The sequence below is a fragment of the Populus alba genome, chromosome 13 (assembly GCF_005239225.2).
Source record: "Populus alba chromosome 13, ASM523922v2, whole genome shotgun sequence".
NCBI classification, from domain to species: domain Eukaryota; kingdom Viridiplantae; phylum Streptophyta; class Magnoliopsida; order Malpighiales; family Salicaceae; genus Populus; species Populus alba.
Genome location: NC_133296.1, coordinates 1782984 through 1985518, shown reverse-complemented (window position 1 = coordinate 1985518; position 202535 = coordinate 1782984). Strand labels below are relative to the sequence as shown.

General features: G+C 33.1%; 25 protein-coding genes, 2 long non-coding RNA genes, 2 other non-coding genes and 1 pseudogene across 48 annotated transcripts; 17 read left to right on the top strand and 13 right to left on the bottom strand.

Moving 5' to 3' along the window:
- Positions 1-5796: 5796 nt before the first annotated feature.
- Positions 5797-11786, top strand: LOC118053283 (sodium/hydrogen exchanger 1). 3 transcript variants are annotated; one of them, XM_035064506.2, is made up of 15 exons: positions 5797-6043; positions 6495-6834; positions 7121-7239; positions 7554-7651; positions 8207-8266; positions 8356-8402; positions 8496-8690; positions 8795-8841; positions 9544-9610; positions 9719-9819; positions 9911-10012; positions 10182-10320; positions 10424-10486; positions 10582-10665; positions 11116-11786. In XM_035064506.2, the coding sequence occupies exons 2-15, from the start codon at positions 6661-6663 to the stop codon at positions 11455-11457; spliced, it is 1638 nt and encodes a 545-aa protein (XP_034920397.1). In that variant the 5' UTR covers positions 5797-6043; positions 6495-6660; the 3' UTR covers positions 11458-11786. The 3 variants fall into 3 exon arrangements, with proteins under 3 accessions (XP_034920397.1, XP_034920398.1, XP_073260100.1); XM_035064507.2 differs by having other exon boundaries at positions 5797-6047; XM_073403999.1 differs by lacking the exon at positions 5797-6043 and having other exon boundaries at positions 6695-6834; positions 7128-7239.
- An 8157-nt stretch (positions 11787-19943) lies between these two features.
- Positions 19944-24877, bottom strand: LOC118053220 (vesicle-associated protein 2-2). 5 transcript variants are annotated; one of them, XM_035064402.2, is made up of 9 exons: positions 24399-24877; positions 23314-23444; positions 22748-22818; positions 22567-22648; positions 21819-21934; positions 21559-21741; positions 20962-21402; positions 20473-20550; positions 19944-20361 (listed from the first exon to the last, which is right to left on the bottom strand). In XM_035064402.2, the coding sequence occupies exons 2-9, from the start codon at positions 23357-23359 to the stop codon at positions 20248-20250; spliced, it is 1131 nt and encodes a 376-aa protein (XP_034920293.1). In that variant the 5' UTR covers positions 23360-23444; positions 24399-24877; the 3' UTR covers positions 19944-20247. The 5 variants fall into 5 exon arrangements, with proteins under 5 accessions (XP_034920293.1, XP_073260232.1, XP_034920296.1 ...); XM_073404131.1 differs by lacking the exon at positions 24399-24877 and adding an exon at positions 23969-24385 and having other exon boundaries at positions 22760-22818; XM_035064405.2 differs by lacking the exon at positions 24399-24877 and adding an exon at positions 23931-24384.
- Positions 24878-33195: 8318 nt separating this feature from the next.
- Positions 33196-35581, top strand: LOC118053213 (acyl carrier protein 1, chloroplastic). Of its 2 annotated transcripts, none has more exons than XM_035064388.2 (4): positions 33196-33356; positions 33924-34037; positions 34667-34789; positions 35254-35581. In XM_035064388.2, the coding sequence occupies exons 1-4, from the start codon at positions 33306-33308 to the stop codon at positions 35377-35379; spliced, it is 414 nt and encodes a 137-aa protein (XP_034920279.1). In that variant the 5' UTR covers positions 33196-33305; the 3' UTR covers positions 35380-35581. The 2 variants fall into 2 exon arrangements, with proteins under 2 accessions (XP_034920279.1, XP_034920278.1); XM_035064387.2 differs by having other exon boundaries at positions 34664-34789.
- A 1087-nt stretch (positions 35582-36668) lies between these two features.
- On the bottom strand, positions 36669-40528 carry LOC118053211 (protein CANDIDATE G-PROTEIN COUPLED RECEPTOR 2). Its single transcript, XM_035064386.2, has 6 exons — positions 40055-40528; positions 38154-38345; positions 37647-37809; positions 37450-37552; positions 37254-37335; positions 36669-37118 (listed from the first exon to the last, which is right to left on the bottom strand). The coding sequence occupies exons 1-6, from the start codon at positions 40352-40354 to the stop codon at positions 37041-37043; spliced, it is 918 nt and encodes a 305-aa protein (XP_034920277.1). The 5' UTR covers positions 40355-40528; the 3' UTR covers positions 36669-37040.
- A 2362-nt stretch (positions 40529-42890) lies between these two features.
- Positions 42891-45987, top strand: LOC118053285 (superoxide dismutase [Cu-Zn]). 2 transcript variants are annotated; one of them, XM_035064510.2, is made up of 7 exons: positions 42891-43051; positions 43899-43987; positions 44077-44178; positions 44279-44374; positions 44613-44720; positions 45408-45461; positions 45768-45987. In XM_035064510.2, exons 2-7 carry the CDS (start codon positions 43912-43914, stop codon positions 45788-45790), a joined length of 459 nt encoding a protein of 152 aa, XP_034920401.1. In that variant the 5' UTR covers positions 42891-43051; positions 43899-43911; the 3' UTR covers positions 45791-45987. The 2 variants fall into 2 exon arrangements, with proteins under 2 accessions (XP_034920401.1, XP_034920402.1); XM_035064511.2 differs by having other exon boundaries at positions 42893-43051; positions 43908-43987.
- A 2293-nt stretch (positions 45988-48280) lies between these two features.
- Positions 48281-51443, top strand: LOC118053284 (uncharacterized). The gene is made up of 4 exons (XM_035064509.2): positions 48281-48523; positions 48615-48732; positions 48850-49060; positions 51164-51443. The coding sequence occupies exons 1-4, from the start codon at positions 48372-48374 to the stop codon at positions 51190-51192; spliced, it is 510 nt and encodes a 169-aa protein (XP_034920400.1). The 5' UTR covers positions 48281-48371; the 3' UTR covers positions 51193-51443.
- A 3076-nt stretch (positions 51444-54519) lies between these two features.
- LOC118053224 (uncharacterized protein At1g24485-like) lies at positions 54520-57603 on the top strand. The gene is made up of 9 exons (XM_035064414.2): positions 54520-54682; positions 54792-55308; positions 55386-55861; positions 55961-56096; positions 56220-56288; positions 56381-56452; positions 56660-56731; positions 56851-57074; positions 57214-57603. Exons 1-9 carry the CDS (start codon positions 54622-54624, stop codon positions 57345-57347), a joined length of 1761 nt encoding a protein of 586 aa, XP_034920305.1. The 5' UTR covers positions 54520-54621; the 3' UTR covers positions 57348-57603.
- A 1064-nt stretch (positions 57604-58667) lies between these two features.
- On the bottom strand, positions 58668-62872 carry LOC118053227 (uncharacterized). Of its 8 annotated transcripts, XR_012167649.1 has the most exons (6): positions 62462-62872; positions 62025-62052; positions 61818-61892; positions 61003-61131; positions 59972-60270; positions 58668-58981 (listed from the first exon to the last, which is right to left on the bottom strand). It is a non-coding gene; the product is annotated as an uncharacterized lncRNA (long non-coding RNA). The 8 variants fall into 8 exon arrangements; XR_012167650.1 differs by lacking the exon at positions 59972-60270 and having other exon boundaries at positions 58891-58981; positions 62462-62862; XR_012167652.1 differs by lacking the exons at positions 59972-60270; positions 61003-61131 and having other exon boundaries at positions 58668-58874; positions 62462-62855.
- A 2241-nt stretch (positions 62873-65113) lies between these two features.
- LOC118053315 (probable LRR receptor-like serine/threonine-protein kinase At1g05700) lies at positions 65114-68620 on the top strand. The gene is made up of 10 exons (XM_035064540.1): positions 65114-65424; positions 65470-65499; positions 65601-65710; positions 65746-66030; positions 66142-66274; positions 66376-66447; positions 66551-66622; positions 67001-67224; positions 68260-68398; positions 68554-68620. The coding sequence occupies exons 1-10, from the start codon at positions 65114-65116 to the stop codon at positions 68618-68620; spliced, it is 1443 nt and encodes a 480-aa protein (XP_034920431.1).
- Positions 68621-69264: 644 nt separating this feature from the next.
- On the bottom strand, positions 69265-69870 carry LOC118053316 (blue copper protein 1a). The gene is made up of 2 exons (XM_035064541.2): positions 69708-69870; positions 69265-69608 (listed from the first exon to the last, which is right to left on the bottom strand). Exons 1-2 carry the CDS (start codon positions 69868-69870, stop codon positions 69265-69267), a joined length of 507 nt encoding a protein of 168 aa, XP_034920432.1.
- A 2907-nt stretch (positions 69871-72777) lies between these two features.
- Positions 72778-78619, top strand: LOC118053225 (bifunctional 3-dehydroquinate dehydratase/shikimate dehydrogenase, chloroplastic). Its single transcript, XM_035064415.2, has 10 exons — positions 72778-73330; positions 75006-75111; positions 75321-75539; positions 75913-76253; positions 76575-76638; positions 77111-77219; positions 77351-77497; positions 77624-77772; positions 77841-78003; positions 78404-78619. Exons 1-10 carry the CDS (start codon positions 73116-73118, stop codon positions 78445-78447), a joined length of 1557 nt encoding a protein of 518 aa, XP_034920306.1. The 5' UTR covers positions 72778-73115; the 3' UTR covers positions 78448-78619.
- A 2301-nt stretch (positions 78620-80920) lies between these two features.
- LOC118053226 (bifunctional 3-dehydroquinate dehydratase/shikimate dehydrogenase, chloroplastic) lies at positions 80921-89683 on the top strand. The gene is made up of 12 exons (XM_035064416.2): positions 80921-81068; positions 81242-81474; positions 81832-81937; positions 82066-82284; positions 82501-82847; positions 83309-83354; positions 87984-88001; positions 88116-88224; positions 88310-88447; positions 89009-89157; positions 89259-89421; positions 89520-89683. The coding sequence occupies exons 2-12, from the start codon at positions 81251-81253 to the stop codon at positions 89561-89563; spliced, it is 1563 nt and encodes a 520-aa protein (XP_034920307.1). The 5' UTR covers positions 80921-81068; positions 81242-81250; the 3' UTR covers positions 89564-89683.
- Positions 89684-91813: 2130 nt separating this feature from the next.
- On the top strand, positions 91814-93061 carry LOC118053317 (MDIS1-interacting receptor like kinase 2). The gene is made up of 4 exons (XM_035064543.2): positions 91814-91838; positions 91912-91994; positions 92117-92357; positions 92557-93061. The coding sequence occupies exons 1-4, from the start codon at positions 91814-91816 to the stop codon at positions 92946-92948; spliced, it is 741 nt and encodes a 246-aa protein (XP_034920434.1). The 3' UTR covers positions 92949-93061.
- A 4987-nt stretch (positions 93062-98048) lies between these two features.
- On the top strand, positions 98049-103025 carry LOC118053228 (uncharacterized). The gene is made up of 2 exons (XM_073403975.1): positions 98049-98575; positions 99300-103025. Exon 2 carries the CDS (start codon positions 99420-99422, stop codon positions 102786-102788), a length of 3369 nt encoding a protein of 1122 aa, XP_073260076.1. The 5' UTR covers positions 98049-98575; positions 99300-99419; the 3' UTR covers positions 102789-103025.
- A 2956-nt stretch (positions 103026-105981) lies between these two features.
- TRNAP-AGG (transfer RNA proline (anticodon AGG)) lies at positions 105982-106053 on the bottom strand. The gene has a single exon. It is a non-coding gene; the product is annotated as a tRNA-Pro (tRNA).
- A 56-nt stretch (positions 106054-106109) lies between these two features.
- Positions 106110-108507, top strand: LOC118053229 (uncharacterized). The gene is made up of 3 exons (XM_035064419.2): positions 106110-106206; positions 106538-106702; positions 107793-108507. The coding sequence occupies exons 2-3, from the start codon at positions 106592-106594 to the stop codon at positions 108243-108245; spliced, it is 564 nt and encodes a 187-aa protein (XP_034920310.1). The 5' UTR covers positions 106110-106206; positions 106538-106591; the 3' UTR covers positions 108246-108507.
- A 760-nt stretch (positions 108508-109267) lies between these two features.
- Positions 109268-114281, top strand: LOC118053230 (uncharacterized). Of its 3 annotated transcripts, none has more exons than XM_073403977.1 (5): positions 109307-109417; positions 109989-110031; positions 111857-112719; positions 112816-112932; positions 113022-114281. In XM_073403977.1, the coding sequence occupies exons 3-5, from the start codon at positions 111898-111900 to the stop codon at positions 113880-113882; spliced, it is 1800 nt and encodes a 599-aa protein (XP_073260078.1). In that variant the 5' UTR covers positions 109307-109417; positions 109989-110031; positions 111857-111897; the 3' UTR covers positions 113883-114281. The 3 variants fall into 3 exon arrangements, with proteins under 3 accessions (XP_034920311.1, XP_073260078.1, XP_073260077.1); XM_073403976.1 differs by having other exon boundaries at positions 109989-110139; XM_035064420.2 differs by lacking the exon at positions 109989-110031 and having other exon boundaries at positions 109268-109417.
- An 8313-nt stretch (positions 114282-122594) lies between these two features.
- LOC118053231 (protein BONZAI 3) lies at positions 122595-130199 on the top strand. The gene is made up of 16 exons (XM_035064422.2): positions 122595-123050; positions 124758-124805; positions 125307-125455; positions 125583-125631; positions 126102-126158; positions 126936-127115; positions 127205-127339; positions 127445-127506; positions 127617-127710; positions 127784-127898; positions 128004-128080; positions 128604-128738; positions 129159-129323; positions 129407-129520; positions 129671-129767; positions 129980-130199. Exons 1-16 carry the CDS (start codon positions 122895-122897, stop codon positions 130084-130086), a joined length of 1740 nt encoding a protein of 579 aa, XP_034920313.1. The 5' UTR covers positions 122595-122894; the 3' UTR covers positions 130087-130199.
- Positions 130200-130293: 94 nt separating this feature from the next.
- On the bottom strand, positions 130294-130366 carry TRNAA-UGC (transfer RNA alanine (anticodon UGC)). The gene has a single exon. It is a non-coding gene; the product is annotated as a tRNA-Ala (tRNA).
- A 496-nt stretch (positions 130367-130862) lies between these two features.
- On the bottom strand, positions 130863-133663 carry LOC118053232 (uncharacterized). The gene is made up of 7 exons (XM_035064423.2): positions 133422-133663; positions 133103-133321; positions 132548-132634; positions 132152-132298; positions 131599-131625; positions 131369-131464; positions 130863-131260 (listed from the first exon to the last, which is right to left on the bottom strand). The coding sequence occupies exons 1-7, from the start codon at positions 133635-133637 to the stop codon at positions 131060-131062; spliced, it is 993 nt and encodes a 330-aa protein (XP_034920314.1). The 5' UTR covers positions 133638-133663; the 3' UTR covers positions 130863-131059.
- Positions 133664-135373: 1710 nt separating this feature from the next.
- LOC118053233 (histone H2AX) lies at positions 135374-136323 on the bottom strand. The gene is made up of 2 exons (XM_035064424.2): positions 135996-136323; positions 135374-135764 (listed from the first exon to the last, which is right to left on the bottom strand). Exons 1-2 carry the CDS (start codon positions 136200-136202, stop codon positions 135543-135545), a joined length of 429 nt encoding a protein of 142 aa, XP_034920315.1. The 5' UTR covers positions 136203-136323; the 3' UTR covers positions 135374-135542.
- A 366-nt stretch (positions 136324-136689) lies between these two features.
- On the bottom strand, positions 136690-137375 carry LOC118053234 (histone H2AX). The gene is made up of 2 exons (XM_035064425.2): positions 137098-137375; positions 136690-137016 (listed from the first exon to the last, which is right to left on the bottom strand). Exons 1-2 carry the CDS (start codon positions 137368-137370, stop codon positions 136792-136794), a joined length of 498 nt encoding a protein of 165 aa, XP_034920316.1. The 5' UTR covers positions 137371-137375; the 3' UTR covers positions 136690-136791.
- A 10957-nt stretch (positions 137376-148332) lies between these two features.
- Positions 148333-150871, top strand: LOC118053236 (gibberellin receptor GID1C). Its single transcript, XM_035064428.2, has 2 exons — positions 148333-148639; positions 149313-150871. The coding sequence occupies exons 1-2, from the start codon at positions 148601-148603 to the stop codon at positions 150306-150308; spliced, it is 1035 nt and encodes a 344-aa protein (XP_034920319.1). The 5' UTR covers positions 148333-148600; the 3' UTR covers positions 150309-150871.
- Positions 150872-153274: 2403 nt separating this feature from the next.
- LOC118053235 (uncharacterized) lies at positions 153275-155898 on the bottom strand. Its single transcript, XM_035064427.2, has one exon. The coding sequence runs from the start codon at positions 155709-155711 to the stop codon at positions 153831-153833; it is 1881 nt and encodes a 626-aa protein (XP_034920318.1). The 5' UTR covers positions 155712-155898; the 3' UTR covers positions 153275-153830.
- A 1388-nt stretch (positions 155899-157286) lies between these two features.
- On the top strand, positions 157287-160580 carry LOC140954397 (uncharacterized). Its single transcript, XR_012167611.1, has 3 exons — positions 157287-157652; positions 159206-159462; positions 159741-160580. It is a non-coding gene; the product is annotated as an uncharacterized lncRNA (long non-coding RNA).
- A 2575-nt stretch (positions 160581-163155) lies between these two features.
- LOC118053237 (histidine-containing phosphotransfer protein 1) lies at positions 163156-165380 on the bottom strand. Its single transcript, XM_035064429.2, has 6 exons — positions 164838-165380; positions 164561-164691; positions 164379-164447; positions 163748-163819; positions 163523-163595; positions 163156-163435 (listed from the first exon to the last, which is right to left on the bottom strand). Exons 1-6 carry the CDS (start codon positions 164898-164900, stop codon positions 163385-163387), a joined length of 459 nt encoding a protein of 152 aa, XP_034920320.1. The 5' UTR covers positions 164901-165380; the 3' UTR covers positions 163156-163384.
- Positions 165381-170944: 5564 nt separating this feature from the next.
- Positions 170945-177162, bottom strand: LOC118053238 (autophagy-related protein 18h). 2 transcript variants are annotated; one of them, XM_035064431.2, is made up of 9 exons: positions 176734-177161; positions 175526-175975; positions 174750-175193; positions 174230-174475; positions 173341-174144; positions 173088-173260; positions 172226-172350; positions 171614-172147; positions 170945-171311 (listed from the first exon to the last, which is right to left on the bottom strand). In XM_035064431.2, the coding sequence occupies exons 1-9, from the start codon at positions 176920-176922 to the stop codon at positions 171307-171309; spliced, it is 2970 nt and encodes a 989-aa protein (XP_034920322.1). In that variant the 5' UTR covers positions 176923-177161; the 3' UTR covers positions 170945-171306. The 2 variants fall into 2 exon arrangements, with proteins under 2 accessions (XP_034920322.1, XP_034920321.1); XM_035064430.2 differs by lacking the exon at positions 170945-171311 and having other exon boundaries at positions 171334-172147; positions 176734-177162.
- Positions 177163-182067: 4905 nt separating this feature from the next.
- Positions 182068-189516, bottom strand: LOC118053239 (receptor-like cytosolic serine/threonine-protein kinase RBK2). Of its 2 annotated transcripts, none has more exons than XM_035064432.2 (9): positions 189049-189516; positions 188068-188177; positions 187587-187946; positions 187185-187436; positions 186940-187094; positions 184360-184439; positions 184145-184280; positions 183893-184042; positions 182068-183091 (listed from the first exon to the last, which is right to left on the bottom strand). In XM_035064432.2, exons 1-9 carry the CDS (start codon positions 189135-189137, stop codon positions 182921-182923), a joined length of 1503 nt encoding a protein of 500 aa, XP_034920323.1. In that variant the 5' UTR covers positions 189138-189516; the 3' UTR covers positions 182068-182920. The 2 variants fall into 2 exon arrangements, with proteins under 2 accessions (XP_034920323.1, XP_034920324.1); XM_035064433.2 differs by having other exon boundaries at positions 189079-189516.
- Positions 189517-193108: 3592 nt separating this feature from the next.
- On the top strand, positions 193109-195310 carry LOC118053318 (probable LRR receptor-like serine/threonine-protein kinase RKF3; annotated as a pseudogene).
- A 2878-nt stretch (positions 195311-198188) lies between these two features.
- Positions 198189-200168, top strand: LOC118053240 (small ribosomal subunit protein eS10z). The gene is made up of 5 exons (XM_035064436.2): positions 198189-198291; positions 198398-198446; positions 199312-199594; positions 199697-199823; positions 199929-200168. The coding sequence occupies exons 1-5, from the start codon at positions 198289-198291 to the stop codon at positions 200007-200009; spliced, it is 543 nt and encodes a 180-aa protein (XP_034920327.1). The 5' UTR covers positions 198189-198288; the 3' UTR covers positions 200010-200168.
- The last annotated feature ends 2367 nt before the right edge of the window (positions 200169-202535 follow it).

The window sequence follows — 202535 nt, the reverse complement described above, 5'->3', positions numbered from 1 at the left end:
TTCTAGATTTACACTAAAGAGTCCTTAAACTTTATTTATGTTACAACTAGGTCCTGAGAGTAAAATTAGACATAAGGGCAAAAAATAGCAACTTCCATCTTGCCAGTGACAAATAGTCATAAAAGATTGTAGATGACAGTGTTACAACACCACCATCACTAGTGATTTGGATTTTGGCGGATGATCATCATCCTTATTTTTTTCAAAATAAAATAAAATAATTGTCTTTGATCAAATATGCCCAGGTGCTCAAGCTTAAGTGCCACCAAGCTCCATTAGCATAGGCTTGTCGAGTGCTCGACACGACTATCTTCTTTGTTTTTTTTTTTTTCATTATCTCTTTTTCCCTCCATTTTGGTTTTCATGTTCTTCTTGAAACAATCTACAACCAACAGTATCTTGTTTTTCACTCGTAAAATTTTTTTTATATATTTTTTTTAAAAAAGTCCAGCAGTCAATTGGCTTCGCGGTTTTTTTTTTTTTTTTTTTTTTATCTTGTGTAATTATTAAAGAATCATTTCAACCTAATAGCTTTAAGTTATTAGGTGAGATCCTAAGATATGATTTATATTATTCTCTAACACATCCACTTAAGTAAAAGCTCTTTGAGCTTAAAACTTGCATAAGCTCACATTACCTTGTGCTTAATTTTTTATCAAATAAATAGGGATGGTGAGATTCGAACTCGTGATCACTTGGTCATTAAAGCTCTGATACCATGTCAAATAACCATCTCAACTCAATAACTTAAATTATTAATTGAAGTCCCAGAATATAATTTATATTATTCTCTAAATATAACAATCATTTCTATTGACCAAAGTCTAAGGAAATGCGCTCTTCCATTGACATTCATGGAGTCCCATCTAATGTTCTATGCTTCTCCATTCACCCCCACGAAGCAGCTTGCCCACACAAAATACTAGTGTTTTAAGACCCGACCCAGCCCGACGGGTCGACCCGGGACCCGGCCAATCCGGGCCTGTGGCCAGGCCGAGTCTAAGGAAAAAAACAGGTTAGGAATTGGCCCGGCTAAGACTCGGCTCGACCCGGAACCCGATCAAACCACATCTAACCCGTGACAACGAAGTTCGGTCGACCGGTCCCAATGACCCGGTCAGGTTTCAAAACTATACAAATTACTATTAAATTAGGTATGGTCAATGTATTTTGAAAGATATTTATATAACTTTATAGGAGAGGTCTCTAATCGAGAGACATTCCCTCTCCTCGACGCCCAAAAGCATAGCATTTTTATTTTTTAAAAAAAGTTTCAAGGATAAATTAAATTAAAACTAATATAATTTAATTCCCTCCAGGCATTGCCAATAATACCATTAATATTCATGAGAAAAACACTGTTTTTTCACCATGTGATGTCAGGATATGATCCTGCAGTATATGCAGACGAAATTGCTAGCATCAAGAGTCGGTGCCAAGAACTTGGCATGCTGCTGCCTGCTGCCTGCTGCTAGCCAAGACAAGATCCGATCCACGATTTAATTTCTCGATTTTCACAATCCAGCTAGCTCGATGAACAGCTTATCAAGATCTTACTATAACCAGAGTAGATTATCACATCTGGAAATAAATGTACAGACAAGAGCATCTGGAACACAAGCTTCTTTGTTTTTTTCTGCATGTTACGACTGTACTCTGTCTTCACACGGAAGCCATGCTTATCATCAGGGCTTCACCCGTGGATAACCTTGAGGATTTTCACTCGATAATTCATTTTGTCGGGTATTGCTGACGGTGAATTATTGATGTAATTTGTCAGATAGATTTTCATAATTAATCCGGCCAGAATCGGTTCAACGTTAAGAAAATAGAAAAAAAAAAAAAAGACATTGATTTAACAAAAATAATTGGCCCGCTGATTCAAGTCTTTTTCCAAATTAATTTTTCGGATCATATCTAACAATTCTCGTGCATACCTTGTTTATTTTTACATTTAAAAAAAAATTAATTTTTTTTAATTTTTTTATACTTCAAATTAATTTTTTTAGTGTTTTTAATTTATTTTGATGCGTTATTTTTAAAAAATATATAAAAAAACATATTATTTTAATATATTTCTAAATAAAAAATACTTTAAATTGACAGGATTAGCTCATGAGGTGTTTTTTTTTTTTTTCTTGTAGGGATTTTAGAACTAGCTTTTATTAAAATATTTATTACAAAACAAGATATATTTTTTCTATTTTTTTTTTTTGTCTTGGAGCCCATGTTATCCATGTTTTATGAATGCTATAACAATGCATGGTTGAGGTTCCAGTCTGGGCTATTTTTCCAGCTGCTTGGAGCATTATTTATGAATTATAGTGATAGAGTATCACTTATCAATCAACTTCTCAAAGGGACATGAAATTGCAAGGAATATTGCATCAATCTTTGTCAATGTTCTTGTTTTCTAGTTTTCTTGGCATGAGAAGAGAAGGGCAATTTTGTTATTGCGACCACTTCTCTAGAATAAGTTTCAAAACTTATCACATATTTATACATCAAAATAATTGTTTTTTATTTTTTTATCAATATATTAAAACAATTTGAAATAAAAAAAAAATAATTTTAAACTAATTTTTTAAAAAATATATATATACCTGTACTGCAATCACAAACACCACATGATAGCAAGATTCCAAAAGCACCTGCTGGAGTGACGTGGACGTCTCACGCTTGACAAAAATCTTTGCCGACTCTCACATGCTCAACGGGAAAAATATTATATATACATATAAAAAAAAAAAGGAGATGCTTAATCATATTTGTATTTAAATTCACATTTGCAAGTTAGGCTCCATTTGTCCAGGATTTATTTAAATAGCATTTTTGTTTTATATATATATATATATATATATATATGATATTATATTAACCTACGGTACTAAAATATCTGGAAGTAGCTTCAACAGCTTATATGAATAGTACAGCTGTCCTTTCATTATTATTTTTTCCCTCTCATTTCCTCCCTATCCCTCTCTCTCTCTCTCTTTTTTTCTTTTCTAATTTTTTTATTAGTAATTTAGTTGTTTTTAATCAATAAAGTTAATTAGATCAAATAAAAACAATACCTATATAATTTAATTTTAAATTTATATTGAGTTAAAAAGATTTTTTTTAAATTTCATCTATAATATTTTTTTTTATCAATCGTTTGAGTTGTTTTTAGACTTTTTAAATCAACCAGGTTATATCAAAATAATTTATATGTAATTTAATTTAAAATTAAATTAAATAAAAAGTGAGGTCAAAAATTTTTAGAATTAACTTATTAAGCCAAGTTTAATAATAATGTCAAATAAATCATTAATAATCTAAGCATTTTTTTTATTACAATAATATTTTTTTAATCTTCCAGCATAACATAGATATACAAACTAGTATGACTTTTTTTTTTTAAATCCCTTCAATATAATTACGTTTCCAAACGTTTTCTGAGCAGGTTAAAAAAATAAAATGAGTTGTCCTCTTTACCAGAATAATTGCCTGTAAAATGGAAATTACAACCATGCATGTGTCTAAGACAGGAAAACTGAAATTTAACTTTATACATAGATTTTTTTTCCATGTTTTTTTTTTCTTTCCAAAAAAGCTCAATAATGTCCCTGGATTTAATATATTATGATAAGCATGAGAACATATACACATGGTCCATGATCGAGACATTTCAACAAATAAATAAAGTTTAAAAGTTCAATTAATTGCGGATCTCGACACATGAGGAAAAATCGAGTGATCCAAATTTGATCAGATTCTTCAACAATAGACCTGACGAATGAGTTTGAAATTGCAGGATAATTGTATTTTAAAATATTTTTTATTTAAAATTATATTAAAATAATATTTTTTTAATTTTTTAAAAATTATTTTTGATTTTAGTATATTAAAATGATCTAAAAATACCAAAAAAATTATTAATTTAAAAAAATAAAAAAACTTGAAATTTTTTTAAAAACATTTTTAAAATCCAAAAACAAATTATTATTCTTCAAAAATTCATATTCACACACAATTATGACTTAAAAATTTTTATAGTCAATTAAATAAATAGTAAAAACAAGACTACAAAGTCACTTGATAATCACTCTATAATTTCAAAAAAAAGGAACTTATAGCTAGCGTTTCTATAATATTATTTAGCTATTAGAAAAAAAAAAAATTGACTGTATTATTTTTAAAATATTTTACACTGTGGATATATGTTTTTTATTTTCATATATCAAAATATTTTAATATATTTTTAAAAAATTGAAAAAAATATTTTTTTAAAAAAAATCCAATCAAGAAGAAAGTAATCTACACAATGTTTTCCTTTTGTATCAACGACAAATTATTATGAGAATGTTAATTTTACGTTTATAGTGCTCTTGATAATATAAAAAATAATTTTAAAAAAATAAAAAATATATTATTTAAATGTATTTCTAAGTAAAAATACTTTAAAATAATTACACTACATTTTCAAACGGACCTCCATTTACCTGTGTTTAAAAATATGATTGTGTTGGGCAAAGTATTTTTTATTTAAAATATATTAAAATATTATTTTTTATTTTAATTATTTCATCAATATATAAAGGAAGGTATAGTCCTTGTCTACCCTACTCGTACGTTTTTGAGAGAGTATTAAGCCGAACCTTGATACATGCATGCCAGTGATCAGTTTCCTTCACCTTTTCATTATCTTCTTTTTCAAAAGCAAATCAAAATTAAAATGATAATCTCATCATTACATAAAATAATAAATTTATATAAATTTCAAACTTAAAGAGTTTTCACTTAAGAGAATAGATTAAGATTTTTTTAACGAAATAAATTTTAAGATAAATTATAAATAGATGATAGATGATTTGAATTATCATCTCTAATATCTTCATTAGATCGTAGGGCAGTTTTCAGATTTCAAAAACCAGATATATATATATATATATATATATATATTATATATATATATATATATATATATATATAAACAAGAAGAATAAAGATAAATTAACCAACTAAATGATTTAAATTTCTAGTTTTTAAAGAGACGTGACCTTCACCAACTTTCCCTTTCCCACCTTCCACTAACTTAAAAAAAAAAAAAACTAGAAAAAATCCCTTTTCACATTAAGCAAATTTAATATAGTGATGTGATTGCTTTTTAAATTTTTTTTTTAAATATATTAAAATAATATTTTGTATTTTATCAAAATAATCTAAAAAAAAATTAATTAAAAAAAACATTTTCAAAATATAAAAATAAATGGGCTCTAAACTACATCAAAACCTAATCAATTAAACCATTATAATCTTTTATAATATAATATTATTAATTAAAAACCACAACAACAATAAGCAAAACTAATTTGTATTGATATTTGATTCAATTTTTGTAAATAATTTAAAATTATTAATTTTTATTTTAAAATTATTTTAATATATTGATATTAAAAATAATTTGTTTTATATGGCAATGATTGCTATGAAATTAATATTAACACATTAGCATGTTTTATATTGTGAAATAGACTAATATAACAATTATTAAATTACTATGATAATTAAATAAATTGATTAATATTTTATATGATAATTAAATATTTTAAATTATAATTGTCACGTTACCTACTTCAAGGCTGCGGAAGGAAGGAGGACTTGCACGGGAGCACTAATTTAGGATTATTGAAAAATAAAGAGCGAACAAATACGGTAAAAAAACCCAAAACGACAATAATTTTGCAAGAAATACGGTTAAAAAAACATTGCCGCACCTTAATACTATAAATAGTACGAAGAAAAAAAAAGAAAAATCAGTTTTCCACTGTTTACCCCGCACCGCACGTCTCCCTGTCTTCTCCCTGTCTTTCTAGAGCTTTTCAATTCTCTGTTTCTCTCGTTTCTCTTTATTTAGGTTTTTGGTTTTTGATAATCTACCGTGACTAGGTTTATTTTTAGGCAAGCGAGCTTTCTCGGGTTCAGTTTTGAGAATTTCAAAGGAGAGATTGATTTCTTTTCATTTCTCTCTTCGAATTCTCTTTCTGCTTTAAATTTGAAGGTAGGTGAGTCTAAAATTAGTTTTTTTTTTGCTTTTTTTTACTGGAAATTTCTTACCCTTTTGTTGTTGTTTAATCTTGCTTCATTTTATTTTATTTTATTGTCAAAATTGAGAGTTTTTTTTTTTTTTGGTGTGGTGAATGGTAGTGAAATGAGCTTAATTTCATCTTTTAATGGATCAGAAATTGGTCTTAAGAAGATTAAATTTGTGGGGTTTAATTGGTAATGAAATGAGCTTAATTTAATGCTTTTATCGTTCGGAACTTGATCTTTTTTTGCTTCATTTAAATTGATAGAAGCATAAATTTGGTTTATATTTAGCTGGGGTTCCTTTTTAAATCATTTTCTCAGATACCATTGTTGTTGTGTCATTGTTTTTGTAATCAAATGAGTTTAATTTAACACGTTCTTGATCAAAATCTGATCTTTGTTTTTTGCTTCTTCGAATGCAGGGATCACATCATATATTGAAATCGCCCTTTCCTGAGATGGACAGTACAGAGACGTAAAAACTAGCTTCCTTTTCTGTGGGATTCAGTGTTTTCGGAAGGGAATAAATAAACTCTCATATTGATTTGTTTAAGTGGGTGAAATAAGGATTACCAGCGTTTGTTCACGATGGAAGCTTATATGAGTTCAATTGGCTCGAAACTGCAAATGTTGTACACATCTGATCATGCCTCTGTGGTCTCTATGAACTTGTTTGTCGCGCTTCTTTGCGCTTGTATTGTAATTGGTCATCTTCTAGAGGAGACCCGGTGGATGAACGAGTCAATCACTGCTCTTATAATTGTGAGCCTCTTTCTATTAAATTTTTAAATCCGTTGTTGTATTGTTGATTGTACTTGAAATGAGACTTAGTAGATGTTTTCATTTTTTTCCTTTTTATGTATGGTTATATGCTCTGTGATTCGGTATATGAATTATATTTGATTTGTCGTGAGGTTGTGCCAGGTTGTTTATAATAGAAAAGGATGATTGAAAAGAAGTTTTGGTGAAAGTTGCTTTTTATGTATGTCTTTTTATCTACTTGAATTATGCCTGATACCGTGTTTGATGTTTTGTGGATTGGTGGCAGGGTGTAGGTACAGGGATTGTTATCTTGCTGATCAGTGGAGGAAAAAGCTCACGACTTTTAGTCTTTAGCGAGGATCTTTTCTTTATATATCTTCTCCCGCCTATCATATTTAATGCCGGGTATGTTTATGCTCCATTAAATCTTAATGCAGTTACATTTCAAGATCATTTCTCTTTGTGATTAGTTAGTTTTAGCTAACCAAGATTAATGCACTTTGTTTGGTCTTGAACCTTACTCTGGTTAGTTTTATATCATGCTTTTCTGGTTAAGAGCAAGACATTTCCCATCGTATTTATTATTTGAAAATCTGTTCTTTATTTGACTCTGTTTAATGATGATATTGTTGATATAATAGGAGGATTTCTACAATTGTCTTCCTCTAGCCTAGATATAATGTTTGATTTTTTTTTCGTCATCTCTTTCTGATTACCAGGTTTCAGGTGAAAAAGAAGCAATTCTTCCGTAATTTCATGACAATTATGCTATTTGGTGCTGTCGGTACATTAATATGCTGTGCGATCATATCAATAGGTACACCCATGAACTCCAGTCCTGCAGTTGATTTAATTCTTTGTAATGCTTCTCACATTTTATGGAGTCAAAACATCAGGACTGAAATTTAGAGGAAGTTTTTTGTTTGAAAGTTGCCCCAGTGCTCCTTTGATTATGGGAAATGCATGGATGAATGCGCAAGATTTGTTTCCCCATGTTCGCTTTTTTGCTGATTGATGGTGCTATATCATTCCTTTGTCCCATCATTCAGTTTTCACCTTTGCCATTAACTCATGTTCTTTCAAATTGTAAATTATATTGCAAGTCCTTGTATTATGGAATGCTATTGACACACAAGCTGCAGGATATCCATACGAAGATCGTCTATGAGTTTGATTCTAAATGTTGAACTAAAAGATAAATACCATTGTGTTGCTTTTGAATGAGAACAGCAGAAATCACCGAAGAAAAGGAAATTGCAATCTATGCCTAGTCACCATGCTCCTTGTTGAAATTGAAATAACTATGTTTGATTTGCATCTGAAAAACACAAATAAATTTGGTACTGATTGTTTTTTTTTTTTGTTCTGGCAGGAGCTATGCAAATATTTGAGAAAATGGATATCGGTCCACTAGATATAGGGGATTATCTAGGTTAGACTCTATGGATCCCTTTTGTTTCAATGCTTCTCCTCTCTTGCTTTTTTTTTGGGGATCTTACTTTCTTGTTTTACCAATTTCAGCAATTGGTGCCATATTTGCTGCAACGGATTCTGTTTGCACATTACAGGTCTGACACATATCAAAGTTATAGCATGTCTCAAATTTCAAACAAATATAGCACATGTAGTTATATTTTAAACTTGTTTATTTGATGATACAGGTGCTTAGTCAGGACGATACACCTTTACTCTATAGTCTGGTTTTCGGGGAGGGTGTCGTAAATGATGCTACCTCAGTGGTGCTTTTCAATGCAATCCAGAGCTTTGATCTTACTAATATCAATGCTGTAATTGCCTGGGAGTTTGTTCGCAACTTCCTTTATTTATTTCTTACAAGCACTATGCTGGGTGTGCTAGTAAGTCTCCTCTCTCCCTTTCCCCACCTCTCTCACACCCACACACAACACAAATCTGTTTTCTTGCGAGCAGTATCATGAAATGTGTGGTTCATTTCTTGCAGACTGGGCTAGTTAGCGCCTACATCATCAAAAAGCTATATTTTGGCAGGTATAACGTTGTTCAAATTCAAGTTTCCAAGTTGTGTTTAGTTCTGGCATAACTGTAATATATCATTACACCAGTCAAAAATTTTCCATCAAGACCAGATGAATTCTCAGACTGTAAAGTTGCCTTGTTATGGCTATGTACCGGGTAGATGGGATTGAGTTAGCGAAACCAAGTAACTGAAGAAGATAGGGACACTCAGTGTATATGAATTTTGCAAATTTGAGGTCTATCATGGACACAGGCATGTGTGTTTGTGTGTGTGTTATGTGTTGTTTTGGATTGACCCTCTTATTAGTAAAGATATGCTTGTTACGTCTTTAGACATTGCAGTCTAAGTATGATATACATTTCGTTTCATCATTGTTTCTGGTTCTTATACCTATGATCTAACTAGTTATGAGTCCTCCAGAAATGTTTTTGGTTCATTTCTTGAACATTTCTTTTCATGGTTGTTTGTAGTGCTGTACAGGTGATCTAACTGGTTATTCCTATTACTTTTCTTATCCTTTTTATTTGGGGGTGATTTCTTGAATCAAACTTCATGCTCTCGAGCACAGATATTCAACATAAACATAAAAAATTTGTTTCTGTGCTGATTCAATTAAACACAATTGTTATCACATTGATACTTAATTATTGAAAAAAGGCTAGAATACGCAGAATGAAGTTCTAGATGGTAGACTGAATATTTATATGATTCAGGCACTCAACAGATCGTGAAGTTGCTCTTATGATACTCATGGCATACCTTTCCTATATGCTAGCTGAAGTAAGATCCCTTACTTTCTTGGCAGCTCTTCTTTTGTTCTATTCTGCAGCTCCATGTCTTCCTTAGCTAATTTTGTTGATCATGTAACTGACTTTTAGTGCCCTGCAGCTGTTCTATTTGAGTGGCATTCTCACTGTATTTTTCTGTGGGATTGTGATGTCTCATTACACATGGCATAATGTGACTGAGAGTTCAAGAGTCACCACCAAGTATGTCTTATCCAAAGTTGTCTTATGATGCATTAGGAAGTGTTCATTTTTTAATTCTCTAAATCTTACCCAAATACCCAAATTATTACAGGCATGCTTTCGCAACCTTGTCATTTGTTGCCGAGATTTTTATCTTCCTTTATGTTGGTATGGATGCCTTGGACATTGAGAAGTGGAGATTCGTTAGTGATAGGTATGTTTTCATTTATATTTGTGCTTCATCAATTCATTCAACCTCATCCCTCTCAGAATTTATTCTGTCAGTATTTTACTAAAATTGTGTGATATAAATGCTGTGTTGAAACATTGTCTCTTTGTTGATCCTGACATCTGGCATTTGACTTTAATTTCACTTTTTACAGCCCCGGGACTTCTGTTGCTGTGAGTTCGATACTACTATGTCTCGTTATGGTTGGAAGAGCAGCATTTGTTTTCCCCTTATCCTTTGTGTCCAACTTATCTAAGAAATCACCTAATGAGAAGATTGGCTTCAGGCAGCAGGTACTGAGTTGTTCTAATTGTTATTGTTTTTGTTCTGTATTAGTATCATTTCCTTTTCTCTTGATTGATCTATCTGATACATAAAACTTCGATTCCTTTTCAGTTTATAATATGGTGGGCTGGTCTGATGAGAGGCGCTGTGTCAATGGCACTTGCATACAATAAGGTACTGAGTGGGCAGATGCTGATATCAATTGTTCTATGCAGATTGATCTTATATGTTAATGTATTTACAAACTTTTCTATGTTAAATAATTGCAGTTCACAAGTGCTGGGCACACCAACCTAAGAGCAAATGCTATAATGATCACCAGCACCATTACTGTTGTTCTTTTCAGCACAGTGGTAAGTGGTTTCCTTAGTTGTGAATAACAGAAAATTGTGTTGGCTTGATTTACTGATCTGCAGAAAACTTTAAAATTTTCTTTCACCCTCATAACATCTTCTATCCCAGATAGCTTCTTTTGCCAATTTGATCTCCCATAGGATTAGAATGGGAACTAGTTATACTGGTTCTTTGACTACAGTGCAAAGAAAAACAAGAAATATGAGTTATAATGCAATGCTATTTTCAGTTTAGCTCTGAGTCAACGGACTGTTGTGGTCTAACCGGGTGTTTAACAATAGCTGCATCAATGACTGTCTATCATCTCTGATGTTTCTTTTTCTTACTAGCAAACAGTTTTTGGGTATCAACTACTGGCAATATTATTATTTTTATTTGCAATTGCTTGCTTGTTCGGCAAATTGTATGAGATGCTGTTCATTTTGGTAACAATTCTTCTGTGTGCTCAGGTGTTTGGTTTGATGACTAAACCTCTTATAAGTATTTTGCTGCCTCATCCAAAATACCAATCAAGAAGCTTATCATTTTCGTCAGATCCAGCTACTCCAAAATCAGTTACAGTGCCACTTCTTGGAGAGGGGCAGGACTCCTTAGATGATCTAGGTGGCCGTGACATTCCCCGTCCAAGCAGCTTACGTGCACTCTTGACCACTCCAACACACACTGTTCATTACTACTGGCGCAAGTTTGATAACGGCTTCATGCGCCCTATGTTTGGTGGCCGGGGTTTTGTTCCCTTCGTTCCAGGCTCACCGACAGAGCGGAATCCTCCTCAGAATCAATGGCATTGAAAAGAAAGCCAAGCAAGATGTACAAAATATTTATAAGCTGTAAGCATTGTGAGAATAATGAAGCCCTGCTGCATCTTTGAACCTACTGCTGAAGATTTTGACAGGATTTTGGCATTCTTGTTTGGAAAGCAGTGTATCATATTTTGTAATTAGCTTTGCGATGTAGTATATGTTAGCTGTCACATGAGGTGTGCCTGATCATTTTTCTTATTGACGTTGTCGTTTTGTGATACTGAGAGCTTAAATTTAACTGTTGCTGTGTTGCCATTACAATTATATTCTTTTTTGTTGGTTTGTATGTAATGTATTGCCCTTTTTTTCTTTTCTAATCCTGGGAATGATCTATTGTATTGCTTTTGTTTTTGATTCAAGCTGTGGAAATTAATCTGTCAGAATCTCTATTTTTAGCAGGACCGTGTCCTGATCCAGATGGACAAGCAAAGCTGCCTGCTTCATGCTACTACATCTCAATGTGATATTTACAGTGGAAATTGCTGAAACATTGGAGCACAGACATTTGCCTCGTAGGGATTGGAGCTCTCAAGAGTCGAGCTATTTCTCCAAGTACCATATATAGCTGTGATTGTCGATGATATTTTCGAGCTGTCGATCCTCCTCTTTTAGCCACATTAGGATCTAGGAGAGATGGCAATGGAGTTGCCGATGCTCTAGCTTCGGCTTTTGCTATGTGGGTTCTCGTTTCTGGGTAGAAAACACAAGGTTTTGTATGTTTTTTCGAGTTGCTGGAGCTGGGTTTTGATAGAGAGGAAATCATCCTCCAAGTCTAACTCCTGCCATTAGAGGGTGAAACTTGCAAGATTTGGAGGTATAGGTCTCGAGTTTATTAAAGGTTTTGTGGGTAAACTATAAAATTAGTCCCTCTAGTTTTCAGTAACAAATTAAATAATCTCTCTAATTTTAAAAAATAAATAATTAATTTGTTTTCCAATTTTTTTTTTCAAAATAAAAGAGATTAATTTTGTAATTCACTCGATTTTGTGGGGTTGATTGTGCGGGTTCTTGCTCTCTAATTTTTTTCGGCTCACGAGGACAATATATATATATATATATATATATATATATATATATATATATATATATATATGCAATTGATTATGACATTGTTGGTCTATAATATTTTCACGAGGTCTTATTTTTCATTTTAAAATTGTTATGGAGCATCTCGTTTTTTTCACAATTCTTTTGCAATATAGAATTACTTGAGTATCCTTAAAAACAAAAACAAAAACACTTTAACTACGGTATAGAGACACTTTTTTTTTTTTTTTTTACTTTTTAAAGAACAATGTAATGGCATGGAAACAAAATTCTAGCATGGCTTTAGGGACTTTTTCATAATTTCATAGAGGTTTTTTCGAGTAATATTTAATTGATCCCAGGAATGAGGTGGTAATTTGTTAAATAAAATAAATAAAACAAAAAAGGTTGTTGCACGAATTAGTCCCTACGCGCTTTTAAATGGGACATGTGATTGATTTCACTAGTCAAAATAGTTGTTCCGCCACATCATTCGATTCACCTTGACATCCTCTTTCTATTTTAATGGTGTGTACATGGTGATTCTGTCTAGTTTGATGATAGTTTGTTTTTTTTCCCTTCATTTCTCTCTCACCTAGATCTGTGTGTTGCCCTTTAAAAAGATTCACAACAAACACTTGATTTTCTTTTCCTTCAAATTTAGTCACTGTTTTTTTTAGTTGTAATTTTTAATTTGAAAAATTATTTCAAATTGGAAATTATTTTCAATATAATCCTTTTAAAAAAAATTTTTTCATCTCTTATATTCGATTCTCATTCTTTTGATTATTTTTTTTATTTGAAATGATTTATAAAATTGATTTTTTTTTGCAATTTCATCCTCTATACTTCTTTCTTTCAGGTTTTATCCTCTTTTTTTATTGTTATTTTTTTGCTTTGACAAGTTTTTTAGATTGATTTGTTTTTTTTTTTAATTTTATATTTCAACATTAAATTAGTTGAGGATTAGGCTTATTAATTGAGCCTGAATCTAAGATTTCATAAGTTATAATTTCAAAAAATTAACTCGGGTTTAAAAGATTTGTGAGGTTTGTTTGATTTTAATTTAATGTTGTTAAATTCAACTGACTCAATGAACCAACTTTTGGATTTCTTTTACTGTTTTAGAAATTCTAGTGTCACCTTAACTTTGTTCCTCTTACATCCTGAGATATTTGGCCTAGCCGCGGCAACATTACTTTGGCCATTGATAAAATTTTACTTTGATTATGTTTTTTTTTTTTTTATTTTTTTTTACTACTTTCGGTCTTCAGTATTTGGTTCATTATAATTGAGATTTTTAATTTGTTTCGATATGAATTTCATGATTTTATCACGATCTCACACCCTAGATCGTGGGTTTTATAGGTTAATCATTGTTGGCTTAACTTGATTTAATGTGTTGCTGTCTAAATATTTTTTTAAAAATAATTATATGTCATCCAATACATCACCATTTAAATATTTTAAAAGTGTTTTGACCATTATTCATGGAATTTTATACTTTATAATATCTTAACAATTTTTTTAGGTTAAAAAAAAAAAAGGAAAATGATGTAGCACGGGATAAAAATCTAGTTTGATACTCTAAAAAATTAAAATTTTGTGTTATTAGACTATTTAATATGCCATCAACAATTTTCTTTCATAATAAATTATAACAAATTTTAGCGATGAAACTACTATTTCTACAAAGCAACCTCAAAGTCACACGAGAAGCATTTTCTTGCGATAACTTTTTATTTTTTGGTTTAGTAGAAGATTCAAAGGATTTTGGAATATGTAATGACCATAGTACCCTTCATCCACCTCTACGAAGGCCTTTTAATTAACCTCCATGCCGATTTTAATTTTGATCTGAACCAATTTTTAATTCTCTATTTTTATCTATTTCCAAATTGAGCCAACTGATTTTTTACTACGTTGAGTCTATCTAACGGTACTTCTCTTTCCGTTGGAGGCTTTGAGCTCTAAATATGTAATGAAATTCTCTCAAAATTATTATTATTACTATTGCAATTTTATGCATCTTGGAAACCAAGAAACCGTAAAAGAAATAAAAATAAATTAATTCTCATCGTAGTCGGATTACTTTCGGAAACCTAAGAAAGCAGACGTCCTGTTTCTACAAGGATTTACTACTGCCCGCCCTCTCTATAAATATTTCCATCCGGTTTTTCACACAAACCCCATAATTATACTCACAAGTGAGTTTCTTGCCTCCAAATCTCTATATCGTTTCCGTTTTTTGCCTCCCGAGTTAGTTTCTTTGCATTTTTTGCCTACTAATTATTTCTTGAGTTAAGGAAGAAGAAGTTGAAGAAATAAGGGAGAATCAAAGATGGTGCGTGGGAGCAGCCTAAGTGATGGCCACCATCATGTTGACGGGGATTTCAAGAAAGGGTTTCTTGAGTCTAGAGAGAAAGAAACAGGAGTTGAAGAAAAAGAGTTAACTCCGGTGCAAGAAGAACTCGTGGAGGCTTTGGTGTGGTTCAAGAAGAGAAATTTTACGACTACAGAGTCTTCGAAGGCTAAGATCAGCACCATGGCCAGTTGCAGTGCCCATCAATCTGTGAACCCACCATGGTGTTTTGTACCCAAGAAAAGGAGAGGATGTGGAGATGGGTTTCTTTCCATGAAAGGCCCCCTAAGTGATGCTGTTGAAGAAGCCAAAAGTACTGCTACTTCCACTTGTTGATGAATTAAGGCTTCCTTCCAAGAAAACCCAAAGTTGTCCTGATCAAGAAGATGCCATGAGTACTACTAGCAGTGCTGATGAAGCTGTGAACACACTTGGCATTCTCGTACCCATGGAAAAGAGGGGAAATCGAAAGAGCCATGTCAAGAAAAGCCATTATCATCACTACGTTTGCTCTCATGTAGATGGTCTGAAATTAACGATTGAGGGGCAAGAAGAGAAAAAAACTGCAGCTGGAAAAAAAACCAATCTTTAAACTCCAAAGGATCGATAATATTGAGGATGGTCAGGGAGAGAGACCATCTGAGAAAAGAAAGAAGATGGGAAGGGTAGATTTCGAGAACCTAGGTTTGGATCCTGCACCCAATTTCTCTTCCCAAATTAAAGACCGGATAGATCATCAAGAAGGGCGTGACAGTGAGATCAAGTTAAGGATCATGAAGCAAGTATTCAAAACTGATATGAATATGCACCACGACCGTTTCTCAATGCCTGTGAATCAAATAAAGGATATCAAAGATTTTCTGAAGGAAAACGAGATCGAGGGCACAGAAGTTAAACTTGTGGAAATGGGCCTCAAAGATGATGATGTTCATCAAAGTACAATGAGATTGAGGAAGTGCCACATAAACTCCAATATCTCCTATGTGCTAGCCTCCAACTGGAGTGATTTTCTGAGAAGAAACGAGGGTGCACTAAAGGAGAATGACATTGTGCAAGTTTATTCCTTTAGGCGTGATGGGAAGCTCTGGTGTGTCCTCATCAAGATTATGGATGCAGACGATGTTGCCAGGGGTACTGCCGCATCCGAGAGAAGTACTGCTCAAGAGAATAACAATGGAGATCATGGTACTGTAGCCGGACAGGCTTTTCACGGGAGTCAAGCCAGTGAGGAAGGAGCCAGAATTAGCCAAGCATAGAGGAGACGATCATCGATCCAAGGGGACAATAGTGTTATGGCATTGCTAGCTAATTTGTTAGCTTAATTAATTTAGTTTCATGTTTTTCTTTCTCTGGACAAGGATTTCAGTTTTCTTGCAGCTGATCACATCACATGGTACTAATGTTCAAGTTGCTTCAAAGATCAGCTGACTAATTAATTCTTCTATATACTGAAATTAAATAATTGTTCTCCTATATATTGTTGGTGTAACTGTTTGAATTCGCTTTATAATTAATTATAACCTGATGCGTAATATGTATAACGATCACGATCGATGACAAGCTCTGTCAACATCACAAAAATGGTGAATCTGGTGTGGTAGACGGGCAAAACTGCTGATACCTGCCTTGCTACTCGTCTCAGTTCCATGGCTTCGTTCTTGATTATCACTGTTTATTACGAGGATCATTCTTGATCCTGTCCAGTGAGCAGCATGATCATAATCAATTTGTTGCTGCATAATATTTGTATGGGGCTGCATAATGTTCATGTTGGACGTGTCTCCATCTGATCATTGCTTTTCTTCACAAATTTATCTGCTGTTTCAAGTTAGGGTTTAGAAAATTGAAAACGTATAATTTAGTCCTTTAACTCCCCCCTTTGTTTTATTGTGACATGGTTTGTTTTTTTATATCAATTATGCCCTTTGATAATGTAGAAATTTTAAAGAAAAACCACCACTTCGTATGGAATTAGAGAAAATCAAGATCCTTTGATGAGGCAATGATCAGCAATAATTAAGAGTTAAATTAATTATAGGTTTTCAAACAATACTTTGGTTCAAAGAATAATTTGGTTTTGGATAAATCTCAATTTAGTCCCAAACATATATATTCAATTTTAGTTATATCCCAAACATATAAAATTTATCAATTAGATCTCAAATATCTCATAATCTCAAATTCTTAAAACTTTTATCTAATGTGCATGCATATGCACTAAAATGATGAAGATAAAAAAAAAATGATTAAGAATTTTTTGAAATATTTGGGATCAAATTGATAAACTTTATGGGTTTTTTTTTTTAATTGATAGAGAGATTATAAGTTACTAAATTGAGATTCCAACAAAGAACTCTCCCAATTTCAGACATCCTTTTCCCGCCAGACCTTCTCAGCAACGACGAGTTTCTTCTGTGTCTCTGTGTGTGAGTCTCTCTCTCGCATCCTATATCGACATCGAACTTTCTGTAACAACCCGAAAAAACCCTAAACATCAAAATCGAAGTTTGTTTGGAAGAATGCGATGGATTGGCTTCCCAGTCAGTGGAAGATGAAGAATATTTCATCCAGCCACTCAATCCCAGTATGTTGCCTGTCACCATTTACAAGCCCAGTGACCGTTTCTGGGAAAAGAAAAGCTGTACTGGTGTCTGCACTCCATTGTTGCTTGATTGATCCTGAGAAACCATCGAGTAGGTCTCGCTATGAAGGGGAAGGTAACAAATATGACTTCACCCTTTTCCACTTGGATATTGACCATGTTGATTGTTAGTTCTCAATTGTCTACTTTTACTGCTATGTTGTGTTAGAATTCACAACTTTAAGTTTGTTGCATCTCAAAGAATCAAACAGAGCAAGGCCTCTGCTTACTTCTGGAGCAGGCTTTGCATGGTGCCTCCTGGAGTGTGTCAGCTGACAAAGTTTACAGACTTCAAAGACTGGTATTCCTAGCAGGGGACCTCCAAATTCGGTACTAAGTTATCATTTTGTAGCTTTGACATGAGAATTTTAAGATATGATAAATTAGATGCCACCACTCACATTGAAATGACCGAGATGGATGAAAAAACAAACGCAGACTTCTTTCATGTAATTCCCCTGCCTCCAACTTCTGAAGTGATGGATGATGTTCTTGAAGACTCAAGCGCTGGCACTAAAGATGGTATGGATGGGAACGTTGTGGAGTTGCCTTTCCCACCATGTGATTCTGAAGTACCGGTAAGTGATGGGATGTTGCATTTCACGACTGCAATGGCCAAATGGATACCCAATTCCTGAATCTGTGAAATATGCAAGTTCCTATATTCATAAGCTCATCCACAGCTTCTAGAAAAGTTAACCATTTTGATAGTGCCATGTTTCTTCATACCTGATTGCAGCTTCCTTTCGGTCAAACTTATGTGTAAGGTGTCCACATAATCAAAGAACGCTGTATATCAACTCTTTGGATGACTAAAAAAGATTTTTTTTTGAATGTGTCATTGAAAGAGAGAGCGTGAAGGGGTGCATTTTCTTTTCAATACTCCAACTTCACATGCTGTAGCTTTTGAGGTTCATAATGCTCGCAAAAATTGCTTGTTCAATGCAGGCTGAATATCTGGATAAAATTCGACATCTCGAAGAGCAGATAACCTGTGACAGAAGAGGTCAACAGCACCAGTATTCTCAAGAAAACGATACGGAAAAGGCAGAAAGGAGACCTTGACATTGATAATGAAGTAACCGACACATTCAGGCTATAATTTTGGACAGCTCCTGTGTTTTGTTGGATCTCAAGTCTGGGAAAACTACCAGTGTTCTTTTATGCAGTTGTCTTCTACATAATGAAGCAGAAGGCAGGGGTGTGAGTTAGAGTCTATAAATTCAAGATTTTGATTAAAATAAAGTTTTAACTAACTCAGCTTTATACCAAAGTTTTAATTTAAGAAAATAGTAATATTTCGCTTTAATAAACAGTTAAAAAATAAATGGCCTCAATTAAATAATCCTGCATCTGAATGTAATTAATTAATAATCTCATGCCTAAAATCAATCCTAAAAAAGCCTGTCACATACCATATACTAAATATTAGAGCACTGCTCTCTCTATTATGAGAATAATACATGTTATGGTAATTAATAACCATGCAAACTCAGTTTATTATTATTAATGGTATTAATTATCTAGCATAAATCATGTAACCCATGATAATCTCTAAGGCTTACCAAATTAGTCATCGCTATTAATTACTAATTGCGAGTTTCTAAGCTTCTCAATATATGGTGACCGATTTTGGTCGGCCTCAGCTCATGAAATATGGGTTTACACGAGGCATTTGAACATGCCTTTTGTGATCAATTGGGTCTTCTTAGCTTTCGTGGGAGTGTCCAGTTATTTTTTAAAATATTTTTTATTTAAAAATATATTAAAATAATATTTTATATAAAAAATAGTTTTTTATATATTTTTAAAATTAACACATTAAAATATCTAAAACCATAAAAAAAATATTAATTTAAGATAAAAAAAATAAAAAAAATTTCAATTTTTTTAAAAAAAATATTTTTAAAATACAAAAATAAACAGGACAAAAAGCAATGATTTTGATCCAGCCTCATGTATGGACCATTTCGAAGCACAGTCAAACCCGTGTTTTCAAAAATTTTGAATTTTTTTTGAAGTTCATATTTTTTTTTTAGTATTTTTAAATCATTTTTTTTTAGTATTTTTAAATCGTTTTAATATGTTGATATCAAAAATAATTTTTAAAAAATAAAAATATATATTATTTTAATACATTTATGAATAAAAACAATTTAAAACACAATCACAACCATAAAAAAACTACAAGAGGCACAAGTGCCATAACCTGAGATTTGATACTCTTACGCAAGAGCTAACCTTTTATAGCGAGGCAGGACAATGCTCAGAGGAAATCTGTATTCTCAGAGGATTAGTGACTCTAATTTTGTGGATTTTCTTGAATGTTTTTGTCCCTTTCGTCTTCCTCGATTTATTGTTTGGGATGTGAGTAAAAATTATATCCTAACAAGGCAATAGAGATGACACAACCTGAAGAGAGGACTTTTTTATAAAAAAAAAAACTTCAAAAGGCGGTTTCTTGGATTGCTACAAAGAGTAATAATGTCTTTCACTGTATTTTATTAGGCATACATAAATGATATCTCTCTACGCTCGATTGTTGTTCGTTCTGTGTAAATGCAACAAACAGACATCCTGAAGGCATCCCCCCGAAAGAGGGCACAAAGAGCAAGAAAACTTGGACACACATAACCAGTCCCTGGTATTTCCTTGCAGCATTTATGGCGTAAATGGGTTGCTTGTCTTCCATCCTTTATAAGTTCTAGCTATGAACAAACCTGGACAAGTATCTCTAATGGCTAAGTATTTAACGGTGTAAAAGGTGTCCAAGCATGATGCTGATGAAGGCAGTCATAAGAACAAATAGAAGCGGGAATCCCACGTACACTCTTTTTACGCTTGTCCGACTTCTCAATACATCCTGCCGATGAAAGGTGGGAATCCATCATAAAGTAAATTTCATATAGGAACGGAGACAGCTCAAAAGATTGCATATTTGCATTAGATAGAGAAGCCTATTTTGAGAACTTACTAGTTCTTCTTGCAAGATTTTCTGTTCTTGATTGCCCTGTCTCTTCTCCTCTGTTAACTTTGAAATAGTAGCCTCGGCCTGCACAGGAGTATCAAGTGGCCCTATTAGACGTTGTATTCAAGTCAATTATTATAAATGTCCAGAACCACAAATCAGAATCAGGTGGTCCCAATAAAACTTTCGCCCTTTTTTCACAAGATAATTGTGGTCACCTATCCTTCAAAATGCCGAAATAAAGAACGGGGCCCACTGCCACAATGGTTTTCAAAAGGCAGTGCAATTTCATGTCTCTTAAACGAGAAATAAAGGACAGAAAAATAAAGAGATATCCAGAAGTCACGCGCTTGATGTACAGAAAAAAATCACATCACATGTGTGTCTAGTCAGAGCCAGAGACTAGTGTATTGCTGGGTCATAAATATGTTGAATTATTATCATTTTATGCAGAGCCCCAGTATCCTGAGCAGGAAGATTGTGAGAAAGACTAACCTCGTTTAGCTTTAATTCAAGTACATGCAATTTTGATTTCATCTCCTCAATATCACGGGCCAACTTCAGCTCCTGCACAGCATTCACTGTTATGACTTCCTCATTCTTCAGAGAAGGGGACTCCATATCATTCGCTAGCTTGGAGTGCTCATTGTTACTGGCATCCTTGTCTTGCTTCAACTCTTCGTCCTGTTCCAGCTTCAACTCCTTCTCAACGACAACATCAATATTTGGTAGCCAAACCGTCTCATTTGACAGCTTAGACTCTTGATGAATCCCATCCTTCTCTGGCTTCAACTCTTGATCATGAATACCATCCTTCCTTGGCTCTAACTCTTGATCATGAATCCCATCCTTGTTTGGCTTCAACTCTACATCATTAGCTGTATTGAGTTCATGGCCATTGGTCATTTTGAATTCTGAACTCCTGGCAATCTGATGCTAATATGGAGAAGAATCATTTTTAGGTACTTATTAAAAAGGAAAAACTCAGGAAAAACACGGAAGAATACACCAAACTGAATTCATGGACATTGATGTTCAATCCTACAAAACTAAGCGATACCAATATTATCAATTCAGAAGGAACTTTCTAACCGTTTGTGGTGGAGTGAAAATTTCAACTCTATTCTGCAAAGGATCTTTCAGCACAGAAGGTTCAAAAAAAGGCCCCTGGTTAAGCACTCCATTAATTGGTGATAGTACGGGTGATTCAGGTGGGCTGATGAGGGCCACTCTCATCTTGACCTCTTCAACATGGTTGCCATTATCTTTGGCAAACTGGCAATAAAACAAACAATAATCATATGAATCAAACTAGAGATTCAAAGTAAAATGTAAAACTCCATGCCACTTACCATACTAGGTGTGATGTCCTTCTCAGTTGTTCCAACAGGAACAATTGCGCTTAGGATTAAGAACTTGTCTTTGCACACCATATCATGAGGAGCCACCTTTTGAGCTTGCATTGTGACTGCATAGCATTTAACACCAGAGCTAAGAGGAATAGAAAGACTGTAACTGAAGAAAATAACATCTGCTTAAAAACTACATGCTGCAGAGCAAGGGGCACATGATATATAGAATGAAATTAAAGGGGGACAACAATGAAACAGCAATGATAAGTGCAAACTATAATAAAAAGCAGCTTCATTACCCTCTTTTCACAAGTTTCACAACTCAAGCATCATACGAGTTTAATGACTGCCCTTTATCTCATAGTTTCTAATCCAAATTACCTTCCAATCTCATTTTTTAAAATCAACAGTTCAATCAAGACAGGAGAAGTTGTCTGCAAAGATGCCAATTCATAGGGAGAATCAATGTCCCATAAACTGGATCAAAACTAAAATTCATCCAATAGCAATGTCCATTATTGAATTGAGGATAAATTAGCAGAAAAACAGAACACAAGACAGCAGAGGTCAGATGATAACCACATAGTCTTAAAAGCAGCCAGTCCAAATTCCACGCCACTTGAACCTTCAACTCAAGAACACTCAATGTATTATAAAGCCTAGCATGCGAGCATGCACGCAAACATGTGCTTTCAGTATTTCACAAGGATGTTGTTTCAATTAGCTAGATAAAAATAGAAACGCTTACCAATAAATTCAAAAGTTGATTTTGGATCGACAATGCCAACATTTGGTCGCACGCAGTACTTCTTAGGTGAAGTTGTTTTAACCTGCCAATAACAAGCTCAAATGATATTACCATCCAGCATTACATCTCTCAAAACACAATGCAGAGTCTCAAACAAAATCAAGCAAAATACAATTCAAACCTTGAAAGCAACCTTGTGGTAGGTGTTATTGGTAAGCCGTATTGAGCATGAGCTTTGCTTCTTCACTTCAACTACAGAAAACATTATCGCAAGCCATAAGCTTAAAGTCCAATCAAACCAAGCCAGCTATTACATGTATAATTTCCACTTTCACATAAACAATTCCCAGATAGCATCCAAGGCCACGCTTAAATTCTTTTAATTAAAAAAAGAAAACCCAAAATGATTATTTCCTTGTTTCCAGTCCTGTAAAATAAAATCCTGCAGAGATGGTTTTTATATCTCCGAAAGCATCGGAGGTAAACCTTTTTCTCCAGCGAAGAGCAAAATCCACAACAGAGAAGGTAATAAATAAAGATGCAATTACAAATTCATAAACCATTTTATTATCCTTCACCAACTTTATTCTCATTCACCAAAGAAAGCATAAAATATCTTTAACAGTCAACAAGAAAAGAAACTCAAATATGAATATAAGTATAAAACCATACATCACTGTTCCAAGAATAAGAAATAATAGAAATGGGGCCATGTATGTATTAATAGTATTAATGATTATTACTCACAAACAAATTTGAGTTCCTTGGGCAGGATTTCCAAAAGCTGTGTCATGATTTCTTCCTTTACTCTTTTTTTTATCCTATCAAAATCGAAAAGCAAACCTCATAGGATCCAAAGCTCTGTGACTCCTCTTTCTCTGCATTATAACCAAAGAAAAAGTAAGTATTCATACAGATCAAACCCAACCAACATGCCAAAAGTCCCCAGTCTATACAACTACACTATTATTTAAATATCATATGTAGTTTTTTTATGCTCAATATCCATTTTCTGATTCATTTTCACATGATCAAATAAAAATTAAAAATAAATAAATAAATTATAGCAGTGTCATATAATCATGGCATGAACCACCCCTGTTTTAATCAAATACTAAACAACTAAATAAACCAACGGATTATTCAGTCCCCAATTTAAAAACAAAACAAAAGTAAATAGCAATAAATTTTTTTAAAAAAATCACAAAAATCTCAGTCAGTAGAATCAGTACCGATTCCAATAGACTCTTTTGTTTTCCCTTTTTTTAATTATTAACGCAGATCGCAATCAAAATCATTACACGCACAGGGTTGACTCGGATTGAAATCGACTCGAGTCGTAGATGACTCGGTTTGAACTTAAATCAGAAACACGACAGCGTATTGAATCGGAGAGACGTACAGTGTAGAAACGGAGAGCTGAAACTGAAAACTGAGCCCAAATCAACTACTGAGAAAATCAAAGCGAGTCAAGAGGAACGACACCGTTTAAATTCTCTAAATAGCGTGTAACAGCAACAACAACAAAAAGATAAAACCGAAACGTGTTCTTCTCCGATGGAGTGAAAACAAACAGACTCGAGGACACTCACAAACTGAAACGAGTCAAAACGACACTGGACACAGCATAAAACGAGAGAGGGAGGGAGGGAAGGTGGAAAAGGAGGGGTGAGGTGAAAGTGAATTTATAAGAAAGAGAGAGGGGAGGGATGGGAAAGAGAGTTATTGAATTGCGTGTCTGTAACGTTTATTTATTTATTTTTAATTTGATTTGATTTTTATTTCGTTGTAATAATGATTTGTCAAGAAAAAAAACAGAGAAATTTCCACACCTTCTTCGCAGAGTGAGAGAGAGAGAGATGAACCCTAGAAATTCTTTTGAGATAGAGGGAGAGAGGGAAAGGAGTGTGTATTTGGTTTGGTGATCTCAAATGGAGTAGAGTAGAGTAGAGTAGAGTAGAGTAGAGAAGAGAAGAGTTCTGCTGCTGCTGCTGCTGTTGTTGTGTTGCAGATTATTAATATTGGGAGTGAAAGCTAAGTTTTTGTGTTGGGAAGGAACAGGGAGAGAGAGAGAGAGAGAGTTGGTGGTGGAGTTAGTTGTGTTAAAGTAGTATAACCGTCTCTGTGCTGCAGATACGTAGGTACATGTAGGCGGAGGAGGAGGAGGAGGAGGTGGAGGAGGAGGAGGAGGAGGAGTAGGGGGTCATTGGGTTGGGTTGGTGGGTTTGGCGCTGATAGCGGTTGTACCGGCCGTTTCCTTTTTCCTTTTTCCTTTTTAAGCCATGGGAATGGCTGGTGCAGGTCAGGGAGTTTGTGTTTGCATGTTCAAATTTAAATTATTATTTTTTTTGGCCGGTTTTTTTTCTTTTTTATAATTTATAATTTTATTTATTCATGTATAAAAAAATAAAAAATAAAACTCCAATAATTCTTTCCTTGTCTGCTTATCTTTCTTTATTTTATGTATAAATTTTTTTATAAAAAATATAATATTTAATTTGGTTACTAACATGTCAATAATGGAATGGTGAAATTAGTTTTTATTAGATGATATTGACCGAATCGTGAAAGCTATAACTAGTCATTAATTTTTGTTTCTTTTCTAAAATACATACATATCTCTCTTCTTTTTTTAAACACAAATCTTCTCGTGAATGTAATCTAATTAATAATGATCTTCGCGATTTTATCATTACTAATGATAGTAGCTATTGGAGTGATTCCTTTAATTAAGTTCCAAATCATCCAAATTATATTATGATTGTGTTTGGAAACGTGAATCAATCCGTGTTTTTAATAAATTTATTTTTTTATTAAAAATTAATTTTTTTTATATGTTTTGGAATTGTTTTAATACGTTAATTTAAAAAATAATTTTTAAAAAATAAAAAATTATTTTAATGCATTTTAACATGAAAAACACTTTAAAAATCAATTATAACCATACTTTTAAACAGATTCTAAATAAGCCATTAAAGGCATGTAACATTTCTTGAGAAAGTAATCTATTTGAATACCATTTTTATCATGACCATGAAGTTGCTTGCTTTCCATTCATTGAACCTTTTTTCTAGCAAGTCTTTTGCATCTGAAAATGTGTTTGTGTGTGTTGTAGAAGTATATCTTAGTTTTTTAAAAAAAAACATTAAATTAATTTTTTTGATGTTTTCAATGTACAAATATCTAAAATTAATATATATATATATATATATATATTAAAATGAAAAATATTTTTAAAAAACATTCTATATTATAATATCAACGGAAAAAAAATTCCTTCTCCAGGAAGTAACTCCAAAAAAGAAATGGATTTTCATCTTTTGTGCTCTTTATATCTATTCCTTTATGGAATCGACCCACCATTCGAGCCTTGTTGATATGTTTTTGTCACAATACGTATCCACTCCGTGATAATTGCTTGCTTTCCATCTCCATGCAGCGAATACGAACTTTAAAATTAAAATCCCGAGCTAGCGTCTGCCCCACTGAGTTTAATATTCTTGATGAACTCTGGAACTCGGTTTCCCGCGCAGGATTTTAACGATGCTTCTAATCCTCTCTCCTTTATGCAGGTTTTCTTTATAATCATGGCAAAGTCAATCTCCTTTTCTTTTCACGTCGTGATGCTGCCCTGCTTTCTTTCTCTAAAGTTGCTTTTGGGAGAGAGATTTTCTGCATCAAAAGAATTTATTAAATTGTTCTACATATATCAGAGACAGTGTATCAGATGTGTTCTTGATATGTTCAAGTGAGAAAACATAATCTTAATTGATGTTCAAACTAAATTAAGGATATTTCTTGCTTTCAAATAAGAAAAAAATATAATTAGCCGTGTAAGGTTTAAAAACAATTAAGTATTTGTATTGCTATAAGGATTTGTTATACTCAGGTGTGTTTGGGAATACGGTGTGCAAATCCATGTTTTTTAAAATTTTTATTTTTTTATTTAAAGTGAATTTTTTATATTCTCAAATCATTTTGATGTGCTAATGTCAAGAAATATTTTTTAACAAATAAAAAAAAAATATTTTGACTTATTTGCAAGTAAAAAATACTTTAAATTATTATTGCTATTATAATTTCAAACAAACCCGAAGCATAAAAAAAACTAGCGTGAAGTCAACCTAAATCTATTAATTTTATTCAAAATCATTTTGTATCTATTTTTGTTTTAAAATTCTTTAATTTTGAACTAATAACTGGATTTATTCAAGTTAATCGCAATCGCGGGTCAATTATTGAGTCACTTCAATATTTTTGAGATTCTTATTTCAATCCTCATCATCATTTTTTATTCTTCTACCGGAATATTAAGAAGTGGTGAACTACACAGTGAAAAAACCTTTATGGTCCCTAAACGCAATCTCCCTTTCTTCAAGATTTTTATTAAATAAAAGTCTCTGAAGCTCTAAATCGGTAAACAAATTAATTACCTTTAATTTTATTCGAAAGGTCAAAAGCAAAAGAAAGAGAGGGAAGGGGAATTACTCTGTAGCATGGTTTTCAAATCTGGTTTGGTGGCTAGCCCGGTTCAATGGCTTGGATATAAAGTTTTGACTAAATTTTTGAATCAATTTTTTTTTTAAATCAAAATGATGTTGTTTTTATAAAAAAAAATAAAAATTAATAAGATATAACCAAGTTTTGCTACATCAATCGGCTCAACCGGATCACATCAAATTTTTTCTTTTATTTTTTTTTTTCAATCCGGTCTGATTTCAGCTCCTAAATCAACTAAGTCTTATATCAATTTGCCAGGTCAGGCCAACGAATTTCCAAATTTCAAAAATACGATATGTAATTACTCCACATTGATTGATTCAAAATTAGAGAATCTTTAATTCTTTTTTTTTTTTTTTTACTGTGGGTGTCCGGGCCAGCCTCGACTAATCCCACGGGCCCTGAAATTAACGACCATATAAGCTTTCAGTGGCCATTATATAAACAACCTAAGGCTCGAACCTGAGACCCAGGATGCAGAGAAAACAAATCTCTTAGTTCAAGCTTTTATCACTGCAAGACCATCTAGATGGTTGAGAATCTTTAATTCTTAGCAAAGAACGTGCGTGCAACCATTTCTTCTATTATTATTATAATTATTATTATACATGAGAGAGAGAGAGAGAGAGAGAGAGAGAGAGGCATCCATTAACATAAGGTTTCACGTGAGGGGAAGAGGTGATTGCAATCACAGTTTGTACTTGTAATCTCTCCTTCGTGGATTTATCCTATGAAATATTATTATTTTTTAAAGTATTTTTTTATATGAAAAAAATATTAATATTAATATTTTTTATTTTTTAAAAAATTATTTTTTATATCATTACATTAAAATAATTTTAAAATATTAATTTAAAATAATTTAAAATAAATAAAAAATTTTAATTTTTTAAAAAATTATTTTTTAAAACACAACAACAATCAAATCTAGAGATTTAAAGATATTGTTTTACTTTTTTATTATCATTCTTGTTTGACTCTATCGTTTTTCTAGTGTGCATTTGTATTAATGATGTATTTTTTTAAAAACATATATATTAAAATATTTTTTTTAATATTTTTTATTTTTTAATATTAACACATCAAAAAATATTTAAAAAATTAATTTGATGTTTTTTTTCTCAAACTAAATATATTTTTAAAACACATTGAAATACAATTGCAAACATAAAAATAAACAGCGCAACTAGTAAATAATTTACAAATAAAATTATAAAATGGTCAGATATGGAAATGAACTAATCTCTTGTTGGAACCAAATCTATAGTTAATTGGAATTGAATGTATGAGATAAATTGTTTTTGTAGTGAATTATACAAATTTAAATTTAATAAAATTGAATCGTGTGGATCTATAATTGTACCCCTTAACCAATGAGTTCAATCTCTTTTTTTTATAACTTAAAAAATTACTTTTCCTTGTATTAACCTCTTGAATGTAGATTTCCTGTCTTTTATACTCGTCCACGTAACTCCATTTGAAGCAGACATCCAATAAAGTTCCACATAATTTTTTTCACAGTCAATTTTCATAAATAAATAAAAAATAAAATAAGATATTTTAAGCATGCCCAACAAAGTTATCAAAATAATATTAGAAAATGAAAAGTAAACGTTAAGTTATCAAAGTTATTTATTTCTTAAATGGCAGGATCCATGAGGTATACATGTATTAATATTGCAATAGATTTTATGATTGTGATTTAAAAAAATAAATTTAAAAAAAATTATTTTTAGTTATAGTTTTAAGAAAAAAGATATATTTTTTGTTAAAATTTTTGTGAGATTGATTTTTACATGTAAAATAAATAAAAAATAGATCTTCATGATAAAAAAAAATATGTTATTTTAACTTAACAAAACTAAAATTTAAAATATAATTATATATATATATATGTATGTATATGTATATGTATAATCAGTCAAAAAACAGAAACTATTTAATTAATCAGATTTTTTTGGTTATAAAAAAAAAAAAAAAGCCATCACGGTATCAAATATTCTTGAAATCTCTCTCGTACAGATATAATATTACATACAAAGCGACATGGTGACAGGATTTATTAATTGACTTTAGTAAGGAATTCGATTTATTAATTTTATGATGCAAATGTCTCCTACATTAATGTTTACACGTTGCGTGTGTATGTGTGTGGACTGTACGTGTATTTATTAGGACTGGAATGTGAAAAATAAGGTGGAATTCTATTCTCGAAAACATAACAAGAAAAATAAGTTTATTATTACAAAAAAAAAATATTAAACCGGCCAAGTTATATTTACATAATTCAACTTGATAACATAATAGTTTGGAGTTAAGATCTAGTTTTATTTTAAATATTTACCTAGTTAAGTCTGAATAATTGCATGAATTGATTCTAAATAAGAATTAGCTGAATTAATTACAATGATTAAAGAATAAATAAAATTAATTGACTCACTCAATAACATAACAATTCAGGTCCTAAAATGGCAGAGTATTTAAAAGTATGGTATCAATTGTTTTTTAAAGTATTTTTTGTTTGTAAATATATTAAAAATATATATATATATATTTATTTTTTATATTAACACATAAAAATATCTAAAAACATAAAAATAAAATATTTTTAAAATAAAGAAAAAAAATCAATATTTTGAATTTGTAAGTAGTTGGGCTATTGCTTTTACAGTTAAGGCATTCTATCGCACTCCTTCTGATTGTCAAATCAATGGCAACTAAAGTGTTAATAATTATATAGAAATGTATATAAAGGTCCAAATCCAACGGTTAAACATGGCTAGATAACTGTGTGGGAAATGGAAGCCTGAAAGTGAAATAAAACCAACTGGGTAGTTGGGAACTTGAGAGGAGGCATCAAGAATTTAAGAACTGGGCCATGTTCTTATCAAAGAAGATCAAACTTCACGAAAACTCCTTCTCGAGCCTTCTTCAACCGCCGGTCCGATCTGGACCACTGTCTTCCACACAGGTGGTTGGCAAGCTGCACGGTGGCAATGGACGAAGGCATGCATGGAGGCAACGTACCACTCGATCTGTGATCCTGTTTGGATGCAATACAAACTGAGAATCATGATAGAGAGAACTCATCATTTATGGTAAATCATATGCTTCCAACGAGGTGAATCTCAACTTATAGGAGATCCGTACAAGATTTGCTAAAACATGGTCCTTGTTTATGTAGTTGTAGTGGTTGCCATAGTTTAAAGATATAATTTAGTTTGGGAGTGTGATTTAATTGTTTTTTAAAGTATTTTTTATATTGAAATGTAAAATTTTTTAATATTTTTTAAAAAATATTTTTGAGATTAGGGCATTAAAATGATCCAAAATATATAAAAAAAATTTAAATTTAAGCAAAAAAACAAAAAATTAAATTTTTTAAAAAACATAATTTGCATTTCCAAACAGTGTTTTAATCTCTAAATTGGTTTAAAGACTTGGGTAGCATGGTTGAATAAATTGACTTAAGTTTTGAAACTTTTTTTAAAAAATATCAAAGTTAGCATCGTCTAAAATATTAGTGCATGAAATAAAACCTCAATTGCTTGTATGGTTTTCTATAGTTTTATATGAATTTCAGCATGATCTAGTTAGATCAATTAGGTGATCTGGCAACACAAAACATTATCTAAATTGGGTTTCAGTTCAAACTGTCTTGGTACATCTAACATCATCAAACATCGACTTTGTGAGTTGATTCATAATCTAATTAATTCAAACAAATTAGAATAAAGTCTATTTAAGGTTAACTCCAAAAAAAATTAAAAATTGAAATGACATTGTTTTCAACAAAATAATTAACTTGAAGTGAACTCGCGATCTAATGACTGAGCTCCAAACCGGTTCAGGTCTCAAATAAAATTTAGCAACTATAGTTAGAAGGAGATAAGTTCAAGGGTACATTTGTGTTGCGTAAAAATATTTTACAAAAAAAATGTTTTTTAGATTTTTTCTTAGAAAATATTTTCATATACTTTTTTTTTCCGTAAAATATTTTACAGGAAAACTAATCAATTAAAATTATTTTATAATCAACTTCAAACTTAATTTATTTACTTCACCATATGAAAATTTTTATAAAATATTTTATGAATAATAATCTATTTATAATATCATCATATTATTTAAATCACTACAACTATAACCATTTTTCTATTACAACAAACATCTCATCACCACCAATATTTACAGCATCATAAAATACTTTACGCAAAACAAATACAAATGAAACCTGATCCCATGGAGTAATATTTTTCTTCTTTTGTCTATGGGCAGCAAGAGAATGATATATTCAAAGAAAACATGAGGCCTGCTTCCTATTTAGGGCCCAACTTGTCCAAACCCTGACGGACTATATAATCAATCCACGGTTGGCTCTAACTTATCTAAACCAATGGGCTTTACTCAGGCAATTGAGCCCATATTAGAATATGGGCTTGGGATCAGTTAAGAGTCTAAATTTACTTGCGTTAGCATGTAAAATCAAGTCTTTATTAGATTTCCTCAGAGAAATTCAAATGTTGCAAAATCAGTCCAAATCTTTTACGTCTCCATCACCACCGTCCCATGACGCCCGATTTTATTGGCACGTGAAACACTGGAATGCCATGAAGCAAAAAGTCAAGATGGAAATATATATATATATATATATATATATATATATAATATATATATATATATATATAAACTCATTTCAAGAGAGATTTTCACCTTTTCACCTTGTATTATTTAAAAATATATTAAAATAATTTTTAATTTTTAATATTTATATATCAAAATACTAAAAAATGAATTTTATATTTTTAAAAATAAACAAACTTTTTAAAATTATATAAAAGCACAAGTTATAGAACTCTCAAATGTCTTCTCAACCATTATTTGAAGAAGACTAGATTTATGTGATAGCAAGTCTTAAAAAATAATAAATTTATTTTACTATCCCAATTAAAAAAAACTAAATTGATTAGAAAAAAAAAATCAATCGAACCAAAAATAAATTAAAAAAAGGAAAGAAAGAAAGCAACAGAATATCCCATCTGTAAATTACAGAAAAAGACATTGGAGTATTAATGCACACGTGTAAAGTCCATTGCTTACTTGGCAACTGCCCAAACCTAGATTTCTCCGTCTTGTCCAACTTCACTAATCCCTATGTATACAAATCCAACGGCTATTAAAATCTGACGCCACCTGGCTTGGGTCACCAAACTACTAGCTACTGCCCTTTCCTACAGCCAATAAGAACTTCCCTTCTCTAAACCCAACTCTTCCAAAGCAAACCCAAAAAAAAATAAAAGGACCAATTATTTTTAGACCTTATAGATTGTATGACATTTCACTTTAGTCCATATAATCTAAAGTTTCTCTCTACCATGACATTTCTACTATCATTGAATGTGGCCTTTGTTGTTAAATACTTTCAAAAGGTCAATTTGTCACACCCTTTTATTTATTTAATTTTTTTTCTCCAATCTCCTCCTAAAAAATCCCACTGCTCATCAAATCTACTAGAAAATGCATAAAGTTTAACAATATTCTAATGAGATAATTCAAGAATTTTACACACCATTAAATCCTGTGTGCTTGGTGTTCATTTGAGATTTTTTTTATAAAAAAAATGGATTGATATTTGATAAAATTCTAAAAATTTTACTTTAGAACAATTTGAAAGGAGACAAAAACAAAATATTATATAAAAAAATACATAACTTAAGTAAACTAATGTGTATAAACTCAAAGATTAATTGTAATTATGTTTAAAGGCTACATTTGTTCATGATTTTTTAGGTTTAGTGCTTTGGAATTTTCCACAACAATTAATAAAACGATATTTAAATATTGAAAAATAAGTTTAATATACAAACTATTATTGTATATATAGAAAAAAAAATTAAAAAGATTCCGGAGAAGGCCTAAAATAAAAATTCAACTCTAGCAATGGTAGTAAATCATTATCGTTTCAATAGCATATCGTGTGTGTGAATTTGGAAACATCACATTTGATATTAGAAAACTGAAACTATAAGGACCAAAATAAATAGATGGGAATCCATAGGGGTCAATGTATAGTTTGCAATAAACAAAATCACACACATCCTTGACAATATCGAAATTAGACCACCTATAAATCACTATCAATTGTATTTCAAATTCACTCTCTTAGTTTTCTCCGTCTCTCTCTCACACACGCGCACTACCCAAAGGCTTAGGCTTTCTCCCTCTCTAGAGACTCTCTAATGGCAGCCTCCACAGGTTCTTTTATCTCCATGCAATCTCGTCCTGGAATGGTATGAAGCTCACTTGTATAATGTCTTTTTGCATTATGGGCACATGGATTTTTTCTTTCTTTCTTTTTTTGTTTGGTTTTTAGATCTGTTGCTAAATTCAAGCTCTTGATTTGATCTTGGAAGTTTGTTATTTGATATTTACCTTGCATGTGACTAGATATCTTTAGCTAATGATAAGAATTCTTTTTCTTTGTTCTTAGTGTAGTTTTAGTGTTTTCGCTGTATTGTTTTCATAAATATCGTGATCAATTTGTAGTCCAGTGAAATGTTAATTTGGATCCAAAGTTTGGATCTTTTTTAACTGGAGTGACATACACTTTGAAATATAGTTGTTAATTGGGATATCCTTATGAGATTAATAGTGGGTATAGCGTCTCTTGTCATCTTTAAATGGGCTATATAGTGACACACTGCAATTGCTTTGTACATGAAGCGGAAATCTCTTGATGGGTGAGAGTGATAGTTGTTCTTTGTTCATAGGATTTTTTTGGCTGTTGCTTTATGCCCCTTTCTTGTTTATGTTGCTGGTTACTGTCTAAAGCTTGTGCTTGGATCCTTGTTAAACAGGCTGCATCCAGGATCTCCGGTTTGAAGCCAGTTTCACTTTCAAATCAAGGAAGAAACACCCTGTCTTTTGGGTTGCGGTCTTTGCCAGCTCGCCGCCTTCGGGTTTCATGCGCTGTATGTTTCTTGTCTTGAGACTGCCTTAACATCTAATGGTTTTTGCTTGTACTGTCTTGTTTAGGGGAAATGATCCGTTTCATTTATTCTAGAAAATCAAACTTGATTGAAATGTTGTTGCAACGATTGGATGTTCTTCGTTGTTTCTTTTGGCCTTTAATTTTTCTTGGTTGCTTGATATATTTTGATTTTGGAAATATGCTATAAACCTAGTAAAGGCGAACATATTGGCTAAGTGTTTTTTATTTATTCTTTATAGCTAAGGGTTTTATTTAGCATCCATTTCATGTAGATTGGAGAGGTGCAGAATTGCCTAAAGCTAGATGCTTGATTAAAACAAGAATGTGCCATTTATTTTCCTGCTCCTTAGATAAAACATGAGTTGTCTTGAAAGAAATGCTATGTGTATATGTGATGTTTACCTATGTTATTCATCCACATAACTTTGGAAAATAATACAGTATACTCCGATTTCTATAACCTTGTGAGGTCTGCTGCAAATAATTTTTACAAGGCCTGTGATGTGGTTTGTCAATCTGATGATCAAATGTGTGATTGTTTGCAAATGTGCTAGTTGAATTTCTTCCCTTGTATTCATCAATTATTTATCCTTTAATGTTCTTTAGCAGGCCAAACCAGAAACAATTGATAAGGTGTGTGAAATAGTGAAGAAACAGTTGGCATTATCAGATGAGATTTCTGTTACTGGGGAATCAAAGTTTTCAACACTTGGAGCAGATTCTCTTGACACGGTATCTTACAAATACATTTGAATGTTTTCTTTTGATATTTCAAGTACAATATTTACCTAAAGGTTCTTGTTTGTCTCGCCCATTCAACTATTGCTTAATTAGTAGATATTTTGTTTCCTAAAAGATCAAGTATGAATGGAAATTAGTTCTAAGTTTAAGTTGTTTATCCTGTTTCCCTTATCACCTGCTAAGCGGGCTTGATTATTTAATGGAATGGAGGGAGACATTCAGGTGATGGGTATGGATGAAAATGAGACATTGTTTGTTCAATAACTTGAGAAGTGAAAGGAGCGGTTCTGTTTGTATGCCTTCCTGCCTTGTTTTTTGAGTTCAAAATGCTGTCTCCATCTTTATTCTGTATTGGGGATTTCCTTCGTAAGGAAATAACCTGAAAATATCATCTTAGTGTTTAAGTAGTTGTTTTTAACATATGGTGATTTGTAATCACTCGCCACTTCTTTCAGGTTGAGATTGTGATGGGACTAGAGGAGGCATTTGGTATCAGCGTCGAAGAGGAGAGCGCCCAAAGCATCGCAACAGTTCAGGATGCTGCTGATCTTATTGAGAAGCTCGTTGAGAAGAAAGATTAGAAGAATCACAATCCGACCTGGAGATCATTTTTAGCCTGCACGCATGTTTCTTGTTAGTCTATTATAGATGGAATGCTTGGCAACCTTGTTGTGAACCCATTATGTTTTGTTGGTTTCGTCTAGAAAAACTCATAAAGTTGTGAACTTGTGTTTTTATACACTTCGCATTTCTTGCTTAATGCATCAAGTTTTTTACATGATATATTTTACATCTCAGTGGTTTCTCTCCTTTTCCTGATTCATTTTCCTTTGGCGGGTGAATGAGTTGCGTAACCAATGGCGGTTATTTTTAGGAGCAAGTAAAAAAATCAAAAAATCAATTAAATAAAAAAAACTAAAAAAAAATAACCAAAAAAACTGAACTATAAAAAAAAAATTGTTTGCACCAATTAGAAAATTTTTTAAAAAATTTAGTTTGGTTCGGTTTTGATTTTTAATAGCTAAAACCAAACCGAACCAAACCAGTTTAAAAATTACTAAAAACCCAGGGTATTATAAATGGAAAGAATTGCATTCTAACCCTTGGCAATTAGCAACAAGCTGCTCGTCTCCACAATCACGGTCCCGTTCTCAATCTTTAAATCTAAATCAATATCTTCGTCTTTCAATCTCTCTTGCTAAGGTGGCCTGAGAAACATTAAGTTAAGTGTGCAACATCATCATAAAAACTTGAACCGTCGAGTGACCATGGTTTCCCCCCCCCCCCATCAAACTCCCTAGTCGCCTTCTCTATTTTGTTCCCTTTTAATTAGCCTTTTTTTTTTCTTTAATTTATTTGTTTTACTATATTATTTCCGGGATGACCATTTATTTGTAGTTGCATCTGGAAGAGAAACAAAGGCCGGTAAAGCTACCCCATTGTGGAACCCCTCTCTCCTTGTAGAAGCACATTTATTTATTGGTTTTTTCAGGTTTTGAACCTTAAATAATCAAATCGAACCAGAAATAAATGGTTTAAATTCTTTTTAGTTTCATTTCGGTTTGAAATCCTAGAAAAAAATAAAATCAGGTTGGCTGTTTTTTTTTATAATAAAAACCAAACCGAAACCAAAAATACAAGCCAAACCGAAACAGCTCCCCCCTAGTTATTTCCGTGGATGCTTATTGACAGGAGGCCGATATTTGCTTTCCAAGATTCCGGCCATAGCAAGTGCACTCTGGTGCTTTAACCAACCTGACAGTGAAAATCCAATTTATACAGAGCCTAGAAGTAATCAAGGTTTGAAAATAATCTGAAAACCGACCGTCAGAGACCAGCGGGGGTGAAAGCCTGAACGGTCTAAATAGGACACAGGAAAAATCATCATCTTCCTATACAAGCCACCCTAAACGGTAACCAACATCTTGTACTAACCAAGGCATAATAGCCCTTCATGGTCCGCTAATTCTTATTATACAGAAATTAGTAGGTCAAAGATCCTTGACGCATTATACACTGTTGACATCAAATACAGATAGTCAGATGCTAACATGTGCCCATTAGCATCCTAAAGGATCCAAACCCTAAAGATCCCTTCTACTAAGGTGGCACATCTACCATGAATGATCAAGTTGTACAGAATTGATCAAATCTCTTACATTTCAGCATTTATGCCTTCCAGAAGCATGCTTCTATTTACATTGTCCATCATATTTACTTCCGGGTGAAACAGTGGTAATTTTCAATCCCAGTCATCATCAAAGAAACCAGCATCTTTCATCTCTGAATAGTATACGCTCTCCAGTTGCAAATCTTCCTCCTAAGGTCATCAAGGGAGCAACCACTAATTAATCACTGTTCTAGCATCTTACAACATCATGTTAAAAACAGAAGAACATAAATAATACCAACAAAACTTGGAAAATACAGAAATTGGACCAATGATTATGATTACCTGGAAAAAGTCTGCTAAAAAGGTTACATACAGAAGAGGAAGATAAAAAGCATGGTAGCATACAATTGTTGTGCTGTACAACCTGCACAAGAAAAATTTAGCAAAAGGGAAAATAAAGCACTTAGAGAACAAACTCCACACAGTTACAGAAAGGTTTAAATGGAATAGTGTGATAAGGAGATTGGTACATAATTACCAGTAACCAAAACCAGTCACATGTCCAGTAAGCGCAGAAGCAAACAGTGACAGTGCATTCAAGATGAACATAATGACAATGTACTTGTAGAATGCAGGTCTTGCTGTGATAAGGTAGACATAAAAGGTCAAATGAAAACAGCTCTGAAATTTACTAGAAATTAATTTTGCCAATATGCACGTTCTAGACTAACTTACCAGGTAACCTCTCCCTCCACCTGGAATGATACATGAACAGTATCAACCCATAAATAGCAGTCAGCACAAGCCTGTGGATAGCCCACAAGCTCCACTTCATGTGATTGGAATGCTCACTGCTATCAATGAACAAAGGAATCCCAAATCCAAAAAGGTAAAGAGCCTGTAAGGGGAAAAAAAGAAGAAGCAAAATGTAAGGCTCATTTACTAGAGGCAAAGGTTTTAACAGATTAAATATCAGCATCATTCATTCCCTTTCTATATAAGCAAAAAAGCTCAGACAAGTATATTTTGCAGGCATTTCAAACTTGAGATTGGTGTTGGGGTTTGCATTTGCTTGACCATTCTAAAATAGGGAACAAGAATTATCCAAATTCACTGTCAATGCAACACATTAAAAAGAAGAGTTAAACATCTCTTCCCTGACTGATGGTAGCATCCTTCGCAATGCCAGAAAAATGCCACTACTAACAGAACAGAAAAGTGTTTTCAGGAACAAAGAAATACCTTGAGGAGAAGATCCAAACCAACAATGAGGGACGAGAGACCAAAGGGCCGTGTCAAATCTTCCAATCCACCCACATAATTTCCTTGCAATAAAAAAGCAATCAAGCTTACTTCCAGAAACAGCATTCCTGATGTTGTAAACAATGATAGGATATTCCATGCTAATTCCTTTCCAGGAGTGCACTCCCATGCCTGAATCAACACAAGAAAAAGTAATGTGACTGTAGTTTCCAAAGGGCATGGCAGGAGACGCAAGAAGAAGCTCCAAGGATTAAAGCCTTATACTATCATAACAGATTTACACTATCTTCATTAACCTAATTGGTGACTATAAGTCTTAACAGATGTTTATCTGCAAATGGCAATGATGGAAAACTATCTAGGACAAATGTGTACAGATATCACTTGGTTGATTATTGTCATTTGCACACACAAAGAGAGAGAGAGAGAGAGAGAGAGAGAGAGAGAGAGAGATGAATATCACCTGGTTGATTATTGCAAAAGCTGACTAATCTTATTTTACAATACCATGCAGACTTACACATTCTTAAGAAGGAACGTGTCTGGTTAATTTATGTTGAGAGCTATATGAGCACCATTTACTAAGAATTTTTGTTTATTATGGCTTTGAAGGTCATAAATTTTGTTTCTCCAGTATCATTATTGCTTGGGATCTCAGACCTCATCTCAGATCTTCAAACGACTTCAACGTAATTTACATGTTCAATAATAAATGAGAATCAGATGAAACAAGATAGCTTCAAACTAAGTACTTCAGATAATAGAAAAAATGAACATTCCAGCCATCCCCTGAAAAAGATACTAGATGCAGCCAGACTAAAATATAGTTGCAACAGCCAGCTAAATTCAGATTGCATCTTTCATTTTGTAATTGGTCATGATCACTTAAGCACACTCAACCTTACATTATGGTTCCAACCGTCAATGCACAAGAAGATAATGTCATCCAAAAGATTAGTCATTAACACTTGAAAAAGTTTAGCACTCAACAGTAAGGCCACTGTTGTGGTACCTGCAAACAGGTTATATCATCTTTCCATATAACATCCTTTTGAATCTATAAAATTTTAAATTGGCATTTATGCTTCTCTAGTGAAGAGAAAGGGCAATGTACAATGGACATAGACATACGCGTATTGACCCATGATAAAACAGTAAAGCTTATAACTTATAGAATGAAATCTAAATTCACCACTTTATGCATTTATGAACCATCCAAGATCAACCATATCAGGTAACGTTAAACATTTAACAATAGACATAAACCGTATAATCATTAAGATTATATGGTAATTACACATACCAGAACTCCAAAAAGATTCAAATGAGATACGATCAAACTGCCAGCAATCAATAAGGGAAGAAAAGCTAACCTACCACTTTGAATATACCTAGATTCTGCTTAACTAACATCAACAATATGCACAAATGAATCAAAGTTAAAAAATTAACTACTTCCATTGATAGATGCGATACTAAAAAATAAACTCACACGTATAGAATCAAACACGTTCTAAATTTCTTTTTTAATCTTAAGCTTATCCAAAATGGTACACAAACAATTTGATCACAAACCTAAGAACAGCAACAAATAACATTGGCCTTTCCACTAATTTGGAAAACCCACAAAGTAAAATGCCATTAAAAATCTAAAACAATGAAAAATATCAACACGAAATCCAGAAACACACAAACAAAATGATAATTCAACAACAAACCCATAAAGTTGAGAACTCTTTTAGAGACCCAATGAAGATTCCAATAAAACAGTGAAATGGGTATCCAAAATCAAAGCCAGAGATGCAATTAGCTTTCAAGAAACAAAAAATTAAATAATATAAAAAAACCCATTTGAATTTAAATTGAAGAAACCCACAAACCTGAAGGCAGGACCAAGCAAGATTAAGCAAGCTAAAGAGCCAGAGACTGCCATAATAAGCAATCATAATAGAAGATCTCCCATTTGATAGCTTCCTAAAGCTCTTTTTAGCTTTAAATGCCAGATAAAGTACAAAAGCAAGAGATGCCAAGATCAAAATCGCATTATGCAAAAACCCATGACATTCAAAGAGCCAATCATAGACACTTGACCCAACAAAGGTCCCTTCGTTGAGAGTGGAATTAGGGTTTTGTGAGACGGGGATTTCTAACACAAGCCCCTTTCTATGGAGATTGGTCATATTTTTTTTTAACAAATTTTCTTTTGGGGACGGGTGGGGGGTGGGTTAAAGAACAGACCTAATCATGAATTTTTGTGGAGAATTATGTTATTGGGTTCTGTGGGAGCTGAATTGTTGAAGTCTTTGGATAGTTCCTTTTTTTTTTCCAGAGGGATTTGGCAGCAACATCGAGGTTTCATGTGAAAAAAAATTTAAAATATTATTTGTACTGTTTGTATTTTTATGTTTGAAAAATATTTTAAAAAAAATTAATATTTTAATATTTTTATATAATTTTAATATATTAATATTAAAAATAATTTTAATATTTTAATATATTTTTAAATAAAAAAAATACTTTCATAAACTAGCTATATAAAATTCTTACGAGAAGATGGGTAAGTTATACATTTAGCTTGATGAATTTAAAAATATTTTTCTTTAGTCACATTACACTGTCATGGGCTGACATGAAAAAAAATGTTCATATGACATTAATATTTTTTAAAAATAAAAAAAATATAAGATTTAATGATTATTTGACATTGTACTTGAAATTATGTTTTAGTGCATTTTAAGAGTACATATAGCTGGAAAAAGGTATTAAATTGACTTTTTTTGTGATTTTTGATAGTTTTAATGTTTTGGTATTGAAATAAAAAAATATAAAAAAATTATTTTAATATATTTTAAAATAAAAAATATTTTTAAAAACAATAAAAACACAAAAGCTATTGCAATTTTAAAATGAGCACTTAGATAATTGAAAAGGATTACATGTGCTATCAAAGTAGTAACTTGGAGAGTACAAATAAAAAATATAAAGTAAATATTCTATATTTATATTTAATCAATTAATTTAATTTAAAAAATATATTTTTTTTGAAAAAACTAAATCTAACAAAGACAAAAAAAAAAAAGAAGTAACCCATGTTATTTTTAAAATTAATAAAAAAATAAAAAAACACAGGTGAACCTCTTAAAACCTTAAACTCGAGCTAATTACTCAACCTTGTAATTTATTAAATTACAGGTTCAACCAAGAAGCTAAACATCATATCAATTTAATGTTTAAAGATGAAATCAATTAACTTAATTTAATTTTAAAAAAATAATTTTTTTTAAAACAAGCTAGATTTAACAAAGACAAAAACAACAAGACAATTCATGTTATTTTCAAAACGACTACAAAATCTTATAAAAAGGAAAAAAAACAAAAAGAAAATATTGAAGAATAGAAAAGGAAAATAAGCTTAAAAAAGAAAAAAGAAGAAAAAAAAAAAGCAAATCTGAGTGAACTTCATAAACCTAAATTAATCTCTCAAATTTACAATCCATTAAATTATAAACTCGGGCTAAACCAATAAGTTAAACACCCAATCAATCAAACATTGAAATATAAAATTGTTAAAAAAATTTCAAGGTATAAATGTAACAATAAAAAATAAGGATAAGAAATAGGAAAACAAATTCTAGGATAAATTGTAAAATAAAAATAAATAGCAATTAAAAAATAAAAATTAAATTTTACCGATAAAAAAAATCACTAGAGATAAAATTAAAAAATAATTTTAATTTTATAAATTATTTAAATTAAAATAAATAATAATCAAAAGTAATATGAATCAAATTTTAAGAAAATATAATTAAAGGGTTGTATTGAAACTTTGAAAAGTCAATACAAAAATGAAGGTGAATGAGGGGAAAAAAATCACACGCGCCAAACAAAAGATAATTAGATCACACACGCCACCTAGGCGTAAAGAGGCTGCCAAGACACTTTGATAGCTACCATGGAAGCAGACTTTTGGCGGCTAAACAACACTGCACACGCCATCCAAAGCCCAAAACCATTATTCACGCGCCTAAAGCTTTTTTATTTAGTATTCTTCCTATTTAGAAAATGACCATATCACCAATCAAATACCAAATTTAAAAGACTAAAGTTCCCTTGAAGTGAAGGGCAAGGTTTTTTTAATTCAAAGGGTAATAAAGTTATTTAACCTTGTTTAAATTAACTAAAAGACGGAAAAAAATCTTGAATGCTAATCATAAAACTGTAATAACACCTAAATTCTCATGTCTAATTACATGAAATGAACTATAATTATATAAATTTATATCTAATTTAACACAATTTAATCAAAATCCCTAATTTTAGCAACTTACCCAAAAACACAAATCATAATAGGTCACAATTTAACCTTATTTGCTTAAAATTATGGCTAATTTAATATAATTCAATCAAATTTTATTTTTTTAAAAATATAATTTTCAAATTAAACTCTAATTTTTTTTGTGTGTGTTTTAAGGTTAGGGTGACGATTTTAATTGGATTTTCATAGAGAGATAGTTTTTATAATTGAGTTTTAGAATTGTAACATTCATATTTAACGATTTCAAAACATTATAACTTTAAATATGTTACGATTGTTAATAACAACACATATAAACAGTTTTATTTTGTAGAAAAATTGATATTCCATCAACTTTTTTAATTTAAAATGCTATTTTTTTTAAAAAAAAGAAAAAACCCTCAAGGCGGGTAGTTGGAAGGAAGTCGTCTCGCCAGACTCTGATGTGTCTAGTAATGAATCACATTTTTTTATAGAAGCGGTCAGAAACATGTATCCACTCACTCTTCACTAGTTCACTCTCTAACACGACAAACAAGCATACTCTCTCTTTCTCTCTCTACTCTCGAAGGGGCGCTCTGAGGTAAAGCTTCAATCTTTCCATTTTCTCCTTTACCTTTTCTTTTGATCAAAATCGAGGGTCTTCGTTATTTTCTCATGATCGTTTGATCTTGATAAGAATCTTGTGTTGTTTTTTTTTTTTAGTTTTATTATGCTTTGACTTCTTAAAGATTGGCCTTTTATGATTTGTCTGATGTGATAAAATCATATGGCTATTACGAAGTTGTTGGCTATTATGTGTTATTTTTATTCTTAAAGTGTCAAGTCTATACTCAGATTTGGTTTTTTTGGTTGTTTCTGCTTGTGGGTTGTGTGATCTATTCACAGATCTTTCTTGAGTTTTGTTTTTTAATCAAGGTAAGCTACCCAGGTATTGTTAGACCTCAGTTTTAGTGTTTTCTTTAAGATATAACATTTACTTGATCTTGTTTAGAACTTGTAGATAGAATAATCAAAGGGCACGAGAGAAAATAAAGCTGTGTAAATTAGGAGCCGGATGGGAAAATGGGTATTTTGTGTAAATTAGAGATGCTTAATGATACTGAAACTACACTGATTTCTTATGGGATCATCAAATATGTGTATTTATAGATTTATTTGATTAGCTTTGTGGGTCCTATAGCCTTAATTAGTGTGATTTATTTGTTATAATTTATATGTGCTTGTGCACTTATCTGAATTTTAGATTTTAAATTGGCTGTTTTGAGCGTGGTCCTTTCTGTGTGTCTGTGGGTGCAATGTGCCTTTTGTTTTTTCTTTCTCTTGTTATATTTGGTCAGGTGCTATTCTTGCGAGATGCAGTGTTTGTGTTGATGTTTTTAAGAATTTAGGTTATTGTAGATGTCCAGTTTTAACATTTACTCTTTTAGATCACATAGAACAATGGTGAAGGCTGTTGCTGTTCTGAATAGCAGTGAAGGTGTCAAAGGCACCATCAACTTTACCCAAGAAGGAGACGGTAAGTGAAAGCTCCAACCAATTGGTCCTGCAATTTGTTTTGCTCATTTTTCTGTGTAGTTTATGATACCTGAGTCATTATTTTTTCAGGTCCAACTACTGTAACTGGAAGCCTCTGTGGTCTTAAGCCAGGCCTTCATGGCTTCCATGTTCATGCTCTTGGAGACACCACAAATGGCTGCATGTCAACTGGTACTGCCATATAGTTGGATTTTTCCCCAAAAATTCTCAAGTCTTCTTTTGTTTTGTCAACATTCTTTACTCACAGCTACTTGGTGTGTTCTGTTTGCAGGCCCGCATTTTAATCCTGTAGGCAAAGAGCATGGTGCCCCTGAGGATGAGAATCGTCATGCTGGTGATTTGGGAAATGTCACTGTTGGTGATGATGGTATGCATTACTGTCCATGTTGCTGTAAATAGTTTCTAAATTACCAGTATTGTTGTTTTTTAAAATGAGCTTCGTAACAATATTACTTTATTTTAGTTGGTTTCTTTTTCCTTATTATTTTTGCAAAATTTTAAATGAGTTTCTTGACAGAATTTTGATAAAGCTTTTTTAGATAGGATTTGCCCTGTCACTTAAGCTGGTCACATACTTGTCAGGTTACTGATTTTTGTTTGTTCAGGCACCGCTACTGTCTCAATCATTGACAACCAGATTCCTCTTACTGGACCAAATTCCATTGTTGGAAGGGCTGTTGTTGTTCATGCAGATCCTGATGATCTTGGCAAGGGTAATTTATCAATATCTCCTTCAAGGACTATTCACTGATTTATGCCACTGTTATATGTTCTCATTGATGAATGATGAGGGGACCTGGTACATAACAGTATTGAATTTCTAGCTTTATGATTCTGGCTTCCTGTAAGAGAACAATTTTGGAGAGCTCTTGTTGCCACTTCAAACTGACAGTTTCAATTGGTTTAATATAAAGAACACAGCCTGATACATTACCCTTCAATGTTCTTTATCAAAATTAAACTGAACATGATTTGGTCAGCAAAAAAATGCACTGGAACATGTTTTTTGGGGTCCGTGATTCACACAGCACAGCCTTATTGGAATTCTTGACTTGGATCTCTATCCTCTTCCAAGCAGAGCTTCAGTTGCAATTAATCAGCATCATGACTCTTGTTATTGTAGTAATTGATAATTTGTTCATGCATTTAGTAGTCTGGGTTGTAGCTAGAATGCTTCTTCCAGGCCATTTAATTCATTAATGTTGATAGTGCAGGATTTTAATTTCCTTATTGTGTCCAAGGGGTTTGGGGGGTGCAGAGTAGGATGTGAAGATAATGTTTCTTTATACATATATGTTTATATATGGACTTGTTTACTTTATTTTTGTCACATCTATTATTTTATTGCATCATTCTCTAATCAAAGTGATGTTCATTGATTATTGATTTTCTACATCCAGGAGGACATGAACTTAGCAAAAGCACTGGTAATGCTGGTGGCAGAGTAGCATGTGGTAAGTAACAGGCTTATTGTCGACATTAAAGAAAATATCATGTTATGTTAGTGAACAATTTATGACATTGTTTCGAGTCTTAACAAATCATCAATATACGGTATTCAGAGTGTCCCTTGGTCATCATTCTCTCATTCATGATTTCATCATTTTGTCATATAATCTCATAATTGCAAAGGTTTAGAATATACTAAATTGTTCTTGTTAAAAGGTGTTTCTATCTTTTTTTATTTGCTGGCATGAACAGTTGTTTCCCTATTTTTGTGACATGGAAAATCATAATTGTTCCTATCATTCCTTGCGCAGGTGTTATTGGTTTGCAAGGCTGAACCACCTCACTCCACCATAGTTTGTAAACAAATGCAGTTGCATATGTATCAACCCGCAGCTACAGAGGTTTCTGATAGACTCTGAATAAAAGGATGAAAACCTACTGTTGTACTTTTTTGGTGGATTGGTTGTGTAATCTAAAAGTGTGTTCTGTTTGACCTCTTAAACTGAAGTTTTCAACAGCTTGGTTCCTTAATTGATTGGCTCCTATTTTACGGGGGATGTTTACGACGGGGCTGGCAAGCTTTCATGGTTTCCACCCCACAAAAAATTTTCCATAGAAGGGCTGTAAATACTCAAAAACCACAGCAGACTTGCTGTTTCGGGTTGAACCGGCGATATTATCTCATTCTGTCTCTAAAAACGGAACAAAGAGGGGCTCTCTCTGTCGCGTTCAAAAGTCTCAGCCCCTCTTAAATTTCTCGGTTAAATACCGGTCGAGGTATGTCAGTCATGCGGGCCTCTTCCTGCTTGAAAGCACTTGGAATAATCTACCTGTATTTGAAATATTTTTAAAAATATCTTTTGTTTAAAATTATATTAAAATGATTTAAAAAAATATATTTTTTTAATCTTAAGCAAAATAAATTTAAAAAATCACGAAACGCGGGTTGTACTTCATATTTAAATAGCCTGTATCGCTTCAACAATTTAAGAATTTAGCACCAAAATTAGTGAAATTTAAGTTTTGGCCCTTTTTAAAACTCTTTTTTTTTTTCAATCTTGACCCCTCTAAAAAATGTACTTAATATTTTTTTATTAATTTACTTAATATTTTTTTATTAAGAATTTTGCTTTGATGTTTTTTTGGGTTTGTTTTTTTTATGTGGTCAGTTCGACTCATGATTACGGACATGACTTTTAATGGTTTATATTGATTGACTTTGACGTTTTTTTTTTTTTAATTGATTAATTTTTTTTAATCATTTGAGATTTAATTTTAGAAAAACTACCTTGATCATTCCATAATTAAGTTTTTTTTTACACTTACCTACTGTATTTTTTAAAATTACAGTTCACATAAGACAACTGGTATGCATAAGACAAACTTTAAGTTGTTTTTCCATTGTTTTTATTTTGAAATAATCTTGAATTATTATAGAAATCCTCGCTAATGATGATTAATATGGAGAAATCTTAATTTAGTTGATATTTGAATGCCAGATAGAATTATCAACTAATTTATTTTAGGGGTGCAATTTATCATTTATAGTTTTTTCAATTAATTATTTGCTCTTTTTTTTAGCACCTACTTTTCTCACGGGTTATAACATACACAGACACGTCACCTATTACAAGGAATTAACAGGAAATTTTTAAATAGAAAAAAAAAGAAATCAATAACTTAAATATGTAAATTAAAAGCGAGACACTTGATAATGATAATAATAATAATAAACTAAAAAAAATAAGTGAACACCAAGTATAAGATTTTACCTAAAATGCTCCCTCAACTTTCCCAACCTACCTTCAACACTATTAAAAAAAATTGTCAGATACCAATAGCAAGAAAAAATATTGTTGGTAAATTAAAATGATATTTACTGATAAAAAATCATGTTGCTATTTCCATCAATAATAATTAACAAAAACAATTCTGTGATGAATACCAAAGAAATTACTAGGAGAATTCAAATGGTAAAAAATGTTTGAGTAAATATTCTTTTATCAATTGCATTGGTAAATTTGATGTGTTATTATTCTTGACAATAATTTACTGTCCTATTTTTTATTGGGAAATATGTAGGTAATATTAAAATTATAACCAGCAGCAGAATCCCCCTCTCCTCTCCCTAATTTATTCTTCTTCTTCATGTTCTTTCCTTTTCTCCATCTAGAAAACAACACTTTTTAATTTTTATTTTGTCACAAATATAACTCTCATCATCACAAATCTAACCACCCAAACACTCAGTTTTTCAGTTTACATGTCATAGTTTATTTTTTTTTAGAAAATTCACCACATCAAATAAATAAACCTATCTATTTTTTATTGTAATCCATTTTTTATTTTAATATTTTGGTAATTTTTCATAGTATATGTAAGTCATTGGACAACACATTTTTTTTTAAGTAATTACATCTTCTTCTCCATGTTTTGTTTTTAAATTTAAAAATAAAATAATAGTGCAAAATAAATTCACATATTATCCAAATCAAAATGAAATAAAATCTCAAGAGTGTATTAAACATATTTTGAATATTTTCAGACTAAATCGTGTGTCAACTTAGACTAAATTTATCCTCGGATAATGATACATTTCTGTATCAAAACGATGTATTCAATTTTTTTTAATAAAACCTCTCTAATATTAATCTCTAAGATTTGAAAAAAAAAAAAAATCAAGAAAGGAAAAAAAACTAAAACATATTCCACGGATGATCTGGCATGACAACAAATTGACAACATGGGAGCTATGAGCCAGGAAAAACAACCTTGGACTTGACTGGTAAACAGTAAAGTGGCCCAAATTTATTCCTTGTACCAAAGCCCATATATCCCATCTCTAAAACCCAGAAACAAAACAAACTGTAAAGCAGTTTGGTCGTCTCAGCGAGCGAAAAAGAGAGGCAAAAGAAATGGGACGAGAAGTATCAGAGAGCTGCATCGATAGTTTACTAACAGAAATGGTATCATCTTACTGCAATCGATTTTACTCTAACACCCCTGAACTCGCTGCCCGTCGGATCGAAGCTATTGGTTATCAAGTTGGGCATCAGCTCTCTGAACGGTACACCCGCCCTCAGACAACCGATCGAACTCATTTTTAGTTTGATTTTATGTTCTTAAACTCTTTTCTGTTTGAATTTTGGTCTGGTTAGGTACACAATGGAACGGCCTCGTTTTACTGAGCATTTAGAGGCAATTAAGTTCATATGCAAGGACTTCTGGTCTGAGTTGTTCAAGAAACAGATCGACAACTTGAAAACAAATCACAGAGTAAGTTTTTGTGTTAAATCTTATTTTTTTATTTGTGGGTTTTTGGATCTTAATTTGGGTTTTTTTTTTTTTTTTTTTTTGGTGTTAAATGAGAAATTGGGTTTTCTTTTTTGTAAGGGTACATTTGTGTTGCAAGATAATAAGTTTCGATGGCTATCGCGAATGTCGGGAGATCCATCGGTTGAGAATGGAACACAAGATCCTGAAAGCAAGGCTGCACAAGCAATGAGCATGTATTTGTATTTTCCTTGTGGGATTATAAGGGGTGCACTTTCGAATTTGGGGATTCCTTGTGCTGTTTCTGCTGATATATCCAGTCTTCCGGCTTGTGAGTATAACTGGATCTTGAGTCCTTTTTGCTGTTCTATTAAATTTGCATTTTGTTAATTTGGGATGGAATATTAATATTTGGGGCGCTCATTAAGAGATGATAAAAGTATTGATGTTAGGTGTGTAGACTGATGGTTTAGGGTTTTGGTTGAGGGGTAAATCTAAAGGTTATCAAGAAAATGGAACCTTAAGTTGTTGTTTTTTAATTTAGAAAGGTTATGAATTGTGAGTACCTTATTACCTTAAAGGAATTTTTAGCTATTAGGTGTTTTATTTATGAAGTGAACCTGTTTTAAGAAATCTTGCTGTTGCTGAATTATCAAGATGTGGAATTTGTACTCCTTGTTGCATCCCAGTGGTTCTTTGGTTTTTTAAATTGTGTTGCATGAACACCTTTATAGCAGAGTTGGTCATTGATTTATCCTTCTTAATGTGATTGACTGAATTTTTCTAACTCTTATTCTTATCAAAGAATGTTAGCTAAACCATGCCTTACACGCTGTCGTCCCATCTATGCACTTAATGTGATCAATTGAATTTTTCTAACTCCTCTTAGTCTTATCAAAGAAGGTTAGCTGCGCCATACCTTACACATAGTCGTCCATCCTTAAGCTTCTGTTTTTTCCATGCCATCTATGCACTTAACATTGCAAACATATTTGTTCCTATTTGTTTCTTTGATTAGTCATGATTCATCACTATTTCTTTTCTTTGATCAGTCATGAGATTGATGAAATTCTTGACCTTTATTGTGTATTTACCTCAGGTCATTGTTTAGTCTGCTAAACAAGCATTGTATTTAAACTGTTTAGCCTTTCTTTACCCTGGCAAGTTTTTGGTTCCCTCTCCCTCTCTCCATATAGTCTTCTTAGCATTTAGCTCAAGGTTTTTTTTTTTTTAACTTTTTATTTCATCTAATAGGCTTATGATTACTGTAGCTTTATTTACTTTCAAGTTCCTCCACTTTCTGTTTTTGAGATTTCAAACAAATTTCTTAATAATATTTGGGCTAAATGGCCACCTAGTGTTGATTTTTCTCATGACCTTGCACGTAGACGCAGTCTCTTATTGCACTGCTCTGTTACTATGTGTCCATCTGAAAATGCTTTATTTGCTAATCATGAAGCTGGTAGCTCTTAATCCTCTGGTCCATCTGCCATCTCTATTTTGTCTCCAGGTTCATATTTTGACAAAAAAATCCAGTGTTTTAATTGCTATCTCCTTGTGGTCATGAGAAAGTGAATTTGGTTCTCTTAACCAACTTCATATGTAAATATTCATCCAGTTTTCTAAAGCCCCATTGCTGACTCTTGTGTGTGTTAGTTATTGCTCTCTGTCGAAATACCATACAACAATAGATGGGTACATGTCCTACTGAAGCCTTTTGTTCTGGATTTGGCTCTTTGAAGCAGCCTTTGAATATTTTCTCATTGAACTTTTTAGGCAGCCATATATTGCACAGATCTTTCTGCTTCCCTTGAATTTTTTTTTTTGCTTTTCTTCTCAGTTTGGGAAATTGAATTTGCTGATGTCTAAAATGATGATTAATAGGATTTGAAGTGATATCTTATCATGGTATATTACCAGCTTAAGTTTCATTGGTCTGCTCAAAGGCATTGATCAACACATTCTAAATTCATTCTAAATTCTGTATGTTTGTTTATTATTGTTTGCGTGGGTGCTGCGGCAACTGCTTGCCTTGCTACTTACCCACATTTCTTTGAAAGAGTAAAGGCAACTTAAAATCTCTTTAGCTGGCTAAACCAAACACGTGAAGGCGTCCTGAATTTTTTGCCCTCTCCGTGGCTGTTAAAGTCACTCCCTTCATGGACTGGTACCTACTGGTCAAGATTTATACATTAAACTCACCCTCTCTCCTTCATCCTCATGTTGTCACTATGCCAGCATCTTGGATACCTTTTTAACCAGAACAGAAGTGTAGACTGGCTTCAATCTGTGACAGATGTAGCAAGTTAATATAGCTCGGGTCCTTAATCAAGTGTTGAATTGATTGCCTCTAGCATTGCTCATGTTTGCATAAATAAACATTGGACTTTGAATAACAGTATCTCACCATTTCCGTGGCTATTCACATGAACAGGTTCATTTGTGATCCGTATAAAGGTTTGATCGGCATACAACAAATGTGCATCCAAATCTGGCTTTGAAGTATGTGCTTTCCACCAAATTAGATATTTGGTTCCTCGTTTTTCCTCCTTGAAAATGTACTTGTCTGAGAATTTCTAAGCATCCCACAAAATATGTCCATAGTCAGCAGTGGAATATTTTCAGAGGAATTCCTGTTACATGTATTCTTTTACGTGTAGAAGGTTATGTTGATGATATAATTGTTCCATTAAACACAGCTGGTTTTGCATTAACTAATGGCCTGATTGCTCCACTTAATACCTTTTTATTCACCAAGACAATTTATAAGTTGGTGTTCTCTTGATGTTTCTCAATCTGGGTTCTTACCTTTTGCAATACCATAGAAACTGGTCTTGTTATGCGGTGCTCCAGGGAACGGATGGATTCTGGGATAGTGATATTTTTGTTAATCATTGAGAATTTGTCTTTACAAATTACAATGTGATGATCCAGACGTACAAATAACTGATGATTTTTTATAAGATTTATCTGCAAGAGCTTGCAAATATCGCTAATACCTTTTTTTTTTAAAGACATTTATAGATATTTAAATATACAATAATCATCTTGAAATATGGTTAAATTACAGATAACTAAAAAAATTAAATATTTGACAAAAACTCCCTTCGCATTTAGGAACACGTTACAGAAATATTCTCATACTCGAAATGCCCCTAATTAAAGTAAAAAATATAAAAAATAGAGGAAAAATATATATAAAAATGGGACATGATAAATTTTTAGTACATGGACAATATTAATGTCACTATTTAATTTCAGTCAATTTTGTTTTGATTTTTTTTTTATAAAAAAAAATTCTCTCATTTTTTAAACATTAATTTAATTAATCTTTTCCTAAATAGAAATTAAGGATATTTTAGATATAATTTTTTGATACCTTAAGAAAGTAATTTACCCACACACACACGCACACACATGTATAAAATACTTGTGTGTGATTATTATTTATTTTGTTGCTTACTTTCAATTGAAATTTTTGCATCAGAGACCATTTTTTAAAAATTCAATTTGCTGGTGCATGAGATGACGATGTTGGATATATACGATTTAAATTTATCTTCTACTTAGGACAGATATATGATAAAATGTAAATAACAACACAGACATTTACTACATGACAAACAATCTCTTACAACAAAGGAGGAGGGACCATTTTCCGAGCCAGCAGTATTCTTCTCGGCTTCTTGAGTTTTGAAGTCCAACCTGTGGAGCTTTTGCTCATCTTTATGGCTGGAGTCCTTGTCCTGTGGTGTTCTTATTCAATCTGTTCTTATGCAGCATGAGCAGGCTGCTACTCTCTGTTTTTTCCCTCCCAGTTGGTGCTATCGATGATAAGGTCTTTTGGAGTCTCAATCTTGGGTTTAAGAGGTATGCGCTCTCTTTTAGGATCAGGGTTCAAATTTCACCAACTATATATTTTTGGGGCCATGACTTTTGGTGTAAAAAATTAATGGCTTATTGAAAATCTAAAAATTTAGTTGAGGTGTGCACAAGTTAATCTCTAGTTAAAAAAAACAAAAAAAGGATTTTTTAGCTTATATTATGAATCGAAATGATTTGTTTGTTGTTACTTTTGTTGACAAAGCAGAAGAGGCAAGTGTTTTAGTTGCATCATGTGTTGATGCCGCAGGTGAAAAAGAGGCATAATTGAAGTAATGTAATTAAAGCGACGAGCCTTTGGTGCTAAGCACTGCAAGAACGCAAACGAGAGAAGAAACAATTTAATAATTTGTGGTACGAGACTCTCTCATAAAACTCCCTTCAAATATGTGCGTGGGCGTAAGTTTAAAGTAAATAAACCTAAAGAAATTCAGTATCTAGTCTATCAAATCAAGTGGAAATAACAAAACCGCTTCTTGCTTTCACTTTTTCTAATGTTTTTCTCTTCTATAAAACCCTAACTATATACTTGAGAGAGTAAGGTTTTCGAGTGTTTTAATAATGAATAATCATATATTTATGTCAATAATTTATTTTTCAGAGTCTAAGGAGTGGATGACTGGTAGTAGAAAAACTAACATTTCCAAACAATCAATTTTGATAGGATATAGGAATACCTAGATGATAAAATCAATAATTTTTAAGAAATAAATTGAAATAAATCAGAGAATGAGCATTAAAATTCAAAAATGTGTTTGTTTTTATTTTGATATAATAAGTACTATGAGATTCAAAAGTAATAGTATCAGGAAAATAAAAAATATAAACCATCAATCTAAGCAGTTTATGAGGTATTTATAATCTCTAAACCTTGTTGTTTTATAGGAGTAGAGGGGTTGAAGAATTATTTTCTCCTGATAATATTAATAAAAAACATTAATAGTAATAAAATACAACTATAGTAGGCTATTAAAAGATTGTTTTATTTGCTTAGATATATAAAAAAAACAAATATATCTGATATTAATATTTTATTTTATATTAAAAGTCATAACAACAAACAAGCTAAATATATCAACAACTCATTGACTTCCTCTCAGAGCACATGGCCAGCAAATCCCCCCCCTTTGCTGTAAGATTCCAAGGAATTTAGAATGTAGGCAGTGAAGTCAATGGCGACCATGAAGCCCAATAATCAAAATAAGAACGACTTGTCTTAAACATTCGAAGTCAATGTCTAAGACTTTAAAATAAATTCAAAGGACATCCTTAACTTCAAACTATACTGTAAACTTATTGCCTCTGATCCTGTCTTGATTTCTGGTAAGTCCATGCATTTAATCATTGAATTTAAAGATAATAAAATAAAAATTCATGATATCCAGATCTGATAATCCAAAAGATGTTGGTATTAGTTGATGCTGTCATCGTAGAAACCCCCTAATTCCATCCCAAGTTAGGTATTAAGGCAAATTTACAAATTCTACGAAACTATTGAGTAATTATAATATATAGAGAAGATATATAGGCATAAAGAGAAGAGACATATTCAGTTGCTTTAAAAAGTTATATATATAAGAATTCTATTTCTTATAATATATAATTTTTAAAAAAATTTTCTCCCTCGAAGTGTTTCTCCCTCATTTTTATATCTATACACCGTATGTATCTACTACTTACAGCTTTAGCGTCATAAACTTTTATAAACGCATTAAAAAAGGAAAAAAAAAATTGGAATACCACGACTATACATTATACATCCTAGAAGACATAATAGTAAGCTATACCTAATTTTTATAAACACCCTCATCAACCATATAAAATATTTATCCTGTACAAAGCCTCTATTACATCTTCTCTGTCATAAATTGTGGAGGATGCCATAAACAGCCGACACGGGATAAGGACGGGACCAACTAGACGGGTTTATTCAAGAACAAAACAATATATATAGTATCCATGATAGAGTAACAATTCATTCCTTGTGTCCTGTCTCTCTCAGTGTTGATCATGGCTGGTTGCCTTGCGTTCCTCTTCTTAGCCTTCTTAGCTTTTTCGGCAAATGCAGATGGTTGGATTTTATTTTCTTTCTATTTTTATATATATATTTCAATATAAACCCACTTCTAATCCTCCAGAAATAAAAAAACCTAACCATTTCAATCTGTATGTTTTTCCAGTTAGCTTTGATTGTGGGGCATCCGGTTTTTACACGGACGAAAATTCGATAGTATGGATGGGAGATGAAGACCTCTTCAAGGAAAGCCAGGCTGAGGTGGTGCAGTCTAGCAATACAATATCACATGTAATGAGCACTCTTAGGGTGTTCACAACTCGGAAAAAGAATTGTTACTCTATCTCCGAGGGCTCCGGCAGTCTACTTCTTGTTCGTGCCAGCTTCTTCTATGGAAACTATGACAAAAGATCATCTCCTCCATCTTTCGATATGCATATTGATGGAAACGACTGGGCCACCGTCAAGACCTCACTTGATCAGCTTGTATATTATGAATTAGTCTATGTTTCCAAAGGCGATACAACCAGCATCTGTCTTGCCCAAACACAGCCTAAACAGTTTCCATTTATATCAGCACTTGAGGTTAGGAACTTGGATTCAAAAATGTATAGCTATCTTGATCCGAAATATGCACTGTTTTTAAGGACAAGGGTTGCTTACGGTGCTAAAGAAACAGTAAGGTAATGATCATACACTGGCGATCCTTGTTATTATTTTCCTTGTTTTTTTCTTCTTACAACTTGTAGATAATTTTCAGGTTCCCGGATGATGCTTATGATCGCATTTGGGTTCCAGCAGTAGTTGGTAGCGGGATAACTTCGGTAGCGAGCGATGCAATAATCATTGATGTTGATAATGCACCGGATTATCCTCCACAAGAAGTCTTGCAGAATGCTATTACAATCTCAAGCACGTCAGATTCTATCAGTTTAAAACCTGGTTTTCCAGATCAAGAAGTTTCAGTATACATGAACTTGTATTTCTCTGAAGTGACCCAGCTCGATACCACCCAAAACAGGTCCTTTAAGGCTTACATCGACAACAAGCCTGTATCAGATCCCATCATCCCACCTTATGGAGAAGTGACAGAAATGTTTATTAACTTCACAGCTTCTTCAAACACCTCGTTTTCGTTGGTTGCCAACCCTGGTTCTACACTTCCTCCACTTGTCAATGCCATGGAAGTCTTTTATATTAGCGACCGCCTGGCAGATGGAACCAATATCAAAGATGGTATGCATTATAGCTGATTTGTTAATTAGCATATAATTGATATTGGAATTTCTGCATATATATACTGACAGATAAGTACTTTCATGTTAAATTTGTCAGTGGAAGGCTTAAGTGAAATCCAAAAAGCATTCAGTAATGCATTACAAGAATGGTCTGGTGATCCATGTCTTCCTTCTCCATACACATGGGAATGGATTAGTTGTAGCAATGATACCATACCTCGCATAACGGCATTGTAAATCATCTTTCCCTGCTCTCATCAGGAAAATCCTCAATTTCTTCTTATTTATTTAGGAGTATAGTTGTACTTGCTGGTTTAATAATTTATTTGTGTTCATAATGTTTTTGGGGTTTTCAGGGACCTTAGCAGCTTTGATCTTTCAGGGGAACTTCCAGATTTTAGCTCCATGGATGCCCTTGTGACAATGTAAGTTAACTGTAAGTGAGTTGAACCAATTTCAGATATTTTCTTATTTGTTCTAACACATTGCTAGCATTTTTGTTTCCTATTCAACCCAGCGATTTGCAGAATAACAGCATAAATGGACCTATTCCAGATTTCCTTGGCGCCTTACCTAACCTCAAAGAACTGTAAGATTATCCCAAATAATCTCTTGTTGATTGTTACAAAATGCTCTTGTAAGGATTCTGGCATGCTTTCCTAAAGACTGGTCTTGTGATGCAAAAAGAATACTCCGTCCCTGGATTCAGCGTGCCCCTGTCAAGCAAATTTGAAACAGGATTCACATTTTCGACAAAATAACACAACATTTTTCCTTTCCTGTTTCTTCAATCTAGGAACTTGGCAGATAATTCCTTCAGTGGACCAATTCCTCCATCAATATCAACGAATAAGAACCTGAAATTAGTGTAAGCGCCTACGAAAATACAGTTTAATTTTATTGAAATCTCTTATGTCTCGTCAATTTTTAAGAAATAGTTTCTACTTTGATGATTAAATCATATAACCTGCTGGAAAAATATTACAGGGTATCAGGCAATCCAGATTTGTGTGTCTCCAGCAAGTCCTGTCAGCCAACTAGTACTGATGATACTACCAGTTCATCAATTCCTTCAGGTCGCAGAAAAAAGAGTAGCAAGCTTCCAGTGATACTTGGAACCACAATTCCAATCTCAGTAATTTTCTGGGCTATTATGGGATTTGTACTGCACCACAAGAGAAAAACAGCAGCCATAGTCGCAATCACCACAGGTTAGGAAGCAGAATACAATTCATAATATGATATAACTTGAACAATGTTTGAATTTAACTGTTGGTGTATACCAGATTGTTTAACACCAGTTTCTTCTTCTTCTTCTTCTTCCTCCTCCTCTTCTTTTGGGTCGATAAGGACAAACTGGCGGTGCCCATAGGCCTAGTGGTGCCCTCAATATGATGCCTGAAGCGGTGATTAATGAGATCAAGGTTAACATCCGAGACCAAACAACGACAGAGAATGGCAATCAATCGGATCCACAGCAATGAAAATGCAACCTGGGGGCTGAGAAAAACAATTAACTTACCCTCCTCAAATCTTTGATCATATTAATTTACAACGATATCGTGTGTAAGCTTCCCAGAGTCAAAGATCATATGTTTGGAACCTAGCTAGTGGTATTATATGTGGGATAATGCTAACGAGTGCCCGCATAAACATTTATCATGTTTTGCAACAATAATTTCGCATTTATAATGTATGATTAGAAAATAAATATGTTTGTTTTTTTTTTTTATGCAAGATATGTGTAATAAGCTTCCCGGAGTAAAAAAAGAAATACCATGTTTAATGTCTACCTTGATATGTTTATGGCTTACCAATTATTGAAAATATGAATTATTATTAAGAATTAATTATCAATTACTCTAAGAGGAGCTGAGGACACAAGGTTTAAAACACGTTTAATTGCTCTAAGAGCTTTATAAAGAGAGAGGGTGTTACTTTTAACGAAAAAAGCCCCCCAATTGTGAAGCATATTTCCATGAATGCATCATTTGCTGTGATTGTTTTGTTTAACTTGTAGCGTGAGCTGTTGGGTCTCAAAACATGTTTTTGTATATGATGAGCTTAGGGTTTCAATGCTTACGATGAGAAATACCTTCTTCAACAACATGTGCTTCTTGAAGAAGTTATTGTATGACTTGACACAGTCATATATAAAATAACTTTTTTAACAAGATAGAGTTTATTTATATAATAATTTGCTATCAAGAATCAAGTTTAAAATCAATCAAATAAAAAACATGAATACTTACTAGAAATTTATTTGATTGTTAATTATAAAGCTCGTGATGATTAGTTGAGGTGCGTGTAAATTGACCCGAACACCCCTAAATAAAATTAAAAATAAAAACATGAACACTCATTCGGTTAATAGTTATGAATAACATTTATGCTTGGAGATGATATATTTTATGAGTGATTGATAGTTATGTATGTCATTGGAAGCTTTGATATGGTTTATTTATATAATTATTGTCTTTTTGATGACATGTTGATCAAAATATATATATATATTATATATATATATATATATATATATATATATATATAATATATATATGAAATCGACAATTTTATTTAAAAGTTAATTGAGTGATAGTTTAAGATAAGAAATTTGAATGTCGAACATGAAATGATAATGTTTGACACGTGTCCAACCAATTCTACAACTCAAATCAGAAGGAAGGATTGATTTTAATAATTAACTAGATACATTACCCGCGCTACGCTGCGGGGCATTATTTTTCAACGTGCATTAATATAAATTAAAGTGGTGTTTTATTGGGGGGGAATAAAAGCAAGCATAAAATGAAACTTCATTATATATCATTTGACCAACAAAACCCAAAATTGTCATTTGGGATGCGAGAAAGAAATCCTACAACTCCTTTAAGATTTGAGAAGTCGGCACGCAAAAGATTGATAGAAGAAAAACAGCTTTTGCAACAGTCCATCCAAAAAACCCAAAACTCTGAAACCTCCATGGTGTGTAAAAAAAAATACAGATTGTTCTGCAACAGAGAAAGTTAAAATCACAACAAAAGTGTTTGTTAAGAAAACGGTGTATTGTTACACACGACATTGCCAAAACATTGGAAAGGTTGGATGATCAATGATCCTGCACCAAAGAAATCATCAGCATTTTTTCATTTACACAAACAATTTGAACACAAAGAAGCAAACTTTAATACAGTGAAATATAGCAAGAGAATAGTAAATTGAGAGGATAAGCATCCAAATCAAGTGTATGTCAATGGAGAAAAAAACATAACCAACACTCCCTAGTAAGCCATAAGGAAAGGTAAAAGGCGAGGGAAAAAAGGTAGAAGGCGTGGGAAAAAAAAGGTAGGATACAATGGTTGAAACTCAGCTGTTAAATTTCCTTTTCACAGTAAAACTTATCGTATGAAAAGATAACCAAACATGCATGAAAAGGTTGTTCCATCTTCTCCATCACATGAAGGATTTAAGTATAGCAGGCATAGTAAAAAAAAAACACAAAAAAACCTTATGACAGTCCAGAATCCAACAAAACAACCAACATCCCAAGGCATGAGCATGAATAGATGAAAAAAAGATGGAAAGCATGCATAAATGGTAAGGAAAACAGATGTTGCAGATGTGGCAGCATTCCAAAAGTCTCAAGCATGCGTAAAGTCATCCTAGCATAACACAGAATGTTTCATAATTATTGTAACTAAAATACACAATGAAAAAAATAACAATGCACAAAAGGATAGGGAGGTTGCCATCTATAAAAATCCAGAAAAGAATTGAAGCAACTTAAAGATAGCCACACTGAAAAAATAGCTATCCATAAAAGGATAGGGAGGTCGCCATCTACAAAAATCCAGAAAAGAATTGAAGCAACTTAAAGATAGTAAGATCAATCTAAAAAAGGGGCTGTAATAGAAAGCAGGGAAAAATAGAAAAACCAAATTAATAGACAGAGAGAATGGATGGGAAGTTTAGAAATAACATCGCAAGTAAAGTATGAACATCAAAAAAGGAAAAAAAAATGAAGAATCACAAATGTTAAAATAAAAAACTAAGAAAATAACCAAAGGAAACAAAAGATTAAGGTGGGAAACAAATTCCTTGAATATACCTTGATGAAAGGTAGTGAAAGCGGCCAAAAAGACCTTTGCATGTCCCTTAACTGAGCTGTGGATTGTTAAAACATGGAAAAAGGGCACAAAAAAATATGCAAAGCCATAAAGCTGCAATATAGTATAGGTTATAGATATGTTGAAATGAGGAAACAATATATGCTAAAATGAGAGAAAAGAAACAACCCAAAGAATGAAAAGGGAGCCTACAAACCTGCTGCTAGTAGAGAATAATGAAATTGCAATTTGAAGAAATAGCTTCATAAAAGAAAAGGGTTATTGGCTAAAAGCAGACTACCTAATAGAGTCCAAAAAAAAAAGAATCAAAGAGCGACGCATAAATGAATATCATTAGCAAAGAAGAAAACCCAACAGCTTGACAAAACCATCATGAAATCAAATAAATTTTGAACCAAAAAGACACAGTAGAAAAGCTTCTTAAAAAAACAGAAAAAGAAGGGGAAAACAAAGCAAAGGATTTCAATTCAACATAGCAGAAAAATCCTTAAAGACATATAAGTAAACAAAAGACAAATAAAGCAGGCAAAGAGAACAACAACAAAATTCCTTCAACAATTTGGCTTGTATACTCATTAAAAAAATAATAAAGGTGCTTTTAAGTTGTATAGCTATAGAAATACAATCTAATAAGTTAGACTTGTAGGAATTCTAGCATTGCTCCTCAATTGTACCATGCAATGCTAAAGTCTCCATTCTGACACGGGCAATTAACTCCCATTCAATAAGCTTGACCAATCACTTATTCCTATATGATGATAGGATTTAAAAAATTTTTTTTTTTTATCAATACACTTACGCTATAATTTTAGCTTGAAAATGAAAGCGAAAATTGTAGTTAGATAACAAAACGTTGAACCAGGAGTAACATATGAATAACATCTGGCTAAAAAATTTGAAATCATGATGTAAGATGCTTATTTGCAAGAATGGAAAAGAAGAGATAGTGAGCGATTTAGGGTTTCAAACAAAAATATCACCTCGATTTAGGGTTTGAAACAAAAAATATCACCTTTTATCCCAAATTTGCTCCATTAAGAATACATAAGTTAAAAGCTCAAATCAAGACCCAAGCAACACTGCCATCCATTAATAGAGTCATTCGTGCAGCATCATGCTAGAAGGTGACCAGTGATTTCATCTGATCAGCCCAAGAATGTATCATGTAAAAGGAAAGGGCAAAAATAAGAAATATATGAATGAAATGAAGAAGAACTAACTTCAATGACTATACATTTAAATAAATTTGATACCAGCAAATGCTAACTGGCCAAAGAAAAGAAGTCCAAGATCATTACACTTGAGGAAAGATAAAGCTACACTTGTTAAAAACTCATAATACAATTAATAACTACTTGCTCAATCACATGTATATGCTAAAGAAATTGAGAAAATATTATAACTTTCTCCAATGCAGCCTTCTTAACAACTAAAACAGTCTTATTGAAGTAGTACTCTCGAATCATATTTGAGTATCTTTGTCAATAGACCAATCACTCTCTCAACTGGTCTCTTGTAAAGCTTCCAGCTTCTATATAATATCGTGAGATAAGTCTGGGCCATCATAATTTGACACAGCAAAAACAAAAACTTGATTTTGTAATTTTGCAATTGTAAGTACATCACAAACCCCTTTAAAATCCCCCTTAAAGGGATTTCTATATAACCATTTTCATAATCAAAAACACAATGCAATAATCCATTATATAGTGCAACAGTTCTAAATATGTCTATAAAATCAAGACAGATTATCCAGTTAAATATTAAAATAAAAAGGTTCATAATTTTTTACAGGCAAGAAATAAAAAAAGAAGGATTTTTACATACCATAAGAGATATTAATTCCTTCTTCAACCTACCAAAAAACCCAACAATCAAACTAAACCCATTAAGATCATTACACTGCAAAAAAAAAAAAAAAAACCATTAAGAAATAATATATAATCAAGACCGATGACCCAATTAAACATTAAAATCAAAAAAAATTTTAATTTCTGACATGCAAGAAATTGAAAAGGAAGGGTTTTTACATACAGTAAAGGATATTAATTACTTCTTCAACCTGAACAAAAAAAATCAAAACAAACCCATTAATAAGATTATTTAATTGCAAAAAAAAAAAAAAAACCAAGAAACAACATGTAGAAACTTTATATTAATTCAAAGAGACCCATAATAAGAAAATCAAAATTAACAAACTATTTTTTTTCAAGATTTCTCATGAACCAAACAAAAAATTCAATAGGTCTAATGGATGGAGTTTTGGGGCCCTGCAACAACCATGCTAGACCTTGCAACACTCAACAATTTGAAAATAAATAGAGGCCCTAAACCCCTGCAACACCCGCGCTAGATCCTGAAATACCCAATAATATTAAAAAAATTGGAGGCCTTAAATCCTGCAACACTCAATAATCTAAAAAAAAACAAAGCCTAACCAAGAATCCAAGCCAAAACCCATCTACCCTCACCAGCTTGGCTTATGCAGACACTTTTCCTCATGAGAAGAACCATCGTTGCACAAAGATGTTGAAGCCACTCACAGAGCCACCAAAACCCCCACAACCGAGCTACACCAACAAAGAAACCCTCACCCCGCGCCAACAAAGGAACACGTAAGCAGATCACCAGGCAGCCTCACATCGCGCTAGAAGACCACCAAGAAGCAGAACAAAACATTGATGGTTCTGGGTAGGGAGATAGAATGGCTGCACGGTGGTGTTTGCAAGGTGGATCTGGAACTGTGAACGTGTTCTTTGGCTTGTTTGTGAGGCGTTCGCTGGTGCGTTTGTGCCAGAAAAAAAAAGAAGATGGGAAAGATGTAACTTGTCAAAAAAAGACAGGAAGATATATGGCAGGGAGGCTGCCACGTACCCAACAAAATAAATGAAAAAATAGCGAAAGAAAACTGGCCAAAACTTATAGCGAGAATGAATTTTAAACGTAAACAGTGCAATCCACAGTGATTTTAGACACAATCTACAGTGATTCACTGAGTAGTTTTAGTTTTTTTTTAATACAATGAGCCTGTTGCTTTCCTTTCCCTTTTCTTTTTTTTCAAAACTACCCGGTCCATAGCCCAAGGCATAATAATAATTCAGGAGGAAAAATTCCATTAAACCTATTCATTAATTTATCAATTCAGAGTGATCAATCATTTAGAATTATAAAAAAATATATTTTTTTAAAATGTATTAAAATAATATTTTTATTTTATTTTTAAAAATTTATTTTTAATATTAACACATTAAAACAATTTAAAAATACTTAAAAATAATTTGAAACAAATAAATAAATTTAAAATCTTTAAAAAAATGTTCTTGAACCATTTATAAATTATGAAAAGCATCAAAACCGAGTTTAACCTCGTAAATAAATAGACATGGAAACTTATAGATATTCGAACTTCTTCTTTAATTATAAATAAATAACTAAATTCCATCAGATTTTTTTAATTTTTTTTTTTAATGGTGACCTAGTCTGAAACCATATCAGCTCACACACATGAAGCATCATCTTTGATATTACGCGTATGTTATGGCTCCCTTACAAGTAAGGATGCGAATTCCTATAATTATAAATTAATGTATGTTGTCAACTCTTAAATTCCTTGTTTTACATGGCTAGCACATTTCTGTTATAAAATATATTTAGTAGCATCACAGATCTTGTTTTTTAAAATAATTTTTATTTATAAATATATTTTTAACATCAATCAATTAATATAATTTAAAAATACTAAAAAAATAATAATTTAAAACAAAAATTTTAAAGAGCGCCATTAGAATGAAATGTAAAAAAAATACCGTACAGTTGGAGGACCTTAGCATACATGCAAGTGGGCTGTGAAGTCAATGTCAATAATATTGCCAACCAAACTGATTAAATAAAATCCACGTCTTTAAGCACGTATTCAATCCCAAATTGGTATATATTATTCAATCCCATTTTATAATGATAATCATATCCATTCAGAAATTAAAAGAAAAATAACCACCTTACCACTTGTACATAAAGTCAAAATCTCTAGTTTACATCTCATTAGTTATTAAACTATATATAAAAATTGACTTCATCAAAGTTATTGAGTCTTAAATCATAAGTTAATCTAGATTAATACTAAAAAATAAATTATATTCAAGGTTTTAATATCTCATATAAAAAAGTATTAAAAATAATACATTGTTAAAGAACCAATTCAACCTAAAAGCTTAAGCTATTAGGTGAGGTTCCAGGATATGATTTATATTATTCTCTAACACACCTCCTCAAGTGAAAGCCCTTTGAGCTTGAAACTTGCACAGGCTCATATTACCTTGTGCTTAATTTTTATCAAATAAATGGGGATAGTGAGATTCTAGGATATGATTTATATTATTCTCTAACATACATATGGATATATATTTTGCATATAGTATAATATAATTATCATGCATTAAAAAATTAACAAAAATAATATCTATGTAAATGTAGACTATAAAAAAAAATGTGAGATATAAAATGTAATATAGTCATTGCATTAAAAAAATAAAACATAAAATATGGTGTTACTATTTTATATCGAAAAGCTAAAAGGTAATCCATGTGTGTGAATAAATATCCCACGTCAATATTTTTAGAGTTGATTAAACAAATATATAAAAAAAATTAAGATCTCATCTCGATTATACCGGTTCACCTGAATTTCAAATTAACCCGACAGATCCCTAGATTGAACTGAACTAATTGCATCTTTATTTATGGTTTTTTTATTTGGAACCCTATCAAGATTCTGAGGCAACCCATCGAACCTAATCGGTTTCATAACCATGTTCCATATATTCAGTAACAAAGGGCAAAGCCTCTTTCCTTGTGTGCTATCCTATCCATCTCAGTGTTAATCATGACTAGCTGCCATGTATTAGAGTTTTTGTTTCTTTTTATTTTCGTTTTTCCTCTTTCTGTATTTACCCGCTTCATCTAATTTCCAACTATTTCAAACTTCAAAAACTCTAGTTAGCATTGATTGTGGAGCGTCCGAGTCTTACACTGACGAAAATTCGATAACTTGGAGGGGAGATGATGACATCTTCCACAACAGCTTCTCTGAAGTGCTGCAATCTAGCAATACAGTATCACATGTAATGAGCAGTCTTAGGGTGTTCACCTCTCGGAAAAAGAATTTTTACTTTATCAGAGTCGACAAGGGTCCACTTCTTGTTCGTGCCAGCTTCTACTATGGAAATTACGACAGAACACTATCCCCTCCATCTTTTGATCTGCTTATTGATGGCAACCACCGGACCAAAGTCATTACCTCACTCGATCAACTTGTATGTTACGAGGTAGTCTATGTTGTCGAAAGTGACGCGACTAGCATCTGCCTTGCCCAAACACAACCTGACCAGTTTCCATTTATATCCGCACTTGAGGTTAGGAGCTTGGATCCTAAAATGTAAAGCTATGTTGATCCGAAATATGCACTGTTTGAAAGGTCCAGGTTTGCTTATGGTGCGAGTGCAACTGTAAGGTACATAATGATCGATACTTTGGCCATCGTTGTTCTTGTGTTCTTTCCTTTCAGAGTCACATTTTATCACGTAGTTCTTACAACTTGTGGATAATTATCAGGTGTCCGGATGATGTTTATGATCGCATTTGGGTTCCATATCCGATGAAGTTGATGTACCAGAAGATCCTCCGAAAGCCGTCTTGCAGAATGCCATTACAACCTCAAGCTTGTCTCAAAGTTTAACTTATATCCCTGATTTTGCAGATAAAAAAGCTGCAATCTACATGAACTTGTATTTCTCTGAAGTCACCAATCTCGATACCACCCAGAAGAGATCGTTTATGATTTACATCGATAACAACCCTAAATCAGAGCCCGTTATCCCACCTTATGGAAAAGTGACAGAAATGTTAATTAACTATACAGCTTCTTCAAACACCTCGTTTTCGTTGGTTTCCACCCTTGATTCTACACTTCCTCCGCTTATCAATGCCATGGAAGTCTTTTCTGTTAGCGATCCTCTAGTAGTTGGAACCAACAGCAAAGATGGTATGCATTAATCTTTTTGACCCATTAACATAGCTGGTTTGTGTGGATACAATTAATTAATATTGGATTTATTTCTGAATATGCTGACAGATAACTTTTCATGTCTTTCAGTGGGAGGTTTAGTTGATCTCCAAACGCAATTTAGTGTATTACAAGGGCGGTATGGTGATCCATGTCTCCCTTCTCCATATACATGGGACTGGATTAGCTGTAGCAATGACGTTATACCTCACGTAACAGCATTGTAAATCATCTACTTTCCTTCCATCATCAGAAAGAATTTCAAAGTATACATTTTTTTTTTCTTTACTACGTTATACCTCACGCAGCAATGACGTCTTTCAGGGACCTTAGTAGCTTTGGTCTTTCAGGGCAACTTCCGGATTTTAGTTCCATGGATTCCCTTGTGGCAATGTGGTTGATATATCAATCATTAAGTAAACTGCTTATGAGTTGAACCATTTTCTGATATCTTCGTGTTCTCACACAATGCTAGCATTTTTTTCCAATTGAATTTCAGCGATTTGCACAATAATAGTTTAAGCGGACCTATTCCAGATTTCCTTGGAGCCTTTCCTTACCTCGAAGAACTGTAAGATTCTACCAGATGATCCCTTGTTAGTTGTTAAAAAATTAATGCTCTTGTAAGGATTCCTGGCATGGTTTCTGATAAGAGTGATTTGTAGGCAGAAATCGTGTGGTGCAAACATGAAACAAGATTTGCATTTTCGAAAAATAACACAATAATCTTTCCTTTCCTTTTTCTTCAATCTAGGAATTGGCAGATAATTCCTTAAGTGGACCAATACCTCCATCAATATCAAGTAATAAGATGTTGAAATAAGTGTGAGTACCTATGCAAGAACAGTACTTTAATTTTATCGAAATCTCTCATTAATTAGTTCTCAAGGTGTAGTTTCTAATTTGATGATTAATTCAAATGTTCTGATGTATCCTGGAACATTTTCAGGGTATCAGGAAATCCAGGCTTGTGTGTCTCCAGCAAGTCCTGTAAGCCAACAAGCACAGATGGCTCTAAGAGTTCACCAACTCCCTCAAGCAGCAGCGAAAAGAGTAACAAGCTTCCAATAATACTTGGAACCACAATTCCAAGCAGCATGATTTCGTCGGCTATAGTGGCATTTATATTGCACCACAGGAGAAAAAAAGCAGCCATAGCTGCAATCACCGCAGGTTAGCAATCAGAAAACTATTTAAATTACAAATGATAAACGACATTTCAATTTCAATTCAAACTTCATGTTTCACTTTTAACATTTTCTTTTTCGGTTCGTCAAGGACAAGCTGCTGGCTCGAATATTGATGATGGTTGCCTCATTTGCTGCTAAAGAAACGGTCTTTGGGTCTGAAACGATCAAGTCAATATCAGCTCCAACAAGTTAGGAAGTCAGTTGCAAATAAAGCTGTTGTTGAACAGCTCTTCTTTTGTGTTAATCAAGTCATAGCCATCAGTTACCAAAATTCTAGTATAAATGAGTGCTTCTGTCAATAAAACATTAATACTGATTTGCAGTCTCATTACAACCCTTTATATTTGCTGGTTTTCTTTGTTTTTGGGTGTTTCTATTCTATCAAAATACAACAAATTGGTATCAGATTGGTATCAGAGTTATATTAATCTTGAGGGACCAGCTTGGATGAAGAAAGTAACCTTTGAGGAACTCTTTTCCATCAAAAATACAATCACTTAAACCTCCTATCATTTTTTTCAATGTCATCATATATTTATTTTCTTGCATCACCACTAACGTTTACCGGTGAAAACTATCTTATGTGAGCTATAAAAATAATTAACATACTTACAAATTTGTGATTTTTAGGATGCATTAGAACAAGATCCATGACTACTGCTTTCAAAGCATGACTTGACACCATCAAAATGCTACTTGTTGTTGTAGCATAAAAAGGTTGAAACTATTTCAGCTTGATGTGAAGTCCACACTTTTAAATGACTATTTACAAGAGGATATTTTTGTAGAATAACCTAAAGGATTTGTTGTTAAAGGAGAAGAAGACAAGATTTACCTATTGAAGAAGGCCTTATATGACTTAAAACAGGCTATATGGGCTTGATATAGCAAGATTGATAAGCATTTTTCTCAATCTTGACTTTTAAAAAAATTTGAGTGAAACAACTTTATAACATCAGAAGCGCTAACATTAATTTAATTGTGATTTCACTTTATGTTTATGATCTATTTGTTACAGGAAACAATCCAAAAATGGTAAACCAATTCAAAGCAGAAATGAAGAAGGTTTTTGAAATGACAAACCTAGGTGAAATGATCTATTTTCTTGGCATGGAAGTGAAACAAAACCAGCACGGGATCTTCATTGGTCAACAAAAGTATGCAGAAAAGATTCTAAGGAAATTTAATATGAAAAGATGCAAATCTATGAGCACGCCATTGAATCAAAAGAAGAAGTTTTGTAAGGAAAATGGGGTTAAAAAATTAAAAGGAGTCTATAGAAGTGTTACTGGATATTTGATGTATCTTACAGCAACAAGACTAGATATCATGAATATCCCGTAGGTGATTTTCTCAATCAAGCTATTGCTTTAATTTGAATTTTCTCTTGATGTTTTAAAAAACAAGAAATTATTGCACAATCAATTTGTACCTTATTTACTTTGCAAACTGATTTTCAACTGGGTAGGAGGTCCAAATCTTCGATGCGATGAACTTTACAAGTTGCGCTGTCTATTTTGAGTTATTCAGGGAAAACATCAATTTAGATCTTGACCTTTCAATTGAGTTTCAAAACAATAAATTAATCTTTTCAGTGATTGAATTGTTAAAAGAAATTGATAAATATTAAATTTAATATTAAATATACGAAGATGTTTGAGTGATAAAAATAATAATAATTATTCTATATAAATTAAAAAATAAATCTATATGTTCTCCAATAATATTATTTTTCAATAAATCCTTAAACAATATAAAATGAAATATGTGAAGGGTTTTGATAACCTTGTATTATCTAACAGAAACAGGTCCTTAGGCAGCAATAGAGCAAGAATCGATCGAAATGTATGGAAATTAAGAATTTTGTCTCTATCTGAACAGCTGTTTCTGAAGCCATATTAAGGTTAATGTTGAGTAGTAGTGCTATATTATTGAAATATAATTAGCTTACAAACCAACATCTAAAGAATGAATACAAATAATAAAGGGAATAAACAATCCTTGGATAACATCTTTATGAAAATTAAAACATGATCATCCCAAAGATGCCTCCAATGGCCGCAATCAACCCATAGTATGTAGAAGCAATGTTGCCTGCTGCACCGGATGGGGAGGTGTCAGTTGGGCCGGGAAAAGGTGATGATGCTGGAGATGACAGTTGAGGCAACACAGTTATGAAAAGTTTCTGGTTCCCAGATTCACAGTGTCCGGGCACACTGCAAATGTACCATTTCTTCCCTGGAGTTGAGAGTGTAACCACATCATTTCCGGTAGTCAAGGGCACAATATCATCAGCTGCCTTGCAGTCTTCGAATCCAGTTCCATTAACGCTCAACACATTGTGTGCTCCTGGCGTGTACTTGAAAACTGCAGCAAGAAATCAAATTGTCAAGAAAAAAAAAAATGTTGAATGCAGTGGTAGTAAAAGATGAATGCAGTTTGTTTAAAGAGAGATGAGCTACGTACCTAGTGTGTCTCCGACGTGAAATGCTTTTCCCTGAGCCCAAGTTTCATAATTAAAGCCTAGGGTCCATCCTGTCTTGTCACCAACCATATGTTCTGTTGCCAAGATTGGAGGAACAAAGACTGCAACAATGGCGATGATCATGAATATCCTACAAGACGCCATTACAGCTTTTTTTCTAGTTAAGCAATCTTCTCCCTCCTTTCTTCTTTGATTGACGTTGGTGGGATGCTTTTGTGATGCGATTTGATTGTTGCAAAGTGTTCAAATATTGCAGCCCTTTTATAGACTGGGAAAAAATAGCGGGGTCTAAGTTTTGTGGCGAGCCCCTGGCCCGGCAAGGGCGGCGATTAAGGCGAGGACGGCAATGGCACGATGCAGTTCTTGAATTAGGAGGTTGGCAACAAGGACTCCCTTTTTTTTAATTGATGAATCCATCTTTCACGGTGAGTTACTTTGCTAGAGGCCATTCAGATTTTGTTTGCTACGCGAGACTTGTTCAACAAAAGAGACCGCCATCATGCACTTCTTCCCTGCGACATGTGGATACGAAGTTTTATGATATTTATAGTTGCAAGATGGCGGGGAATTGATATTACACTAAAATTAAAGTAGAGGGTGTTTTATAAAGATAAAATTAATTTTATAGTTTTGATTTAATTTCATATTATTTTTAGCCTCTTATCCTACATAAACATAATAAGTTATTTACAGAAAACTAAATCATGCAAGTCTTTCTGTGTTTACAACTCATGTAGAATAATTTTTTTAAAAAATTTATCTTGTTATTTTAGTTTTTTCATCCTAGCTTCGCACCTGAATTATCCTTAATAAATAATGCCTTACTATAATATGCTATGTCTTCTTGGAAATTCTAAAGGCATGTGATTTATGGTTGCCATGCTTTCCACTACCAGCCTGGTGCTTTCGTTTCTAGGTAGCGAGCTTGAGGATCTTAATTTAATTTTATTTTATTTTTCTAATATTTCCTTTTATATCTCATTATTTTTTGGAAATCTTTGGAATTAGTAAAATTTATTGAAGTCCATTGTTATAGAAATGTGGATTGCTGAATTTTATTAAAATAAAACAATTCATGTAAAAACTACATGCATTTTCTTTCATTAACACGTACATTTATGAATATTGAATCTCATTTAAAATTAAAAAATCAGAGTTGAAAAAAATATGAACACGTACTCAAATGTAATTATTTATCTATATAAAGCTTAATTTACCCTCCAGTGTTGCCTTCGGTGATTATTCGCTCCTTGTATTTGAATCAATGTAATCGATCAAAGTTATTAACCACAATTTGATTCGTAATTAGTTTTAAAATTTAGGTATGGATTGAGTAGATTAATTCAAGTTGATTCAAATTCACTTAAATCAATTTAAAATAACATCATTTAAAAAAAATTAAAATAATTTTTTTATAATCTAGGTTTTGACCGAGTCAACCAAGTTATCGATATTCGACATTGCAATGACATTAAAAAAGTAAATATATATTTGACATCTTGTTTTTTAAAAGAAAAGATCTAGTCTTATAAAAAAAGTTGTCACTTAGTATTATGATCATTAAAAAAACCTTAATTAGTTAACGGAGATTATATGATATGAGACAGATTATGATAAAAAAGAAAATATCAACACCCCTAAAGCATTATGCCTGAGATAACTTGTATTATTGGTCTATATATAATATCCATGACTCTATCATTAATAAATCTTAGACTAAAGATAATACTTCAAATATTGATACTGTGAGTATTTCAAAAAAAAAATCTAATATTCATGGCTTTAATATTAATGAATATTGAGCTGAAAATAATACTCATAATTCTAACATTGATTGGTATTACTCGAAAAATACTAGTAATTTTTTTTATTTTGGTATTAGTAAGTATGGTACTAAAAATAATATTTTCAATCACATAAAATGAAATTCTCACGAATACACATGTAATAATTGCCTAAAGACTTAAATAAAATCACAACTATTGTCATTATGCCTATCCACGCGTTGCTCTTTCTTTTAAATGCAGTGTTAATCACGATAATAGAAGAAGAAAAGAAAACCAGTATCATCATAGTTGTTAAACATGTCTTAGCTAGGTTAACTTGAAAATTTTGAGATCCAAAAACTTGACTTGATCGAGCAGTGTTTTTTATTGAAATAAGTAAGATATTTACACGAAAAAATCCAATTAACTAGATTGCTGACAGGAAGGAGCCAAGGCTTATCTAGAATTGGGATTGGATCACACAGAGCAAGCTCAACCTCATGGACTTGGGCGATGAGCTTCTCTCTACTTTGCGATCGGTTGTTTATGGTGATCGTCTTGCTCGACAGATTCAAAGCCTAGGTCTCTTTCCAGTACCAGTATCAACCACTGTTATAAACACCACCACAATCTTTAGATTTATTAACAAAATTTTCATTTAATATTTAATTTAATTTTTAGATTTCATCCGTAATATTTAATTTAATAAAAAAAAAATTTAAAAACCGTTAAATATCACCGACGACTTTTTAATCCATCAATAATTTTGTCTGTAATATTTAATTTAAAGTTTTAATTTAATCAAAGTTTTTTAGAAAACCGACGACTTTTCAATTCATCAATGATTTTATCTGTAAAGAACAATAATTAATAATACAATTGAAAAATAAACGGTTCTAGAGCTCTCTGAAAACTACCGATGAAATTTTTTGTTAATGATTCTTTTTATAATTGACATGATAAACATTCTTGACATTTTATCAACAATTTTATTCTTTTATTCTTTTATTCTTTCTGATTCTTCTTTTCTTCACATATAAACAAATAAAGTGATGTGTTCATGCATCAATTTCTAAAGGGAACTTGAGAGGGTGGGCTTATTGGAGGCATGAGATATTCTCAAATCTTGTGTGTTTCCGCCACCGTCGTCTGATAGCTGTCATTTATTACACCGGAATAGTACCAGGCAATAAAAAAATATAGATTCGTATTGCAATAATATCATTTCTAAATATAATATGAAAGAACATTTCTGTTCTTTTCTTTAGCTTTTGTTTTCAAGCTTCAAGTTGCCTTTTGTCACTTTCTTCGAGTGGAGGCTCTTGCAAAAGCTACGAAACCATACCTGTTGATTTCCTGGGCTTTATATTCTCATCGCATTTGAGAGAGACAGAGCATTGCTTGCTTCCTTGAGTGTGTTCTTTCTGGATTTCTGGCTCTTTTTAATGCTCTCTTCATTTTGATTTTCTTTCGTTCGTCTCTGCCAGAACCAGCCAAACTCCCTCCCCCATTTTCTTCATATAGACGTAGACAACTACTTTTGGATTCTTCATTTTCTTCTACTGCCTTAAAGCAACCCTTTTCTGCCTCAAATACTATCGGTTTCTTGATCATTTTGGCCTGATGGGGCGTGCTGGGATCTTAACAAATTCCACAATGGTTTGTGCTCCATTGATGGCTCGATCTGTTGAGCAAATGGTGGTTGACATGCAGAGTGCAGAGGCACAGGGTGCTGACGCTGTGGAGGTCAGGCTGGACTGCATCGACAGCTTCCAGCCTAGCCAAGACCTGGAAACTATCATCAGAAACAAGCCATTGCCCGTCATCATTGTGTACAGGTTCTATTCTATTTGGTGCTTGAATACCATTTCTTTCTCTCTCTTTTTTTTTTTTTTTTTTGTAGTTTTTGAATTATCATTAATTACAAAGAGATTGAAAATGACAGAGAAAGGATGGAGAAGGCTTGGAATGGAACATGCCTCTCTCTTCCTTTATTAGATTTTCCTTCTTCTTCTTTTTAACTGGTAGCCTTTTTCTAGTTAGGGAGTTAATCTAGCTATCGATGGTAATTTATTAGTTCTTCTTGTTTCAGGAATTTTGTATTTAATCATTCTATTTTTAAATTCATCTTTAACTTATTTTTTTCCCGTACGTCCATTTCATGTTATTTCTCAATTTGTTTTATTTTTTATTAAAAAAATAGTAAAATGAAGTAGATAATATGGAAATATTGATGAGCAAAAGAGTGTGTTTTTTTGAAACAAAATACTACTAATTTACGTATGGTTTAGAAGTTTTTATACTATAGGGAATAATTAATTTGTTTTTAATAAACTATGGTGGATATGATATAATTAAATCTTTCGTTATTAAATGAGGCTTGACTCAATTGTTTGTCCTCTCTTAGACGTGGGTTGGGTGTTAAAAAATCAATCCAAAACTAATCTAATTTGACTTCCTTGATATAACAGATTTAAATATTATCAGTTTAAAATTTAGTTTAATATTTTATTTTTCTTAAAAAAAATCTATTGATTTAATTAATCCATGTAATTTAAATTAACCTGTTTAATTCATAATTTTATCCTTTAATTATATGTTTGTTTAATTATTATAATCAAAAGTTTAAAAACTTTACATGACTTTGAGAATATGTTTGTAAGTGTGGTAGTTTATATTTTTTATTGTTTTTTTTAATATTAAATTAATTTTTTTTAATAATTTTAATATACTGAAAAATAAAAAAATTATTTTAATAAAAGTTTTAAAAAAATACTTTTTAAAAAATCAAATGAGTTGCCTTCTCAGATTTACGAAGCATATGGGTGTGTTCCATTGTGGGACCAAAAGCCACACCCAAAGGTGGGACCGATATGCTTGATTTTGTGTCTGGTGGGTTTGTCGCAATAGGCTGCGTTTGAAACGCGGAAACTGTGTTTTCAGTAAATTTATATTTTTTATATAAAAAAATTAATTTTTTTTTTTATGTTTTAAATTGTTTGAATAAAAAACATGATTTGACTCTTTCACTTTCTTTTCCCTTTGTCTTGTCTTTATGGAAAAAAAACAGTTAAAATGTTAGAGCACAAAACAGAGAAAAGAGATTTGAGTTGTGTTGGCCCCAAGCTAAACTTTCGTATCAGTACATTAGATTCATCACTGATAAAAATTGTCGAGGTCCAAGTGAAGGTTTCATGGACTAGATGTTCCTGTTAACAAAAAATAAAATAAAAATACTTCTGTTGCATAGAGGAAGGATCATATTTTTTGCAGTGGATGAGGAGGTGTGTGGTTGTAATCATATTTGCAAACTAGAATTTGAAGAAAACAAATTAATAAAGATGTAGAATTCTTTAATAACATAATTTATGTTTTAGAACTTCCAGCATGTCAAGCACTTCAAACACTAACAAGACAGTGAACTTAGAAGGCATGTGTGCATGTTATTAGGAGCAGGCATTGAGCACAAAACCTTCAATCACTTTCATGTTAATTATAGCATTATTGTACCAGGCCAAGGTGGGAAGGTGGTCAGTATGAAGGGGATGAGCACACAAGGTTGGAAGCACTTCGTTTAGCACATGAACTGGGAGCTGATTATATTGATGTTGAGCTCAAGGTAGATTATGAAGTTCTTTTGAGGATTGAAGTAGGTAGAAAATCGTCAAAACTTGTGAAGTTTTATCAGAAAAGTTGAAATGTTTGAATTTAGTGATCATGTTGATTGTTTCTGCCTGTAACTTGCACAGGGAGCAATGTGACAGAAGTTGATGATCGATTATATCACCGTTCGATATGAACAATTAACATTTTGCTATTCTCTCTCAGGTTGCATCTGATCTGGTACGGGAAGTGAAAAGCAAGCATCAGACTGGTGGCAAAGTCATTGTATCATCTTATTTGAGTGGCGCAACCCCTTCAAAAGAAGATCTCCGCCATCTTGCTGCGAGCATGCAAGCTACCAAAGCAGATATCATTAAAGTTGTTTCTAATGCAAATGATATTACAGAATTGGAAAGGATTTTTCATTTGCTTTCACATAGTGAGGTATGATACATCATGGTGAAACTTTATGCCTTTAAGGTGTATAGAAATGGAAAGATGTTTAGACTGTATGAAATTAAAGAATCTAGATGGGGCATGCATCACTCAATAGTTTATGAATAAAAGGAAAACATGCATCACTCATAAAATGAAGTTCCTTACTACAGAAGTAGATTGGAAATCAGAAATGAAAGTGAAAGTCTTCGAAACTTATGATTTTTTAGTTATATTCCAATTTCAACTGCAATTTGAAGATGTTTTCGTTGTCAGACAAAAACTATCAGATACAGTGATGGCCATGACTTTAGTTTCAAGATAAGATTCTTTGTATCAGACTTTCTGGCATGATACAATCAGGACTTTCTGTAAAGTGCAGGTGCCAGCGGTTGCATACTCATTAGGAGAAAGAGGCCTCATAAGCCAGTTATTGTGTCCCAAATTCGGTGGTGCTTTCGTCTATGGAGCCATGGAAGGAAATTCGATTCCTGGTTTGCCTACTTTAGACAGCCTTAGAGAAGCCTACAAGGTTGAGAACATCAATTCAGATACTAAAGTTTTCGGTCTTGTCTCAAAACCAGTTAGCCACAGCAAAGGTCCTATACTGCATAATCCTGCCTTCAGGCATGCCAACTTTAATGGGATTTATGTGCCAATGTTTGTTGATGATCTCAAGGAATTCTTTGAAGTCTACACAAGCCTTGACTTTGCTGGCTATAGGTATGTCATGTGCAGTTTTATAGTCAATTTTGAAGTTATGTAAGCATCCATATTTTCTAATATAAAATTTCGCTTCATTTGTAATCACTTGCGAAAAAACTTATTTTTCTCTCAGTTTAATGTCCAATTTGCATAAAATTGGAAGGGTTATGACAAGCATCGTGAAATGTCGTCTGCTTGTATGCTACATTCTGTTGTTTCGTATGTGAAAGCTCTTAACAGACCAGAGTACTTTCAGTTCTGGAAATCACATAATAATTGTTCTCTTGTCAATCGTCCTTCCTAATGCAATTTCTTCTTTTGATCATTTTTGAACTGTAGTGTTGGGTTTCCATACAAAGAAGCTGTCGTGCAGTTCTGTGACGAGGTCCATCCACTGGCTAAGGTGATTTTAGCTTCCATTTTACATCTTCGCAGAAACTTGATGTTCACTGGCTGTCTTAGAAATATATCCTCTTGCTGATAGCAATGATCTTATTGTAATTTTTCTTCGCTTGTCGTTACAATCCTTGACTATAGACCTGATATATTGCAACGAAACTGTCAAATAACCATCTCAATTCAATAGCTTAAATTATTAGGTAAGGTGTTAAAATATGATTTATATTATTTTCTAACACATCCCCTCAAGTAAAAGTCATTTGGGCTTGAAACTTACATAGACCGACATTACCTTGTGCTTAATTTTTATTAAATAAATAAGGATGATGAGATTCGAACCCGTAATCACTTGGTCATCAAGGCTCTGATACCATGTCATATAACCATCTCAACCCAATAGCTTAAACTATTAGGTGAGGTTCTAAGATATGATTTATATTATTCTCTATCAGTAACCAACATGCTGTCTCTGTCAGTCTATAGGTGCTGTTAATACCATCATAAGGAAGCCTGGTGATGGGAAGCTGATAGGTTATAACACAGACTGTGAGGGTTCAATAGCTTCAATCGAGGATGCTTTGAAAGGTACTGACACCATCTCCTCAACTCTGTGTCTCTAGAATTCTGTACGTGTTTTGAAAGTGACTGTAAATACTTATTTATAGATTATCAAGTAGAGTTAGTGATGCATAGACATTGTTCATGTGGTATTACAGATCAAAGATACATCAATGGCGAATCTTTAAATTCTCCATTGGCTGGGAAACAGTTTGTGGTTGTTGGTGCTGGAGGCGCAGGAAGGGCAATTGCGGTTGGTGCTAAAAGTAGAGGAGCCAGTGTGATTATTTTCGACATTGATCTTGGTAAAAACACTATTTTCTTTCCTTTGCCTTAAAGCAGCATTCTGATTAGTTACTTGTGAACTAGAAAGATAAGAATTATAGAGCATCTAAAACCATCTTATCTCTTTCTCGTGTTTTTCCAAAAAGAGAGGGCAAAGTCTCTTGCTCAGGTTGTTTCCGGTGAAGCTCACCATTTTGATAGTCTAGCACATTTCCAGCCTGAGAAGGGAGCAATCCTTGCCAATGCAACACCAATAGGAATGCATCCAAGTACAGACCGGATCCCGGTGGCCGAGGTTCGCTCTAAAAAGAAACAGAATTTCATTTCGGTTCTCTTTATTAAAACCTTCTTTGTTTGTTGAAGGCAACCCTGGGGAACTACCAACTGGTGTTCGATGCTGTTTATACACCAAGAAAAACCAGACTATTAGAAGATGCTGATGCTGCTGGAGCCATTACAGTGAGCGGAGTTGAGATGTTCCTCAAACAGGCCATTGGACAGTTCAACCTCTTCACCGGCAGAGAAGGTATCTCATTTATTTCTTCCTCCCATCTCTTTCATTTCTTCCTTGTATCTCCTTCATATTCCTTCCAGAGGCCTACTGGCTCCTCCATTGAAGCCGGATAATAGTTCCTAGAAAAGGAAATTTACACCTTATAAACCATCCAACTACTCTGATGCAAACTTGGATTTAAATGTCAAATTCCAAATTGCAATAACTGTTCTATCAGCCAAATTCCTGCAATCCTAATTTGCTGAAGCTTTGAATGTCCACCATAGATATAAAGCCCATCGCAAAGTCAGTCTTCCTCAAAGTTGCTTCAAAACAGACCTAATGAAATCTTGTTTAATGCATTAAGGTGAACATGGTTTCTGTAGTTTCATCCATGATTGAAATAATCTCATTTTTTTGTCTCTGCTTGCAGCGCCGAAAGAGTTCATGCGGGAGATTGTTTTAGCCAAATTCTGATTTATTGCATCATGCGAAGTATGCTGCGATGCGTGATAAAAATAAACTGTTATCTAATTTCAAATATTAACTCGTAAATCAAAGTTGATGGATTGCTGAGACCAGTTTTGTCATCAATATATCCAGTGTTAGTGATGACTACTGCTCTATAATAAAGCTATGACTTATGAAAGCAGATTATTGACGTAATTCTTCTCTTATTGTTGAACTACAAATATGGGATGTTGCGCAAACAAGATTTGAAAAACGTTTTTGTAAAACTTGGAATCAAGTGATCTAGGAAATTAAATCTCATGAAACTTGCAACAGCAGTATGAGCTCAGTTAGTGTGGGGTGCAAGGTGGTGTAGCTGCAGTGCAGCCAGAGAGGTTGGCTCCAGCCTTTCTTGAATCTTGAAGATCTGCAGTGTATGCCCTAGTAAGCCCATGAAATCAATCAAGAACATAACCCTAAAGAATTGGATTGGTTTTGAGCACATGAAAACGATCACTGGCAGGGAAACCAGTGTGCCTGATTATCCAGTGCCCTGTAAAAACGACAGTAGCCCCTTGGACCTCGCACACATCAGAGCTGGAATTACACCTCTTGAATTGATAAATAATTGAAAACGTTTGTTAAATACACTCCCCTATATCTGGAACCAATTCTATGCTATCATTGAATTCAATAATAGTATTAAATTTGAATTTAATTATAAATAAATAAATAAAATTTATAGTTTATTTTATTACTAAATTCAATTCAATTTATTTTTATATTATTTTTATTACCTCTATCTTATTCTAATTCAAAAATAAAAATTTAATAACTAACTTAAAATAACTATAAATAAATAAATAAATCTAAGCTTCCATTTGGAGTACGGCCCAAAAGGAAATTTGTTAAAATTTAACTTTTTTAAAATTAATTTTTTTATATTTTAAATTGTTTTAATATATTAAGAATAAATTTTAAAAAATATATTTTTTAACAAAAAAAATAACTATTATTCTCAAGACTAGACAAGTCATCAAATTAAAGACAAGAAATATGAGCAGGGACGGATAAAAAGAGGAGTGTTTTGGTGATAGTGTAGTTGAAGTTTTAAGATTTTGCATATTTACTCGTGACAATAGGGGAGATGATTGATTAAAAAAAAAAGATGAATAGATAAGTATTTTAAGGATATTAGTTTTAATATTAATTTTATTTTTTAATGTAAATTAAAAGGATTAACCTTTAATTTATTTTCGTAGATTGAATTTTGTTTAAAATTTAAAATAATTCTAAAAATAAAATTTGAATATTTCATCGATACTCTTTTCCTGGAAAGGAACAAGACTTGTCAAATTCCCTAAACATGTGAAACTGACCCCTGATCATTGTGGGTCCATATCTATTATAGGAGGTCCTGAATACGACCTACCTATAATAGTTTAAAATAATATTTGGTGAAATACGTACGGATTCTATCTGGTCGAATATTTATTTTTTATATTTTAAAAATATTTTTTAAAAATTTAATATTTTTATAATATTTTCAAATCATTTTAGTATTTTAATATATTTTACAAATAAAAAATATTTTAAACAATAATTCTTACCATACTATTAAATTCCCTAAAGAAAAATAGCAAATAGCAAGAACATAGTTGTTATAATGTAAAAAAATATTTTGAAAAATAACATTTAACTTTTTTTTAATTAAATTTACATATATCTCATTGAAATGTAAAATATTATTAATTATATAAACAATGTAATATTTTTTTATTAACGTGGATGTCCGGGTTAGCTTGCGCGCATCTCAATTAATTACACGAATCCTGAAATTAATGACCATATAAGCCTTCAGTAGCCTTGAAGTATTTTAAAACTCGAACTAATAACTTTTAAGATAATAAATATAGAATCTGATTAGTTAAGCTACAATTTTCATGATTAACAGTGTAATTTTTTAAACTATATAACTCCGTTCAAACATTAAACTAAGTAATTTTTTTCCTTCTTAATCCCTATTAATTTATTGTTTTTAATTTTTGTACGAAGTAGTATACAATATTGTATGCATGTTGTCCATAGAGGAACAGTACCCACTGGCCACAACAAAGAGAGCTGTCCGAATATTTAAAAGAGTTAGCCTGCATGTGTTTTCAGAGATCACGTATTAAGTCAACTTTTTATTTTATTCTAAATTTATGAATTAAATATTAAATTTATTGATTTAATATTATATAAATATTAAAAATAAATTAATTTTTTATTAATAATAAATATATATTATATATAAATATAATAATACCATATATAATCAACTAAACTAACAGCTTTTTCTGTGTCTTTCTATTTTTACAATTTTTAAAAATCCGTTGCTCCAGCCGGCTAACGGTCTACTTTTTTTAACCAGAAAAAAAAAAAAAAAAGAACAGACAAGCGAGACAGAAATGCTACTAGCCACGCACTTCCTACCTCGCCCACCAAATACACTGTCGTTTTCTCTCTCGAAAAATAATTAAAACAAAAAACAAGTCATTCAAGTTCGATACTACTTGGCCACCTTCTTCTCCGCCTGCTTAAACCTTAGACGACAGCAGCAGCTAAGCATCAAGCGGAGATAGAGATATTCACGTGGCAGCGTCTCGGTAACGTTTCCTTTCTATCTTCTCTTTGTTTTTCCGTTTACTTACCAGGGAACTGTTGGAAAGGAAAGGAAAAGAAACGCTCATTTCTTGAGGTTTTTTGGATCAAAGGGAGAAGTTTTCTATTTTTTTTTATAACTTTTTATGAATTTTTTTTATTGATTGGTGGATTTTAGTTGACTTCTATGGATATCCAACGCGCTGACGGAGTGCGAAGAAATTCGACACTGATATGTGCACCGATAATGGCAGAATCAGTTGATCAAATGTTGGTTCAAATGAAAAGGGCGAAGGAGCTTGGGGCCGACCTTGCTGAAGTTCGGGTGGATTTCTTGAGGAATTTCAGCCCTAGAAATGATCTCGAAGCCTTGATTAAACAATGCCCCTTACCCACTCTAATCACTTACAGGTAGTAGATCATAAACCAACAATATGTGCTATAAAAATGAGATTGTCTTAGTGATTGCTTTAAATAATCCAAGTTTCACACTTGTGTTAATTGCAAATTATAAGAACTTGTGTAGCCGCTTTTTTAACTTTTACAAAGAACAGAGTAGAAAGTGTGTACTGACTCAGTAATGCTTTAATTTATTCTTTCATTTGTTCAAATGGTTACTCAGAAGGTTTGGTGAACTTTTTGCCAAACATTTTGAAAATTCAGCTTTGGCCTATTCTGTGTTCCATCTCTCCCCTTTGATACTGTACTGTAGTATTCCTTTGCTATTGGATTCATATGAATTTTCCCCATGGATCATATATGTTTTAGACCGAAATGGGAAGGCGGTCAGTATGATGGTGATGAAAACAAGCGACAAAAGGCACTGCAAATAGCCATGGAATTGGGAGCAGATTTTATAGACATCGAACTTAAGGTTAGCCTTCCTACCTTCTGTATTCTATTATTTTTGTAGAGAAAGTCATTTGATGAGTACTTGATTTATATTTACCACAGCGGTTAGACAGATTTTTTTACTGAAACTTTTATGTTTGATGCTTGAAGGTAGCTCAAGAGTTTTATAATTTCATTCAAGGGAAGAAACCTGAAAAGGTCAAGATCATTGTTTCTTCACACAACTACGAATGCACTCCCTCCATAGAGGAAATAGGTGACCTTGTGGCCAGGATACAAGCTACTGGAGCTGATATAGTGAAGGTGGCAACAACTGCTTTAGACATTACAGATAACGCACGGATGTTTCACATAATTGTGAATTTACAGGTAAGTAGCTTGCAAGTCATGGAAGTGCATGCCTTTTGAATTGCAAGATTGTCTCATATGAAATGTTCTCCTCTCTAAAATGTCATGTCAAACGCGAGTACGTGCTAATGTTGAATGACAACGATGAGCATGCTCGTGATATGTCCAAATAGTTACAATATCTTTATTTTGTAAACCTTTGTATTGTTTGTAATTGACGCTTCAGCTGAATCATAGGTTCCAGTGATAGGACTTGTTATGGGCGAGAGAGGTTTAATGTCAAGGGTGCTTGCTGCAAAATATGGAGGATTTCTCACTTTTGGTTCAATTGAGGCAGGAGTGGTGTCTGCTCCAGGGCAACCAACTGTCAAAGATTTATTGGAACTTTACAACCTCAGACAGATTGAAGCTGATACCAAAGTACATGGTGTTATTGGGAATCCTATTGGTCATAGCAAAAGCCCTCACCTCTATAATGCAGCATTTAAGTCAGTTGGCTTTAATGGAATCTATCTGCCTCTGCTGGTAGATAGTGTTGCAAATTATATATCCACATATTCATCTCCAGACTTTGCTGGATACAGGTAAAACTTTTCTCTGAAATATTTACGCATGTAACACAAATCATGCATTGTATTTTATTTCCATATCCTTTTGCTCGGCCAAAACGGCTAAAATAAGTTTTGCATCGTGTCCGTTTTCCTTTTACAGTGCTAGACTTTCATATGAAGTTTTGGGGCTATGCACTGCCTCGTATTGACGAGAAGATTACACTTGCTTTTTTGAAATTCGAAAGCTTTGGATATGAATTCTAAGTTCAGAGCTTTTAGAAGTTAAAGAAAGAATCTTAACAAGTGATCTTCAAATCGAAGTTTTAGACATTTTCTTTAATTACGAGCTTCAGAAGAATAATGAATTATGCGCAAAGTACATTCCTGGGAGTTTGTCAAATAGTACAAGTGTCTGTTATGCATGATATAGACGATATCGTATATTATTCAAATCCTTGGATGGTTCCTGCACGTTTATTCCTTGTAAAATACAGTTATACAATTCCTCACAAAGAAGATGGACTCAAGTGCTGCGATGAGGTCTGTTGAAGATCAGCAGCTTTAATCACAGCATAATCATTCCTTCCGTTTCTCTCCTCACAATTATGTACAAACGTTATCATTCCTTCCGTTTCTCTTCCTCACAATTATGTACAAACGTTAGCTTCAGTTTCCATGTAAACGTTACACATTCAGCTGTTACACATTCAGCTGTATATAAATACAAGAACACTCACCACCATCAGGTGTGGCAGTTTTCAAATATTCTCATGGTATCAGAGCAACCATTGGATTCACATCCCACGATCCTAATGGCCTCTACCTCATCTGATTCAGCCTCCACCTCATCTGATTCTTCTCCCACTCTTCTTCCTTTTAATACCATGATTCACATGGTTACAATCAAACTCTCATCTTCCAACTACCTTCTATGGAAGAGTCAGCTTCTTCCTCTTCTTGAAAGCCAAGGCTTGCTGGGTCATGTGGATGGCACCCTTGTGCCACCACCACAATTTGATCCTCCTACCTCTCAGACACCAAACAGAAGTCACCTAGCATGGAAAGCAACTGATCAGCGTCTCCTTAGCCTTCTCCTCTCCTCTCTCACAGAGGAGGCAATGGCTGAAGCCGTTGGCCTCTCCACCTCTTGTGAGGTCTGGACCGCTCTTGAAACCACCTTCAGTCACCGCTCCAAGGCTCGTGAGATTCGTCTCAAAGATGACCTTCAATTGATGAAGCGTGGCACCCGTCCAGTCACTGTCTATGCCCGTGCATTCAAAGCTTTATGTGATCAGCTTCATGCAATCGGTCGCCCAGTTGATGAAACTGACAAAGTTCACTGGTTTCTTCGTGGTCTCGGGTCAGATTTCTCCACTTTCTCAACTGCCCATATGGCACAAACTTTTCTCCCCTGCTTCACCGATCTTGTCTCTAAAGCTGAAAGTTTTGAAATTTTTCAACAATCTCTGGAGACTTCAGCGCCTCCAGTTGCAGCATTCACTGCCAACCGAAGCTCTTCTCATCGTGGAAGTAGCTCCTTTCGCCAAAATCGTGGTCGTGGATACGGGTCCAGTAGCAACTCTTCTCATTCTGGACAGAACCGTAATCACACCAATCAAGGTCGTCGTCCACCACGCTGCCAGATCTGCCGCCTGGAAGGACACTATGCCGATCGCTGCCAGCAGCGCTATGATCGGCATGAAGCCACAGCCTATCTTGCTGAATCTGATTGGCTCTTGGATACAGGGGCTTCAGCTCACATGACTCCAGATAATTCCACATTGGAGCAGTCTGTAGCTTACACGGGTAAGGAATGTGTAATTGTTGGGAATGGTGCGTCTCTACCCATTACACACAAAGGCAATATTTCCCCTTTCCCAGATCTTAAATTATTAGATGTTTTAGTTGTTCCTCATCTTACTAAAAATCTTTTATCCATCAGTAAACTCACAAATGATTTTCCTTTATCAGTTACTTTTGCTAATAATTTTTTCACTATTCAGAATTGCCTAACGGGAAAGGTGGTGGCAACCGGTAAACGTGATGGAGGCTTATATGTGCTAGAGCGCGGCAATTCTGCATTTATTTCTGTCCTTAAAAATAAATCTCTTCATGCTTCATATGATTTATGGCATGCACGCCTTGGACATGTGAACCATTCTATTCTTGCTTTATTAAATAAAAAAGGACAGCTTCATCTCACCTCTTTATTGCCATCTCCTAAATTATGTAATACCTGTCAACTTGCTAAAAATCATCGCTTGCCTTATACTCGTAATGACCACAAGTCGTCAAATGTGTTAGATCTCATTCACTGTGACATATGGGGTCCTTCACCTATAAAATCTAATTTGGGCCATAACTATTATGTTTTGTTCATTGATGATTATTCTCGTTTTACTTGGCTTTATCCTTTGAAATTGAAATCTGACTTTTATGATACCTTTATTCAATTTCAAAAATTTGTTGAAAATCAATATTCTTCTCGCATCAAAATTTTTCAAAGTGACGGTGGTGCAGAATTTACAAGCAATTGCTTTAAAACTCACCTTCGTACCTCGGGTATCCATCATCAGCTATCTTGCCCATATACTCCTGCCCAAAATGGTCGTGCTGAAAGAAAACATCGTCATGTTACTGAAACTGGTTTGGCCCTTCTTTTCCATTCTCACACTCCTCCTCGCTTCTGGGTTGATGCCTTTAGCACTGCAGCCTACATCATCAATCGATTGCCCGCACCGCTTCTCGAAGGTAAGTCCCCCTTTGAACTTCTATATGGTTCTTCTCCAAATTATGAGAATTTTCATCCTTTCGATTGTCGTGTGTATCCATGTTTACGTGATTATATGCCAAATAAATTTTCCCCTCGAAGTATTCCTTGCATTTTTATGGGCTATAGTACTTCTTATAAAGGGTTTCGCTGTCTTGACCCCTCTACATCCAGAATATATATCACTCGACATGCTCAATTTGATGAAAATTACTTTCCCTCTTTAGAAACCTCTCAGGCTCAACCTATGTCCACCCTTCAATTTTCTAATTTTTTAGAACCAGCTCCTCTCTATAGCACCATGCCCATTTCTTCCCCACCGCCACATTCCCCGCATATTACACAATCCGGATCTAATTCGTGTATTCTTTGTACTGATCCTGTGAATGAGCCTATGCAGATGGATAATTCTATTGCAGGTTCTTCTCCGCAGCACTCGGACCCCAGTTCAACTTCTCTTGCACCCCCTACATTGGCTCCTCCTCTTCCAGTTGTTGTCTCTCAGATGAGTTCTCATCCTATGCTCACACGAGCCAAAGCTGGAATTTTTAAACCTCGGCACCCGGCAAATCTTGCATTTTTGGGATCCTCTAGTCTTCTCTCAACTCTTTTGGCCTCTGTTGAACCAAAAGGATTTAAATCTGCTGCTAAGAATCCTTCTTGGCTAGCTGCCATGGATGAAGAAGTTCAGGCTTTACAAAATAATCACACTTGGAATTTGGTCCCTCGACCAGCCAACACCAACATTGTGGGTTCTAAATGGGTATTTCGGACCAAATATTTGCCTGATGGTTCCATCACTCGTCTTAAAGCTCGCCTTGTTGCCAAAGGCTATACACAAATACCTGGTCTTGACTACACCGACACCTTTAGCCCGGTTGTAAAGGCTACCACTGTCCGTGTTGTCCTATCTCTAGCTGTGACAAACAAATGGCCTCTTCGCCAACTTGATGTTAAGAATGCATTCCTCAATGGTCACCTCACCGAACAGGTCTACATGGAACAACCTCCTGGGTACATTGATCCTCGCTTCCCTAATCATGTTTGTCAATTGAAGAAAGCTCTTTATGGACTCAAACAAGCACCTCGTGCTTGGTTTCAGCGTTTCAGCTCTTTCCTCACTCAGCTCGGCTTTTATTGCAGTCGTGCCGACACATCACTCTTTGTCTTTCACAGGAAATCTGACGTTATTTACTTGCTTCTTTATGTTGATGACATCATCATTACAGGGAACAACTCCTCTCTTCTTCACAATTTTACTTGCAAGCTTCATTCTGAATTCGCTACTAAGGATTTGGGTTCTCTGAGTTACTTTCTTGGTCTTGAAGCTACATCCACAACTGATGGTCTCTTTCTTAGTCAACTCAAATATGCTCGTGACATTCTCACTCGTGCTCAGTTACTTGATAGCAAGCCTGTTCATACTCCCATGGTTGTTTCTCAGCACCTATCGTCTGATGGTTCTCTATTTTCGGATCCTACTCTCTATCGATCTCTTGTTGGTGCCCTTCAATATTTGACCATCACGCGTCCTGACATTGCTCATGCTGTCAATTCTGTCAGTCAGTTTCTACATTCTCCAACTAATGATCACTTTCTTGCAGTAAAACGCATTCTTCGTTATGTCAAAGGGACTTTGCATTTTGGTCTCATCTTCCGCCCCTCTGCAACTCCTACTACTTTAGTTGCTTATTCTGATGCTGACTGGGCCGGATGTCCTGACACTCGTCGCTCCACCTCTGGTTATTCCATTTATCTTGGTAACAATTTAGTTTCCTGGAGTGCCAAGAAGCAACCTACCGTATCTCGTTCAAGTTGTGAGTCTGAATATCGTGCACTTGCTCTCACTGCAGCAGAATTACTTTGGCTAACACATCTCCTTCGTGATTTGAAAGTTTCCCTTCCACAGCGGCCTCTTCTCTTATGTGACAACAAAAGTGTCATTTTCTTAAGTTCCAACCCTATTTCTCACAAGAGGGCCAAGCATGTTGAGTTAGATTATCATTTTCTTCGCGAACTTGTTCTTGCCGACAAGCTTCACACCCAATATGTTCCTTCTCATTTACAAGTTGCTGATATCTTCACCAAAAGTGTGCCTAAAGCTCTCTTTCAATTTTTCCGTTCCAAGCTTCACATCGGTCCCAACCCGACGATCAGCTTGCGGGGGGGTGTTGAAGATCAGCAGCTTTAATCACAGCATAATCATTCCTTCCGTTTCTCTCCTCACAATTATGTACAAACGTTATCATTCCTTCCGTTTCTCTTCCTCACAATTATGTACAAACGTTAGCTTCAGTTTCCATGTAAACGTTACACATTCAGCTGTTACACATTCAGCTATATATAAATACAAGAACACTCACCACCATCAGGTGTGGCAGTTTTCAAATATTCTCAAGGTCGATACAATAGCGAAGGTATCTTGTCACTCCGAGGCGTTCATAATTTAAAACTTGTTCACACCATCACCTTGAAGAACTTCAATTTCAGAAAAAGATGCTTGTTTTATTATAATTTTTATTTTTTGGCAGGAAATTGGAGCTATTAGTTGCATGATCAGGAGACCGGATGACGGGAAACTAAAGGGCTACAATGTTGACTATCTTGGAGCCATAGCAGCTATTGAGGAGGCATTAGGAGGTTTTTGTATTTATGTTACAAAGTGTGTTCTGTTTACACTTTCTTGGTCGATGTATTTTCCTTTAACCCTGAATTCTCCTTGCAGCATCCAATGGTGCCCCTGCATCTGTTTCACCGTTGGCAGGTAAACTCTTTGTTGTCATGGGAGCTGGTGGAGCTGGAAAGGCCCTTGCTTATGGTGCATATGAGAAAGGAGCAAGAGTTGTTGCCAACCGCACATATGGTGAGAAGCTATATCTCGTGTCATCTTCTTTGCTCTTGATCAGTATGTATTTTGTGATTTTACACGTAGAAAATACTGATCGAGATAATTGATAGTATCTATCTTGCACTATTAAAGATAAACTCTTTTATCATACTGTTGTTTTTAAGAGTTAGATCTGCTGGAGGAAAAGAACAAAACATTATAGCGATGGTTATTAATGGAAAGGTTTAAGATTTTTACGCATGGTTATGAAAGCAAACAAGATCGTCCAGGGAAACCAGCTAAGGGAAACCCCGGACCTTAAGGATTTTGTTCTTATGAAATTGTTACCTAAGAACACTTGAAGGCAGAGCTAACAGCAAAAAAAAGTGATCTTCCACATGGAATATGAGTTGCTTACGCCTTGAAATTACACATTGCTGAAGCCAGCTTCATAGATATGTGCATGAATCATTTCTACTGATGATGGCATGATTTTTTCTCTCCTTTATTCAAATTTGGGAATCATTGTTCAGAAGAACATTGAATTGCCTATTTGCTAATTCAAATATCACTTTTGTTTCTTGATTTCTTTGCCAGGCAAGGCCGAGGAGCTTGCCAGTAAAGTAGGAGGACATGCGATTGCTCTAGCAAACCTAAAAGATTTTCATCCAGAAGAAGGAATGATCCTTGCAAATACCACGTCTGTTGGAATGAAACCAAGAACAGAAGAAACACCACTTGCTAAGGTTTACACCTAAGTTATCATATTCTATTGTGTCATGTTTAAGAGTAGATTAGTGAGCACATACCTGAACCTGGATTATCCTGTTTAACTCTGTCATTGCAGGAAGCTTTAAAACACTATGAGCTGGTCTTCGACGCAATTTACACGCCGAAACTGACCACTCTCTTAAGAGAAGCACAGGAGGCTGGAAGCACCATTGTTTATGGGACAGAGATGTTCATCAACCAAGCATTTGTACAGTTTGAAAGGTTCACTGGTTTGCCTGGTAAGATCAAGCTGGCAAATAACTCAAATCCCATCCATTCTGTAGTGCTTCTCTTCTTCGAATTGTGTTTTTCTTATGCTTCGTTTTTCCTATTGCAGCACCAGAGCAACTCATTAGAGATGTGTTAGCAAGGAATACATGAGAGGGAGTTTTTTTTTTTTTTGTTGATTTGCGTCCAAGTTTTAGCAACTTCTGAATCCATGTTTTGCAGGCAGATCATTTTCAAATGTAGTGAAAGGTGCAAATCAGCTGTTTGATATTATTCTGTTGTACCAATAAATTTCATTTTCAAACTTCTTTTTTTATTCCTAGCACATGAAATCTTTTTGTGGCTCAATATTTCAACAAGAAAAAGATTAAACAAATGTCATGATATGATATGATATGTTTATTGCTGCTTTTTCTTAGAAAACCTGAAATAATCCATGCCTAATAGGCTTAAGATACCATGCGTTACCAGAAAAATATAATAGCGGTTGAATAATGATGATTATGGTTAAATATAATAATAGTTCTCAGAATCTATGGTGATATATTATAGCGAATATAGTTATGGTTTTTTTTTTTTTAGAAGTATTTTTTTCTAGAAAATATATCAAAATAATATATTTTTTATTTTTAAAAAATTATTTTTAATATCAGTGTATTAAAATGATCTAAAAATACTAAAAAAATATTTATTTAAAGTAAATTAAAAAAAAATTAAAATTTTTAAAAAATATTTTTAAAACATAAAAACAAACAGAACCGAGAAGAGTGGTGATTTTATAATGTAATAAAATACCTGGAAGTATTGTTAATTGATTATCTTATAAATAAAATATTTTACAAAATTTGATCAACTACTTTCTAATAAATTATAAAATATTTTAGGTTTACTAGTTTTTTTTTGTAAATTATATATTATACAAAACAATTTTTAAAAAATTAATTTATTAATTTTTTTTAAAATATATTTTATACAAAAAAAAAAAAAAAAAAACATGGTTGAATTGTGGCAGATAGCGTCGCAAACTTATCCACATGCCCTTTTAGGACCGGAGTTGATGTTTCAAACCAAAGCTCAATAAATAAATATTAACTGAAAGTTTTAACACAGTTTTCAAGGATTATCATTTGAATTTTAAAAACATGGCTTTTTTCTCCTTTGATAATTCAAAGGACATTTTCATCAAGATAAACAATGGCATATGAATTTTATCTCATTAGATATTCGCATTGTTAATCAAAATTTATTATTTTTTTAAAAACCAATTGTAACAAAATACATAATCTAATATATATGTGGGCAAACCCAAAAACTAACAATTAAAGATATATTTAATTCTTTGTTTTTTTTCTTCATCCTTCTTCGATGTTGGGAATTTTATTTTTTTATTCTTGGATTTTTTTTTTAATATAATCTTTGAACATGACTTCCCGGAGACCCCATGGCACAATCTGGGGTCCAAACCCAGTGAGCACGATTAACAGGTTATTGGCTGGTGAAGCTTTAATGGCATGATGCTAGCTGTGGATGGAACAAGAAGCAATTAACACGACAAGGTTTTAAAGATGGCGTGTCAACTCCTTTAGTTTTGATTTTCTTTTTTTATTCTGTATCTGTTAGCTTTTTATATTTTTTTTATCTGCTTTCTGTTTTTGTAAAAACAAATTTCTTCTTTGCTTTTTTTTTATTATTATTATTATTTGTATCTTTTTTCTTCTTTGCTTTTGGAAATCACCGGTACCTCGCAGGCTGGACTCTAACTTCTGATTTTTGAAGTAAAATAAGGTCATAAATTAAAAAAAACCATAAGAATATATGGCTGACCAGGACAATTAAAATAAAATATTGTCTTAAGATTTATTTTAAGAAAAAAGAAACAACATGTTTAAAAAAGATTTAAAAATCAAATTTAGCCTTGATTAGGTGATCAATTCTCTAATTTAACCACAAAATCTACTTGATTGCATCGATTACCTTTTATGAAACTTAATTCATACTAAATTATTAATTAATAAATTTATCCACGAAAGCACACTTTTTATATTAGATTAATAGGAAGAGTTTTGTTAGTTCACAATCATGTAAATAAAAAAGTTTTGTTAACATAATCATCAGATAAATAAATATTTATTAATTTATTTAATTGAATGGTTGGATATGCTTTTTAAATGATACTCTTGATTTTTCATATAAAAAAACACATTGGATCAACCTGCATGCCTTATATTTTTTCTTAAAAAAATTTAAAACATGCATGCTAAATTCATGATTTTAATATTTTTTTTAGTTTTTCCTTTTAATCTACTAGATTCCATAGATTAACTCCTATATAAGTTAATTTGAAATAAATTATTAGATTAATCCACTAACCCAAATCATATTGAGTTGATAGAAAGTTACCATATGAGCTATGCTAGTTCACAGTCAGGTAAATAAAAAAGTTTAGTGAATATAATCATGTAAATAAATGGTTATAAATTTATTTATTTGAATGCCAACAGGTCAGGTGATTGCCGTGAAGAAACTTCACCCATCAAGAGATGGCGAGCTTATGAATCTGAGAACTTTTAGAAATGAGATTCGCGTGTTAATAGATATTCGACATCAAAATATTGTGAAGTTATATGGATTTTGTTCATTAATAGAGCACTCTTTTTTAGTTTACGAGTTCATAGAAAGGGGAAGTTTGAAGATGAATTTATCTAGCGAAGAACAGGCGATGAACTTGATAGAAGGCTTAATGTTGTTAAAGGAGTGGCCAATGCGTTATCATATTTGCACCATGATTGCTCGCCTCCAATCATTCACCGAGACATTTCCAGCAGCAATGTTCCTTTAGATTTGGAATACGGGGCTCATGTTTCGGATTTTGGGACAGCTCGGCTCTTGATGCCTGACTCGACCAACTGGACCTCATTTGCTGGCACCTTTGGATACACAGCTCCAGGTACATACTTGATTTCATTCTTAACATATATAGCAATTGATTCACACACACACACACACACATATATATATATATATGAATCTATTGCTAAATTTCTGTTTATATGTCATAATGTTTTGTAGAGGCTCTCCAAAACATTATGACATATTAGCAGTACAATACAGCCAGTACTATGAGAAAATGACCAGAATTTTTGCAGAGCTAGCTTACACAATGAGAGTGAACAAGAAGTGCGATGTCTACAGCTTTGGAGTGGTCACAATGAAAGTAATAATGGGAATGCATCCAGGTGATCTCATCTCATCTCTTTCCGCATCAGCATTTTCCTCCTCGTCGTGCTCACAAATCAACCAGCATGCATTGTTGAAGGATGTGATAGACCAACGTATCCCACTTCCTGAAAATCGAGTTGCAGAAGGTGTGGTCTCCATTATCAAAATAGCATTTGCATGCTTGCTTGCTAATCCCCAATCTAGGCCAACCATGCGACAAGTAGCTTCAGAACTCATAGCTCGATGGCCTCTGCTGCCAAAGGCATTCTCCGCAATAACGTTGGAAGATCTTATGCCTCAAACAACTGTGACAAGCTGAGAATTTTCCAAAAGATTTTTTATAATTACCATGTGATTGTTTCGACTTATGTACTTTTGTTTGTTATAAATTATTTCGCTGCTTTGTATTTTGTTTCTTCAACGATTAATATGTTTTAGTACGGTATTATTATCAATCAAGGTAAATAAAGGCTCTTTGCTACAATGAGGAGACCACACTGATCATGCTAAAAAAAACTTAAACTATCAACTATCAACTACACAGAGCTCTCCACATTGAACTCCTGAAGAATCCTCCATGCAGCCTCGATGATTTATAATTCCTTTTAAGCCAAATTTGAAATGTTATAGGATTGATTTGCATCTTTTTTGGATATTCAGGCCTATTATTTCTATGCTCGATGCGCATGAATGAGTTTCTATTTTCAATAATACATTTGTGTTTATGTTGTTAAAGAGAAATATAAAACAATTCTTGAAATCTTAAAACGATTCTTTGTGAAGCCCACAGATTAATTCAATTCGTTAAATTCTTCGTTTCTCTACTTTTACAATTAAAGAAAGATATACTGAATTCTTTATCTTTTTTCTCCATCCTTCTTCAATGTTGGGATTTTTATATTTTTTTGGAATTTGTCATTCGATTTATTTTGAACCTATATTCATAATATGTTTCGATTTGATTCGCAATATGGTCTCGTATGAACATCTTTAATTAGCATTTGCTATTTTATATGACTTTCTGAGAATCCACACCGGAATCTGTGGCAAATGACATGAAAAAACCAAACCATCCCAACTATTAAGAACAACTAATTTTGAGAAGATTAGTTGAAAATAAAAAACTTGACGAGGAAGAAGTTGGTTTCCTCTCAAAATAATAGAAGCCAAAGATGAGAAGATTTTAATGAAATAACACAATTAATAACTTTTTTTAATGTTGTTGAATTTGTCTTGTTGAAATTTTTTTAATAATATCAAAATTGTCGTTATCAGAGCTTTGCATTCATTTATTTTTTCTTTTCTCTCTCTTTCATGCTCTTAAATTGTCGTCATTAGTTATTGTTTCCACCAGTAACATTTACTAAACCATGATATTTCATTAAAAAAATATTTAAGTTTGTTATTTTGCCAACAATATTTTCAAACAATGCTAATTTGTTTTTAAAAAAAAAAAATTGCATGTTGGCAATATTGGCCAAATAACATGGGTGGAATTGTTTTTTTTTTTTTTGGTTGAAAGAAGCTGATATAATAAATTAGAACATAGGTGGAATTGTTTTAAGTTGAATAACATTGTTTGGTATTTATCACAGCTCGCTCCCAAATGTGAAATTTAAAGAAGTCACGTTTAATAAACGCAACTCGTCATGAACCCTAAATTTAAACCGTGATCAAAACCCTAACAAGCCCCTAACTTGACTAGTAAATTGGCTAGAAAGAAGAGAGAAATTCAACTTGAAAATTGAAACTTCGACAGAATGAATAATTTGAAGGGTGGGTCCCTTGCTTTGTTACCTTAAAAGTCATTAAGGTTGTTGGATTCATAGAGTATATTCCCGCCATTTTTGCAACAGACATGGAATGGAATCAGTTAGTCAGTCCATGTAGGTGTCGTTTCTCTGGTACTGGTAGCCACTAATGATCCATTTGAATAAAATTTTGAAGGGGCGAGCAGGCCTCTGAGTCCCCTTTTTTTTACACACTAAACTGCAGTTTAAGCCCAAACAAATATAAAAAAAACTATGCATTTCAAAAAAAAAAAAAATCTGAAACACAGACAAACATGTATTCAAAAGGATAAGATTTGATATAGTTGTTGTTTTTTTAAAATAATTATTTGTAGAAATGTATTGAGATAATATATATATATATATATATATATATATGTATGTATGTATATATATATATATGTATGTATGTATATTATTTTTTTAAAATTATTTTATTTGATATAGTTGTTGTCCAAATTTTTTTCATTTTTTAGCAGCAGCTGAGGTGCCAACGAAATTAGGGATTCGATGGTGAACAAGTCTGGGGTTCTAAGAAATGTTTTGGGCCTTCATCAAATCCCAAATTCTCTTTCGGATGATCCATTTACAAGCTTTGGGGCCATCCTCTGGACTCGTATCCATCTCTCTTGTGTTTTGAATTTTGAAACAATGGAGACGAGGAGGATGTTTTATGTAGTATTTGAATTTTGAAACAATGGAGACGAGGAGGACATGACGGTCACCGTGATTTTCTATTTTTTTTTTAATTTGATCCATTGGTACTGGCTTTATTCATGATTTTAGTTGATAGTTAAGTTTTAGATATCTTGGTTCTGGGATCGTGTAATATTGAGAGAGATTTAAGGAGCTCGGTTAATGTTTAATTTTGAAAAATAATATAAAATTCAATTGATATAGAATAATTAAGTGTTGAGAGACAAAATTAAAACCAAAACAAATATGGAAACTAAGATAAACAAGTGGGTAAACAGGCTAAAATGTGTGGGAGATGCTTGTCATGTTTGGTGATGCATGTGGTATCTTCATGAGATCACACGTTTATTTTTGTTGTGTTGTTGAAGCAATGCAAAGCGGCTTTTTTATTGGGTCAACACGTGATGGTGGCAGAATGATAGTTTGGCATAGACAACCCTTTTTTTCTTCTTGTACCTTTTTTTCTCTCTCGTTTCCTTAAAATTCAAGCTAGCCCTGTCAAAATTAAATGTGTCTTGTCATTTTATTTTATATCAAATTTGATCCTTAGTTTTTTTATTACTATTTATTTTGGTTTAAGTTCTTTTTATTTGATTTTTTCCTTCAATTTATTCCATAGGTTTTGGTTTTATTTGATTTTTATATCAAATTTGATTTTTATTCTTTTGAATGCTATATATTGTATTTGAATAATTTTTTATTTTCATCCCCCAACATTTGATTTTATTTATTTTTATGTCAAATTTGGTCATAATTCTTTTAATTGATATTTATTTTATTTTGAATTATTTTTATTGATTTTTTTTCTCAATTTTATTATACTTCATGAGTTTTCAAGTTTACCTTCTATGTGATAATCTCAATCTTATGACATAGGGTCACGGGTTTGGAATGTTAGGCCCGAGCTGATTTTTATGTTTTTAGATCATTTACTATAAATGATGTTTTTAAATTTCATCATTTAGTATTACGTTAGTTAGAAATTAAGCTTTATGATTTTATTTTTTCATTTTTTTTTATAAGAGGTTATCTCGATCTCATATTCTGGGTTGCGAGTTTGACGGGTTAACTCATATCGACACGAGTCTTTTTTCATGGCTTTTTTAAAGTTTTACTCTTCAACATTATATTGGTTTGAGAATTGAAGTTTGTAGCCTTTTCATTTTTTTATCTGCAAGGTTATCTCACGACTAGGTTGCAAATTTGGCTAACTCAAGTAAACTTTAGCTTTTTTAAAATAAAAAAATTTCAATTTCGTCCTTCAACATTTTATTTGCTGACAATTAAAATTTGATTTTTTTTTTCTATAAGGTTATCTTATTGTCATTATTTTTTTGGTTTGTTATAAAATAAAATCATTAAGATTTTTTAAGAATATTAGATGGATATATTTCCATGTTACTGTCATTTATTTCAATCAATCATAGTCATTTTTTTAGCTTGTTAATTTACAATTATTTCCTTTTTTTAGTTAAATTATTAAATTAATTGAGCTTAGTGAACCCAATCGAGAAAATAACCTAGATCTTAAATTTTTTTGTCTCTTTTAAAAATGCTAGCATCAAGCATCTTTTTTTATGTTAGGAATTTTTTTGTTTAGGCCACGGTATAACACAAGCTATCAATCTAGTTATCTATTATATCAAAGGAACTGGAGTAAAACCCCAACTCTATCACTATTCATGTAAACAATGAAGGAGTTGCTCTTTTTTTTCTTTTTTTTTTTTAATTCCATCTTTCATTTTTTTCTTTTGATTTGACATTTTTTTTTCTTTTCTAATTTTATTATTCAATATTCATTGATTTTGAATTATTTTTTATAAAGTTATCACAATCTCAAATAAATACCCTAATATTTGGTTGAGTCTTAGTTTTGTGGACACCTATTTTTGTTATCATATCATTAAGTAAAAATAGAAAAAAAAAAAAAAAAACAGAGCTGTTAAACTCGATGTAGTCCATGATCCATATCGTGGGTTTGGGTTAAGTCGCAAAGTTTAGATCACTCCAATATATCATCGTCTCAGTATTAAAAAAAAAAAATGTTATCCTGATTGGATCATATTATGACAACTTTTATGCATGTTAATCTTAAACCTATGTTAGATAAGAGTTGAGTCGAGATGTTAAAGGTTGACCTGTTTGGCTAGGCTTTTTTTTTTTCCTTAAAAAATTTCATTTTCCAATTTTTTTTTCTATTTTGATCTAATCCTTTTTGTCTTTATTTTTATCCTTTAACATTTGATTATTTTGAATTTGTTTTAGTTTGCTTTCTATAAAGTTATTGCAGTCTCTAACAAATATTATAGAATTTGATTAGTGCTCATTTTCATGAGTGTCATTTTTTATTATCATATAATCGAGTAAAAAATAGTTAAAAAACAAAGTTTTTAACTCCAATGAAGTCCATAATTTAGGTCACGGGTTTGACATATAAAATCGTGAAGCTTGGGCCGATGTAATAATCATCGTCTTGGTATTAAAAAAAATACCATCTTGAATTTTGTGTTAAAGCCAAATCATGTTTTTCCTGATCATTTAAGGTTTTTTTTAACCCATCAAATCAACTAGATCTTGTTAGGACAACTCTCAAATAATTAATTTTAAAATCAGGCTAGATAAAAAGTCAAGTTAAAGATCTTAAGATTAATATATTGAATCGAGTTTAATAATGGTATCAAATATTTTTATATGGCTTGAATGTTTTTTTTAACGTTTAAATTGTTTTTACTCAACTCCAGTATATTGCAATCATTAAACAAGTCAATCATCTCCATCCAAATTAAAATGATTTTTTTTTAAAGAAAATCAGGATTAGATCTATTTACAAAATGGGCCTTGCCCAATTTCTTTAAAATCTAGGCCAAACCCATTCAAAATTGAATGAAATCAAAACATAGACCCAACTCATGAATACCTTCTAACTAGGGTTTAGCCTCCTTGCTTTCCACAAATCTCCATGAAAACGCCTACTTCCCCTGAAAATCTAGACACTTCCATACCCACTCAAAACACCCCTAATAAAAATGGTGCAAAAGTGTAAAAAAAAAAAATTGCTAAGACTGCGAGATACAAGAGATAATTGGGGGCAACCAAAAATTTCACAAAAGCAGAGGGGCCTCTACCTCTAACTTCTCTCTCCCTCTCTTTCCATCCTCTCTCCCTTCCCTCCCCTTCTCCCCCCAAAAATTTCACCCTCTTCCCGCTGTCTTTTCCCTCTCTATTTATCAAAAAATTCAAAATACCCTCACGTATTAAGTGAGTTCTTTTCTTCTATTTCTCCCCTGTATATTTTCCGCTTTCTTGCTCAACGTCTCTCTCCCTGTCCCCCCTCCCCTTCTCTTACTCTTCCAAGAATCTATTTTTGGTTACCTTGCTAGGGTTTTGGCTCGGTTTTGAAAGCTGGTTTTCGGTTTTCTGGGCTTTTTTGCATGCATGCTACTGGGTTTTGGCTTGTGAGGTATGTACCCCCTGGATCATTTGTGTTTGCAAGCTAAAGTTTGTTGTTTTGGTGTGATTGATGGTTTTCAGTGCTAAATATTTGTGGGTTTTGTGTCAAGTCTGTCTATCTAATCGTGGTTGTTCATGAAATGAGCGTTTTTCAGGGTTTTGAATGTATATTTAGGGTTTTGTTTTGGTTCAATAAGCTTGTTGGGTGCTTTTGAATTTCTTTGGCTAACGCTTTAACACTTTATTCAATGTTTATTGGATTTTCATTTCTAGTTTGTGGGCAAGAGAGTTTTTAGATTTAGAAATCTAGCCTGAAGAGAGTTTATGTTTGGTGAATCTGAAATATGATTATGACATGTTCTTTCTTTCTTTCTTTCTTTCTTTTTTCTGTGCGTTTTTAAGTTTTCTGTTTAGAAGGCCTTAAAATGGACTGCTGTATTTTTTTTTTGGGAATGGGCGAATGCTTTTGATTAATTTTGTTATATCTTGATGTGGGTTTCTGGTTTTGAATTCTATTGTTTAATCTCCTGGGGTCAGTTAGATTGCTGTTTTTATTTGTGGAGGGATTCTGGTGCTTTCTGTTTAAGTTTGATTGCTATTTTGAAGAGCATTTTGGTGGTTATTCAAATGTCAAGTGATTATTCTTTGTTGTCAGATTACATGTAATTTGTTGTTACTGGACGTGGATCCGGTGGGAAATTTGGACTAAATATATCTGGTCTGTATTAATGCAGCTTGAAGATTTTGGATGATGGCTGGAGGTTGGAAAGACAGGGGAAAAACTGTTGCCTAGTTTTTCTGAGTGTGATATTAGCAAGCGCGTCTGAGTTACTGGTCTTGGATTTCAACCAACCATGGAATGCAACAAAGATGAGGCCATCAGAGCAAAGGATATTGCAGATAGGAAAATGCAAAATGGTGATTTTGAAGGTGCAAGGAAGATTGCATTGAAGGCGCGTCAACTCTACCCTGAACTAGATAATATTTCCCAAATGTTGGCAGTCTGTGAGGTTCATTGCTCTGCACAAAACAAATTAAATGGGTCAGATATGGATTGGTATGGAATTCTCCAGATCGAGCGCTTTTCTGATGAGGCAGTCATCAAGAAGCAATACAGAAAGTTTGCGCTTACGCTTCATCCTGACAAGAACAAGTTTGCTGGTGCAGAGGCAGCTTTCAAGCTGATTGGTGAAGCTAATAGGGTGCTTACAGATCCAGCCAAGCGTTCTTTGTATGATATCAAGTGTAGAGGTTCATTGAGACCTGCTGCACCAAAGCCAACATCCCATAAGACAAATTGGAATTCCATTAGCAAGAAGCAGCATGAGGCTAACAAGTTTTCTAGTGCTCCACAGCGGCCAACATTCTGGACGTGCTGTTCCTCTTGTAATATGAGGTACCAGTACTTCAAAGAGCTTCAGAATAAAACTCTGCGCTGTCAAAATTGCCAGAATTCTTTCATTGCTGTCAATTTGTATATCCATGGTGTGCCATGTGGATCACCCTGGAGTCAATTCCCCAATCAGAATGGAGTTCCAAATCAAGGGCCTTCTAAAGTTGCTCCACAAAGTAACAGTGGAAACCCTTCTGGTGCTAGTTTTCCAGACAGGTTTAGATCAGTTGACATTGGTGGGAGTTCTAAACTGAATGAGGTGAAAGCAGGAAATAACATGAAAAATTGTGGTGGTTCTAAACCATCACAGAAAGCCAACGGGTATGTGAATGTGGGAGTACAAGCAGGGAAAGGTGTTCCTACCAAACCCAAAGATTTGGGAAGTTCAAAAGTTGCAAGCAGGAAGAGAGGAAAACAGTCTCAAGTAGAATCTGGCGAGAGTTTTGTAACAGCAAGCAGTGATGAAGATGTGGCTGTTCAAGAAAATCACAGTACTATTTCTGGACAGAACTCAGGATCCTGTGGAGGTAATCAACCTAGGAGATCTTCAAGGCAAAAGCATAATGTTTCTTACAAGGAAAAAATAATTGATGATGATGATTTTGTTGTCTCCTCACCAAAACGACCAAGGGTGAGTAGATCCTCTAGTGCCACTAAAGAGGAGATGATGCACGATAAAGAGCATCTTTCAGCTGCTGCTGCTGCTGCAGTGGATAGAAATAAGAAAGAGGCCAAGCAAAAGGCAAGTTCAACTCTGGAAGAAAGCTTGTCAAATCAGGAAAGGAGAACTGAAGTTTATGAGATGAAGGGGGAGGAACCATCCATGGTGGAGAAAGCAGACGCACAATCAGATAATAAAGATGGAATGCCCAAAGTTGATGACAACTCTAACGTGTTTTCAAATGAACCACTATTATCAGAGACCCTAGAGATCCCTGATCCAGATTTCAGTAATTTTGAGAATGACAAGGAAGAAAGCTGTTTTGCTGTTAATCAAGTGTGGGCTATTTATGATACAACAGATGGCATGCCAAGATTTTATGCTCGGGTCAAGAAAGTTCTCTCACCTGGTTTCAAGCTGCAGATAACTTGGCTGGAAGCTAGCTCAGATGTTGCGCATGAGAAAGACTGGTCTGACAAGGATTTGCCTGTTGCATGTGGTAAGTTTGAAAGTGGGGGCTCTCAAAGAACTGCTGATCGTGCTATGTTCTCTCATCAGGTGTGCTGTATAAATGGCAGTAGCAGAGGCAGTTATTTGATATATCCTAAAAAAGGGGAAATCTGGGCGCTCTTCAAGGGCTGGGAAATGAAATGGAGTTCTGAACCAGAAAAACATAGACCACCTTACATGTTTGAATTTGTGGAGGTCCTATCAGATTTTGATGAAAACTTCGGCATTGGGGTTGCTTATTTGCATAAAGTGAAAGGATTTGTCAGCATTTTTCAGCGAGCTGCTCATGATGGGGTTATCCAATTTTGCATTCCGCCAACTGAGCTGTACAAGTTTTCACACCAAATCCCTTCATTTAGAATGTCTGGCAGGGAAGGAGAGGGTGTACCTGCTGGGTCTTTTGAACTTGATCCTGCTTCTCTGCCTAGCAATCTTGATGACCTTGGTGATCCCATTGATACTAAGATGGAAAAGGAAAATGTGGATAGTCAATCAACTAATTCTTGGTCTCAATCTTCCAAAGGTGAACTGAAATCCACAAACAAGAAGATTTGCACGCCTAAGAAAAATGAGACAGGGCCAGAAAGAGGGAGCTCAATCCTTGGAAAATCTTCTATAGACGGAAATGTAGCTGTTGCAGGTCTATTTGCAAACAACAAGGACAGCAGGAAAGTCATAAAACCTGGCAACCTTGCCCAGTCTGGAAGAATTGATATTTCATCTCCAGCTAAAGAGAGGATTGAAACCCCTAGGAAACAGGGTAAGAGTGAACTTGCAGCTGATGCCTTGACACCTAGAAGATCTCCCAGGGATTTAAGCAAGAGAAATAGTCAAGTTAGTGCTAATCAGGATACTGAAGAGAATACTGCAGCTAACAATGATATAAGGAATGGGAAACCAAGTTTGTTGATTAAACCTGATGATAAGATGTTTGTGAAGGATGGTGGTTCAATTGGTCTCATATTAAGCCCTATATCTCCAGGTCGTAAAGTTGTAGAACTAGAAGTACAGTGCTATAATTTTGAGAGGGAAAAGTCAGAGGATAAATTTCAGCTTGATCAAATATGGGCACTTTACAGCAATGAGGATGGGCTGCCAAGGAATTATGGTCAAATCAAGGTGATTGATTCTACCCCTAATTTCAGATTGCACGTCGCAATGCTTGAAGTGTGCTGGCCTCCAAAAGATGCAACGAGGCCTGTTTGTTGTGGGACATTCAAAGTTAAAAGTGGTAAAAACAAGGTGCTCTCTGCTTCCAAATTTTCTCATCTGTTGAAAGCTCAATCCATTGGTAACAGCAGGTATGAAATTCACCCCAGAAAAGGTGAGATATGGGCACTGTATAAGACCTGGAATAGCTCTGATGGAGAATCTGACATTGTTGAAGTGCTGGAAGATAATGAGTGCAGTGTGAAAGTTGTAGTTTTGATTCGTGCTAAACTACATGAATCTGCTAATAGAAATAAACATTTTTACTGGGCTCCTAGAATCCAAAGATCAATTACCAGGGTTCTGGATATACCACGTGGCGAGTTTAGTAGATTTTCACATCAGTGTTCTGCTTTCAAGCACACTGGAAAGAAAGATAGGTGCGAAAGAAGCTATTGGGAGATTGATCCTTCATCAATTATTACTAATCCTGTAGTTTTGGTAGATTGAACTGGCAAGGAGTGCATGTTAGAGCATCCTTTTTAATCCTTAGTGTATAGGATTGCTACCCAATTACTTCCTGTGAGAAACATTAGGAAGTTAATTGGAACTTGATGAACGATGCTCTCTTCAGTTTTATGTCTGGAACCAATCATCTTAACTGTTGTTTTTTGTTGTTTCCAGATTTGTTGTAGGCTTGTAGCCTCTTTGATGAATGCTAATGAAATAGTGTTGCATATTAGGTTATATACGTTTTGTTTCCTTTAAATTCTTGTTGTATTTTGAAGCTTTGAAGAATATGATTAGAAATGCATGGCAAGTGTTTATTCTGTATAATTGCAGATCGAACTTGTTTGATGTTATAATCCTGAAGTCTATTTTCTCGATTTGATTCTGTTGCTTCCAACTGCAAAATGTTCCTGACTTGTTTTTTCCTTTCCATGTGGGCTGTTGGCATCACACTGATTTGTTGTCAGTGGAGCTTTGATCTGGCTTTCCTTCAGATGAATTTATTATTTTGGTCCCTAGTTCTTTTGTGGCTCTATCACAAACTTCATCCACTGGAGCCTACTGCTGAAGGCCTAACCGAGGAGAAAGGAACCAAAGGGAAACTTAAGAGACAATGGGCTAAATCGGGTTAGTTCATTGTGATTAACTACCATGGCCTATGTGTTTTCGCGTTTTAAATAATGTGTTTTTAAAAAAATTAATTTTTTTTATTATTTTATTAATTTTAAATTAATATGTTTTTAGTATTTTAAAATGATTTTGATGTGTTGAATGTTAAAAATAATTTTTTTAAAAAAAAAAAAACATTATTGATATATATTTTGACACAAATAATTATTTAAAAGTAACCACAACTATACTACTAAATAATCTTCATGGGTTAGACACTTAGACTCATTAGAAGGGGCTAATCGAATATTATATTGTCTTTTTATTTCACTCTTTGAACTCCTTTTGTTTTGTGATTTCTTTCATTGATATTTTGTTGTTTTGCACCTAAGCTTAATCAAAGTTAAGCACAAGTCTGAAAAGAAAATGTCTTAAAATTTATTTTAGAGCTAGATTGGGGTTTGAATGAGGTGATCTAGAGCTTGTGTGTTTCATAAGAGTTTTTTGAAAAAAATTAAATTTTATTTTATTTTTTTTCTTTACTTTAAATTAATATTTTTTTTAATATTTTTATATCATTTTAATGTGTTGATGTCAAAAATTATTTTTTAAAAAATAAAAAATATTTTATTTTAATATATTTCTAAATAAAAAATATTTTGAAAAGCAATCACAATTATATTGTTAAACAGATCTATAATTAAACTTCTTAGTCAAATAGAACACATTAAGATCATGTTTGTTTTCCCGGAAAGTAGTTTCTGGGAAATCATTTTCCAAACTTTTCTATGTTTATTTGTCATTAGAAAAGTTGGTCAACGGAAAATACTTTCCAGTCAATTTCAGTTAAAGAAAAATTTGACTTGGTTTTCAGGAAAGTGTTTTCCCTTTAACTATGTTTGTTTTCTGGAAAGTGGTTTCTGAGAAATCACTTTCCAAACTTTCTTGTGTTTGTTTGCCAATAGAAAAGTTGGTAAATGAAAAATACTTTCTAGTAAAAGAAAAATTTGACTTGGTTTTCAGGAAAGTGTTTTCCTGAAAAATTTGAGGGGAAAACACTTTCCAGAAGTTGTGAAAAAATTAGAAATGTCATTATTTGCTGATTATATCAAATTTGATCCTCAAACTTTTGATTGCTATATATATTTTGTTTTGAAATATTTATTTTTCAATTTCATCTCTTAAAATTTTATTTTTATATTAACTTTGGTCCTTATTTTTATAATTGCTATTTGCTTTTTTCCTTATTGTATTTTTATTGAAATTTTTTTATCTATCAAATTTGGTCCTTATTCTTTTAATTGTTACTTATTTTATTTGAAATAATTTATGAAATGTTGAATATTATTATTTTAATTTCTTCATCTTTCATTTTTTTTTTAATTTTTTTAGATTTAATCTCTATTATTTTTGATTATTATTTATTTTATTTGAGATAATTTATGAAATTATATATTTTTTTCAATTTCATTCTCATTCAACTTTTTAATTTGTAAGATTTGTTCATTATTATTTTAATAAACTTGAGAAAAATAAAATATTAATAAGTTATTTTCCAGCTTATTTTCCATGACATAACCAAATACTGGAAAGTGTTTTCCAACTTATTTTCCATTACACTACCAAATATCGAAAAATACTTTATCGGAATTCACTTTTGCTGGAATTCACTTTCCAAAAAAAAATTACTTTCCAGTAAACAAACAGAGCCTAAACCAACTCTAACACGGACCAGTCATCCAATGCCTTACAACATGGGCAACATTAAATAAATAAAAAGTATTAAAATCATGCTAGAAAATTATTTTGTTTTCCATTCAATTTTTAATTATTGCTTCCAAAACAATCTAACAGATAATTAAATAAGTATTTCATACATGATATTATATTTCTTTATTAATGTCCAGCATATCAATCTAGTTTTTATTTGTCATTGACAACATTTTTTATACACATAATATTTCGTTTGCTCTATTTAACCCATTGATAAAGCTTTCAATGAGTGTTTTAGATTTCTATTACCAATTAAAAATCTAACATCGTCTCCATATTATTTTTTTTACCATTAAATAAACTTTTAATTGGTCTAAGTGTAATGTTGGCACCCAGACTAGTCTTATCCAAACAAATTATGATTATTGACATGTGTGGGAGTTGGAATAATATAATGTTTGAGTTACAAAAACATCAGGACAATTTTTAAAAAAATATATGCATGACAAAAAAAAATGAATAACATGGACAAAAGCCTTCAAAGGAAAGCTGATTTTGTGCAGAATAATTTTATTTTTATAAAAAGCATGAGAGAGAGAATAGTAATATGAATTATAATTACAGAAGTTGATCTAGTTTTAATAATTTATCTATTCAAATTATAATATGAATTTCAAATTATTTTAGAGATAATTTTGATCAAATCTATATTGACTTTATATATATTTTTTAAAATTTTTGTTCAAAAACCATCGTTTTAATTAAAAAAAAATTGAAATAATATCATAACATGCAAACTAATATTCTAAATCTTAAACCCAATAACTAGGAACCTCATGGCTAAATCAAGCACACAAAACAAAAACGAAAAGGGGCATTCCGAGAATTGAACTCGGGACCTCTCGCACCCTAAGCGAGAATCATACCACTAGACCAAATGCCCAATCCTGTCAGCTTTTACAAATTTTAATATAAATAATAATAAACTTGATATTTAATGGACCGTCCATTCTCCTTCTTAACCAATCGATACCCAGTGATGTAAGTTCTCTCGCTCTCTTTGTGGAGGAATTTTCTGGCCTTCCTGACTATCCAGGTTTCTCTCTCTCATTTTTCTTGATGGTTCGTACACGTTTATATTCGACGTTTGCTTTCTATGATGCTCCTTTCTCTTGAAACAACCCCTTTCTATTAATTTATCTTTTGTTTTGCTCATTGTTTTTTTGCACTCCAACTGTTAGATAAAATGCCTACCAAATAAGAAAATCTACACTTCCCTTTTATCTCTCTCTTTCATTTCATTTCCTAACACCCCTTTGATATATAAACATGTTCACTAGTTGTTTCGTTGCTTATGTGCTTGATTCATGCTTTTCCGTTTAGTGTTGTTTTAGTTAATCAATGGTTCATTTTGTTTTGGTTAACAGGTGAATATAGAGCTAGTGAATAGTTGAGTAAGTTTTGTTGGGTCTGAGCGGAACATGTTGAAGCAAGTTTTTGGAAGGGTTTTGAACAAGGGGTTTTTTGCAAATGGAGGAGATAAGTTAAGGCCTGGGTTGTATGTGCCTAATACTGGATTCCACAACGGACAGGTATGTTACCTGTTCAAATCTTGTGTTTTTATAGATACCCATTCAGTTAATCTGATGGATTTGCGTAAATATTTGGTTATTTATCAATCACTATGGATTAATGTAACGATGAACTATCTGCATTTGAAGGGACTAGAAAAAGAAACACTAGTCTTTCAATTTGTTTTATTTGTATTGCCTATTGTTCCTTCTGTAATTTTCAAAATCAGAAGTTATAGTAGTGATCATCTTGGTGTTGGTGGAGTGAGTGGTTAAGAGACTAAGGTTCTTAGCCAGTTGAAGGGTTGAATTTAAGTTTAAAACCTAATTCCAATCCCCTTCATGGCCATCCATTTGATTTATCATGGTAATTGCGGTGCATTTGGAGTGAGGAATTGCACAGTTTGATAGTCCGTCAACTGAACAACAATGAATATGCGATGAGTATATGTAAAAGGATAAAGGTTTTTGTGAGAACTGTAATCATTGGAGAAACCAAGGGTGTTGAGTTTTAATTGCATCATTCTCATTCGCTTTGTTGTCGCTGCTTGTTGCAAGTTAGGATTGGAAAATGATGCAGCAGAGATGCCAAAGGTGTTATTCACTGAGTTCTGGTTTTCTCGTGGGAGAGTAGAGACAGTTAATTTGGTTCTTGAGTATAATTAGTAATACTCATAATATACTTCTACTACTGGTGGTGTGACCACAGGGCTTGATCCATAATAAGAAGTTTTTGCAACAAGTACAGTATTTGTATGTTCATATATCATTTAATTAAATTTGTGGATGAAAAGAAGTCAAAAGCTTTACACTATGAATCATCTATTGTCAAGGATTGAATAGATCAAGTTTTCATATGGCGATTGAATAGGGTTAAGGTTTCATATGGATCTATTTCTTTTTCTCTCCCCCTTTCTATGTACTAAAATTTTCAAGCAATACATGTTTGGAAGTTCTTTGTGACTTGAAGAACAATAATACTTGCTTCCCACGTTGGTAGACTGGAAGGGAGACAATTGTTTAGATGTCTCATGTAGGAAAGAATTCGCGATATTTGTGCACTGTGTTCTTTCGGTTAGGAAAATTCCTTCCTAATATTGCTTCCTTGCAGGCTCATTGTGCACCCAGAAGCTTTTTTGGGGTGGAAGATTTCCTTGATGATGATAACAGCAGGCCATACACGTACCAGAAAGGGAAAAAGTCAAAGAACCCAAACAAGCATTTATCATTTAAACAGCGGACTGTAGCATACATGGAGCCATTTACACTTGATGTTTTTATTTCAAAGCGTTTCGTCTCAGCATCGCTCACTCATAGAGTGACCAGTAAGCAGGTAGCAGTTGCTGGTACCAACTCTAAAGACATTAAAGCTGTGCTCAAGTCCCGCTCAGACATTCCTGCATGTTTAGCCGTTGGACAAATCTTAGCTGATAGAGCAAGAGAAGCTGATGTATATACTGCCTCTTATACTCCGAGGGAAAGGGACAAGTTTGAAGGAAAGATAAGAGCAGTGGTTCAGTCTCTCATTGATAATGGGATTGATGTTAAAATTTATCTTGACTGAACAGGTCACATCTGTTTTTGATATTACTCGTATTGAATTGTTGGAATATGGTGTTTGTAACTTTGTGAATATAAAGGATATGATCACCATAAGTTTTGGCTCTGAGAATTGAAAGAAGTGAATGTGCTGCTCTTGACAAAGTGCTTATCTATGAAACTTAGAAGCAGGCAGTTGATCATACAACAAAAATGTCAATGATTCGCATCCAGCTTTTCTGTGTAATTTTGTGATCTGCTGTAGTCTTATTTTCATTTTTTTTTTCTTTTTTTGGCTTAGAGCTTCTTACCATCCGATGATTTAACTCTTCTATGTTCTTATTCATGCTTCTACATCATACCAAAACAAAAAATTGTACTCGTGACCATGTTATAAAATCTGTCCATGGCAGGTCGATCTGGAAACCAGCATGTAAGGTGTTAATGTTGATTTTAGTTTTTTTTTTCAAAAAAAAAAAACATTGAAACGTGGTTTTAGAGAGTTTTTCAAAGAAATTATAGTTTGGATCGTGGAATCGATTCTTTGATTGGTTCTTACTATCAGATTGCATTGCTAAGTTAAAAGCTCTTGCTCCTAATTTTTTTAAAAATAATGATAATAATAAATTATCAAATTATTGAGTAATATATTCATAATGTACTAAATAGCCTACCTTGACTTGTTTGTACTCCCAAATTAAATTAGTAAACTAAAAAAAAATTACTTAAATAGTTGAATAGCACTTTATCCAAAACGGTGGAGTTTAAGCTTCTGGACGCAAAATCTGTTGTCCAAGGTAGTGTTTGTAGAAAATTTAGTTTTTTTTTTTAATTTTTTTTTTATATATTTTGATATTATTGTAATGGGTTGATTTTAAAAAATAAAAAATATAATTTTTTTTTAAAAGTAATTACCACTGCAAACCTTAAAAAAATATATATTATTTTTAAAAAAAATTAATTTTTAATAAAAATACAAAAAAATAATTTCAAATAATTTTTTTTTTTTTAAAACACAAAAATATTCTATCTCACTCTCATCTCTCATTAATATTAATAGCAACAACTTATTTTATAATTGAAATAGAAAAAGAAAACCACCCTGCAATTCTCTCTTAAATTATGGAACTACTTTGATTTAACACATTCCCACTTTCTGCTTGTTGATAAAACGCAGAGATATTGGAAAAAATTAAGGTAAAGTTTCGAACCTTTAGTTATTGAATTATGTTTTTCTTATGATTGAACTCGGTTATTTCGTTTAAGAGAGAAAAAAAATAATGGGTTTTGTTGATTTTTGAGTGTTGTGTGTTTAATTCAATTTTTTGTGCATATTTTTTATTGGTTTCAATTGATCGTTCGGTGTTTGGTGCGATTTGAATTGGAAGATCAAGGAAGTTTGTGTTTTCATTGTGTGAATTGTTTGCTTGACTAGAATATGTTTTATCTGGATTAGGTTTTTTGCTGCTTGATTAGGAAAGTTAGGATCTTTTGTCTTTTTTTTATCCGGGTTGATTTTTTTTATGGTAAGTGAGAATCCATGTGGTAGAAACTTGGCATTAGTTTTATGAAGATGTATCGGGAATTAGTGGCTATCGGTTTTAGGATAGTTTAAATGCATTGCGGTTTTCATGTTTTCTCTGGACAAAAAAGAGTTGTGAATATCTATAGTTAAGAATCAGTGGTTTGGAGTGTTTTGTTTGGTGTCAAATTGTTACTATGATTTGAGAATTAACGTAGTTTAATGGTAGTATTGTTGAATTTACAGTTATGTTGCAAGCGCAAAATGTTTGGTCTTTGAGCATTTGAAGGTATACCTAAGCATGCAATTGGAGGATGTTACACATCTGTGGAAAATATCGCTGAAGAACCTAGGACTTGATGCATTGCTTGGTTACATTCATCAATCTTTTATGAAGGTTTTTAAAACAGTTAATGAACTAAATCACGTGTATCATAATGGCTTCTCCTTGACTGGAAATAGTTAAATCATATACAGGGGTTGCTCTTGTTTTTTCTTTAGAAGGCTTGAATGGTGTGTCCTATATGGTTACTGCAACCTGTATGCATATGCTTGGTAAAGAACTGAAGGAGTATAATGGACAGGGAGGATGAGAAACAAAATCATATGATTGTTTAGCTAGGTTTCCGTGGGTTTCTAAGTTACATGGGGCATGGCGCTTTACAGTTCAAAGAATGAGAATGTGATGCAGCTTTTACTATTAAACAGCTTATGTAGATTTGTTTCATTATACATGATCCTTCAACAGTTTAGATATGACATCAACAACTAATTGCTTAGTTGTGCTTGATGCACTGTACAGATCTGAAATAACCTATGTAGGAATTGGATCACTAGTTATATTGTATGTGCACATTATACTCAACCATCTTGAATTTGATCTTTGCTAAAATAGGGTCGTAATTGGGTATTCCTGGTTTAGGAAAACTGGAACCCTTGACCTCCTTATAACTATCTGGAATCTGTGACCCACTTGTGGATAACTCGTGTTAGAAGCCCAAATTGCAGATCCGTAACTTCTTTTGTGTTTTTTTTTTAAAAAAAATTTCTGCTCATTGTATAGAAGTTTATGTTAAGAAAAAACTTAAGAAAGTAAATTATGTTCTAGTTTTGAAAATTTCTTTTTAATTCCTTTAATTTATGATACATTTTGATCTGAACTTGCTTCTGTCAATGAACTACTGATTTAATTTTAAGCTTTTATAAAACATCTTTTCCTCTAATTCCGCAGTTCTACACTGACATTCTCTTCTTTCAGTGATTTCTCTCTGTTTCTATTATATTGTTAGGGAGGGGATTTTTGCAATTGGACAGAGTTTGAATGTATTATGCAAATATAACGTGTTCTATCCTCTAATATGCATAATTCCATCCTCGATTACTCTCTAATGCTTATGACCATTTTTGTTCTTGGACATGTTTATTCACCTCGTGTATTATTGGGAATGATTGAAGTCTAAACTACTGGGAATGGCATCTGCGATCCTCATTGTGGTGCTTTGAGATGGAAGGAAAGCATTTCATGGTTAAAATTTTATCAAATTGCAACTTTCCTTCCACTTCTTATAATCATAGGTGTAAAGGCACCTTTGGATCTGTGTCCCCCAATATTAGTTAGGGGCTTGTTTTAGAAGGGACTGGGCTTGTTACTGTAGAGTAGCTGTGAATAATAATCTGAGTTTACAGAAAGGAGAAAGAGTGGCTCAAGGCCACAACCCTCAACTAAACCAAAACCCTCATTATTCCATTATCGTAAGTTTTTCAATTACATAAAATAGGTGCTCCTTTTATAGGCACCATAAAAGCCCTACTAGTTCTAAACTAAATAGGAAAACAAAACCATAAATAATAGAAAACTCCTAATTAATAATCGAGTTCCTAGTAAACTGTAACTCCTAAATCACGTGAAGATTCCTACATATGATGTATTCCTAAATAGCATCATGCTTCTTATTAATATTCTAGTTCCAAAAATAAACTTTTACTCCTTATCAGTATTAAGACAACACATGGCATATTCCTAAAATGCCTAGATTCACAATATAAAGAATTGAAAATTTAATTGAATTAATTTATTGATCTCGTTCTTCTTGGCTGCCTTACTTTGTCTGCAGGGTCGATATTGGGATTGGCAGGCGAGATTGCTTGGCAGGTGATGGAACAAGAGATTAACAATACAAAAGCTGAGAATCTGGCTGAAGTCTCCATGAAATCGCAGTCAACGGAGAATAACTATCTGGAAACTGAGAATCCTACAGAAGCATTGTCTAAGTCACTGTCTGAAACGAACAACAATGAAGATGGAAATCATGCTGAAGCGTCAACTAAAGATCAATCATCCAGAAAAAGAACCCCCAAACCATTGAGGGCTAAATCTATTGCTATAAAAAAATCTTCAACTAGCAATTCTTTGAAGTCCAAGAAAGCTAAAAGCAGTCCAAAAATTCAAGGAAAAAACAGAAAGAAGAATCTCTTACAAGGCAATGAAGAAAGTAGAAAAAATGAGCACGATGATGCTAATAACCTAAATTCAAGTGAAAAGAACATTTCTGACAAAGAGCGCATTGAGAAGGGCCAAAAGAATCAAAAGAACCAAGAAAGGTTAGTTGGGTCAAATAAGGGTCAAAAGAACCAAAAGAGGGAAGAAAAGCATGGTGGCTCAGATAAAAGCTTGAGGAGTGAAAAAAACAAAGGGAAACTTGATGGGAAAGAAAAGAATGAACAGGATGAGAAGAAGAAAGAAAAGCTTGGTGGCATGATCTTTATGTGCAGTGCAAAAACAAAGCCAGATTGCTTCCGCTATCGTGTCATGGGTGTCCCAATGAATAAAAAGGAACTCATATTGGGTGTGAAACCTGGACTTAAGCTTTTCCTCTATGATTTTGATCTGAAACTTATGTATGGTATCTATGAAGCGTCCTCTTCTGGTGGAGTAAAATTGGAGCCCAGGGCTTTTGGTGGTTCCTTTCCAGTTCAGGTTTTGTTTTAATTTTAAGGCCAACTTCTCTTTAGTCACATTTTTGTTTTCTTGTCAGCTTTGCAAGATCTGCTTGCTGATGCTTTTTAATTCTAGGTGCGTTTTGATGTTCACAAGGACTGCTATCCAATCAGCGAGAGTGTTTTCAAGAAGGCTATAAAGGACAGCTATAATGAGAAGAACAAGTTTAAAACAGAACTTACTGTTCAGCAGGTAAAAATTGGTCGGTTAATCTGGTAGTTTGGTATGAATTATTTTTCTTCATGCATTGAAGCTGTTTATTATATCTACTTTTCTCTCAGGTTCGGAAGCTCAGTGCACTATTCCCACCAGTTAGAGCACCTGTCCACTCTCCACGAACTGTAACTGTTCACGATAGAGAACTTTATGTGGGAGCAAGAGAGTTGCGGATCCATTCAGATAGGGAAGCATTTGCTAGAGCCAATTATGATGCTAGAAGTTATCCTCTGCTCTCTGATGTAAGGGATCGACGTGTTGAATACAGGGAGGTGGGCTCTACACATAGAGATGAGATTCCACGTGATTTATTTATGAGTGAAAAGGATTATCGAACTTATGGCCTTTCAGGAGAGAGAATAAACTTGGCTCCCTCTCTTCATGTTTCGTCTACTCTAGATCCATACTCGAGAGACCAGGAAAGAGAGCACCTTCTTAGACAGCCTTACCCTATATACAGAGACATGGTACCTTTGCAGAGAGAAGCTGTTGTGGCCGATCCTTTCTACTTGAATCAGGCATATAATCCTGGTGGTACACGTGAATTGCTGCCAGCTACTACTTCGATAACTGCAACTACATCTGGTTCTGCTCTCCCTGCTTTGGACCCGTATACAAGGGATCCATATTATACTTACCATTATGGTGCTTCATCTGCAGATGCATATCTGCCACCTCCAAGGAGAGATGAATTTTTTTCAGGTTCCTATTATGCTGACGGTCCTAGAGAGACTTGCCTATTTGAGGCTGATCACTTGCGTAGGAGGGAAACTGATCAAGTGGATAGATTATACTCAACAAACGCTGCTGATGCCTCGTCAAATTATAACCAGGTGCTCCAGTACCATGGGGCCAAGCCTGAAACCGCACTTCCACCGGTTTCATCTCGGTACTCCTTTGCTGGTCCATCTGTCTCTTATCGCTAACCTTGTGTGCAGATCCTGCCACCGCCAAGGGGAGATGAAGTTTCTTCAGGTTTCCTGTATGCTGATGCTGACCTGCCTCTTTGAGGCTGATTCCTTGCATAGGGAGGGAAATCCATCAAGTTGATAAATTTGCATTTTAAGATTATAACCTGGCATTCTAGAACGATGGAGCCAAGCCCTAAACTGCACCTCCATCAGTTTCATTTCGGTACTCCTTTGCTGACCCATCTGTCTCCTATTGCTAACGAAACGCGCAGATCTTATGCTTGCTGCATGGTTCTGTTTTTTTTGTTCTTTTTTTTTTCTTTCTTTCTCTTTTTCCCGATTACGTTAATTAGATTATATACTTTTAAGACTGTTTCAAGTTTATGCACGTAACAGGCTCAGCATTTCTGCTCCGGTGTCCTTGTTGATAATGGAAATTAAAATTCCTGTTTCTTGACTGATTAAATCTCGTCATAGGCACTTTAAAACTATCCTAATTCTTGCATCATACCAGTAAGTGTTGGCCTACTACATATCAAACAGGTGGTTGTAATTTGCTAAGATTGAATTGAGCCATGGCCTAGGAGAGCTACCTGGCTAGTAAGTATACCATCGCTTTTCTTCATATCAATAAATGGCGGCCAGCTTGATGCTTGAAGGAATAAATGCTGCAGTATCACATTCTTACTTCATAACAATACAATACCAGAAAAATAGTTCCCACCATGTTTCTTCTTAATAATTGTGGTTTTTGCAAGATGCAAAATTCCCTCGAGGCTCTAGATAATATTGATGTAAGAACAGCATGGGCTTGGCAAATGTGTAGGCTTATACGATGAATTGGTCCCATGTCCATAGTGTTGAATGCCTTGGGTTTGGAGGAGATTAAGGTTTTGATGGGTGCATATGGAGTTATACTTATTAAACTTGGTTCAGCCTAGCAAGTTAACCTGCTATTTTGATCAAGTTTGTTTCATTCAAAATATGGGCTTGCAATTGGCCCAAGAAAACCCACTTGAACTGCTAAGACTCAATAGAGATTTTTTTTTTAATATGTTTTTTTTTCCTAGCCAAAGACCGCTTTTTTTTTTTTAATTTTTTAGTCGTTATTAACTTATTTCAAAGTTTACTATATAAATACTAGAAAAATATTTTATTTTTTCAATGTAGCATTTAAAACTTTTAGTATATATGCTCTATATTCACAAGAAAAAAGTTATGTTTTTTTAATGTAGGATAAAAAATCTTTTCAGTTTAAATATTACAACTTAAAAGAATAAGATAGTATATTTTTAATGTGGGATAAAAAAATCTTTTAAACTTTATTATTTATAACATGTATAGCTTATATTCATATAAATATTAAAATTTCAATATATATTTTTTAATTTTTTCATGTTGATACTCAACTTGTATAATTTAGACATGTTTTTCCTGGCCGGGTCAATCCCGGGCCAAGTTTGATATCTATGTATGCAGGTGCATTAACTCCTGCATGTCAAGGAAGGATCGTTTAGTTTGATCTGACGTCTGGGTGCATGGAACCAACAGACTTCTGAACTTTCAACAAGTAGCTGTGTTGGCGGTCTGGGAAGAGCTTGAAGAATTCCATTTGAAACTCTTATCCATTTAAAAATACCGACTCAAGTAAAGTTCAGAGAAAATCTTTGGTTCAACTCTTTCTTGATATCATAAAAAATAAAAACAAAAATAGTTTAGAGCTCTCTTGATTGGAAATTACCACCTTTGATTATGTGATTAAACAAAAAGAAAAAAAAACCTTGAAAAACTAACAAAATTAGATGGTTAAAAACCCTACTGCGAGTTTTTTTGCAGTGTGAAATTTCACAAGGAAGAATCTTGGACTTGTGTGAAATATTCACAAGTGTGAATATCTCAATGTCCATGGACAAATTTCACACTCCATACTGCTATAAATCCAGTAACTTTAACTCCAGGGCATGCTATTTTATACGTTAATTTGATAAATTATATATATGGGCTAATAACTTGGCTCTAAATATATACTTTTCAAATTACGTATTTGAAAAAGATGTTAATAAAGTCCAATCAATGCATATAGAGGCCACGCAATACATTGGAAAAATGGAAGAAGGCATATATAATAATGAACAAGTCGACATAATCATCTTTAATTTTTCATGGACTATAAGATTTCAAGGAGTGGAATATTGCTGCTAATCTGATGAGGTAATTAAGTGGTTTAATCCCCAAGTGATTTTTTTGAACAATTCCTTTTGTATCTCTGCAAAATTAATCTCATGAAATATTTAACAATAGAAGATCAAACTCAAAACTTTTCCCATTTAGCCAGCTGCTTGATCTTCAGTGAGTCCATAATCTTTAGCTGATTAATTTAATTTAAGGGTGAGAAAAATAATTAATGAGCTCCATGCCCACTCATTAATTTGATTTGATAACGGCTTATTTATTTTTATATTTTAAAAATATTTTTTAAAAAATTAAATTTATTCTATTTTTTTATATTTTTAGATATTTTAATGTGCTTATATATAAAAATAATTTATAAAAAATAAATAAATATTATTATTTTGATTTTTTTTAAAATAAAAAACATTTTAAAAAATAATTATCACCATATTTTTAAATATTTATAAATTAAAATCATTAACAATCGATTAACAACTTAATTTAGGAAGTTGCCATCATTAATTGTGGTTGTCTTGAGGGATTTTCTTAAAGAATTCGCAATATATAAAATAAAGATATACTACAAGTTCCATGTGAGATTAAGCATTATTTTCCTTGCATCCCAAGGCTCAACCAGTGCGTCTTTTTACTAGTCAATTTCAACGTCTTATTTAGTCATTTAATTTGTACTCTACAAGTTTGCCTGGTCAAAATGCAGTCTATGCTTTGTATTTTTCTAATGATTTGCCTGCTGTAGGACATAAATATGTGTTTTAAAAATATTTATTGAATTTATTTTTTTAATGTTTCATGATGATTTTAATGGATTAATGTTAAAAATAAAATAAAATTTAAAAAATATTATTTTAATATATTTTTAAGTTAAAAACATTGTGCATCCACACTACTTAAAATAAATAAAAAATACTACACACATGTAAATATCATGTGAAAATATTGATGGCCTAGCAAAACTTTCAAAATAAGTTGATATATAGGGATTCATTTCTATATCAATTGTTTTTTACGATCGAGTTTATGGAAAAAAGATGAGATTTGAGCTTAATACATCGTTTTCTTACCTACTCATCGTCATCTACAAGTTCATTAATTTTTTTTATCTAGATTTTAAGCTTGGTCACATTATACAAACATGCAAGTAATCAAAAGCATTTATTTAATTTTGAGACTCAAGACAAGTCGAATTAATAGCGTGTTTATTGACTCTTATATTTTAATTTTAAAATTGTATGTACTATGTAAGAATTTAGGTGAGGAGAATTCAAGATTGATTGATCTGTTTAAACAAATCTAATAATAATATTAAATAATTTTTTATTTAAGAGAAATTAATTTGATTTTGATTTTTTTAAAATAATACACTAATGCCAAGTTGAATTACAATTTATTGAAATATTTATATTGTTTAAATTTTAGTAGTTTATTTCTTTTAATTTATGCATTGTCAAATAGTAATATAAAACAATTTTGAGATTTTATTTAAATAGCTGAAGTTTGTTAATTATACTAATCAAATGGTTAAGAATTAAATCCAAAATCTTTCCTTTCTCTTCTAATTAACTAAAATATAATATTAAAAGATAGTACGAGTACGTACAAATCAAAAAAATAATTAAAAAATATATATAAAATCATTTTGAGAAATTACTCATGAACTTGTGTAGCTAGTTATCGTTACAACAAGGAGTCCCAAGCTAGTTAAGGTGGCCTCCGTGCTTATCGATCTTTGCAAATCCATGTGTATATTAGCAAATCCACTTCCATGCACGAGAGGGTGAAACTTCATCGCAAAAAAGGCGTTCAAAAGAAGAAGAAGAAGAAGAAAGTCTTCTTCAAATTAAAAAGTATAATTTGATCTTATCTATACTGGGTCCAAAGTGTTCTGCTCTCCCGCGTTTTGGAAGACTTGTCGAGTCGAGTCGTCCAGAGCCACCCACATGGATAAGATCGATGCAGGAAAGTATTAATTTTCTTCAACAAAATTAACATAGATTAATTGCAGCTATGCAGCTTCTGCACTGTTGTTGTCTCAGCTTCTAGCTGTTAATGTGATATGTGAAGGTGAAGATCTCCTCCATGAACCTCATATATTACAGTTATTCCAACCCTAGCTAGTTGCCTAATTGTTGGATGAAAGGAAACTGGTCACAGCTTTCAAGACTTGAATTGATGATATATACATAGGATTAATATTCCTATTGATTATACACGTTTTTTCCTATGATCATGACAGCAAAATTAAAGAAATTACGAGAAAACTGACGTAATTATAATCATAATTATCCAACCTGTTTTTAGATTAATATATTACAGATTTACTTCTCGTACTCTGAACATTTCTGATTGATCTTATAGCAAGCTTGATAAGGACATGCAAGCCCCACATGCATGCATGCATGCATGAGAGAGGTCAAAATTGTGAAACTTCTTTGTAAAACACAAAAAGACTTGGAAAATCTGTCTCCATGGAATTCCACGAACAATATTTAGTTTGATTTTATCCGGGATATTCGGTTCCATCGATGATCACTCAGGGAGCGCTGTAAAAAAAAAATATTTTTTTAAAAATCCATCGCCAATTCAGGACGGAGATATCTATGGTCTTTCTAAAATCCCGATGCTAGATTTTTATTTATAACAAAAAAAAAAACATACTAAGAAAAAAATATAGTTTTTACGATAAAAAACTCACCCATTAATATCCTCGCATCAAAATATATTATCTACTTTAAATGGTCCGAAGGGTTTCAGCTCTGCTTTGTTTGTTAGCTTCACTAGGTTGACATTACGTGATTGTTTAAGATTATAATAAAGGTTGTGCTTTTAAAATGTTTTTACTTAAATATATATTAAAATAATTTTTTTATTTTTATTTTAACATATCAAAATAATAAAAACATATAAAATCTAATTTGAAAAAAAATCTAATAATGGTGAAACAACGTTTAATCGCAATGCTAAATAAGCTCTAAAACCAGATGATATGATCAAATATTACTATTTGTTTGACAAGTAGCTTTTGGTTACTGTATAGAAATAATAATATAGAAGGATAGTAGAGAGTTGAGACAAAAAAAAATATATATATTTTTTACTTTATGTTTTTAATATAAAAATTTATTTTAAAATTGTCTCATGAATAAATTTACTTTATATTTTTATATTTATTTTCTTTAAATATATATATTTTTATCTTAATTATTTTTTATTTTGTGTTTTATTTTGAAACAGTAACCAAGCATTTTAAAGAGTGTGTTTGGTATTGTGGTAGCTGTTGTGGTTGTGGTTTGAAAAAAGTTATTTTATAAAAAGTACTTTTAGTTGAGGTTAAGTTGGTATTTATGTATGTTTGGTTAAAACTGTGGTTGAAATTGAAGTTAAACAAAAAATAATTTAATATGTTTTGTGATATATATTAATATTGATGATTTTTAATTTAAATATTATAGATTTAACTATGGCTATTATATCATGAAATAAATAATACTTTATATAAAAAAATATATTGTTTCATTAAATTTTTTTATAATTTCATCACATTCAAAATTCATCCGACAAGACTTACAGTTTAACAAAATTGAAATTACGATCAAATTTTGTAAAGGCTACACCATCATGCGATTTCCTTCTAATTTATACAGTATTATTGAATAATATTAAATATTAATTTTTTTTAATAAAACATATTTTTTAAAAAAATAAATTTTTACTGTTTATATAAACAGTATAAGTAGAAATTGACAAACAAGTGTACAGAGTGAATTATTCACTCTGCACATTGTTCACTTTTGTTAAGTGAACAGTGCAGAGTTAAATTAATTCACTCTGCACAACAGTGCCGGCAAAGCAGGTATAACTTGCTTCTCCCCTACCTGTGTTTTTGTGCAATTTTAGGTGGGTCCCATCAACTAAAAACACTGCTTTTCACTTTAACCAAACAACATAAAATTGTGGTTTCTTCAAAACACGACCGCTGCCGCGTTAACAAACACAGCCTTAGAGGGTGTTTGTTTACGCGGTAGCTTTAGCTTTTAAAGTAAACCGCGTAAACATCATGTTGGTAATATGAAAAAAGCAATTTATTATTAGGTGGGATCCATAAATGTTTTTTCTCAAATTGCCATTTCTTACACAACAGCTAAGAGCTGCTTCTCGTGTAATTCACTTGGGCACTGTTCACTTCTTGAAGTGAACACTGCTCATTCCCGGTGAATTGATTCACCTGGCAACACGAGAAGCATTCACCTGGCACTGTTCACTTGGTGTAATTCATTGAACCGCGTCCGACTCAGTAAAAATAAAATTAATTTTTTTTACTCGAAAAACCTAGTGTTTAATATTATTTAATAAAACTACATATATTAGAAGAGCATCGCATGATGACGTAGCATTTTTGGAATTTGATCGTAATTCTAATTTTATTTCTGATGATATTTTACCTGATTTTGTTGTACACTCAAAAAACTATGAAAACTATAATCCTTATCAGATGAATTTTATACGTGATGAAATTGTAGATAAGTTAATGGAATAATAAAAAATATTTAATATAAAATATTATTTATTTAATGATGTAATAATAGTAGTTAAATCTATAATATTTAAATTAAAAAAACATCACTAATAATATATTACATTAAAGGAAATTACTACTTCTATTTATCTACCAAAGCTTGCTTTCAAGATATGTTCATGGGATTCATTCCATATATGTTCTTGTTTTTCCCATGTATGACGACATCTTGCATGCAAGGAAGGAAAAATGGTCCCTCTATTGTATAATATTATATATTTCATATGAATTCCTCGAGTTTAATTTCCTATCTATGACATTTTGCTTTTTCCTACGCTTTTACCATCATATGATGTTTTTGTAGATTTCATTTGTCATAACAAAGTGCAATTACCAGGTGACGATACATCAAAAAATAAATAAATAATAAAAATATATACACATGTTTTATACAATATGTACAAACCTCCATAAATATTACTATAAATTAATATATTAAATATTTTCTAAAATATTTATCTTAAAAAAATCTATATATACAGACTTTCGTCTTTCTAGATGAAAGGTATATCAGACTCATTTTTCTAGATTCTATGATCTTTGCAGATAACATGTATTTAAACAAATATTATACTAACTTAAACCTTAAAGTGTTTTTTTTTTTATATTATCAGAACATCAAATTCTTCAGGTTTATCATGACAATCTTTCTGCCTATAATTTTGCAGCCTCCTCGTAAAGTTTTTCAAGTACGTGGTGAAAAGTCCATTCAAAGAACACAGTTTTGATTTCCGTACGTGTTCTCTCATGATCATTATAATATTTTTCAAAACCCATTGGATTATTATTGGAATATTGACTCTCCTTTCCTTTTCCTCTTCCTTATTTTTTTTAATTATTATTATTATTGGTGGGATATTTTTGGATTAACTGTTATATATTGAAACTAAATCACTCTCTAATTGAATCAGAACTGATATCTCACAAGAATTTCTTCTTATAACCTCTTCTGAATTCAAACTAATTAAGATGATTAATACCTTTCTTGATCCATAATGAGAATATTAACATTAATAACGTAAGAAATTAACCGGATGTATGCATATGCTTAAGAATATTTTTTTTTTTTTTGAGGAATATAAAAACTAAAGTTTGATAGTTTTTTATAGCACATTAGGCTTTGTCATAAGAAATTTAATTTCAAATAAAAAATAAATATGTATTACAATATTTACAATAGATACTAGATTCTCCATAAATCTCAATTTTCTGCAAACCAATCTCAAGGAGTATTTTTTTTTTTATTAACGTAGTTGTCCGGGCTAGTTTGTGCGGACTTCAACTAATCCCACGAGCCATAAAGTTAACGATCATTTAATTCTCCAGTGGTCCTGAAGTTTATGAGACTGGAACTGGTAATCTTTAAAAAACAAATTTAAAATTTGATTAATTAAACTATACATCTCAAAATTTCAATATCAAAGAATATTGAATGGAGTATACATCGTATTGCACTGTTTGGACATGCTAGAGAAGTCCAAATCTTTTTTTTTTAACAAGGAAGTAATTTCTTAAGAATAACTTAATTTTAGTTTGAATTATTAGTTATTTGTCTTGATTAAATTAAGTATATTTGATGTTGATATATATTGTGAGAAAGTATTCTAAATATCAATCATTTGGGACACCTCTTGTTAGCATTTAATTATTTTCGTTTGATAAAAAAATATAAAGATAGAGAATACATATTAACCCTAAGTTTTATAGCAAAAAAAAAAATTATCATGTATAATTTTTTAAATTAATTTAATATCCTAATTATAATAATATTAATACCTCACTTAATCCAATTTACATGTATATTTTTTTTTTTCCTATCATGCAATTGACATGTATATTCATACTATTACCATTCTTATAATTATCATATTCAAAACTTTTATTGACTTCTACATTGACTCGATTAATTTATTACCTTCCTTAGTTAAATATTATTTCCCATTAGAACGTGTCAGAAAATTTCCTCTGTGTATGGAAGCAATGCTTTAAATGGCAAGCGTTTGAGGTGTAATTACTTGTAATTAAGACTTAATCTTTTGCTTTACTGTGTTTCTTGGAAAGACTCTGGTTTTCGAGTTTACGTGCAACAAATATTCTGGTATTTGTCTATAAATACATACACTTGTTATAAGGGCCTCACAACAGAGGATTCAAGAGAGAGTTCTTAGCCCTTTTGAAGTGAAAGTTTAAGGTTTTTTGTGCTGTAAGTATTTAGAGAGAGAGAGAGAGAGAGAGAGAGAGAGAGAGAGAGAGAGAGAGAGATGGGACTTTGTTTTTCTGATGTACGAGGAGGGAAACAAGCAATCGGAGGGACATCCCAACAAAATCCCAATAGTAACAACAATGCTGCCCACAATGATGCTGTTGATTTCTTCTTCAAGTCCAATGGCCAACAGGCCCTTTTTACCCAAGTTGAGGTATACGTTACGTTTTGTGTTAATAAAAAAAAACAATGTAAGGCTTGCGAGTTGCGTGTATGTTTATGTATTATTAATCTATTATATTTCATAGAATTGTGATGTGAATGTCACTCAGCATTGATGAATTTTTTAATCTTTACTTGACTTTTAGGTTAGTTTTTATATATATATATTTAAAGAAAGAAAAGCTAAAAAGTTTGAGTCTGTCTTTGCTAGTTTAATAATTAGAAGGAATTCATTGTTAATTATTTTCTTAGGGTTTGGTTCTGTTTCTTGTTTTTAATTATTTTTAACTGGACCTTTTCTTTTTGCCAATTTGATTTTTTTTCTAAAACATGTCATCTAGGTTGTAAATTTTGACATGGAATTTCTTTTTACCGTTCATAAAAGTAAAGGGTTTATGAAATTTTATGGTCTTGGTTTAAACATTAAAGAAACCCCAAGTCTCTGTACTAAAACAGAGGATGGTTGGAAAGTGAAGGAAGGGAGCTTTAAATTTAAATTAAATTGTGATTAAAAAACCAGAAATCAAATTGGGAGTGGAAAAAACTCTAAGGATATGCTTGGTGCACTGCTATTTCCTCTAATATTCAGTGACATTAACTTGATACAGGCGCAGAACTCTTTTTGTCTGGTTTATTGATTCTCTGTGTAGTTTGGTTTGGAGAATTCTTGTAGAGAAACAGTGGTTTTGTTTTAAGGTGGATGTAACTTGGAGATTTTTTATAAATGAAGCCATGTGGGCCTTCCGAGCAATGATGAGTATGTAACATGGTGTCCTCGAACAATGTTGGTAAAAGAATTGTCAACAGGTTGAAGAAGCTAGATGGAATATGTGCAGAAATTTTTTTGTGATTTGCTTTCTTAATTGATATGATAATGCATGTTTTTTATAATGTTGAATAGTCTTGTATCACCTTTGCCCCACATGCTCTGACTTTACTCATCTCCTAGATGTTGCTTCCCCGAACAAAACACATGAAGATGAACACTTTGTAAATATGACTAAGCTTTTGGGAATGAGACAAAAATTAACTTTTAAATCTCTCTGTAAAATATGAATGTTGACAATTCATTGTTAAAAGAACATGCTTAAAAACTTTCTTTATCGTTTTTGTTCATGCCATAACCTGCAGATGCTTTTGATTTTAATTGATGTTGAGTTTTCTTTTGGCGCCTTCCCATGGTCAGCCCCTAGGCCCTTTATTGTGTTAGCTTCTTTCTTACTTTTTTTTTTTTTTCCTCGATTTAGCTTGACACGAGTAATAGGTTGGTCTTGAATCTCCAAACACCCATTCATGATGTACCTTTTGTTAAATGGACAAGCATTTATATGCATGCTGCTACATTGTTAACATTTAAATATATTTAGTACAACAATAGACAATAGTCACTGGATTGTAGTTTGAAGCAACGTGTTAGTGTTGCAGAAAAGGTGAATATTTGGTTCGCCTTCATGGCGAATATGATTAAGGATGAGAATTTCTAGTATTCTTATAAACAATGGATGCTATCTTCTTTTTTAAGACATGAATGATGTGCACCCAATTAGCCAAGATGCGGGAAATTCTTTGCTTATAGCTGTTGGTGCTCCATGTGCAAGGATATTTGTCTTTCAATATCTGTGTATATCTTTTATATTAGTTTAAGAACTTATTTTTGTTACCTTACGATGTATTCATACTATTCAAATATGCTCTGCAGCTGTCTTTATCAGCATCAAACTTGCTTGATCGTGACATCACATCCAAGGTAATACGGTGAACTTAATATGCATATTTCTTGTCCTTTTGATGTTGTGGTAACCTGCCAAATTGTTATGTTTTCATGGATCCACCTTCTTATCCTTTTCTCGGATCGTCTGAGCCTCTTTATTGTTTGCCTTGTAACTTTTCTATGCATGCCAAAGTTGGAAGATTTTTATCCAAATATCATCCATTGATATCCCATGTCTCAACTAGCTGCGTGGCTTCTTTTTTTTTTGTGTTCCCGCTTGTTTGACCATGGTCAAAGGATTAGTGACTGCTCTAGATTAGAAATTATTGGGCAGGGTTTTGAAGGAATCTTGCTATGGTTGATGTCCGGGTCGATCAAGAGAAAAAATAGAGGGATCAGGAGACTCCATTTTCAGTTTAATTGTTGAGAAATGTAAAATATGCATTTTTGTTAGATAGTTGGCAGTGCTTGTGTTCTTGTTAGATAGTTGGCAGTGCTTGTGTTCTGTGATCTTGACTAAAAAGATTTGTGTTGTAGAGTGACCCAATCGTAGTTTTGTTCGCAAAGAAAAGGGATGGGAAGCTAGAGGAAGTCGGTAGAACAGAAGTCATTATGAACAACTTGAATCCTACTTGGATTCAAAAGATTACAATTGCTTATCAATTTGAGATGGTTCAGCCACTTGTGTAAGTTCTGCTCAATCTCTCCAATTGCTGGTTTTCAAGTTGTATATCTCCTAACATTTTCAGTATTGTGTTAAATGTTATTTTTTTTGGAGTTTTCAACTCACATTCTGCCTGTGCCCTCTTTTAGCTTTCATATCTATGATGTGGATACCAGCTATCACAATAAACCAGTGAAGGTATGGCAGTTTCTTCTTCCAATTTTTCTCTATTATTTTGATTCTATTTGTCATAATTAAATGCATTCAAAAGGTACACAGTTCTGGCATGTCTACAGATTAAGCTCTGAGAATTCAGTCCGCAATCTGTTTCGCAAACTACTGTAAAGTAAATACTTGCTGAAAGCAGTTTGGAAACAGGCAATTCACGTGATTGATCATATTAGTTACATAACCAGATAACTTCTGCCAGGTTCATTACAGTGAGAAGCCACCCTCAGTTGAAAAAAAGGAATATGAAAATATCATGTTCAAGATATCCAGCACAAACATTTTGGATCATAACACCAACAAGTTTTAGTGAGAGAAAAATGAGATAAAAAGAATCAAAATGGAAGTAGCAGAACAAATTAGCCTCTCACAAAATAGTGAGACAAATTTTTCTGAAGGTGAAGTTTTTATTTAAAGAACTGTTCTCTGTTGCCTTTCAGTCACTGAAGTTGAAGGATCAGGAATTTTTGGGAGAAGCCAACTGTGTTTTGTCTGATGTAAGTTCCTTTTAACGTGATATTGCTTGTGGAATTTATGCAAAGTAGAATGCATGCATTATGTCTATTGAATCAGCAACTCTTAACAAATTTTTAGCAATTCATACATTTTTAATTAATTTAACCAAGCAAACACATTAATAATCGCATAACTATGAAAGATGCAACAAAACTTGATTTTTGAAAAATTGAGAAGACGTTGAGATATTTACCTCAATCCTTAAGAAGAACCTTAGATCTTAATTTTTGAAGCAATTATTTCAACTCTCAAACTTGCTCTGCGAGAAAAATTTTGAGATAATAAAATTGCAGTGAAAAGAATGGGTCAGGGAGCCAACATGGAGCTAAGAGAAGGGCAGATAGTTTAAAATAGTGACAGAAACTAGGGAGGATAAAAATCGGTAAATAGGATTTTATTTGATATTTTTATCCTTTAGAATTTTCCTGTCACCATTGTAGAATGGCTCTATTAAGGATGTGATTCTGTATAGCCACGTTATAACACGGCAAAACCATAACAGGCAGCTGGTTTTACATTAAGTAAGAGCTGATATTTAAACGCATGAGAGAGCTATTATGAAACTAATTTGTTGCTTCGACAATTTTGCTTGTGAAGCTTTGAACTACTTGTTTTAGATGACCATTGATGCAGCTGGAACTAATCTGAATGTTGTTCTCTCCATTGTGTAGTCATTTTGGACGGGTTTACTGTCATTTTCGTAGACTTTTTTTCATGAACTTGACACCACTGTTTACATTTATTTTTGCATTTGGCAGATAGTGACAAGACAGAATCGTACATTAACTATTCAACTCCAGAACAGAAATGGGCATGGAATCCTCCGAAAGTTAGGGACTCTCACTGTCCATGCAGAGGAAACAATTGCTTCAAGAACTACTGTCGAGTTAACACTACGGTGTTGTCACTTGGCTAACAAAGATTTATTTTCCCTGAGTGTAAGTAATGAGAAATGAGCCATTTGAGAAATGAGTGTTAATGTTTGTCATCTATATTAGATCTCAGTTTTTTGTCTTTTTTGTAATAGGACCCCTTCTTAAGAATATCTAGAATGGTAGAGGGTGGAGGTTCTGTGCCTATATGCAAGACTGAGGTGGTGAACAACAATCTGAATCCAATGTGGAGGCCTCTATGCCTAAGTATGCAGCAGTTTGGGAGCAAGGCAAGCGTCATGTCTTAAACTATTTTAGATGACAGATTAAAGTTTATTGAGTGATTGATATCATTATTCATTCAGGTTAGCTTAACGTGTTTCACTTTGATACAGGAAACCCCCCTTGTTATTGAGTGCTTTGATTTCAACAGCAGTGGAAATCATGTGCTAATTGGGTAATTGTTTTCCTTTAGGCTTTTATTATATTGTTTACTTTTTCATCGTGTTAACAGAATTTAGTGGTTGGCACCAATATTAATACATTTTTATTTATTTATGTCCTCAGTAAGCTTCAGAAATCAGTGGCAGACCTGGAAACTCTTCACAGAGAAAAAAATGGTGCTAATTTCGTTATACCGTCCAGCCATGTTCGTGAGAAGGTGTCAATGCTTTCTATGCATGCAATCTAATATACAATTTTATTGTCTTTGCTAATTGCTCCTTCCGTAATAGGTGCTGAAGGGTCAGCTGTTTGTGGATCGATTTTTGGAGAAGGAACAGTATAGTTTTCTGGATTATATTTCGAGTGGCTTTGAGCTAAATTTTATGGTTGCTGTTGACTTTACGGGTAAATAACCTTTGATTGTCTTGATATTGATAACTTTTTATTCCCCTCACCTCTTTCCTCTCTAGTTTGAAATCCGTTTCATGCACTGGATAATCTTTTTTTCAGCTTCAAATGGAAATCCTCGAAATTCAGATTCCTTGCACTACATAGATCCGTCAGGCCGGTTGAATTCTTACCAGCAGGTGAGGCTGTGGTATTTTGTTGCTCTTACGATGGATAGTAGTTATTCTCTAGAGATTTTATAATTGAGATATATTAGAATGATAACACTAGATTGTACACTTAGTTGGCCTAATGACATGTTTTTGAACTGTTCAATCGTTCAAGATGTTCCCACTCTTCATCAATACTTTCACCTGAAAGACTTCTATCTTAAGGGGAATCAGGATTGTTAAAACCAAACAGAACGACCGCAACTTATTGAATGGAAATAATAAGAATAATGCATGTAAATGCATAGAGACTTCACCACCAAAAAAACATTATATGGATTACAGAGTAGTTAAGAACATGATCAAAAACTCTACTTTCATTATTTTGTTCTTGTATATTCAGTTTTGAAACGCAAAATTGAGCCGAAAACAAACTTTTAAGTGGGTGTAGAGTGAGCTTTTATTCTTGTTTTTTGGACTTCCCTTTGCTATTTAGAAGAAAATATAATTCATCAATGAATTGGCTGCTAAGCTGATCGACAATTATCTGCAGGCTATAATGGAAGTAGGGCAGGTCATGCAATTTTATGATTCTGATAGGCGTTTTCCTGCTTGGGGCTTTGGAGGAAAGACACCTGCCGGAACAGTATCTCATTGTTTCAACTTGAATGGCAGTGCAAACTTTGAGGTAGGAAGATAATTGAAATGCTTGATTATCCTTACAGTTATTGAATTGGATTGCATATATAAGCTTGTTTCTCCAAAGCTAATACAAGATTTCCTTTTTCCTGTTTATTTTTTCGAAGTCTTAATGATATTCGGTAAATATTTGTTAACTATTTGCTTTACCATCCAATAGTTTTTTTATTTTTGCATGCTAATAATCTTTTCCTTATCATTCCCAGGCTTAATTCTTATTAAATTTTACCAGCTCATTATCATTTAGACAGTCAGTGGTAGATAGAGTTGCTCATTGCCGGCAACCTTTTTATCAATGGTCCCCCTCCTTTCGGGAAATAATTCCATATAGGCCCATGAATTGGTATATTTACTATAATCAGCAATTTCATGAACCCTTTAAAGAACATTTGTTTTCTTTATTTAACAGGTCGAGGGCGTTGAAGGCATCATGGAAGCTTATGCAACTGCTCTACACAATGTTTCTCTTTCTGGACCCACTTTATTTGGCCCGGTGATCAACACGGCAGCACAAATTGCCGGCCGCTCTGTCTCAAACAACAATGGCAAGTATCTTGTCTTGCTCATTATAACGGTAAACTAAGCTATAACCTTGTTTTCCCTTTTCTCCTGTTTGCCTCTCTATGTTTGTAATAAATAAGTTGTCACCTTTCCTAGGATGGAGTTATCACAGATATGCAAGAAACTAAAGATGCTTTGGTGAGGGCATCTGATCTTCCTCTATCAATTCTTATAGTTGGAGTAGGAGGTGCAGACTTTACACAAATGGAGGTGTGCTTTTCTTCAGTAATCTTTACACCAAGCTATAAATTTGCTTTGTTGGTAGAACAATTTTGAACATTTGGCAGAGACCACTCATCTGCACCGATTAGAAATCTCAGCATCGAAACGAAAATGCTCTAAATCTTGTTTCTTTTGCAGATCCTTGATGCTGATAACGGAGAACGATTACAGAGTTCTACTGGTCGGGTGGCTACACGAGATATTGTACAGTTTGTCCCAATGCGAGAAGTGAACAGTGAGTATAGTTGATGCCACCATTTTTTTATCTGTTATAAGCTGAGTGCTCCTGTTTGACCTAGTTGAGTCTTTCATTCATGCTTGAATGCAAGTGACGGTTAGCAACTTCATCTCTTAGACTATGGGGTTCAAAAGGTGGTGCTACTAATTTACTTCTGTCTATTCTCTCTTGAAATCTCAACTAATATATGTTCGTTGTGCTTTGAGCAGGTGGACAGATTTCTGTCGTTCAAGCTCTTTTGGAAGAGCTGCCTGGACAGTTTTTGACCTATTTCAGGTCTAGAGATATCAAACCACATGCTCGTCATGTTTGCTAGAGAGCCTTCTTCTCCAGAACCATGTCAAAATTCCTCAAATATTGCACATATCGGGCGTAAACCGAAGGTTGTTATAAGAGAGAGTGACTGATACAAAGGATGTACTTTTCTTTTTTTGGAGCCTATTGGTTGTTATAATCACTAAACACGCTATTAACAGCTGAATCATGGCTGGGTAAGGCGTTTAAAAAAAAAAAAAAAAAGAGATGGAGATGCAGGGGATCGAACCCTGTACCTCTCGCATGCAAAGCGAGCGCTCTACCATTTGAGCTACATCCCCATGTCGTATACTGTACAGTTAAATATAAGTTATAATTAATGAATGCAAAACAAATGAAGATAATTTATATACCTCAACAGAGTAGTGAAAGAAGCCCTCGCCGTGCATTTTTTCCTTGGCAACGACCTGAGTATCTTCAAGGGGGGTATCCGGAAAAGGGATTTTCATTTGCTTTCCGGACGCTTTGCTTCGCTGCTCATCCTACTGGGATATCATCGGCCCAATAATCAAGAATTTTCTGGCTTTAGATGTTTCTAAGTTAACTGCTATGGTTATGGCAAACTCATGGTTGGATTCTGACATTAGGAGGCTTGAAGAAGGGAAAGGACAGCTTCCTCGGAAATTTCCAGAGATATTTGGTATGCCATAGAGGAAGCAGTAACCAGTTGCAACAACTTCTAAGAGCAAGTTTGACTATAAAAACAATTAAATTATCAGTAGAAAAGGTTTGTTTTTTTTTCTAATTTTCTTTTATGTAAGTTGGGAAACTGGCATGTGGGTAAAAGAGGACTCAAAGCCCACTGACATAGAATTATGAATGGTCTAAATGATTTACAATAAGTATTACAGATAGGAGTCTCTCCATATGAAATCCAGCAAGATGCAGTTTACAAGAGAGGACAAAATTTGTTTAGAAAATTGTTGCGGGATTGAATTTCCAGGAAGCAACAGTGGCTGTAAACCTAGCAGAAACTAGATATCTGCAGCATCTATATTATCTTCTATAATGCCGATGCAAGATCCTACAGATTTTCCCATTGTCATGGCCTCTGCAAGTTTTGCTCTGGCTCCTTTATGACGACGCAACATTAGGATAGTGTTCAGGACAGACCATCTGACTTGTGAATCTGCTTTCTTTTGAGTGAAGCCTAAGCCCTTGATTAACATATCCAACTGTGCAATAAGCAAATGATAAGGTTCCACAGTTAAAGTCAATATTTGCATGACGAGACCTGCCATTACAGAACTCCAAAAACGATTAATCTGAGGGTTTGCTCAGACCTTATTTATATCAGCAAGTCCACCCTCAGCGTATCCGAATAAAAGGTACTCAGTCGCTACACCCGCAAGCGCTATACAGGAGAATCTGTTCAGAGTCTAGAAGAACATCCAAAGTCCACATGTAAGAATTATTATCACGTCCAAGGAGCTTAATCATTTCTACAGAAATATTCAATTTTGTATTTCACTCACAAGCAGCAAAATCTGAACTTAAGAAGTCAACTACATACCGTAGCTGATACTTTTCCTGTATTAACCTGTATGCCATGGAAAGTGGAAGAATCAGCAGCAATACCAAGAATAAGTAATTTCAAAATAATGTTCCTTCTGAAACCTGATCAGCAAAAAAGCATGCAGTTTTGTAGCAAACAGCAATTCACAATGTGAGAATTCCAATAGAAAAATTGTAAGTAAAGTTGATCAGTCAAAACTTTCATACTTCCATAAATTCATAGGTCCTAGATTGTTCAAGTAGCACTACTACTTTGTGTCCACACTTTCCAAAGGGTTCATAATTCTGCTACTTGATAGGCTGGAGCTGGAATAGAACAGTTAAGTATGATTCAGAACCCTTGATTCCTTGCGAAATGCTTATCTAATTGCTTGAGAGCTAAGGCAACTTAAGAAATGCCATGAGCTGACAATAAACAAGAAAATAATAAAAGTGACCCATCCACCGCGGCTAATTAACATACAACACGATGGAAGCAGTATATAAGACTGTTGAAACGCAGGGTAGTGAAATATCACAGAACAAAATTCAAATCGCAAAAGCCAACCTACTTCCTCAAGAAAATCAAAATCCACAAAAGCAGTCCCTGCTTGAACATTGAAAGATCCATCCTTCTGTAAAGCTTCCAGGCTTGTAAGTGTATAACCTCTTGGAAGGATGCCCACCATGTAGGCAATCAGGAAATGGCCAGCTTCATGCTGCAGGCAGAAAAGGGGGGAAATTGGAAAGCAATTATTTTGTGATATTAGAAACCACTTCCATTAACATGAATTCAGATGTCCATGGATACAGAAGACATGGAGCACTGATAAAAGAATACATGCTATCAGTACTAGTACCCTGAGTTGGATCTGTGTGAAAATATTAGACGACTCGAAATAAGCAAGCAGCGCAGATTTCAACATCATATATCTGTGTGGGCCTAATATGAGAGAGAGAGGTCTTACTTGAATAACCCGGTTGTGGTACTTTTGACTGAAGGTGTGCCCAATTGTATCAAGAACCAAGCTGCCAAGACCTCCATTAAAAGACACCTACAAAATCCACTGGATTAGACACTAAAATAACATAGAGGGTACCAACTTATATTTGTTCAAGACAAGTAAATTTAGCAGCAATAGACAGCAGACTAGGGGTCTCGGGGATTCTGGTTCAAGTTCTCACTGCTTGCTCAGGAAGAACATTCAAGATTTTATACAAGAAAACAGCGAGGAAGTGATCTTTGACAGTACATAAAGGTGCAGGCAGCCAGGCACACCTTCCGCAATAGAGAAACATAACGAATTTGGAAACAACCTTATCCTTGAAAGCGAGTTGACAAGGAATTAAACAGACAAATAAATCACAATTACGACCAAATGCATGCAAGTAGGACCAAAATCATGATTATATTTATGTATGCATTGTTAAGGTGAAAAATCAGTATCCAAAGGCTGCCTGCAGTAACATAATAAATAAGGAGGTAGGTTTTGAGAAAAGTTAGATAAGCATGAGGAACTTACAGAGTCCAACGTCCACAAAAACAACAACCCCAGGGAGAAAAGGAGGATCTGTTGTGAACTAAACCCAAATGCATTCCATGCAGCAAGCCCTCCAGCAACACCAGCAAGCTGCAGATTTCTTTCTATAGCACCAAGAGTTGCATCCACAGGAGATAAAAGTGATCTTGTCTCTATTCCATTTAGCTTCAATTCATCCAATGTGTAAAGCCTTTGTGGTATCTGCACAGTTAATTTACACATTCAAGGAAGCAAACGGTTCTTTCAACACAGACAGAAAGACAAAAGCACCACAACTAGAAGTAAAAACAGAAGGCCAAACCTGCCTTGCAGCACCAAAACATTTAAGCCCACCAGGCTTCCCTTGCAAATCCTTGACAAGAGAGAGTGCTGCTCTTTCATCTCCCTTACTTAGCTCCTTGTCCACTTGCTCCAATACTTGCTGTCTTTGTACACCAACTGAAGAACCCACAATTTTTTTAGAGCAAAATCTCAATCTTGGAGAAACTAAAGCTGTGTAATACACTACTGTGCCCATTCAAGACAGTTTTTTTATATAAAAAAAAATGAATGACACAAAATAAAAACCTTTTTATACCTCAAAATGCAATGTTTTTAATTGTCAGCCACACAAACGGGATATAACTCCATCACCTAAAACGACATCGTTTGACACTTTTCTACTACTATACTGCGCCTTTATTTTCTTAGAAACGAAACAGACTAGCTAGCAAAACCCATTAAAGAAATGAAATTCCCGAGTCAGGTCCGGATAGAGAAATCAGGTTTTAGTCGTCGTATGGCAGAGTTATTCTCTTCAATTTTAATAAAAAAGATTGGATTTTAAGCTCTCAAGAGGCAATTTCAAGTCATCTCTCACCTCATGCAAATGCAAGGCAAACCTGGTGGCCTCAGCGAATTTGGAGCTGCCAAAAAAGTACCTGTCTCTCTAATTGTAAAACATTTTTTTATTTCAAATGTTCTAGTTAAGATTTTGTCGGGAAATTCAGTCATTCAAGTATCCGTTAATCATTTGTGATAGCTTTTCCGGTTGTTTCATGTAATTCATACTTTGAGATCGACTCGCTAATTTTCAGCGATCCATCGTATTAATTGTATGTTTACCCAAGATGGTTTTTTGGCCTGATTATCTTTCACAGGATCAGCTAAGAAAACATGAAAGCTCGATGCATGATGAAGCCAGGGAGTCTACCTGTGGAGAAGATCATTTTTTCTATGTCTGCAAGTAGGACAAACTTGGTTTCCTTCTTTAGCACCTCTACCATTGTCAAACTTGTTCAGAAACTAAAACATGTTGAGAAAATACAGCCGCAATGCTGTAATATTTTCATCTGTTGCTAGTAATATCTTTGATACTCTGTGTTACTAGATACTCTGGAACAAGTTTTTATCTTGTGATCTCAAGGGGGATTTCATGGAACTGCTTTGAAATTTCCTCACTGCAAGCATCTCAAACTTGAAAAACTTTCAAGACGGATATAGACAATACGAACAGGGTTGTAAAAAATGTTTTTTTTTTATATACGATATAAAAAATTCAATATAAATTTACATAGGTTAACTCGAACGGTATAATTTTTGGACTAATTATATATTTATATATTGATAATTCTAGTTAAAAAATTAAATTATATTAAAATTCAATAAAATAAGTTAATATTATTATAATTAATAAGTAATCTAAATAAATAAAAAAAGATAAATAGTATGAATTAATAAATTAATTATAAAAAAAAATAAAAATTTTAAAATAAAATTTAATCACTTAAAGATAAAAAACATACATAAATTTAATGACCAATATAATTATTCCCATCACAATAAATTTTAGTAAAAAAAAATTTCATTGCAAACTAATAAGTTTAAATTAATAATTACTATCATAAACTTTCACACTAAACACTGTCTTTATCTTCACTCGTCATGTCGAAGCCAGATCCCGATTTGTATAGGCTATGACACGGGAAGCTGGCCTCTGTGATTATGAGAATGCCATGGATGGAAAGGAAGTTCTGGGCAAGTTGCCTCGATCCCATTAGTTTTGCAATTGCATTTCTGTAAAACATTCCTTCCGTCTTCCAGTAATGGTTTTCATCGATCATGGATGAGCGGTCGGGTGAAACTAAAAACGAGTGGAGTGAACAAGCAGCATATAGCTTCAAAAGGATTGAAGAAACTATGTTGTGAAACTATGAATTGCTTGCCCAGAAGTCATAGGGCTTTCCAAACAATCATCGCAGCAGAAGAGGAGCATTTAAAGAGAGAAAAAAGCAGTTCCATTGGATGTAGATTCCAAAAGACCTCAGCTTTACCAAAACAATACAGCAGAGTAAAACCCCATGTAGCCAGGACATCAAAAAGAATATAATACAGACTGTGGAAACCCTAATAACACCCAAGAAAATACAGGCAATATCAAAGCCTAAAACTCCTGAGAAGCAGATCCAATGTCACCCTTTCCTTTGCCCATCTTCTTGGGAAGAAGTGTCTGGTGAATATTAGGCAAAACACCTCCATTAGCAATTGTAACTGACCCCAATAGCTTGCTTAATTCCTCGTCGTTCCTTACTGCAAGCTGAATGTGCCTTGGCACTATACGATTCTTCTTATTATCTCTCGCTGCATTCCCAGCTAACTCAAGCACCTAATCAAAATCGAACACCCGTTTCAAATAATTTATTAACAAATTAAAGTCTGATCTATTAATTAATTGTGAATTAATAACACAAAACAATTGCAAGAGGAAAAAACCAATATTTTCAAATAAATTATGCAAGAGATTTTGTTTTGACCCAAAATCAATAAACACAAGAAAATGACCCAACAACCCCATTGAAAAAACAGCTCAAAAGGCCAAAAGGTAAAGAAAACGGACCTCGGCAGCGAGATACTCGAGGACAGCGGCGAGATAGACAGGAGCACCAGCACCAACACGTTCAGCATATTTACCAGCCTTCAAGAACCTAGCAATCCTCCCTACTGGAAATTGCAACCCTGCTTTCTGTGATCTCGACACGGACTTAGATGCCTTTGGTTTCCCTCTTCCTCCCTTGGTAGACGCGCCTCCTTCCTTTGAACTCATCTTGAAATCAAATGATTTTACCAAAATACAACGCTGTAAAACCCTAACCCTAGTTTTGGTCCTAGAGAATAGAGGAGAAATGAGAGGCGATTTTGATTCTTGGGGTGGTGGCGGTGGTGGTGGTGTTTGCTTATATAAGGAGAGGAGGTTTGATCTGATTGGTGGGTTCAGGTATACTGGGATCGATGACGTGGCTTATGTTTTCACTCTCGCGGCGCGAAATTGAATTTTTTTAGTTTTTGATTTCCGCTTTTTTTTTTAATGGCATTTGTTGGGCTTTTGGGCTTTGCTTTGTTCGCCTAATATAAATTATGTGGAGCCTTATTATTTTGATAAATGTCTAATGTTTTTTTTTTTGCAATATCATATTTTAAAAAAACATAGAATTGAATAATTATACTAATTCCAAATAATGAATATAATTATATTGATTAATTAATGAAAACAATTATATTAATTCAAAATCAAAGCAGAAAAGGGCAGAATGTCAAGCAACTAAACGTTTAATTTCATTAGACAACTCCAAAAATACATAGAAAAACCCTAAACAATGTATATGACAACCTATAGCACATCCTAATCGAAAGCCCTAAAACTCATGAGAAGCAAATCCAACGTCACCGCCCTTCCCTTTGCCAGCCTTCTTAGGAAGCAGAGTCTGGTTAATGTTAGGCAAAACACCTCCATTTGCAATTGTAACCGACCCCAACAGCTTCCCCAACTCCTCATCATTCCTCACTGCAAGCTGGATGTGCCTCGGTATGATCCGGTTCTTCTTGTTATCTCTCGCAGCATTCCCAGCAAGCTCAAGAACCTGAAACCCCAGAACACAAATCAGAACCCGTGATTAAAAGCAAGTTTAGAGACACAGTTAGAGAAGTTAAGGGGAACGAACCTCGGCAGCGAGGTATTCAAGGACAGCGGAGAGGTAGACAGGAGATCCAGCACCAAGACGTTCAGCATACTTTCCGGTTTTTAAAAACCTTGCAATCCTTCCCACTGGGAACTGTAGCCCTGCCTTCTGGGACCTTGACACCGCCTTGGAGGCCTTTGGCTTTCCTCTCCCTCCCCTTGTAGAAGCTGCTGCTGCTCCTTTTGAACTCATTTTCATGCAAAAATCAGAGAAATGTTTTTTTTCTTCACTGGGAGACAAGTATTTCTGTGGCATGGGGTTGGTGACGGGGCTTTGTTCATATAGGAAGAGGAGGCGTGGTTTGATTGGTGGGTATGGATTTGCGAGGATTGATGACGTGGCTGGGTGTTTTAAATTCGCGGCGGGAAATAGATTGCTTTTCCGCTTTTGTTTTAAATGTTTGAAAAGCTTGAAATTTGTGTGTTAGTGGGCCCTGCAATCGAAGGTAGGGTAGCAGGGCAACTTCCTTCAGATAATTAACGGTTTAGTATTAAACTAAAGTATGTTAAATAATATTTATATGGGGAGTTATATAAAAGCTAGCAGTGAGCGAAAAAAATCAATTAAATTAATTAAAATTTAAAAAAAATCCGCTGATTTGGTTTGGTTTCTGTTTTATAAGTCTAAAACCAAACCGAATCTAAACTGGAAAAAAACCGAGCTAAATTGAAAAAGCTAGAGTAAGTAAAAAAACTAAAAAATTGATTAAATTAATTTTTATCCTAAAAAAAATAAACCGATCCAAAATCAGACTGTTTGAAACCGCTTTTCAGTTCGTGTTTGATTTGTTTAAAAAAAATTAATTTAATTAATTTTTTTTTTAAAAACCGAACCCACCGAAAATAATTATTTTTATGAAAACTCACGACATAATCTTCATTGAATAAATTTAAATTATAAGAGCATGTGCTCCAATAACAAACTTAAATATTGGTATTATAAAAATCAAATATTGCTCTTGCACTCATATTTAAAGTCTTAAAATATTACAGTTCATATACTGTTGGGCTTTCACGCTCTATATGTATGGGCTAAAATAAGTCTTTTAGCAGATACTGTTGAGAAACACCATCTGAGGTCTTTGCCGATGAAAAGCCCAAAGTGGTCACTCTTGAAATCCCATTATCTAATCTTGTAAAGGGCTGATGCCATCCGATCAACCCCCACACAAAATCATTTTAAATAAGAATTCCAATGATTTCTCGGAGTTCACCCGATTGAGTTTCACATGATTTGGTTAGGTTAATCGGATTTGAATCTGATTGGTCAATATTTAAAAAAACTTAATTTCAACCAAATTTGGATTAATACGTGAAGTAATTAACCTAGTTGGTGCATATAGTTTGATAAAATTTTATTTTTTTATTTTTTTAATAAATATGGATGTTTAAGTTAGCTTGCGTGTATATAAACTAATTCTATAAGTTCTGAAGTTAATGAAAATATAAATCTCTAGCCGCTCAAGATATGTAGTAATTAAAATAATAACTTTTAAAGAGTATCATCACTAAATTACGAAATTAAAAATGTGTTTGGTATTGTTGTAGCTGTTGTGGTTGTGGTTTGAAAAAAGTTTTTTATAAAAAGTACTTTTATTTGAGGTTCGTTTGAAAAAATAGGTGTTTAGTTAAAACTGTGGTTGAAATTGAGGTTGAATAAAAAGTAGTTTAATCATTAATGTGTTTGGTTAAGAATGCTTTTGAAATTAAGGTTATAAAATAATTTTAAAAAATATATATTAATATTGATGATTTTTAATTTAAATATTGTGAATTTAATTATTGTTATTACATCATGAAATAAATCATATTTAATATAAAATATTTTTTATTATTCTATAAAACCATCTGCAATTCCATTACGTACAAAATACATCAAACAAGAACTACAGTTTCCATAATTTTTCTAGCGTATAATAAAATTAGATAAAATATTATCAGATATAAAATTCACTCTAAATTAATTTTTAAAAAATATATATTAAAAAACTTACCAAAAAAAAACAACAACAACAACAAACCGCAATGCAAGTGAATAATGTTTTAATGCACACTGTTCATGTTAATTGCGAACATATAAATAGTCCAATTAACATGAACAACGCAAGAAAAGCAATCTTCAGCTGCTTCTTTTAATCCCATGTTTCAAACATAAAAGTTAATGGAGTTCATAAACAGTAATTAATGATTTTTTATTTATCAAACACTTAGCTCCTGGTTTTACTTTAAACACAACTTTTAACGTGTAAACGAATGGCTTCTAAATCAATTTATTTATGGGATGATGTAAGACGTGATATATTTGAAAATATCTAGATAATTAAAATACACTGTAATTAAGAAAAAATCAAGTCAATGCGAAACACAATAATTACGGTCTTCTCGCTGTCGAGATAGAGGGAGGAGGGAGAGAAAGCCAAGAACACAGAACAAGACAAAAGAGATTAAAGCAGGATGGAGAGGCTGAGGTGTTGAGCTTTGGTCCATACATAAAAGACATATAAAGAGAACACTGTCTTGTCAAGAGTGCGTTCATTTTTACGACCCAAAAAAACATTTTTAATTCTCTTAATTTAATATTTTTGTATAATCTAAGAATAAATTGAAAAAACTAGCTAGGTTGCGGCTAGAGTGAGGAGGCGGAGGAGGAGGAGGAGGAGGAGAGAGGGCGATATTTTTGGAGTCCAAGTGCTAAGCCACAAGAAAACAAAGAGAGCTGCTGGTTGTTGACCCAACCCCTAATGCTTCCAAAACTCATTGTGGACTGTGGGCTTCATAATAATAGTGAAGTCCCCCATGATTGCGAGCTTCATCGATGGTGACCTCACCTCAACTTCCTAAATTATGCCTTGTTTGGTTCTGCGTTTTTTGTCCTCCAAACGATCCCCAGCAAGGCAGAGCTTGTAGGCGTGGCAAAGGCGTAGCCACCTTCATTTGAGACGTCTAAATGACATAATATCAATTAGTGGAGTGTACCTGTATTTCATTTCCTTTTATTATCTAGATTAAAATTACTAAAATGTTTAAATTATATCGATTTGATTTTTATATTTTTTAATTTTAAATTATTGTTTTTTTAATTTAAATCTGAACTTGATCATGGTTGATTTTTTATATTTTAAAGGAAGTTGGAATGCATTGAGTATGCACCGAATATATTTATATTCTAAATATGTTTTGTTGCTTCACTCGTTGGTTGAGCTTTTGTATTTACAATCAAAGGTTATATTACCACACGCAATCTAATTATAAATCGAATAGCATTAATTTAACATAAAAAATTTACACTTTGTTAATTAAAAAATAATAATCCACGGGCTAGGGAATGTGAACCTAGTTTAACTGGTAATCACTTGTACACCTACTTTGATTGGTATAGTACAATTATGATATTAGACCTGTGTTTTTTTAGAATTAAAGTCTTATCCACTTTTCTTTTTTATTTATTATACATGCTTTTTTATAAATAAAAAGGATGATTTTAATATGGTTTAACTGGCCAGACTTTAAATTTATTTTTTTAAAAATCATTAATTTTAATATCACTTAAAATTTATATAATTATTATTTTTAAAATCTTAAAAAAATCAGTCAAGATGCATATTGAACTAATTAGTATAAAACCATCTTCGTTGCCAAAAATTCCAGGGCACATGCTCCTTTTTGTCATGATAAAATTTATTGCTTCAATTGTTTCCACTACCAAATCCTCTTTGAAACATTTTAATTTATTCCATGCAAACTATTCTAATCTCCATCCAATTAATTAAAAGAATAAAAATAAAATTGCCATCCAAAATGATCCAGCACGGAATTTTTTTTTATTTTTTTACATGAGAGCAAAACTTTGTGCAAGTTGTATAAAGTAGTAACTTTCTCAAAGTACTCAATGGTGTACCTTTTCATTGCAAAGGGAGGACACACGCACCTTTTTTATTTTATTTTTCTCTTCTGGGAATATTAATAATAATAAATAAATAAAATATTTGTCAAGATTAAATGAAAGGTGGACACCCAAATTCTCTTCTTTTTGTTGGGATATTTAGAAATATAATTATAATTGTTTTTTAAAATACTTTTTATATTAAAATATATAATTTTTATTTTTTTAAAAAAAATATTTTTGAGATCGATATATCAAAACAATCTAAAATATATAAAAAAATTAAATTATATAAAAATATGATTTACACCGTGTTCCAAATAGTATCATAATCTACACCTTATAAATTATCTTTTCTTGATTGATCATAGAATCAAGGAATCCCGAGATTAAACTTGTTATTATCAAATATAATCTTAATTGACTTGATTAATGTTTAGTTTAATTTTTATTTTTTAATATAATATCATTCTAGCTTTTTAAAAAAAATCTTAAATCAGTATTTTTTTTAATTAATCTAGGAAGTTTTAGACGAGCTCTTAATAATCTCGATGACAATAGATCAGACACGTGGTAAAAATAATTTAGAACATATCCATTGTGTGGGTCCCAGGTCCCGTGTCAGCACTTGGTGTTAGAAGCCAAGAAGGGGCTATTTTCATATGGATTGGTCACTTGGAGCATTGTAGATCTAGCCACTGGCGTGGGACCACGTGTAGATACCAATCACTTTTATGACCTACACGTGTAACATGAATGAGATAGGAGTTTGCCCCTGGTTTGTTTGTTTAAGAAAATTGAGTAATGGATAATAACATAAGAAATTCAACTCCTTTTCTCCTGTCTCTCTCAATAATCAATGAAGCCAGCTTTCACGAGTGTTAATTACTTTTCATTTATTATTTGTGTTCGACTTTTTCTGAAAAGAAAGTAGTTCTTTCTATTTATTTAGAAATTATTAAATTAAATGATTTTTTATGGAAAATAAAATAGACACGGCGACCCTCTAGCCAATACTGTGATATTTTTAAGATATTTTTTAAAAGATATTGTAGATGGGAAAAAAATAATTGCCTAATCACTTGAAAATGCAACTGAATCAAGTAATTTTTTTGTTATTTTTTGGAGATTTATTTTCCCCTTTCACTTCGTTATCAATAATAAAATATATATGTTTTTGTCAACGAACCGGTCTTGCAATAACCTCGATGCCTTCAGTAGAAACTAGATCATCGGTTAGCGTTGCAATGCGTCTTTCATTCATTTTTTTTTATCTAAAAACATATTTAGGTTTTGTTAATATATTTTTAATTAAAAAAAATAAATTATATAAGTGTTAATATTGTAAAACTTGATTGACTTGATAAATTTAAAGACAGCAAGTAAAAATATAGTTTGTTTAAAGAAATTAAGACAATATTTATTTTTTTAAAAAAATTGAGATGACAATATATTGGATTGATCAAATCAATCATGGTTAAACTACTAAAAACACAAAATAAGTAATAAGACCATGATAATCATATAAAAAATAGATTGGGATAAATTATGAAGCTTTGATTCTAAATCAAATCAGTATTGAATGATAAAATTAAAAACAAATCAATTAAAAAATATAACAAAAAAAACTAGAGTCAACCGAGTTGGCCAATCAAACCTGCAACCTGAGTTATGAAAATGAATTAACCCTGTAGAAAGCAAACAAAAACAAATCACAAAATCCAATTTCCGATCAACTCGGTTTCTAGATGATGAAATTGAAAATAAAAAAGAGCAAAAAAAAAAACTCGAGTCAACCTGGATTAACTCTTCAAGCTCGTGATCTGGTTTATGAAACTAAAATGACTTTATAAAAAACAAATCAAAATAAATTATGAAAATTAATTCACAGTCAAACAAATATTGAATAGTAAACTTGAAGAAAAAAATCAATTGAATTTTTTTTTTTAAATTGAATAAACTCTGATTAACATGTCGAATTCGTGACTTTAATCATAATACCAGAATAACTTTGTAGAAAACAAATTATGAAGTGTGATGCCTAACAAACCCAATATTGAATACTAAAAAAAAAAAAAACAAAACAAAACAAAACAAAGTATTGTTACAATAAAAAGTTGTTTATGATCATGACATGTATGAATTCACCTTCTCTTTAATTTTTTTGTTAATAGACCCCTTTCAACCCCATTTTTAAGTAATATTCTAAAAGGTGTGGGGAAAACTACTTAGCTTCCCACACCTTTTACTTTCCCATCTTTAATATTTACTTATTGATATATTATAATATTATAATTATAATTATTATATTATATAACTTTTTTTTTTAATTTTTTTTTGTTTGATTTAGCTTGTTAATGTTAATTTTTTTTATTTAGTTATTAGATTTTCATAATACGGATCCCGGATTTGATGGATTAACCTGATTTGACGAGTTAACCTATATTGTTTTTAATTATTTTTTTCATTTAGTTTAGTTTGTTAGAGTTAATTTTTTTTCTATTTAATTATCAAATATTCATAGCACGAATCCTAACCTTGACGAGTTATCTTGATTTGATGGATTAACCCAGTTAATTCTGGGTAAACTCGTCATTTTTTTTTCTATTTAGTTATCAAACTTTCACGACGCAAATCTCGGGTTTTACGTGATAACTTGGTTTAAAGGGTTAACCCATTTAATTTAATTTTTTTCTTTTTCTTTATTAGTTTTTTTTTTCATGTTGATTTTTTTTTTTTTTTTTAATTAATCTATTTAATTGTTACACTTTTATGACATGATCTTATAGCCAGATCCACATCAAATATTCTTGGATCCGGTGTTGCAGCCAGGCTCGCTTAAACTTGGATCATGCAAGTTTAATGTTATTATTAATATTATAAATATTATACTTAGATCAAATGTTGCAGCCAAATCCAAAATTATTGAGTATAGCTTTGTAGAAAAACCCAAGATTTTTAAATCTTATTTTTTTTTAATATTTTTTATACAAAAAAAAATGACCCGCAGCATCACGCAAGTCATGTAACTAGTTTTTATTCATAGTTTGTTAAATCTGAATCAACTTACGAGGTTAACTTAAGAAATCTGTTATCCAAAAATTAACCCTGACTTGGTTTTGATTTGAATAAATATATATATATTAATCCGATTAAATCTAATTGATTTATTAAGTTAATTCATGATCTAGTTAAATTTAACTGGATTAATATTAATAAATTTTTAAAAACAAAATAATATTGTTTAAATTAAAATATATCAAAGTTTGATTAATATGGTGATCTGGATAAGGTATGCTATCTTAATATATTAATTTGTACCCAATATGAAATTTCTGTGTCATGCTCGGCAGTGTACAAGACAAAAACCAAGCTGGGACGAGATTTAAATCTGTGCTTGTCATGCTTCATGAATGCATTCACAAAAAAACAGCACAATCATACCTGTACGAGCAAGGATTTCTTGTCAAATTACGTGGAGTTTCATCTATCATATATTATCTCATAGCAATAGAATAATCAGAGAGATTTTGAAACAAGAAAAATTGACAAAAAGAAGAATCATCATGATTATTCACTCTTGGGAGAAAATGGCAGCCACAACTGTTTCAGAATGTAATTATAATTATTTTTAAAAATATTTTTAAATTAAAAATATATATTTTTATTTTTTTAAAATTATTTGTGAGATCAACACATCAAAACGATTGAAAATATATAAAATATTTTTTTTAGCAAAAACAAAAATGATTTTTTTAGAAATGTGAGTTGACCCACGTTTTCAAATGGACAATGCATGTTTGAGAGTGTAGTTGTGGTTACTTTTTAGGATGTTTTTCATGTTAAAATACATTAAAATAATATTTTTTTATTTATTAAAAATTATTTTTGAGATTAGAAACATTAAAATAATTTAAAATATATAAAAAATTTAATTTTTTAAACACGAGCTTAATCCACGGCTACAAGACGATTTTCTTGCTGAAGTATCTCCAAACAGGATTTCAAATTGAGAGAGACCAGCGAGGCAAGAAGAGATGGTGTTTTTTTCTTTATATATTTATAGACTATATGTGTTTGTGTTGAATAAAATCTTCACTCAAGATCGCCACTTTTTTTCTTTAAATTTATGAACTTGAAAGACTAGTTGATTCCTATCTGCTCGTAAATAGCAAAAAAGAAAAAAGAAAAAAGAAAAAGGTTGTCCGACACTTTAAGCTTTACCTGGAAGTTTCTCCATTTGGCTAAGAAATAAAACTGCTTGTGGCTTGAAATTGCTGTGTAGATATTATCCTCCACTCTAGTATTTTAATGCAGGGTTGAAAGTTGCTCCTCGTCGGACACCCTTTAAGAGTGAATTTTATTGTGTTTTGCGTTAAAATATGATTATTTTTTTCAAACTAGTTTTTTAACTGTTTTTTTTTATTGTTTTAATATACTAATATAAAAAATAATTTTTTTAAAAAATATATTTTTTAAAATAAAAAATACTTTAAAAAAAAATAACTAATATATTTTAAAGGCACTCAAAATTTCAACTTCGTCAACAACCAGTAAAAAGTATAGTAATTGGTTGTTTGTTTCTACATTTTAAAAGTGTTTTTTAAAGAAAAAATAAATTTTTTTTATTAACTTTAAATTAATATAAAATTTTTATCATTTAAAAATAAATATAAAAATAAACCAGGCCATGGGACCTTTTTACTCTTTTGTTTTGTGCAGTGGAATTACTTAACCACCTTTGTAACTTTATTTTCTTGGACTTGAATCCAAGAGTATGAGATAATTAGATCTTTTAATGTATTTAAAATATATTAAAAAAATAAAAATGGTTAACATGTGCAACAGTAATGGAAGGGGACTTGCACCCTTCACGCAACACAACACGTGTAAGCTTTTTTAACAGTTAAACATTGCTTTTTTATCTATGATGAAGCACGTGTCAGCGGTGAACCGACGATACAACGCTAATAGACTTTTTTCTTCTCCTCTATATTTTCTCTTTCTTCTTCTTGAAAAAATACAAAATATAAATTTTATTTTTTTTATACAATTTGGTCCCTTTTTGTTGCTATCTATCTATTATCTTTTGTATATTATTTTTTTCTTTAATTTATCTCTTGTCATTTGATTTCATTTACTTTTTTATATATTATATTCGATTCTTATTTTTTTAATTGTTATTTATTTATTACTATTTTTCTTATTGAATATTAATTTTAATTTCACCTCTCAACATTTAATTTTAATTTATTTTGATGTCAAGTTTAGTCTTATTTTTTATTACTATTTGTTTTGTTTTGGGTCAATTTTTATTACTCTTTTTTTTCACTAGTTTCATCTCTTGGTATTTTGTGATTGAGTATTTCATTATTTTTTAGGTATTTTTTTCCCTATAAAAATAGTCTTGGGCTCATGACTAGGATCACATATCTAAAATATTAAGACAAGTTGAGTTTGATATTTTTAGGTTCTTTATTAAATTTCACTTTTTTCCCACCTTATTTTTCAATATTTAATTTATTAGAAATTGATATTTGTATTTTTTTCTACGAGATTATCCTAATCTTGAGCTAATAGCAACGAGGTTAATAGCTTAACCTGGTTTGAATTATTATTTTTTATTTTTAAATTATCTTTTTTAATTGTACCCTCAGCACTATATTATTTGATAATTAAAATTTATTTTATTTAGTTTATTTTTTTTTATGAAGTTAGCTCGTGATCTTGATCATGTCTTATATTTGTCATGTTAACTTAAAGGAGTTTGAATTGATTTTTTTATTTGTTGTTTTGATGTATTTTTTATTTATATTATTAAAATTATATAAATTTAACCAAATTATTTATTGTTTTAATATTATTCTTTACTGTGAAAAATATCCAGACTAGCCCATGACATAAGCATGTACCTACTATCTACTATCTAGTAATCACTGCCGACCACCGCTTCATTTATCATGGTTGTCGAATATCACTCAAATGATTAAATAAAAAAAAATCAAAATCTTTTTCCATTTACAATATTCAAATGACGCAGAAAATTTATATTTGGTTACTCAAGTTCTAGTATTTTTCATCTCTAGTTCCTGTTTTTTAAGCTTTTTACAATTTAGTTATGAACTTTATTTATTTTTATATTTTGGCTCTCGAATATTAAGATGGAGGATAAAGAGTAACAAAAAAATAAAGAGGAAAGATAAAACTCTCGGATGAACAAGTTTCAAGCACCAATAATTATAATTCTAGCATTCATAGATTTACCTCTGAGAGAAAAACTTAATTAAGATGATTTTTACCGTCAATGATATCTTAAAAATATAAATCAAGACTTGTTTTTTTTTAAAAACACTTTAAGGTTTTATCCGGATTAAAATATATTTCATGTTAAAAATAAGGTTTTGGAAGTCCATGTATATATATATATATGTGTGTGTGTATGTAATATTCATGTTTTTGAGTTTAAAAAATTAAAATCTTGGTTTTTTAGATAATAAAACATGAATTTTGATTTTTCAATTGCCAAAACCACCTTTGGTTATTGAAAATTATTGAAATTGAATGATATGTTATTTTTTTAGACTAACAACACATCATCTATTTCATTTAACACGAAAAAATACGGGTATACAATGTGTTGTCTACCCTTCTTTATAACAAAAATAAAAATAAATCATTAACCCATGTCTAAACAAATATACCTAGGCCCAACCTTCAATTATATAAATTTAGGTAATGTGTGCAAGCTCATCCTTCCAGCTAAAAGCATGCCTGATTTTTTTTATAAATAATGCATGTTAGTTTTTTTTATATATACATATATATAATTTTGTATATAAATTTATTAATATAATATTTAGGTAATTTATTTGATTATGCTATGTTATAATATTGACCTACTGGTTAAACCACTAAACCATTATTTAAACCGGCAATACAAGCTTCAGGCTTGGCTCGCCAAGTGCTCGAGACGGACCCTGTGTGTGTGTCCTCACGTGCCTTGGCGCCGGCCGCATGCACTTAAGCTTTCGTTTACTTCCTTTCTCAAATTTAGTAATTTCTTTTATATATATAAATAATTATTCGTTTTGTTTTAACTTATATTTATTGCGTAATAATCACTAAAAAACCATTCCAGAAATCAAAATTAATTTTTACATCACCGGGTCCCACACAATAGTTATCTTTCGCCCGCTTACTTTTGTCGTCTCTCAAATCCCACTAAACACTCAGCGCGCACTCTACCACTCATTTTCACAAGCATGCTAAAATGCGCCGGAATTCTTATCCTCCACTCCTTACGCATTTCTACTTCTCCTTGTGAGATTTACCATTTATTGCCACCATCATTTTTCTCTCTCCCTCCTCAAAATTTGTGAATTTTGCAAAGCTTAAAGGATACCCGTTTCATATCTTGTGGTCTCTTATGAGCTTTGATACTGAATGCAAGTTATGGTGATTAGAGCTATAAAGATGGAATCTTTTGTGTTTGGTTACACTATGTGAAGTGAGTTTTCAATTGGGCTGGTCTTAAAAAGGATCTATATTGATATACTAGATTTTGTTTTTTTGGATATTGTCTTCAAGAAGAAATATTAGTTTCATGGCTGGAAGTAATGAAGTCAATCTCAATGAAAGCAAGGTACTCTCTCTGTTTTTTTATCCCTCCCTTTGTCTTTTACATTTTGTACTCTTTTGGTGATCAAGGCTGGTGTCTTTCGATGGGTTTTTTGTGGTGTTTGTGTTTTGGTCGTTTGAAGTTGAAAATCAGCTGGATTCGGAGCGAAATTTAGATGTTTTTGGTGGGGTTTTGAGATTTTGATTCGGTTGGTGAAGGAAAATGAGTTTGGGGTTTATGTTTAAGCATCTTAGATTCTTTAGGCTACATATTGTTTGATATTTTGGGGTTTTATGTTCTTGTTTTTGTGGAAAGAAGGAAGCTAGTTGATTAGTATTAGGGTTTTGGGATGTTTTGTTTTGAAGTTTTATTGGATTCTGAGATCATATAACGGTAGTTTGTTGATAGGTTTCTGTTACATGTTGAATATCTGATTTCTGGTCTGGAAGTACTGTTTTGGTTATTTAAATGCTGAACTTGACGTATTAATCTTGGATCAATTTAGTTCGGGGAACATGATTTGGTTTATGGATAAATCTGTTGCTTGTTGGTGTGTTTTTCAGTCTCTACTTGCTTGCTTGTTGGTTATTCTAGTACTTATTTTGTGAAAAATTATCACCATTTATGGTTTATGGCCTGCTATTTCACTATTCGGAATGAAAAAAGTGAAGATTTTGATCCTTTGTTTTCTGAATAGATGGTGGTACCCCTGAATACATGGGTCCTCATATCAAATTTCAAGCTGGCTTATAATCTTCTTCGTCGTCCTGATGGGACTTTCAACCGCCACTTGGCAGAGTTCCTTGACCGGAAAGTTCCTGCCAATGCAAATGCAGTTGATGGGGTTTTCTCATTTGATGTTATCATTGACCGTGGGACTAGTCTTCTTAGCCGTATCTATCGACAGGCTGATGCGCAAGAATCACAACCAAATATAGTTGACCTTGAGAAGCCTATCAACTTGGATGTTGTCCCTGTCATAATCTTCTTTCATGGTGGAAGCTTTGCTCACTCTTCTGCAAACAGTGCTATATATGATACTCTCTGTCGCCGCCTGGTGGGCCTTTGCAAGGCTGTGGTGGTGTCTGTGAATTACAGGCGTGCACCTGAAAATCGATACCCATGTGCTTATGATGATGGATGGACTGCTCTGAAGTGGGTTAATTCAAGGGCATGGCTCCAGAGTAAGAAAGATTCTAAAGTTCATATATACTTGGCTGGGGATAGCTCTGGTGGTAACATTGTTCACCATGTTGCTTCAAGAGCAGTAGAATCAGGAATTGATGTATTGGGCAACATACTGCTGAACCCAATGTTTGGTGGGAAAGAGAGAACAGAATCGGAGAAGCGATTAGATGGCAAATATTTTGTTACTGTCCAGGACCGAGATTGGTACTGGAGAGCATTTCTTCCTGAAGGAGAAGATAGGGACCATCCAGCATGTAATCCATTTGGTCCAAAAGGTAAAAGCCTTGAGGGAATGAAATTCCCCAAGAGTCTTGTTGTGGTGGCTGGTTTAGACCTTGTTCAGGACTGGCAATTGGCATATGCTGAAGGTCTCAAGAAGGCTGGTCAAGATGTGAAACTTTTATATCTGGAGCAAGCAACAATAGGGTTCTACTTGTTACCCAATAACAATCACTTCCATACAGTGATGAATGAGATAAGTGAATTTGTGAGTCCTAACTGTTAGTAGGGTTAACTATACCAACCGGAAGCCATACTTGACCGAAGCTTGACGATTCCTCTTTGGCTAATTACGTGTTGTTTGCTGTTTATATGATTGTGTAGTGTTAGTACTTTCTGTTTTATTGATCATACGTTGTTGCGTTCTGCTACTCTTAAGGTCTGGTTCTTCAAGTTTCCGAAACATCTGGATTCTGTTACTGGGTGCAGAAGGTGGTTCAGCATCTAGCTTGTTCGGAATATGTTCTGTTATATATCCATTTTCCTGAACTCGAGCGGTGCAGTTTTTTGAAGCTTTAGTAGCAGTGGGGGGCTGTCTCACTCAGTTTCGCAGACCTACCACATTTAAGGTTACCCTTTCTGACTTCCAGCCCCAAAGGAGAGGAAGACAGAACTACTGAGTTTATATTTGGTGGCTGATCCATTTGGGTCTATGGGTCGAAACCTCACTAATGTTATATGGCTAATTTTAGAACATGGATAGGAAGAAAGTCCATGGTACTGTGATCCTGTATGTTTATAGATATGATTTAGTATATATAAAGGTGTTTGCTTATCTTTTCTTTCTCACTCGATTTTGCCTTTTCCTTTTTGTCATGTATTGTTCTCTTTGATTTCTTCTTCTTCACATTCTACTGGCAACTGTAAATATGACTGTTATTGCGAATTTAGAAATTATCAAAGTTTCCTATTAAAGTTTACTTTAGATTCCTTATTTAAGAGTTTGTCAAAGCATTGTTGATGAACCTTTATCTGAATCTGATAATGTCAAGCATGCAAGTATACACCTCCAAAATTGAGGCCTGGTAACTGCCAGAGGAGCGTATCCTTTCTTCCATATCGTATCTTGTTACAGAGTGACTGTATTTTGGACCGAAGACCAGGTCTTATATTGTTATGCTGTGAGAATCACAAGGTTTTATGTTAAGGATTGAAAGCAGTTTCGGAATTGTGGGCCCCTAAATAACTTAAGCTCTGTTAATGTCTTCTAATGTAAATCTACCTTGATAATGTACCTATACAGATGACTCAAGCTTGTGGAAGACCTGCAGCTCCTTCTGTTTTAATTCTTGAACACTTTGCAAGGCACAGTTAACCCAAATGTGATTGTCTAGATGGACAGTATCTGGATAATGAGCATCATCAATCTCGATTGTTTTGCTGTGGTGTGTTGTTGAAACTGACCATGGTCGAGGCTGAAACCACTCTCAGATCACTGTGATGGTTAGTTGTGTAAATATAACGCAAAGATATGGTATCAAGTCATTAAGTCATCCAAAACTCTGCAGGCTTGTCTGGTGTGTTTGTAGGTACTCTTCTGGAGTTCTAACCAAAAGCAAAGTGGGCAACATGTGAATAATGTGTAGTTTGAGCTGGAAAGTTTTTTACAAGGGAGTGCTATTTCTACAGTTAATTGTACTTCCAACCTTGAATTATGAAGCTATACAAGATGCTATAATGAACAAATAGATAAAAACAAAGGTGCCTGAAGCACTTCACTAAAGGACAGCTTGTGTAACAATGACATTTACGAGTAGCTGTCTCTGCTCTAGACCCGAAGTCAGGCTCTCACCAGGCAACAATAATGCAGCAGGATATGTCTTTGATACTAAATAAGACTTAACACTAACATAGCATACAGGTATAGATTGTTTTTGGATAATTGGGAAGCGAGTGGAAAGAGGCATCAAAGCGTGCTGCCTTTTAGTCCACTAATTCTGTTACCTGGCCTCATATCTATCCCTACAAAAGGATGCGGGGGTATTGCAACAAATGATTGGAAGCGAATTCCAAGTACTCCATTTTTGCTGTTGATAAAGATTGATTTGATCTTTTCTTGGCATTTCTCGACGGCGTGTTGTCGATGCATAATTTGAGGGCTTGAATGGCAGAGAAAATACAAAAATTGGCTTGTTTTGAAAGATATAAGCCCATTTAGTGGTGGTTGGAATTTGGACATGTCTAAAGGGACCACATTAAAACCACTTACCACCAATAGAAGGAATATTAGTCCTTGTTTGTGTAATGGTTAAATAACAGCTAGCTCTTGACAAAGACATGAGAGGCTTGTTTGATACTTTGATTGACTCGGGAGACTCATTGTTAATCACATTGATAGCTTGTTCATATCAATGGGCACTAAGGAAAAACAAATTAGTTTATTGTGTGCAAATCTTGCTTGTTTTATATAAATGGTTAATGCTTGTTTAAGGTGTTTAGCTGTCATTAAGCCGATTGTTTCAGCCCCTTTTAAGGGATATTTTTCTAGCAGAAAATCAAAGCCACTGCTTATTCAAGTGGGGTTTGAGCTATGAGTGGGAAGTCTAGTAGGACATCTATGATTTGTGCTACAAATCCGTTTAGATTGTGGTTTATTCCTTTTGATCAACTACTGATACAGGTCACTCAGCATTATCGGCCTCAGAAGGGAGCAAAAGACCCAAAACACAACTGAGAAGGCCCAATTTTTTTCTTTTCTGAAAGGCACTGATTTGTTGTTGCCATAATTTCTGAAAAAAAGGTTAGAAGTGTGGCTGGCAAAGCATAAAACACTGATCAGACCCCCACCAAATCCAACAGATAATCACCAGAATAACAAGATTTTTTTTTTTAAGAAAGGAAGAGGAGTTTCGCAAATCTGCATCTTTCACTACCTGGTTCCCCAACATGCTTTGCTTAGGGCATAATGTTACAGATGAGCTGTATAACCAGCGTAGCATTGGCACCACAATAACTAATAACAGTCTGGAGTCTTGAGGGAAGTTTTGTTCAGGAACGAAGAAAGTGACAATTCTAAGAATTGGAATAGAATTTCATGCCTCTATAATAGCAACATAAATTCCAAAAGACTGATGCTACGAAAAAGGGGCTAAAATATAACAGTAACAGTCCTAACAGAGCAAATGACAGCTTAGCTGCACTCTCCTACCTATGGTTCTTTTTGGAAAAGAACTATGTGAACAACCAGGGATCTTGTTTCCATTGAATACAATCACTGGATTTCTCATAATAGAATATTATGCCAACATGAAATATGAACCAAAAAGAATGAGGTACAATGGAACTCCTGATAAGCAGTCCAAGAATGATCTAAGGTTTTAATTCAGGCACATGTACTTTCCGGTTGGGAAGAAATCCAATTATCCAAGAGCCATACGAAACCGTTATGGCAAGAAGGAAATATACTCCAGTTATTCAAGACAACCAAACTAGAGCAATCAAAAGAGTTCACTAAACCACTATAGTTATAGGAGAGCACAATAACGTCCCGAAACATGCCCTGCTTATTGTGCTAGAGTGTGGTTGAACATTTCCCACAAATTATGCAAAGCACATGAGCAAGATATAGATGGTAGCCACTAGGCTGTTGAAAAAACCACCTGTTGTTGCAATGTCAGGTTTTCAGACATCATCTAAAACGAAAGTTAAGATTACCAAGATGGCATAACTCTGCTCTAAGGTAGAGCTTGATTAAGCATGACTTAATTGTAGGACTAAAGCAACATGCCTAGAAAGGGAAAATTGATCATCAACGTACTCTAGCAACATATGCAAGAGAAACTGCTGCAGCGACAACTGTAGTTGCCGAAGACATTACACTCAGAAGGCTGTTCTTCTTCTTTGCCTTTGCCACAGAATCACTCAGGTATTCTACTTGCTGCTTCATGTCCTCCACCATTGTCTCCTTGTTTCTAAAAGCAGTCTTGATAACTTCCAGCTCACTCGCATATGGTTCAATTTCACTGTCAAGCATCTTTTCAGTAACAGTCATCTCTTCTTTTCCATTGTTCGATTCACACAACAATGCAACAGTGCTCTTCAACATGGTTAGTGCTCTATCTGAAATAGTGCCAGCTGGCTCCATTTTGTTCCTCAAGTCAATTATTTTCCCCTCTGCCTCTGTGAGATGCTTTTGTACCAAATCTTTTTCCTTCTCCAGCAAAGAAACTTGGGTTTCCATTTCCTTCTTCTGCTTGAACAGACTCTCATGCTCGCTTTTCATCTTTGCACAATCCTTCACAGTTTCTTCAACTCTCTTCTCCATCTCCAAAACTTTAGACCTCAAATTCATGCCAATCTTTTTCTCCCCATCCAAACTCTTTTGAGCATTATCCCTCTCAAGCCTTACTTGCTCAAGAGCACCTTTGTAATGACTAGTTTCAGAAGCTACTTTTTTGTACTTAACTTCCTGATCCTTGATGGATTCTTGCATCGAAAAAATATCATCCCTTAAATGACCCACCTCCTCATGCAGCTTCTCAATTTCACCCTCCTTGATAACTTTCACTTCCTCAATCTCATTCTTCTCTCTCAGCAATTTCTGAACCAATCCTTTCTTATCCTCAATTTCAGCATCAGCCATGATCTTATATTTCTGGCCAGCATCATTTTCCTCCATTAACCGCATAATAGTTCTTTCCTTTTCCTTCTTCTCTTCCATCAAACCATCAATTTCCCTTGCCATTGCATTCTTTTTCTCCAGCGCCTCCCCCAAAGTCTCCTCCAATTTCATAACTTTTTTGCGCAAAATTCCCTCCTCCTTTCGCAAATTTGATATAATCGCATTAAGTTCCCCTGCTTCTCTCTCCAACTCAATAATCTTCAACTTCTGCTCACTTTTTTCAACACCAATCTCATTCCTTTCCCTCACAATCCCCTCAATCTCTCGCTTCAAATACTCAATTTCTTCCACTCTCTCCATCAAATTATTCTCAGCCGAACCTCTCAACCTTTTAAGCTCCTCGATTTCTTTCTCTCTATCCTTCTTTTCCTTAACCAACAAATCATATTCTTTCTTCAGTTTCTCAATCTCTTCCTCGCTCTCCCTCTCCCTCTTCTCTAATTCAATCACTCTATCTCTCAAACCATCAGCCTCCTTCATCCAATTATCAACATCACTCTTCAACATATCCCTCTCGAGACAAACCCGACTCAATCTATCTCTCTCAGCCTCAACACTCATCGTTAGCTCCTTAACCTCACTCTTCAAGACCCCAATCTCATTTTCCTTCTCTTTCTTTTCTCTCACCAAACCATCTACAAAACCACCCATTTCAGCCATCTGTGTCTCAATAAAAACACAAAACAACCCCTTTTCTATCTCCAAGCTCACTTTCCCATCACTGATTTTACCCAACTCAGTCTCCAACTTACTCTTTTCTTTACTAGACAGAGCCAACTCAGTCTCCAAAGCCTCCTTAGCTTTCACCAGAGACTCAACTTGTTCTCGGCGTTTTTTCGCTTCTTTGACAAGCAAATCATTGAGAGTCTTCAGAGATTGAAACTTTTCATTAGGGTTTTCCATGGAGGGTGGTGGCTGTTGATTCTGGGTGGTTAAGTTTCGATTTTGATCTTTTGGGTTCTCTTGCTTGGGGTCTTGGGTTTGATGGGTAGCTTTCTTTTTTGCCATTTTTTTGGTGGTGGTGAAAGAATGAAAAGATTTTAGGGTTAGGGTTTTGCTAGGTTTTTATGGTGGAGAAATGAGATAGAGTAGAAGTGATCAGGAGATAAGAGGTGCATATAAAGAGATAGAAGAGAAGGGATTTTTTTTAGAGAGAGAAATTGGGGGGAGTTGTAGGGTTGTTGAGAGTTCAAAAATTGGCTCCGAGTTTCAAGGACTTAGGGAATCTCATTTTCAATAGTTTTATTAAAAATATTTTTTGAGGAAAAAAAGAAATTTGATTGTTTTAAAAAGAAATTGGAGTTTTTGCTAGGTTTACATAGGCATAAGGATAAGCATGATTTATTTATTTATTATTTATTTTTAACCATGGATTTTATATCATTTCAATTGGTATGTTGTGATATCTCAATTACTATGATATTTATTGTGAAAATATGAATTTTGATGTTAGTTTTCAAGACGAGGTCAATATTGTAGAAATATTTTCTTACAGAGTGATATTAATTTTATAGGAATTTTTTTAACAAATCTTGGCTTGGAACTTTGTAACCTGTTAGGAATAATTATTTTTAATTTGATTTGATTTTTATAAAAAAATAATTAAATCAATTTATTTAAAAAAAATGAAACAAAATCAAAATTGGTTCAAACCGACTGGTTTTGGTTTAGTATTTTAGGATAAAAACCGGTTCAAACTGGCTTGACTCGGTTTTTTCAGTTTAGCTCGGTTTTGGCTGAATTTAGCTCGATATTTTTTTATTTGGGTTCGGTTTGGTTTTTTTCGGTTTCAAGTTTACAAAAACCGAAACTAAACTGATCAGTTTTTTTAAAATTTTAATCGATTTAATCAATTTTTTTTACAGTTTTTTTTTTTTTTTTATAAATTTAATTGGGTTTTTTGCTCACCTCCAGACATCATCCTATTTGCAAATTTAATTACTTCTTTTTATCAATGTTCATAAATTTAATTGTTGAGATTTTTATAAATAAATTATCCGAAACATTAGTATGATCCGATCTTAACTGAAATGAATGTAGGATTCGAAAAACTTATTTTTCAATACCTTGAAAGTAGATTACAAATTCTTATTTATATAAAAATAGATTAAAACTTATGGAAAATAATTTTGTATGAATGCTCTGTTTAGACATGGCTGATTTATCTTTGAATAAATCCAAAACTTTTATTAATATGTGTTGGTTCTAGAGTAGAATATGATTTAGAGTATGATTGTGGTTGGTTTTTTAAAGTATTTTTTTATTTAGAAATACATTAAAATAATATATTTTTTATTTTTTAAAAATTATTTTTGACATCAGCATATTAAAATGATATGAAAACACTAAAAAAAATAGTAATTTAAAACAAATAAAAAAATAAATTTCTTTTAATTTTTTTTAAAAACACTTTTGAAATATAAAAACAAACCTACTTTGAAAAGATAAAAAAAAAAGGAAAAAAAGAAAGTCTCGCAATTGAACTCTTAATAGCTTTAAAATCCCACTGGGAATTGATTTTTTTTTTTTATATATATATATACTCTTACGGCATGTTTGAATCCTTTTAATTGAATTTAATTATGATGTTTTGATGAAATTCTATATTTGTAATATTCTTACATATTAAGAATTGAATTTTAAATAAACTTTATTTATTTTTAAAATAAATTAGAGGTCAACCTCTCTAATTTAATGTTCTAAGAATAAAAAATCTAGTATTAAAACTAATTTTTTCAAAATACCCATCTAGTTTTTAAAGGCATTTTACCAATCTGGTAAAATGCTGAGCACATTTGTATCATGAGAAGTGATTTTCAATCAAATTGCTAAAATGCTAACTCTTCCAAGTGATCGAGGGTTGGAGTGCAGTGCTGCCATTAGCAACTTGTGTCGTAACAGGAAGCCTTACAGGCAGAGTTCCACCATGTTTTCAGATCCTCCTACAAGGTAACCTGCATGTTTTTACTTTCTTCTTAACATTACAAGATGAATTATGGAATTTTTTGGGCTAGGAAAACGGCCGGTGGCTTCTTATTTTGGCCTGGCAACATCGATGATATTACAATTTTCATTTCATCCAGAAAAACCATTTTTTTATAATTAATGCCTATGTCATTTGATTTAATAGCCTTCCGTTATATAGAAACAAATTTGATAAATACTGATAACTTTCGGATAGAGTATTAGAATGGAAAAATCCATTAGATAATAAACTCTTGGTTCTAAGCCATCTCTGATGATGAATCAATAATTCAAAGTGCTTCTCTTGTGTATTCTTAATAAACTAGTGTTTATATATAAATGGTTTGTGCAAGTTTCAAGCTTAAAGGGCTTTCACTTATGGATGTGTGTTAGAGAATAATATAAATCATATCCGAGGATATTACCTAATAGTTTAAGCTATTGGGTTGAGATCCTGGAATAAAATATATATTATTCTCTAATACACCCCTTAAATGAAAGCCTTTTGGGCTTGAAACTTGCACAAACTCAAATTACTTTGTGTTTAATTTTTATCAAATGAGGATGGTGAGATGCGAATTCGTGACCGCTTGATCATTAAGGTTCTGATACCATATCAAAGAACCATTTCAACCCAATAACTTAAGCTGTTAAGTAAGGTTCTAGATATAATTTATATTATTCTGCAACAAATCTACTTAGATGCAACTATTGAACTTCTGACGAAATGTATGGTATCTGGTAAGAAAGCAGGAGCAGAAGAGTACTGCTGAAGTAGTAAAAATGCTGATTCTTCTTAATCAGGGTTTGCATCCTGGGATTCTAGCAACGATTACTCCTCTATGAACTGTGATGCGCCAAAAACAATTACTCCTGTAAGCAAGAATTTCTAATCAAGATAGATATGGAGCATAAAATCTTACTGGATAGGAAATTTTATAAAATCTTGACTGCAGAGAAAATCTTTGTTTTATAAAATCGGAATAATATGAAGTCTAACGTTAAAAATAACACGTATGCTGTTCATATGATGGCTGAAACCAACCACTCTAAATATAGAAAAAACCAAATCAAACTCTACAACTTGGTTAAACAAAATCTAAAAAAGTAAAATAATTAGAAAATTAAAAAAACAACTTCTCCAGAGTCTATTTTGAGGTCTTCTTGACTTCAGTTGGTACAAGAGGGCTGGTTTGAGCTCGTAGAATGTCGTGAACAAAAATTTAAATCCCACCCAATGATCAAATAAGAAGTCACAACTGTTTTTGTCAGAAATCCCGTGTGACATATCTGGATTTCTTCTTGAGCTTTATCTTATTTATCTAGTCACAGTGAAATTTAGACACACAACTTCTATACTACAAGGAAGTTGTTTATAAACCTAATTCAATACGTAGCTTTTTATATGGACATGAAATTCAAAAATTTTCTAGCCCTCCTCTATCCTCTAATGTTTCCTGTTGAACTGAACAAACTCAAGGTAATATATGGCTAGCCTGAGTTGAAATCTTTTGTGAACTCTTTCTGAGACAAACCAGGTGAAGCTAATCATTTTCACTGGCTGGGAAACTTCTGGAATAGTAGATGTTATTCATGATATAAAGCACATCATGGGCGATGTGTTATTCCGGTTAGTCTTGGAGATGGTTGCTTTCCGGCCAAGCAGAGCCAAATTCCCTTGCTGTTGCAGACTGCAAGTGTGCCAAAGCCATTCCTCATGGCAACAATGGCTTCCTAGACTCCAATCCAATACACTACATGGACTTGCTTGTGAGTTGCCTTATAGTCCTAGAAGGTGATTCTTAACCTTCAATATTGTCCATTTTAGGGTCCTTTGGTAAGAGATACATAATAGAAACTTACAGTTGTAAATGGCAATGCAGCTTGAAGAAATGTTTAGATTAGTTTTCTGAGGTCTGTATGTATCTCGATTAATGATTTCGATTCTCGTTCTTATGTTGGGCATAAAGAACTAGTGATCAAAATCATCTTTCCATTGCATTGATATTATATGCATATTTCATTGTACATCCTTTGCTGATCTGAATGTTCAAATCCTTGATTTTGTTCCAGATACACAGCTAAAAACTTAGTAAAATTTGGAGGTGCTCGAGATACAGATCATCCTGGGATCAGGCAACCATCGGCACTTGATATTTGGACCAATTTACTCTTTGCTTGAGTATAAGCCTCCTGGTCAATGAGGGTAGTTTTGAAGCACAGCCCCCTTAAAATGCCCATGTAGGCCAACATATCCAATCAATTTTCAAACTGTTGCGTCAGTAAGTCCTAAAAGAAACCTTGAAATTGTAAGTTTCAGGAATAAATTATCAATAAATTCAAGAAAGAAATCAAATGCAATGCGCCGTGTTCCTAATAATGCTAGAATATATTCTTTTTGAATTTTGCAGGACTTTCCACTGACAAGTAAAATCTGTTCACAGACAAAATTTCTTATGCAGGAAGACATTAGGCAATGCCAATGAGAGGGCAAGATTTTACCATTCCTTCAAATGAATAAGCTGACTTAAAAATGTATCTTGTTCCTCTAGCTGTGAAGGCAGTTTAGAATCCGGAGTCCGAACTAGACAATCAAACTTGCTCTCCAGAACATGCAAAAGAGAGCTAGTTCTTCCCTTTCAATGCTCAACAATTTGCAGTGGGAAATTGTCCAACTCAGTCTTTTGATGAGTTAAAGAAGGAAATTTCAACAAAAAAATGAAACAATTTGCAGTCCGCAACTGACAATGCTGAATCTGCATTTGCCCGAACTCTACTTTCAAGGCTTTGGAAATCTTTTCAGGAGAATCATAGCTATAATCACTTTGTAAAGCTCTATTCATATAGTAATCCATCCAAAGATACTTTTGTTCCACTCTCTTAAACTTCCCTAAATTTTAATTCCATGGTGTTGGGAGATTTGCGCTGGGAGAGTCACTTGTACCCGAACACGTGAAGGCTTATACACAAGCAAGGACACCACTTTAACCCAAAAGCTTAGACTAATAAGTTTTAGCTCATCTTAAACATAAGCATCCTAAACTTCTTATTCATAAATCATAACCGATGTGTGATTCCCCACGCGCATGTGGAACTCAACACGTTGAGCATGCAGTGCTAATAACTTTAAACATTCAATGAACTTGTGATTAATGCTATTTCCAGTTATTGGATACCTTTCTAGGAGAAATCCTCGGTGATCTTAGCGGGGAATGTACATTGAAATCAGGCATTTAACTAAAAACCTCGTAAGATCATAGCAGAATGAGATATGTCAAGGGCAAGACAGCTCATTATCAATGAGCAACAAGAAAAACTAGTATAATTCATAGAAAACGTCAATTCTGCAGCTTAAGATTGTGAAGGTATCAAGAGATTACAGGCAATCTGCTGCTACAGGAAGCTCTGAAGAACAGAAGAGTATATGTTGAAGGTAATGGAATAGTAATTCTGGATATATTTTTCGCTTTTTTTTTTTGTGTGGATCGTCATTGTGCTGTTACCTACAAGTTTCTATGCCTTTCTCAGTCATGAAATTGAAACCTGACGTTCACTAATCCCAGAGTAATTAATAGTACTCTACAAGAAAATTGCGAAATCAGTTCCTCGTGATGGAATATGCTAGATCCGGATCTGATCATTCATTGAATCCACGCTTCAATTATGGCCTTAGAATTGGTTATCTTTGAAAGTTTGGAACACCCCCCTGAGAAGATGGAACCCGACTCTACGTACTCTAACCTCAGGAAGCTTTTTTCTGCAGGAAAGCCTAAAATTGCTCGTTTCTGTGAAAGCACATGGTCCTGTCTCACTATAAAATTGCTTGTCTAACAGCTGTTCCGTTCCAAGCTGGCAAAGTGCCTATTCCTTAAAAAACTCTGGCATTTACCTAGTAGTTCTACCTACATGCACTTGCTTGCTGTTGACAAAATTGGGATCATATAATATGACCAAGATTGAGAATATACTTGAAGAATACAAGACAGGCATTATGCATTCAATACAAAATAATATAGGGAATCACATGTTAGAATCTGCCCATCTGGAAACGCAACCTACCAAATCTGCTCAGGTTTTTTAAATCATTTATAACCACCTACTCCCTCTCCCATTTTTTGGAAAAACTAGCCTTCCAATCTATTCATCAATGAGGTTCCTTGTTAGTCACTAATGGGAGTTTAGTCCATTGACACTCTTCCTTGTTGAGTGTGGTAAGTGATAAGATTCAGATTCAAGTCCTACTCCTGCTATCTTCAAAACTTCAAGAAAGCCATATATATATACATGCCCTGTGAGAAACATATCAAACTGGAAGAGAAGAAAACTGAAGTGAAATGGTTTGTTAATAATGCTTTAAACAAGAGCCATGCAGATAAATATAGAACTCTGCCATTACAGCATGTATTTTGGCCTTTGCTTCAACATACCTGCAGACCAGGAGATATCCCACCTCATATGGAAAACAGTTGACCTTGATGAAAAAACACACACATCCATTAATTGAATGCAACGCATGGATTATGGAATGGTTGATTTAAATATACTGCAGGAGATAAACAAATCACCCCATCAAAGTGGAGTTTTCTTTGTTTTTGATATTTGACACCGAACTACATCCAACCACTTGTCCTCTTAAGAAATTCAGTATGATGTCGCTAATGGTCGGTGGCTACAATTTTTATATGGCCAATGTGTGTGTTTGTCCTTGATGTAACATGGCATCCAAGCTTATTCATCCAGATGGAAGCATGGCCATTGAATCAGTCGTGGTCAATGTTGTAGCAGACCAATATTGCAGGACTAAACCCTTCAGTTTGGAGTGGTTTGAGATGCACCACCACATTGGTTATTGGAGGTTTTTCAAGAATGGTTGAGTGAGGATTTCATTATTTTATTGGATGACTGTAATGACAAAACTTCACACCTACCTTAATAAAGGGAAAGTTCTAACCCCACCAATAAATAATAATTTTTTATTTTTTTTGAAATTTCCAACTTTAATCTAACCATTAAAAATCAAGTTCTGTGATGTTTACTTACAAAGCCAATGATTAGTAGTTGGAAACAACCAGAAATTTGGCACAAAGGATAAGATTCTTAGTGCAATTGATCATCTTCATTATCCATAAGCAAAGGTTCCACAATAATGTATAAATTACAACTCAGTTTTGTAAAGACAGGTCTTACCTACCTTTGAACTACAAGTCGTCCATCGGCTTCAAAGTCAATGGAAGAAGGTGATAAATTGAGGAGCATAGAGGCTCTCTTCTACTGTTAAAAAGAAAATGAAGTTCTTCTGTAGATGCTATCTTGATGTCTTTTTCCATCACTGATCTGCATTTTCTTTTGTTTCCTTTTTTTTTTTTCAAGGCTGTGAAGGTGGATCCGAACTTGATTCCTAATCCTTGTGGTTTGCCAAGGAAGGTTACCACTAGATTAGATGATCATTGCTGATGATATACCATGTTTCAAGCTGGAAGAAGAAAAGTAATGAACAAAGTACTGGTTTATTCACACTCCTCATCATTGCTCAGTCATTGGATATAATACAAGCTTAAGCTAAAAAGATAATCAGAAAAGTTTAGAGCTCAAGTACTAAACAGGAAACGCGAAAAGAAAAAGAAGAGCAATGAAGAAGAAAACAAAAGCTTCTCTACATATCCAAAATCCCATTTTGCTGTTTCTGGCTGGGATCTTCTGCAATGTTTTTCACCTCATTACATTGGTAAGGGAATTGACCCTCCTGCTGCCAAGATCTTTTGCTCAAGCTGCGATCGTACAAATTGAAATCAGTTGCTTGTGAAACACTGTTTATTCTAAACAAGTTATGATTTCTTTCCCATTTTCCCTCTTACCTTGAACAGAGTTTCAAGCTTAGTTTTCACGAGGGAATACTCATGCTTCACTTGCTGCAGACATTTTTGGCACCTACACGGAACCAAATTTGACCCCAGAAACATGAAACTGTGCATAGCTATATATATATATTTTAAAGATTGAACCTCACAATTTGTGGGGTATAAAGCTAAAGCTAAAGCTAAAGCAAAGCAATCTGAAACATGAGTTGGAAATAAACTTACCCTTCAATGTTTCGCTCCTCGCAGAAGTTGCGGAAGCCAATGCAGACTTTCTGAACTCTTTGAGCCCCAATGCTGTTATTTCAAGACCATTTTTTAGTGGGAGGATAACAGATGGAAGAGGCATAAGAGAAGAATAGGTTCATGGGGAAATATGACCAAGATTTTGCCTGGATAAGAATATATGCAACATACTCCTCTTGATTTGGTACACAAATGTTATGCATAGTCACGGTAATCAGCCATTTTTTCAGGATTGATTAACCAGGAAAAAAAAATTAAGAAGTAAAATTGGACAATGCATAGACAACTGCACTGATGCTAAATGGGACGGAGATTCTTTAGCAAGTCAATGGTGAAACATGCGCTTCAAGCAAATGACAAATTCTGTGTTACAAATTTGATTTTTAAGCAATGAAACCATAACAATAACAGTCAAGGTACGTCATGTGCTGCTTGTCATTGTTGGGGAAAAAAAACCATCCATGAAGGGAATAAAGCCTTCCATCTGACCACCTTGGTCTTGACTGTAGATTGAGTTTCTAGTTAAACAAGGTGAATAAAAATGGCTTTTTATACCCAGAATCCACCTGTGCTGAGAATGGAAATATAGAGGGAACTAGCAAATATATACCTGGAGCTGCTACCCTTCAACTGGTGAACATGAGCATCAATTTTCCTGTAATCTACACTTTGCTGCTCTCTATTCAAAACCACAAATATTTACATCAGGACAGTGGAATCTCCCATCATGTTTAACACCATAGAAAGAAGGGAAAGGAATGTTAGAGGAGATCTACAGAGTTAAATTCTCACAAAGCTTTGGCCAGCTCATCGAGAAGCCTCTCAGAGTCTTCAAAGAAAAGAGTCACAACCTCAACTACAAAATCTGGGTTGCTCTCATCTTGAAGCTGTTGAAGTTGGTTAAACTGCTCATCCAAGAATCCCTTCAGACACGCACAAAGAACTCATCATCAACCAGCCAGAGAAAGGCCAAACAAAGTAGGAGTAAAAACAAAACACAACAAAAGCTTCTGCTTCTCTTTAAGGAATATCCATGTTAATGTTAATATATTGCAAGTTATACACTAACCTCATTAAACAGTTGAGCTCTGTAGTCAACTAACTGCCTTTGCAACTGAACTACACTATCCATTGTTAGGTTTTCTCAAGTTCTCTGCTAGCCAAGTTACTTGGCAGATCTTATTATAGTGTATAGAAGTAGAAGAAGTTGATTAATTTCTCTGAAAAAGTTCAAAGGCAAGAAAAGGGTTTGATGACTTTTATGGTCTTTGTAGCTAAAGATTCTTTCTTGCTCTTAGAGTAGACTACTACTATGCTATAAACAGAATGTGAAGTCAAGTCACTCATCTTTATATTATTGGACTCCTACTTTCCCTCCCTCACCCCCTTCCCTGGGTTTGTGTGTTTTTTGTTTGCTTTCCTCCCTCTCTCAGCAAAGCATTATTAATTTATTTATTACAAAGCTCAGATCAAGCCTTAAAATATTTGACAGCATCGCAAGATCCACAACCTGATGCCATTGTACCTTTCACCTTTACATCCTTTTCTTTCAGTAAATATTGTATTCTCCCTTCTCCTTGTCTACTTTGAACAAGAGACAGAGATGCTGGCGACCAATGTTCTGTTCAATAAACATGATCGGACCAGAGATCATAGTCATTACTGTCCATCAATCGAATATCAGTATGTTGTTAGCTCCCAGTAATCTTGAAGGTAGAGTTTCACAAACCTTAAAATTATAACTAAATTATAGAGAGAGATTTAATTTAATAAACTCTAAATGTCAAATATTGAATGGCAATAGTGTACAAAACTGTTTTAAATAATAAGTTAAACCGGCAAACTATCAAAACTCGAATTAAATAAATATCACAAATTTAATTAAAAAAGAAATCCGAAAATAAAAAGGAGAATAAAGAAGATTTCAAAACATTAACACTAGGGCTTAATTTGAGCATGAAAACAACCCGAATAGAATGAGAGGTATGTATAAAGTGTTTGAAAAATTTCAGTCTTATCTAATTATCATATTAAAATTTATGCTTGTTTCTGTCGGTAAGCTTTTTTTTTTGGGTCCAAACTTCTTGAATTTTAAACTTATCAATCTAACCTATGAACACACCTCCTAAATATTTCATGTCACTTAGTCTATACTAGATCATTGGCTTGAGCTGTGTGTTGAGCGTCAGATAATTTACTTTTTATTTAACATGAAAAAAATTGTCCAAGTATGATTAATGTATTTTTTAATAAAAAGTAATTATAAATTCAAAATATGATGAATATTGGACAACATTTTTTTTTAAATATTGATAATTTGACATATTGGATGATATTATTTTTTAAATATTAGGATGGTAATATATTTGATCGACCTATATTAACTTGTTAAATCTATGATTCATGTCATGAGACTATGATAATCTTATAAAAAAAAAATCAAAATAAATTATAGAGGCTAATTTCTAAATAATTTAATGTTGAAAGATAAAATTTAAAAATAAATAAATAAATAAAATAAAAAAAGGATAAAAAAACTACCCAAGACAACCTAGATTAACCCGCCAAATCTGCAACTCAGGTCATGAGATTGAGACAATCCTATATAAAATAAATCAAAATAAATTATAAAATTTAATTTTCAATTAACTAAATATTGAAGAATAAAATTAAAAAAAATAATTAAAAAAAATAAATCAAATCAATTTAGATTAATTTATTAAACTCATGACTTAAATCCTGAAATAAAAATTAAAAAAACATATTATAATAAATAGTATTTTGTGGTGTGAGTACAATTACATAGCTATACCCTGTTAATTAATTAATAAGACAAATGCACATTGTCTAATTTTTTTTTAATACAATGGATGGGATCTTGAGCGATTTACTATGCACGGCAAAAAAAACATTTTGATTCCTCTATTTTATTTTCTCAGCATCTACTTCCTCTTCGTTTTTGTCTCTCCATTATCTGTTTGCACCCAACGGCCGGGGCATGCACAGTCTCTTTTGGTGTCGTTGAAATCATTTTGCCAGGAGCTTCCTTCCTAGGCGGAGCATGGCGGCAACTGTCCTTCAACGAGGTTGTGACAAACCATTTTTCTTTCTTTTCTTTTATTTTCTTTTTTCTCTTGTCCCATCGGTTTTTGCACCTAATTTCTTCTCTTCATCCCTTTAGGGACGAAGGGAGGCGCACATATTTTCTTAACATCAATTTAGGTTCATTTATCTCCTTTTTTTTTTCAAGCACAGAATCTCTGTTTTTTCATAAAATCAAGCATGAACCATATAGCAAGGCATGATATTATTGCCCCCAGCTTCTCACAATAAATTAATTAAAATAATTTATCAAGCCCAAATGTGAAATACCTAACTATCTAAGAATAAAAAAAAAAAAATTGTTCAGTGAGTGCAATGAAAAAAGCACTAAAGCCAAAGAAAAAAAAAAAAACATTGTTGTGTGCAAATGCTATGCCTTTTTCTTTCTTTCTTGATCTTAATCTTAATCGCCATATTAAAATACTGTTGATAAGGATATCAATAGTGATCAATCTATTCGCAGTGTTAGGATCCAAAACCAAGGGGAGCTGCACCCCATACACATACACACACATGCACATATACATACACTATATATATATATATATATATATATATATATATATATATATATATATATATATATATATATGTTGAGCATGTGATAGGAACAAGTGAAAGCGATGCAAAATCTTGTTGCATTTATGTCTTGAGATTTGTATTAAGAGGTAAAATTTGTCTCTTCTAAAATAAATGATGAAGAGTCACCATAAACAATAGTGATTGCGAATTCAATATATCTCCCTTCAATGGTCAACAGATTCTTTCAAAGAAGATATCTACTCTTATCTTACCTGCTCCCCTCCTCTTTTCTTCTCATCCTCCAATATTATCTCTCCACATTCCACTAATTATGTGTTTAATGAATACAGACTATTCCTTTCATTAGCCTCGATCAGAGAGGCTACAATTATTATTTTTTCCAATCAAATATTGATTAATTAGAGAATGAATTATGAATGGATAGAGAGTTAAATGAGGATTTTGAGAAAGAAACTTTTTACAAATGCATCAATACAAGTATAAATGTTTTGTCTAAAATTCGATTGAAAGGAGACTTTGAATTTAGTATGAGAAGATGCTGATCGAGAAACTCAAATCATTAAAAACTAAAAAAAAAAATTATAAAAAAGATTACAATGAATCAATATCAAAAACATTCATATAGAGTACCGTGAAGAACCCTTTCAAAATATAAATTTAAATTTTAAAAAATATATTATTTTAATATATTTTTAAAAAATCTCACGTTGTCAGATGCTAAGAATCTCATCAGATTGCTAGGTTTATAGTCTTGATTGTGATATGGAGATTGTAATTTGATTCAATGCGACTTCAGAAGAAAAAATGGCCAAAGATATATATATGCTTCTAGAACCATTGTTCTTGACATTAACAACCCTAAATTTTCCCTTCCTTGTTCGAGAGCTTTTATTTTCCTATCACAATGGGTGTGTGCGCATTTTGCACTGAGAATTTTGAATGAAAGGTGTCAAATTTTAGTGAATTTTTTTTTTTTGGGGGCCATGCACATACATATTATTTTCTGTTTGGTCCCACAATATTAAAGACTGAATTATGTGTTCGAAGTTGATTGGGTGAATAGCTAGAACGCCTACATATAATTCAAATGATCCATAATTCGGTCATGAAATTGTGAAGATTCAAGCACTATCTTTAGCGACTTCAACCCAAGTATTCAATCATATCTTAGTTGATTAGCTGATACAGTTGCTAGAGGGCTAGTTCGAGTGGCTACTCGTGATTTTTTTTTCTTTTTATTTTTTTGTCCGAGCCAATACTGTTCTATTCACATTACATCTGCGAAGCATCATCTAATCTTTGAGAAAATCTTAAATAATAATCAATTTCTCAGCTTAATCTACAATCAAATTCAAAATTTTCAACTAACCACTCAAGAAACCGAAAGGTACAACTCAACTATTTAAATTATTTGATAAACTTTGTGTTAATTTTTAACTATAAATAGTTTTTTTAATTATGATTTTGATACTTGTTGCGAATATATATATATGGAGTAAATAGATAAAGTCTAAGTCTGGGAAGAAGCCTAAAAATATAAATTACACAACCTAATAAAATTTTAAACCTCTATATAAGTAGTTATTATGTTATTTTTTCATTGCATTATTGAGTTACAAATTTTTAAAAAAATATTATAGTTTTTCCTTTGTTTTCTTACAATTTTAGCCTATAACTCTATTTTTTATTCATGCTATACATAGTCTCGAATCTCAATAATCAAGGAAGTATTTTTGAGTGAATTTTTAAGTTTATATTGGACAGATTATCCAGAATCAAACCCATTCACGTAATTTTGTTCTTACACTTGCAATTTTTCTTATGATTTTTTTTTATTTTTTATTTTTTGAGAAAAATCTTGTGATTGCACACAAAACAATATCATAAGAAGCAAATTCATTTACGAGCTTGACCGACAGCAAAACCTAGTAACTACACATAATTACCCTAGACAATTTGCCACTTCTTTTCATCAAATTCTATGCCCTATGGTCAGAAAAGCTAGAAACCTATCTCCCACTAATATACAAATCTCCAATTATAAGGAGAGACTAGTGGTAGGGCATTGCGTGAACTACATGTCTTTTGTCCTGACCCCTCCATTGAAAATGATTTTTTCCTAGTCTCTGGAGAATTAAAAACTAGGGCCAACTTGGCTTCATATCTAATTGATGACTGTGTGCTGTACATTCATTATTCATTCATGAGAATTGTTCGATGGGTAACTATCACTAGCACACCAAACCATGTGACCGAAGCTTGGAAGCTCCGTCACCTATGATCTAAAGCTTAGGTTGACGGGCTGAATTATCTACCCATTTATGCTTATTTATCTACACAAGATCTTGGGAGCAACATCTAGAGGATCCATTCCCTTGAATGCACTAGACTAGTCATCTCGGTTTGCTTTTGAGAAGAGAACAGTGTGCGAATCAAAACTTTATCCAAATCACGAATGCTGTTTAGCAATTTGCATGCTTCACTCTGTTGTCCATAAGCAAATATCCCTTCATCATTATCACTACAAACCAAGTCTTATGGGACCCAGAGAGAATAGGCCACCACAAAGCTGGCCCCATTCAAATTGAGTGTTCAATGAAGAGAATGCAAATTGCAAACCCATGAGAGGACAGGACTTGGGCACAGTGTCATCTCGGGGCTGCAGGCCTAAACGAGTTCTGCATCGTTATCTCATTGCTATTTCTTCTCTAGGATAGTTTAGAGATTCAGTAAAGAAGCTGTGGTCAACTTGGTAATGGATATAGAAAATCTTAGCAACTATTTGGGGTGTAAATAGAAAGGACCACTTCTTTGGCTGCCTCTTTTCTTGATATGGTGACGTCCAAAGCGGGACCTTTTTTTTTAGCTGGATTTCTTGCCAGTAATATAACTGCTAAGGCAGCCCACAAGCGTACAAATATGCAGGATGTCTGGGTATCCAAAGTAGAGACTTGAATGAATGTCACCATCTAAACCCCACTAGTGTTGCACATCAAAATTTGCAGTGTGATTTTGGCTGTTTCCTCTCTCTCTCTCTCTCTATCTCTAGAACACATGTACAAACATGTACTCACTTATCTGCCGACAAATAAGAGCTGGAGTATAGGAAGAATAGAAAAACTTATCTGGAAAAGTATGGGCAAGCACCAACACCACCGTGAGAAGTGAGAAGTGAGAAGTGAGAACTTGAGCTATGGTATGCAGTTGTGCGGAGCCAAACCCTGCAGATCAGCACCACCGAAAGAGTGATGCAAAGTTTTTTAGGGGTTTAGAGACTGCCATGCAGAGTTCATGTGCCCTCTTTTGAATTCGAAATCTAAGAGTTCTTGCTACATGGCCATAAAATAGCTTACCAACAAAAAATCCCAACATTCAAGTACACATACCCGAAACCAAGAACCTGAATTCGCACTGCAAGAGAATAAAACGATCCACCAGATATCCCTGAATCTGTAATTGGACATGGATAACAGTTGTTAAAAGCATTATGCATCTTACAGAAAAGGCAAAAAAAGCATATTGATAACGAGATCATTTCAATTTATTTTTCTTTATTCTATTTTTTCTTTTTCTTTGAAGAACAAATAATGTTACACAGCACAGAAAGAACCTTTCCACACAAATCGTTGGTATTTGGACATCAATTTACAACATGTACATGAGAATTAGAAGGGCAGAAGCCTGGCATTTACAACGGCAGTAATATATCTGCCAAGATTATCTCACTACTCGTATCAATCAGTCAGTAGCATTCCATTGTTGAAAAGGCAATTATTGCCACATTTATCAATTAGCTTCTAACCACCCCCATTAGGCTGACTTTTTCAGAACAAATTGAACTGTAAGGAATGGCAGCTTGAACCAAGCAGAACTTGAAAACAGGAAAACCGACATCAACCTGTCAGCAAAATAAAAAGACAACTTCATCAGGATGGGGTATGAACTAATTACAGCACAGCCCGTGCTGACATCAGAAACAACTTTATCATTGAAGTAAAGTGCAAAAAGTTTGAGAATCCAATCAAAACTAAATACAATGTAGATTGTGAATAACGTCAAAATATAATTCAGGAGAAACAAGAAATTAAGAAGCATGAAATTGTACATACACAATTCAGCAACCGCTTCCTAATTTATAGTGTTCATGTTAATTTTTCACGATATAGAAGAAAAACTTTTACATGACTTCCAGATTCATACCTTCTTCGGAGAAAGAAAAAACACATCCAAGCATGTCGTCATTGTCACCATCTTCCTCGGATTTATCTACATCACAAGGACTGCTGTTGTTGTCCACAAAAGTAAGAACTTCAGTTGATTCTTGACATTCTTTCAAGTCTGAAGCTTTACAGTAACCCTCTTGGAAAAAATGCTCAAAATCTTGGGAATCGTTTGCTGGTCCCTCATCTATACTGTTCATACTCAAATCAGAACGATTGGAACTTATGTTTGAAGCTTCACTGGTGACACCACTTTCTGATGACTGAACGTCTTTTGCAATCAATCTTTCAGCAGTAAGTGGACCATTTGTTAAAGATGTTACATTGCTATTGATAAAATTACTGTTCTCAGCAGGAGTAGCACCCATTTGAGTTTGTTTGAATGAAATCGAACCACTATCTTTGTTAGTAGAGCTTTCATACAGAATAGGTGATGCCAACAAAGAAATCCCTCCTTCACCAGCATTAGAATTAACAGCTTGCATCATCGGGGGATAAAATTTTGTTGATGATCCTGGTGAACATGTAAAAAGAGTAAAACAAGTCATTATTTCTAAAATTCATAAAACATGGACTTTGAAAAGTATCATACCGCCATCTGAATTTGGAACAGAACTAGGTGAGACAATCTCAGTGTGGGAAATAACAGCGTCTTCAGACTCTTTGACTCCACGAGATCCAGAAGATAAGGTTGAGTATCTTACGCCACCTTGAGCCCTGCACAAAACAAAAGGTTGAGTTCACATCTGAGATGAACATGGTTGACAAGAAAATTTTGGACATGTTATTTAGATGGATATTCTACACTATTCAACCATTTCCTACTACAAAATGGATGAAAATCTTAGATGAGTGAAACAAACTCTGAACAAAATGGATGAAAATATTTTGCTAAATCTCCCATGCATTAAGAAGCATAAATCATTTGTTGCGTGTCTACCTGTTTTTCAATTCTTTATTTGAAAAAAAATTAACATTCTAAAGTGTTCTTCATTTAATGCTTCCATTCTTCTGAAGATTGCAAAAAAAAGAAAGAAAGAAATGGCAACGAGCATTGCAGTGGATGTGAAAAATAGAAAAAATTAAGAAGCACAAAATGGAATATCTGACAGGGATCCCAGAAGGAAATATGAGCTAAAGCAATAAGCCCTACAAGAGTGTCAGGAGTAAGAAAATTTTGCTTTCGCTCCATGAAATCAATATTCAGCAAAGAACAAGCCTTGCATCTTTTTTTTATTCTTGCACAATTAGCAAGCTCAATACGATAGAATTTGCAAACAGCTTCCAACTTACCATTACTATAAAAGAAAAAGTTCTAGAAACAAGTGGGGTGTAAAGCACTCTTAAAATAAAACAAACAAAACAACTGAATATGGAAAAAATGAACGAGGTAACCTCACTAACAATTATTACCCAGTTACCATATCTACAATGCTGAAAAACTTGTGAATTACCGTTCACTCCATTCAGAGGTCCTGTGAAAATGGTCAAAAACAGGCAATAGGTCCCTCCGCCTAATCTCAACCTCATGAACAGGAACCTTCTCCAGTTCAATCTCTTGACCAGTTTGATCTTCAATGATGTTCTCTTCATTAGGCCCCAGATGACTCATTGCATAGAAATACATCTGTGACAAAGGGAACAGAAAATAAGCAAAGTTGAAACATGATAAGCAGAAGTGCTGCATAATGATTTTCTGAAAAACACCTTAGATTTCTGCCAGAGTGGAATTCTCCAAGAGCTCATCTGCACCTCTGCATTGGAGAGATACAAATGAGATGGTTCATGGGACTTCACCAACTGTGAATGCCCAATACCATCATCTTCACCATCAGACATGTACATGACCGTCTCTTTAGTTTCTTGCCCCCTACGAGTGATTCCAGAAATGCATTCCTCTCTTTCTGGCCAATCTGCTCTTCGGCAAACATCCCACCATTGAACAGATTCAACATTAACTCGTAATTCCTCATCTTGCATCTGCACTGAAGATGCTGGCCCATTTCTTGAAGCAATGTCACTTGGCTCTCCCCCCACCGATGAAAAAAGTTTATATTGAACTACATGACCACAAGGAGTGTAAACCATTAGGTGATCCAAAGAGTTAACTTTTCTCAAGTGAGCAGGTTGTGAATCTTGGGGCACACAACTATGGAAAACAGCAGCTATGGCGCCAGATGGAATTGATGCCTTTCCTGATCCAGAAGATGCAGCATTGCTAACTGTGTTGAGCCATCCAGAGTTATTATTTTTTATTCTGCTCACCACAGAAAGGGTAACAGGCGATGGCGGTGATGAAGAAAAAGAATGCTGGTTTAACAGGAAAGATGGAGTGGACCACCATGGTAAGGATACAACAGGCAAAAGAGCTGGCCCATCAACATGGGAATTATGTATTTGAAGAACATTCTCACCGCCAAAAGGGGAAAGCACAAAAATATGGCAAGTTCCCCTGGACGAAACAATGGCAATCCACTGACTGTAATGACTAAAGCAAATGTCTTGTATAACCTGTATGAGAAACACAAAGGAATACATCTCCATAAAAATAGAAGAAAAAAATAATGTTGGGGAGACGGAGGAAACAGAAACATACAGCTGGGGTAATGCCACGATGGAGCTTGTAAAGGTGCACATGAGAAGAGCTCCAATCATAACTCTTAGCACCTGGTCCACTTTGAGAGCAGGATGGCATAATCCGAAAAATATTTATATTGTTCCCATGAATAGAGGCAGTGACCAGAAGTGTACCACTTGGATCAAAACATAGAGCAGAAATTGGACTAGTATGAGCTCTAAATTGTGATATCACAGCTCTGGAAACAAAATCTTTCACAACAACCTGCAATAGAACACTTGATTAAGAGAGAAAATATTTGAGTTACACTTGAATACTGACAAATGCTTTCCGTCACATGCCTCCAGTACTTAGTATGTCTTAAAATTACAAAGCCAAACCTGTATAATAGAAATAAATGCAAAATAGAACTTAAGCCAATAATTTCATCGGAAGAATGAAACATATAAGCCAGGACATGAAAACTAGGTTTTAATTTCCAGTAACATGATAACATAATATAATTGAAATTCCAGTTCTCAGCTTGTCAAAAACTAACCATTCCAGCAGTATCTGAATCTGCTGAATGTGTTGCACTGCGACCAACTTTCCAGCTTGAATTTGAAGATACGGGAGAACTAGAACCATCAGGCATAAGATCATGACAGTATCTAGACAGCGTCTTGTAGCCCATGTCTCCCAAATTTATTATACCAGTAGCTAATTGCTTACTAGATTCCATGGCATACCGAGCTACCAGACTCCCACTGCCTGGTGAACTTGATGGACTGACACCAAGAGGAGGAGTAAGACTTTGTGGACTCAAGCGGCCTGTATTTAACACCAGCGGGTTGTCAGAAGCATAAGCCAACCACCTAGAACCCACAGCCATTGGACCGTATCCAATATTAACCCCACCCATTCCTTGACCTCCTAACTGAGGGACAGGATAAGTGAGAACACTGAATTTGTTCTCAAAAGTGAGAGCATCAAAGCAGTATATCTGCCAGCACAATGAGAAAAAAAGAAGACATTAAGAGAGTTTCAATCACTTAACTCCATTAATGAACCAAACCACAATAAATTTACATAATCTTCTATTAGGGGATGATAAAAGCTTCCACCAATGAATGCCTTCAATTAACTAGTAATGAAGATTATGAGATGATAAAAGCTCCCTCCAATAAATGTCTTCAAATAACGAGTAATTGCAACCATCCCATATCATTACTCTCGTTTTTCAAACGAACTGGTGCAACTCCACAAAAACTAGCAGCATATACAAATACACTAGAAGTTACTGTGAAAAGCATCTTAGGTAAAACTTGTGCTTACTTGTGTTGCAAGACCCACAGCAACTACACGTGGACTGCATCTGACCATATACACAGTAGAACGGAATCTCAGAACATGAACGTAATTATGAGATCTCAGCGAGTAAAACCGAACAATAGTTGGAGAGATGGCAACATTTCCCGTGTGAGACTCATTAAAGCCATCTCTCCCACTGAGCACTAGACCTGAGCTCTTTGATTCATCACATGCAACAACCAAGAGCAAAGGATGTGATGCTCTATACCCCTCTCCGTTGCAACCCTCAGACTTTGCAGGAAGGGGCTGCATCTGTAAAAATGTAACCGAATCATCATGTCTCGAGACAAGTTCAGTGACATTAGAGGCATCTTCAACATCAATGACTTGAAAGCCATTGGAGTAACCAAGTAAGAGGACGTTCTTAAAAGAACCAGGTCCAAGCTCTAGTTTGTCAAATGAAGCCCAAAGCACCTGTTTCACCAAACCATGGAAACCAAGCCACTAAACATAAGCTTAACAATGGAAATGCAAAACACAGAAAATGTAACAAAAGGAAGTAAGACAAAATTGCAAGAAAATAAACAGATTCTCATTGACATAGCAACTCTTTAAAATTGCTGGAAGAATAGATTAGCATCATTACACTTCGAAAAAACATTTAAAATATCACAACCTAGTGATATAGTGTTCTTTCTCTACCTCTCCACACAATTTTTAAACATCTACATTCTATAAGCAACCTGGTCATCAGAGCCCTCCCATTCAACCCCGTGTCACTTAATTCCATTACAATTTACTGAGATCGCCAGCTAAGCTAACAAGCAAGCACCAGCAAATCCACTCGCCAATTAGTAAACAACGCGACCTATCGACTTTTCTAATAAAACCCGGCAATTACAGTAATGCCAAGCAAATTAAATCTATTGACCTCAAAAAATAATAATAATATCTTAAATTGCCCAAATAATTCATCAGTAAACCCTCAGGCTACTTCAAAAAAAAAAAAAACAATTAATTTTTTTTTAAAAAAAAATAAATTATAGTGTCTGTTTGGTTAATAGCTGAAAATCTATGCTACAATCATTATTTATTCAACTTTTTTTTAGCAACGAACAAACAGTAACATTAAAAAATAATCAAAAAAGCATAAATCATCATAAAATACTAATTCATCTCGTTAAATAAAATAAACTAAAAATCCAAGAAAAAAAACAAGAAAGGAACTGTACCTGGTCTTTGCGGTCCTGGTGGTCACCGGCGATAGAAGCAGCAACAGAAGCGCTGGCAGACCGGACACCGGAAGAAGCGGTTTTAATGCAAGAAGAAATGAACTTCAAAGAATTAGGAATAAACCGATTGTTTTTATTGTTATTATTGCTGCTGCTATTATTTTCTCCTTTGTTGCTATTATTCTTCATAATAATCAACAGATACAAAAAAATTACTAACTCCGAAAGTCACCGGCTACAGGCGATCGATCATAGAAGGTGAAATTGAGTTTAATTATTTTCCGGTGACGAGGAATTGAGAGAGATAGGCCGTGTTTGGTAAAAAAAAAATTATGAGTTTTGACTTTAGAGAGAGAAAGACAAATATAACGAGAGGGAGAGGGAGAGGGAGAGGGACGGTTTTTTGAGTTCTTTGCTTTGGCCTCGCTTTTGCTATTTTCCTTCTTCTTCTCCTTTTTTTTTTTTTTTTTTCTTGTTCTTGATGGAGATGGAAATGTTCGCGCGTGCGTGAACGCTCTGTTTGTAAGCGCGTGTGGTTGTTTTTTATATTTTTTTTGGAAGTGATAGTTAATTTGAAGTGGAAATATTGCTTTGGGAAATTTGAACGGCGTCCTGGGAGTTCTCCGAAATTACAAAATAGAATATTTTTTCCTCACTTTTTTTTAATTAAAAGAATTGTTAATCAATTTGGATCCAAGTAATTTTAATGTGAATCTTGGGAGATTAATATATCTAAAATTTTGAAAATTATCTACGTTATCCATATAGTCCGATTTTAAATAATAAATATATAGAATAATTAATTCGATAAGTCATTACATTTTCTTTCTTTCTTGTAAAGGATAAGCACATTTTAATCCCCACAATTCCTTTCTTGTGGGACTTAAACTTCTTCCTCGACTATGTATACATATGGTGCTTGGAAGATGAAGGATTTTGCAATTAATTTTGATTTTTTTTACTTTGTATTGATTGACATGGACAACTTATAACATAATGGTAATGGGTATATCATAATTAATTTCACCTCAAATGATTTTATTAAGTTAATGGGAGCTAGAATTAGGATACATGGTGCTTAAAAGGAAAAAGATGTGCGAAAATAGTTCATGAAGAAATCACAACCAATCATTGGTGGGATCCATCTAATTGGCTGTTCAAATCAATACCCTATCTTTCTTCTTTTTAGTTTTTTATTCCCTATTATTTTTAATTAATTATATTTAATAATTATTTTCAATTCGGTTTAGTTTTTATTAAAAAAACAACCAAATCAAAAACAAATTATAAAAAAACTGAAATCAGTTCAAACCAACTGATTTCGGTTCGGGTCGATTTTTTTTAAAAACACAAACCGGTTTAAATTATTTTGGCTTGATTTTTTTTATTTTACTCGGTTTTTAAGGTTTGGCTCAACTTTTCCTGGTTTTTTTTTTTGTTTGGGTTTAGTTCAGTTTGGTTTTTTGATTCAGGTTTATAAAACCGACCCGGTTAGTTTTTCAAAATTTTAATCGGTTTTTTTTGCTTTTTCAGTTTTTTCAATTTTTTTTTTTCTCAATATTCTCGGTTTAATCAATTTTTTGATATTTTTACTCGCCCCTAATTATATCCATTCCCTTTTCATCTCTTTGTTTGAATGCATATAATAAAATCACTAAAATAATTAAGTAATGAAGAGTGGATATTGAAAAATTAAAAACAAATATAAATACTATAGATAATTTTAAATTGAATAGGACTTCGTCATATTATGTTAAATTTGAATTGAGGATGCAAAAACTAATTTTTTTAATCTTTCAAACTTAAATTTATTATCACACCTTATTTTTAATTATAAAATTTGTATGCGTCTCACATTAAAATCTAGTCTTTTTAGGGAAGTTCAAGCACATGATATGATGGCATCATGAGTTGATTGTTGACATCAATAATTTGTAAGATCTACAACGGCTAAAAACGAATAATAAAAAGTACGAGGGGGGGTTTGAAAATATAAAAAGCGTAAGAAATAAGAGACGTGGGTAAAGGTAGATGGCATAGGAGAAGACATTTGATTACGTTACGACAACAGGACGAAAGAATATCTTCAAACTAAGATTCCGAATAACCAGAAAGTAAATTTAAAATTTTATTATTGTTGTTGTTGTTTTTTTTTTTTTTATTATTATTATTTTATTTTAAAACTAAATATTTATTATTTAATTAAAAAAAAAAAAAAAAAACAGAGAATTGTTTGTAATATGTAATTAGGGAGGTAGATTAGATTGTGTTCACATGTAATTAGGATTTTGTTCACCGTGAATTTTGCAAACATACATGGATTAATTAAACAAATCAAGAAAAAGATTAATTAAAAAAAGGAAAGGGAATAATGCTAGAGAGACATGTGAATGTCCACTTTCTCAAGCTACCCTCTTATCTGTAGGAGTATATTTTATTTATTCTTTGTAATATTACAGGTTAGATTGGGGTGTAATTCAATGATTGGTGATGGTGTGTGGCCTATGGTGTCATTGAACTTGGGAAGGGAAAATTGATATGGATTTTCATTAAAGGATTTAATTGCTTAAAATGGGCATGAAATGAGATTTTTTAAAAAAACAAAATGAATCTGGGAAGGGAAATTAATATGGGAATTCATTAAAGGGTTTAATTGCTTAATATAGGTATGAAATGAGATTTTTTTAAAAAAAAAAATGAATCTGGGAAGGGAAATTAATATGGGAATACATGAAAGGGTTTAATTGCTTAATATATGTATGAAATGAGATTTTGTTTTTAAAAAAGGTTAAATTTGGGAAGGGAAAATTGATATGGGATTTCATTAAAGGATTTGATTGCTAAAAATAAGTATGAAATAAGATTTTTTAAAAAACAAAAATGAATTTGGGAAGGGGAAATTGATATGGAATTTCATTAAAGGATTTGATTGGTTAAAATAGGTATGAAATGAGATTTTTTTTATTTAAAAGAAATTGAATTTGGGAAGGGAAAATCGATATGGGATTTCATTAAAGGATTTAATTGCTAAAAACAGGTATGGAATGAGATTTTAAAAAAAAGAATCTGGGAAGGAGAATCATTAAAGGATTTAATTGCTTAAAATATGTATGAAATGAGATTTTTTTATTAAAAAAAAGGTTGAATCTGGGAAGGGAATTTGATATGGAATTTCACGAAAGGATTTAATTGCTAAAAATAGGTATGAAAGGAGATTTAAAAAAAAAAAAAAAGAAGTTGAATCTGGGAAAGGAAAATTGATATGGGAAGGGGAAATTGAAATTGATTTTCATTAAAGGACTTAATTGATCAATATAGGTATGAAATGATATTTTTTTATAAAAAAAGTTGAATATGGGAAGGGAAAATTGACATGGGATTTCATTAAAGGATTTAATTGATTAAAATAGGTATGAAATGAGATTTTTTTTTTTTTTTAAAAAAAAAAAACTGTCGAATTTGGGAAGGGAAAACTGATATGGAATTTCACGAAAGGATTTAACTGCTTAAAATAGGTAGGAAAGGAGATGCGGATTGGCTATAAATACATGCTAATCTTATCTTTACCTTGTTCGGGGGAAAACGGGGTGGAAAATGGAAAAAAGAAAAGGAGAATTTTGTTTTTCCTATTCTAGAAAATAAAAAAGGCTTCAATAATCCATACTTTTTTTAAAAAAAAAAAAACTCCATTGGAATTGTGTGTCATTTAAGGTAATTGACCAGTAGTTTATGTTTCCCCTTTAATTAAGTGATAAATGTTCCTCAAGATAAATCAGAAAAATATTATACCTCTCGAAATAAAAGTATCATATTATGTATTTAATTCAAGTTTATATTATTTTTTTAATATATATTTTTAGATAAAAAAATTTTAAACTTAAAATTTGTACTTGTATTATATTGTGCTATAACTTTTATTTCGCTAGAAGTTTTTCAATGTGTGATAATTCAAAATCATGCTAGTTTAAAATGAAAGTTTCCTTCTTTAAATTCCAATCTAGGTGAATTATATTTCAAAAACACATATCAAAGTTGATTGAATATCTGTGTAATATTATTGTATAGTGGTTGTTACAATGTGTGATGCTAATGAATATTAGGGATAAGTAAAAAAACTAAAAAACCAATTAAACTGAGAAAACCGGAAAAAAACCGAGCTAAACCAAAAAAAAACCAAGTCAGGCTAAAAAAGTTGAGCCAAATAAAAAAACTAAGTCAAACTGGTTTGAACTAGTTTTTATCTTAAAAATTGAACCGAAACTGGTCGGTTTGAACCAGTTTCGATTTTTTCTTTTAAAAAAAAAATTCAGCTTGATTTTTTTTTTTAATAAAACCGAACGAAACTGAAAATAATCACTCCTGATAAATATCATGCTATAAAAAAAATGTTTGGCAAGTAATTATTATGATATACTTATGAGTATTTATAACAACTAAATGGTATTTTATTAGATTTTATTGTTGTGTTTTTGAGATAAATAATGATTATATCATACTAAACTAACAATATTTTATTAAATAAATTCCATTCAACAAAATTAATGGGATCGTTGAGTTTATTAAAAGAAGTGAATAAGAAAACACATGCATTGGACCACTCGATAATTTTGAGGATAAATGCAGTGGAAGACATATTCTTGATGCAGATAAGGTGACCTGGCTAGCATATTCTTGATTTAAAATGTGGTATTAATTGATTTTTAAAATTATTTTTTTATATTAATATATCAAAACAATCTAAAAAATATGTAAAATAAATTAACTTAAAATTAAAAAAAATATATTATAATTTTTTTAACATTACTTTAAAAAAAAAAAAACAAACAGAGTAAAACGTTTTTCATGCTGGGTTGTGAGATCCCGATGAAAGAAAACTCAACAGCTTTTCTTTTTATCCTATGATTGACCCCCACGTGTCTACTCCGGCTCATTAGGCTGGCCAGGCCTAGCCATGTAATCTGGTTATGTATTAGAAAGTCATTAAATTCAATGTTCAAGACGGCGGGTTCACCTAGCTCAATCGAAAATAAAAAATTATGTTATCTCAAGTTTTTTTTTTTTTTTTAAAAAAAAAAAAAATAAACATTCCAGGTTTTAAATAAGTTAACCTGCTAAATAATACTAATAGAACTCTGACCTAGTTTAATCTGTGGTTGAGTTAAACTAGGCAGGTTTGTCTTTGTTTGGAATTATAATAGTAGTTGCTACTCAAAATATTTTTTTATTTAAAAATATATTAAATTAATATATTTTTTTATTTTTTAAAATCAACACATTAAAACAATATAAAAACATAAAAAAATAATAATTAAAATTTTGAAAAACACAGATTCAACTGCTTCCCAAGCCAACGGTTAATAACAATGAGATTTAGGCTTATTGTTATGTTTGCCCCATATTTTTCTACCATTTACCTACTTGTTATGATTTCTACTTGGTAATTTGAGTATCTAATCTAGTTCATGCTCGAGTAACACCTCCCATTACATATATGCTGGTCTTGAGATCCTGAATTCCATGTCAGGCAGCTGGTGTGGACACGGATATTGATCTCACAACTTACATTTCTACAGTAAAAACCTGTTATTTATGTTTCAAACTCTTTGTATGACTCGGCATTGTCTTGCTCTTGCAAGAAGTAGAAGATGACAACCTAAGCATGAAGGCGTTTACCTTGATGTCAGGTTTGGCACATTCATGAAAGGTCAACATGAGAACTTGACATCTCAAGTGTCTCAGCGTGTAGGTGTTGAAATGGAGTCTTGTGATCTGAAAAGAAGCTTTCACAAAAGACAATGGTACATAGCAATATAAAGCTGAAAATGATTTCTATAACTTTGTTTTACATGAAGTAAAATCATCTTCCATACAAGGTAAGGTCTCTAGTCTGAAAGAAAACAACCTTATATGTACACGGAAATGAAAAAGAGAAACATAGTAAGGATGTTTAGAACTTCGGAAACAATCTCATTTCATGGTGTTTTACATGGAATTTGAAATTCTATCGAAGGATTGACAGGTGCGTTCAAATTCCATGAAAACAAGATGGCAAATGATTTATCTCCGCTGCAGGATATTTTTAAACACCCTTTGAAACTGTAAACCTATTATTACACCTAGGGTTGTTTTCTATGTTTGAAGTTGTACTCCTAATGTTCTTTCTTCTTAAATATGGTATTCACTGCTTTCAAGAACCCAAAGCAAGCTCTTTGTATCGTTTGAGATCGTTGAGATACCTAGTTGAGTTGTAATCCTGGGCGTCGAAGATTTCTTCTGAGTAAGTTCTTAGGAGAGTACGATCTTTACCTTTTTTGGCACGCTCAGAGACATATTCATCACCTCTTAGTAGGATCACAACCTGCAAAAGAACATCTATCAATTTGCCATTCAATGTTTATTTCAAAGTCATCTTCGTAGATCAGAATCTCTACCAAAGAGAGCATTCAAGGGTAAAGTTTAAGAAACTTGCAGGAAATGACAATCCACTATGAACCTATCATGAGAGAAATGAATGGACCAGTAAATGGCAATTCTATCACATGATTCTCTCTAAAGTAATTTGCTATTCTTCAATCAATTACTGAGTGAAGATAAATCATATAGGAAGTTGGTTTAGGGGCTTTTTATGCAATTGTATTACATGATTAACAAAAGAAAGTACAGAATGAAAGGCATGCCAGGCACACCAGAAACATAAATGGCGAGTTCACGTAACTATATCAATGAAAGACAGGCCAGTAGTGTTCTGTCTTGAATAAGAGGGAACACTATAATTAGTTTTCCTTGATCAAACTTATAGCCATTTGCATTTAATGGCCTGATCACATACCCTTTTCAGTACAACAAAACAGCATAAGCATTCAAACCAGTCTTTTCCTAGAATATGGGCTAGATTTGGATAGCAAAAGTTCTGTTGCTGTTCCTATGAAATGAAATACAGGAACCTTGTAACCACATCTTAATATACAAAAACCATGTCATTTCCTGATTGGCATTTGTTTTCTGGGATTTGCCCATTTACAGTGTATCACTAAACGATATGGAGCCTCTCCAAAACAGATTCTGCAAATGGAACGGTGACCCTGTGGTTTCTGGTAATGTGACTGTATAGGACTGCATGAAATAAAGTAGTACTAGTGACATGCAATTCTACACTTGCCTGACTCATTCGAGGGCGTAGGACTGGAGACTGCTCAATACACAAAGAGGCGGTCAAAACCACACGATCCATCTCTTCTAGATCATAGTTGTTACCAAGAGAAGGGTCAGCAAGCTCCTTAGTATCATTGTTATCCAGCAAAGGCTTTGCCTACCAGTGAGAGTAAGATAAAAAAAGGTAGCTGGTGACTTTTCATATATATATATATATGGCTTTTCTGATGACCAGACTGTGCAGAAGTAAAAAGGTTACCCAAATCACAAGGCTTTGTTGTAAATGATCCACAGGTCGACGCCCTGTTATGAGCTCCAAAAGTAATACCCCAAATGCATAGATATCGGTTTTTTCGTCGACTATGCCATGCATGTAGTATTCAGGTGCAAAGTAGCTGCAAGCAAAAAAAAAAGTAACATCAAGTCATGAGCACTTTTATCAACTCCTGACCAAAATATTTTACTCTTACACACCCAAATGTGCCTTCAAATTTGGATACATTATGGTGAGTCCACTGTGTTGGTAGCCACTTTGCTAGTCCGAAATCACAAATCTGGATCAAAATTAGATTGTGAATCAATAAACAAAAGATTCAAGTAACCAAACAGCTGTATAAATGTCATGATACCAGTTTACAGTAATATATGACAGATAGTACGACAAGTAGAATTGAAATCCTTGCATACAAATGCCATAAAATTCCAATATGTGGAGCCATACAAATGTCATAAAATTCCAATATCCGGAGCGAATATATTGTCCATATTAGAACAAATTGAAAGACAATTGTAGCGAATCTGACACGGTGTAAAAAGAAACCAGAGCAGAAAAGGCAATAATAGTTTAATAAAACCTAATTCAAAATTGATAATTGTAGGATAGCCCGGAAAAAAAAAAAAATTCTCAGATATGGAAATCTTTTCTCTATTTCTTTAAATAGCACTTCAAGCAGGCAGAGAGGTATTTAATAAGGAATATATCAAAGGTTCAATCACCAACAACTAAATAAAAAGGAGAAGATTCATACAACTTAAGCAATAGCTAAAACGCATGCAAGCAAAGAGCTAGCAGGATAACTCAAATCATTATTTTCTTCAGCTATGAAATTGTTTGTCGTTATATGGTCACGGTCACGAGTCTCAAATACTCGTGTCCCAAGTACAAAATACTTAACAAGGAACATTGCTTCGAGGCGTGAACCTCATTCGCCGAAGAAAAGCTAATTAGTGATGCATTCTACTAACGCACTATTTAACAGAATAAGTGCCTTCTCACCCACATTTCCCATTTACAGCAGTTCCATCTAGGATTGCAAAATGAATGGCTTGATAATAGAATGTTTTCTGTGGTAGCTTTGAACGTTCATGTAACATTGAATGCAGCACCTTCGAACTTTCAAATCACTCTTGGTCATATTTTTTTAATGGATCATTACACACTAACTATTAGTGTTCTTGCATCTTAATACCCCTGCTGCAAGGTAAGCCTTGTAGTCTTTCCTATTAAGGTAGTGAGTCTATGGTTGGCCTTACTATATATGTTCCTCATAAATGCAAGACTTTGGTGATACTGATTATGCATAAAGTTCTCTAATATACTACAGAATTAGAGAAACATTTAGCAGTTCGTTTGTTAATGTAAAATATTTGTCTTGGTTGATGGTCCTGACACCTATACTGAATAATGTGTGATGAGAAATTTCAGATTTGATGGCAAGTGAAGATCATTCCATCAATAAATGAACAGAGTCAATGATGGTGAATCTTGTGGCAAAGACTACAAACTCAAAGTTACGAGGATCTCCTCACTCTAAGTGACATGCCAACAATGATCCCAAGGGAAGAGAACCAACCTCTGCCCAAATAAAACTAAATTGCTTCATCAGACTATTAATCTGGCTCAAGCTTGGGCCCTTACAAGCATCCTAATCAAGCAGAAGGCGTAGTGGTGTTGGGAGAAAAAGGTGTTGGGAGAAAAATCAACAGATACAATTGAATTCTTCTGTGTTAAATTCAATAATGAACCACAAAGCAAGACTGAATCATGCTCATAAAAGATATTCACACTTTCCTTGTCAAACACATCTATACTCCCACTTCCATTATTGACGATCTCAAACTTCGCTATATGTGGAACACAAAACTGTTCCAATACCTCCACCTAAATCTAAGAGAATGCAGGCATTTTCACAAGTCCTTGCTAGTTTGATGATGTTAAGCTATGACTTGTCAGTTTGAAATAGTGATTCATGCAGAACACAGGTACATGGAGCCTAATGCCATCACCAAAATTTTCATGAGCAGTCATGAATTCAATCACAACTGTGTATGGCAACATATGAAAGAGTAGTGTGATACTTGAAACTCCAAGGTTGTATGGCTGCCTTTCTACAATATCCCAAAAGTTATGCTTTGGGATTTTGAACACTTGAGCCTGAATTGAATTTGAAACTCAAATATTACCATTCCACTCCTCTTTAAAAATATGGAAAATCAATTATGCTGGCATTCTATTATTGTTGAGCACTCAGGCAATTAGTTTGGCAATTCCATTTCATAAGGAATTAAATTCAAACTTTTACCAATTGTACAGTGTTTCGTTTTAGGTGAATTACATTATTTTGGTAACCACTTCATGCAAAAATGCTGAAAACCTGGACAGAGAGATTTACCCGAGCAAGGTTCATCATCAGACAAGCTGAAAACAATCAAACGTAAAAACATGGCATAGTAAGAATGTTTCCTGCATGAGCTATGTAGAAAGAAATACTGCTGATCACAAATTGCGAAGGTACTTTTATCGGTTGTTAGAAATAGACGTAGTTACAGATTTATTCGATGGCTATATATGGTGCAGGAAGGGCATACGCTTCACTATTTACACTCAAAAAATTAGGTCGTCAAAATGATTAGACATCCTTCTCTGCGTGTTAGAAAAAGTTTTCCTGAAAACAAACAATAGAAAGGAACAAAAAAGAAAAGGAAAGGAAAAAGATCCCAGCAATAACTGAAGTCGTTAACCTCTGATGTTCTCAGGTATAATTCGAGAGATACCTGAGGCTCAAAATTCTTTGTAAGAAGAATATTATCGGCCTTTATATCTCTATGGATGATTCGCCTTCGGCAATTCTCATGAAGATACAGCAGTCCATCTGCTGCCCCAAGAGCAATTTTGTACCTTTTACTCCAATCAAGCTCGACTTGTGAACCTGGAAATGCAATTGATGAACACCTAAGTAACTTGAATACCATAATGCAATTGCAATTTGGCTAGAAAACAATACAAATTAGAACCAAACCATGAAGAGCAGATCCTAAACTCCCTAATGGAGACAATTCAAAAACAAGGTGCATCCCCCCATCAATGCCACACCCAAGCAGCTTAGCAGTATTAGGATGGTCAACATGGGCTATAATGCCTAGCTCATTTAGAAAGCCAGCAGTCTTCTCATCAAGAGTTCCTTTTGTCAGCTGCTTTATGGCTACTAGCCTTCCATCAGGCAAACAACCTTTGTAAACCTCAGCGAAACCACCTTTTCCAATTAAATTCTCTGCAAGAAACCATAAATGTTCATCACAGAACCCAATTATGTAAAAATATTTTTTGTTGAAAGCATCTACAAGCAAGCCAACATTTTGGATCATAAGTCTGGCCAACATTATGGACCATTAGGTCTCACTAAAGAGATAAAAGTACAGACCGTGGTTAAAATTGTTTGTTGCCATTTTGAGCTCCGCAAAAGTGAAATGCTGCAAGGTCGACTTGAAGTTGTATAAATTTCTCAGAACTGTGTTTTCTCTTGTACTCCTGCTCTTACGTTTTGGTTCCTTGGGCACTGGAGGAGGAATAAATGAAGGCAAGTGTTTTAGCGAAAATCTTTTCCATGACTTGAAGAATCTACTCCAGTTCGAATGTGCCTTCGAACGAGGAACTTCTGATTCTGCAGTGCTGTTTCTAGTAAAATCTGAGTTGGATTCCAAGCCTGTTAAGCAAGCTTCTATAACTCCTCTAGGAGATAATCCATCTTGTCTCTCTCTTTCCATGTCTGAAGCTCTCAAGTCTACAAAATGGAAACCAAAGCACAAAAAATAAGGGAACTAATCTCATGGATGACCATACAGGCACGTGCACAGGCTATAAGATGCATAAAAGATCATGACAAAAGAAGTGAAAGTAAATACCAATGGAAGAAGCAGAGGAAGAAATCACTGGACTGTGTTTCTTAGGTTTCACTGAAACTTTTGCATGCAGATTTCTCTCTGATAGTAAGCAATACTCCTTCGAACCCTCCCTAAGTTAAAGAAATAAAACATTGCTATAAAGAAGAGCTTACTTCCATGTTTAACCTATAATCATCAGAATAGAAGAAAGGCAATGGACTCTAGCATTGAGAGTGTGTAAGTGTGTTTACGGTTGATTGAGTGAGTGAGAGAGAAAGAAGGAATTTCAGCTTAAACAAGGCGAATCAGGGTGGATAGAGATACATTTCACAAAAAAGACAAATTTTTTTTCATAATATGAAAGATAAAATGTACAAAACAATCATCTGTTCCACAGGATACAAAAGAAAACAACATGAATGGGATTCGCACAAGTAGTGGCCATATTGAAAGATTATGCTTTTGAATAAAAATGCCTTCAAAAATCTTACCAAGGACTTGTAAAGGGAAGAACAAACACCAGACATAATAACATTCACAAGTACAAGTGCTATATATGCAAAATGACATCAAAATCTTCAAATATTCTCTGAAGAAAATCATTAAAACCCATCAGCACCTTCAAATATCAACTGACAAAATATAAGGCACAAACCAAAGTCACAAATCAGCAGGTGCTAAAAAAACCAATCTGCTCCTCATGAAACACAATCTGAAAGAACCTCCTCGTGAAACACAATCTGAAAGAACCTCCAGGAAAGAACAAAGCGTTGAAACACATTCACACAAAGCCAAGTTGGAGACAAGAAAAATTAACAAATTAGCAATTATCCATGTATGGAAAAAAATCCAAAACTTAAAAAAAAAAACCCCAAGTTACATACATGTAAACAAAATCCAAAGAACCCATTGTGTAGAAAAAATCAACAAACAGAAATGACCATCATGACAAGACATAAGATTTATATAAAAAAAGAAGAGGAAGATGAAAGAAAAACACACCCAAATGAGAGAGCATGGAGAGGAACACACCCGTACAGAGGAAGAGTAGTACTATGAGCAGCTTTATTATGTCCTCCAACAGCTGCCATGACCAGCCAACAAAGACAACACTCTCTCTCTCTTTCTCACACACACAGAGAGGAAAAGATGACAACGAGACCGAAAAGATACAAAAACAAAACAGTGGTTACTGCAACATTAAAACCTTCCTGTTGTTTAGTACTTTTGATAGCTGACTCAAATTTATCCAGGCCCTGTAAAGAGGATCTGTAAAGAGCTATATATAGCAAAGCCTCATTACTCTCTATTTGTCCGTACTTCAAGAAAAAGTGAAAAGGAAAAAAGTCTTTCTCTTTCTTACAGGGGTCTCTCTGTCCCATAAGAGTCGCTGGTTTGGTCTACTGCATTGCTGACAAATGTTGGAAGCTCTTCAGCGACTTCTGCTCTCAGCCTTAAATCCCACAGGCACAGACAGGGACAGGGACATGGAGTGTTCGTTGGTTAGAAAAATTGCTAATATTCAAATGTTTGGTCCATTGGCCTCCTTCTTTCGTGTTTGGACCCCCATTTTACTTTTCATTGGAGTAATAATATTGATTTTATTTAATTTGGTGCATTGAATTAATGGATTCTATAAATTTAATGCTGAATTTCAGAGTTTTTAGTAGGTGATTTTTAAAAAAAATCACAGGATTTGAATTATTCTTTTGTATTTTAATTTAATATTATTTATTTTCTTCATTGAAATTATAAAATATCATTTTCAATTATATAATTTTAAAAAATCGTTTCAGCTATTAAGAAATTTGTTCTTTTTTATTATTATCTGATTTTGAATCACAAAATCACACACACACATATATATAATATATAAGAAAAAAGATTTGTCTTGATTGATAAGTAAATTAATTCAAAAAATTTTATTTATCATTGAATTAAAAAAAAAAAAGGACTTCGAGTGCATGAACAAGAGAGATTCAATTGTAATTTCTAAGTTAGAATCTAAGTAAACTAGAACTTATTTGGTTAGATATCTAATATTTCACAATTTAATAGCTCACAGTCTGTTTCAAATAAATCAATTTGGTTGTGAATTTCACAATTTTTATTTGTCTTTTATATTTGCTTGTGTATTTTCCTATATATTCTAAATTATTAATAAGATGAGCAAATCACATTAATAAAATCTCTTTTTTTTAAAAAAAAATTATATTATAGTGAAACCTCACTTATATTTTAAATTATATAGAATATTATAAAAAAAAAAATACATTGTGTTTTTTTTAATTAACAAAAACACTATAGACTTCAAGATTCTATAAATTGAGAAGTGCAATGATAAGCCAATTTGAAAAAAAAAAAAAAAGACTTATTAGAAGGGAAATAATGACCTGTTTATTTTTATATTTGAAAATGTATTTGAATACATTTTAAAAAATATAATTTATTTAAAAAAATATTAACTTAATTTTGTTTTATTTTTTTTTTTAATAATTTTGATATATTAATTTCAAATTAAAAAATTTATTATAATATATTTTTAAATAAAAAAATATTTTTTAAAAAAATACATTTGACCACCATACCAAACAAACATAAAAATTAAGATAAATAAAACCTAATGTTAGTTTTATATCTCTGAAAGAGAAAATACATGAAGAATGTTGTTTTGTCTGACGGGAAACAGGAAGAGTACACTAAAAAACGGCAGAATCAAGGAATTTATGTATGGAGTAATTGTTTAATTTCGTGACTTGCTCGGTATTCAATAACCTGACTGTCGTTTCTTCTATAATTAATCATTTTCTTCTATTAAATCCTCGACACATCTTGGCCTGGGAATTATATTATAATAGGAGATAAAAATTGGAGAAAAAAAAAACATATCAGCTTGTACTTTTGTACATCCATGGTCAAAGGAAGACTATATAATTTTATTTTTTATTTTTGTTAAAAGAGATTCATGAAGTTGTTGGTAATCAAAATATATGCTCTTAGAATGAAAAGAAAGAAATCAATAAATGACACAAGCTGGGTTTGCAGGATATTCAATGAGCTGTAGGATTAGTCGTGGTGCGTGCAAACTGGCTGTACGCCCACACAATGATGTAGGTGCTCATAGCACAAATTATTAAAGAAATCTAACTAGAAAAATTAAAAAAATCCCAAAAACATCATTTTTAGACTAAATTTAGACACGTCATCTACCTCAATGAGAATTATCTCAGTAGTTTTTTATTTAATTAACATGAATGTCTGAATCAGTTTACGCGTATCTTGATTAATTTTACAGGGCCTTGAAGTTAATAACCATACAACTTCTAGTGACCCTAAATTTATGAGATTCAAACTAATAACATTAATAAGTAAATTTAAAACCTGACCAGAGCTATATCCCTTAAGATTTATCCAAAGAACAATTGCTAAACGAAGCAATCAAATAAAAATTTATGTTGATTTCCATTAAAAAACTCGTTAATACGTTTAGAATTCTTCTTGAACTTAATCTTATTTATGTGATAAATACGTTTAGGCTTGCATGAATTTAGAGGCTTGTCATGCAGTTGAAACAGGAACTCAAAGAACTCCATTAATGTACATGTTAGGTGTGTCTGTTCAGTGAAATCGGAGTCAGGGATGGTCCATACCATGCCGGTCGATGCTCCTACATTTTTAAGCAGTAATCATGGCTGATGGAGTCACATGTCAAGAAAGCCATGCACATTAACAAAGTCCACAACAGTTCATGCCAGACAGGTAGTTCCGTTGCACCGCGAGTCTTGATTTAAATGAAAATATAATTGATAATAAAGTAAAAATATTTTTAAAAATTTCAATGATCTTGATAATAAAATAAAAATTAAATGAGAATATAATAAATTTATATAAAAAAAAAAAAAATGTAATTGCTAATAAAGCAAACATTGAAAAATAAACTGAAAAAAAAAAAAAAAAAAAAAACTACTCAAGTCAACATGTTAAGTTTTATAATTTGATCGTGATATTAAGATAATATCGCACATGAGAAATTAAACGAAACAATGAAGGTCGACATTTAAGCAAGTTAAATGATGAAAGATAAAATTAAAAAAAAATTTTAATAAAAAAAAACCCAAGTTAACTTGGGTTAACTCAACTAAACCACGACTCAGGATATAAAATCAAGATAATTCTACAGAAAATAAAGAGTAAAGAATTATGAAGCTTAAAGTTCAATAAAATAATGTTGAATGATAAAAATTTAAAAAAAAAATTTTAAAAAAACAAAGTTAGACGAGGTTAATCTTTAAAAATCATAACTCGAGTCATGAAACTAAGATTATTCTATAAAAGTCAAACACGAGTAAATTATGAAGCAAAACTCCTAATAATCAAAGATTGAAAAATAATATAAAAAATAATTAAGATAACAAAGATTAAATCTAATCAAAGATTGAAAAATAAATAAAAAAAATAACGAGGGACTAATTAAATTGAAAAATAATAAAAATTTAAAACAAAAAATTTTGATGGACCATCATCATCATCATTAGTATTTTCTTTATTATTAACACGACCATCTATGCCACTAATTTCTCCACTACAATCATCATCATCTCACCATTACTGGTATTGAAAAATATTACACGAACACCAACAAGCGTACAAACTTTCCTTCCTTCGAAAGTAGTCCTTTCCTGTCTCTACCCTGTGCGGTAAACATTTTATGCAAAACCAACCGCACTAAATAATTTATTAAATGATAGTTTGTGATTTGATCCATAATTCAAGGTGACCTGTCACATTTTACCCCATCTAAACCACATCGGGGTTGCTGCCATCTGCCCTGAGTTTCAAGGGAACCGTGACTTGCGAGGAGTGCATTGGTTCCTGATGTAAACCTAGCTTCTAGCTGCTTCGCCGGGCATCTTGCAGTAAAAATCTGGGCACATTTCTCGAGAGAAAACTTGCCACCGGCATATTCCAAAGGATCATTGTGACGAGTATCTTCCCTGTAGGGAGCATATCGTATTCCGGGAGTTCATGTGAGTAGCTTCGTCTTGTGAAATCAGAGTCGGATATGGCACGGCCCATTCGGTCTGCTTTTACCTTGTTCATAAATGGGGAGACGTATGGGCTTAATGTAGACCGGCCACCAGTCATAGCATACAACACGACAACACATCTAGCTCATAAGGGATTGGAGAGAGAGAGCCGGATAAGTTCACCGGAATGGGTAGATAGGGGCCATATGGCACATGAAAGGAAAGGGAATCCAATGAATATTTATTATCAGGCTGCCTCTGTTCTCGCTTTTCAAAAAATAGTTATGTCCAGAGCAGGTGGCATGCACTGTTCATGGATTTCAAGTATGATTCCAGTGCCCAGTAAGGGAAATCGAAGATGCTGCAGCTTTTGCCATCCGGTTTTATAGCACCTTGCTTTGTTTTTATTGAAGCACAGTAGTTCAAAGCATCAGCTACTTAATTTCACAAGAAGGGACTCCATATGTTTGATTACATTGCAGCAGATAAATTAATCAAGGCTGTCCCTCTTGAAAGATCAACGTGACTGATTCAAATATTTCATTTCATGATTTTCAAACGATTCCATGTCGATAACTATGTGTTAAAAACCAAACGTTAAATTTAATATATATCCTATGAAGTCACACAGGCTCTACGAATGTACGTTGTCGTTAAGGAATCAATATCAGCATGGACAAATGAACTACTTCTCCTCTCCTGAAAGTTAAGACTCATTAATTCCAACTCTTGCCGCCCATCCACTGATTGCCCGAAAAGGCCACTAATGAAGCTGAGACAATGATAAATATAATGTTATGATTATCAATTCCCATGAAAGTTGAGGGTGGCATCATGGTTTTCAAGTCTTGTGAAACCGTAACTCAGAGATGTTCCTCTTTCAGTTCAAGTCTTCTCTATTAGTCCTACTCTTAACCCTTTCGGATTTCTGTTTTCGAAGTGCTGATTCACGAGGTTTCAGGTGGTCTTGATATCCAATCTGGTTGAGGTTATCAAGCTGAATGGATATCAAAGGGCTGCATGGATATTACATCTCTGGCTCAGTTTGAGAGCAAATTTCCCAAGTCTAAGTTGCAAGAGACGAAGCTTTATTGTAAACAATCCCTGGATGACGACCTTGTTTGTGATTATTGTACCAAGAAATTGTTGAGTCTTGGGGATCGGTATCTTCATGGTCCTCGACCTGAGAATGCCTCAGATTGTCCAGGTTATTTGTTCATGTATACAGCTGCAGTTGTTAATCAGTTTGGACCGACTGATCCCGGAACTGCAAAGTGCTTGTTCAGGCTGAAGTATTCAATGAAGTCCACCTCCTATAGGTTTCACAGTGCTGTAATTCCTGGCATTGTTGCGGGTTCCATGTTTGGAGTCGTGGGAGGCTTCATCGCAGTTTGGTTTCGCCGGACGCGACGCGGGAGAAGCGAGAAGGAAAAGGTTAGTCCTGAGGATGGCGAGGTTAGTTTGGATCTTGGGTTTGGATTGCATAGTAGAGGCACTAATTTGGTCACATTCAGAATTGAGGAAATTAGAAAGGCAACAATGAATTTCTCTAGACATAATATTATCGGAAGGGGAGGTTATGAGAATGTTTACAAAGGGATGTTACCAGATGGGTCTGAAGTCGCCTTCAAGAGGTTCAAGAACTGTTCTGCTAGCGGTGCTGCAACTTTTGCACATGAAGTGAAAATCATAGCCAGTGTAAGGCCTGTCAATCTTGTTTCCATTAGAGGCTACTGCACCACAACAGTTCCTCCAGAAGCTCCCCAAAGGATCATCGTGCGCGATTTGATGCGAGATGGAAGTCTCTACAACCATCTTTTCGAATCAGGAAAAACAAAACTTAGCTGGCCGATTCGTCAAAAGATCTCCCTTGGAACCGCATGTCACAGGGAAGAAGCGATGTCTTCAGCTTTGGTGTTGTGCTTCTTGAGCTTCTGAGTGGAAAAAATGCTTATGAAATCAATGAAGGAAATGTTTCTCTGTTGACAGACTGGGCGTGGTCGCTAGCAAGGGAAAGGAGAGGATTGGATGTTATTGAAGAAAACCTGCCGGAAATGGGATCACCGGAGGTGATGGAGCAGTATGTGCACATTGCTCTTACTTGTGCTCATCCATTGTTACATGCTAGGCCAACATCTGATCAGATTGTGAATATGTTGGAGACCAACATGCCTGTTCCCTCGTCTCTTGAAGCATACATTGCTGCTTCCAGTTTGGAAATTTGCAGTATCAGCTAAAGTTATAACTTTACTTCGTCCATCAGAAGTGATGAGAACCAATTCAGACAATCTGTATGACAGGAAATTATTGCTTTTCTCTCTTGGATGTTCATCTATTGCATGCTATAGAACTTTAGTATTGGTTCTTTCATTGTGTGAAGAACAGAGCTAATTTTAGTCATGTTGTGTAGCAGCTCTAGCATGGTTATTTGACCCCATCTGATCTGCTGGTTTTTCCATCAAATTCATGATTCATGATTCTGATCTAGGCTTGGTTTTAATTTCAATAAGTTTTGATTTTGATTTAGTTAAGCTCAATCTAAATTTAACTAGATCAAAACCAAGAAAAAAATTAAATTAAATTAAACAATATTATTTTAAACAATAATGATATAACTTGAATCACTGTACCATAAATATGGTGCCGAAATTGACATTAAAGGTCTTTATTTTGAATGTTAAGACTGTTAAAATTAAAAGATTAAGTAATTATACAAACTTTGCTGTGGGAGAAAACCAAGGTTGCAAGTGGTAACACGTCCACGCATTATTTGAATAGAAATATATTTTTTTAAAAAAAATTATATTTTTAATATTTTTAAATTGTTTTGATATGATTAATTTAAAAAAATATATTATTTTGATATATTTTCAAATAAAAAATAATTTAAAAAACAACCTTCATAAAATTCTACCTAAAACATTAATTATTATTTTTTACACCCCAAGTCATATACAATGTCACGTGGGCCTATCTACATTGCACTTGAATAGATAAGGTTATTAGGTTAGCACAAATGGCTAAGCATAGATAAATACATTCCATTAACAATTATGTACTTAATTCTTATATAAAGTTGTCAGATGGTAGACTCCTACTTCATTTAAGAAATTCTTTCATTCCAATTAGAGAAAAATCAAGAATACTGGTTTATGTCTCTAAGTGTTTGGCTTTTCATAGCTTTTGTGCCGAAAAGCATAATAATGTAAAAAATCATTTTTGAGCACATCAAAACGATTGCCCGGTTTGGCCGCACAAACGGCACTAAATCTATGAAAATAAGTAACGAGTGCCACAAATAAGAACATGATATATATCCAATCAAATTATTATTAACATAAAATTACTTTTATTGAAACATAATAATATTAAACATTTTTTATAAAAAAAATATGATTGTCGTGGTGTTGTCTAATTAAGTCTTAACTCTTAATTAAAACATACATTCAACAAGTCTTTAAATTCTTATTCTAACTTTTAGATATACGATAAAAGTAATTCAAAAGAAAAAGAAGGGTGATTTAAGGGTGTTTGTTTCATGAAAAATTTATATTTTTTATTTTACTATATTTGTGTAACTTTAAAAACATTACTCAATGAAAAAATTTTAACCTTTCCAAGGGAAAGTGCTTTTATTTTACCATGGAAAACTCTTTTAGGATCTTTTAAAATTTTTTAGAATAAAGTGAAATGACAAAATTATTTTTAAAATTAAATTTTGTAATAATAGGGTTCAAGAAGTTTTTGTATTTTCATATTGATAAATTTTTTAGTAATGATCAGGTTGATTGAGAAATAATTTAATATTTTAATAAACATAAATATAATTTAAAAATAAAAAATGCATTAAATGCACTAGCACATCAACACATGCCGTCTCATTTATGTGGTGCGTGAGATTGTGTATGGTGTCTAAAAACAATATTTTTTTATATAGTTAGAATTAGGCCCCTCCCTTCCTAGAAAACAAGTGTGGCAAACTTATTTTTGATTAGACGTAGATGGTTTTTTTCTTTACTTTTTTTATTTTTTCTTTTAGCGACTCCTCCTAATTTTTCACGCACGACCCTTCAAGTTTTCATAGCAACTCTTTGATTTGTTTTTTTTCAAATTTGATCCATGTTCTTTTGATTATTATTTGTTTTATTTGAAATAATTTATAATATAGGATTGTTTTTTCATTTCAACCCCCTTCAACTTTTTCATTAGCCAAATTTGATCCATATTTTTTTTATTATTTATTTTATTTGAAATAATTTATAAAACTGATTTTTTTCTTCATTTCATTATTCTTTAATTCTTTTTCATCTGTTAAATTTAGTTCTTATTCTTTTGATAAACTTAAAAAAATAAAAATATTAATAAGTGATTTTCTAGTTTATTTTCATGATATAGTCAAATACTGAAAATTATTTTTCAACTCATTTTCTATGACACTATAAAAAATAAAAATAAATAATTTAGTTTTTAGGAATTTATTTTTCATAAAAGCTATATTTTTTTAAAAAATAGCTTTTGGCAAACAAACAGGTTAATGTCCTTGTGAATATGAGAATGCAAGTAAAGTTTAAATTTTTTTGATAATTTGTTTTCCATTTTGTTTTGTTTTACAGTGATATTTTCTTGATTAAATTTGCATGTCAAATAAAATTAAATCTTTCCCTGAATAATTTTAAAAATATACTCTCATATGACATGGTTAATTCAGAAAAATTTAATTGGTATTTACACTAAAATTTAAACCTAAAAAAAAACTTTGTTCACCATCTAGAAGTAGAGTTTTGGATCTTGTATGAATTAGTGTATGATGTTTTGAAAAATAGTTTTTTGTTTAAAAATAATTTTTTTAGATTTTTTTTAAAATTTTTCATATTAATATATTAAAATTAGTAAAAATAATAATAATAATAATAATATCAATTTAATATTTTTTTTAAATAAAAAATATTTAAAAAAACATTTAAAAACTGGAACAAAAATTCAACAAGCACCCCTAAACGTGTTAATTTTTATTAAAATAGAAGGAATAAATTAAGATTGGACTTTTAAAAAAGCCCATAAGAATCCCACATCCTGGTTATCCGTTTACCCAGCCCAGAACCTAACCCATATAACCACTAGGGTTTTAAGTCCTTAGCTTTCTATCAGAAGAAGAGCTTCTTCTCACATCTCTGCAGCTGCCGCAAAAAAACAAAAGGGCTTCCATTCTGCAACCATGGTAACTTCTCTCTCTCTCTCTATCTCTCCCAACATGTAAACACATACATACGAAGGTGAGTCAGCTGCTTACTGTTTTTTTTGTTCTATTTTTATGATATCTTCAGATTATTCCAGAGAAGAACAGAAGAGAAATCTCCAAGTACCTCTTTCAAGGTATCACTTTTATTCCTGCCTTCGATGTTTCTCTGCCTATTTTCCTCTTCAGATATCATTTTAAGTTACCTAGAGAGAACCCGTCAAACAGTTTTTTTGTTATTCTAATGTTTTTAATAGAAAGCGTAAATCTTGAAATAAAAACATTGAATTGTGCAATGACTCTAAAGTAGGATGAGAACTTGATTAGACGATTAAGCTATGATGTTAGTAAGGTGATAGTCTCTCTGTTCGAGTGCCGAATGCAACTGCTACAATTATACATTTTTTTGGCATGACAGATTCATAAAATAATATCTACGCAAGGCCCATCCTTCACTCCTTTTTGTTTTGGTGTGTTTATTATAGGGTACATCTCTTTTTCTCTAAATGAATTTTTTTTTTTGTTGTTGTGGCGTTGGATAGTTGAAACGGAATGCAACTAATATTCTCATCCCTAATGAATAATTTTCTCCACTGGGGATTGGTGTTAGTTAAGTTAATGGGTTTTTGCTAGAGCTTTTGGTAATGACTTAAAACCAATGAGATGGAATAATAAATAAACCTGTTTTGATTTATTCTATGGAGGACTTGAAATACACCTAAACCACTAGGTAACTGCTGATGTTTAGAAAATTTTACCAGAGATATTGTTGTGGTAGTTATGAGATAACTGCACTCTTGTTTCTTGCTATTTTGGTTTGGTTTCTAGTGGCTGGTTTTGTTTAGTGACTGTTCTAATTTTTTTTCTTTTATTTGGATATTATCGGTTTGATTGAATAATGTGAGTCTTTTTCTAGTTAACCAAATGGGACAGAGGATGATTAGTCTTATCATGTACCATATCTCAGCATTCACTCATCTTGATTTTGTCTTGAATCTGTAGAGGGAGTTTGCTATGCAAAGAAGGACTTCAACCTTGCAAAGCACCCAGAGATTGATGTTCCTAATCTCCAGGTTATTAAGCTCATGCAGAGCTTCAAATCCAAGGAATATGTCCGTGAGACATTTGCTTGGATGTACTACTACTGGTATCTTACCAATGACGGGATTGAGTTTTTGAGGACGTACCTGAATCTTCCATCAGAAATTGTTCCTGCCACCTTGAAGAAACAAGCAAAGCCTGCTGGAGGTCGGCCATTTGGTGGCCCACCTGGTGACCGCCCACGGTAATTTAGATTTATGTTGACCATTTGGTGATTTGAGTGTTATCCTCATCTTTTCCTTCACTATTTAGAGAACTTACAATTTGGGTTTGCTTGGGTTTCTAGAGGTCCACCTCGCTTTGAAGGAGACCGTCCAAGATTTGGTGACCGTGATGGTTATCGTGGGGGCCCTCGAGGGGGTGAAGGCGGTGAGAAGGGAGGAGCACCAGCAGATTACCAGCCTGCATTTCGAGTAATTTCACATCATCATTTTCCCTAAATGTTAATTCCCATTAGGGACTAGCTACCACCAGTATTTCCTTTCATTTTTTTTTCTAATTATATTATGATCTTGCAGGGCACTAGTGGAAGGCCAGGCTTTGGTCGTGGAGGAGGAGGTTATGGTGCAGCACAAACCAGTTCTCCTGGCTTTACTTGAAATTGGTTGCTTGTCCTCCCATACTTTTGTGTTTTTATTTAAGGTAGTGGTGCAGAGCTAAGAAATTTTCTTGTGCCCTTGTTCAACTCTCTTAGCAATTTTCTTCTTTGAGAACAACATTGAGATAGCTATAAATTAACTTTGTTACTGTTTGAGAAATCAGATAGCTCTGCTCTATCCTCAACTCAATGTCTTATTTATTAAACTCACCTTGCTCGTATGCCGAGGAATGAATTACAAGTGTCATTTGCCAAGACTTGAGGATAGAGGCCTTGGTTAATAGTACAATCTTGGGGGTTATGATTCGTACCGTACTAATGCAGAAAGCCTTCAATCATGTTCTTGAATAATGGTGGTCTTTTAGGATTTGGGGAGTTAATTTGGATGGAAATTCCGACATGATTATTCCTAGAGATTGACCTAGTTGAACTCAGAATATAAATCATTCATTCCCGAAATGTGCTTTTGTGGATGCCATAATACAAAATACTGCAAGTTCCGAAATTCTAAGGTCCATTAGAACAAAACAAACATCAAAAGAGGATTAAAGACTTGAAAGGAAAAACTTGATGTTGCCGATGTTAGTGATGGTTCTAGTCTCCTTATTTTGAAAGCTCCTGAATTCCTTATGTATACATTCAATAGCTTTTTTCCTTTTTCTTTCAAGTAGTTTTGTCTCTCATCTATCAATTACCAGGATTGGAATTAAAAAAAAAATGTTTTATCAATGAAATATGATCTTTTTTCAAAAAAGGACCCATGGGTAGAATGACACCTTTTGAACAATGAAAAAAAAATAAAAAACAACCCACTTTTTTTATTTAGTTAATTTCGCTCCTTGTAGTTTCCATTTGATTAAAAACTAGATTCTATAATTATAATATGTAATAGCAATCATTATATAACGTAGAAAAATAATCTTAATCTTATTTACAATGCGCACGCGAGATCATGGAAAATAAAACAAACCCCAGCACACACAAAACATTTCAATGTAACATGTGAGGACTAAAAAAAAAGTTTAGAGATTAAAGTAAAAGATTAAAAAACAAATTAAGGCCGTAAATAAATAAAAAAATTTAAAGATTGAAGTAAAAAATTAAAAAAATTGAAGGCCGTAAATAAATAAAAAACCATCAACAATGATATGATCGATAACAGCAATCTAAATATATAGTACTCTTGAAATATCTTTAATTTTTGCTTATTTTCATGTCATTTTTTAAATATTAGCAAAATAATACAACTTTTTAAAAAACTAACGAAATAACACAACCTATAATTGTTAAGTTTGGGAAATACATAATTTCAAATTTGTCATTAATTGGAATATGACATTTCAAAGAAAAAATTATGAAATGAGCGGCGTATAAAAGAGAAAACAATAAAAAAAGATTTCAGAGGCATATCAAAACTCGAATTACAACATCACCAGTCCCATCATAAAGATCTCAACGAAACAAATCTAATAACATTAAGAAAGGTTACCAACAATGATTCGAGTGTACCACACTTGTTACCAAAATATAGCAGATGACTCACTAGCTTTGGCGGGAAGTGTTGTCCACTCGGGCATCGTTGGTGATTTTCTCTGGTATTATTGAATTCCTCTTTTTAAAATCTTTCTGATAATATTGGTGGCGTCATAATTAAAACTTTAGTGTATCTTTAAAAACAAATTTATTTCTCTCTCTCTCTCTCTTCTTCTCATTGTAATTTATGAAAAGAGAGGAGGAAAAAAAAAAACTAAAGACACACCAAAGTTTTGATAAAAACACCATCAATACCATAAAAAAAAACCTCAAAGACATATCCAATAATATAAATAAAGGTCATCAACGGTGACAAGTAAGCCACACTCGACATTAGGCAATTAAGCACTTGCTATCTTTTGGTGGCAAGTGTGGCACACCTAGACTATCATTGATGACTTTTTTATTTTTCATGTAATTAGATTAATCTAAGTCATATATTTTTAATAATAGTTGTGGTATCATAATCTAAGTTTTGGTGCACCTACAATATTTTTTTCTTTATTTTTCTTTCTCCTCTCTTTTCATATGCAGTCTATCACAAAATGTTTTTAAAATATAATGATTTGAAATAACAACAAACTTATAATGTCATGTTGGTATATACAAATTATTCTATTTCATTAATTATTATTTTTTTTAAAAAATATGTTATTTTTCAAATATTTTTTTTTTTAAAAAAAACATGATTCGGAATATCTTGAAGTTTAGTTTCGTCCTTTTCCTTTTCTTTTAGTCTTAATCTGTCCATGGGATGCTGTGATTCGACATCTCATGCTCGCAGACTCACCCCACTGTAAGGGCGAACAAGTGAATTGTCCTAAGCAGTTGTGTCCGCTCCCTTCTTATCCTACGCATCTAAGGTAGTCGTAAATGTGTTCCGAGACAAAACACCAGTTAGCCACCTCTTGAAAAGTTTTAAAATCAAATCACGGTCTCCAAGTCAAATTTGAGTCTAAAACTTATTCCCCTTTCGCTTTCTTAAAAAAAATAA

What these genes read in the sequence shown, in the direction of transcription:
- LOC118053283 (XM_035064506.2), top strand. Translation starts at nt 6,661, where the DNA reads ATGGAAGCTTATATGAGTTCAATTGGCTCGAAACTGCAAATGTTGTAC. An exon ending in AGATATAGGGGATTATCTAG is followed by an intron (nt 8,267 to 8,355) that starts GTTAGACTCTAT and finishes TACCAATTTCAG; the next exon opens with CAATTGGTGCCATATTTGCT. An exon ending in GCACTATGCTGGGTGTGCTA is followed by an intron (nt 8,691 to 8,794) that starts GTAAGTCTCCTC and finishes CATTTCTTGCAG; the next exon opens with ACTGGGCTAGTTAGCGCCTA.
- LOC118053220 (XM_035064402.2), bottom strand. Translation starts at nt 23,359, where the DNA reads ATGACACAGCTTTTGGAAATCCTGCCCAAGGAACTCAAATTTGTTT. An exon ending in CAAGGAACTCAAATTTGTTT is followed by an intron (nt 22,819 to 23,313) that starts GTGAGTAATAAT and finishes TGTTTTCTGTAG; the next exon opens with TTGAAGTGAAGAAGCAAAGC. An exon ending in ACCACAAGGTTGCTTTCAAG is followed by an intron (nt 22,649 to 22,747) that starts GTTTGAATTGTA and finishes TGTTATTGGCAG; the next exon opens with GTTAAAACAACTTCACCTAA.
- LOC118053213 (XM_035064387.2), top strand. Translation starts at nt 33,306, where the DNA reads ATGGCAGCCTCCACAGGTTCTTTTATCTCCATGCAATCTCGTCCTGGA. An exon ending in TGCAATCTCGTCCTGGAATG is followed by an intron (nt 33,357 to 33,923) that starts GTATGAAGCTCA and finishes CTTGTTAAACAG; the next exon opens with GCTGCATCCAGGATCTCCGG. An exon ending in GAGCAGATTCTCTTGACACG is followed by an intron (nt 34,790 to 35,253) that starts GTATCTTACAAA and finishes CACTTCTTTCAG; the next exon opens with GTTGAGATTGTGATGGGACT.
- LOC118053211 (XM_035064386.2), bottom strand. Translation starts at nt 40,354, where the DNA reads ATGACCAATCTCCATAGAAAGGGGCTTGTGTTAGAAATCCCCGTCTCA. An exon ending in GTTTGGATCTTCTCCTCAAG is followed by an intron (nt 37,810 to 38,153) that starts GTATTTCTTTGT and finishes TTCCCCTTACAG; the next exon opens with GCTCTTTACCTTTTTGGATT. An exon ending in GTGGAGGGAGAGGTTACCTG is followed by an intron (nt 37,553 to 37,646) that starts GTAAGTTAGTCT and finishes ACCTTATCACAG; the next exon opens with CAAGACCTGCATTCTACAAG.
- LOC118053285 (XM_035064510.2), top strand. Translation starts at nt 43,912, where the DNA reads ATGGTGAAGGCTGTTGCTGTTCTGAATAGCAGTGAAGGTGTCAAAGGC. An exon ending in CTTTACCCAAGAAGGAGACG is followed by an intron (nt 43,988 to 44,076) that starts GTAAGTGAAAGC and finishes TTATTTTTTCAG; the next exon opens with GTCCAACTACTGTAACTGGA. An exon ending in TCCTGATGATCTTGGCAAGG is followed by an intron (nt 44,721 to 45,407) that starts GTAATTTATCAA and finishes TTCTACATCCAG; the next exon opens with GAGGACATGAACTTAGCAAA.
- LOC118053284 (XM_035064509.2), top strand. Translation starts at nt 48,372, where the DNA reads ATGGGACGAGAAGTATCAGAGAGCTGCATCGATAGTTTACTAACAGAA. An exon ending in GGGCATCAGCTCTCTGAACG is followed by an intron (nt 48,524 to 48,614) that starts GTACACCCGCCC and finishes TGGTCTGGTTAG; the next exon opens with GTACACAATGGAACGGCCTC. An exon ending in ACTTGAAAACAAATCACAGA is followed by an intron (nt 48,733 to 48,849) that starts GTAAGTTTTTGT and finishes CTTTTTTGTAAG; the next exon opens with GGTACATTTGTGTTGCAAGA.
- LOC118053224 (XM_035064414.2), top strand. Translation starts at nt 54,622, where the DNA reads ATGGCTGGTTGCCTTGCGTTCCTCTTCTTAGCCTTCTTAGCTTTTTCG. An exon ending in TGGAACCAATATCAAAGATG is followed by an intron (nt 55,862 to 55,960) that starts GTATGCATTATA and finishes TAAATTTGTCAG; the next exon opens with TGGAAGGCTTAAGTGAAATC. An exon ending in AATAAGAACCTGAAATTAGT is followed by an intron (nt 56,732 to 56,850) that starts GTAAGCGCCTAC and finishes AAAATATTACAG; the next exon opens with GGTATCAGGCAATCCAGATT.
- LOC118053315 (XM_035064540.1), top strand. Translation starts at nt 65,114, where the DNA reads ATGAGCAGTCTTAGGGTGTTCACCTCTCGGAAAAAGAATTTTTACTTT. An exon ending in GGTGCGAGTGCAACTGTAAG is followed by an intron (nt 65,500 to 65,600) that starts GTACATAATGAT and finishes GATAATTATCAG; the next exon opens with GTGTCCGGATGATGTTTATG. An exon ending in TGGAACCAACAGCAAAGATG is followed by an intron (nt 66,031 to 66,141) that starts GTATGCATTAAT and finishes CATGTCTTTCAG; the next exon opens with TGGGAGGTTTAGTTGATCTC.
- LOC118053316 (XM_035064541.2), bottom strand. Translation starts at nt 69,870, where the DNA reads ATGGCGTCTTGTAGGATATTCATGATCATCGCCATTGTTGCAGTCTTT. An exon ending in TCACGTCGGAGACACACTAG is followed by an intron (nt 69,609 to 69,707) that starts GTACGTAGCTCA and finishes TTCTTGCTGCAG; the next exon opens with TTTTCAAGTACACGCCAGGA.
- LOC118053225 (XM_035064415.2), top strand. Translation starts at nt 73,116, where the DNA reads ATGGGGCGTGCTGGGATCTTAACAAATTCCACAATGGTTTGTGCTCCA. An exon ending in CCCGTCATCATTGTGTACAG is followed by an intron (nt 73,331 to 75,005) that starts GTTCTATTCTAT and finishes TTATTGTACCAG; the next exon opens with GCCAAGGTGGGAAGGTGGTC. An exon ending in TATTTTCGACATTGATCTTG is followed by an intron (nt 77,498 to 77,623) that starts GTAAAAACACTA and finishes TTTTCCAAAAAG; the next exon opens with AGAGGGCAAAGTCTCTTGCT.
- LOC118053226 (XM_035064416.2), top strand. Translation starts at nt 81,251, where the DNA reads ATGGATATCCAACGCGCTGACGGAGTGCGAAGAAATTCGACACTGATA. An exon ending in TATTGAGGAGGCATTAGGAG is followed by an intron (nt 88,225 to 88,309) that starts GTTTTTGTATTT and finishes TTCTCCTTGCAG; the next exon opens with CATCCAATGGTGCCCCTGCA. An exon ending in TGTTGCCAACCGCACATATG is followed by an intron (nt 88,448 to 89,008) that starts GTGAGAAGCTAT and finishes TTTCTTTGCCAG; the next exon opens with GCAAGGCCGAGGAGCTTGCC.
- LOC118053317 (XM_035064543.2), top strand. Translation starts at nt 91,814, where the DNA reads ATGAGCTATGCTAGTTCACAGTCAG. An exon ending in CTATGCTAGTTCACAGTCAG is followed by an intron (nt 91,839 to 91,911) that starts GTAAATAAAAAA and finishes GAATGCCAACAG; the next exon opens with GTCAGGTGATTGCCGTGAAG. An exon ending in CTTTTAGAAATGAGATTCGC is followed by an intron (nt 91,995 to 92,116) that starts GTGTTAATAGAT and finishes GAATTTATCTAG; the next exon opens with CGAAGAACAGGCGATGAACT.
- LOC118053228 (XM_073403975.1), top strand. Translation starts at nt 99,420, where the DNA reads ATGGAATGCAACAAAGATGAGGCCATCAGAGCAAAGGATATTGCAGAT.
- LOC118053229 (XM_035064419.2), top strand. Translation starts at nt 106,592, where the DNA reads ATGTTGAAGCAAGTTTTTGGAAGGGTTTTGAACAAGGGGTTTTTTGCA. An exon ending in CTGGATTCCACAACGGACAG is followed by an intron (nt 106,703 to 107,792) that starts GTATGTTACCTG and finishes GCTTCCTTGCAG; the next exon opens with GCTCATTGTGCACCCAGAAG.
- LOC118053230 (XM_035064420.2), top strand. Translation starts at nt 111,898, where the DNA reads ATGGAACAAGAGATTAACAATACAAAAGCTGAGAATCTGGCTGAAGTC. An exon ending in GTGGTTCCTTTCCAGTTCAG is followed by an intron (nt 112,720 to 112,815) that starts GTTTTGTTTTAA and finishes TTTTAATTCTAG; the next exon opens with GTGCGTTTTGATGTTCACAA. An exon ending in CAGAACTTACTGTTCAGCAG is followed by an intron (nt 112,933 to 113,021) that starts GTAAAAATTGGT and finishes CTTTTCTCTCAG; the next exon opens with GTTCGGAAGCTCAGTGCACT.
- LOC118053231 (XM_035064422.2), top strand. Translation starts at nt 122,895, where the DNA reads ATGGGACTTTGTTTTTCTGATGTACGAGGAGGGAAACAAGCAATCGGA. An exon ending in TGCAGCAGTTTGGGAGCAAG is followed by an intron (nt 127,340 to 127,444) that starts GCAAGCGTCATG and finishes ACTTTGATACAG; the next exon opens with GAAACCCCCCTTGTTATTGA. An exon ending in CAGACTTTACACAAATGGAG is followed by an intron (nt 129,521 to 129,670) that starts GTGTGCTTTTCT and finishes TTTCTTTTGCAG; the next exon opens with ATCCTTGATGCTGATAACGG.
- LOC118053232 (XM_035064423.2), bottom strand. Translation starts at nt 133,637, where the DNA reads ATGGGCACAGTAGTGTATTACACAGCTTTAGTTTCTCCAAGATTGAGA. An exon ending in ACCACAACCGGGTTATTCAA is followed by an intron (nt 132,299 to 132,547) that starts GTAAGACCTCTC and finishes TTCTGCCTGCAG; the next exon opens with CATGAAGCTGGCCATTTCCT. An exon ending in CAGGAAAAGTATCAGCTACG is followed by an intron (nt 131,465 to 131,598) that starts GTATGTAGTTGA and finishes ATGTTCTTCTAG; the next exon opens with ACTCTGAACAGATTCTCCTG.
- LOC118053233 (XM_035064424.2), bottom strand. Translation starts at nt 136,202, where the DNA reads ATGAGTTCAAAGGAAGGAGGCGCGTCTACCAAGGGAGGAAGAGGGAAA. An exon ending in TCGAGTATCTCGCTGCCGAG is followed by an intron (nt 135,765 to 135,995) that starts GTCCGTTTTCTT and finishes GATTTTGATTAG; the next exon opens with GTGCTTGAGTTAGCTGGGAA.
- LOC118053234 (XM_035064425.2), bottom strand. Translation starts at nt 137,370, where the DNA reads ATGCCACAGAAATACTTGTCTCCCAGTGAAGAAAAAAAACATTTCTCT. An exon ending in TTGAATACCTCGCTGCCGAG is followed by an intron (nt 137,017 to 137,097) that starts GTTCGTTCCCCT and finishes CTGGGGTTTCAG; the next exon opens with GTTCTTGAGCTTGCTGGGAA.
- LOC118053236 (XM_035064428.2), top strand. Translation starts at nt 148,601, where the DNA reads ATGGCTGGAAGTAATGAAGTCAATCTCAATGAAAGCAAG. An exon ending in TCAATCTCAATGAAAGCAAG is followed by an intron (nt 148,640 to 149,312) that starts GTACTCTCTCTG and finishes TTTTCTGAATAG; the next exon opens with ATGGTGGTACCCCTGAATAC.
- LOC118053235 (XM_035064427.2), bottom strand. Translation starts at nt 155,711, where the DNA reads ATGGCAAAAAAGAAAGCTACCCATCAAACCCAAGACCCCAAGCAAGAG.
- LOC118053237 (XM_035064429.2), bottom strand. Translation starts at nt 164,900, where the DNA reads ATGGATAGTGTAGTTCAGTTGCAAAGGCAGTTAGTTGACTACAGAGCT. An exon ending in GAGCTCAACTGTTTAATGAG is followed by an intron (nt 164,692 to 164,837) that starts GTTAGTGTATAA and finishes GCGTGTCTGAAG; the next exon opens with GGATTCTTGGATGAGCAGTT. An exon ending in GAGGAGCGAAACATTGAAGG is followed by an intron (nt 163,596 to 163,747) that starts GTAAGTTTATTT and finishes GGTTCCGTGTAG; the next exon opens with GTGCCAAAAATGTCTGCAGC.
- LOC118053238 (XM_035064430.2), bottom strand. Translation starts at nt 176,922, where the DNA reads ATGAAGAATAATAGCAACAAAGGAGAAAATAATAGCAGCAGCAATAAT. An exon ending in CTGTGGGTCTTGCAACACAA is followed by an intron (nt 175,194 to 175,525) that starts GTAAGCACAAGT and finishes TTGTGCTGGCAG; the next exon opens with ATATACTGCTTTGATGCTCT. An exon ending in TGTTCCAAATTCAGATGGCG is followed by an intron (nt 172,148 to 172,225) that starts GTATGATACTTT and finishes CATGTTCACCAG; the next exon opens with GATCATCAACAAAATTTTAT.
- LOC118053239 (XM_035064432.2), bottom strand. Translation starts at nt 189,137, where the DNA reads ATGGCAGCTGTTGGAGGACATAATAAAGCTGCTCATAGTACTACTCTT. An exon ending in CTCCATGCTCTCTCATTTGG is followed by an intron (nt 188,178 to 189,048) that starts GTGTGTTTTTCT and finishes TCTTTAACTTAG; the next exon opens with GGAGGGTTCGAAGGAGTATT. An exon ending in TACGCCCTCGAATGAGTCAG is followed by an intron (nt 183,092 to 183,892) that starts GCAAGTGTAGAA and finishes GTTCTTTTGCAG; the next exon opens with GTTGTGATCCTACTAAGAGG.
- LOC118053240 (XM_035064436.2), top strand. An exon ending in CCACCTGGTGACCGCCCACG is followed by an intron (nt 199,595 to 199,696) that starts GTAATTTAGATT and finishes TTGGGTTTCTAG; the next exon opens with AGGTCCACCTCGCTTTGAAG. An exon ending in ATTACCAGCCTGCATTTCGA is followed by an intron (nt 199,824 to 199,928) that starts GTAATTTCACAT and finishes ATGATCTTGCAG; the next exon opens with GGCACTAGTGGAAGGCCAGG.